This window comes from Ovis canadensis, chromosome 13, assembly GCF_042477335.2.
Source record: "Ovis canadensis isolate MfBH-ARS-UI-01 breed Bighorn chromosome 13, ARS-UI_OviCan_v2, whole genome shotgun sequence".
Taxonomy (NCBI): domain Eukaryota; kingdom Metazoa; phylum Chordata; class Mammalia; order Artiodactyla; family Bovidae; genus Ovis; species Ovis canadensis.
The window spans coordinates 78,764,121-78,971,351 of record NC_091257.1 but is presented as its reverse complement, the minus strand read 5'-3'; the positions used below and the strand labels follow the sequence as shown (position 1 = coordinate 78,971,351).

Below are 207,231 nucleotides of genomic sequence, written 5' to 3'. Positions count from 1 at the left end.
CAGAGACCTCTCCCCACAAATGCTGCCGTTTACAGGGAGCCACTGAAGTGGTGGGCTGGGGGAGCAGGGAGGCAGCAGATGGACAGTGAGAATTAGGATTCATTCTTTCCTGGGACACTGCAGGCCATCCCAGTTTCAGGCATACAGCACCTCCTCCCCAACTTGTCCTTAAACATTCCTGGCTCACGTAGCAGGAAGGACAGGAACCTGTTGGAACTATCAAAGCTCTGACATTTCAAGCCCCAAAGCAGATCTAAATCCAGGCTCCCACATTATGACCATATACTTATCCTTTTAAAAGGAGTCATTGAGTATGAATTTCTTTTTAATGCTTATGGAACTACCTCAGGAGAACTTGGGAAAAACCTAAGATAAATTTAAAAATCTAAGAAAAATCTTAGAGACACTGTATCTATTTAGATTCACAGGAAACAAGCAGATAAAAGACTGCTAGTTTAATATGTTTAAGGTATGAGGTATGTCGGTTCCTTAGAGATAAGAGTAAATGCGGACAGTTTTCATTTGAGGGGCATCTGGTCAGGAGGACTTTAAGAGACCAAGATGTTCCAGGGAGAGGATATAATCTCATTCTTCTGAACTTTATTGTTAGAACTTCTATCAATCTGGGCCTGAAGAAAGTCCAAATGGGCCAGGAGTCCAAGGACAGAAGTACCCTTAGGTGGTGGGGTAGGGGGCTATACTAGTGAGTGCAGAGTTGCTGGGAATGGGATAGGCGCACCCACCTTACTCCCAAAACTTGTCCCCTGGCTGGCCCTTCTTCTTCTAATATTTCAGGCCCTGTGATCTTTTCTGTAAAGCAAACCATATGGTTTTGATTCTGGCTCCTGGCTTACTAAGAGTGTTTCATGTCTCTTGCAGCAGGAAGCCCTTCGGCTTTTTTAAGCAGCTGCTCTGGCATCTAAGAGAGGAGGCCAGCTCTTTTGGACTCCCTCAACAGCTGGACTTGGCAGCCCAGTGGAAGGCAACCCACAGTTTAAAGAAAAGGTAACAAGAATGGCTGTAGGGGATGAGGAGACACTCCTGGGATTCACACAAGTGGATGCCAGGCTCTCCCACTTGTGGATGTCTGTCCAGAGAACTGACTTTTCCTCCTTAATGCTGCCGCCGATCCCCACCCCTGGATTTCCGTTTGAGTGTTCCTGTGAGGTAAACCTTTCCTGGAGATGGGACACTAGCACTTAGCGCTTCTGGAGGCAATGGAGGAGAGAAGTGCCTCAAAAGGGACCACACAAAGCATCTAACACCATGGACTGGTACTTCAGTCAGACGAATTTCAATGAGATTCAGTGAAAGAAAATTCTGTGATATGAGTGGTAGAAAAGGTGGAGGTTAAGAGAAGTCAATCCCTTCTCAGAAGAGACTGAAGCTACTCTGTTGTGAAAGGAATGAAGGGATACTGACAGTCTAAGAAAAGCCTTAATCATTTTGTTCTTTATATAATGCTTTATAATTTTCAGTCCTTTGATCTTGTCTCTAGGCCTGTGCACTTACTGACATTTTCTACTTGAAATTTTTTTCTGCAGATATCCATATTGCCTTCTTCTTTCCTCCAGATTGCAGTGTCTCCTCGTCAGAGAGGGCTTACCTGACTAACTTCTCTTTACACTCTGTCACATCGCTTTACATCCTTTCTAAACCTCATCGTTATCTGAAATTATCTTGTTACTCATTTTGGCTCAGTTTTTCGATGGTTAACGTAAGCTCCATGGAAGTACCCCATCTATCTTGGTCACTGCTGTATCCTCAATGCCTAGAATAGTGCCTGCAGAACAGCAGGTGTTTAATAAGTATGTGCTGATTTGCAGAATAAATGAGTGGAGTGGGTTGGGAGAGCTAGCCCCGGAAAGCTAGGTAAAATTGTGATGGGATGCATATGGTCAGAAAGAACAGAAATGATGAGAGGAGGAAATTAGGAGCAGTAACCAAAATCTCCTGAGAAGTGGGAATAGAAAGTAAAAATAAAGGAACCACATTTCGCCTTGCAGCGTTCATCATATGCAACAAATGTTTGTTGACTACTTCCTACGTGCCAAGCATTATGCTAAGTACTATGGATACAAAGATGAATGAAGTTATAGGATAGGGAGAATGAATGAAGATGAGGGCGAGAGGAAGCAACCTCAGGAGTCACTCTTTCAAGTCATTCACTGAGTTCGTCATCTTATAAAGAGACATAAAAAACAGATGCATGAAATTGGGACGGGGGCTATCAGGAGTGTGCTGCTGCTGCTGCTGCTGCTAAGTCGCTTCAGTCGTGTCTGACTCTTAGCGACCCATGGACTGCAGCCCACCAGGCTCCTCCGTCCATGGGATTTCCCAGGCAAGAGTACTGGAGTGGGATGCCATTGCTTTGCCTATGAGGAGTGTGAGTGAACTTCAATAAGGGGAACATATTAGTGGAAACTACAGAGGAGAGGACATTTGATTTGGGCCTTGAAGATAAGTAAAGAATTTATCAAGCAGAGAGGAAGGAAAAAAAGGTATTCCAGGCAAGGAAACAGCATGAGCAAAGGCATGGAGGCGTGAAAGTACTTATGCTTGGAAAACAACAAGCAGACCAAACAGTACCCTGTGACAAGAATATAGTGTACATGGGGGAATGGCTAGATATGAGGCAGATGAAATGCAGTGGTGAGGGCTGGCCTTCTTATGGGCCACATTAAAGAATGTGGACTTAAATCAGAACAACCTAGATTTTCTGAAATTCTTAGATCCTCATATGACCCCTGATGAATAGTGGTATATTAATAAATTCTCTCCATCTATGACAAAAAAAGAATCAAAGGACTCTTGGCTCAATGCCCAGAGGTCTCATTGCACCTTACAGGTGTCACTTCAATACAGTCCAGCTGAGAGTCTGGGAGAAATACTAGCCAAGGATGCTAGACCCCCCATTATCACCCAAGATCAGAGTGAAATGCCAGGGTCCCACCCTTGGTCTCACACATGGCTAGGCGTGAATGAACTACAAGGGCTCAAGGTGGCTCAGGCAGGGGCAGCTGCCAGTAGACAGGCCAGGGTGAGACAAGCAGGGCATGCATCTAAGGTGTAAAATTTAAGGGGGTTCCAAAAATCTCAATAATCAAAAATAAGGATATTTTAATTAGATATCAAAAATTAAAATTTACACAAAAGAAATCAGTAATCAAGATTGCTCTGTTATTCCATTGTGCAGTTCATTATTCAAGGGTTAGATGTGGCCTTAGGGTAATTCTCTCATAGGTTCTTCAAACTCCTTCCAGAGATCAGGAAATGGGAAGGTCTGAATGAGGCCAGTCCAGGGAACTAGAACCTGGAAGTGCCAGCTCCATCTTCCCTAGTTAATCTGGAACCTATGCAGAAGATGAGGGAGCCCAGATTTGCTGCTTACTTTCAGCCTAAAGCATCTCCCATCTGAGGTCTGTCGTGGTCCACGCGCAGGTTGGAAAAGAATTTCCAGACATGAGACAGAATGAGAGGGAAATGAAGTTTATTAGAGTGGGAGATGCTATTAGAACAGCAGACCAGCTCAAGGAAGTACTTTTATCTGCTTTTGCATTCCAAGACTCTCCTTGGTTTCATCTGCTCTTTTGTCCTTGGGTAACCACAAGGCCAGTACATGATCAGTATGGATCTGTATCTGCCGAACAGCCTACTGCCTCTTCTGGGAGAGGCTCCATACTCCAGGAACAGTAAGCAGTGCTTTAGTGTTTGACAGGCCAACCTGCTTGAGGAATTAACTGTCTTATTTTCTGTGGCGTCAGCCACTTCGGTTCTTTGTGGAAGAATGAACCATTCCCATCTTCTCCTATGCTTGCCACCCCCAAAGAATGACTCAGGGCCTTTTGTGCTGGAGCTTCATTTGCCTTAGAAAAAATAAAATCAACAAGCTTTTGTTTTTGAAATCAGCCCAGGTCTCAATATTCCCTGGTGGCTCAGAGGGTAAAGCGTCTGCCTGCAATACAGGAGACCTGGGTTTGTATCCCTGGGTCAGGAAGATCCCCTGGAGAAGGAAATGGCAACCCACTCCAGTACTCTTGCCTGGAAAATCTCATGGACAGAGAAGCCTGGTAGACTGCAGTCCATGGGATCACAAAGAGTCCGACACGACTGAGCGACTTCACTTTCACTTTCTTTCTTTCAAGTCTCAGAGGGGATCAAGTTGTTTTTTTCTGACACAAAGAAGGGCTCTTAGGATTAGAGGAGAGCTGAGGAGAGAGAGGACAGGGAGGCCTGGCGTGCTGCGATTTATGGGGTCGCAAAGAGTCGGACACGACTGAGCGACTGAACTGAACTGAACTGAGAAGAGAGAATTTCCTGAGCCTGGCGCTTAAGCTAGGGAGCATTGTGGTCTCCTTGTGCGGCCAGGTCCTACTCCCGCTCTCCCACAGACCCCTGGCACAGCAGGACCCTGAATGGGGATGACTGTGTGCTAAGAGGTGACCAGAGGCACTGCTTTTGGGGAGTCTCACGCCCCACTTAGGCCTACAGAAAGGGTCCTAAAATAGACAATTGATGTGAGCAAAGAACTCCAACGGTGAATGGCACTGACTGAGAGATGTCTCTGAAATACCTGTGAGCTCCTGAAAAGAGGACCAAGACTGGGTTTTCTGCCCACTGGTAGATGGGAGCCAAGAATATTTTAGAGAACTAAAGAAATGTGACATTTTCATGACCTGCACATCATGGAACAAAGTTATACCTGTTAGACTGTGTTTAACACCAGCCTCCACACTTTCCTGGTTTTCCGGCTCAAAGAAGCCTCCAGCTTGATTTGTTTAACCCTGCCTCTCAGGAGTTGGAGAGGCTCTGAGTGTGTCTCACACCTGATCACCTATTCCAGTCCCCTCCTCAAGTCAGCTCAGTGGAAGCCTGAGTCAAAGTGGGAGGAAAAGAAACTGAGCAGAGTGGCATGCAAGGACTGCTCAGCACTAGGACTCCCCATGCCGCTCTGTGAAGTCTTCCATAAGTCTGCACTGCCCCCAGGTGCCACATCAGAGCTCTGGTTTGGGGAGAAGAAAATCTGAGGTGCGTGTGTCTCAACTGGAACTCTTTGGGAACCCAATAGAGGGGAGACAAGGAGGGAACCCAAGAAATCAGTCATCACATTGGGCACTGGAATGTTTAAAGAATACATTTTTTCAATATCACTATGTAATTTTTAGCATAAAATTAAAATATGTTCAGAGAAATCAATTTAGTTCACTACTTAAAATGCAGGGACTTGGTGCAATAGCATGCTAAATACCTGAGGTTAGCTAAAATACTTTTTCAGTTTTTACCATTGAAGACTTAAAAAAAAACACAAAAACAAAGCTCAGGGACTTCCGTGGTGTCCTAGTGGTTAAGAATCGGACCGCCAATGCAGGGAACACAGATTTGATCCCTGCTCTGAAAAATCCCACATGCTGCAGAGTGTTTAAGCCACACTGGAACTCTGAGCCCACGTATGCAACTACTGAAGCCCACATGCCCTAGAGCCCTGCTCTGCAACAAGAGAAGCCACTGCAACTAAAGAGTAGAGACCCCACTGGCCGCAACTAGAGAAAGCCCATGCATAGCAACAGAGACCCCAAAATAAATATACATACATACATATATTTTTTTAAAGCTGAGACTACTTTTCTGATATTCAGTCATTCAAGCAATTATTGGAGGCTTAGTTTATGCCATGACCTATGCTAGAAATGGTGGATACAAAGACATTGTCTCTGCCTACAAAGAGCTTACAGTCCAGAAGAAGAGATAAATATAAAATAATTATAGAAATAATAAATAACAATAATAAATGAGGTTTATGTATTGACAGAGGTATACATAAGGTATGCCAGTACCTAATGGACCAAGGGTTGGGGCTAGTCAGAGAAGGCTTCTCAGAAGAAGTGAGATCTGAGTTGAACCTTACATGATGACTAGGATTTAGCTATGTGGGGTTGGGGCACTGACAATAGAAGGAGAGCACAGTGCAGACAGAAAGGCCAGTGATAGCAAATATGTGGCGGGAAACGTGCAGGCAGAAAGGGCCAAAAGGTCAGGAGAAATAGACAAAGAGAGCCTTATAAATATTAGATTAAGGACCCTGGACCATATCCTGCAGTATTGCTGAAAGGTTTATAGGCAGGAGAGACATATGGTTAGATTTAAGTTCCAAATATTGTGCTAGCAGAGGGTAGACTGACGTGACACATTTGGAAACAGACCAGAGAAAACAATCTAGGTTAAAGCAGAATAATACAGAAGAAAGATGAATGAGCACTTGGAGTAGGAAGTTTGGAGAAGAAGCAACAGAGCCAAGGGCCTTGGATGCAAGGGGAGGAGTGAGGGCAAAAGAGAAATCAAGGAAGGCTCTCCAGTGTCTCGTTTAGGTGACTGTGTGGCTGATGGTATCACCAATTATTAACAGATGCTAAATTCCAGAGGAAGAGCAAGGAAGGGGGGTGAGTTCTTTTTACTCTACCATTCCCTTGTAGCTCAGTCGGTAAAGAATCTGCCTGCAGTGCAGGAGACCCGGGTTCAATCCCTGGGTTGGGAAGATCCCCTGGAGAAGGAAATGGCAACCCACTCCAGTATCCTTGCCTGGAAAATCTCATGGACAGAGGAACCTGGTGGATTGCAGTCCACGGGGTCGCAAAGAGTCGGGCACGACTGAGCGACTAACACATACACACACATCTGTGCAATACACTAAAATAGAGATATCTAGGAATCTATTAGAAATAAAACTAAACTTCTGGCTGAACTTAGTTGCTTAGTCATGTCCTGCTCTTTGAGACCCCATGGACTGTAGCCCATAGCCCACCAGGCTCCTCCGTCCATGGGGATTCTCCAGGCAAGAATACTGGAATGGGTTGCCATTCCCTCCTCCAAGGATTGAACCCAGGTCTCCAGGGCTGCAGGCAGATTCTTTACCATCTGGAAGCCCAAAGTTCTGGGGAGAGCTTTAAGCTAGACATGCAGATTTGGGTGTCACTGGTATATAGCTTATAAATAAAACCAAGGAAACAGATGAGATCACTCAGGGAGAATGGGAGTAGAGAAAAGGACAGAAATCCAAGGACTAAACTCTGGAATGGGTTAGGAAAGCTTTGGTAATATTGTCTCATACATTTTCCTGTGACTTTTGGAGTTTACCAACTGTTTTTATATCCATTATCTTCCTAAATTCTCATCTGAGGGTTTCTGTAAACTGACTGATAAAGCCAGGTATGATTGTGCTGATACCAAGACTGCAATAGATCCAACCATCAGATGGGCAGTTGGTGGGAGCCATCAGCTTCCCCCATATATCCTTCACAGAGGCTATTCCCAGCTTTTGACTCAAAGCCCTATGTTAACATGACCCAGTATGATCCTTCAGAGGACTTTCCTCGTGGCAGTGGTTAAGAATCCGCCTGCCAATGCAAGGGACATGGGTTCAATCCCTGGTCGTGCACCGGAACTACTGGAGCCTGTGTTCCCCAGAGCCCATGCTCTGCGACAAGAAAAGCTTCCTCAGTGAGAAGCCTGAGCACCATAACGAAGAGTAGTTCCTGCTCCCTGGCACTAGAGAAAGCCCAAGGAAAAGCAATGAAGACCCAGTGCAGCCAAAAATCAGTAAAATTTTAAAAATAAAGGAGAAATTTCAAAAAGAAAGAAAGAAGGAAACTCTAGCCTAGACTTCTGGTTAAGAACATTGTGACCTGAGTTAGAAGGGCTGTGGAGGAGCAATGGCAGAGCTGCCAGGAGCCTGCCTGCCTCTGTACGTCCTGAAGGCAGGAGTCCATTAGTCCCACCTGAGGAAGAGCTGCAGGCGAGGAGGAAAGGCATCCTTTCCAGAGACAGAAACAAGGTAGCAACAGCATTTTCTTCTTCCTGAATGCCTGGGTCAGCAGGAGGCACTAAGGCTGGCCTGGCCCCAGAAGGAGGTCTGTAGAGCAAAGGCAGATGGATAGTGGAAATGCCATGCACCGATAGAGTAGAATCACTTCTACGGTGATTTTTTCCTTCTGTTAGACTTAGGATCCGGCTTTTGATTATTGATTTTTATTTACTTTTGCAATGGTCCTATCTCATTTTCAGGTGGTAAAACTGCTCCAAAGTAGCTTCCCCTTGCAAAGGTCATTTACAGTAAGTAATGTGCTCCAGCTAGGTCTCGCACTGAAAACAAACCTACAAGGGACTTCCATTACCTTTCATATCTAAGAGACTGGTATGCTAAGCTTGTACCCATGAGAGTATATCTTCTTGATTTTGCACAGATGATAGAAGTGATGGTTACATAAAGTCTGTAACTACTATTTGTAAAATAAAATAAAGTATCTGAATCTCTCAAAAGCAGTTTGGGAAATTTGGGGCCTCCTAAGAGATAAGAATGGAGAAGGCAATGGCACCCTACTCCACTACTCTTGCCTGGAAAATCCCATGGATGGAGGAGCCTGGTAGGCTGTAGTCCATGGGGTCGCTAGGAGTCGGACACGACTAAGCAACTTCACTTTCACTTTTCACTTTCATGCACTGGAGAAGGAAATGGCAACCCACTCCAGTGTTTTGCCTGCAGAATCCCAGGGACGGAGGGGCCTAGTGGGCTGCCGGTTATGGGGTTGCATAGAGTCGGACACGACTGAAGCGACTTAGCAGCAGCAGCAGCAAGAGATAAGAAAACATCATCAGTAGAGATACAACCCTGAGGAAGTCCATCTTAAAGTTACTGGGCCTGCGGACAGGGATGACACTGACAAGTTGTAGACACTTTGCCCTAGTCCACAGCAAAGAATTGACTTTTTCTCTGAGAAGGGACTTTAGAGGCCAAAGGAAAACAAAGATTGAAAATAAACTCCTCTCCGAAAAGGGTATAAACCTTCTATGGAAATGATTTTAGAAGTCTTCCTGTTAACACGACTCTTTCTCCCCAGGCTAGTTTCATTTCGTGGCTCCGTGTTCAAATTCTAATGAAGAATCAGCTTCTGACAGTGGCTAGAATTATTCATGTATAGCTCCCTTCCCCATATGTGGACCATCAGTGGCAACTTCTAAATGACTGTCCTTTTTGATACTGAGAGAATCAATTCCTAGGCAGGTTGACAAGAAGTCCGGGGATCCCCAAGGAGAGAGGGGTCTGGGGTTCTCGAGGAGGACATAGGGGTCTGGAATTCTCAAGAAGGAGGAAAGGACAAACTTTTTTTCCCCTCTACATTCCTTAGTCTTAGTCACATAAAACGTTTTTATCTTTAAGCCTGGAACTGATGATTACACAATAAACAACTCAGTTTAAACTGTGTACTAAGAATTATATAACAAGGTATCCTGCTTAAGGACAGTTTCTCCTTCCTGAAAACCTTCTGGCTAATCCTGTTATCTTAAAAATGTAAATTATGGGAGTGGGTCTAGTAAGATCTTTACAACCTCCAGACATTATTTTGATTCATTGTAATAACTAATTAAAAAGTTATTGCTAACACTAGCAAGTGGCACTCTGTCTGCCCCCTTCTGATGTCTATGTCAGAAGCTACCTCTATCTCTTTTATACTTTAATAAAACTTTATTACTAAAAGCTCTGAGCAATCAAGCCTCTTCTCTGGCCCTGGATTGAATTCTCCTCCAGAGGCCAGCAACAACCTTTCCATATCCTTATATCAGCAAGGCAGAATTAAATTATCAGATTCCTAAAGCAGTTCCGCTTTGGACTTACCTGTGGAAATTGCTGAATGGGAAGGGTCAGGGAACTGAGGGTCCAGGATTTGGTTCAGTAACTTTAGTCCGGCTGACCAAAACCATCCCCTGCTGCTTTTTATGCAACCCTGAGCTGTTAATGACCACCAGATGTGGGGCCACTCCTCTGACCACTTTGCCTGGCCTCCTGGGTCTTCAGTGCTTTCAGGGCTAAGGGCCCTCGATAGTCTCCTGCTCTCTGGCTTCCCCCTGCCTCAAGGATCTCCACCTCCCAGAGCGTTGCCAACTCAGCAGGAGCTTCCCAGGTGAGTTCTTTTGCTTTATAGCAACTGAGCTATCACATATCTAATCTGGAAGTAGCCTAAAATTAAGGTGCAAAAAAACTGGATTTTGGAGACCAAAAGGATTTGGTGAAACTGACTTTCAGATGTTGTCTGGAGTAGAGTGTGCAATGTGGCAGCCTCCTGTCGGTGGCTTTGGAGCAGTTTGATAAACTGAAATATTACTTAGCCATGACAGATTCCTGGCAGAGCCAGGACTCAGCAGATTTCTGAATTATGTCTCCATCCAGTGCCATTCTCCAAGTTGAATCAACACTACTTACTAGCTTTGTGACCTTGGGCAAGTTATTTAACCTATTTAGGCCTCAGTTTCCTCAGATATAAAATGGGGGCAATGATACTCTCAAGTGATAACATGAACTTTAAATGAGATATATGTGTAACATCAATACATGATAGATGCTCAATGAATTTCAGTTTTCATTCCAATTCCAAAGAAAGGCAATGCCAAAGAATGCTCAAACTACTGCACAGTTGCACTCATCTCACATGCTAGTAAAGTAATACTCAAAATTCTCCAAGCCAGGCTTCAGCAATACGTGAACCATGAACTTCCTGATGTTCAAGCTGGTTTTAGAAAAGGCAGAGGAACCAGAGATCAAATTGCCAACATCCGCTGGATCATGGAAAAAGAAAGAGAGTTCCAGAAAAACATCTATTTCTGCTTTATTGACTATACCAAAGCGTTTGACTGTGTGGATCACAATAAACTGTGGAAAATTCTGAAAGAGATGGGAATACCAGACCACCTGACCTGCCTCTTGAGAAATCTGTATGCAGGTCAGGAAGCAACAGTTAGAACTGGACATGGAACAACAGACTGGTTCCAAATAGGAAAAGGAGTACGTCAAGGCTGTATATTGTCACCCTGCTTATTTAACTTATATGCAGAGTACATCATGAGAAACGCTGGACTGGAAGAAACACAAGCTGGAATCTAGATTGCCGGGAGAATGATCAACAACCTCAGATATGCAGATGATACCACCCTTATGGCAGAAAGTGAAGAGGAGCTAAAAAGCTTCTTGATGAAGGTGAAAGAGAAGAGTGAAAAAGTTGGCTTAAAGCTCAACATTCAGAAAACAAAGATCATGGCATCCGGTCCCATCATTTCATGGGAAATAGATGGGAAACAGTGGAAAAAGTGTCAGACTTTATTTTGGGGGGCTCCAAAATCACTGCAGATGGTGACTGCAGCCATGAAATTAAAAGACGCTTACTCCTTGGAAGAAAAGTTGTGACCAACCTAGACAGCATATTCAAAAGCAGAAACATTACTTTGCCGACTAAGGTCCATCTAGTCAAGGCTATGGTTTTTCCAGTGGTCATGTATGGATGTGAGAGTTGGACTGTGAAGAAGGCTGAGTGCCGAAGAATTGATACTTCTGAACTGTGGTGCTGGAGAAGACTCTTGAGAGTCCCTTGGACTGCAAGGAGATCCAACCAGTCCATTGTGAAGGAGATCAGCCCTGGGATTTCTTTGGAAGGAATGAGGCTAAAGCTGAAACTCCAGTACTTTGGCCAAACTCATGAGAAGAGTTGACTCATTGGAAAAGACTCTGATGCTGGGAGGGATTGGGGGCAGGAGGAGAAGGGGACGACCGAGGATGAGATGGCTGGATGGCATCACTGACTCGATAGACGTGAGTCTGAGTGAACCCCGGGAGTTGGTGATGGACAGGGAGGCCTGGAGTGGTGCAATACATGGGGTCGCAAAGAGTCGGACATGACTGAGCGACTGAACTGAACTGAGGCAATAGATAAGATCCTTGCCCCTACCCCCACCACAGGGATGTGTTAAGAAGAGAGCAGTGTGCTACCAGTCCCTCTGGACTGCCTCAGGGCTGGGAGCTTGGCTCACATGCATACCCTCTGCCTGGGAAAAGTGCTACTGCTTTGAATTTAAGTTTCTCAGTCAATTATTACCGCCTCTTTGTTTTGCCCTCGATGCTTATGGAATATTTGCTATTGTAATTCAGTAATTAAAAATTCCCCTTGTGGCTTTCAGCCTCATCAGTGGTATGTCTGTTTGTTTTATAGAGAAAGTTATTTATTCTTAAAATGGATCAGGGTGTTAATAGATTGCTGATTGTCTCCTTCACTAAATTTTAACTCTTGAGGGCAGGGATTGTGTCTCATTTATTTGTGGATCTCCACTGCCTAGCGGAGCTTCATGGTGGCTGTTCAATAAATGCTTACAGATTAATAAGTGAGTCAAATATAACCAACCCTGCATAAAGTTGTACGTGTGAAATTGGAAGTATGGGTGATAGGTACCAGAGAAACTCTGAAAAAGAAGAAATCACCTTGGACCAGGCTGGTCAAGGAAACATCTGTGGAAGCAATAAGAAAAATCCATGGAAGAATTTAACTCCCTAGACAAAGATGAGATAGGATGTGAAAGGAATATGGGCTTCCAAATCACATAGACTCTGTGAGCTTCAATTTCTCCTCTATATAAATATTTAAATTTAAAAAATGGGAGCAGTAAACTTATATCATAAGAGTAAATGAGATAGCTTTGTAAAGTAATTAGTACAGAGTGTGCTACACACAAAAGAATTTTCTTTCCTTTGTAAGTTATCTTTCTTTTCTGACCTGTACAGTAATCCCACTGAACTTGAAATCACCGATTCAATGGACATGAGTTTGAGCAAACTCTGGCAGATGGTAAAGGACAGGAAAGTCTGGTGTGTTGCACTCCATGGGGTTGCAAAGAGTTGGACACGACTTAGCAGCTGAACAACTACCTCATGGAACTTTATTATTGGAAGAGCTTGTGGAGATAATTTAGTGTGTATCTTTCATTTTACATATTAAAACCCCCCTCAACCCAGAGCAATTAAGTGATTTGCTCAGCAGTAGTGGCAGAATTGTGAATTATTCTTGGGAGCTTTTGATTTCTTTCCCAGTACTCTTTACAGCATATCTGGCTAGTTTACATTTTCATGAACACTGGCAAACCACGTTGTTTTTTTCAGTAGGGACAGAGTTCAATTAAATCATTTTTACATTCCCATCAGCAGTTTATGGAAGTTCTATTTGCTGCACATCCTCACCAGCATTTGGAAATGACAGCTTTTCTTTCTTGTTTTTTGTTGCTGTTATTCTAGTGGGTGTAAAATGGTATCTCACTGTGGTTTGTTTTCTTGATGTATAATAATGTTAAGAATTTTTTCATATATTAATTGTCCACCTGTACATTTTCCTTTATGAAGCACCTGTCTCATTTTCCCCCCCTTTTTCAGTTGGGCTTGTTTGTCTTTTTATTATTGAGTAGGAATTATTTATATACAAATATATACGCTGAATATTTTCTAAGCTCAGACTGTAGAGTCCACCTGTAATCGAACCTGGAGACCCAGGTTCAATCCCTGGGTTGGGAAGATCCTCTGGACAAGGGAATGGCAACCCACTCCAATATTCTTGCCTGGAGAACTCCATGGACAGAGGAGCCTAGCAGGCTACAGTCTGTAGGGTCACAAAAGAGTCAGACACAACTGAAGTGACTTAGCATGCATACGCGTAAGGCACACAATAGCCATCTAACCCTTATTGGTGATGTTGTAATCACCAGGTCAAATTGTTTGATTTCTCCACTGAGAAATTACTAATATTTCCCTGCTAACCATCTATGGTACACACTGTGCTGCTGCTGCTGCTGCTAAGTTGCTTCAGTTGTGTCCGACTCTGTGTGACCCCATAGACGGCAGCCCACCAGGCTCCCCTGTCCCTGGGATTCTCCAGGCAAGAACGCTGGAGTGGGTTGCCATTTCCTTCTCCAATGCATGAAAGTGAAAAGTGAAAGTGAAGTGACCCCATGGACTGCAGCCTACCAGGCTCCTCTGTCCATGGGATTTTCCAGGCAAGAGTACTGGAGTGGGGTGCCATTGCCTTCTCCGACGGGACACAGTTAGATCATGCAAATATCCTGTACCTCATAAAGATTTACTCCTAGATTTAATATTCATTGATAGTCTTGCCTGAGTCAATCTTTGTTATGCTGACTGCAAAATAGGACTTCACAACCTCAGCATTCCCTCTATATTTAGCCAAAAGTGTTAGACATTTTATTGTAATCAATAGTATGTACTTATGCATGTATAAATGTATTTATTTGCTGTAAATTGAGATTCATAAATTTCTATTTTTAGAAATTTTATAAATTTATAAATTTATAATTGTTACCATCTTTAATTATTTTGGTGCTAAAATTTCAAGATATGGTCAGTAGGAACTCCTTCAAACTAGCTCATTTGCCCTCAAGACACGTGCCCGTTTTTATTTTGAGTAATTCCTTACTTTATAGCACAAGAAAATGTTCCAGGCTCATCTTGGACCTCCTGTGCCCCAGCTCTGGAATCAGCCATTTGCCCAAGGAGCCCTAATTAAATGAAAAAAAAAATTGTTTTAAGCAAACATACAGTAAAATTGACTTTTTTGTGTATACAGTTCATTTTAATACATGTATAGATTCGTGAATAGAATATAGAACAGTTCCATAACCCCAGAAATTTCCCTCATACTATTGCTTTGTAGTCATATTCTCCACCCTGCCCTCATCCCTAACTAACCCCTGGCAACCACTTATTTTTTCTTTATCACTATAGTTTTTTGTCTTTTTGAAAATGTGATGCAAATGGAATAGTAGAGTATGCAAGCTAAAACATTTGGGAGAGGAGACTCCTTTCAATCAATGTCTTTAATAGTTATGGAAATATTGAGGTTATCTATTTCATCTTGAGTGAGTTTTGTGGTTTTCAAGGAATGAGTTCATTTCATCTGAAGTGTCAAATGTATGTGCATAGAGTTGTTCATAGTCTTCCCTTACTATCTTTTAAATGTCTGTAATTTTTATTACCTTTTAAAAATATATAATCCCAGGGGGTCAGTGATAAAAAATCCTCCTGCCAGTGTAGGAGAGACAGGTTAGATCCCTGATCCAGGAGGACCCCATGTGCCACAGAGCAACTAAGCCCACAACTATTGAACCTGTGCTCTAGAGCCCAGGAGCCACAACTACTGAGCCCATGTGCTGCGACTCCTAAAGCCCATATGCCACAGAGCCCTTGCTCTGCAAGGAGAGAAACCACCACACTGAGAAGCCCGAGCCCCACAACTAGAGAGTAGCCCTTGCTCACTGCAACTATTATCTAGAAAGGCTCGCATAGCAACAAAGACTCAGCACAGCCAAACATAAATAAATGATACTATTTTTTAAATGCATATAATCCTTTTCATTACTGATTATGGTAATTTGTATCTTTTTTCTTTTTCTTGGTATTGCTAGAAGTAGATCAATTTTATTGCTCTTTTCAAAGAACTAGCTTTTTACCTTGATTTTTCCGGTTTTCAATTCCACTGATTCCTGCTCTTACCTTTATTGTTTCCTTCCTTCTGCTTGCCTTGGGTTTAGTTTGTTCATCTCTGGTTTCTTAAAGTGAAAGCTTAGTTTATTTATTTGAGCCTTTTCTTCTTTTCTAATATAAGCATTTAATGCTATAAATTTCCCTCTAAGTATGGCATTCTAAAATCTTTGATTTGCTATATTATTTTTGTTCAGTAAAAATATTTTATAATTTCACCTGACACTCTTTGACTTTCTGATTATTTAGAAGAATGTTGTTTACTATCTAAATATTCAAAGATTTTCCTGTTATCTTTCTGGTTTGGGTTTCTAATTAATTCCATTATGGTCAGAAAATATACTTTGCATGATTTAAATTCTTTTAAGTTTCAGTTCAGTTCAATTCAATCACTGAATCGTGTTCAACTCTTTGTGACCCCATGGACTGCCGCACGACAGGCTTCCCTGTTCATCACCAACTCCTGGAGCTTGCTTAAACTCATGTCCATCGAGTTGGTGTTGCCATCCATCATGATTGATGCCAACTTTAAAGTTTGTTAAGGTTAATTTTATATCCCAGCATATGGCCTCTCTTGATCCTTTCTATGTACATCTAAGTAGTTTTTTTTAAAGAAAACATTTTAATCTTATAGTACCTAGAAAAGTACAGTAGTAGGTACAACAGTTGGTGTACAGGGGCTGCCACTGAGTGAACAGGTAAGAAGAGTTACTAACTAGAGGAGGGAGAGGAGGTGGGAGGTGGTAGAGCTGAAGGATCATCAGCAATAGGAGACAGAGGGCAAGCTGCAATTTCACTCATACTTGACGTTGAGAGCACAGGTTCTGGTTCCTTCGAAGAACCAGATGTATGTTTACATCTTTGAAAGTTCACAACGTGAAGGTTTGCATGTAGGAGACTTAAAAGAACACAGCCATGTACTCTCAACAGCTTTGTCAGGATAAAGATAACATGTTTCTCACCCCTGTTCTCTCAACTGATTATAAAGTGACCTTTTTAAAATGCAAAAAAGCCTACCAGGCTCCTCAGCCCATGGGATTTTCAAGGCAAGAATACTGGAATGGGTTGCCATTTCCTTCTCCAGGAGATCTTCCTAACCCAGGGATTGAACCCGGGTCTCCCACATTGTTGGCAGATGCTTTACTGGCTGAGCCACCAGGGAAGTCCATTCTTTCTTAGAATGTTATAAATCAATAAGTGAAGAAAATGGCACGCTGTCTCCCTGATATACATTTCCAGGCAGGTGCTCAAAACAGAATCTGAACCACAGCCATAGGTAGAACATGGCCTAAGCACTCCCATCGTATCTTCTTTCTTCTGGTTTTGGAGGCTGTACACTGCCCTGCACAAATTCCAGTGTTCAGCTACAAAACCAACAGTGATGCCAGGAGGACACTGCACTTCCAGTTTCCAGAGGCTCAAAATGCTGAAGAACATGTATGCAGCCCAATTGGCGAAGGGTACCAGCCAGGCTGGTACTGTATAGGATGGGTGCCACCAGTTGGCAGGTATGAAGGGAGGGTCCTGAGTTGCTGTGGGCTGTAGTATCCCATAGGCAAGTCTCCTGGGGTGTATGCAGATGGAGGGACAGCTGGTCCAGGGAGTCCAGGTACAAAATGGGAATTGTATTCTGGAGGGGCATCAGAATTTGGATCTGATGAATTTAAATGGCAGTTGTAGGCAGGATCCAGGAACCCTTTTATTTTCCATTTCATCCACAGGTTGATCAAGGCTTGTGGTAATAGGCCTTAGAGAGAGGTGAATTGATTTACACACTGAGTTCTCTGGCTGGTAGTTCATATGACCTGATACTGCTCTTATTTATACATCCAATTTCCTTCCAAGATAATCAAAATTCTTTGTCCTCTAATGCAGTATGAAGAACTTGGCATACATGACATGAATCTGATTTTTTCCCTCATATTCTTTTTGGAAAGTGGCTGCGAGTCGACCTGACCCGGGTCCCCAGAGCTGTGCGGAGCGACCGCCCCGCCCGAGATCCCAGCGGAACCCTGTCCGGCCCGATCCAGCCTGCTGGATGGCGGCCCCTAGGGACAGGCCCAGGCGGAAAAATCTCGCCAACAGAGCCTCCGTCCCCGGGCCACCGCCGCCGCCTTCAGAGCAAAATCCCTTCCAGTGGAACCACCTGAGGATGCGGCGCGGGGCGTTGCCGGCCTCGAACCTCTGTTCGCAGGGGCCCGGCTCCACTCACCGCCAGGCCAGCCGTCCCCTCGGCACACGGGTCACCGGGCCTGGGGTCTGATTTCATCCGCCGAGGATCGAGAAAGCTGATTAGTTTTTCCATGCACACTTAAAAAAATATTTATTTGCTGTTGTTGGATGAAGTAGTCTATAAATAGCAATTAAGTCCATTTGGTTGAGTTCTTTATGCTTACTAATTTACTATTTTTTCTATCAATTACTGAGAAGAGGGTTGATACTTCAATTATAATTGTGGAGCTACCTGTTTCTCTTTTCAGTTCTATCAGTTTTGCTTCACGTGTTTTGAAACTCTTCTATTAGGTATATACACATTGAGGATTATTATATATTCTTGGTGAATTTACCTTTTTATCATTATGTAATGTCCCTTATAATCCTGGGTAATCTTTACTCTGAGGCGTCACAGTTCTTAGCTATTATTTCCCAGGCAAGAATACTGGAGTGGGTTGCCATTTCCTTCTCCAGGGGATCTTCCTGATCCAGGGATTGAACCGCATCTCCCGCTTGGCAGGTGGATTCTTTACCGCTGAGCCACCAGGGAAGCACAATTATTTCTTCAGATAATAACTTGTCTGATATGAATATGTCCACCGGGATTTCTTTCGAGTAGCGTTTGCCTGTTATATTTTTTCCATCCTTTTTCTTTTAACCTAGTTATATCATTATATTTGAAATGATCTTTATTTGTAGACAGCATATAGTGTTGTGTTAGTTGCTCAGGCGCTCAGGCATGTCTGACTCTTTGCGACCCCAGGGACTGTAGCCCACCAGGCTCCTCTGTCCATGGAGTTCTCCAGGCAAGAATACTGGAGTAGGTTGTTATTTCCTTCTCCAAGATAGCATATAGTTGAGCCATTTAAAAACATCCATTCCAAGAAACTGTTTTAATTGGTACATTTGAACTTTCTACATTTAAGGTAATAATTAATATATTTGGACTTAGATTTATCATTTTATTTGTTTTCTACTTGTTTCCTCTTTTTTCTGTCCCTCTCTTTTCCCTTCCCTGCCTTCTTTTGGGTTATTTGAATTTTTTTTCCAGTATCTATTTTATCTACTGTGGGCTTTTTAAAAAACTGTGTAGTTTTTGTGTACATGTATGGTTGCTATAGGGATTACAGGATAAGTACTTAACTTTCACAGTGCATTTATAATTGGAGTTTTACCAATTCAATGTAGAAACCTCACAAGTATATCAGTCCCTTTACTCTCCCTGCTTTATGATGTGATTGTCTTCTATATTATTGATATATATACATACAGAGAAAATCCTATGAGACAATATCATAATTTTTGCTTTCAAACATCAAACATTTTAAAGAACTCAGAGTAGAAGAATGGTCTATTATATTTACCCAAATATTTACCATTTCTGTTGCTCTTCTTTCACTCCTGATGCTCCCAGTTTCCTTTTGGTATCATTTCCCTTCACTCTGAAGAATTTTCTTTAGTAATTCTTTTAGAACAGGTCTACTGGCAATGTATTCTCTTAGCTTGTCTTCATCTGAGAATATATTTATTTTACCTTCATTGCTCAAGGATGTTTCTTCTGGATATGGAATTCTATGCTGACAACTCATTTAGCACATTAAAACTTTTGTTTCACTTCCTTTTGTCCTCCATAATTTCTGATGAGAAAACCACTGCTATTCAAATCATAGTTCTTCTATAAGAAATATGTCATTTTTACTCTGCTTTCAGTATTTTTTTTCTTTAATTTTCAGCAGTATGATTATGAAGTATCTTGTCATGGGTTTCTTTTGGTATATTTTGTTTGGGATTTGCTGAACTTTGTGAGTTTGTAGATGATTATTTTTCATCAAACTTAAGAAGTTCTTAGCTATTTTTTTTCAAGTATTTTTTCTGTACTACACTTTTCCCCCTCTTCTTCTGGAACTCCAGTAATACGAATATTAGACCTTTTGATATTGCCCCCTGAGGCTCTAATTTTTTTAATATATTTTTCCTCTGTTGCTCATTTTGGATAATTTTTACTGATCTAGTTTCAAATTCACAGGCTCCTTCCTCTGTAATCTTTATTCTATTAATACTATTGAGCCCCAAAATTAGTTTTTTACTTTGGTTATTATATTTTTAGGTGGGATCCAAGTATCTTCTCTTGCGTTCCTAATAGTAGCACTTTGAGTTTTTTCTTAATCAGTTTTTTTCTGGCCATGCAAAACTTCAAAAATATAGTAAAAATTATCAATCTTTTTGTCACCAGCATTGCAAGGTAGATTCTTAACCACTGAACCACCAGAGAAGCCCCAGTTGTAACCATTCTTGTGGGCGTGAGTTTGTATCTCATTGTAACTTTGATCTGTATTTCCCTAATGATGAATGATGTTGAGCATCTTTTCATGTACGTATTGTCCATTTACATATCTTCTTTGGTGATAAGTCTTTTCAAATCCTTTTCCCATTTTAAAATTGAGATATTTGCCTTTTTGTTGTTGAGCTGTTCTTTATATATTCTGGATACTAGATCCTTACCAGATACATAATTTACAAAATGCTTCTCCCATTCTGTTGTCATTTTACTTTATGTGTCCTCTAAAGTATGACAAATTTTGATATTTGATGAAGTTTAATGTATCTATTTTTTCTTTGATTGCTTGTGCTTTTGGTGTCATATCTAAGAAACCAGTATCTAATGCAATATCATACAAATTTTCATCTATATCATTCTAAGAGTTTTATAGTTTTAGCTCTTACCTTTGGGCCTTTGAGTTAATCTTTATATATGGTATGAAGTACGGGGCCAACCTCCTTCTTTTGCTTGTGGATGTCCAGTTGCCCCAGTACCATTTGTTGAATGGTCTTGGCATTCTCATCAAAAATCAACTGATATTGACTATAGATGTATGGGTTTATTTCTAGACTTCCAATTTTTTCCTTTTAAAAAAAGAACATTTTATGTATGGCTGAAGAACCTAACAATAGAGCGTCTCCACTTCCTTCCTCCTGTTTTTCGGCACTTTTGTCATACTTTTGCTTCTAAATATGTTCAGTTCAGTTCAGTCGCTCAGTCGTGTCCGACTCTTTGTGACCCCATGAATCACAGCACGCCAGGCCTCCCTTTTCATCACCATCTCCCGGAGTTCACTCAGACTCCCGTCCATCGAGTCCGTGATGCCATCCAGCCATCTCATTCTCAGTCGTCCCCTTCTCCTCCTGCCCCCAATCCCTCCCAGCGTCAGAGTTTTTTCCAATGAGTCAACTCTTCTCATGAGGTGGCCAAAGTACTGAAGTTTCAGCTTTAGCATCGTTCCTTCCAAAGAAATCCCAGGATTGATCTCCTTCACAATGGACTGGTTGGATCTCCTTGCAGTCCAAGGGACTCTCAAGAGTCTTCTCCAACATCACAGTTCAAAAGCATCAATTCTTTGGTGCTCAGCCTTCTTCACAGTCAACTCTCACATCCATACATGACCACAGGAAAAACCATAGCCTTGACTAGATGGACCTTAGTCAGCAAAGTAATGTCTCTGCTTTTGAATATGCTATCTAGGTTTATAAATCCTATAATACACTGTTATTATTTTTTATTTAAGTAGTCAATTTTTTTTTAAGAAATTAAGATATGGAAAACCATTATACATGGTTGTCATTTAGGATGCTCTTCATCCCTATTTTAGAACCAAGTTTGGCCTGAAGTTCCTTTACAATTTTTTGTATGAATCTGTTGGCAACAAATTCTCTCAGCATTTGTTTTTAAATGTCTTTATTTCACCTTAATTTTTAATGAATATTTTTATTGGATATGGAATTCTGAGTTAACACTTTTTTCTTTCTGCACTTTAAAAATGTCATTCCATTGTTTTATGGCTTGTATTTTTTCTTATGAGAAGTCTGTAATTCTTACAGTATTTCCCTGTATATAATGTATCTTCAGATTTTCTTGTTATTTTTTAGTTTTCAGATACTTGATGATCACAGTCTTGACTGCATTAGCTATTAAGTGTAAAAATTGGGCTTCCCCAGTGGCTCAGCAGTAATCTGCCTCCAATGCAGAAGACAAAGGAGACACAGGTTCAATCCCTGGGTTAGGAAGATGCTCTGGAGGAGGAAATGGCAACCTTTTCCAGTATTCTTGCCAGAAGAATCGCATGGACAGAGGAGCCAGGGGGACTACAGCCCATAGGGTCACAAAGAGTTGAACATAACTGAGCGACTGAACACATACAGCACAAGTGTAGAAATTAAGTAGACTCATTTTCTCACTTTATTCTTTTTTCAAAATTGTTTTAGCTATTCTAGTTTCTTTTACTATATAAATTTTAGAATAATCTTGTTGTCAATATCAAAACTTGTGATATTTTGACAGGAATTGAATTAAACTGTATACTTATTTGGGCCTCCCAGGTGGTGGTAAAGAACCCTCCTCCAAGGGATTTCCTGATAGCTCAGTTGGAAAAGAATCTGCCTGTAACGCAGGCTACCTACTCCAGTATTAGGGCCTGGAGAATTTCTAAGTCTAAGTCCATGGGGTCGCAAAGAGTTGGACACAACTGAGCAACTTTCACTTTCAATTTTCCAAGAATCCCATGGACAAAGGAATCTGGCAGGCTACAGTCCAACAGGGTCAGAGAGTCAGACATTACTGAAGCGACTTAGCATGCATGCACATACATGTATTAATTTGAGGAGAATTGATCTCTTTACTATTCTGTCTCCTAATCCTTGAATATATATCTCTCCATACATTTAGATCTTTGACTTCTTTTAAGTTTTGTAGTTTTCAGCACATGACTCTTACACATGGGTTTGTTAAAGATTTACATCTAACTAGTTCCATTTTATTGTTGCTGTTTTCACATTTATAAGTGGCATCATAGTTTTGATTTTGTTGTCCATATGTTCAAAGTCAGTATATAGAAATACAATTGATTTACATCTTTTATCTTGTAATCTTGCTGAATTCACTTAATAGTTTTATGAAATTTTTTGAGGATTTCCTGCGACTTTATATGTAGACACTTATATCATATGCAAATAGGGACAGTTTTATTTCTTTTCTGATCTGTATGTCTTTTATTTCCTTTTCTTGCCTTATTGCACTGACTAGAACTTTAAATACTATGTCAAATAGGAGTGGTGAGAGAGGACATCCTTGCCTTGTTCCTTGTCTTAGAGGGAAAGTTTTTGTGGTCATTCTAGGTATTTTATTGGAGAAGGCAATGGCACCCCCACTCCAGTACTCTTGCCTGGAAAATCCCATGGACGGAGGTGCTTGGTAGGGTGCAGTCTATGGGGTCGCAAAGAGTCGGACATGACTGAGTGGCTTCACTTTCACTTTCCACTTTCACACATTGGAGAAGGAAATGGCAACCCACTCCAGTGTTCTTGCCTGGAGAATCCCAGGGATGGGGGAGCCTGGTGGGCTGCCATCTCTGGGATCGCACAGATTCGGACATGACTGAAGTGACTTAGCAGCAGCAGCAGCAGGTATTTTATTATGTATACATAACATCACAGTCTACTGGTGTCTTCATTTTACCAGTTCTGATGATGTAATAACTTTACCTCCCTTTACATCCATTCCCCTCCCCCTTGTTCAGAGTCACTGTTTGGGATGTGAGGCACAATGAAAAACAAGGGAATTCATCACTGTGCCTTTCCTCAGGTCCCCAGATCTCAAGGTTCCTAGTCAGTCTGATTTATTCTCTCCTTCTTTCAGTCTTCTAGTTTGTTTTACATATACTACCCAGTGTTTTTAGTTGTATTTAGTGAGAGGAAAAGAGAAAAGTACATCTTCTCCATCTTCTAGAAAGTGGAAATCCTCAGATACTTCTTCTGTTCTTGAATTTCTCTTCTTATAGTCACATTTTCCTGTATGTCCTTGAACATATTTATAAAAGCTTGTTTAAAATCTTTATCTACTGTTTTCATCATCTTGTTTTTTTTGGGTCTATTTCTATTGATTTGTTTTCTCCTAGTTAAGGGTTACATTTTACTGCTTCTTTGCATTTTTTATTGTATGTTGGGAGTCTATGAAGCTGTGTTGTTGAATGGATTTTTTTTTCTCTTCGTGTGTTGTTTTATTCAAGGAAGTAGCTTCTTTTTTTCAGTAGTTAATTTATTTAGGATTATCTTGATCCTTTTGAGGCATGTTTTCAAGTTTTGTTTAAAAAGCTCTAGAATAACCTCTTTTGCTCTTGTTGTTGTTGTTCAGTTGCTAAGTCGTGTCCAACTCTGTGACTCCATGGACTGCAGCACACCTCCCTGTCCTTCACTATATACTGAAGTTTGCCCAAGTTCATGTCCATTGGGTCAGTGATGCTATCCAATCATCTTATCCTCTGCCTCCTGCTTCTCCTTTTGCTTTTACTAAGTATTTGCTATTACTAGGTTAATGCAGTTCCTAAGGCAGGATCTTTCTGGGGTCTCTACTGAATGTCCAGAATGTTCAGCAATGTCTCTTCACTCTGGCTTATGGAAGCCTGAACAGCTTGCAACCCAATGTGATCTCTGGTAAATGTTATTTCCTTAGTAATTACTCTTTTGTTCAATCTCATGGAATCTCATCCAGTGCATGAGCAGCTAAGTAGTTTAGCACTAGTAGTAAAGGTAGCAAAGATTCAAAGGGATCCCTGTGTAGACTTCTGTTATTCTTTCTAACAACATAGGAACTGTTGTTCCTTCTTTTGTATGGTACACTGTCCCACAAACGCCAGGTGTCTTATAACTTTGAATTCCAATCTCTGTTTCCTCAGCTTGTTGAAACCATCTACCTGGTCCCCCTCCCTGTGCTGCTAGCTGAAAATTACTTCCAAGCAAAAGGCAAGAACAATCATGGGGTTCTCCTTGGTTATTTCCCTTGTCTTGAGGATCATAGTCCTGTGCTGTATAAGTCCAACATCTGAAGACATTTCATACATTTTGTCCAGTTTCACATTTTTTTTTAAATTGTGGAAGGCCTAATTGAATACTATTAGTCCTTTATGGTCATTGTGGAAATGCTGTTTTGTGTTTTGAAGACAAGTTTGGCTGCTGGAGAATGGATTGGGTGGGGTATAGGAATACAAGCAGATAGACCTGATGGGAGTCTATTCCAGAATCCAGGGAAAAGATGATGCTGGCTTGGGGTATTTTGGAAATACAGATAGGTGAATGAATGAGCTAATGTTTATTAGAAGTGCAACAGGCTTAAACAAATGTTTTAAATAATTTATTTGAAATGAAAATAACCTCTTATTTTTCTGTTTGTCATTATAGATTTTTAGTGTGAGAGAGAGAGAAAATTATGTCACTTTTCAGATGAATAAACTAATGTCTGAATGACGGACTCACCTGCCCAATGTTCTAAGGAAACAATACTAGATCCCAGATTCCCAGACTACTAAGAGCTGCATAAGTACTGCTTTCAAACTGGCTGGAACTCTCATGCCAGATGACATAAGAGTCTTTAAAGTCTTTAGAAATTTCTACTTAGGGAGAAAATAAAGTCTCCTTTGGGAAGTCTTTGTGGTGAAACTAAATGCGCCCTTTATACCTAATTTTTGGGTCATTATTATCCTTGAAAGAAATAAACTTATGTTGTTTTGATGGGCCTTTATTCAAATGACTTATTGTAGGTTCTGGGAAAATGGATCCTGTCCCCATAATGCTTCTATAATACTCATAGTTCCACAGATGAGAGATTATTTTCATTATTAAAATGATTTAAAAGTCCATTATAACAGCCTTACATTTTCTTACCCTAAGTTTTCTCTCCTATTCTCACTGTCCTCTTGTAACTCAATGAATAATACTTTTGACTATTGTTTTATATTATTCCTCCATGTAATCAAAAGTCAAGGCGTGCTGTAGGCAAAACCATGTAGTCAATGGATTTTGCTCCTGTTCATTTTCTTTTTACTTTCCCACCCCTTTACTGAGGCTGTTTTTCTTTCTTTCACTTAAGTATTAGTCACTTAGCTGTGTCCAACTCTTTGCAATCCCATGGACTGTAGCCCACCAGGCTTCTCTGTGCATGGAATTCTCCAGGCAAGAATACTGGAGTGGGTTGCCATTTCCTACTCCATGGGATCTTCCCGACCCAGGGATTGAACCCAAGTCTCCTGCATTCCAGGCAGATTTTTTTTTTTTACCATTTGAGCCACTATGGAAGCCCTGATCAAAAAGACTGCAGCATGACACAATCATCAGGTCTGAGCTTCAGTCTTGCCTAATCTTCTGGACTGGTCTTGGAACTTTGAGTAGAGTTTTTAGGGAGCTATAAGAATAGTAATGGGCTTGATGCTGTAATAAAAGTCAGAGGAAATAATATATGTAGAGTAATATACTGCCTTGCACACAGTAAGTGTTCATCTGCTTCTTTGTTCTTTCATTTTGTGAACACAGGCAGAAGTGTGATTATAATTGTCCTTGGTAGTTTCAGTGGAATGGATGGGCAGTGAAGAGTGACACGCAAATGGAATCAATTTATTTCTTTTTGGGACTCACTGTTTTATTTACATTAAGCTCTGAATTAAATCATGCTTCTTACTTCTCTCTGAAATAACATGGTTCTTTATTTCTCTCATTTCTAAAACTGCTAGCAATATTTTTGGCTAAGTAAGGCATTTGTGCATGTAAGAGGGATTTTTTTTTTTTTTTCCAAAACAGGGAATCTTTCAGGACTTTCCAAGACTGTACTAAGCAGTCTGCTTTTGTGTTCCCTCAGGGCATTTATCAAACAGAAGATAACATATGATTTGTTGACTGCCTTCTTTCCACTGTACTATAAATTCCCTAAGAGCAGAAAATATAGTTTCTGAATCTCAAATTCCCAGCAGAGTGTTTGGTATATATTTCACATTCAACAATATTTATTGAATAACTGAATAATAATATGATTAAGTATCACATAGCCTGTTGTCTTTGTCCTGTGTCCCACCTCCTCACGTCTATTTTTAAAAATATTAATTATTTATTTGGCTGGGTCATGTGTTAGTTGTGACAGGATCTACTTCCTTGACCAGGGATCAGACCCAGGCTGCCTGCATCGGGAGTACAGAGTCTTAGGCACTGGACCACATGGAAAGTCCCAGTCTAGGTGCCTCCACCTTTTTTTTAAGATTTATTTATTTATTTTTGGCTGTGCTGTTTCCTTGTTTCTGTGTGCGGGCTTTCCCCAGTTGCATCAAGGGGGGTCTACTCTCTAGTTTCGGTGCATGGGCTTCTCATTGCAGTGGCTTCTCATTGCAGAGCACGGGCTCTAGATGCTCATGCTTCAGTAGTTCTCAGTAGCAGGCTTAGGTGCCCTTAGGTGCCAGATGCTCGCAGGCACGTGGGTTCTTCCTGGATCAGGGATTGAACCTGTGTCCCCTGCATTGGCAGACCAATTCTTAATAGCTGGACCACCAGGGAAGTCCCTCCTCAACTCTATTTATATGAATCTGGTCATTCAACAATTCAACTTTTACAGACAGCCTAGTTTTAGAAAGGCTACATTTGTGATGCCCTGAAAGATACAGGGATGAAGAAGACATGGTCTGACAGGGAGAAAGTGACAAGGGTTATATAAGTTCAAGGATCATTTTCTTTTTCTGATCAAAATTTTCAGTGGCTCCCTATTGCTCATAGGATAAAGTCCAAACTCTTTGGTATTATATTCAAGGCCTTTTATAGGCTGACCCTAATTCTTTTTTTCCATCACTATCATCTATTGCTCCCCCACCTATATTGTAGTGGTTTTTAGTTCCATCTACCCAGCACCATTCCTAACAGATTTCCTCTCAGGCTGTGGTGACTTGAGAGGTGGGATCCTACTCTTCTTTTTTTTTTTTTTCTTTTGCATTTTTAAAAATATTTATTTGGTTGCAGTGGGTCTTAGTTGAGGCACTTGGGATCTTCAATCTTTGATCTTTGCTGTGGCATGAGGGATCTTTAGTTGCGGCATGTGAACTCTTAGTTGCAGGATGTGGGATCTAGTTCCCTGACCATGGATCAAACCCAGGCCCCCTGCATTGGGATAGTGGAGTCTTACCACTGAACCTCTAGAGAAGTGCTAGGATACTACTCTTCTCGATAGCTCTTCTTGATCTGATTCCTGCATGAAAATATTCTTCCTTCTGCTTAAAAAAGAGCTGGAAGACTCACTTGCTGATACATGAATCCTCCTTTTCAACTGATTGGTTTCCTTACTGCCTCCTATATATGGCTGCTATTTCTGCTGATGACTTTATTCAATTACTCCTTTGCAAGACCCTCTTCTAAGATCTCCATTTAATAGCCCTATGACTCTATTAAGGCCAAGGTCTAATCCTGCTTATCTCCCAAAGCCTTTTCTTCCTTCCTTATACCTACCCTTCCCTTCAGTCAGTCAGTCAGTTCAGTTGTTCAATCGTGTCCAACTCTTTGCGACCCCATGAATCACAGCATGCCAGGCCTCCCTGTGCATCACCAACTCCTCGAGTTCACCCAAACTCATGTCCATCGAGTCAGTGATGCCATCCAGCCATCTCATCCTCTGTTGTCCCCTTCTCCTCCTGCCCCCAATCCCTCCCATCATCAGGGTCTTTTCCAATGAGTCAACTCTTTGCATGAGGTGGCCAAAGTACTGGAGTTTCAGCTTTAGTGCCAAGTCCTTCCAAAGAACACCCAGGACTGATCTCCTTTAGAATGGACTGGTTGGATCTCCTTACAGTCCAAGGGACTCTCAAGAGTCTTCTCCAACACCACAGTTCAAAAGCATCAATTCTTCAGTGCTCGGCTTTCTTCCAGAGAAGGCAATGGCACCCGACTCCAGTACTCTTGCCTGGAGAATCCCATGGATGGAGGAGCCTGGTAGGCTGCAGTCCATGGGGTCGCTATGAGTCGGACATGACTGAGCAACTTCACTTTCACGTTTCAGTTCCATGCATTGGAGAAGGTAATGGCAACCCATTCCACTGTTCTTGCCTGGAGAATCCCAGGGACAGGGGCGCCTGATGGGCTGCCATCTATGGGGTCACACAGAGTTGGACATGACTGAAGCGACTTAGCAGCAGCAGCAGCAGCTTTCTTCATAATCCAACTCTCACATCCATACATGACCACTGGAAAAACCATAGCCTTGACTAGATGGACCTTTGTTGGCAAAGTAATGTCCCTGCTTTTCAATATGCTATCTAGATTGGTCACAACTTTCCTTCCAAGGAATAAGCGTCTTTTAATTTAATGACTGCAATCACCATCTGCAGTGATTCTGGAGCCCAAAAATATAAATTCTGACACTGTTTCCCCATCTATTTCCCATGAAGTGATGGGACCAGATGCCATGATCTTCGTTTTCTGAATGTTGAGCTTTAAGCCAACTTTTTCACTCTCCTCTTTCACTTTCATCAAGAGGCTTTTTAGCTCCTCTTCACTTTCTGCCATAAGGGTGGTGTCATCTGCATATCTGAGGTTATTGATAATTCTCCCGGCAATCTTGATTCCAGCTTGTGCTTCTTCCAGCCCAGTGTTTCTCATGATGTACTCTGCATATAAGTTAAATAAGCAGGGTGACAATATACAGCCTTGACGTACTCCTTTTCCTGTTTGGAACCAGTCTGTTGTTCCATGTCCAGTTCTAACTGTTGCTTCCTGACCTGCGTATAGGTTTCTCAAGAGGCAGGTCAGATGGTCTGGTATTCCCATCTCTTGAAGAATTTTCCACAGTTTATTGTGATCCACACAGTCAAAGGTTTTGGTATAGTCAATAAAGTAGAAATAGATGTTTTTCTGGAACTCTCTTGTTTTTTCCATGATCCAGCAGATGCTGGCAATTTGATCTCTGGTTCCTTTGCCTTTTCTAAAACCAGCTTGAACATCTGGAAGTTCACAGTTCACGTATTGCTGAAGCCAGGCTTGGAGAATTTTGAGCATTACTTTACTAGCATGTGAGATGAGTGCAATTGTGAGCACATGCTGTAGTTTGAGCATTCTTTGGCCTTGCCTTTCTTTGGGATTGGAATGAAAACTAACCTTTTCCAGTCCTGTGGCCACTGCTGAGCTTTCCAATTTGCTGGCATATTGAGTGCAGCACTTTCACAGCATCATCTTTCAGGATTTGAAATAGCTCAACTGGACTCCATCACCTCCACTAGCTTTGTTCATAGGGATGCTTTCTAAGGCCCACTGACTTCACATTCCAGGATGTCTGGCTCTACATGAGTGATCACATCATCGTGATTATCTGGGTCGTGAAGATCTTTTTTGTACAGTTCTTCTGTGTATTCTTGCCACCTCTTCTTAATATCTTCTGCTTCTGTTAGGCCCATACCATTTCTGTCCTTTATCAAGCCCATCTTTGCATGAAATGTTCCCTTGGTATCTCTAATTTTCTTGAAGAGATCTCTAGTCTTTCCCATTCTGTTGTTTTCCTCTATTTCTTTGCATTGATGGCTGAGGAAGGCTTTCTTATCTCTCTTTGCTGTTCTTTGGAACTCTCCATTCAGATGCTTATATCTTTCATTTTCTCCTTTGCTTTTTGCCTCTCTTCTCTTCACAGCTATTTGTAAGGCCTCCTCAGACAGCCATTTTGCTTTTTTGCATTTTTTTTTCCATGGGGATGGTCTTGATCCCTGTCTCCTGTACAATGTCATGAACCTCCATCCACAGTTCATCAGGCACTCTATCAGATCTAGTCCCTTAAATCTATTTCTCACTTCCACTGTATAATCATAAGGGATTTGATTTAAGTCATACCTGAATGGTCTAGCGGTTTTCCCTACTTTCTTCAATTTAAGTCTGAATTTGGTAATAAGGAGTTCATGATCCGAGCCACAGTCAGCTCCTGGTCTTGTTTTTGCTGACTGTATAGAGTTTCTCCATCTTTGGCTGCAAAGAATATAATTAATCTAATTTCGGTGTTGACCATCTGGTGATGTCCATGTGTAGAGTCTTCTCTTGTGTTGTTGGAAGAGGGTGTTTGCTATGACCAGTGCGTTCTCTTGGCAAAACTCTATTAGCTTTTGCCATGCTTCATTCTGTACTCCAAGGCCAAATTTGCCTGTTACTCCAGGTGTTTTTGACTTCCTACTTTTGAATTCCAGTCCCCTATAATGCAAAGGACATCTTTTTTCAGTGTTAGTTCTTAAAGGTCTTGTAGGTCTTCACAGAACCGTTCAACTTCAGCTTCTTCAGTGTTACTGGTTAGGGCATAGGCTTGGATTACCATGATATTGAATAGTTTGCACTGGAAATGAACAGGGATCATTTTTTCGTTTTTGAGATTGCATCCAAGTACTGCATTTCAGACTGTTCTGTTGACCATGATGGCCATTCCATTTCTTCTAAGGGATTCCTGCCGACAGTAGGAGATATAATGGTCATCTGAGTTAAATTCACCCATTCCAGTCCATTTTAGTTTGCTGATTCCTAGAATGTTGATGTTCATTCTTGCCATCTCCTGTTTGATCACTCCCAATTTGCCTTGATTCATGGACCTAACATTCCAAGTTCCTATGCAATATTGCTCTTTACAATATCGGACCTTGCTTCTATCACGAGTCACATCCACATCTGGGTATTGTTTTTGCTTTGGCTCCATCCCTTCATTCTTTCTGGAGTTATTTCTCCACTGATCTCCAGTAGCATATTGGGCACTTACCGAGCTGGGGAGTTCCTCTTTCATTATCCTATCATTTTGCCTTTTCATACTGTTTTCAAGGCAAGAATACTGAAGTGGTTTGCCATTCCCTTCTCCAGTGGACCACATTCTGTCTGACCTCTCCACCACGACCCGTCTCTCTTGGGTGGCCACACATGGCATGGCTTAGTTTCATTGAGTTAGGCAAGGCTGTGGTCCGTGTGATCAGATTGGCTAGTTTTCTGTGATTATAGTTTCAGTGTGTCTGCCCTCTGATGCCCTCTGGCAACACCTACCATCTTACTTGGGTTTCTCTTACCTTGGGCGTGGGGTATCTCTTCACGGCTGCTCCAGCAAAGCGCAGCCGCTGCTCCTTACCTTAGACAAGGTCACCCCTCCCGACCTTGAATGTGGAATAGCTCCTCTCGGCTCTCCTGTGCCTGTGCAGCCACCGCTGCTTGGACTTAGGGTTGCTCCTCTCAGCCGCCACCCCTGACCTCGGACATGGGATAGCTCCTCCCTTGACCACTGTTAATTACAACTCCCTTGAAAATCTTGAATACCTTTTCTTTGTCAGTTGAAATATGCTGCTTATGTTGCCACTTTTCTCTTTTCATGTACAGATCTTCTTTCTCATCGTAGAGTAGGGATTTGCAAAGTGAGGTCCAAGGATCCCTTGTGGTCTCTGAGAACCTTTCAGTGGGTACATGAGGTCATAACTATTTTCAAAATAATTCATTATGTGCCTTTTTAACTCTGATTCTCTCACAAGTGGAATTTTCTCAATGCTATATGAAAAGTGATATCACGACAGGCTAAGTGCAAAATCAGATAGGATAATCCAATTGTCTTTTATTAAGTCAGATATTAAAGATATCCACACAAATGTAAAATAATTCCAATATTTTTATTATTTTTTTGGACATCTTGGTTGCTTCGAAGATTTTGCAGTTATGAATATAACGGCTATATTTGCATTGAATGGCACATATAAACTTAGTCTTCTTGTTAAAATATACAACCCTAATATTATTGGAAGAGAAACCATCTAGTGGTTAAACTAAGTATATTTACAAATTCTGCCTTCTAAATTGATCCTAAAATTCACATTCCAAGTTTTGCAAGATAGTCAAGTGTACAGAATGTAAAGTCATTATGTTGATGTCTCTCTACTGATATACATGATGAAAATGCCTCCTTAAGACTGTCTCCACAGTCCATGCTGAGTATGGATGCATTCTTGGTGCAGTTTATTCTTCTGCTGCAGGGTTTCTCAAGATAGAGGAATTTTAAAAGAGATTATGTGTAGTTTAAGAAAAATATTCAGTATATTGAAAGAGACATTGGGTTTTTAAAAACCTGAGATATATGGTTTTCCTGAGTGATTGTGGCCATTTTCTATTTGTTTCAGACAACATAGTTTTCATAAAAATAAGGTATTTTTGTTAAGTTGTAATAGGTATAATATTGTTGTTTTTAAGTGAAAAAAGAAATATTTAAACATTTTTCTCATTCTTAATTTCCAGTATGGAAAATATTAATAGATAAAACTCACATAAACAAAAGTCTTTTGGGATCCTCAAATTTTACGAAGTGGAAAGAGGTCCTAAAACCCAAAGTTTGAGTTGTCTGTCTATAAGAGATCAGGAAGCAGATATTATATTTCTTAGTGTCTCCATTGCTATGTACATTTTAAGATTTAAATAAATGTTATTTGTGGAAGTGTGGAAATTTGGGGCACACATGACAATAAGTGAAAGTAATTTTTTAGGGGGAATAGTCTGTTTTCTTAAATGTTACATTTTTATTTCCTATGTGCAACTCCCAAGCTATGATAACCTTAACCTATTTCATCTGCTGCATGTTTTTGAATATAAAAACAGGACTTTACTGAACCTGAGGGTGCTCCTGGGCTGTCACCATAGGGAAGATATTGTTCAGAAAAATCTGAAGCCTATAAAACTTTTGCTGGGAATGTTAATTTGCAAATGCCACCACCATAGAATGAGAAAGCTTTAGGAGGGAAAATAGGGTCATAAAAAATGTCCGAGACTAAGGGGAAACAGCTGCACTAAAGAGCATCATGGCACAAACTATTTGGTTTTAATTGCATGGAAGATAATTGGCTCCAGTTGGTTTGTGAAAGATTCAGAAACAAAAGAATAGCAAGGAAAAACAAATAATGGTTCAAGAACTGTTTTAAGGCAAGACAATGAGGTTCATTTCAACCTAAATTATTCCTTAAGGCACATTTTCCGCAAAGTGGGAAAATATTTCAATTAAAGTTTTCTAAACCTGCCTTGGAGCTTTAGTTAAGAAGCTGTAAATATATTAGACTTTTAAAAAATAGTCTCCAGTACAACCTAAACTCTCTTCTTTTTCAGAGGATTTTGTATTTCTCTGTTCTTCAACTTAAGATTCTCATCATCTAGGTATGAAATTTTTTGAAAATACCTTAAATCTTGGATCAGTCTTGGCATACAGTCTTAGATTAAACTGGTACAGTCTTTCCTTAAAATCCCACTTTCATCAAGTCTTTGATCTCAAGGGATCAACTTTTTATAAAGGTTTTGTAGGCCATAAGGTTTCTGTAACAGAAAGAAGAGATTAAGAAGAGATGGCAAGAAGGTACATAAGAACCATACAAAAAACTATGCAAAAAAGATCTTAATGACCCCCACAATGGTGGGGTCACTCACCTAGAGCCAGACATCCTGGGATGTGAGTCAAGTGGGCCTTAGGAAGCATTACTTCGAACAAAGCTAGTGAGGTGCGGAATTCCAGCTTAGCTATTTCATATCCTAAAAGACGATGCTGTTAAAGTGCTGCACTTAGTATGCCAGAAAATTTGGAAAACTCAGCAGTGGCCACAGGACTGGAAAAGTCAGTTTTCATTTCGATCCCCAAAAAAGGTAATGCCAAAGAATGTTCAGATTACCATACAATTGCATTCATTTCACATGCTAGCAAGATTATACTCAAAATCCTTCAAGTGAGGCTTCAGCAGCATGTGAACCAAGAAGTTCTAGATGTTCAAGCTGGATTTAGAAAAGGCAGAGGAACCAGAGATCAAATTGCCAACATCCTCTGGATCACAGTAAAAGCAAGGGGATTCCAAAAAAACCCATCTACTTCTGCTTTGTTGTCTATGCTAAAGACTTTAACTGTGTGGATCACAACAAACTGTGGAAAATTCTTAAAGAGATGGGAATACCAGACCACCTTACCTGCCTCCTGAGAAACCTGTATTCAGGACAAGAAGCAACAGTTACAACTGGATGTGTAACAACGAACTGGTTCAGAATTGGGAAAGGAGTACGTCACGGCTATATATTGTCACCCTGATTATTTAACTTATATGCAAAGTATATTATGTGAAATGCCAGGCTCGATGACTCACAGGCTGGAATCAAGATTGCTGGGAGAAATATCAACAACCTCAGATATGCAAATAATGCCACTTTAATGGCAGAAAGTGAAGAGAAACTAAAGAGCTTCTTGATGAAGATGATGCTTTTGGTGGTGTTGGAGAAGACTCTTGAGAGTCCCTTGAACAGCAAGGAGATCAAACCACTCAATCCTAAAGGAAATCAACCCTGAATATTCCTTAGAAGGACTGATGCTGAAGCTGAAGCTCCAGTACTCTGGCCACCTGATGTGAAGAGCTGACTCACTGGAGAGGACCCTGATGCTGGGAAAGATTGAAGACAGGAGGAGAAGGGGATGACAGAGTGAGATGGTTGGATGGCATCACTGACTCAATGGACATGGGTTCAAGCAAACTCTGGGAGATAGTGAAGAACAAGGAAGCCTGGCATGCTGCAGTTCATGGGGCCACTGTCTAGGTTTGTCATAACTTTTCTTCCAAGGAGCAAGCTAATTTTTATACAATATATATTTTTAAAATTTTGCGCTGTACTCAAAAACAAGAAGAGAAAGATATTCAAGGACAAAAAAAATGGGGAAATTTCCCTCAAACAATAACAACAATTACCCAGGAATCCACAGTACCAAAAGTCTCAGAAGCCATAGGAATCAGGACTGAACACAAGCCTTGGGCAAACAGAAGCGAAAGCAAAACATACTGTGGAGAAAGCCAGAGGCTCAGTTAGCATTGCCCACTCATGAACAGAATCTCAAAAGAAAGGTACATACTCAGAGCTTGGGCAGAGACAAAATCACCTACCTAATGACTCTCAGTTCAGTTCAGTAGCTCAGTCGTGTCCGACTTTTTGCAACCCAATGGACTGCAGCACACCAGTCCATCACCAACTCCCGGAGTTTGCTCAAACTCATGTCCATTGAGTCAGTAATGCCATCCAACCACCTCATCCTCTGTCATCCCCTTCTCCTCCTAATAACTGTTAGGAAGAAAACAGAACAAGGTAGTGAGATAGACTGTAGGGGTGAGGAAGGACAAATTAGATTGAGTATTTAGGAAGGGCTAAATGATATTTGACTTGATGATAAGAAGTTGCCTGCCAAGTGAAGATTTAGGGGCAGAGGAAAGAACAATTTGAAAGGCCCTAAGGCAGAAAAGAAATCAGTGTGGCTAAAATTTACTGAGAATAAAGGAGTAATAAGAGGTGAGACTGGAGAAAGAGACAGGGACTTAGCATATATGTAACTTTTGGTCAGTTTGGCAGTCTAAACTGAGGCAGGAAGTCTCCTCCACGTTTCTAAGCACAGGGAAGTAATGGATAAAATACGAAAATACATTTAAAATCTATGGTTGAATTCTAAAACAAGAGCAAGAAATCTCCAGTGCTAAAAATGAATGTCAGAATAGTAAGAAAAACTTGACGCCAGAGATGAAACCAGATAGCTCCTGCAGTAGCATTGTTAAAGTAACAGTGTACGACCTACAACTGGTTCCAATAACTCCATGACTTAATCTCTTTCTTCACACTGTAGCTTAGGTGTTAGCAAACTGCAGCCCACAGGTCAAATCTGGCCCACCATTTTTTTTTGTTTGTTTGTTTTTCTTTGTAAAGTTTTGTTGGAATGCAGCCGTGCTCATTCATTTTCATCTTGTCCATGGCTGCTTTCATTCTACAGTTGTTATGTTTAACAGCTTTGTTGAGATATAATTTATCTACCATAAGGTTCACCAGTTTAAAGTGTACAATTCAATGGTTTTTAGTATATCTACAGTTTTGCAACAATCACCATAATCTAGTTTTAGAATATTTTTATCACCCCCAAAAGATAATAATACTTTATACCTATAAATAAATATTCTCATCCTCCTCACCCTTCTGTCCACTCCTCAGCCGTAAGCAATCACTCATCTACTTTTGGTCCCTGTAGATTTGTCTATTTTGTATATTTCATAAAAATGAAATCATACAATATGGTACATAGCCTTTATGTCTAGATACTTAAACTTACCATAATTTTCAAGATTCATCAATGTTAGCATAAATCAGTACTTATTTCTTTTTATGGCAGAATAATATTCTATTACATAAATATACTACACATTGTATATTGATTTATCAGTTGGTGAAATCTGAGTTGCTTCTACTTTTTTAGTATTATGAATAATGTTCCTATGCACATTCATGTACAATTTTTTGTGTGGGCATGTGTTTTCACTTCTCTTGGGTAGATACCTAGGCATAGAATTGTTGGTTCATATGATAACTGTATATTTAACATTTTGAGGAATTGCTAAACTGTTTTTCAAGGTAGCCATACCTATATCTCTTTATTCTGATACCTTAGGTTCACAAGGAAATTATGGTTTATTTGCAAAGACCTTGATGCTGGGAAAGATTGAGGGCAGGAAGAGAAGGGGATGACAGAGGATGAGATGGTTGGATGGCATCACCAACTCAACAGACATGAGTTTGGGTAAACTCCTGGAGTTGGTGATGAACGGGGAGGCCTGGCATGCTGTGGTCCATGGAGTCGCAGAGTCGGACATGACTGAGTTGCTGAACTGAACTGAACTGAGTCAGGACTATGGATAGGAAACAGATACTGCAGAGAAACTAGATCTCCAAGTTTGCACTGAATTAGCCATATGGTTCATATTCATATTACCCATGTAGTTCAGGACCATTGAACTAAGAAATTAACATAAAGGAGGTTCAGAATTGATAGAATCCAGAGGGCTCCAAGGACTGGGTGAACCTAAAAGGCTATAACTAGATAAACTATACTTTAGGAGTTAAAGTGTCTTTAATGAAAAACATCTCCATTTCAAAGTATCACTTGAAATGAAACAGACAGTCTCTTAGAGTGTTTCTCAGAATGTGGTCTGAAGAACAACTGCATGGGGAGGGGGATGCTTAGGGGGTGAGAACAGATGAGGATAGAAGAGATTAATGTTGCATGTTCTTGGATCCCACACATCAGATCTGCTAAGTTAGAATCTCTGGGATGGGGCCTGAAACCTAAATATTTTACAGATGTTCCAGGTAATTTTTAAAATGTTTTACTATGGAAAACTTCAATACAAAACTATTATCATATTTAATATTTCTTGGTTACACTAAAGATCTGTCTATTTCAGTTGCTGAGAAATTATGAACTTATGCACACATTTCCATCCAAGGTTCCAAGGCTGTATGTATCTCACTGATACATCATTCCCCCAAAGTTTCCCATGTTAGTGTTAACATTTTACATTAGCATAAACAAGGGCAGATAGGTGTTTTAAATTTTGAATGGGTGTGGAATTTAATTTTTTGATACATAATGATACATATGCAGTAAAGTTTTTAATGTAGAAATATTTCTGTGATAAAAAATTCTTTTTGGTAGTGAAATTTAATTTTATTCTTTTAATATTTAATTTGTGATTTTTGCACCTATGTTTGTAAGATTGGCCTGTAATTTTTCTTCTGTTACTGTCCTTGTTGGATTTTAGCTTCAAGGGTATGGTAGGTAGTCTCATAAACTAGCACAATTTATCAACATGTTTTAGCAACTTTTTTTTTCCACCATTGCTTCTTATATCCCCCTGTTTCCTTCTTGGTTCATTTTTATTTTGTTTTGTTTTGTTTTTGTTTTTAAAAATTCATTCCCTATGTGTTTTTTTTTAGATTTTTTTAAAATATAAATTTATTTATTTTAACTGGAGGTTAATTACTTTACAATATTGTATCGGTTTTGTCATACATCAACATGAATCCGCTACCGGTATACACGTGTTCCACATCCTGAACCCCCCTCCCTCCTCCCTCCTCGTACCATCCCTCTGGGTTGTCCCAGTGCACCAGCCCCAAGCATCCAGTATCATGCATCGAACCTGGACTGGCATTCGTTTCATATATGATATTATACATGTTTCAATGCCATTCTCCCAAATCATCCAACCCTCTCCCTCTCCCACAGAGTCCAAAAGACTGTTCTATACATCTGTGTCTCTTTTGCTGTCTCGCATACAGGGTTATTGTTACCATCTTTCTAAATTCCATATATATGCATTAGTATACTGCATTGGTGTTTTTCTTTCTGGCTTACTTCACTTTGTATAATAGGCTACAGTTTCATCCACCTCATTAGAACTGATTCAAATGTATTCTTTTTAATGGTTTTTTAAACCGAGAGTTGCCTAGCTAATTCATTCAGCAAACATTGTTTGCTCACCTACTATGAAAAATAGTTTAGTTCTATGGCAATCCACTCCAGTACTCTTGCCTGGAAAATCCCATGGACAGAGGAGCCTGATAGGCTACAATCCATGGGATCGCAAAGAGTCGGACATGACTGAGCGACTTCACTTTCTCTTTCACTTTCTGACAGTACAGTGGTAAATCAGTTAAAGTATCACTTTCATTACTTTTCTTCTATTTCTTTTGACTTTTTTCACCCATTTCTCTTACCCCCACACCCCAGCTTTGGGAAACACCAGTCTGTTCTCTGTATGTATGAGCTGCTTCTTGTTGTTTTTAGATCCCACAAATAAGAGAGATCATAAGGTATTTGTCTTTTTCTGTCTGACTTATTTCACTTAGCATAATGCCCTTGATGTCTACCCATGTTATCACAAAATGGCAAGATTTCATTCTTTTTTATGGCTAAACAATATTTGTGTGTGTGTGCTTCCCTGGTAGCTCAGTGGTAAAGAATCTGCCTATAATGCAGGAGATGCAGGTTCAATCCCCAGGCTAGGGAGATCCCCTGGAGAAGGAAATGGCAACCCACACCACTATTCTTGCCTGGGAAATCCCATGGACAGAGGAGCCTGGCGGGCTGCAATCCATGGAGCTGCAAAAGAGCTGGACACAACTTAGCAACTGAACAACAATGTGTGTTTATCACAATTTCTTTATCCATTCACCCATTGATGGAAACTTGGCTAAATTTTTTTTTTTGGTTTGAGTACATTCCTCTTTCAGCAAGATTATTTTGATGGTAAACATTCTAAATCTCTGTAGTTCTTTAAATGCATTTATTTTGCTTTTACTCCTTTGTTGTTATTGTTGTTCAATGAAATGAGTGAAAGAAAAGTGAGTAAAAGAAGTCAAAAGATGAACAGAAGAAAATAATGGAAGTGATACTTTAACTGATTTACCACTGTACTGTCAGAACTAAACTGCGCTTTTCATAGTAGGTGAGCAAACAATATTTGCTGAATGAATCAGCTAGGCAACTCTTTAAAAGAGTTTTTGTTTAAAAAAACAACAAAACAAAATAAAAGTGAACCAAGAAGGAAACAGAGGGATATAAGAAGCAATGGTGAAAAAAAAAGTTGCTAAAACATGTTGCTAAACTGTGCTACTTTATGCGACTATCATACTCTTGAAGCTAAAATCCAACAAGGACAGTAACGGAAGAAGAAAAATTACAGACCAATCTTATTCACGAACATAGGTGCAAAAATCCCAAATAAATATAAAAATAATTAAATTTCACTAACAAAAGGAATTTTTATCACAGGAGTGTTTTTACATTAAAAACTTTACTGCATATGTATCAATATGTATCAAAAAATTAAATTCCACACCCATTCAAAATGTAAAACAACTGTCATCGTTTATATTAGTATAAAATGTTAACACTAACGTGTGAAACTTTGGGGGAATGATGTATCAGTGAGATACATACAGCCTTGGAACCTTGGATGAAAATGTGTGCATAAGTTCATAATTTCCCAGCAACTGAAATAGACAGGTCTTTAGTGTAACCAAGAATTATTAAGCGTGATAATGGTTTTGTATTGAAGTTTTCCATAGTAAAACATTTTTAAAATTACCTGAAACATTTGTAAAATATTTAGATTTCTGGCCCCATCCCAGAGATTCTAACTTAGCAGATCTGATGTGGGAATCCAAGAAAATGCAACATTAATCTCTTCTATCCTCGCTAATCTCTTCTATCCTCGCCTGTTCTCACCCCCTAAGATTCCCCTCTCCATGCAGTTGTTCTTCAGACCACACTCGGAGAAACACTCTAATAGAATGTCTGTTTCCTTTCAAATGATACTTTGAAATGGAGATGTTCTTCGTTAAGGACACTTAATTTGTTATTAGACATTTTGCTTTGATTTCAAAATAACATCCCTGGAGGGAACACTACTGCTCTCTAAAGATGACTGTTAGTTATAGCTCCCTCCCAATGCTCCAGAGCTAATTAAATTTCCAAGAAATTTGTCAATGGACACATTTAGAGTGCATCCTATCCACTGTCCACACTTAGGGTTTGAGGAAAACACAGGGGTTTTGGCTATATTAATTACATTCTGTGCATTCCTGAAATGTGTATAACGTCCTCTTGAGCACTCTTCACATTCTGTCCCCTGCCTTCACTCTTACATACTACTTTTTTCAATTCCCTTCTACAGGGAAAATCCCATGCCCCAAATCCAAAGCAGGGATCTACCAAGAGAGTCTGGGAACATGTATTTTTATAAAAGAGGAGGACCCATTAGGATATACCTTCTCCTATTTTTCAACTCTGCTTTAAAGTCTTCAGCAGATAAAGTCTTCAGAAGATTCAGTTCAGTTCAGTTCAGTTCAGTTGCTCAGTCATGTCCAACTCTTTGCGACCCGATAAATTGCAGCATGCCAGGCCTCCCTGTCCATCACCAACTCCCGGAGTTCACTCAAACTCATGTCCGTCTAGTCGGTGATGCCATCCAGCCATCTCATCCTCTGTCGTCCCCTTCTCCTCCTGCCCCCAATCCCTCCCAGCATCAGGGTCTTTTCCAGTAAGTCAACTCTTAGCATGAGGTGGCCAAAGTACTGGAGTTTCAGCTTTAGCATCAGTCCTTCCAAAGAACACCCAGGGCTGATCTCCTTCAGAATGGACTGGTTGGATCTCCTTGCAGTCCAAGGGACTCTTAAGAGTCTTCTACAACACCATAGTTCAAAAGCATCAATTCTTCGGCGCTCAGCTTTCTTCACAGTCCAACTCCCACAACCATACATGACCACAGGAAAAACCATAGCCTTGACTAGACGGACGTTTGTTGGCAAAGTAATGTCTCTGCTTTTGAATATGCTACCTAGGTTGGTCATAACTTTCCTTCCAAGGAGTAAGCGTCTTTTAATTTCATGGCTGCAATCACCATTTGCAGTGATTCTGGAGCCCAGAAAAATAAAGTCTGACACTCTTTCCCCATCTATTTGCCATGAAGTGATGGGACCAGATGCCATGATCTTAGTTTTCTGGATGTTGAACTTTAAGCCAACTTTTTCACTCTCTTCTTTGACTCTTTCATCAAGAGGCTTTTTAGTTGTTCTTCACTTTCTGCCATAAGGGTGGTGTCATCTGCATATCTGAGGTTATTGATATTTCTCCCGGCAATCTTGATTCCAGCTTGTGTTTCTTCCAGTCCAGCATTTCTCATGATGTACTCTGCATATAAGTTAAATAAGCAGGGTGACAATATACAGCCTTGACGTACTCCTTTTCCTATTTGGAACCAGTCTGTTGGTCCATGTCCAGTTCTAACTGTTGGCTTCCTGACCTGCATACAGATTTCTCAAGAGGCAGGTCAGGTGGTCTGGTATTCCCATCTCTTGAAGAAATTTCCACAGTTTACTGTGATACACACAAAGGCTTTGGTATAGTCAATAAAGCAGAACTAGATGTTTTTCTGGAACACTCTTGCTTTTTCCATGATCCAGCGGATGCTGGCAATTTGAACTCTGGTTCCTCTGCCTTTTCTAAAACCAGCTTGAACCTCAGGGAATTCACAGTTCATGTACTGCTGAAGCCTGGCTTGGAGAATATTGAGCATTACTTTACTAGTGTGTGAGATGAGTGCAATTGTGCAGTAGTTTGAGCATTCTTTGGCATTGCCTTTCTTTGGGATTGGAATGAAAACTGACCTTTTCCAGTCCTTTGGCCACTGCTGAGTTTTCCAAATTTGCTGGCATATTGAGTGCAGCACTTTCACAGCATCATCTTTCAGGATTTGAAATAGCTCAACTGGATTCTATCACCTCCACTAGTTTTGTTCATAGTGATGCTTTCTAAGGCCCACTTGACTTCACAGTCCAGGATGTCTGGCTCTAGATGAGTGATCACACCATCGTGATTATCTGGGTCGTGAAGGTCTTTTTTGTACAGTTCTTCTGTGTATTCTTGCCACCTCTTCTTAATATCTTCTGCTTCTGTTAGGCCCATACCATTTCTGTCCTTTATCAAGCCCATGTCTGCATGAAATGTTCCTTGGTATCTCTAATTTTCTTGAAGAGATCTCTAGTCTTTCCCATTCTGTTGTTTTCCTCTATTTCTTTGCATTGATCGCTGAAGAAGGATTTCTTGTCTCTACTTGCTATTCTTTGGAACTCTGCATTCAGATGCTTTCCTTTTCTCCTTTGCGTTTCGCTTCTCTTCTTTTCACAGCTATTTGTAAGGCCTCCTCAGACAGCCATTTTGCTTTTTTGCATTTATTTTCCTTGGGGATGTTAGAGTTAGGTCTTCTTAAATATCTTCCATATCTCTACTAACATTATTTTCAGTCTTTCCTATAGCTTCTTGAACACATGGAATACAGTTATAGCAACTGTTTTAATATTTTTACCTACAATTATATCTTCTGTGTAATTCTTGATTTGTTCCTATTGACTGTTTTTTCTCCTCATTATGGGTCATGTTCCTCCTTCTTTGCATGATTTGTAAATAAATGGCTCCTCTGTTCTGTTTCCATACCCTGCTTACACTGACTGATGCTAACCTTGGTCTAGCCATAAAACACTTAACCTCTTAATCTAAACATGATGCTCTTATTAATTCTAATCTTGTCTTTCAAAAGCGACCAATTTCAGTCTCATGTCTCACTATTTGCATCAGAAGAAGAAAGATTTTTCTTGTACCTCTGAAGAGTATTTGCAATTAAAATACTACTCTTAAATCTACATTTTTGGTAACTTGCCAGATATCATTTCATTAACAAATATGAGTGCATTGATTCCTTAATTTTGAACTTCTTACTAAAGGAAGAGAGTATGGAAAAATGTAAACTATTTCTAGAATATGATAAGTAAACCTTTCAAATCAACATACTCTTTCAGAGCCTTCTTTTTTTTTTCCTAAAAGAGCAGTTAATCAACCCTAGAACATTTTAAAAAAGAGTTTAATAGTAGAAGCTCCAAGTTACCCTATATTTCATCCACTACATTTAACACCAGAGTGGTCAGATTCCAGCAAGCCTGAGGAGGAAAGATAAGCCATGACAGCTTAGAAGGTAAGAAAAACACAAACTTCATATTGAGACTTCTTTGGGTGGACTTCTTGGGGACTGTTCGTTCTTTAATGGCTGACTGACTCAGCTTCAGGAAGAAAAAGGAGTTGTCAATAGTTCAGAGTTACCCCATAGGAAGCACAAGAACATCTGACAAATGTTCTTCCAACCTTGAAGACCAGCTGTTCTCTTCTTAGATGTTTTCCAGTCAAAGTGAATTTCTAAATCCCTTTAAAGAGCAGCAGCTTTTCTACAAGGGAGAAAACTGGTACCAGCTTCGAGAAAGGAAAAAGTTGAAATCTTGTAGAATCTAATACATCAGGAGAAAGAATATGGTCTGCATTTTGAAGTGTTTTGTCTCCAGGCCTTCCCCTATTCACTTAGAAATTTTACTCCATCCGAATCTCCCCTCCAAAGCAGATGTCTGTGAAAAAGAAGAGGAAGAGCACAAAGACATTTTCCCAATGGTAATTCCCAGATGTAAGCTGCTCAGAGTGACAAAGTGCAGACCTGCTGTCAGTGCGGGCGGCTGACCGGCGCACTAAGCACGGCCGAGAGGAGCTACCCTGCGTTGGAGGCCAGGGGCGGCGGCCGGGAGGAGCAACCCCACGTCCAAGGAGTGGTGGCTGCATGGGGGCAGGAGTACCTAGAGGAGCTATCCCACGTTGGAGGTCAGGAAGGGTGGCCGTGAGGAGATACCCTTCGTCCAAGGTAAGGAGCAGCGGCTGCGCTTTGCTGGAGCAGCCGTGAAGAGATACCCCACGCCCAAGGTAAGAGAAACCCAAGTAAGATGGTAGGTGTTGCCAGAGGGCATCAGAGGGCAGACACACTGAAACCATACTCACAGAAAAGTAATCAATCTAATCACACTAGGACCACAGCCTTGCCTAACTCAATGAAACTAAGCCATGCCTGCGGGGCAACCCAAGATGGGCGGGTGATGGTGGAGAGGTCTGACAGAATGTGGTCCACTGGAGAAGGGAATGGCAAACCACTTCAGTATTCTTGCCTTGAGAACCCCATGAACAGTATGAAAAGGCAAAATGATAGGATAATGAAAGAGGAACTCCCCAGGTCAGTAGGTGATCAACAGGCTACTGGAGATCAGTGGAGAAATAACTCCAGAAGGAATGAAGGGATGGAGCCAAGCAAAAACAATACCCAGCTGTGGATGTGACTGGTGATAAAATCAAGGTCCGATACTGTAAAGAGCAATATTGCATAGGAACCTGGAATGTCAGGTCCATGAATCAAGGCAAATTGGAAGTGGTTAAACAAGAGATGGCAAGAGTAAACGGCAACATTCTAGGAATCAGCAAACTAAAATGGACTGGAATGGGTGAATTTAACTCAGATGACCATTATATCTCCTACTGTCGGCAGGAATCCCTCAGAAGAAATGGAGTGGCCATCATGGTCAACAAGAGTCCGAAATGCAGTACTTGGATGCAATCTCAAAAACGACAGAATGATCTCCGTTCGTCTTCAAGGCAAACCATTCAATATCACAGTTATCCAAGTCTATGCCCTAACCAGTAATGCTGAAGAAGCTGAACGGTTCTATGAAGACCTACAAGACCTTTTAGAACTAACACCCAAAAAAGATGTCCTTTTCATTATAAGGGACTGGAATGCAAAAGTAGGAAGCCAAGAAACACCTGGAGTAACAGGCAAATTTGGCCTTGGAATGTGGAATGAAGCAGGGCAAAGACTAATAGAGTTTTGCCAAGAAAATGCACTGGTCATAGCAAACACCCTCTTCCAACAACACAAGAGAAGACTCTACACATGGACATCACCAGATGGTCAACACCAAAATCAGATTGATTATATTCTTTGCAGCCAAAGATGGAGAAGCTCTATACAGTCAACAAAAACAAGACCAGGAGCTGACTGTGGCTCAGATCATGAACTCCTTATTACCAAATTCAGACTCAAATTGAAGAAAGTAGGGAAAACCGCTAGACCATTCAGGTATGACTTAAATCAAATCCCTTATGATCATACAGTGGAAGTGAGAAATAGATTTAAGGACCTAGATCTGATAGAGTGCCTGATGAACTGTGGAATGAGGTTCATGACATAGTACAGAAGACAGGGATCAAGACCATCCCCATGGAAAAGAAATGCAAAAAAGCAAAATGGCTCTCTGGGGACGCCTTACAAATAGCTGTGAAAAGAAGATGTGAAAAACAAAGGAGAAAAGGAAAGATATAAGCATCTGTATGCAGACTTCCAAAAAATAGCAAGAAGAGATAAGAAAGCCTTCTTCAGTGATCAGTGCAAAGAAATAGAAGAAAAGAACAGAATAGGAAAGACTAGAGATCTCTTCAAGAAAATTAGAGATACCAAGGGAACATTTCATGCAAAGATGGGCTCGATAAAGGACAGAAATGGTATGGACCTAACAGAAGCAGAAGATATTAAGAAGAGGTGGCAAGAATACACAGAAGAACTGTACAAAAAAGACCTTCATGACCCAGATAATCACGATGATGTGATCACTCATGTAGAGCCAGACATCCTGGAATGTGAAGTCAGTGGGCCTTAGAAAGCATCCCTATGAACAAAGCTAGTGGAGGTGATGGAATCCAGTTGAGCTATTTCAAATCCTGAAAGATGATGCTGTGAAAGTGCTGCACTCAATATGCCAGCAAATTTGGAAAACTCAGCAGTGGCCACAGGACTGGAACAGGTCAGTTTTTATTCCAATTCTCAAAGAAAGGCAATGCCAAAGAATGCTCAAACTACCACACAATTGCACTCATCTCACACACTAATAAATTAATGCTCAAAATTCTCCAAGCCAGGCTTCAGCAACACGTGAACTGTGAACTTCCATATGTTCAAGCTGGTTTTAGAAAAGGCAGATGAACCAGAGATCAAATTGCCAGCATCCGCTGGATCATGGAAAAAGCAAGAGTGTTCCAGAAAAACATCGATTTCTGCTTTATTGACTATACCAAAGCCTTTGACTGTGTGTATCACAATAAACTGTGGAAAATTCTGAGAGATGGGAATACCAGACCACCTGACCTGCCTCTTGAGAAATCTGTATGCAGGTCAGGAAGCAACAGTTAGAACTAGACATGGACCAACAGACTGGTTCCAAATAGGAAAAGGAGTACGTCAAGGCTGTATATTGTCACCCTGCTTATTTAACTTCTATGCAGAGTACACCATGAGAAATGCTGGACTGGAAGAAACACAAGCTGGAATCAAGATTGCCGGGAGAAATATCAATAACCTCAGATATGCAGATGACACCACCCTTATGGCAGAAAGTGAAGAGGAACTAAAGAGCCTCTTGATGAAAGTGAAAGTGGAAAGTGAAAATGTTGGCTTAAAGCTCAACATTCAGAAAATGAAGATCATGGCATCTGGTCCCATCACTTCATGGGAAATAGATGGGGAAACAGTGGAAACAGTGTCAGACTTTATTTTGGGGGGCTCCAAAGTCACTGCAAATGGTGATTGCAGCCATGAAATTAAAAGACGCTTACTCCTTGGAAGAAATGTTATGACCAACCTAGACAGCATATTCAAAAGCAGAGACATTACTTTGCCGATTAAGGTCCGTCTAGTCAAAGCGATGGTTTTTCCTGTGGTCATGTATGGATGTGAGAGTTGGACTGTGAAGAAGGCTGAGCCCCGAAGAACTGATGCTTTTGAACTGTGATGTTGGAGAAGACTCTTGAGAGTCCCTTGGACTGCAAGGAGATCCAACCAGTTCATTCTGAAAGGGATCAGCCCTGGGATTTCTTTGGAAGGAATGATGCTAAAGCTGAAACTCCAGTACTTTGGCCACCTCATGAGAAGAGTTGACTCATTGGAAAAGACTCTGATGCTGGGAGGGATTGGGGGTAGGAGGAGAAGGGGACAACCGAGGATGAGATGGCTGGATGGCATCACGGACTCGATGGCCGTGAGTCTGAGTGAACTCCGGGAGTTTGTGATGGACAGGAAAGCCTGGCGTGCTGCGATTCATGGGGTCGCAAAGAGTCGGACACGACTGAGCGACTGAACTGAACTGAACTGCTGTCGGTTCGAGAACATCATGCTGTGAGTACTCTTGACATATGTTTTTATGCAGTTTTAGCAAAAGAATCCTACATTAGGAACAGGTGACATAATTCCATTCTTTCTACTACTACCCTCTAGTAGTAGAACCACCTCATTCTCCCTGTCGTACATGATTTGTGTATGGGTTGTGGCTGATTCTAGTCTAAGGTTAAGATAATCAAAATACAACTGAGTTTTAGGTTACTGTCCTAACTTGTAGTTTATCCTAATATTTGAACAGAGTGACTATAAGAACAATAATATATATATAGCTCTGTGCTTCCTGTGATATGAAGGGGCCTTTCTAGAAATAGTTGTAAAGAAGAATTGAAAAGGGACTAAGTATGGTGAAAACCAACTGGAGAAGGAAATGGGAACCCACTCTGGTATTCCTGCCTGGAGAATTCCGTGGATAGAGGAGCCTGGCAGGTTGTGGTCCATGGGGTAGCAAAGAGTTGGACACCACTGAATGATTAATATGTGATAAGAACATATGTGACAAGTTGTATGACAGGGAAGTAAAAAGGCTAGTTTGGACATGTTTTCAGGCAGATTTTGAGGTGGCACCTTAGTATTTCAGGTTCAAGAGGATCTTAAAAGTACATTTTAAACTCAGATGTTAGGTATACCAAAGGAACGTGGTTTGCGGAAGTACAACTTATACCATGACTAGAAGAGTTGTATGTGGGAGTCCTGGTATGGGCTGAAAGGAGACAGGAAGTTGTTTGGAAATAATCATAAAAGCACGATGTGTTGTAAACCCATACCAAACTGAAATAATATGACTGTGTTCATAATTAATTGTCTATAGGTTCAACAATACAATGGAGCTTCCCTGGTGGCTCAGATGGTAAAGAATCTGCCTGTAATGCAACAGACCCAGGTTTGATTTCTGGGTAGGGAAGATCCCGTAGAGAAGGAAATGGCTACCCATTCCAGTATTCTTGCCTGGAGAATTCCATGGACAGGGGAGCCTGGTGGGCTAGAGTCTGTGGGGTCACAAAGAGTCGGACACAACTGAGTGAAAATTTCAATACCACTTCTTATAAAGAAAAAGGACTAATTTCAATATGGTTCTTTCAAAACTCTTCTTGCTATTGCCTAGGTAATTTAGGAGGCAAAGAGATACTGTCATAGATTGTCAGTTAAGAAGGATTATAGTTTGTACATGTCATTAAATGTTAATTAAAATAGCAGAGAGAGGAAAGGGCATGTGAAGACGGAGAAGGGAGAGCTTTTCCTGGGCTTTCTTCTCAGAGGAGTGACTGGAAGGGGCCTGAAGGAGGGATTCAATCTAGAGAAAGCAGAAAGGGCCAACAGATACAGAGAAGACTATGAGGACACATGGTCCTCTAACTTCAGTGGTTAGGTTCCAGTTTGGTCTGCCTGGGAAGAAGATGAATATGGAGCTTTATGGCTTGTCTTTATGATTTCTGACATTTCTTTTGCCTCTGATCTCACTATTAGGGGGAAAAAAACGTGTAAAGTGACAAAAACTGGCTAAAATGCAAATATTAGAAGAAACAGCCTCAAGTGTAGGTCGTTAGTAAATTCATCAACCTTCTCCAGTTTTGTTAAGGAAGGCTGGGCATGAAGACAGTTGGCAGTTCTTTAGAATTTGAATTTTAAAAAGGGGATAGAAAAAGTGAATGCCTTCTCATTGTCTATAAACTGTTTAAAACTCATTAGCCTGGTATGCAAGGCCCTCCGTGAATTGGTTTTAACCTCTCCAACATTATTTCTCTCTACTGCTGCTGCTGCTGCTGCTGCTGCTAAGTCGCTTCAGTCGTGTCCGACTCTGTGCGACCCCATAGACGGAAGCCCACCAGGCTCCCCCCGTCCCTGGGATTCTCCAGGCAAGAACACTGGAATGGGTTGCCATTTCCTTCTCCAATACATGAAAGTGAAAAGTGAAAGGGAAGTTGCTCAGTCGTGTCCGACTCTTAGCGACCCCATGGACTGCAGCCTACCCGGCTCCTTCGTCCATGGGATATTCTAGGCAAGAGTACTGGAGTGGGATGCCATTGCCTTCTCCGATTTCTCTCCACTACCTTACACTATACTGATGATGAGTAACTTTTGATCCACTAGCTTCCCAATCTAGTTTCAAATATACTTTTTCAGCTTGAAGGGTCTGAGGAACTTATTTAAACTGCTGTAAGGAAAATGTGCCTGTTTTATTCTGGCTTATTATATTTCTTTGATTGAATCGTTACCATCCCTTTGTGAAAAAGTGGGCTCCACAAGGGCAGGGACCGTATCTATCTTGCTCACTGTGTATCTTGGGTGCCTAGCACAGTTCCTGACATATAATAAACATTCAATAAATATTTATTGAATGAATAAAAGAATGGCTTAACGGACTGGAAGACTGTTGGATTGGAATGGCCAAACAGTGAGTAGGAGACAGGAGCAGAAGTATTCTAGACTGAACAAGAACAAAGGTTGAGGTAATCTTAAAGATCACACTTTCTGACCCTTAAGGGTAAATGAGTTTTATGGGCTTTTTGTTTTTATTTTACAAAACAAATGGTCAGAGCTAAGAAAGGGGCAGAATTAGAACAGTGCTCAGGGGAAGATTAATATGGCAGTAACCTGAAGAATGGATTAAGTTGGATGAGGCTGGAGTCAAGGAACTGAGCAGAAGAGCCTGGGCATAGTCAGTGACCATGAGAATGGATCAGAGGCAACTCATTGGCTCATTGCAGAGACACTGCAGATGTGTAATCTACTGTTCCTGGCAAGTGACAGAAGAGTCAAAGGTGGCTCCAAGTTGCCTGGCCTGGGAAATTGTCATAGGGATAGTGAGGAAGAGGAGGAATAGCAATAACAGAAATAGGGAACATAGGAACCACACAGGTCACCAGATCACCAGGGAAATTCACATAATTAAAAAAAAAAAACTATGGTGGAATGTCAAGAAGAATCAACACCTAATTTTTAAGTAGTCCATCTATAATGATATAATAAATAAAGCTTACACTAGATCCCTAGGTTAGATTCTCCCCCATCCCCTGAATCGCTTGTCCTCACCAGGGACAGAATTAGCCATGATCTCATGAGTTTCAACTGTTAGCAGTTATTTTAGCCTTGACCATACCCAAGGCTTCCCTGGTGGCTCAGAGGTTAAAGCATCTGCCTCCAATGCGGGAGACCCGGGTTCGATCCCTGGGTCAGGAAGATCCCCTGGAGAAGGAAATGGTAACCCACTCCAGTATTATTACCTGGAGAATCCCATGGACGGAGGAGCCTGGTGGGCTACAGTCCATGGGGTCACAAAAAGTCGGACACGACTGAGCAACTTCACTTCATACCCAAGGCACAACTTAGTAAGTGTCTGTGGTCCCTATTAACTATAAGGACAGGAGAAATCAGTCAGTTCAGCTCAGTCATGTCCGACTCTTTGTGACCCCATGGACTGCAGCAAGCCAGGCTTCCCTGACCATCACCAACTCCCAGAGCTAGCTCAAACTCATGTCCATTGAGTCGATGATGCCATCCAACCATCTCATCCTCTGTCATCCCCTTCTCCTCCTGCCTTCAATCTTTCCCAGCACCAGGGTCTTTTCCAATGAGTCAGTTCTTCACATCAGGTGGCCAAAGTATTGGAGTTTCAGCTTCAGCATCAGTCCTTCCAATGAACATTTAGGACTGATTTTCTTTAGGATTGACTGGTTTGATATCCTTGCAGTCCAAGGGACTCTCAAGAGTCTTCTCCAACACCACAGTTCAAAAGCATCAATTCTGCACTCAGCTCTTTAAAGTCCAACTCTCACATCCATACATGACTACTGGAAAAACCATAGCTTTGACTAGAAAGACTTTTGCTGGCAAAGTAATGTCTCGGCTTTTTAATATGCTGTCTAGGTCAATCATACCTTTTCTTCCAAGAAGCAAGTGTCTTTTAATTTCATGGGTGCAGTCACCATCTGCAGTGATTTTGGAGCCCAAGAAAATAACGTCTCTCACTGTTTCCATTGTTCCCCTATCTATTCACCATGAAGTGATGGGACTGGATGCCGTGATCTTAGTTTTCTGAATGTTGAGTTTTAAGCCAAATTTTTCACAGGAGAAATACAAAAAGGCTTTTTTTTTTTTTTTTTTACTGAGCTTTACCTGAGATTGGCTACATGAGCCTGCTTTAATGAACTCAATGATGAGCTCTTTCCTCTTTCAGGACTGAAACATGTTTCCTCTGCCTAGACTAGTTTCTTCCCATTCTTCTTAGGACTAATTCCTACTCATCTTTCAGGTTTCAATGTCATTTCTTTAGCAACCCAAATCTAAAGTCTTCTTTAGATGTGGAGATTATTCTTGTTACTCTGTTACTGTCATTCATAGCAACTGTTCTTTTCCTCCATAAAAGTTCTCACAATTTGTAATTATATGTTAAGTGTATATTTATTTATATATTTATTTACTATCTATTCTAACTCACCCACATGACTGTAACTCCAAGAGGGCAGGCTCTATGTTTTATTCACTCACTCTTCACCTAGCACTTGACAAAAACCTCCTGTCCTATATGCCTGTTGAATGAAGGAATCATTGATTTCTGGTCTCATCTGGGGACCAATTCTTGCCATATTTTCAAGTTTCTTTATAAAAGAATTTTGTTAGTATTCTATTGTTAGTATTATCTTTGTCAGTATTCCTTGTTTTTATCAAGGAATATTGTTAGTGTTCAGTTTCAAGTTTAAGAAAATGTTTTCTCATATGAAAACATGTCAGGCTTCTTGGAAGAAACATTCCCCTCTGAGGCATGCTTTTAAGAAGAATTAAATGTTTGATCAACTAAATCATTTTTTTAAAAAGTTAAATAGAATCTTTGTGCTGACTGAGATATATAATTCACAGAAATACTAGTTACTATACGTAGTAACAGACCCAAGTCAATATTTCCAGGCATCATTTCCTGCTAGTAACAACATTTATAATGAGTTGACACTATCCAGACATATACATAAATATTAAAAAGAACAGTTTCTCTTCTTTCCCTTGAGGTTTTTATACTTAAAGAAACGAGACATAAATAAGAAGTCTGAAATAGGAGACATTTTGGAAGTCTTTGTTTTTTTATTCCTAGTTTCTTTTCTGATTTTGTTTTTCTATTTCCTCTTGTGGCTCTCACTCTTTTTTCTCTGCCTTTGTCTATCTTCTCCTTTGTTTTAATGATATTAAAAATGCCCCCTAAACTCTAGCATTTACTGAAATCAAACTGCATTTTTTTTCTTTCCTGGTAATCAGGAAATTACCATAATTTCAGAACCAAATAGCCCAGAGAAGTCATATTTTTCTCAAATGTTGACACAACTGCCAGCCAGCCAACCGATGCCTGTGGCCTGGGGATCCCCTTCTAGAAGAAAGAGATACTCTAGGGCTCACATCTAGGGCTCCGGGCAGGTAATTCAATAAATCATAGTCATCAGATCCTCTGTAAAGGATATCTGCTTCCCACTCCCACCTACAGATATCCTATGGGAATACCAAGGAGCATAAATAACAAGTACACAGCTTTCTACGAAACACTTCTCATTCATGATTTCATTTTATTCTTTCAACAAACCTGTGAGGTAGATTATTATTATTATTATTATTAGCATCCCATTTTACATAAAAAACACTGAAGTTCAGAGAGATAAAATGACTTTCCCAAAGTTGCATGTGTGCGTACTCAGTCATGTTCAACTCTGCAACCCTATGGACTGTAGCCCCCCAGCCTCCTCTGTTTATGGGATTCTCCAGGCAAGAATACTGGACTGGGTTGCCATGCCCTCCTCCAGGGGACCTTCCTGACCCAGGAACTGAACCCACATCTTTTGTGTATTCTGCATTGGCAGGCAGATTTTTTACCCACTGAGTCACTTGGGAAGCCCTTTCCAAGGTTACTCACCTAGTAATTATGCCTCACCAGAATTAAGGCTCCAAGTAGGCTACAACTCCATAATTTATGATCTTTCTACCAAAGCAAAAACAAACCTCCATAATGAGTAGGAATAGGAACAATGGCAAGTAAAGGAACACAACCCCAAATTAGGAAGCTTTATAAAAACCATGATGTGGTTAAAAACCTTCATGGAACTTCTTACTGCCTCATTTCACCTACCCTTCTCCTTTAAATGAAATGTGCATAAACATTTTATACAGCAAAAGTTGTCCTAGTGAGAAGAGTCACCACCTATTTATTGGCCACTCTATTCAGAGGTGACATATTCTAACCAGGCAGCAGTCTGTAGCCAGGTTAGCAGTGAGTAGCCTCTCTAATTTAGACCCTTATCATCTCTTGCCTGGACAATTACAAAAGCCTCCTAACAAGATTTCATGCCTGTGATCTTGTCCTCCTTCAATCCATCCTTCACACTTAGGACTGGTAATGTTTCTGAAGTACAAATCTGTTTATGCCCTTCCTTACTTAAAATCCCTCAATGGCTTCTGTTATGAGTTAGCTGAACTGTGTCCCATGAAAATTCATATCTTAAAGTCCTAACCTCTAGTACCTCTGGATGTAACTGTATTTGAAGACAGGGTCTTTAAAGAGATAATTAGGTTGAAATGAGGTTATTAGAGTGGCCCCTAATCCAATCTAACTGGTGTCCTTATAAGAAAAGGAAATTTAGACACAGACACATAGAGAGAGAAGACTGTATGAAGACACAGGGAGAAGACAGCCATCCACAAGCCAAGAAAAGAAGTCTCAGAAGAAATCAAACCTGTGGATCGCTTAATCTTGGACCTTTAGCCTCCGGAATTTTGAGAAAATAACTTTCTGTTGTTTAGCTCTCAAGTTATGGTACTTTTGTTTAGCAGGTCTGAAAAATTAATATAACTTCCCAATGCCTACAACATAAAATGTAACTTCTTAGTGCGGCATTTTAGGTCCTTCATGACCCAACTCCTGCTTCTGCAGTATTATTTCTGGCTATGCCCTATCTTTGACCATACACTCTAGAACATTAAATGTTTCTTATCTATATATCTTTGCCTAAAGTGGTCTAGTCTCTTTCTCATTTTACCCTCTAATACTTAGTTCCTTAAGAGAGGTAGGGAAACAGTTTTCTGTCTGAGTGATATCCTTGATCTACAGTGAGGAGTCAACTTACTCCTCTTTGTCAAAGCCTCAGGCTGACAGCTTCCTTGTTTAATTTCAAAGTTAAGAAAAGACTGGCATATGGATCTTAAGACACTGAAAACATGATTCATGAGTTTCAGCTGTCTCCACTGTGTCTTTCTCTTCTAGCCTCCTTTTCTCTTTATCAGGTTCTTTGGATTCCCATGCGTGTGTGCTAAGCTGCTTCAGTCATGTCCGACTCTTAGCGACCCCATGGACTCTAGCCTACCAGGCTCCTCTGTCCATGGGATTTTCCAGACAAGAATACTGGAGTGGGTTGCCATGCTCTCCTCTCTTTGGTTTCCCAATTCTATCTAAATGTGGGTATTCCTGTCAGGCATAGGTAATTCCTAGAGGAGGTAGGAATTCTCTTTCTCTTTCACCCATCTCCATTTTCTCTAATGCATTGTTATTCTCTCCTGCCACAGAAAGCCTTCCTTTGTGCCACCAGGGAAGAAAGATGTGGCAGCTTCAAGCTTATATAGTCCCATTTTAGCAAGTCAAATGCAAAAAAACAAAACAAACAACTTTCTTCTTGGAAAAGGCTCTAACTAATCTTCAGTCATATGCCTGATCCTTGGACCAATTATTATTGAAGGGGAATGAGGTACCAGGACTGCCCCAACCTGAAACAAATTCTCCAAGATGCTCTCCCTTCACTCCCAGCAATATACACAGATACTTTGGCTAAAGGTGGTGGGGTGATAGGGTCTTTCTAGAAAATTTATTAGCTACAACACATGTCAAAGTGAGTACTGATAAAGACTTATACACAAATGTTTATAGCCCCTTTATAATAGCCAGAAGACCTTCCCTGTTAGCTCAGACAGTAAAGAAACCGCCTGTAATGTGGAACACCTGGGTTCGATCCTTGGAAGATCGCCTGGAGACAGGAAAGGCTACCCACTCCAGTATTCTGGCCTGGAGAATTCCATGGAAGAGTTGGTAGGCTACAGTCCACGGGTTCGCAAAGAGTGGGACATGACTGAGAGAGTTTCACTTTCGATAGCCATAAACTGAAAATGACCCAATGTCCTCCAACAAATAATTAGACGAACAAAGTATATAAATCTAACACAATCTCAGCAATAAATAAAAAAGAACTACTGCTAGACACAACAATGTGGGTGGACTTCAAAAATATCATTCTGAGCAAAAAGAAGTATATAGAGACACAAGAATATATATTATATAATTCTATTTAATTAAAACTTTGAAAAAGCTATATCTAATTTATGTTGACAGAAATCTATAGTGGTTGCCTAGGTGTGTGTATTGGGGATTTAGGGTAGTTGACTGAGAAAGGGCACAAGGGAATTTTCTAAGATATAGATAACATTCTATGGATTGAGTGATAGTAGTTATATAAGTATATAAATCTGTTGAGTCACCAAGGTGTATGCTTAAAATAAAGTGCATTTTATTCTATATAAATTATGCCTTGATTAAGGTGATATCAAAAATACATATAAAAATGAGTGAAGTGCTATGATAATAATCAAAATACTGATTTTTCAGGATAAAACCAAAGATCCTTGGAGCCCAATTCTTCTTTAGTCAGATGTCTACCTACCCATGGGCTTTCCTGATAGCTCAGTTGGTAAAGAATCTACCTACAATGTGGGAGACCTGGGTTCTATCCCTGGGCTGGGAAGATCCCCTGGAGAAGGGAAAGGCTACCCACTCCAGTATTCTGGCCTGGAGCATTCCATGGACTATAGTCCATGGAGTTGCAAAGAGTCGGACACAACTGAGTGACTTTCACTTTTTCACTAACTACTCATGTAGGCCTGTCTTTCACTGGACCACTCTCAATTGTAGTACTCCCCAAATTCCAATCTGTTTTTCCCACTCTAAGTCTTAAGGTGTGCTATCCCTCAGCTGATGGTAGCATAGCAGGTAAATAAATGGCTCTTCTTTTAGGACTCAGGTCAAGCATCATGTGGGCTGACCTTCTATTGCACTTTAGGCTGTAAATACTAAGCCTTCCTTTTCTCAGTACTATTCCCTGCATATCTACTGCTTTCATTTGTTAGCATATTGACTCTTCTACTGGACTGAGAGCAGTAGAGACTCCTCTGCTAGACTGATGCAAGAAGTTTCTTCCATCAACATAAAGTTTAGGGATTTTCCAACACATGAAAAATAGAGTAGTTAAAATTTCTTAGATCGTTACTATTTGCCCCCAAACTACTAACTTGATCACTCACTGGTTAGGACTATCTGGTCTATGGCTGTAATACCAGTTTCAGAGAAAATCTATAAGCTGAGACAATACAATCGGCAACATTTTGCATTTCTCTAACATTTCAAACATTATCCGAAAACATTTTTTTAATTAGGAGGAGCTTTCTTGCTAATTATTAAATCCATATGTGTTTCAATGGAAATTTATTCCCTGTTTGATTCATTCATACTCAATACATCACAGTTTTAAGAGTTATTTGATGTTCAAGAAGCCATTAGAACCCCCATATAATGCCCATTTCTGAGAAAAGAGGATGTGGGTAAAATTAAGCAAAACCAAATGTTAACAAATTCCTTAAGGATTAAGCAAAATTAATGAGGAAATTTAAGCGACACTGTTTTGACTTTTCAGACTCCGAGGAAGTCTGTTGAGTAGAGAGGCCCTCACATCTCTAGTACATATTTTCTCCCAAGGGATTGTGAGGAGATGAGAAGAGGAATGATCTAATGGGTACAGAAATGTTTGGCATTGTATTTCCACTAATATTTAAGTCTATATTTTCTAATACTCTCCTACCCTGCTACAAAACACCTAAACTTGCTGACTAAAATACCATAAACATTATTTTAAATACTACATTTGAGCTCCTAAGAAAGATTTTTTTTTTTAAGTTGAGAGCCTAAAAATAAAGAGGGAATTAAAATTGTAGGACAAATATGAACTGATGCTATAGATGGGGAAGTGAATGAGGTTGCTTGTCTTAGTAATAATCAAGGACTTGATGTTTTAAAAGATACATGGACAGAAAATGAAGCAGGATGCTAAGGAAAAATTGAGACCAGAGTTTTTCCACCATCAAAGAGAAATACCAAGGAAGTATGTCTGTTTTAGCTTGCTCTGCATGAAAAAAAATCTCCCTCAAGAGAGAAATACCATTTCCCCTAAAAGAAACTAGGGTGTCTTAGAGAAATAGTTGATTCTAGACCTAGGCAGGAAAAGTACAAGATGAATCTGAAACATTTTGTCATACTATCTAGCAAGGAAGCTGTTAAAGACATGTCAAAAGGACTCAGGAAACAAGTTGAAGAGCACTTACTAGGCAAAAATGGGACAACTGGACCATCAATATAAAATAATAAGTGCAGTGGATTAAAACTGATGAAATACGCTTAAGCCCTTGAGCTCACAACATTTTTAAAAGCTGATCATATTTGGGGTATGATAGTGAGTCAATTCATTATCTTGATAACTGGCAAATAAAGGGAAAGGATCAAGCATTTATCCTGCTTTCCCATGATGAATTCTACCACTGGGTAAGTAAGAAGTAAAATCAGAAGCACATCTTTTATAGATGTATTTCAGCAAATATATAAAAAGGATTAGAAAATCACCAGTTTCTAACCCCCAGTTAATTAGTGGATCCAGGCAAAGAGCATCAGTGGCTGTTAACATCATGCAGAGTCGGACACGACTGAACTACAACAACGTCACACGAAAAGAGGAACAACCAGGCAAACACAAGTAATGTGTAGTCTTTTCAGAGGAATCAAATCTGGAGTCTGATAAAAGTCTCTGCATCCAGCTGCTAATTGGTAGGCGAAACAAAGGACATACAACAATGGTGAACTGTCCTTGAATTGCAACTAGTAAAATCCAGACTGTGGGAACTCTACAAATCAAATGGACCAGGTTCTTCAACAAATGAATTTTAAGGAAAAGAAAGTGATGGAGAAAGAAACAATAAATTAAGAGTCTTAAAACACAGAGCAAAGAAAAAAGATATAATAATTTTTAAAAGGGCAAGACTAAACTGTAGTGTCATACTCATGAGAAGATTATAAAGAAATGCAAGGAGATTATTGCTATGTCAGAATAGTGGTTATTTTTGAGAGGAGGAAGGTGCTTATGTGACTGGGATAAGGTACAAGGAAGTCTTCTGAGAGAGTTAACAAAGTTTTATTGCTTGACCTGAGTACTAGTTTGAAAAGAGCTCACTTCGTAATAATTCACTAAGCTCTGTGTGTTTTTCTGCATCTGTCTTATTTTATAATAAAAACCACTGAAAACAAACAAAAATAACCAGAAATGTTGTAAAACATAATAAACATACAAGAACCATTGAACTATATACTCTCAACCTCACTGATTAAATAAAATTGAAGAAAAGTTTTTGGCCATGCCACATGGAGTCCTAACCACTGGACTGCTGGGAAATTTCCTAAATAAATTCAGATTAAAACAATAATAGGAATCATATAGTCAAAGGTATGGCTTTTGCAATAGTCACGTATGGATGTGAGCTGGACCATAAGGAAGGCTGAGGGCTAAAGAACTGATGTGTTTAAACTGTGGTGTTGGTTGGAGAAGACTCTTGAGAGTCCCTTGGACTGCAAGGAGATCAAACCAGTCCATCCTAAAGGAAATTAATCCTGAATATTCACTGGAAGGACTGATGCTGAAGCTGAAGCTCCAGAACTTTGGCTACCTGATGCAAAGAGCTGACACACTGGAAAAGATCCTGGTGCTGGGAAAGATTGAAGGCAGGAGGAGAAGGGGATGACAGAGGATGAGATGGTTGGATGGCATCACCGATTCAATGGACATGAGTTTGAGCAAACTCCAGGAGATAGTGAAGGACAGGGAACCCTGGTGTGCTGTAATCCATGGGGTTGCAAAGAATCAGACACAACTGAGCGACTGAACAACAGGGATTAGGAAGGGAGTATCAGAACCCAGACTTAAAACACCTTATTTGCTGATTATGGAACATGTTGGATAACAGGATAGGGAAGAGGGAGTAAATGCTGAGAGGTTGTATGATTTATTTCTTGCTTCAGTTATTTGTCTAATGGAAAGGCAGAGGACTAGATTTAAATATTCTAGTTACTGTTGTAGATATTATGTTCACCAAATATTCCAGTTTCTCTGCTATACCTCTTTCTGCATGAGGACTGCATATTCTGCCCTGATGAACTCAGAGGTGGCCATCAGTTCAGTTCAGTCGCTCAGTCGTGTCCGACTCTGTGACCCCATGAATCACAGCATGCCAGGCCTCCCTGTCCATCACCAAATCCCAGAGTTCACTCAGACTCACGTCCATCGAGTCAGTGATGCCATCCTGCCATCTCATCCTCTGTCGTCCCCTTCTCCGCTTGCCCCCAATCCCTCCCAGCATCAGAGTCTTTTCCAATGAGTCAACTCTTCGCATGAGATGTCCAAAGTACTGGAGTTTCAGCTTCAGCATCATTCCCTCCAAAGAAATCCTGGGACTGATCTCCTTGCAGTCCAAGGGACTCTCAAGAGTCTTCTCCAACACCACAGTTCAAAAGCATCAATTCTTCGGCGCTCAGCTTTCTTCACAGTCCACTCTCACATCCTTACATGACCACTGGAAAAACCATAGCTTTGACTAGACCATAAGTATTAGTTATTATGTGGCTCAGATGGGAAAGAATCGGCCTGCAATGCAGGAGACCAGGGTTTGATCTGAGTTGGGAAGATCCCTTGGAGAAGGGAATGGCAACCCACTCCAGTGTTCTTGTCTGGAGAATCCCATGGACAGAGGAGCCTGTCAGACTACAGTCCTTGGGTTCCCAAAGAGTTGGATACAACTGAGTAACATTTTTGGGCTTCCCAGGTGGCACTAGTGGTAAAGAACTGGACTGCCAATGAAGGAGACATAAGAGATGAGAGGTCAATCCATGGGTCAGGAAGATCCCCTGGAGAAGGTCATGGCAATCCACTCCAGTATTCTTTCCTGGAGAATCCCATGGACAGAAGAGCCTGGTGGGTTACAGTCCATAGGGTCACAAAGAGGTGAACATGACTAAAACAACTTAGTATGCAGGTGTACAACAAATTACTCCAAAACTTTACAGTTAAAAACAATAAATATTTATCATCTCATGGAGAAGGCAGTGGCACCCCACTCCAGCACTCTTGCCTGGCAAATCCCATGGATGGAGGAGCCTGGTGGGCCGTAGTCCATGGGGTCGCTAAGAGTCGGACACGACTAAGTGACTTCATTTTCACTTTTCACTTTCATGCATTGGAGAAGGAAATGGCAACCCACTCCAGTGTTCTTGCCTGAAGAATCCCAGGGATGTGGGAGCAGGGTGGGCTGCCATCTATGGGGTGGCACAGAGTCAGACACGACTGAAGTGACTTAGCAGCAGCAGCATGGTTTCTGTATGTCAAGAAATTGGGAGTAGTTTGGCTAGGTAGTCCTGGCTCAGGGTCTCTCACAGTTTTGCTGAGGAGAGGAGCAGGCCAAGATGGCACACCCTGAGCTCACATCTTCTCACAGGCACCCCCAAATCACAACTATTTATGGTAACTAAACCCACTCCAGTGTTCTTGCCTGGAGAATCCCAGGGATGGGAGAGCCTGGTGGGCTGCCGTCTATGGGGGTCTATAGGGTCGCACAGAGTTGGACACGACTGAAGTGACTTAGCAGCAGCAGCAGCAGCAGTATATGGTAACTATCTATAAGTACAACTTGAGGACCAGCAGAAAAGATTTTCTATGACTAAAGATATAAAGAATGAATCATAACAAATCAGTAGGAGGGGCAGAGATGTAGTATACTTCAGACCATAATTCTAGGTAGGTAACCCACAGACAGGAGGATAATCACTATTGTGAAGGTTTGCCCCAAGGAGTGAGAGGTCTGAGACCCTCATCTGGCTCCCCAGGCTGGGGGGTCTTGCATAGGAAGATGAACCCCCAGAACAGAGTCAGAAGGCTGTAGGATACAGAGGCTCTCCTCTTAAAGGAGGAGCATAAAACCTCGCACTGTGAGTCTCAGTAGAGAGGCTACTCGTCTCAAGGAGCCTGGGTCAGACCCACTTGCTGATTTTGGAAGGCCTGTTGGAGAAGCAGAAGGCAAACAGGACTTCCCCTGGGGACTCAAACACTGGCAGCAGCCCGTTTATGGAAGCTTGTTCCATCGTAAGAACACTGGTGCTTAGAAGCATCATTTTGAAGTCCTTCCTCTAGCCTATTAGCACCCAGGGTTTATCCAACCACTAGCAGGCTGGCACCAGCCCTGGGAACCCCTAAGCAATGCAGCCAGCTGCTCTGGGACACAGTCCTCCCCATTAATAGGCCAACAACCACTACACAAGGAAGGGACTGGCAGTCAACCAGGCCAGGGGCCAGTCCTGCCTACCAACATACCCTCAGCAGTTGGTCTCAGCACAGGCAGAAGGGCCCAAACAGCCCACAGAGGGAGCACTCCTAAAGTATACAGCTCTGGTGACTGGGGGAATGTGCTGCTGGGCCCATATGACATCTCCTATATAAGGACACTTCTCCAAGATTAGGAAACATAACTGACCTACGTAAAACATCGGAAAAACATAGAAAACCTCAGAGAATTAATCAAAATGCAGAGACAGAGGAATATGTTCTAAACAAAGGAATAAGACAAACACCCAGAAAAAGAACTAAGTGAGGTAGAGATAAGCAATCTATCTGATAAAAAGTTCAAGGTAATGATCACAAAAATGTTCAGTGAACTCAGAAGAATAGATGGACAGAAAGATTAAGTTCAACAGAGTTAAAGAAGAAACAAACAGAACTGAAGAATACAATGACTGAAATTAAAAAATACATTGAAGGAATCAACATTAGACTAGATGATACAAAGCAACAGATTAGTGAACTGGAAGACAGAGTAGTGGAAATCACCCAAGCTGAAGAGGATAAAGAGTTTTTTTTTAAATGAGGATAGTTCAGGATTTCCCTAGCAGTCCAGTGGTTAAGACTCCATGCTTCCAATGCAGGGGGCATGGGTTTGATCCCTGGTCAGGTAACTAAGATTCCACATGCCATGTATACATTAAAAAAAAAAAAAAGATAGTTTAAAAGACTTCTGGGTGAACATCAAGCATATTAACATTATATTACAGGAATACCAGAATAAGAAGAAAGAAAGAGGCAAAGAACTTATTTGAAGAAATAATAGCTAAAACCTTCACTAACCTGGGAAAGGACACAGACATCCAAGTTCAGGAAGCACAAAGAGCCTCAAATAAGGTAACTCTAAAGAGGTCACACCAAGATATATTACAATTAAAATGGCAAACATTAGGGCTTCCCTGGTGGCTTAGTGGTAAAGAATTTGCCTGCCAATGCAGGAGATATGGGTTTGATCCCAGGTCTAGGAAGATCCCACATGCCAAAGAGCAACTAAGTCCATGAGCCAACAACTATTTAGCCTGTGCTCTAAAGTCTAGGAGCCACAACTACTGAAGCCTACAAGCTCTAGAGCCCGTGGTCTGCAACAAGAGACGCCATCACAGAGAGAAGCCTGCATACCACAACTAGAGAGCAGCCCCTGCTTGCTGCTGCTAGAGAAAAGCCCACAGCAATGAAGACTCAGCATAGACAAAAAATAAATAAACAAAATTTTAAATGGCAAAGGTTAGATAAAATGAGAGACGCAAAAGTGTCACGAGAAAAGCAACTATGGGAGTAACAAAGGAACTCCCATAAGACAATCAATCAGTTGACTTTTCAGCAGAATCTTTGTAGGTCAGAAGGAAGTGACATACTACACTCAAAATCTCAAAATGATCAAAGGAAAAAAAAACTTAACCACCAAGAATACTCTACCCAGGGGAGTTCCCTAGTGGTCTAGTAACTAGGACTCTTCCACTGCAGAGGACATGGGTTCGAGCCCTGGTCAGGAACTAAGATTCCACAAGCTGCATGGCACAGACAGAAAACAAACAAAAAAAACAACTCTACCCAGCAGAGTTTTAATTCATATTTGAAAGAGAAGTCAAAAAACAATTAACAAAATGGCAATAAGTACACATCAATCAAATAGTAACTTTAATGGACTAAATGTTTCAACAAGACACATAATGGTTAAATGGATAGAAAAACAAGACATATTACTATATATATACATGTATATATAGTATACATATATATATGTGTGTGTGTGTATATATATAATTGTTGTTCAGTTGCTCAGTTGTGTCTATTTGTGATCCCATGAACTGTGGCATGCCAGGCATCCCTGTCCTTTACCATCTCCTGGAGTTTGCTCAAACCCATGTCCATTGAGTCGGTGAGGCCATCCAATCATCTTATCCTCTGTCATCCCCTTCTCCTCCTGCCTTCAATCTTTCCCAGCATCAGGGTCTTTTCCAATGTTCTAACTCTTTGCATCAGGTGGCTAAAGTAGTGGAGCTTCAGCTTCAGCATCAGTCTTTCCAATGAATATTCAGGATTGATTTCCTTTAGGATTGACTGGTTTGATCTCCTTGCAGTCTAAGGGACTCTCAAGAGTCATCTCCAACACCACAGTTTGAATGCATCAATTCTTCGGTGCTCAGCCTTCTTTATGGTCCAACTCTCACATCTGTATGTGACTTCTGAAGAAACCATAGCTTTGACTATACAGAACTTTGTCAGCAACCACAAACAAGTTTCAATTAAGAAGACTGAAATTATATCAAGCATCTTTACTGACCACAACAGTATAAGACCAGATATCAGCTACAAGGAAAAAATTGGAAAAAAACACAAACACGTGGAGTGTAAACAACACGGTACTAAACCACCAATGGGTCACCGAAAAAATAAAGAAGAACATTTTAAAGAATCTGGAAACAAATGAGAATAAAAATCTGTTGTTGTTCAGTCGCTAAGTTGTGTCCTACTTTTGCAACCCTATGAACTGCAGCAGGCCAGGCTTCCCTGTCTTTCACTATCTCCCAGAGTTTGCTCAGACTCATGTCCATTGAGTTGGTGATGCTATTCAACCATCTCATCCTCTGTCGCCCCTTCTCCTCCTGCCTTCAATCTTTCCCAGCACCAGGATCTTTTCCAATGAGTCAGTTCTTTGCATCAGGTGGCCAAAGTATTGGAGTTTCAGCTTCAGCATCAGTCCTTCCAATGAATATTCAGGACTGATTTCCTTTAGGATGGACTGGTTTGATCTCCTTGCAGTCCAAGGGACTCTCAAGAGTCTTCTCCTGCACCACAATTAGAAAATATTGATTCTTCGGTGCTCAGCTTTCGTTACGATCCAACTCTCACATCCATACATGACTACTGGAAAAACCATAGCCTTGACTAGATGGACCTTTGTCAGCAAAGTGATGTCTCTGCTTTTTAATATGTTGCCTAGTTTTGTCACAGTTTTTCTCCTAAGGAGCAAGTGTCTTTCAATTTCATGACCACAGCCACCATCTGCAGTGATTTTGGACCCTGGGAAAATAAAGTCTGTCACTGTTTCCACCTTTCCCCCTTCTATTTGCCATGAATTGATGGGACTGGATGCCATGATCTAATTTTTTTGAATGCTGAGTTTTAAAATGAAAATGCAATGAAATATAATGATTCAGAAATTTATATCTACTTATCAGGAGTACATCAAGATTGTATATTGTCACCCTGCTTATTTAACTTATATGCAGAGTACATCATGAGAAATGCTGGGCTAGAAGAAGCACAGGCTGGAATCCAGATTGCTGGGAGAATGATCAATAACCTCAGATATGCAGATGACACCACCCTTATGGCAGAAAGTGAAGAGGAACTAAAAAGCCTCTTGATGAATGTGAATGAGGAGAGTGGAAAAGTTGACTTAAAGCTCAACATTCAGAAAACGAAGATCATGGCATCTGGTCCCATCACTTCATGGGAAATAGATGGGAAACAGTGGAAACAGTGTCAGACTTTATTTTTCTGGGCTCCAAAATCACTGCAGATGGTGACTGCAGCCATGAAATTAAAAGATGCTTACTCCTTGGACGAAAAGTTATGACCAACTTAGATTAGCATATTGAAAAGCAGAGACATTACTTTGCCAACAAAGGTCTGTCTAGTCAAGGCTATGGTTTTTCCAGTAGTCATGTATGGATGTGAGAGTTGGACTGTGAAGAAAGCTGAGCACCAAAGCATTGATGTTTTTGAACTCTGGTGTTGGAGAAGACTCTTGAGAGTCCCATGGACTGCAAGGAGATCCAACCAGTCCATTCTAAAGGAGATCAGTCCTGGGTGTCTTTGGAAGGAATGATGCTAAAGCTGAAACTCCAGTACTTTGTGGCCACCTCATGTGAAGAGTTGACTCATTGGAAAAGACCCTGATGCTGGGAGGGATTGGGGGCAGGAGGAAAAGGGGACGGCAGAGGATGAGATGGCTGGATGGCATCACCAACTTGATAGACGTGGGTTTGGGTGAACTCTGGGAGTTGGTAATGGACAGGGTGGCCTGGCGGTCTGCAATTCATGGGGTCGCAAAGAGTCAGACATGACTGAGTGACTGAACTGAACTAATCTACCATATATCTACTCATCTTGCTTACTCTATATCTACTTATTTATTTATCTACCTACAATGGAATATTACTCAGCCATAAAAAAGAATAAAATCTTGCCATTTTTCAACAACATGGATGGGTCCAAAGAAATAAGTCAGACACAGAAAGGCACATACTGATTTCACTCACATGTGTAATCTAAAAAACAAAACAAATTAACAAATATAATGAAACAAAACCAGACACAGACACAGAGAACAAACTGGTGTTTGCCACAGGGGAGGTGGATAGGTGAACGAGTGTAATAGGTGAGGGGGATTAAAAAGTACAAACTTCCAGTTATAAAATAAATAAGTTTTAGGGGTGTAATGTACAGCATAGGGAATATAGTTAATAATATTGTAATAACTTTATTAGTGACATGTTCAGTTCAGTTCTGTTCAGTCGCTCAGTCGTGTCCGACTCTTTGCGACCCCATGAATCACAGCACACCAGGCCTCCTTGTCCATCACCAACTCCCGGAGTTCACTCAAACTCACGTCCACTGAGTCAGTGATGCCATCCTGCTGTCTCATCCTCAGTCGTCCTCTTCTCCTCCTGCCCCCAATCCCTCCCAGCATCAAAGGCTTTTCTAATGAATCAACTCTTCGCATGAGGTGGCCAAAGTACTGGAGTTTCAGCTTTAGCATCATTCCTTTCAAAGAAATCCCAGGGTTGATCTCCTTCAGAATGGACTGGTTGGATCTCCCTGCAGTCCAAGGGACTCTCAAGAGTCTTCTCCAATGTGGAAATAATATTTATTATGGTGATCATTTTATAATATATATTGAATCACTATGTTATACACCTTAAATTACTATAACATTGTAAATCAATTATATTAATACTTCAGTTTTAATAAAGGATGCTTCCTGGGGCTGTAGATATTTGAAAGCTTTAGTGAAGCAGGATGATCCTCTTCCTGGAAAGTGCTTTCACATGGCTATTGGCACGAGATCTCTGATCCTCACTAGTTATTAGTGAAGAGCCTAAGTTCCTTACCATCTGGGTCTAACCATTTGGGTAATTGAGTGTCCTCATGGCATGGTAGCTGGCTTCTTTCAGAGTGAGTAGACCAAGAGAGAAACTGTAATGCCTTTTATGACCTTGTCTTGGAAGTCACACATCATTACTTCTGTCATCATGTATTTGTCAGAAGCAAGAAACTAAGTTTATCTCACACACAAGGGCAGAGGAATTAGACTTCACTCTCTGAAGGGAGGAGTGTCAAAGAATTTGTGGACATATTTTGAAAACCATCACACCATGTGATATGGTCTAGTAAAATTGGTGACATTCGTGGCTTCTGGGCAAAAGCTTTAAGAGCCAGTGAGTGGTTTGCCTGCTTCTTTTCCCTCATACATAAAACTGGCAATATTTGTTAGAAGACCTGGATCCTGGAGTAAAGATGATGTGAAGCAGAGCTTTTACTGTCCACTGTCAAGTATGTTAGGCATAGTACAAAGTACTTAACAAGTAGTATCACAATAATTATTTATAGCAATGGTAAATATTATTATCCACAATTTTAGAAGAAATGGAACTATCATATTTCAACTTTTCCTGATGTTCTTGAGATGATTCACTTTGCCATATCTATTTTTTTCTTTTACTGAAAGCACTTTTCACCTTCTAAGAAACTGTATTGTTTACAGTTTATATCATTTTGTTTATTGTCTGTCTTGCTGTTGTTGTTTAGTCGCTTAGTCATGTCTGACTCTTTGTGATCCCATAAGACTCCAGGCTTCCCTATACTTATCTCCCAGAATTTGCTCAAACTCATATCCACTGAGTTGATGATGCTATCCAACCATCTCATCCTCTGTTGCCCCCTTCTGTTCCTCCTCTCAATCTTCCCCAGAATCAGGGTCTTTTCCAATAAGTCAGTTCTTCATGTTAGGTGGCCCAAGTATTGGAGCTTCAGCTTCAGCATCAGTCCTTCCAATGAGTATTCAGGGTTGATTTCCTTTAGGATTGACTGATCTGATCTTCATCTTCTCCAGCACCACAGTTCTGTCTAGCCTTACAAAAATGTAAGTTCCACAAGGACAGGGAGGGGAATTCCCTGGTGGTCCAGTGGTTCGGACTCCACACTTCCACTGTAGGGGGCATCAGTTGGATCCCTGACTGGGGAACTAAGATCTCCTAAGACCAAAAAACAAAACAAAAGAAAGAAACAAGGTGAGGGGTCTTTGCTTTGTTCACTGATGTATCCCAATGTAAAGAACAGTGCCTGAATATAAATACTTACTGAAGGTTGATTTTCAGTCCCAATTCTCTCCCTGGACACTGTTCCAGTTTGTCTACATATTTTCTAATGGTGATACTCCAATTGAGGTCTGATAAGCATAGGCTGTTTCTTACTAGTTGTGTTCTCAGAAGCTAACCATATTTCCAGGATCTCACTGAAGTCTCCAATAAATCTATTGATTATGATCAATATTCTCATGCTATCCTCTGTGATGGGTTTTAAGTTGACAAATGACCAAAAATAGGCTCATTCTACTGGAAATTTCTATATTATCTTGGGTGTCTCTTTATCACCCTTTTGTGTGTGTGTGCGTGTGTGTGTGTGAGTCACCCTCAAAATCACAAAATATCTGTCCTATTTTTTATTCCTCTAGGGTTCTAAAATGGCTTTTTATACATTTCTTCCTAGGTAACATTTGTGCATTTTAACAAATACCTTGATCCCAGATTGTTGAGCTAGTGGTCAGAAGTTTAGAAAACATGGCAAGTCAATGAGGAAGTTATTACTGGGCAACCAGGTCACTGTGGAAGAGACAAAATTGTTGCTGCCTGGCATTCACAATCATTCTCAGGGAATGTGCAGTAAAAGTTTACAAACATGTTTCTAAATGTCGTAAAACATACTTTTACAAAATTCAATCTCTGTCACTCAATTAAAAAATTTAACAGAGAAACATTAAAAGCAAAACTTTTTTTTCTTAGCTCGTAAAACTCAGGAACAGAATCTGTTCTTTCTCCAAAAACAAATGCAATAACTTAAATCTGTCTGCAAAAGGAACAAAAGGTAGAGAAACTGTGTTCTGTTCACTGACATTCCTTAATAATTATTATGTGTGGAACAATATTATGGTCTTACCTGAGGCTATACCAAGGAACAAAGCAACAGGAAAACAACAAAGAAATGAAATCAGTGTGGTGGCATAAAGAGAAGAAGTGACCAGAAGACTGAAGAGCTTAAATCCTGTTTCTTCTTTGCTACTATCTAAATCTATGACATGTACAAACTGCTTCACTTCTTTGGATCTCAATTTATCGGTAAGATGTTAAGATTAGAAAAGATGGCTTAGAAAGTCTTCTGGCTTTTTAATACTAACAAAAAGAGGTATATACAAATTTTCTACTATGAAAGAAATGGACCAGTGGTGTGCTGATAAATGCTGATAAAAATACAAACATTTAATAATAACTGGCTCTCTGGTGGAAAAAAAGAAAAAACAACCCTTTGTTTTGTTATGCAACAGAACAGTGGCGGGAATACTTCTACCATGGTCAGTTTTCAAGTTACCAATGGTTTATTAGCCTATTAGCAAAATTCCTAAAAATTTAATAATTAGCATTTAGAATCTAGTAAGAGCAGCTCTAACACACCACTAATGTGAGAGTTGGACCATAAAGAAAGCTGAGCACCGAAGAATTGATGCTTTCAAATTGTGGTGCTGGGTAAGACTCAGCAAGGAGATCAAACCAATCAATCCTAAAGGAAATCACCTCTGAATATTCATTGGAAGAACTGAAGCTGAAGCTTCAATACTTTGGCCACCTAATGTGAAGAGCCAACTCATTGGAAAAGAGCTGATGCTGAGAAAGATTGAGGGCAGGAGGAGGAGGTGACAGAGGATGAGATGGTTAGATGGCAACACCAATTTAACAGACATGAATTTGAGCAAACTCTGGGAGACAGAGAAGGAAAGGGAAGCCTGGAGTGCTGCATTTTACGGGGTTGCAAAGAGCTGGATACGACTTAGCAACCGAACAACAACACACGACTAAATAGGACTCAATTTATTCTTTTGCTTATTCATTCATTCAGCAACAATCACTGAGCATTTATTATGTGCAAGGCATTAAACTAACTGGAATACAAAGCTGTGTAAAATCTGGATCTCGTCCCAAGAGGTTTACATTCTAGTAAACAGGAAATGAACACAGACAACTCTATTGCTATAGAGAACATGACAAAAACACAAAGAAAGCAGGAATAAGTAAAGTACTACTAAGGTTCAGCAGAAAAAGAGACTATTCATATTGAGGTTATTGAGTGGAAGAGACTTTGAGGAAGAAAAAGAGATTTCTCAAAAAGAAAAAGACTATTTAAAGGTATTTTTTTGTTTGTTTGTTCATTTAAAAGACTTTTCTGGGGAATTTTTGTGGTTTTGAGATTCCTTCCACTGCAGGGAAGTGGAACTAAGATCCCACATGCCATGCAGTACAGCCTGGGGTAGGGAGGTGGGGGAAGAGTTATCTAATAGAAGAGAACACTATGTTGGGAAATCAAGAACCAGATAAATACTTAAAGGAAGCTAAAAATAAAAGAGTCTAAGAAGTGATTCTACCGGTGGGAGGACAATAAAAGCTACCAGGTCAGATGGCTCCACCAAGAACAATCTTACACTGGAATGAGTTTAACACCATCGAAAGGGAATTGGAGTACAATTTAGGAAGGGAGCTATTAAGAGAGCTTTGAATAATTTCAAAGGAACCCAACTTTTATAGTTTAAAGTTTTGCAGTTTTATAAACTATGATTTTTCAGTTTAGAATTTCATTCTATAGTTCTTAAAAATGTACTGCCAGTAATCACCAGGAAATCAAGCATAGTAACGAGTCTAGAGATAACTAAAGGCAGCCCAAACTTTATATGTAGGGAAAAGCGATTACCAGAAATTATAGCCCAGTTAGTGACTTTAATTCTCTGCTGCATTCTAAAATTAAACAGATAATTTATGAACACTTGGAGAAAGGTAAAATAGAGTAATGAGCATGAGTTAACTAAAACAAGTCAGACCAAATGAGTTACATTTCTTTATATGGGTGGCAAACAATTAGATGAAGTACATCATCCTATAGATATGATGCATCCTAATTTCAGGTTCATATTTGACAGATTATCTCATAGTAACAGTGGTGACACAAAGGAGAAATAATTGCTACTTAAGGATTAAAATTAGTTGAATTTGCAGTTGCCTGAATAGTTGTTGATGGAAGGATTGTATGAACTTAAACAAAGGTCTATAGTAATGAATCACACTTGGCTTTGCCCCTTCAACATTTTTATCAACAAATTAGAGAAAGGCAAATAATCTATGCCTACAAAATTAATGTATAACATGAAGACAGGAGATGATACTAAAATGATGAGTTAACAGAACCAGACTGGAAAAAAAATCCTCAAAGGCTGAAATAGCAGTATGATACAACTACTATCCAAAGGGAGGGGGAGTTGTATTTAAAGGAGGTATAATATCTGGGAACTGATCAGCTCATACCTGGAAGTGATATTTAGTTACTTAATCTCTTTGAGCTCATTATCTCACTTGTAAAATGGAGCTAAGTACCTATTTCACAAGATTAGGAAAATAATATACTAAGGAGCTTAGAAGTGTTCAAAAGGAAGCATTTAATATATAAGCTATAATATGTGTGAATCCTTAGATGCTCAGTAGTGTATGACTTTGTGACCCCATGGACTGTAGTCTGCCAGGCTCCTCTGTCCATGGGATTTTCTAGGCAAGAGTACTGAAGTGGGTTGCCATCTCTTCCTCCAGGGAAGGATCCCCTTTGATCCTCCAGGGATCAAACCCATGTTTCCTGCAGCTCCTGCATTGGCAGGTTGATTCTTTACCACTGAGATACCTAGGAAGCCAGTCAGCTATAATAATGCAGCTTTAATTGAAAAATTATACTCAAAATTCTCCAAGCCAGGCTTCAGCAATACGTGAACCATGAACTTCCAGATGTTCAAGCTGGTTTTAGAAAAGGCAGAGGAACCAGAGATCAAATTGCCAACATCCACCAGATCATCAAAAAAGCAAGAGAGTTCCAGAAAACATCTATGTCTGCTTTATTGAATATGCCAAAGCCTTTGACTGTGTGGATCACAATAAACTGTGGAAAAAGTCTGAAAGAGATGGGAATACCAGACCACCTGACCTGCCTCTTGAGAAACCTATATGCAGGTCAGGAAGCAACAGTTAGAACTGGGCATGGACCAACAGACTGGTTCCAAACAGGAAAAGGAGTACGTCAAGGCTGTATATTGTCACCCTGCCTATTTAACTTATATGCAGAGTACATCATGAGAAATGCTGGACTGGAAGAAGCACAAGCTTCTCGCGGAATCAAGATTGCCAGGAGAAATATCAATAAACTCAGATATGCAGATGACACCACCCTTATGGCAGAAAGTGAAGAGGAGCTAAAAAGCCTCTTGATGAAAGTGAATGAGGAGAGTGAAAAAGTTGACTTAAAGCTCAACATTCAGAAAACGAAGATCATGGCATCTGGTCCAGTCACTTCATGGGAAATAGATGGGGAAACAGTGGAAACAGTGTCAGACTTCATTTTTCTGGGCTCCAAAATCACTGCAGATGGTGACTGCAGCCATGAAATTAAAAGATGCTTACTCCTTGGAAGGAAAGTTATGACCAACCTAGATAGCATATTGAAAAGCAGAGACATTACTTTGCCAACAAAGGTCCGTCTAGTCAAGGCTATGGTTTTTCCTGTGGTCATGTATGGATGTGAGAGTTGGACTGTGAAGAAAGCTGAGCGCCGAAGAATTGATGCTTTTGAACTGTGGTGTTGGAGAAGACTCTTGAGAGTCCCTTGGACTGCAAGGAGATCCAACCAGTCCATTCTGAAGGAAACCAGTCCTGATTGTTCACTGGAAGGACTGATGCTGAGGCTGAAACTCCAATACTTTGGCCACCTCATGCGAAGAGTTGATTCATTGGAAAAGACCCTGATGCTGGGAGGGATTGGGGGCAGGAGGAGAAGGGGACAACAGAGGATGAGATGGCTAGATGGCATCACTCACTCAATGGACATGAGTTTGGGTGAACTCCGGGAGTTGGTGAGGGACAGGGAGGCCTGGCATGCTGCGATTCATGGGGTTGCAAAGAGTCAGACACGACTGAGTGACTGAACGGAACTGAAAACATACAAAATGGTTACTTTTATAAATTCAAGATCCACTATCTAGTGGGCATTTTAATTTAATTTTTATTTTCCTAAAGTGTATTTTAATTTATCAAAGGTGAGCTAAAGTTCTAATATTCTAGGTATTATTGAACAGATTGAGTCTCACTATACTTTTCAAGATCATAAAAAGTCTCATATCTCTCTCACTAGGCTTCATCTTTCTACGTTACAATTTTATTTGTTTAGATGAGTCAAAAATTATTTTGTTAATACTCATAAGAACATGGATATGAGTAAGAAGAGTAGTTAAGTTTGCCAAATCTTTGGGGGTACTCCAGTGTTTTAGTTAAAAATCTTTCCTTTTTATAAAAATACAAACCATTATGGGAATTCCTGGTGGTCCAGTGGTTAAGACTCCATGCTTTCAACGCAGAAGGCATGGATTTGATCCCTGGTCAGGGAACTAAGATCCTACATGCCATCCCACATGATGTGCAGCATGGTCAAAAATTTAAAAAACAACAACAACAAAATACATATATATATCATTAAGGAACTCTTTCTTTGGAAGAAGAAAGAAGACAGACTTCTGTTTTTATTGTTTAGGTCCAACTTAAACTTAAATTTAACAATGAAAATAGAATTTTCCTGAAACATATGGGACTTTTTGTTTTTTCTAAACAGAGAATTACAAGACAAACATTTAATGACAAACATTCTCCTCACAACAACAGTCAATAAATTTCTGACAACACTGATTTGGTGCCTATTAGAGGGAGAAAATAACAATAATAGGATGTGGGAAATTTCAGAAGCAAAAATGTAGTTGGTACTTTTTAAGTTCTTATAATTCAATAGAGGAGACTGAATAATCCTTAATAAATACACTGGGGCATACTTACTATTAGAGGGATTTAGCATGAAGTGATTCTTCTTGAACATTTTCCATTGCAATTTAGCTTTTGGAGTAAACAGAAGAAATGGGAGGGCTAGAAACAAGATATTCCTAGGGTCACAGAGCCAGCAAATCATAGAAAGGGGATTTAAACCTAGGTCTCCTAATTCCACACATGAGATAGTGTCACAGCATTAATCTTGAGGATACATCTTTTTGAAATGATATATGACATTCATTTTCACAATTAAAAAATAAAAAGCCAGTAAGACTGATTAGAACTCAGAGGACAATAATGCTCCAGCATTCCACTCAATTTTTCTCATTTTGGGAGTAGGAAGCACCTGTGACGGAGAAGGCAATGGCAACCCACTCCAGTACTCTTGCCTAGAAAATCCCATGGACAGAGGAGCCTGGTAGGCTGCAGTCCATGGGGTCGCTAAGAGTCGGACACGACTGAGCGACTTCACTTTCAATTTTCACCTTCATGCATTGGAGAAGGAAACGGCAACCCACTCCAGTGTTCTTGCCTGAAGAATCCCAGGGACGGGGGAGCCTGGTGGGCTGCTGTCTATGGGGTCGCACAGAGTCGGACACGACTGAAGTGGCTTAGCAGCAGCAGCAGCAGCAGCACCTGTGACACCACAAATTAAAGGTGTGACACTTTTAAAAACTGGTCTAAATAATTAGAGTTTTATTCTTCTGAAATATCTGGTTGATAACTTTCTAGTATTCTTCCAGGACTTTTCTATAAAGAAAATTCAAAATGTCATTTCATATCATAGGTCTGGATAGACACTAAAGATTTTCTTTCTCTCTCTCCTTCTCTACCTTTGATATTTTTGATGTTTATCAAGGTAATACATGCAAATATTTTAAGTCTTTGGTTAGAAAAAAAGTCTTGTGGAACTACAAGGCTCATAACAAAGCACAACGGAGTATATTTTCACACACACACAGTCTTAAAAAAGTGGTGGCCTCACCAAAGCTTGAGATACCCTCCCAAACTTATTTGGTGGCTTTTTTTTTTCATGTTTACCAACATTTTCCCAAATTAAATATTTTTACTGCCAGTTCTTGATTTGTAAATTTTTAACAGTACCTAATAGAAAAGATAAAGATCTTAAAGATCCAACACTACGTTTTTCCTCCCTTCAGCCTCTCAATACTGTTATATCACAATATTTCAAATTAAATCAGTGTTTCATGTTAACCTTATTATGACTCTTGTGTGTTTTCCTTCTGGATCAGTTAACTGGATTATGATTATATTTCCTTTCTTACGCAACTTTTTGTCTTACAATTAATAGTTGCCTCTGTTTTCTATTTGACAAAATTTCTGCATCATTATCACTGTCTCAGACCTTCCAACAGAAAAGTAAAAATGAATTATTTTGAACTCAACCATGGAAAAACTCCCATGCAGCACTCCTTCCTTCAGTCTGGACTATCCCTCACTAAGTCTGCTCTATACAAGTGTCATCTTAGAACTTCCTTTTGCCTTTCCTAGGGTGATCCCCTCTTTCCTAAAACCTAAAACCTAAAATTGTTTCCGTAGAGTACATCCTCCAGTAGTGCCCCAGGAAAAGTGGGGGTTAGTAAATTTTTTTTTGCATGCAAGAAAATATCTTTGTCCCTCACATTTGATTAATAACATGATTTAGTGTAGAATTCTAGGTTGAAAATAATTTTCTCTCAGAATTTTGAAAGTGCTGTTTCATTGTTTTCTAACCACTACTGTCAATATTAAGAAATACGCTATTCTCATTACCTATTCTTTTATGAATAATCCATTCACCTTTCCCCACTCCCTCTTCATCTCTTGTCAACAAGATTTTTGGATCTTCTCTTTAACCCTTGTGTTTAGAAATTTCATGACAATGTGACATAGTACTTTTGATTTTTCCCCCTTCATTATGCTGGGCACTCAGCAGTCTCTGTCAATCTGGAAACTCATGTCCTTCAGTTATCAGAGATATTGTAATTTCTTTGATAATTTCTATCCCTTCATTTCTCCTCCATTCCTAAAACTCCAGTTAGCCTAGTGTTGGACTTTATGGATTTATTCTCCAATTGTTTTCTTTAATTTTTGTTTTATTTTTCTGAGAGATTTCCTCAATTTTATATATTAATACTTCTATTAATTATTTTTGCTACTTAAAAACTTTCCCAGAGCTATTATTCTCTGCTCCTTTTTGGGGGAGGAGCATCCTGTCTTTGCTTGATAGATGCACTATTTTACACTATCAGAGGCAAAAGATGCTTATTGTTTTCAAAAAATATCCTTCTGCTTTCCATATTGCCTGTTTTCCATTTTGATTTGCTGTCTTTCTTGGTGAAGGTTTATCTCAGCTATCTGGTGATCCTTTGCTGTCCTTTCATATTTAAAAATGTGTCATTACAAAGGTATTGGGAAGGTCTATGTTAACTGGAAGAGTCTGTCAGTTGGTGGGTTTCATTGCAGGTTAATTAAGTAGGGATACATGTTTTGTTGGGAGACCCTCAAGTATCATTCTTCATATATATTTCTTCTGGGATTATTCAATTTTAGGTTTCCCTCAGAACTAATTCTCAGCTATCCTGCCTGGAGAATATAAGCCTTGGTGTCAGCATCCTTGGAGTGAAATAGAGCAAGAGGGCTGGGCAAGTTTCATCATTCAGCATGTTGGTATCCCTCTGATCTCTGTTTTCAGTGTGGTATTCTTCCTGCCCCAGCTCCTCAGCTGTGATCTTTAACCGCTATCCCAGTCTGGAGATTTTCAAACTCAGTTTTTCACAGAATAAACCAGGGAGATAGAGGAGTAATTGCCTAACTGAGCACGATGAGGAAGGGGCCTCGTAGTCCAACTTCTTAAATAGACTTCCAGCCAATCCCCCACTTTTAGACCACTGCATGTCTCTGATGCCACAGTATCTTTCATTCCTGGTGTCTTAGTGTTCTGCGATGAGAACCTGCTTGCCTCTTGTTAGTGCACCCTTCCTATATATTTGGAATTCTGTTTCCTCAGCTCCACCTTCCAGCTTCCAAAGTGCTGTCATCTTTCTTATTCCCTTTCTTTGTGGACTGATAACATTAAAAATATTAACTCATCATTTTAGTGAGTGGGAGAGAGAAAAGGGATGAAGACGTTAATCTGTTCATGTACACTGAGAATTGCAGGACCCACAAGACGCTCACTCTTTTGCTCCCATAAAAAAAATGTCAGAAACAAAAAACTCAAGAGATAAAGTTCTGCTCTCATGAAGGTGATACGGAAAAAATATGGGTCTGAGAACTGTAGTATCTATTTTCAAGTCCTGGTATTATTATTTATTGATTGGTTGATGTTGGTGTTAGTTAAGTTACAAATGTTTCATCATCTATAAACTGGTGATAATCGTCCCTATCACAGCCTATCTTATTTGCAATGACTAAGGTAAGATAACTGATATAAATGTATGAATATACATCAAATATATAACATTTATCATTAACTTGGCATAGTCAAATATATTTTGAGAGAGAGGCAGTGTAGCAGAGTAGAAAGAGTACGGACTTCAGAGTCAATACAGACCTAGATCTGACTTCATCTCTGTCATTCATTGTGTGATCTTGGGTAAGTAACTTAACCTCTCAGCTTTGTTTTCCCTGTTTATAAAATGAGTATGATATTACGAACCCGACAACACTGTAGTAAGGATTAAATGAGATAATGCGTGTAACATGGGCTTCCCAGGTGGCACTAGTGGTAAAGAACTCGCCTGCCAGTGCAGGAGACGTAAGAGATGTGGGTTCAATCCCTGGGTTGGGAAGATCCCCTGGAGAAGGAAATAGCAACCCACTCCAGTATTCTTGCCTGGAGAATTCCATGGACAGAGGAACCTGGCGGGCTACAGTCCATGGGGTCACAAAGAGTTGGACATGACTGAGCGACTAACACACAGTGCTAAACCACATTAGTAATTAGTATCTGAAATCATCAATAGTCCTCATAAAAGCTTTTTATTTGCTCTTTTCCCAGGACCAAATTATAAGGTGAGCAGCCCAAGTTGAAAGAACCCAGCATACATATTCTTTGAAGTGGCAATAGGTTATTACTGAGACCTCTTTAAGAATATTTTGTTACGAAGGAAGACATAAAATTTGTAATGAATATTAAAGGAGATCAAGGACTTTGGAACAATGGAACTACTACTCAAAAAAATTATCTTAAAGAGTTATAGTTTTTTTTTTTTTTTCTATTTGATTCTTACATAAACCCAGAAACTTGGAAGGCTTTATCATCCTGTTTAAAGATGAAAAAATCAAGGCATGAGTGAAAAAGCGACTTGCTCAAGGTGTCAAGGAACAATCAGGAATTTCAGCCTTGGACTTTTGACTCCCTATTCAGGGCTTTTTTAAAAAAAGAAGTTTTAGTTAAATATACATAAAATTTACCATCTTAATAATCTTTTGTGTACAATTAAGTACATTTACCTCTTTGTGCAACTAATCTCCAGAACTCTTTTCAGCCCGCAAAACTGAAACTCTATACCCACTAAAAAACAATTCCCATTCTCCCTCATTCCCCAGGCTCTGGCAACCACCTTTCTACTTTCTATGACTCTACCCTAGGTGCTACATATAAATTTTTATCTTTTTGTGACTGGCTTATTTCACTTATATAATGTCCTCAAGGTTCATCCATGGTACAGCATGTCAGAATTTCCTTCTTTTTAAGGCTGAATAATATTCCATTACACGTATATACCACATTTTGTTTATTTATTCATGAACGGACATCTAGGTTGCCTGGCTCTTTGGCTATTGTGAATAATGCTGCTATTGATTCCAGGGTCGGGACGATTCCCTGGAGGAGGGCATGGCAACCCACTCCAGTATTCTTGCCTGGAGAATCCTATGAACAGAGGAGCCTGGCAGGCTACAGTCCATAAGTCACAAAGAATTGGACACAACTGAAGCAACTGAGCACAGCACAGCACACACTGGAATACAAATATCTCTTTGTGACTCTGATTTCAATTACTTTGGATATATACCCACAATTGTATTGCTGTACCATATCATAATACAATTTTCAATTTCTTGAGGAACCACCATATTGTTTTGAGGAACAGCTATACATAGTGGCTACACCATTTTACACTTTAACCGAAAGTACACAAGGGTTCCAATTTCTCCACATTCTTGTTAACACTCATCATTTTTCTTTTTTTTTCCCTAATAGCTATTCCAGGGGGTGCAAGGTGGTAACTCACTGTGGTTTTCATAAGAGTTTCGAAGCCTTCTGTAGAGATGCCAACACACTAAGTAACCCCGAGTTATGTTACAACACAATTTACAGCATTAACATCCTACTAGATTTAAAACACTGTAGGAGGCAACAGTACAGTCATTGCCCTCAAGGATTTTATAATCTAGCTGGAAAGTTTATAAAATTATTCATATGCAGTTAGTTAAAAATAAACAGCAGTGCAAACAGCATAGTCTACATGTGTGTGCTCAGTCGCTCTGTCACGTCTGCCTCTTTTGTGACCCCATGAACTGTAACCTGCCAGGTTCCTTCTGTCGATGGAATTTTCAAGGCAAGAATACTGGAATGGGCTGTCATTTCCTTTCTCCAGGGGACCTTTCCAACCCAGGGATTGAACCCACATCTCCTCTGTCTCCTCCACTGGCAGGCAGATTCTTTACCACTGTGCCACTTGGGAAGTCCATAGTCTATATGATAAGTATTATCATGAAAACAGAGAAGGGTAAAATTATAATAGGTCGGGCTGATTAGAAAAGGCTTTAAAGAGCACCTCAAACATTTTAAAACAGAGGGTTTAAATTATTTGAGATATTTTATATTATTATTTCATTTTTTAATTTATGCATTCTTTCAACAAACATTTATTGTGCTGCACAATAAGGGCTAAATACTGTGCTGGGTGTTGGGATTACAAAGTCTCTCAAGAGCAAGGGAGAAATGAGACATGATAATCCAAGGTGCCCACTAAGTACATGGTACATGAAATCAGTCCTTTCTAAGGGCCTGCTGATGTACCAAAAAGACTGTTATCACCTACTTTTACAATGATTCACAAAAGGAGTATAAGAAGCATATTTCTCTCCAGACTATGTTCATACCCAATTATTTCAAACAGAATACAGCTGGGAAGTTTCCTACTTTCTCTTGGGAAGAAGGCAACATTCAAGACTAAGACTTTGTAAATTAGTTATGAGTGCTCATACCTATCATCCCATCTGGGTTCTTGCATTCACAAACATGTGCTGGCACCACAAAAGCAAAGAAGGATGAATAAAACACAGATCCTGCCCTCAAGGATCTCAAAGATAGCCACAATATGATTTTATACAGGCTGTAATAATGAGAGAACTTCCCTGCTCCCCCCACTCCAAGGAAATGTTTGTGCTTAGTTGTGTCCGACTCTGACTCCACAGACTGTAGCCTGCCAGGCTCCTCTGTCCATGGGATTTTCCCAGCAAGAATACTGGAGTGGGTTGCCATTTCCTCCTCCAGGGGATCTTTTCAGCCCAGGGATCAAACCTTTGTCTCCTGCATTGCAAGTGGTTTCTTTACCACTGAGCTACTGGGGAAGCTTGAGGAAATCATAGGCTTCCTTTGAAACACAACATCTAAGCTGAATCTTCGCTTCCCCAGTGGCTCAGTGGTAAGGAATTGCCTGCAATGCATGAGATGTGGGTTCAACCCCTAGGTCGGGAAGGTCCCCTATAGAAAGGAAATGGCAACCTACCCTAGTATTCTTGCCTGGGAAATACTAATCCACGGGGTTGCAAGAGAGTCAGACATGATTGGGCAACTAAACAAGCTGAATCTTAAAGGATGGCAGGAGGAGTTAATCAGATGGGAAGAGAAGGGATGAACATTTCTAGTCAGGAAAACAGCATGTTCAAGGAACATTAAGGGATTTAGTGCAGCTGCATCTTAAAATACATGACTGCTATTGTTGTTCAGCTGCTAAGCCATGTCCCACTCTTTGAAACACCATGGATTGCAGCATGCCAGACTTCCCTGTCCTTCACTATCTCCCTGAGTTTGCTCAAACTCATGTTCATTGAGTTGGTGATGACATCCAACCATCTCATCTTCTGTCACTCACTCCTCCCCTTGCCCTCAATCTTTCCCAGCATCAGGGTCTTTTCCAATGAGTTGGCTCTTTGCATCAGGTGGCCAAAGTATTGAAAGTTCACCATCAGTTCTTCCACTGAATATTCGGGGTTGATTTTCTTTAGGATTGACAGGTTTGATCTCTTTGTTGTCCGAGGGACTCAAGAATCTTCTCCAACACCACAGTTTGAAAGCCTCAATTCTTCGACACTCAGCCTTCTTAATGGTCCAACTCTCACAATTCATGATAAGGAATAGTAAGGATAGTGAGTAGAGAAATGAGGGGAGCTGGAGAGGTAGACTGTGAACAAATATTATACTGAAGGTAACAGATAATCAAGATAATCATGATGGTGTGATCACTCACCTAGAGCCAGACATCCTGGAATGTGAAGTCAAGTGGGCCTTAGAAAGCATCACTACGAACAAAGCTAGTGGAGGTGATGGAATTCCAGTTGAGCTATTTCAAATCCTGAATGATGATGCTGTGAAGTGCTACACTCAATATGCCAGCAAATTTGGAAAACTCAGCAGTGGCCATAGGACTGGAAACGGTCAGTTTTCATTCCAATCCCAAAGAAAGGCAATGCCAAAGAATGCTCAAACTACCACACAACTGCACTCATCTCACATGCTAGTAAAGTAATGCTCAAAATTCTCCAAGCCAGGCTTCAGCAATACGTGAACCATGAACTTCCAGATGTTCAAGCTGGTTTTAGAAAAGGCAGAGGAACCAGCAATCAAATTGCCAACATCTGCTGGATCGTGGAAAAAGCAAGAGAGTTCCAGAAAAACATCTATTTCTGCTTTATTGACCATGCCAAAGCCTTTGACTGTGTGGATCACAATAAACTGTGGAAAATTCTGAAAGAGATGGGAATACCAGACCACCTGACCTGCCTCTTGAGAAACCTATATGCAGGTCAGGAAGCAACAGTTAGAACTGGGCATGGACCAACAGACTGGTTCCAAATAGGAAAAGGAGTACATCAAGGCTGTATACTGTCACCCTGCTTATTTAACTTATATGCAGAGTACATCATGAGAAATGCTGGGCTGGAAGAAGCACAAGCTGGAGTCAAGATTGCCAGGAGAAATCTCAATAACCTGAGATATGCAGATACCACCACCCTTATGGCAGAAAGTGAAGAGGAGCTAAAAAGCCTCTTGATGAAAGTAAGAGGAGAGTGAAAAAGTTGACTTAAAGCTCAACATTCAGAAAACAAAGATCATGGTATCTGGTCCAGTCACTTCATGGGAAATAGATGGGGAAACAGTGGAGACAGTGTCAGACTTCATTTTTCTGGCTCCAAAATCACTGCAGATGGTGACTGCAGCCATGAAATTAAAAGATGCTACTCCTTGGAAGAAAAGTTATGACCAACCTAGATAGCATATCGAAAAGCAGAGACATTACTTTGCCAACAAAGGTCTGACTAGTCAAGGCTATGGTTTTTCCAGTGGTCATGTATGGATGTGAGAGTTAGACTGTGAAGAAAGCTGAGCTCTGTAGAATTGATGCTTTTGAACTGTGGTGTTGGAGAAGACTCTTGAGAGTCCCTTGGACTGCAAGGAGGTCCAACCAGTCCATTCTGAAGGGGATCAGCCCTGGGATTTCTTCGGAGGGAATGATGCTGAAGCTGAAACTCCAGTACTTTGGCCACCTCATGCTAAGAGTTGACTCACTGGAAAAGACTCTGATGCTGGGAGGGATTGGGGGTAGGAGGAGAAGGGGACGACAGAGGATGAGATGGCGGGATGGAATCACTGACTCGATGGACGTGAGTCTGAGTGAACTCTGGGAGTTGGTGATGGACAGGGAGGCCTGGCGTGCTGCTATTCATGGGGTTGCAAAGAGTCGGACATGACTGAGCGACTGAACTGAACTGAGGAAAGGGAGGAGCATGATTAGTTTTTTTTAAAGTAAACTCTGAAAGCTTCCCTGGTGGGTCAGACCGTAAAGAACCTGCCTGCAATGCAGGACACTGGGGTTTGATTCCTGAGTTGGGAATATCCCTGGAGAAGGGAATGGCAACCCACTTCAGTGTCCTTGTTTGGAGAATCCCATGGACAGAGAAGCCTGTCAGACTACAATCCTTGGGTTTCCAAAGAGTTGGACACAACTGAGCAACTAACATTTTCACTTTCTGCAGGGTATTAGGTTGGTGCAAAAGTAATTGCGGTATTTGCATTGTTGAACTGTGCTGTTTGATATTGGAATACATTCTTAAATAAATGTGGATATGTTATATATCACTTTAATGTGTATATCTTGCTTTATGTTTTTTTGCTAATGAAATTATTTGCTGTTTATTTTATATTTATTTTAGACTGAGGAAATGATGTTAGACAAAAAGCTAATACAACTGATTTTCTTATTCCAGTTGAAAATGGGTCATAAAGCAGTACAGACAACTTGCAACATCAACAACACGTTTGGCCAGGGAAGTGCTAATCAAAGTACAGTGCAACAGTGGTTCAAGAAGTTTTGCAAAGGAGATGAGAGCCTTGAAGATGAGGAGTGTAGCAGCTAACCATCAGAAGTTGACAATGACAACTGAGAGCCATCACTGAAGCTAATCCTCTGACATGAGAAGTTGACGAAGAACTCAACATCAACCATTCTAACGTCATACAGCTTTTGAAGCAAATTGGAAAGGTGAAAAAGCTTCCTAAGTGTAAGCTTCAGTGAGCTGATCGAAAATCAAAAAAATCATCATTTTGAAGTGTCATTTCCCCTTATTTTATGCAACAACAAATCATTTCTTGATTGGATTGTAACAGATGATGAAAAGTGGATTTTATACAACTGGCAATGACCAGCTCAGTGCCTGGACAGAGAAGCAGCTCCAAAGCACTTCCCAAAGCCAAACTTACACCAAAAAAAGGTAATGGTCACTGTTTGGTGGTCTGCTGCCTGTCTGATCCACTACAGCTTTCTGAATCCTGGCAAAACCATTACATCAGAAGTATGCTCAGCAAATTGAAGAGACGCACCAAAAACTGCAAGGCCTGGAGGTGGCCTTGATCAACAGAATGGGCCCAATTCTTCTCCATGGCAACACCCGACCACACGTTCTACAACCAATGCTTCAAAAGTTGAACAAATTGAGCTACAAAGTTTTGCCTCATCCACCATATTGACCTAACCTCTAGCCAACTAACTACTACTTCTTCAAGCATCTCAACTACTTTTTGCAGGGAAAATGCTTTCCAAGAGTTTGTCAAATCCTGAAGCATGGATTTTTATGCTACAGGAGTAGACAAACTTATTTCTCACTGGCAAAAATATGTTTCAGACCATGAATTTTAAATCATAACTAGGCTCAAACACATCTTTATTAAACAAAATAGGAACCATTACAATCAACACATTTTATCCAACGAGAAATAAGTTTGTTTACTCATGTAGTATAAAAATCCATGCTTTGGGATTCAACAAACACTTGGAAAGCATCTTACTTGCAAAAAGTTGTCGAGATGCTTGAAGTGGTAGTCAGTTACTGGCTAGAGGTCAGATGAATATGGAGGATGAGGAAAAACTTTGTGTTAAGCACTGTTGTAGGTTTTGGGGACACAGCTTTGATGAACAATCTCCTGCCTCCACAGAGTTACATTCTGGCATGGAATATATTTTTTCAGGGACTAAAATATTTGTGTTTGCTGCCCAGAGCATTCCCTTCCCCATGTAAATGTTTTAGGGAATAAAAACATTGTGCATTCAATGATCAGAAAAAAAGAAGTGGATGGTTTTAAGGTCCATTTCATTCAGGTCCCAGGTAAACCCTAAGAAGTTATCCATGCTCCAGAACAAGTGTACTTTAGACAAGTACATTGACTAGCTTAACAATGTTCTTTGCACTTATAATTTCTCTATCCTGAACTTTGCTAGATGGAAAAACATGGCCAAATCCTGGGAGATTTCTCTTTCTGGATTCCAAGAGAATCATTTCAATTCTTATACATTCTTTCAGACTTATTATATTATTGATTTTAATTATATAAGGTTCAGTCATTTTTACCATATGTTATTAAATAAAGGCTCTAATTTTAACTATCTCACTGTAAAAATTGTGTTAAAATTTTGGATACTATTGGATTTTCATCCATAAATTCAATAAATATTCACCAAATATTTAAGTGCCCATAATGAACCTGGCAATCTGCTAAGTGCTGGGGATGTCAGAGTGAATTAGATTTTTTACCTACCTCAAGCACTACAATACACATCTTTCACTACATTCTGGTAGCAAAGTGAGATTATTAAATCACAAGTAAAAAACCAACCAATAAATCAAACAAATTGTGGTAAGTGTTATGAAGGAAAAACGCAAGTTGCAATATCCAAGAAAGAGATGACAATTACCTGCACCAGGCTAGTGGCAGTGGAGACAGAACTGGCTGACTCAGATTTTGGACACTGACTCAATAAGACTTGATAACGAATTGGATGAAGTGATGAAAAGGAAGGAACTGAGTTAACTCCTGGATTTCTAACTTAAGCAACTGGGTAGAGAGCAGTGCCTTGTTAATTGAGATGGGGAAGATTTGCAGTGGGAAATACTCAAGTTGTTATAAACACAGTGACTCTGAGACCTCTGTGAGACAAGCAAATGTAAAGAAATATGCACTTGGACCATGAGGCTAGAATTGAGAGGTTTGGGTTGGAAATAATGGATTTGAGAATCACTGACATAATGATGATATTTGGAGCCAGTATTTTCATTAGACTGGACTTCTAAATCTGTGATACAGTATCTCATAAGTCATTTCTATGTATGATTAAATAATCAAGAATTCATTTCTGTTAGTGTAGTTCTTAAAGGATAAACTATGTAAGATTTCTTTGGGTGAGGGCATGGTGCTCACAATACCTTCTGTCTAATACATCAACCCCAAAATAAATTTGAGTTACTAAATGCTTTTCATTACTATCTCAGTGACTTTCTCTTTACTCATCAAAGCTAACTTGTAAAAGTCCCATGTAATGAATGAAAAGAACTGAATAGGTCTAGATTTCTCTATGGACTAGACTTTCTATCTTAATTATGTTTTCTGTAATTTAAACATCACCTACAAGGATATATGGGCTTAAAAAAAAAAAAAAAGGATATATGGGCTTACTTCAGAAGACAGAGTACTGAACTAAAGATCATGAGATCTGAGTTCTGTTCAAGTACTGTCATGATTTAATTTTAAGTCATAGCCTCTATAGGCCTGCTATTTTATGGGTCAAGACAAGAGACTAAGGAATATTTTAAAGCCTATGAAAACATAAATTTAGTATACAATTGAAGCATTATCATCAGTAGCTTACTACTGGGAAGTTGGAGATTTGGGGTGGTGCTGAGCATCAAGAATGGCTCAGAATGAAGATTCCAGTAGGCTGTTCTGGATTTCTCACTACTTTTTTGTAGACTTCATAATTTAGCTTCTGTATCTATAAAATGAAGAATCACATGATTTTCCTCACCATTATGATAGAAAAATTAATAAATGTCTATGTTTCACAATAAACTGTGGAAAATTCTGAAAGAGATGGGAATACCAGACCACCTGACCTGCCTCTTGAGAAATCTGTATGCAGGTCAGGAAGCAACAGTTAGAACTGGACATGGAACAACAGACTGGTTCCAAATAGGAAAAGGAGTACGTCAAGGCTATATATTGTCACCCTGCTTATTTAACTTATATGCAGAGTACATCATGAGAAACGCTGGGCTGGAAGAAGCACAAGCTGGAATCAAGATTGCCGGGAGAAATATCAATAACCTCAGATATGCAGATGACACCACCCTTATGGCAGAAAGTGAAGAGGAACTAAAGGGCCTCTTGATGAAAGTGAAAGAGAGTGAAAAAGTTGGCTTAAAGCTCAACATTCAGAAAACGAAGATCATGGCATCTGGTCCAGTCACTTCATGGGAAATAGATGGGGAAACAGTGGAAACAGTAGCTGACTTTATTTTGGGGGGCTCCAAAATCACTGCAGATGGTGATTGCAGCCATGAAATTAAAAGATGCTTACTCCTTGGAAGGAAAGTTATGACCAACCTAGATAGTATATTGAAAAGCAGAGACATTACTTTGCCAACAAAGGCCGTCTAGTCAAGGCTATGGTTTTTCCAGTAGTCATGTACGGATGTGAGAGTTGGACTATAAAGAAAGCTGAATGCCGAAGAACTGATGCTTTTGAACTGTGGTGTTGGAGAGGACTCTTGAGAGTCCCTTAGACTGCAAGGAGATCCAACCAGTCCATCCTAAAGGAGATCAGTCCTGAGTGTTCACTGGAAGGACTGACGCTGAGGCTGAAACTCCAATACTTTGGCCACCTGATGCAAAGAGCTGACTCCTTTGAAAAGACTCTGATGCTGGGATATATTGAGGGCAGGAGGAGAAGGGGACGACAGAGGATGAGATGGTTGGATGGTATCACTGACTCGATGGACATGGGTTTGGGTAGACTCTGGGAGTTGGTGATGGACAGGGAGGCCTGGAGTGCTGCAGTTCATGGGGTTGCAGAGTCATACACGACTGAGCGACTGAACTGAACTGAACTGATGTTTTACAGATTCCTGGATGAAAGAGGTTAGGAAAATACAAATTACTGTTGTGTTGATGTACTTATTAGCTTAATCTAAGCAGGATCTATCTCTTGGAAAACCTGGAAACACTTAGCTACCACTGCTTTCTGACTTCTGTCCGCTTCCCAGGGATTCTTGGCTTTCCCTAGAAAACAAACTATTACCTTAAGGGTAGCCTGAAATCTCTGAAGAAAGTCTCTTGCAAGCAGCCAGTTCAGAGAGGTCATATCTGGTACCAGGCTGTAACAGAAAAATCTTTTCACAAAAATGATCAACACTATTTGCTAAGCAGACCAGCATTTTCCAAACAGGGAATGGCAGTAGAGTAAGGCCTCATTAAAACTTTGAGTGCCTTTGTTAATGTGACCCAACTTGGTTGGCCAAACTAAGTAACTTAAGAGTGATTGCCTATGAGCTCCTCTCTACCTCTACCTAATTTCTCTTATGTTTTCCCACTTGTCTTTTCTTTGTCTCAGATCTTCATTCTCCTACTTGAATGGACTTTTCAGAAACTTCGGTCTTCTCTATTGTTTCCTTCTCTCCTCTTCAAGGTCTGCTCGCTCAAAATGATTTGGGGACTGTCATGCCCCAAATATCTTTTACCTCTCAGAGACCAAGAGAATATAAACGGTACTCAACAATGGCTTTCAACCAGAGGTGATTTGGTAAGGTCTAGAGACACTGTTGGAGAAGGCAATGGTACCCCACTCCAGTACTCTTGCCTGGAAAATCCCACGAACAGAGGAGCCTGGGAGGCTGCAGTCCATGGGGTCACTAAGAGTCGGACTCGACTGAGTGACTTCACTTTCACTTTTCACTTTCATGCTTTGGAGAAGGAAATGGCAACCCACTCCAGTGTTCTTGCCTGGAGAATCCCAGGGACGGGGGAGCCTGGCGGGCTGCTGTCTATGGGGTAAGCGACTTAGCAGCAGCAGCAGCAGAGACATTGTTGGTTTTTACAATCATGGGAAGGGTGCCACTGGCATCTAGTAGACACGGGTCAGGGATACTGCTAAACATCCTATACTGCACAAAAAACAGCACACAACAAAGAATGGCCTAAAACACTGATGGTGTTGCTACTGAGAAATCCTGATATGCAGATTATCAGTAGCTGAAAATTACTGAAGAGGCAGTGCAGCCTCCTTAGGATACAGATTCTCAAGGTGGTAAAGCAACAGCCACTGACATCAGGTTGCCTAGACTTGGATCATTCTCACTGAGTGATCTATAGGCAAGAGCCTTATTTTACCTACCATGCTTAAATTACAGACTAGCATGCAATGGAGAGTGCTAACCAATTGTGGATTGTCTCACACAGTTGTTTTGAGGCCTCAAGAAGGGACCATATACTAAGTGATAGGAAGCACAGTGAGAGGGACAAAAGCAGCTCCTGAATAGGGGGAGCTAGGCTAGTGTTATCAACTAGGATATGCTGCCCTATTGAATACAATTTCAGAAAAGCCACTCTGTGACCATGATGGATCAAGACCAAAACAAAACCACCTAACAAACGAACAAGAACATTGCCCCAAACACACCCCCCCACACACACACCCCCCCCAAATACCCCCCTAACCTGGCTGGGGGACTGCAGCTTCTTAACCAATCACAGCTTTAGCCACTCTTGGTTTCTTGGTTCTTCTCCCTTTTTTAGGAAAGAATTACTAAAATACCTATCAGAATTACCTTCAGCTCCTTAACAGCATCCAATCCTGAGAGGCCTGCTTCCTGGAACCCTCCCCCAAATTACCTAATACAAGCTCCGACCCTGTAAATTCTTTCCAGCACCTTCTTCCTGACATGCCCCCTGCACCTCAGGCTATGCCTCCACTCCTTATGAGACAATAAGCCCAGCTTTGTTCAACAAGACGAGTGTTCTGGGTGGTCTTCGGCTGGGGGGCACTGACAATAGAGCCCCAAAGGCTCACTGCTTCTATTATGCCTCAAGGGGAATTGCACCCACGCATTCGCAGTCTTTACAAACAAGGATTTTGAGGTTTCCGGACAGAATGCCTCTTGCCAGGCCGTTTCTCCTCATGAGATGTCTCCTTTCCCGTCTACAGGGAGGAGGCTTTTGGTTTCCGACCTCCCAGACTGAAATCCAGGTTGTTGGGTTAGATTTCTGAAGTAAAACCCCTCAGTGAGTTGAGCGCCTCCGCTTCCAACTTCGAGTTACTCAAACACTAGCATACCCCATGGGACACGGTGGAGGGGGTAGCAGAGAAATTAAAGCCCCAAAGAGTTCATATTACTGAATGCCTCACCCACCTCCCTAACTCAGGAGAAACCGCCCCGAATTCACGCCACAAGAAACGCTGAACAGCTTGGGTTCCCTGCTCCTCCAAAAGCGGAGATAAGAACAGCCACCGGCAAAGTCGAACCTTCCGGGCCGGCTTCCTCAGCGTCGCGCACGCGCAGGGGTCGCTGGGCAGTCGCCGCGCTAGCGCCTGCCTCTTCCGGGCGGACTACAAGTCCCAGCTTGCCGGCGCACGGCGTCGCCTGGTAACTCGCGCCAGTCGGAGCGCGCTAGGTCGGCTTCTCCGCGCGCCTGCGCATTGGCGGTCTCTGCGCAGGCGCATTTATAACGCTTGGGAGGAGAGGGCGGGGTGTCGTTCCCTTTCGCTGATGCAAGAGCCTAGTGCGGTGGTCGGAGAAGTGTCGGCAGGAGCAGCGCTGAAGCCGGGGCCTGGGGCTGACCCGTCAGACTTTCCGTCCGTGCCGAGCCCACTCGAGCCGCAGCCATGTCCGGGGACGAGGTGAGGGCCTGAGACTGGCACTATGTCTAGGGACCAAGGCAGTGAGCCAGACCCACCCCAGTATGGGAGACTGGGCCTGCGGCCTAGCGGCCGGCCGCCGCCATGTGGGGCAGCCGGGCCTAGGCAACCCGGAGCGGTAGAGCCGGCGAGGGCTCCGGAGCCCTAGCTTGGCGGTTGCCGGCTCTCCTCAGGGCGACCGCGCTGATGCCGGCGTCCTCCCGTGGCCGGCGTTTCCGGAATGGAGAGCACGTAGAGTTGCCCTCCAGAAGAGGGCTTGAATACCCGGTTCATGCCCCAACTAAACGAGACTGGGGCTGGCGACTCCTGCATTCCTTTCGATTTGACTCTGCAGCTTCAACTCTCCCTCTCTGGGCTCTGGTGGTACTGAGAGGAGCGTCCCTCGGCTCTGGTAGAGCGACCGCGTTGCAAACTTTCCAGACTGGTTTGTCCTGCCCGGCATCCACTTTTGTTCTTATTTAGAGCTTTTTTTTTTTTTCTTTTAAGACGGGAGAGGGGGAGAACGCAAGAGGAAAACATCCTTCAGCCTGAAAAAGTGATTAACCTGGGAAAGTTTTAGGGCGGGAGTCCCTGAGCCTGCCTTAGCATAGCTCAGCAACGTCAGCGGGAAGTCCGGGCTGCAAAGCTCCCTCTGTCTTTTCCCACTGTCTTGCTTGTACCTCAGCAAATTTCCTCAAGTCCCTTTTTGGTCAGGTTTATCGCAGTTTATTTAAATCCACACGGCCTAAAATGACATTTGACTTTTAAGTACGAGCCATAGCTATTGATTATCACTCTGAGGAGAACTACCGCTGGAAAACCCCCTAAAGTTTTTGACTAATTTCTGTAAACATTCTAGTGATTGGCCAGTAGGGCCTTGGAGAGCAGAGAAAAATTCGAAGCTATTTTGAGCTTTGTCATTTGAGGTGGGTCCTGAAAATGCTTTGAATTTATTCAAGTAGTGGAAAGGATTCAGGGCAAGGAAGTAGAATATTATCCAACTTGGTTAGAGTTAATTCCTTAAAATATAGGTAGTGGCTAGTTCATGGAGGAGTTTGAAGACAAATTAAGGGATTTGGGATTTTACTCTGGAGGCGATTCCAAGCTCTCAGTTCTCAGAAATGAGAATACTGAGGCGTCTAGAGAGTTGTGTGATGCCCGTGATCAAATAGTGACCGAGCCAGTAGTATTTAGAATTCCAAATCTCTGTTTGGTGCCTAGGAGACTCTCAGGAAGGAAACTGAGTCTAAGGGAAGTATGTGATACCTGTTTTGGAGGTCATGGTTAGACGTTGCTGTCCACCATTGTCTTTCAAAAGTTCTGAGAGGCCTTGTGTCATGTTTGTTTGTTTTTTTTTACTCATTTTCTAAGCCTTTCGTTACCTTTAACAAGTAAGCATCTATATAGCACAGAGTTCTCTGGGGTGCTATTCTGTGTTTTATATGGTGAAGTGCTCACAAGTGTTGTAAGAGATCTACTGCTAGTTGGTACAGGAGGTAGAAATAGAGCATTAACAGCAGTTTGGAGGGCTGGAGGGTTCAGTTTTAGCGATGGGATTAGATGTTGAAAGAAGTGGAATATTACTGAAGGGTGAAAAGGATTTTGTCAAGCAGAGATGGCAGAACCAGCATTCCAGCAGAGGACTTTGAAAGCCAATAAAGTATTAAAAAGCTTTGCATTTCTCAGATCTACCAGTCCATTTTGTAAACTGGAAATTACTGCCCAGGGAAGTTAAGTTGCCCAACATCACAGAGCAAGTTAGTGAAACTAGAATCCCACCTTTGCCTTCCAATCTGAAGGTATGTGCAGGTTCTGGTTCCTCTAATCCTGTTGGATAGAGAAGTTTTCTTAGGCCAGTCCTTAACTTCTGGCTACTTTACAGGCTTGTAAGGATCAAGTGAAAAATCAGTAGGTGGAAATGATAAACTGTTAGGGATGTCCTACAGCAGAAGTAGTCCTGCCTGGTAGCCAGGATAGAGGATTAAAAAATCTACTAATAAAAAGTAATTTATGTCTTTTTCATATTTCCTGTTTTTCTTTTAGTTTTTTAATGTATAGTTGCCATAAACTGCACACTTCCTTTCAAACCTGGCAAGTAAGCCCAAAACTCACATAGCATAATCTCTTTTAAACCGACCTCTGAAAAGCAGTATCCTAGAAATAGGAGTGCTGCCATGTGAGGAAAAGTTCCCTGATCTGCAGGCATCAAAGTGCTGTCAGTAGCTAAGATTATTGCTTATTACTGGGCCCCATTCACAAAGTATCTGAATACTGGGTTTTCACACGACATGGTAAGGTGTTTTACAAAAGAAACAGAATGAAAAATGGAATGTGTATTGTATGAAGTATACAAAACACAGAAGAACAAAATACAAATAAAAATCTCCCAGAATCCTGTCACCCAGAGATGACCATACAGCATTTGTTCTGCTCACCTTGCCTCTCTGGGTTCTTTTGCAACTCACTCCTGCCTTCCTGGGGTGGTGCCTTCTAGGCCTTAAAGTTATCTTGAATAAGGTATGATAGATGTGAGTAGGCTTCCAGTTTGCTGAAGCACTTTAGTCTGTTGGTAATTTTTGCTGGTATCCCTTTTCCTCACCTTCTTCAACCCAACCCAGTGTGGGAAGTTAAAAAGAGAAAACATTTGAAGACTTTATTGTATACTTAAAAAGATAGCTGAAAATAGTCTGATTTTTCCGTAAGCACACTGTGAGCAACTATTTGCTTCTCAGATCCCAACTAGTCTCATAAAACATCTGGACAGTGATACTTTGTTAAGTCAGATATAAAAGTCTTTAAAAAAAACACACATATAAGTCAAGACTGACCTTGTGGTTTGAGGGAGGTCTACTTTGGGTCCTGTTTAGGAATCCCTGGTTTCCATATTTTTAAACTCTAGTTTTTGCTGAGTGGTGTGAATAAAATGAAGGGATGAGTATATGTCTTCAGCATCCAGAGATGGTAATTGGGAGAGATGTTAATTATGTCAGTGTATAATTCTTGCATATTTATAACTTTTCAAGGCTACAACCATAATGTTTCCCTGTGGACCTATTTGAATGTTTTTCAGAGGATAACAGGGCAGAGGATATCCCTCTCATCTTTGGTCTGTTTTGCTGAATAATAGTTAAAAGATAATCAATATTCTAGGCAAACTTGATACTGAAAAAAAAAATGCAATAAATGGCATGTAAGCCCTGCCAGACAACCAGATTTATAGTGGTTGGAGTGTTATCTGTCCTTTTGCCACATCTGCATATTTCAGGAATGAGGATGAATTACAGCTTCTTCCTTGGAATGATTACAACACTGTATTTAGGGTGACCCAAGACCCAGTAGGTCAGCGGTGGGGAACTCCTTCCTCCTGACTCTTCTGTTTACTACTATTAAGTGTGCCAAACTATGCTCCTCAGACTGACTGCTTTCCAGAATTAATCATATATACAGTTAGAGCATTCTTATGGTAGGATGGGATAACTTTGAAATGAGGCTGTATCAATTTCCAAAACATCTTGCAGATCCTTCTTTATTGGGTGAGGGTGATACTATACCACTCTCCCTTATTACAGACCATAGTTTGGTTTCAGTGTAGCTCAGTTTCCTTAATGTACTTGGGACATAAAGGAATTTAAGTTAATTACAATCAATTTGGGAATTTTTTTGAGTTTCATGATATATCATTAGATCACCCTGAGTTGATGGATTTTGGTGATAGGAATCAAGACATACTATGCTTTGTCAACTCTCAACATTATATATAAATTGTATAACAATTGCTAACATTTATTGAGTACTTTTGTACCAGGTGCTGTGCCAAGTGTTTTGTGTATATTTACCTTTTTGTGTCATGCTTAGTCGCTCAGTCATGTCTGACTCTTTGCCACCCCATGGACCTGAAGTGGCCTCTGTCCAAGGGATTCTCCAGGCAAAAATACTGGAGGGTGTTGCCATGCCCTCCTCCAGGGGATCTTCCCAACCCAGGGATTTAACTCAGGTCTCCCACATTACAGGTGGATTCTTTACTGTCTGAGCCCCCAGGGAAGCCTATTTACCTTCTTAGGTTTGGTTTTGGTTCTACTACTGATCTCCACTTTACAGTTGAGGCGTGGAGAGGGCAAGAACTTATCTGGGGTAACAAAGGTAAAAACCAGAATTAGGGTTTGAATTCAGTCAGCTAGGTTCTGGAGTTACGCTTTTAAACATTTTATCTTTTAATGTTCTAGAAGAACAAAGCAGAGTAAAAGTTTGTATAGAAGTTTCTTTTACTCAGGGATTTGTTATATGAAGGGTTGATGATGGATTTCTTTAAAAGTTTGAATTTCAGGATAAAAAAACATTTTTAAGTTTTTTTAAAATCAGGTCAAGTCTCCTGGTGTAGCAACCCAGGTTACCAAACTTAAGACATGTATGACTTGTCTGGGCTTTGGTTTTTCTCATTCATAAAGCAAGGGACGAAACTTGGGTTATTATAACGCTAAGCTCCCTTTCCTAAATTCTATTATCTTGTGATAATTTATAAATTAAAAAACAGTACATGTGTTTTTTAAGAGTATGCCTTTTGAGACTGTAGCACGCTTGTTATGTGAGCATCATTAAAAATAATCACATGGTCCTGGTTTCTTTTCTTCTTATCTTTTAAACAGATGATTTTTGATCCTACTATGAGCAAGAAGAAAAAGAAGAAGAAGAAGCCTTTTATGTTAGATGAGGAAGGGGATGCCCAGACAGAAGAAACCCAGCCCTCAGAAACAAAAGAAGTGGAGCCAGAGCCAACTGAGGACAAAGATGTAGAAGCTGATGAAGAAGACAGTAGGAAAAAAGGTAAGTGGTAAACCTGAGAGAGTCGATACTGTTCTGGAAGACCTTGTTCTCGTCCATTGGTGTTTTGAATTTTGTGCACACAATGACCCTTGCAGCCTAAGAGGCTGTTGCAGTGAAGCTGAGGCCATGAACACGTGGGGTACATGGGACCTTGCCAGATTTCTTCTAGACTTGTTTCAGGGAAGATTCCACCAAATCCACAGGACAAAGATGATAAAACTTTGTCAATCCAAGGCTGGTTTTCCAATCTAACCTGTCCAGAAGTCTCTTCCAGTTTTTTTTTTTCCTGTCTCTTTTTCAATTTTAACGGTGGTTGTATTTGCATGTAGGCAGAAAGAAATAGGACCAAGATAGTTTCATGTCTTAACAAGTTTGAAAATATATAGAAGACATTAAAATTACAGCCAGCATTAGTTACTCACTCTTGTGCTCTAACATAAACACCATTTAAATGATTTAATAAACATGTTTGTGTCTGTTGAGTAGAAGACACTGTACTAGGGGTAGAGAAAACTGACATTCATTGAGCATCTGCCATGTGCTAAGCATCTTGTAAACGTTTAAAACAAAGTTGGAAAATAAATCATTCTTTTAATAAGAATTAATTATGAATTCATAAATAGCTCCTTGAAAAACTTTGTAATAGAGGCATTTAGAAATATTCCTAGTGTACAGTGGGGCAGAACAAATGGAAAACTTATTGAACCAAACCTATTTTTACTCATTAATGGTGGATAAAATTTCATTTTGTTCATATTCTCTCATTTTAATGAACATGAAATACTTTACAAGGCCTTTTGTTGGTTGATTGATTGAATAACTTATTGGACTAGGCATGGTAATTTAGGTGAGAAAGGCATAATCCCTTGGTATCTCATTGGGAGATAGACCAGCAGCCAGTAAACACCTCTATTGGAGTGACAGAAGGTACTGTTATCAAAGCACCTACAGGATACCTAACCCAGTTAGGGGATAGGAAAGATAGGCTTAGAGAAGACTTCTTGGTGGAAGTAACTTCTAACAAAGATCCTGTGAGATGAAGGTAAGAGCTATGGGAGAGGGTCCATAGGAAGGCTTGAAGGTGAGAGACCACACACACCGCACTAAGAAGTGGAGGTAGTTCAGTTGAGCTGGAACTAGGGATTAAGGTGGAATATGAGAGACTAGGCAGAAGTAGATAAAGCTAGAGAGCCTTGGAAAATTATGTTAGAACCCTGACTTTGTTTGGGGAACAATGAGGCATCATATGGTCAGCTACTACATAAATAATCCCTACATGGTCCCGGATTCGATCCCTGGATCTGGAAGATTCCCTGGAGTAGGAAATGACACCCTACTGTAGTATTCTTGCCTGGAAAATTCCATGGGCAGAGGAGCCTGGCGGGCTGCAGTCCACAGCGTCACAAAGAGTTGGACGGGACTAAGTGACTGAGCACAGCATATGGTCCCCTAGCCAGGTAATTTCCTACAAAGCTTTGAGTTGACCTGCCATTGCATTTTTAGAACCATAGCTTTTGTAGTTGTAGAGGAATTACTGTGCTAAATAATACCAGTCTCTTTCATTCTGGTGACTTGATTACTAGCTAAAACATTGGTTTAACTCAATGCTCTGCCTTTGCTATTTGCTAATAATTGATAATCTCAATTATCTTTTAGATGCTTCTGATGATCTAGATGATTTGAATTTCTTTAATCAGAAGAAAAAGAAGAAAAAATCAAAAAAGATATTTGATATTGATGAAGCTGAAGAAGGTATAAAGGTAGTATTGCTTTCTTATTGAAGGTAAAATTTGACCTCTTGAAAGGTTGCTAATGGCTGATGTTTCTCCCTCTTTGTTTGCTTTTTTAATTAAGGATTTAGTCACTACTGTTAAGGTCGTTTTCTTGGCATTGTGTCTGACTAGATATTTTAAAGGAATGTAAATTTAGTTTTTACACATTGTATTGTGTGCCATTAAGATGATTACAAAATGCCACTTGTCATTAATCATACTGAGATTGGCTGAGGAGAGATATTTCTGTGAGAAATCCCGTAGAGCAAATATCCCTATGATTTCTTCTGTTAAACTTTTGGTAGCATGTTGAGGATACACAGATCTATGTGTATACCTCTGAGCAGCAAAGAATGAACCCTGGCCTGTGGTGGTTGGTGGCTGATTTTATGGCCTGTTCTCCTACAGGAGATCCAGAGCAGAGCAATCAGGCTGGTTTTATGGAATCCTCTGATGTTGTGGGGACTTGGGGCTCTGTAGTTGTCTTATTACTGGATTGATTTCTAATATAAATATCTCAGAATTACTTTGAATAAGGAGTAGAAAGATGGGTGGCTAAGTAGGTGAATAGGAGGAAGGAGCTGAAAGTCTGTTCTTTAATGATTTGTTAATGTAGCAGATACGTATTAGTGAAGACAAATGAGTCAGGCATTGTGTGCTAATTGTTAGGGTACTAAAACGAGTAAGATACTTTCCGTTTTCAGAGGTTCGGGGATAATTTGGAGTTCTTTAGAATAAGATGATTTTACCTGGATTTATCCTGTTCTCTCCTTGTTTGGAGATGCTCTTCTTTTCCTACTATTGTAGGGAAATTGATAAAGAGAAATGTTGAGATTATACTGAATAAATGAAGTATAAATATCCTGGGTAACCAGGTGACACGTTAGAGATGTGCCACAGAAAGTCTTGGTTAACAAATTTCTCTAGTAACTTTTGTCCTGAAGAGTCACTTATAAGCTCTACTTTTAGTGCTTGGATACTTTTTTCTGTGCTCTTAAGTCATAACAGGAAGTTGCAAGTACCCTTATCAGGCAAGACATGGACATTAACTTGAGGCTGAAGTGTTTTTAAGATTTGAATTTTCAGACCACCACAGGGCTTTTGAAAAATCTTGAAAACTACTTTGTGCTATTCTCTACCTTTCACTGGGTCTTAGCTTCCAGGTTAGAAATAGAGTTTACTGGGATAAAATTATTAATATAGGACTAAAAGCTGACTGGTGTGTGCTAACTTAGATTTAGCCTGTCTGAGTTTCTCATTTACTGATTGTCATCTTAGAGACTAGGTTAATATCTGGTTTCTTGTCTGATGTATCCAGCTGATACACATGGGCTGATTGGTCTTTGATGGTCAGATGTGGCACTGAGACAACACAGCTGGATTTGACATTTTAAGGCTGCACTTTATTTATTCCTGGCTATTTGAGCTTTTTTGCTCATTAGATTTCTAAAATTGCTATAGCAAGGTTTACAGAGTAGCACAAAAGTAGATATTGATAAGTAATGTTGACAGCACACTTCAGGTTGGATACACTGATGTAAGTAAGTGAGATTAGAAGGCTGGAACTAAAACTGGCCCTTTCTGCTCTTCTAGGGTTTTTGTGTCTCATTTCAAGGTTGTGCCTGGTTTATATCCATGACTGTAGCAGCTAATCTTGGGATCAAGCTTTACCTTCTTTCTGTCTATTCATCCTGTGACCCTAATTCTCCATGGGTTCTGCCTTTTCCATCTTTCATGATTTCATCTGTTGAAGTGTTGCCCAAAGACCTCCTTACAGCCTAGTGCCAGGCTGGCAATGATGTAAGAAAAAAAATATCTGGTCTTTTCCACTGGTCCTGGCATACAGTTCCTAAGACTCTTGGAATCTCTGGATCTGAGTTTGATCACCAGGAGCTAATGATTTCATCAATGATGCCTACAGAATGAAGCCTCCATAAAAATCTCATGGGTGGGCTCAGTAAGAAACCCTTGGGGAACAGGTTTGGAGAGCTTCAGTGCTGGTGACCACATTGGGATATTGAGAGTGGTATACCTGGAGAGAGCATGGAAGCACTACACTTCTGCCTCCTTGTTCTTGCTCTATGCATGTTCTCCATTTGGCTGTTTCCAGGTGTATCCTTCATATATTGTGTATATATGTATCAAGTGTAATAAGGTAAGTGTTTTCCTGAGTTCTTTGAGCCCTTCTAGCAAATGATTGAATTAGGGGTGTCTGGGAACCCCTGAACTTTAAGTAGGACATATGTGTGAGAAACCTGGGGACTCTGTACTTGAAATTTGCCTCTGAAATGAAAACAGTCTTATGGGACTGAGTCCTTAAATCCGTGGAGTTTGTCACTAACTGGATAGTGTCAGAACTACATTGATTAGTATGTTATCTAGTTAGTGTCAGAGTTGGAAAAGTTGTGTGGAAAAACATCACATATTTGGTGTCAGGAGGAAAAAGTGCTCTTACTGACTGCATCAGAATACTTAGAAACTTAGTTAAAATATTCCTGAAGCCCATGCCTGCTGAAGATTGTCAGTGAGATATAAGAATCCTTGTTAAATGTCTTAAAATTTTTCCAGTTTAACTGACACTCTGAACCAATTTGGTTCACCTGTGAAAGATTTCTGATCTATAACTTCAGTTTTGAATATGTAATACTTTTTTCCCCCAAGGCCATGTCAGCCTGTATCATTTAAAAATAAAAATAATAATAATTCTAGCAGCAAAATGTTGACTCTTATCTCACTTTCTTAGGACCTTAAGATTGAAAGTGATGTTCAGGAACCAGCTGAACCAGAGGAAGATCTTGACATTATGCTTGGCAATAAAAAGAAGAAAAAGAAGGTTGTCAAGTTCCCTGATGAGGATGAAATACTAGAGAAAGATGAAGGTAATATTGATGGGCTTAACAGCTCATTTCTAGGTTCACGCAAACCTTTGGCCTAGTCTCTTTCATGAATGGGTTCCTTATTTATTTTTTCTTGGCCCCTTATTTCCACTACCAAGTAATGGAAGCTAAAAGGAAACAGAATCTAACTTGATAATGAAAGTTTAAAAGATTTCATGGGGGAAGAAGTTGACATGTGTGATTACATTATAACATACTGATTTAGACTATCAGGACAATTACTGTAACTGAATTTTTTTTTCCTTTTACTATTTTGTTAAAAGTGCTCTTTATTAGTTTCGAAGTACTATAACTACTTAAGAGAATTTAGTACAGTCAGCAGACAGGTTTTTATGGATGTGTTTGTTAAGTGCTTCAAAACAGACATTTTTTCCTTTAATTATCCTAGTGCATTAGTTGGTTTGTTAAATCAAGAAACAGTTCAGTGTGTCTGTATTACCACAGATTCCTAATTAGAGGGGTCTTTATTAAGGATGATTTATGAAAGTTGTCATATCTCCCTATAAGAATACGGGGTTATTTGAGAGCCTTGATGCCTTTATGATTGAGACTGTTATGAATGCAGTTGTGGGAGGGAAGACAAATGTCCTAAAGCTTTCAGTTCTCTAGATCTGCGTCTCCCTTCCCCTTTTTGTTCTTGTATCAGGCTCTACCCCTCATTCTTACAGTCTTTGTTATCTGTAGCTTTAGAAGATGAAGACAGCAAAAAAGATGATGGTATCTCATTCAGTAACCAGACAGGCCCTGCTTGGGCAGGCTCAGAAAGAGACTACACATATGAAGAGGTAAGAAAAATTCTGTTGTGAAAGGGGCTAAACTGTTCACTAGAACTCAAAGCAGGATAAATGTCCCCTGAATTGAAAGGGCCATTGACGTACAGGTTGATAATGAAACAGACCCAGAGAGGTCACACAGCCAATGCATAGCACTGCCTGATGCCCACGTATGGGGCAGGCAGTCATTATAGTATCATCAGAATCCATGAACTTCTAAGATCGTTGGAGCCCCCCTCGAGGGGGACAATAGAGAAAGGAAGTGTTAATATGGGGCCAAGCTAGTCTGGAGTTTGTTCTAGGTAGTCTGAATTTTACTTTTCCAGGTACCACATATTTTCCCACAGTAACAGTAGAATTAGTAGGATCTTGTTCATTCCTTTAACTTTGAATATGGAACTGTTCTGCTTTCATAATGGACCAGTTGCTGTTCAGGGTTGAGAATTATTTTCAGGGAGCTCCCAGAACATGTGATGAATGTGTACATTTGATAAGAAGTAAAGTTTGTTCTTAAAGGAAATGCACAAGTTACTCAAGTGGGAACTGTATACTCCTGCTGTTAATAAGACTGTACATGAATACCACTTTATCTCTATAGCTACTGAATCGAGTGTTCAACATCATGAGGGAAAAGAATCCAGATATGGTAGCTGGAGAGAAAAGGAAATTTGTCATGAAACCACCACAGGTCGTCCGAGTAGGAACCAAGAAAACTTCTTTTGTCAACTTTACAGATATCTGTAAACTGTAAGTTGGTTAATGTGGAGTCTCCATCCCAAATGCCAGGTTCTCAGTGGAGTAGATATTAAATATCCTTAATGTGGACGTTATTGCCGGTGGAAGGAGACAGTACACGGGTGTCAGGGTTGGGCTGAGGGAGGTCACAGTTCAAGTCCGTCAGTTCTTTTGATTCATAGGTCTTAAGGCTTGATTTATTAGGCATCTAAAAGTAAGGGAAGGGAACTCATGCTGACTTATGAGAGGATTCTAACCAGATGGAGTAAAGAGTCAGGAGACTGAGTATAGTCCTTAGAAAGAAGCTGGGGAAGCCCAGGCAGATGGAAAAGCTCATCAGGCTGGAGTGGGCCTGCCAAGCAAGTATAAGCAGTGAGCTTTGGGAAGGCAGCTACATTTAATGTTCTGCTTCCTTGGTTATTGCCAAGACACAGTTGATGAGATTTCCACTTCATTAATTACCATCACATTCCATGCCTGTCTTACCCCCATGTCACTGTCTGGGCTTGGCTCTTCTCAGACTTCCTCAGCTACACCTTTTTTGGTAGGTTCCTTAGGGCAACTCACCTTATCTCCTGTTTGTTCTTTAATTTCATAAGTAATATAGGCTTGTTGTCCGTAAAAGGGAAAGAAAGAAAAGAAAGTGAATTGCTCAGTCGTGTCCGACTCTTCACAACCGCGTGGACTATAGCCCACCAGGTTCCTCCGTCCTTGGGATTTTCCAGGCAAGAGTACTGGAGTGGGTTGCCATTTCCTTTTCCAGGAGATCTTCTCGACCCAAGGATCAAACCCAGGTCTCCCACATTGTAGGCAGACACTTTACTATCTGAGCCACCAGGGAAGTCAAAATAAAGAAAATGTAATCACTAAAAATTCACTGACCAGAGTAACCACTTGTTTTCATTGCTTATAGGCATGACTTTAAAAGTTTTAGACTATTTTTTTTGCTGGTGGTGATAATAGTATTTCTATCTATAGAAATTAGATAGAAAATGAGAAAATACAGACCTGCTAAAGAAAATGAGAACTCATCTGTTTTAAGTCCATCCTTAAGAGATAGGTAGTCATAGTTTAGTATTTCCATGTTTAGCTACTTTTTTTGTTTTGATGTTTATTTGGCTGCTCCGGCTCTTAGTTGCAGCACTTGGGATCTTTAGTTGCCATGTGTGAACTCCTAGGTGTGGCATGTGGAATCTAGGGCCCTGCCTAGGGACTAGATGTGGGCCCCCTGCATTGTGAGTGCAGAATCTTACCCACTGGATCACCAGGGAAGCCCCCTCTTTAGCTACTTTTAAGCATCTAAATATTTTTTAATAAATTGGTATTATTACTGTTTTTTAACATATTTTTCTCCATATATAGTGAACTTTTTACCCATATCATTAAATAATCTTTACAAATGTTTTTAAGAGTTAAACAACATATTCTGACAGTTCCTTGGTTGAACATGGTTGCTCCCAATTTTTCAATATCAGGCAGAGCTTCACGGAACAATCCTGATACGTGTATCTTGGCCAGAACTCAGAATAGAGCCTTAGGGCAAAAATTCCCAAAAGGGAATTGCCTAGTCAAAAGGAATGGACATTGTTTATAGCAAATATCGGCAAGTTGCTTTCCAGCAAGTTTATACCAGTTTGTACTCCCACTAGCAATATAAGTACCTACCAGTTTTATTATATTTCACCAACCCTTACTCATTACATTTGGGGAAAAAAGCTTTTTAAAATTATAATAGTATCTAGTTATTGAAACAAACTCAAACAGTGCCAAGTGAATAGAATTAAAAAGTGTACTGAGTGGCATTACTCTGTATTTGCTTTTTTCGTTTTATGTGCTTTTTCATTTTATACTTTTTTGTTCTTATTTAGAGGCCTATATTTTAAAAGCAGGATAGAATGGATGTACCATAATTTAACCACTTCCCAGTTGGTGAATATTTTAGCTGTTTTAAATTTCTGTTGTTGGGCTGCCATGAAATACTTCCCTTTTTAAAAATAAATGCCAAACATAGGAATTTGCATAACAAACACCCAAGTATTCATTGCCTTAATTTGGTGTGTTTTGATGTCTTGATACTTTAACTTCAGATCCTTTTACTTCTTTAAAAAGGGGACTTTACAGTTACAATTTAAGGCCATCTTTATATCTTTCTGATCTCTTTTACTTTCCTTCCTAGACAAAGATCTTATCCTTTAAAGTTGGTATTTACCTTTCCTGTCCATGTCTATAGACATTTACCAGTGTGTATATACTTGTAATAAAATGTAATATTGTTTTATGGGCTTTAAAATGTAAACAAATGGTATCATATGTATCTTCATTTCAGAGTTTGATGAACTGTGCTAAAATTCACCAAACAGCTGAGTAATTACAAAACAGTGAAGAGAGTGAGGTTTTTAGAAATTTTGTTACATTTCCATGAAAGATACGGTTTATATTATTCCACTTTCTTTTTAGATTACATCGTCAGCCTAAACATCTCCTTGCATTTTTATTGGCTGAATTGGGTACAAGGTAAGAAACTATATTCAGGTTTGTATACAGTTACTTACAGTATTAATGGACACTTTATAAGAACTTCTTTTAACTTGAAAAGATATGTAATACACTTAGGAAAAAAAACATCCACGTGATTGTCAGAAGAACTTTTAGGGCAATGAAGGAGGGAAACTTGTTCATTTCTATGGGAGAGGTTGGCTACTTGGGGATAGGAAAGTGGTCCACAGTGGCTCATATGTGAACAGGGCTGTTAGGTATACCAAGGTAAGCTGAATGTCCCTTTAAAAATAAGTAATGTTGTAATGAATATGACTAACATGTTGAGTTTCCATTGTGTGCCAGACTCTTTTGGATACCATCTCAATCTTTACAACAGTTCTGTGGACTGTTAGAAAGTAGTGTTACTCCATCTTAACACATTTGGAAACAGGTTTGGTGAAGTGAGGTTGTATAGGTGGTCACATAGAGAAAGAAAAAAGAAAAAGTGTTAGTCATTCAGTTGTGTCCAACTCTTTGCAACCCATGAAGCCTGTCAGGCTCTTCTGTCCATGGGATATTCCAGGCAAGAATACTGGAGTGGATTGCCATTTCCTTCTCCAGGGAATCTCCCTGACTCAGGGATCGAACCTGGGTCTCCTGCATTGCAGGCAGATTCTTTACCATCTGAGCCACTAGGTCACATAGCTAGTTAATTGCAGTCAAGATGTAAACTCAGGTCTACATTTCTTGGGAGCTTTTAACTCTTAAAGCCTTAATCTTGTGCCTTGTTGGTAGTACAGAGGTAATTAAGGTGTTCTCATCTCTTCCTATCTAGAAACTCATTGTGTGGGAACTGGCTGTATTTGTTGTGGGGTTAAGGAGTAATTTTCTTGACCAGTGGTAGATATGTGGGCTGTGTTGTGGGAGAATTGAATTTTAAATGTAAATTTGTTACAAACTTACATAAACTGATGGAGCAAAAGGTAGCAGTATTTTTCCTACTTCTCAAAATAATTATAGTTTTTGTGGAGGTGAGATAAATTATAACAAGTTGTAACCAGTGAATTTATAGTCAGTGAGCTAAATATTATAGGGCTATCAAGAAAACTGAATTTGACAGTGAATGAAAAAGATTTCTGTGTCAAGCACTGGAATCACCGTTGCCTGGAAATTAAGGGTTGTTGTTCATGGAGGATGATAATAAACTCTTAGAGTTAGAGGAGAATCATAGGAGAGGTTCTTAGAAAAGGAATAGATTTAATACTGCTTGGCTGGATTTTTGTTTACTTCCTGATTTGTAATTTCTTTTTTTCTTTTCACATTTTTGTATGACTGAAATTCCAAATTGCAGCCATACAAAATCAAATTCTTAATTTTGATGAAACCCAATTTATCAGTGTGTTTATTTGGTCACTTGTGCTTTTAAGTGTCATATTTAAGAAAATATTGACTAACAGATGGTCATGAAGATTAACGTCTGTGTTTTCTTCTAAGATGACTACAATTTTAGTTCTTATGTTTAGGTCGACAATTTATTTTGCAGCTATTTTTTGGTATGTTAAAAGTGTCAGAGTTGTTTCTTTTGTGTATAAATAGATAACCTAGTTGATCTTGCACCATTTGTTGAGAAAACTATTCTCTGCTCCAGTGAATTATCTTGACACTGCTTCAGGAATCAATTGACAATAAAATAAGGGTTTATTTTTGGACTCTCAATTTTTTTCATTGATGTACATGAACACTGTGGCTTTGCAATATATTTCAATCTCAGAAAACATGAGTCCTCCAACTTTCTCCTCCTTTTTCATCATTAAATTTTGGCTATTCTCAGTCCTGTGCATTCCATATAAATTATTTATTTATTTATTTTTACATCAACTTTTTAAAAAGATGTCTAGCCCAGAGCCTTGCTTTCTCAAAAGTATTACTTGTCAGCAACTACTTTAAAAAAAGTTTCTCTTTACGCATCATTGACAATATGAGCCCTGTGATTTCAACTGTACTTTTGGAGGAGGGGTTGAAATTGCTTTATAGATACAGTTCACACATTTAAAAATGTATAATCCAGTAGTTTCTAATTTGTTCACATAGTTAACCATCGCCACAATTTTAGAACATCTTCATTAACTATATGCAACTGATCAAAAGATTTGGTCTTAGAATTTTTAAAGATATCTGTAGTCCTTTTCATAGATTATATTTATAGTGCACCTCACTGCTTTGCATGTGGTTTGCAGTCAGTGAAAGTGTGATTGTCTTTTGTTGGCATGAATGGGTCATCACACAGTTAAGGAATCAGTTGGTTTTTTTTTTTCCTTCAATGGATGAGTCCAGCTCTGTGACCCCATGGACTGCAGCATGCCGGGCTTCCCTGTCCATCACTGTCTGCCAGAACTCAGTGTCCATTGAGTCAGTGATATTATCCAACCAATCTTATCTTCTGTCACTCCCTTCTCCTCCTCCCCTCACTCTTTCCCAGCATCAGGGTCTTTTCCATTGCGTCAGCTCTGCACTTCAGGTAGCCAAAGAATTGGAGCTTTAGCATTAGTCCTTCTAATGAATATTTGGGGTTGATTACCTTTACGATTGACTGGTTTGATCTCCTTGCAGTCCAAGGGACTCAAGAGTCTTCTCCAGCACCACAATTTGAAAGCATCAATTCTTTAGCACTCAGCCTTCTTTATGGTATAATTGTCACATCCGTACAAGACTACTGGAAAAATCATAGCTTTTAACTAGACAGACCTTTGTCGGCAAAGTGATGTCTTTGCTTTTTAATACACTATCTAGGGTTGGTCATAGCTTTCCTTCCAAGGAGCAAGCATCTTTTAATTTCATGGCTGCAGTCACTCTGCAGTAATTTTGGAGCCCAAAAAGATAAAATCTGTCACTGTTTCCACTTTTCCCCCATCTGCCAGAGGCCATATCATCTTAGTTTTTTTCATGTTCCAAGCCAGCTGGAGTTCCAAGCCAGCTTTTTCACTCTCCTTTTTCACCCTCATCAAGAGGCTCTTTAGTTCCTCTTCACTTTCTGCCATATGGGTGGTGTCATCTGCCTATCAGGCTATTGATATTTCTCCTGGCAGTCTTGATTCCAGCTTGTGATTTATCCAGCCTGGCATTTCATATGATGGACTCTGCATGTAAATTAAATAAGCAGAGTGACAATATATAGTCTTGACAATACTCCTTTCCCGATTGTCAACCAGTCTGGTTTTAGACTTAATTATAAATCATTTGTTGCTGAAGATGTAATTAAAAATTGAATTTAATGTTAGGAAATAAGGGTAAGTTATTAGGCACCAACTACTTAAATTTTAGAAACCAGGTAGTATTGCCTCTATAACTTACCTGTGTCATTGAATATATTTTAGTATTAAAATATTTGAATATTTAATATTTATATATTACAAAAATAAATATTAATATTTAAAATGTTTGATTGGTATTTGATTCCTTATAGGAAAAAACAATAATAGAGATTTTTTGTTTTCTTTCATAGTGGTTCTATAGATGGTAATAATCAACTTGTAATTAAAGGAAGATTCCAACAGAAACAGATAGAAAATGTTTTGAGAAGATATATCAGTAAGTGTGTAATTTTTAACACATCTCTCTGAAATGTTCCCATTGGGCTGAAATATTCTGGGTGACAACCATTGGTTTTTAATGAAGCTAGACAGGCTGGCCTTAGAAGATGAGGGAAAATGATAGTGGTGGGGAACTGGGGTGGGAGGTGGCTCTTGGTAGCCAGTTGGGGGTCAGGGGTGGGATTTGGATTTCCTAAGAAGACCCAGCTGAATAAGGCTGCTGGTTGGTTCTAGGCTGAAGGCCAAGTCAAAGAAATCTATCTGCATTCAGACCTGATCTGACCTAGTTTTCTTACCTTCCTAATCACTTAAAATTGGCAGATCTGTTCCCACCTAAGAAAGCTATTAAGTTCTCTCTTGAGTGGGTCTCCTATAGACAAAGCCAGGAGTAGGCATCTGGCACATGTCACTGCTGCTTTGGACATTTGGAGCCTTTTTTTAACCCATGGTTAAGTTTGTGAACTATCACATCAGATAGCTTGTGTTTTCTTACGTCTAGAATAGCTGGGTGTAGTGAAGATAAGCTTTCAGCTTGGGTTCCAGTGTGGGATTGCAGAGTTCAGTAAAAGCATTTTAGAAGACAGAAAACCTCTGGGTCAGGTAAAAAAAAAACCTGTGGCTACCAGGTAATTCTGTGTGTTGTTTCTCCTCAGAGGAATACGTCACCTGTCACACGTGCCGATCACCAGACACAATCCTGCAAAAGGACACCCGACTCTATTTCTTACAGTGCGAAACTTGTCATTCTCGATGCTCTGTTGCCAGCATCAAAACTGGCTTCCAGGCTGTCACGGGCAAGCGAGCACAGCTCCGTGCCAAAGCTAACTAATTTGCTAATCACCACTGATTTTGCAAAGTGTGTTGTGGAGATTTGGCTGGACAGGTTTACCATCAGAGTGGATAAACCACTGTATTAAAAACAAGATAGAAAAGCTGCCAAGTTCTTTGGCGTGTGGCTGGTTGGTCTGAAATTCTTGCAAGATGCCGTTGCTGAAGCTGTCGACATACTCATTGCCTACTTTAACAACTGTCAGAGAAACATGATGGGGTAAGGCGGTGCTTTTTTAAAATCGTTCATAGACTTCTGTAAAATGCAAGATAAATTAAAGTTATTATAACAGTGATTCTTTCAATTTGGTTTGTCCTTCAGTTTTTTCTATTAAAAAAATTATGCTTAATGAATTCAGCACAACAGTTTGTGCCTGGGCAGCTCTGGTGAGGTCTCTTTATGCTTCTCCTGAGAACCGTAAGCTGAGTAGTCATTTTCCTTCTCAGTTTCTTGGGATGCCTGAAGTAGACAGCTTCACATGATGGTTGGAACATGAGATCTGGGAGGACAGCCTGTTTTTGGTGTCCAGAGAACAATTCTATAGACTTGAATTCTTTTTCATTATGTGGGGATTGTTGCCACTACCTCACAGCTGAGTCCTCCATCTGTTACCATATGAGGAAATATAAGGTGCTAAGTACCTTCCTTAGAATTTTCCTCCTTGTTGGCCACTAAGAGAATCTTAGAGATACAGCTGTTGAGTATGTCTTATAACTTGCTGGCACACCAAGAATAACCGTAGTCGGGCATCTGTTGGTGAGAAAGTGGTGTGGCTTATGCAGTAGAGAGAACTCTTGACACTCCAAACCATGATGCTAGAGGACACTTCTTTTTCCTCAACTTGAGTTCTGGATTTGAAAAATGGCCCACCACAAATGTTTTTTTCTATTTTCTGTGTTAAAGTAGATTTTGAATGTGATCATGAGAAACCAAGAGGTGATTCTGATTGTGTTCCACTTCTGGGGCCTCCTTCTGGTTCTGCCTTCTGTGGTTTTGGCCAAAAAGGTATTTCCCCCCTGAGCACAAGAGAAAAGATCCTCTTAAATGCCTGCTGTCATCTGCCTTGCACACACTTGCTGAGGGTAAGGGCATAATGCCGCTCCTTCCTCTTTCTTGTTGCCAGACTATTCCAGGAGCAGTCACTCAGCCTTGAGTGTCTTGACCATGTTGTGTTTAATCACTGTGACCCAAAGTATAGGCCAAGTGTTGTAAGGTGCCTTGGTCAAGAAGTGGTAGAGGAGGCAGAGCCCTCCCTCAACCCAGTAGGTCCTGAGGGGACTACACACTGGCTGAGCTGCCAACACTGCCCTGATGAACTCAACTGCTGTTTATTTCATCTTCCTTCTTTTGTATCTATATCCACACAGTTCCCAATTGTCAGCTGTTATTGCGTGAATAAACCAAGGATCAGTGCCTCTCGTGTAATTAGTGCTTTTGTGCCTATGTATGTGTGTTTTGTTCTTTAGTCGGGAGACATGGGATTTTAGAATTTGGTGTTGGTGACAGATTGGCAGTTTTATTGGCAGTTTCAACCCCAGTTCTTAAGTCCATTCTCCGAAACAGATTGTCCAGATGGATCAAGACTTCAGGATAGTCCTGCTGAGGTACTATTTGGTCAAAATTGGACCGACTGTAGCAGACCCATTCAAAATGATGAGAAACCCTAGGTTAGCATTCCCAGTAGCATCAGCCTCTGTTCTGTCTACTGTACTATCTCAGACCAGCCATAGCCCAGCTGGAAGGGATCTTCTATGGAGGAACAAAGCAAAGGCCATTGAGGGTTTCTGATCAAGAGCAATGTTCTAGTTATATGGGAATCAGACCATTTCTAAAGTGTCTTCAGAAACTTAAAGGGTGTTCCTAATTATGCTGGGGGTTGTGGGGGGAGTTTTTTGAGACCAGATAAACATGTTCCATGACAGAAGTGAAAGTCTTTTGTATGTGGATGTGCATTTTCTCAAGCATATAAATATGCAATTAATATCTCTTGACTTCTACCTGCCTGCAGCCTCATCTATGGAAAAGTTTAAACTTTTCCTAAGATCTCCTGACTCTTCTGAAGTCTCTGCCCACTTTATGTAAACAACTGTTTTACCCTCAGGTCACCATAAGTGCTGAGAGCAGAGTTTACGAGTTCCTTGATGTAGCCCTATACCTGGAGCAAGCAGAACTTAGCATGTGGGTAGTAAGTCAGGTTTTTTTAGCTCTCTCTCCCCACAAACATGTTGTAGACTAACTGTTCAGAAAAAAATGCGGGGCTGGACAGCCTGAAGTGTGAGGCCCCAGCTCTGACCTGGTCTCCGAAGTGCATATTTGAACAGAACATCAGACTTAACGGTATGTTTTTAGATGTCAGTCTTTATAGCATGTGGTAGTGTTTATCTAATTAAGATGAATTTCTAATTTCAAAGTTTTAATTCCCATAATCCTATCACCATAGAATCTTTTCATATCAAGAACATTTTCCAAGTTAGTACAGTGTTTTTTAAAACTGCATTAATTATTCATGGTATACCATAGTTTGTCAGTACCCTAAATGGTGGATATGAGTATAGGCCTTGAACAGTCTAGACTGGCAGCCTCCTATCATTGATTATATCCTGTATTCTCATCTATAAAATGAGAAAATGCCTATCTCAGAGATGATGAAATATTCTATATAAAGTGCTTAACCCAGGCCTGGCTGCCTTGCACTGTGCAAGATCTTCCTTCTGCACTCCCCTCAGGCTGAATTAACCTGGTCACAGGAGAGGAGACGCAATGGCTGATAGTACTTGTGAGCGTATACCCTTTCCCTAAGAGAGATGCTCTGCCTTTGCCCTGCCAAGTGTGCAAATCCTGAGGACTATAGGTATTACTTATCTATTTTTATGGTGACGGTAGCTTTTGACCTTGTGAAAAACTGCTCTGCTTTCAGACAGGGTGGCTACCTATCTCCAGGAGCATCAGTTCAGTGCAGTCGCTCAGTCGTGTCCGACTCCTCGCGACCCCATGAATCGCAGCACGCCAGGCCTCCCTGTCCATCACCATCTCCCGGAGTTCACTCAGACTCACGGCCATCGAGTCCGTGATGCCATCCAGCCATCTCATCCTCGGTCGTCCCTTTCTCCTCCTGCCCTCAATCTCTCCCAGCATCAGAGTCTTTTCCAACGAGTCAACTCTTCACATGAGGTGGCCAAAGTACTGGAGCTTCAGCTTTAGCATCATTCCTTCCAAAGAAATCCCAGGGTTGATCTTCAGAACGGACTGGTTGATCTCCTTGCAGTCCAAGGGACTCTCAAGAGTCTTCTCCAACACCACAGTTCAAACGCATCAATTCTTCGGCGCTCAGCCTTCACAGTCCAACTCGCACATCCATACACGACCACAGTAAAAACCATAGCCTTGACTAGACGGACCTTAGTCAGCAAAGTAATGTCTCTGCTTTTGAATATACTGTCTAGGTTGGTCATAACTTTTCTTCCAAGAGTAAGCGTCTTTTAATTTCATGGCTGCAATCACCATCTGCAGTGACTTTGGAGCCCCAAAAAATAAAGTCTGACACTGTTTCCCCATCTATTTGCCATGAAGTGATGGGACCGGATGCCATGATCTTCGTTTTCTGAATGTTGAGCTTTAAGCCAACTTTTTCGCTCTCCTCTTTCACTTTCATCAAGAGGCTTTTTAGCTTCTCTTCACTTTCTGCCATAAGGGTGGTGTCATCTGCATATCTGAGGTTATTGATCATTCTCCCGGCAATCTAGATTCCAGCTTGTGTTTCTTCCAGTCCAGCGTTTCTCATGATGTACTCTGCATATAAGGTAAATAAGCAGAGTGACAATATACAGCCTTGACGTACTCCTTTTCCTATTTGGAACCAGTCTGTTGGTCCATGTCCAGTTCTAACTGTTGCTTCCTGACCTGCATACAGATTTCTCAAGAGGCACGATTAGGTCGTCTGGTATTCCCATCTCTTTCAGAATTTTCCACAGTTTATTGTGATCCACACAGTCAAAGGCTTTGGCATAGTCAATAAAGCAGAAATAGATGTTTTTCTGGAACTCTCTTGCTTTTTCCATGATCCAGCAGATGCTGGCAATTTGATCTCTGGTTCCTCTGCCTTCTCTAAAACCAGCTTGAACATCAGGGAATTCACGGTTCACGTATTGCTGAAGCCTGGCTTGGAGAATTTTGAGCATTACTTTACTAGCATGTGAGATGAGTGCAATTGTGCAGTAGTTTGAGCATTCTTTGGCATTGCCTTTCTTTGGGATTGGAATGAAAACTAACCTATTCCAGTCCTGTGGCCACTGCTGAGTTTTCCAAATTTGCTGGCATATTGAGTGCAGCACTTTCACAGCATCATCTTTCAGGATTTGAAACAGCTCAACTGGAATTCCATCACCTCCACTAACTTTGTTCGTAGTGATGCTTTCTAAGGCCCACTTGACTTCACATTCGAAGATGTCTGGCTCTAGATTAGTGATCAAATCATCATGACTATCAGGGTTGTGAAGATCTTTTTTGTACAGTTCTTCCGTGTATTCTTGCCACCTCTTCTTAGTATCTTCTGCTTCTGGTAGGTCCATACCATTTCTGTCCTTTATTGAGCCCATCTTTGCATGAAATGTTCCCTTGGTATCTCTAATTTTCTTGAAGAGATCTCTAGTCTTTCCCATTCTGTTGTTTTCCTCTATTTCTTTTGCATTAATCACTGAAGAAGGCTTTCTTATCTCTTCTTGCTGTTCTTTGGAACTCTGCATTTAGATGCTTATATCTTTCCTTTTCTCCTTTGCTTTTCGCCTCTCTTCTTTTCACAGCTATTTGTAAGGCCTCCCCAGACAGCCATTTTGCTTTTTTGCATTTCTTTTCCATGGGGATGGTCTTGATCCCTGTCTCCTGTACAATGTCATGAACCTCATTCCATAGTTATCAGGCACTCTATCAGATCTAGGTCCTTAAATCTATTTCTCACTTCCACTGTATAATCATAAGGGATTTGATTTAGGTCATACCTGAATGGTCTAGTGGCTTTCCCTATTTTCTTCAATTTGAGTCTGAATTTGGTAATGAGTTCATGATCTGAGCCACAGTCAGCTCCTGGTCTTGTTTTTGTTGACTGTATAGAGCTTCTCCATCTTTGGCTGCAAAGAATATAATCAATCTGATTTCTGTGTTGACCATCTGGTGATGTCCATGTGTAGAGTCTTCTCTTGTGTTGTTGGAAGAGGGTGTTTGCTATGACCAGTGCATTTTCTTGGCAAAACTTAGTCTTTGCCCTGCTTCATTCCGCATTCCAAGGCCAAATTTGCCTGTTACTCCAGGTGTTTCTTGGCTTCCTACTTTTGCATTCCAGTCCCCTATAATGAAAAGGACATCTTTTTTGGGTGTTAGTTCTAAAAGGTCTTGTAGGTCTTCATAGAACCGTTCAGTTTCTTCAGTGTTACTGGTTGGGGCATAGACTTGGATAAGTGTGATATTGAATGGTTTGCCTTGGAGACGAACAGAGATCATTCTGTCGTTTTTGAGATTTGTATCCAAGTACTGCATTTCGGACTCTCTTGTTGACCATGATGGCTACTCCATTTCTTCTGAGGGATTCCTGCCCGCAGTAGTAGATATAATGGTCATCTGAGTTAAATTCCCCCATTCCAGTCCATTTTATTTCGCTGATTCCTAGAATGTTGACGTTCACTCTTGCCATCTCGTTTAACCACTTCCAATTTGCCTTGATTCATGGATCTGACATTCCAGGTTCCTATGCAATATTGCTCTTCACAGCATCGGACCTTGCTTCTATCACCAGTCACATCCACAGCTGTGTATTGTTTTTGCTTTGGCTCCATCCCTTCATTCTTTCTGGAGTTATTTCTCCACTGATCTCCAGTAGCATATTGGGCACCTACTGACCTGGGGAGTTCCTCTTTTGGTATCCTGTCATTTTGCCTTTTCATACTGTTCATGGGGTTCTCAAGGCAAGAATACTGAAGTGGCTTACCATTCCCTTCTCCAGTGGACCACATTCTGTCAGTCATCACTCTCCCAAAGGTTTGCAACAACAGAGGGATAGTCCTTCAAGCTTTGTCCCATTAATGGTGGTGCTCTCCAGAGAAGAAAGGACGAAACACTTGCTGGGTCTTCTGTGATTGCTGTGGGTCCTTATCCCTGCAAACCTTCCCTGGTAACAGATACTCAAGAACCTTCTAATTACTGCCCCTTGCTTTAAGTGTGGCTTCTGTTTTCAACACAGTATTTGAAACCACTGGAGAACCAGCTGTTCTAAAGCTAAGTATTAACAGATATTCTTATTGAACGTCACCATTTTAATGGGCACTTTTTAAGGATTATATTCATTGTACAGATTTTCATGAACTTTTAAGTGAGCCAGGAACCAAATTAAAGCCAAAATATTACATGAGATATTAGCCAAACCTAACATGCTGGGAAACAACTTCACTATCATTAACTGTTTTGGCCTCAGGAAAGTGACTGCTTCACTTTTCAGTCCCAGCTCACTATGACAGACATCTCTCACGGGGCCCAAAATCTGGGCTTTTTTTTCCTTCTTCTGCACTATACAGCTTGTGGGATTAGTTCCCGACCAGGGACTAAACCTAGGTTTCAGCAGTGAAAGTGCCAAGTCCTAACCACTGGATTGCCAGGGAATTCCCTTTGTGTTCTTCCTAAATAATCATTTATATAATACATAGATAGTACGTCCTAAGTACTATCCCTAATTTGTGTGAGATCCTGTTCTAGGTGCTTTTGAACTATAGTGTTGAAGACTCTTGAGAGTCCCTTGGACTGCAAGGAGATCCAACCAGTCCATCCTAAAGATCAGTCCTGGGTGTTTACTGGAAGGACTGATGTTGATGCTGAAGCTCCAATACTTTAGCCACCTGATGTGAAGAACTGACTTACTAGAAAAGACCCTGATACTGGGAAAGTTGAAGGCAGGAGGAGAAGGGAACGACAGAGGATGAGATAGTTGGATGGCATCGCTGAAACAACGGACATGAATTTAAGCAAACTCCAGGAGATAGTGACGGATAGGGAAGCCTGGCGTGCTGCAGTCCATGGGGTCACAGAAAGTCAGACATGACTGACTGAACTGAACTGAAAGAGCAGACTGATGGGAAGTGAAAAGACTAGTTACGTTATTGTAAAAGTCTTTAAGAGAGAAAAGAGGCTTAACCTGCTAAGGGAGTGGGACAAAAAACAGGTTAGAGCTACGACATACCTTGGAAAAAACTAACATGATGCTGACATGAGCAATAGGGTAAACAAATACACCATTCTCCAAGATGCAGGATTCATGAAAAGACAGACGTCGTGTGTGTGTCTCCGTCATGTCCAACTTTGCAACCCCATGGACTATATACAGCCCGCCAGGCTCCTCTGTCCATGGAATTTTCCAGGCAAGGATACTGGAGCGGGTTGGTTGCCGTTTCCTACTCCAGGGGATCTTCCCAACCCAAGAATGGAAACCTGAGTCTCTTATGTCTCCTTCATTGGCAGGTGGATTCTTTACCACTACACCACCTGGGAAGCCCAAAGATGGGGAGGGCAGGGCTCAACTGAGGTCCTTGTGGACATTAAAGTGCAGCTATCAACTGGGTCTCTGTGTATGTCCCCTGGCACTCCTGGGGAAGATTGAGTTAGAGGCAGAGATGGTGGAGGCATGAATGTAAAGTCTGAAGCCATGGGTTTGGTGAGCCAGGAACTCATACAGAAAAATGATGAACAGGTGCCAGCATAAGAGGAAAGGAAATTTTAGTATGTAGAGGAGGAGAGCTGGAAGAGGCTTGTCACATGAATCGGGAGAGGAATTTCAAAGTTCACACTACATCCACCTAAAAAGTGGCTGTGGAGATAAGAGTAAAAATGTGCCTTTTAGATTAATAACAGACCCTCAGAAGTGGTTTACTGTTGTTATGTAATAATTATGAAGACTGTGGCCACAGGTAGAGGGATTTTGATTTACCCAAAGCCAATCAATGGTCCAAAGGAGATTCAAACTCAGAACAGCTGGCTCAGAATCTTTCGCTGTTCTATTTGTATTTTTGTGGTTTCATCAGATGGCCCACTGCATATACAGTGTCCTTATGGGGCTTCCCTGGTGGCTCAGACAGTAAAGAGTCTGCCTACAATGTGCGAGACCTGGGTTCGATTACTGGGCTGGGAAGATCCCCTGGAAGAGGGCATGGCAACCCACTCCAGTATTCTTGCCTGGAGATCCCCATGGACAGAGCAGCCTGGCGGGCTACAGCCTGTGGGTTCGCAAATTGGACACGACTGAGCGACCAGGCACAGCACATGGGACAAGATCTGACCTGGCCAGGGTTGGCTAACACCTGACACTCACAGACCCATGTTTCAATTCCTTGCCCATAAAAAACATGACCAAACTATCATATTACTATTTCCTAATAGTCTTTAAAAACTGCTCCAAATCCTCATAAAGCACTCTAGCAGCTGCTACTGAATGTTTTGAATTGACAAGTAAAATGAAGCCTGAGGTAGGTTAAAAACAAATTATGGTCATAAAGAGGAATTTGAATTCAGCCATACAATTTGTGTTAGCCAATGGAATGTTACAAGCATAACACAAGCAAGGAGCTTGATGAGCACCTACATATCAGTGCTTACCTGTCTTGCTGTCTAGATACTAGGAGTATGTGGCCCCCACTGTACAACCACTTGACAACTGGGTGGTTATCTGGGACCAATCAATTTCCAGTAATCTGCCAACTCACTTCAGCCACATGAGAGCCCAGATGAGATAGGCAGAACAATCACCCAGCTGGTTCAGAGCCCAAATTGCCAAGCTACAGAATCAGAAGCAAATTAATGTTCACTAATCACCGACTTGATGGACATGAGTTTGGGTAAACTCCGGGAGTTGGTGATGGACAGGGAGGCCTGGCGTGCTGCGATTCATGGGGTTGCAAAGAGTCGGACACGACTGAGCAACTGAACGGAACTGAACTGAAGGTGCTAAATTTCAGAGTGGTTTGTTACACAAATGAAATAAGGCCCACTTACTTGTCTAGGCCAACCCCTCACACAGATGAGCAAACGGAGACCCAGCAAAGAAAAACAAATGCTAGGGTCACAAATCTTACCGGCAGCAGTACAGTGGGGAGAGTCTTAGTTCCCAATCCAGGAAACCCACAAGCAATGGGAATCTACTAGGATCACAACTGATACTTTAAGATCTTGAAAGTATCTAGAGAATGTCAGTCCTTTGGGCAGAATCAGGTATCACGTTTCTTCATGATCTTTTGCTTTTCAAAGGTTGGAAAGAAAAATGAAATCTACAGAGGTCTCCTGTCCAGACAGGGAAGACAGGCCTGTGTGCGCAGGGTTTTGTGAATGTGAACCTCCCAACTCAAAGGCCCAAGTCTAGGCGTTCTTAGTGGCTGAAGTAGTTCTGGGGCTTTTCTGGGGTGCCAGGTTAGGGAATCCCATTCCTACTCATGTCCAGGGTATTTCCAAGTCCCAGGGTGATTAGACAGGGCCTCTGGGTAGGGCAGATGCTTCCAACCCTGGCAAAGGTTTTCTCTGCTTTTCTTGTGGCCTCTACACCTGGCATATTAAGCAAGCACATGGCCCCTGCTGTTCTACCTGTCCCCCAGCTCTGAAAAGTGAGTGCTTCAGTCTAGCATACTGAGGAGGCCCTGTGCAATCTATAACTGTTATATACAGTACAATGGACACACAGCACTAAGCTTTGGGGACACAGGAACATGGAGTCAGTCTTCATCTGATGTTCACCAGGCACCAAACCCCCTTTAGACTCTGGCCAAGTCCAGTCCAGGGCAGCACTTCCCTGCCTTGAACAGAGGGAGATGTGCAGGGGGGCGCTGAGCAAGAGCTGGGCTTGACCTTCCATGTGCAAGAACAGACTGCAGGTTCAGGGACCGGAGTACTATGCTGCACCATGGGCCCTTCAAGGGTAGAGGCGCTTCCTGCAACCCTTTCCTCTGGACACCCTCTTCATCTCTCCAGACTGACCAGTTCCTCAGGGTTACTTCTCAGTCCAGGTCTGGATCTCTGACTCACAGCCTCAGCTACTAGCCTCTCTTCCCTTGCTGCCCAAGATCCTTGTGAACAAACAAATGTCCTAAACCAGGTCACAGAAGAGGAGAAAGTGGTGAACTGTAGAACCATTTCAGAGCTGTGAAAGACCAGACTTACTGAGACTGAGGCCTGAACCTACCACTGCCTGACCAAGAAGACCAAAAATCGTTTGGTACTTCAACCATGAAGGTGCTCTTGTGGGCACTGACACATCTGACCCTCCCCGACAACACTACTGGTCATTTTAATCCCCATTTTAGCCAAGGACACTACCACCCAGGAAGATCAGTATCTGGCACCCTGGACAATGCTCTCTGGCAGGGAGGAGTGAAGGGGAGAACAGAAGGGCGTGCAGCAGACCTGCTTTCTGGTTGGACAGGAGGTCCAGGGTTCCTTCACAAAAAAACACAACCATCCCATCTCAGAGCAAGTTGGGATCCAATCTCTTTATTGTCAAGGTCCCCTCCCTGTGGGCCCCACCCCGCTCCAAACCTATAGAAAAACCCCAAGCCTGGGAATGTCCTGGGGAGGGGAGGCAGAGTGTAGGGAGACTGTGCTCTGCCCTCTGGCCTGGGCAGTACCAACAGGGAGGGTACGTGAGGAAGGGATGCTGATAACTCCACCTGCAGAGAATGCGCCACTGGCTGATACACGTGAGGGAGGTGGTGCCTGCTGCCAGCTCTCCTCTGGGACCCGCTGGGGGTGCTATCCAGGGGTGGGTGCCCAGCTTGAGGCCTGGTACAGTGCACGCCTTTCTCCTGCTGGTGGCCATCGCTCCTGTCAGACTGAGAGAGACAAGAGAGAACGAAGGCTGAGAGGAAGAGCCCCTTTGTGCTCTAGGTAACAAGGTCCGGGAAGATGGGAGAGTGCAATGGCGCTTGCTGTTTGCAGACACAGGCATGCCTGTGCCCTCACTCTGGCTTCCTAACTTTCTGGCCATGAAACCTTGGGTGACTCTTCTCCTTCCCTAAGCCTCCATGTCCTCACATGAGTCCCCAGCACCTCTCCTTCAAACTGGCTGAACAGGTACAACTTAGCCTCCCAGGTAAAACAAACCACGAAGACTGCCTAAACTTAAAGGTGCGGTGGAGCATATACAGACTCAGCACGAGTGTGTCATAAAGATACCTCTGTTGTTTGAGACCTTCCTCCACCCAATTCTGTCATGCCCTGGAAAGGGTCCCCAAAGGAATGGGGCAGAGTCTGGGCAGAGCTGGTGTGGCCAGGCTTCCCTCTAGGGTGGGGCAAAGCAGGGTGGTAAATACCAACCAGAGAGTGAGCTTTGAGGCCACACAGCAATAGGTTAGAATCTAGGCTCCACCAGTGATCACCTTGGGATCTTGTGGGATATGTGCTTTATCTCCCTGCCCTCTTCAGTGTGTCAGTTTCTGTATCTATTACATTGGCACAATCACAACCCTGGGACACACAGGACATTTCCTCCCGACAGGATCCAACCCCAGCCTCTAACTCTGGCTCCCTGTCCCTACTGGGCGGAGTTGGGACTGCAGTTGCAGGAGACTGGCCCATTTCCCACACACCAAGGATGGCAGGCGTTCTGCCTCTGCTCAAGGTGTTCCCTCAGATGCTTTTCCCTCCATCCTCAACAAGCTCAGCTACACATCACCTCTTCCACCGCACCCCTCTTTTGCCCCCTGCCTCTCCAGTCCCTGTCATTCTGCTCACACTGGGTGGTAAGGGTCTGTTTTCCTCCACTAGACTCAGAGCTCCTTACAAGTGGGGACAGGCAATGCGCTGGGCATGTGCTGAGGGAACTCCTGTTGGGCAGACCTGGCTAGCCCAACCACGATTCCTGCTCCACAAACCACCAAGCCCCACCACAAATGGGCATGGCAGGATGGCGGGGGACCAGAGACCCTTTATGGATGGACACAGTACTACCCTGCCAGGTCTACTTCATGGCAGGCCCTCTGCTTCACCCTTCCCCACCAGGACCCCCATACCTGCTTACTGCAAGGCCCCATCCTCCACGTCTGTGTCCTGGCTGTGCTCCTGAGAGGAGGAGACAACAAGGACCATACATCACTCACGGCAAGTCTGTCCTGCCCTGGGACCCAGAGCATATGTGGAGGCCACATTCGGAAAGGGGGAGGGGCAGTCAAAGGGAATAGCTGCCTCGGGATTCCAACAGGGCAGTCTGAGGGCCCCTCAGGAGAGAAAGGACCAGTCAAGGAAGTTCTAGGTGTGGCAGGGGACACATTCTCCATAGAAAGTCCTTCTCAGACTGGAGCAGACTGAAAGCCTAGTAGACTGGTGAGCTCCCCATCTTAGGAACATCTAAGCCTTCATTTGGACCTTTATGGAGACTATGCCTGAAAAGAGTAAAATGGGGTCTCTGGCTAGGTTCAAATAAGGAGAGACAGGCTGGGGACAAAGAAGACCTTTCTCTCCACTGTTATGGCCACAAACCCATCTATCCTTATACCAGGACCCAGCCACATGAAGACCCACTGACATCCAGGCTCCAATCCTGGCTCCACCCTCATTAGGCACAAAGCCCTGGGACAAGCTACTTGACTCCTCTGAGTCTCAGTTTCTTCATGAGTAAACGTAACAAGAGTAACACTTTGCAGTTCAGGGCTACTGTTAAGGTCAAATGAAGTTACAAACTGTGAACTACAGGGCCTGGTGCTCACTAAGTATGAGGTAGGTGAGTAGCAGGCACACCTCGCCTTCAGAATCTGGTCGACCTTTCCACTTAAGATGAGCTCCTTGCCTCAATCTGAAGAATTCCAATACCAAACAGGAAGCTTGCTCGCCCCGTCTTGAGACAGCCTGTGTCAAGCTCAGGCAACAATGGCTTTTAGAAAATCCTCAGGTAGAGCAGACCCCTGCACTGCTTGTGGCTTCCCCAGGCAATCCCCCTTCTCCTGTTCCCTGGAATTCTGCAGACCATGAGCCCTTGACTCTTCCCTTCTCCAACTCATGGGGAAGATGGAGTCCAGAATGGGCCTTGGGATAGAGAGAGGTCCGCCACAGTCCTCTGTGGGGTTTCTGACTGACAGCTGAAAGAGCTAAGTACTCTCTGTTCATTTCCCCCTCTTCTTCACTGGATTAGAACCCCTGGCAAGGAAGGAGGGAGCTCACAGGGCGGCCAAGTAGTCAAGAGGTACCCCTCTACTCCCTGCAGCCCTCCTGCAACCAGAGGTACACAAACACCAGTCCCAGCCGCCCCCCATGGCAGGCCCTCACCAGCTCTTCCTCGCTGTGTGTTAGCAGCCCCTCCTCATCACCATCGTCTCGAGCCTGTGCTTCTCCCTGGGGCGTGCCCGCCTCAGAAGCTGTGTCCTCCGGGGGGGCCGGGGGCCGGCTGCTGCCGCCAGGACCACTGCTGCCGCTGCTGCCGCCACCACCGCTGCTACTCTCGCCCTTTTTTTTGCCATCTTCAGGGGAAGGGGTGAGGAAGGGAGAACAAAACTCAGCCTGGGGCACCTGCCCAGGGTAGCACCTTTGTAGAGCCAAGGCCTCAGCAAGGTGGGTCCAGGTGGGATTGGAGGCCACAGCCCCTTCTCTGCCCCGTGCACCATCCTCCCCATGCTCTGCCCTGTGCCCCTGCTCACTGATCTGGGCAAGGACCCTTGGAAGCTGACCTGGATTGGCCTTTTGCTCCTCGGCAATCTGCTCCAAGCGCCCCAGCAAGGCATCAATGTTGGACTTGATCTGGGTCAGCTCTGTCTTGATGGTCTGCAGCTCACTGCTCTTTACTGAGAGTGGAGGGAAGTACAAGGATGTCAACTGAGGGCTGGGAGCTTGACGCTAACACCAGACCTTAGCCCCATTCTGTCAAGCAGGAAGATAGGCCAATGGCAGAAACAGTCCTCGTCCATGGTCTTTTTCTGGCCAGGGAGAGGCCAGAGCTGCCTGTGGCACCCCCCTGAGACTTTCTTAAGGCCATTCCTATAGTAACGGGCCTGGATTTCCTCCCCACCCCCATGAAAGGGACAGGGATGGATAAAATGGAGGCGTGTGGTATGTACCTCTGTGTGCACCTGAGCAAGAATGTTTCTCTGCTTATGTTATAGGATGGTATCTGTCTTTCAAGGTGTATAAATGTGAGTGCTTTACAATCAGATTTCCTGAATGCCTGACCACATGCACACCCCAGAATGACTGTGGAGTAGCGAGCCTGTGTGGACCTGTCCTTGTCCTGACTAAAAGATGACACGATTTCCTCACTGAACTCCACGTCACAGCAACTGGGCCCCACCTCCACAAATGTCAGTCTTTTCCTCTTAGAAATGCATGAAAATACTCACTTGGTTGTATTAGAGCAGCAGAACTGTGGGAGATTTGTTCCTTTATCTATTTTCCAATGTAAAAAAATGTGATTCTATTATTTTGCTAATGACAAAATGAAAATTATTTAGGAAGAAGATAGAGTCACTCACACTTGATCTTGGCTGTGCCGGTGGTGATGGCTGTGGAGCGGGCAAAGAGCTTGACAGGTATGGTGGTTTTGACACGTCGGACCAAGGGGACGGTGACCCGGGGTCGCTTCACAGGGACTGCTCTGGGCACTGGCACTGGTGACAGGCGGCCCCGATAGTCGAAGAGCCTGTGAGAGCAAATGGGCCAGAGGCTGCAGCATGGCCTGTGGCCAGCAGGGGGCACTGTGGCCTTAGACCAACACGTGAAGGGCTGGGCAGCCTGCACTGCATACCTTTGCCTGCTCCCAGTTAAGTCCTGAGGGTGAAGAGGAAGGCCTTCTGGACCTCAACAGCTACCGGAATCCTTACTACATCAACCTTTCCTACCATCCAGGCTGAGTAAGGGTAGGGGAGGTGACAGGGGTTTAGAGCCCCATTCAACAGAGGAGCAAACAGAACTGCCCCCAAGACAGACTTCCTACATCACCCTAATAACCAGGCCTGCTCTACTACTTGACTTGCCTTCTGCTCAGCCAACTGCACCCTAAGCTCTGGTCAGAGTTTGCAAATCTCCCTAAAGCAGTAAAAATGCCCAGCTGGACAGAGGTGTGGGAGTGGGAGTCAATTCCTCAGCCTGCCCGAGCCTCAGTTTTCCCACATGCCTAGTGAAGATGACCACCCCAAATTCTGTCCTCCCACATCCCCACAAGACTGCTGTGAGGATAGAACATGAGAGAACTTAGTTTAAAATACACATGTTAGAAAATGTGATAGGTGAAAAGGCCAGGGTACTGAGACCTTCAACTCGATGGGTCTATGACCTCAGAGGCATGAGGCTGGACTCCAAGCCCCTTTCCTCATTCTGGGCTTCCAATCACCATATCCTCACTCCACTTAGGAGATGGAGGGGCTGGAGGCCCAGGGGAGTATCAAGGTTTAGCAACTCAGTCAGACCCTCTGTGCCAGACAGTATGCTGACCCCCAACGCCATCACACAGCCCTTTCCAGGAGGGCTTCTTTTCCTTATCAGGCAGAAGCTCCGTAGGCTGAGTAGGGGTTTTCTCCCACGACTGCTGCTCCTGCCACCTCCCTGCAGGATCACTGTCCTGATGACAGCCAGGAAACCTGCCGACAGGAGGCAATGCAATGACCCAGGCCTGGGTAACGCCTTTGTTTAGGGAGCTCCTGCCCTGGGGTGACGATGGCTGGAGATGGAGAGTCTCTGGGAATGGATCCAGTCCCGGACCCTGCATTTCTGCCCCTAAGGGGAGGGGGCGGCTCTGGCCTTGGTCAGAATCTCTGAACCACAGAATCCCAGAGCTGGAAGAGCCCTGAGGGATCACTTGATGCAAGCCCATTTCAGACTGGGAGGGGATGTACCGAAAGTCATGTAATTCATTCAGTGGCAGAGCTGAGATTAGCACCCAGGTCTTCTGACTCCCAGGCAAGGGCACTTTCTACCACACTGCACTGTCTCCTAAATCTTCTCACAGGTGAGAAAACTGAGGCTCAGAGAGGTTCTGTTCTTCCTGGACAGCCTGGGGAAGGCTGAGAGGGTGGGAAGGAGACAGAGAAGTGGAAGGAGAAGTTTGGGCCAGCCCCCACCATGATTTCCACAAGAATGTGGCTGGTGCCATGGAGGTTGGGGTCTGGGTGGGTTTGGGGGTAGGTCATAGCCTACCAAGCACTAACTCAGACTTCCCAAGGAGGGCTGGCCTCCTGGGTGTAAATACAAGGCTAACCGGCTCAGGCTGAGTTCTGAGGTACCTTCAGCTGGCTGGGCCCTCAGGGAGTTAATAAGGAAACTGCATAGCAGTGTGAAGGCTCAGATTCCCTGCACCTGGTCCTGCACCTGGTTCTGTACTCCCACTTGCTACATTTATATGTCCCTTGGCTGTCCAGTCCCATCAAGTCTCACCCCAGGATCAGGAGGAGGAGGGGCAGTCAGAGGGTTAGGAAGACAGTGTGGGCTGGGGAGAGCTCCGGCCTGGACACCTATACAACTGGACCCTAGTCCCAGCTCTGCCACCAATTTGTGGAGCAGCCCTGGGAAGATAACTATACACAACTCTGGGCCTCAGTTCCCACTTGGAGGACTGAGTGGGCTGCACCAGCAATCTCTCAGAACCCTTCCAGCTTGGCTGCTTCATGCCTGGGCACGCCCCTCCCCCGCTCACCTGTCGTAGAAGTCGTCCCGGTAGTAATCATAGTCAAAGCTGTAGCCACTGGGGAGACAAAGGGGAGAGGGCCGGGGCTTAGAGATGGCCACTCAGCCCACTCTCCACAGGCCCTCATCTCCAAACACCTCCCCAAATTCTAGGCTTGGCACCCATTACCACCAAATCTCCCTCTGTGGAAAGAGGGACCAATCCCACCTAGACAGAGACAGACAAACAAGACAGAGCGCCCCACCTGTATATGGCAGATGCTGCTCTCTTTAGCCCCTTGGGTCTGTTGGGCTTCGGCTCTCCAGCCATGTTTATGTCTGTACGGAGAGAAGAGGCAGAGTCAGATGCCGATATACTGTCAGAGCCCATACACCTATCACCCCCACGGACATGTACAGCAATGTTAAGTGTTTACAAAAGATGCACATGGACTGTACTCCCTAACATGGACAACAGAGGTCTTCACAAATAGACTCATTTACTACATACACATAACTTTACATGTTCATATACATTCAGAAACATGCAGGCTTACAATCATACATGCACACACACAATGTACATCAAATCATATGCATTCCCAAGCTCTCTCACATAAGCATAGGCATCACACACACACCCTCACACATATGTTCACGTATCCGGGAAGTAAGATCACACACTCAACTTCACTCACACTTGGCTCTCGCATCCTATACGTAACTGCCCATATGCAAATAAGCCAGTGCACATTCACACCAACCTTTCACTGAACATCTTTATGCCTAGAGTAGAGTTCAACAAATCTCAGGAACTCAATAAACACTTGGTAAATGAATATACATACATCTGCTCACACACTGAAGTACATTCTGATACTTGAAAAAAGCTGGCTGGGCACTACATACATACCCAGAAAGTAAGGTGTGTGTCCACATATTCTCCACGTGACTAGCTGCATCCACTTAGCACATATTCAGCAATACACATATACACATCCCTTCTCAAACATACACAAATACACAGAAGTAAGTGAACATATACAAAAGCTATACATGCTTCCAGTGTGGCCACATCACACGCATGTAACACCAAGACCAAGCTTCATCTCATGCTCCCCTCCTCCTGGCTCTCAGAACAGGTTTTAACCCAAGCCAAAAGCAGCCCAATGTAAGAGGCTGTGTTAGTCCACTCTCCCCTTTCTCTGAGGGATCTGCATTTTAACTGGAACCCTTTCAATGCGAAAGCAGGGGCAGAAGTGTTCGCCTGAAACTTCTAAAATTCTCCATACAGGCACTGCCATAACTTAAATATAATTAACTTATTAACTATTTAAGTTAAAACATCTCAGACAGGGGTAGTGGGTTATGGGGGACAAGACAGAAAATGGGATAAGAGAGGAGCTAAAGAACATGGGTCAGCACCTGCCCAGGAAAAATCCTGGGGCAGGGCCATGAAGAGATGCTTACCCAGGGTCTGGCCGGCCAGCACTCGCCCATTCTCTCCCACCACAGCTGCCCGGGCATGGCGCTCGTTGGCATATTGGACAAAGGCATAGCCCTTGTGCACAGAACAGCCGGCCACACGGCCATACTTGGAGAAGATGGTCTCCACATCTGACTTCTTCACCACAGCTGTGTTGAGGTTTCCAATGAAAACCCGAGAGTTGATGGATTTGGGGTCATTCTTGTTGGTTACATTGCTCGTCTGGATCTTCAAGGACATGTTGGCCACCTGAAGAAAGCAAGCCACTGTGAGGCTAGGATCTGAGTTGGGTTCATGGGCTGCTCATGACCCACAACCTGGCTACACTGGATGGCTTTGTTCCTTCCTACACACATGCCCCTATCACACCCAACCTCCCCATCTGTGCTTGTTTCACTGGCTGGTGACCTCATACAGGTGCTTTACCTATGTTCTATTATATGGTGTTGACGTGATGAGCAGAACCGGGACATTTTACATGGGAGGAAATGCAGTCAGAGGTCACAATGCCAGTGAATAACAAGACAGGAATTTGAACCCTGTCTGCTTGACTCAATTCTTCTTTTTAAATTAAGGTTACACGTTGGTTTATAACATTACAAAAATGTTATATTGACTTCAATTCTTTCAAACCCACTCCTTCTTTAATGCTAATTTTGAATGTTGCCCCTTGCAGGATCTAAATTTGAAGATCTCCCACAGTTTTTCTTCTGTTCCTTCAATGGTAGAACCACAGCAAAGAGGTCACAGGGTAATTGCAAGTAATGTTTGCTCTAAAACAGTATCATATTATGTGCAGTCTGATCCAGACATGGACCATGGCTGTCTTTATTGGCATCAGCCATTTAAAAAGTGAGTTAAACCTCACTGAGCACTAAGGGTGGCATGCAATATTGAATAATTACAAAACTCCGCAAGTGGTATCATTATCATTCATATTTTACAAAAACGGACTCCAGCAAGTTCATTAACCTGCCAGGAATAGGCATTCAAACCTAGGTCACTGGTCCATAAAGCCCATTTGTATCAAATTTATCACTCTCCTTCCCAGTGTTAAATCCAAGTTAAATACAGTTGAACCAATTATGGGCTTCAACTGCATGGGTCCATTTTTATGTAAATGTTTTTCAATAGTAAATATTACAATACTGCCCATGGCCCATGGTTCCCGTGGTTGGTTAAATCCACAGGTGTGGAAGAACTGTGGATACGGAGGTTTGTTAATTATACACAAATTAAACACTGTATTGCTTAAGGGTTGACTGTACTACAGTCAGTCAGCACATTTATCTGAGAATTGTTTTTAACAAATTAATTTTTGGAGTTATCCATTTTACACTTACTATTCAGATTCTGTTCTCTTTGCTTACAGATGATACTTTCTCTGCTCTCTACACTCAGGCAATGTTTTTTATCCCAAAGGGTTGTACAAATCTCTCCTACTCCCCTTTCTGGACAGGTCAGAATCTAGGCACAGGCTCCAAAGGGAAAGGGAAAAGGAGGTTCAGTTCCAGTAGGAAAGGCCTTGGCATTTATATTCCTGGCCCAGTGTTCTGCTCACTGGCATGGGTTGGTGCAACTCCCTTTTGGAACACTCCTATCTTGAATTTGACCCTAAAACTACTGGATAAAGTGCCAAAGAACCACCAACCAGTGTGCATAAATCAGCTTAAACTAACCATAAACACCTGCCTATTTACTTAACATTTGGGGGGAAGAGGGAACTTCTTTTTAGTGAATTAGAGAGGAGCTGAGTAATAAGCTGGGAGATCTTTATCTTTTGTCCCACTAGGGTAAAAGGCCGTTTCTCCTCAATCCTCCCAGCTTAAAAGTCGGCACTTTCTGACCAGTAGATGGCACTGTTTGCAAGGAAACCACAACCTGGGCTCCAGAGATTCTGGAGAAGAATCTGCTCCTACAGTAGTTCTTACAGTAGCAAGGATATGCTGGGGTCAAGCGTGCATCATCACAGGGAAAGATGAGGGGCTGAAAGGGCACTGCTACTGATGAAGAGCCTGGTGCCAGCTTCGGAACTAGCCTGGAAGTACAGACTCTTTTGTTACTCAGTTTGCCTTTGCATCCAATCATCAATATTTATCAGCCTAACCAGTGAGGGACACATAAACAGATTGCCCATGAAAACACTTAACATACTGTTTTTATGAAGAAGGAAATGCTCAATGTATGTGGGTTCCACCTCACAGTTCTCTGACAATCCTTCTCTTACCTGGATGACAAGCCAGGTTCAAGGTTCAAAGGTTAACTCCTTGCACATCCATGAGTATATAACAAATTTGTGGGACTCCTCCATGAGCATCAGATAACTCTCCCCTTTGGTTCAGCTCAAAGTCATGAAGTTTTGGTCCAGGGAGATGCCCCTGCTTTTGGCTGGAGGGAGCCCACCAGGTCAGGTGTGTGGACCAAGATAGAAAAAAGAGAAGGGGGGATGACAGTTCAGAGGTCTACTGGTGACTGCTGCTGCTGCCAGTTACCTGGCAGGGACATGACCATCACTGGGTCCCCTCGGACTTCTTCCTGTTCAGCAGTGTTAATGACCTCTACCGCTACCGAACAGGAAACACTGTTGCGCACCTGTGCTTGGTGTTATAGCGGGATCAGCATTCATCCCTTGGCTGGTTAGCCAAGTCCTCTGGGTTTGGCTCTACCCAGTCACCTAGGGTTTGGGACAATGTATACAAAAGGACTTTACAAACTCTGAAGCTCTTTATATGAAAAATTTACTCTGACTAGTTGGAACATCTCTGTTCTACTAACATAGCCATTTGGGGGCTCATCCTAGGTGAGAGTCAAGGTCAGACTGGAACACATTCTGTACAATACCAAGGAGAAGAGGTCAGAAGCAGTATCAAATGGGGGTCAGTTTTCTGATCCACACAGAAGAGACTTAGGAAATGTACGTATGTGGCTGCTCTGCAAAGTCAAGGAGAAATGTCTGCCTGAAGCCTGTTCCAGGCTGTATTCCCAATCTGCTTTCAAGGTCTGCACACTCTTCAGAGGGCAGGCTGTGCTGCTGTTGTGCATAATCTCAAGGGACAGGTACCTTTGGGGATTCAGAGGAATGGAGTTGGGGGTGCAAAAATGAAAAGGAAGTGTGCTGAAACTAGCTCTCCTGGAACTGCTAGGTTCAGGTACAAAACCCCAAATTCAGATATGGTCTTCCAGGGTGTTATGAACATACCAATTTGTTAGCCTCATTTATAAGTTATAACCTTTCAATGTTTAGACACATGGTACGTGGATCTCCATTTGTACTCCTGTTCTACCTTGCAAATGTGAGAGGCAAGCCTGACAAAGCTGCACAGTAAATGCTCAATGAATGTTGGGAGGAAGCAGTGAGGATGATATCCCAGAAGGTGGTGAGAAGGGCTCGCGGTGGCCCTTAAACAGGGGCAAAGACGAGGGGGAGACTACATGAGGCTGAGGTTCTCAGGCACCTTTTTCTAGCCTAGGATACAAACACCCTGGTCCACACACCAATAACCCCAACTCAATCCTCTCCACACAATTCTATCTTGGCTCTTCCAGGCTTCCCACTAGGTTAAGAGTGGGAGCCCTAGAAAATACCGACATCCTATTCAGCAGAAGCTGCTTGACTTGATAAGCTATTTCCCCCCCCTGGGCCAAGCTCTGCTTCACAGATTAGCTGTGTAATTGAAAGCAAGGTGTTTGCAGCCCCAGAGGCCCCATGCTTAGCGATGAGCTAAGGAGAGGTGGGGAGAGGGATTGTTCTTGGAGGTGTGGGGGAGGGTCAGGTTGGGGGTGGGGGTAGGGATGGATTCAAGAACCCACCTTGTTCCCAGAGACTTCTGCAACGTCAGATTAGCAGGGACTTTAGTGAGCATGGAGTTTATATGCCCTTATTCTGAGGAAGAGAGGGGAATGGACTTGACCAAGATGCCATAGCCAGTGAGCAGCAGGGCCAAGAACCTCATGGATCCCTCTGACTCTAAGTCTTGGATTCTTATATTTCATTGTTCCTTCTGGGCTGCTGAGAGAAAAGCCCCCAGGATAGTGAGGAGCTTGGAAGAGACAATATAGAAATGCTATGTTTGAGAAAACTGCAGACTGGCTCCCAAATAAACATCTTCACCTTTACCTGCTGAAACAACTGCTGCATAAAAGCTGGGCCCTTAAGCTAATTAAAACCCACCAGGAACACAGGCTTTGAAATGCAATTTACAGCTCAAAGGGACGGGCTCACTCCTCTAGGCTAATAAGAACAGACAAAATTTGGCAAAAAAACAAATCATTTTTCCCAGATGAAACATTTCAGATGGAAGCTGTATTGTGGAAGAGTCAAGCCTAAAGGTGGTAAAGTGCCAGAGCTTTGCAAAGGCAGAAAAGCCCTAAAAAGTACCTGCACCCCTGAACTCTGGGTAACTGGGCCACCCAGAGGGGCATCACATTAAGAATAGCCTCTAATTACTGACTGCAAGCTGTCAAGAGACTTTACATATCTCACCTTACTTAACTCTCACAATAGCCCTATGAGGAGGTCACTTAGATAAGGAAAGGAAGCTCACAGAGACAAAGTAACTGGTTAACAGAACAAAACCAGACCTGCACCCAGGTCTGACTCCAAAAAACCTGTGCACAGAGATGCCTTGGGTACTGATTCCCATGGTGAGACCCTGAGCCGGTCACACCCTCTCCTTGGTCCTTAACCCCATCCCTTTTCTACTACAAGGCCTCCCATCTGCATAGGATTTTAGTGAAGAAAGCTAGTTTCTATTCTTGGTCCTGACACCATCAGTCCCACTTTACAGATAGAAAAGCTGAGGCTCAGCAAAGATACATGACTTAAGGTCCCCCTGTTGGTGAAGGGAGTAGCTCAAGACTTGAAAATCCAGGCTTCCTGTGACACTCCACCTGCCACTGTCTCCACTGGCCTAAGCACTCTGGCTCTGACTTACTGAGCCTCTCAATGCTGCCTATCAGAACCTAGCCTTCAGCCTGACCTCTGAGGCACACAACCATCGGAACAGTCTCTTCCCCAACTCTATAAATCCTCCTCAGCACTGGATCTCCGCTGCTCATGGTCCTTACCTCCACCATGCCCGCCCCGCCCCCGCCCCACCCAGTGCTACTTACAGCCTCTGTCTGGGCCAGTTCTGCTGGACAGCTCCAGCCTTATTCCCAAGCCTGGAGATGAGTGGTCATACCAGCCTGTGGCCGAATCTCTGCCCTTAGATAAACCTCTAGACATCTGGGTGACTCTGAAGGAAAGCAGCTATCAGTGATGGGGAGACTATTTCTGGAGAAAGCCAAGCAATTGTACTGATCAGTACCCAGGGCTTTCTTGGTCCAGAGCCTCCTTGGTTACCAGGCAGCTAGGGATGACAGAACATCTATTAATCTCATTAAACTCACCAGGCCTCAGCTCATTATCACTGCCCAAATGATGATTACTGGCCAGACAGGACTAATTTTCCAAGGAGTGCTCTTTAGTTCCTGACCATTCCCACTCCCACGAGAAATCCTAGCTCCCATCAAGCTGAACACTGAGGGCTCCTGGGGTGGGAGGGAGTGTAAGGGGTCTAGGTTACACGTTCATGAGGCTTGGCTCTGCTGCTCAGTCACGTAACCTGCAACAAGTCATGAGATTTCTCGGAGCCTTGTCATCCTTATTCTAAAAACAGAAATAATCTTTTTCCTGATTACCTTTCAAATCCCATATGATATGAAAATTCTCTATTGCCTCTGTAACATACTGTAGACAAATAGGGAATTACACTTATTTCTATTATTACCAAACTCCTAACCCCTTCACTAGGTGCTGGGAAACAGTGCCCACAGGCCTTGTCCTCCACTTGCTTTTTAAGAAAGCCTTCTAGGTACCTGTTCCTTGACCGTTTCCTAAAAACAAAACACTGCACATGAAATAGTAGAAACAGCACAGGCTCTGCAATCAGAGAGGACTGACTTCCAAATGTAGCCCTACCACTTACAAGATATAAACTTAGTGAGGTCCTTTACCCTCCCTGGGCCTCAGATTCCTCAACTGCAAAATGGGAATTGTACCAATCTCCCAGGATTAGTCCAATATGCGGCAAGTGCCAGTATAATGGCTGTGACCAGGAGATATTTACATAAGAAATTCAAATGCCCAATGTCCTATGCAGAGATGCATCTAGCCTGGCAGTCTGGATCCTCCACATTCCAGCTCTAAAGCCTGATACCCACGTTGTCTCCCAATGCTCCAACTCTTAACCTGAGAATAAGATAGTCAGAGGTAAAGGCCATGCTCTCTCCCCTGTCCTAGTATCTTAGACCAAACCTAGAAACTTTGTAAGAGTGCCCCCTTCCCCATGACTGTATAGGCCTGGGAGAGGAAAGAACACTGGTGGGAGGAGCTCCAGGCCTTGCTGAACCACTGACTCACCTCTGAGTCCCACCATGAGGTCTCTAGTCTTACACTCTGTATGAGCATCTCTTAGGGAGACCCCAAAACAGAAACAGAAGGTAGAGCTGGGGCTTTAACCATCTCTCCCCACAGTGTGGTCTGAGTATGAACGCCCCCCCATCTTGCACTCTTAACTCCCACCCCTGCCTATGGCCTTAGGCTGAGGTTTGGCATTTGTGACAAGCAGCTCTTAGAGCTATGGAGAGAAAGGCAACAAAGAGTGGGGAGGCACAAACTTGGCCCCCCAGTTCCGAGTTAAGAGTTGGGGAGCTACAAATGATTGTCAACTTTATTTTTGCCAAAGAGGTCATTCTCTCCACCCCTCAACAGCAAGACTGGCCCTGCCTTTGTGGCTGATGTGCCATATGACCGTGAGTTCAGGAGCATGTGACCACAAAGGGCCCTTCCATGGTTAATCATTACCAATATTTCCTGAGCATTTACCACATGCCAGGTATTGTACTACATCTTCTGCTGAGGTAGGTGGTGGCTTATATTGTGTCCATTTCACAAGTGAGTAAGGGTTGGAGCTTAGCCCTATACAAGCTAGGAAACAGCAGAGCTCAGACTGGTCTGTATGAGACAAGAGCTAGTGCTCTAAACCTTGGCCCAGAATGGCTATCGGTAAGCGTGCACTGTACCTGCCAAGACATCAGTTTCTAACATCTGATCCTTTGGGGAGAAACTCATGAAGCCTTGCTGAGGGCATACTCTCAAGTCCAAAAGCCAATAAGCACTCACTGCGAGCCTGGAGGATGGACTCCTCCCCCTCCTCACACCTTAAGGGGCCGACTCCTCACAGTGATAATGTGGCAAGATTAGTCACTGCTTGCTGTTGGTTGATTATAGCTATTCTTTTCTGTAAATGAAGTTTAAAAGTCATCAAAGGGTTTGTCAGCTGTGACTTATGAGCCTCTTTCCTGCAGGGAAGCCAGGCAGTGACAAATGCCCCTCTCATTCTGCCATCCATTACAAGGCGGAAGGTGCCATGTTCCAATTACTGGAGACCCCGACGAAGTCCATGAAAAACCCTGCTCCAGGCTGCAACCATTACTCAGACCTGGCAGGACTGCCAGCAGAGCTGCCCTAGGCCCAGACTTCACAGGCTAAGAATGGAGGAAGAGCAGGTTCCTGACTTTGTGAGTCAGCCCCTCTACTCTATACTTGTGTTACTCCTGGTGGGTTATTCCTAGACACATTTCAAAAAATCATGTGGGCTGTCTCCAAGTACCTAGAATCAAGACTGCCTGAGACAGACAGACACGAGGAAATAAGGTCATGCTGCTGGTGGAGTAGGTAGAAAATGTGATGCTCAAGGGGAAGGGGATAAAACAGCTATGATGTTCAGAGTAGAGACTAAAAAAACCTTAGAGATCATCTAGTACAATCAATTGCCTCAGTACTCAATACCCATTCTATGCTAAGTACTGTTCAGCTAAATGCTGGGGAGCCAAAAATGAATAAAACATAGTTCCTACCACTGAGAGCTCAGTTCAGTTCAGTTCAGTTCAGTCGTGTCCGACTCTTTGCGACCCCATGAATCGCAGCACGCCAGGCCTCCCTGTCCATCACCAACTCCCAGAGTCCACCCAAACCCACGTCCATTGAGTCGGCGATGCCATCCAACTATCTCATCCTCTGTTGTCCCCTTCTTCTCTTGCTCTCAATCTTTCCCAGCATCAGGGTCTTTTCAAATGAGTCAGCTCTTCACATCAGGTGGCCAAAGTATTGGAGTTTCAGCTTCAGCATCAATCCTTCCAATGAACACCCAGGACTGATCTCCTTTAGGATGGACTGGTTGGATCTCCTTGCAGTCCAAGGGACTCTCAAGAGTCTTCTCCAACACCACAGTTCAAAAGCATCAATTCTTCAGCACTCAGCTTTCTTTATAGTCCAACTCTCACATCCATACATGACTACTGGAAAAACCACAGCCTTGACTAGACGGACCTTTGTTGGCAAAGTAATGTCTCTGCTTTTTAATATGCTGTCTAGGTTGGTCATAACTTTCCTTCCAAGGAGTAAGTGTCTTTTAATTTCACGGCTGCAATCACCATCTGCAGTGATTTTGGAGCCCAGAAAAATAGTCAGCCACTGTTTCCCCATCTATTTCCCATGAAGTGATGGGACCAGATGCTATGATCTTAGTTTTCTGAATGTTGAGCTTTAAGCCAACTTTTTCACTCTCCTCTTTGACTTTCATCAAGAGGCTCTTTAGTTCTTCTTCACTTTCTGCCATAAGGGTGGTGTCATCTGTCTATCTGAGGTTACTGATATTTCTCCCAGCAATCTTGATTCCAGCTTGTGCTTCCTCCAGTTCAGCATTTCTCATGATGTACTCTGCATATAAGTTAAATAAGTAGGGTGACAATATACAGCCTTGACATACTGCCTACCACTGAAGGTAGACGAGATAATTAAGGTTTAAAGAAGTGACTTGACCAAGGTCACAAAATAAGTGAGCGTCAGTGATGGAATGAGAAACCAGGTCTCCAGGGAAGTCGAGAAAGTGGAATGACAGGGAGCCCTTCTGCGTGCCAGGCTCTTTGCACAGAACACGGCAGAACAGTCAAGAGTGCTAGCTCCCATTCACATCCCAACTACACACTTACTATAGAGTTGGACTTCTGACAAGTCCTCAACCTATCCAAGTCCCAGAAAAATTAGGGTGATAACAAAACTTACTTGAGCGTTGTGGTGAGAAGTAAGATAATACATGTACAGTGCACAGTGGCAGGCACATAATAAGTATCCAAGATATTATTTAACGTCAAGTAGCTCAAAACAATTTGAGGCAGGCATTATCAATCTGATTTTACAGACAAGACTGAAGCTCTATTTAACTTTGACACACTAAGTAAGCCAGTACTTCTCAAAACTACTTGTGGTAAAGAACCAGTTTTTTGTTGCCTGGATTTTTAAACTCCCAATCCATTTGTAAAATACGACAAAAATGTCAAATTACTGTAAAGTCTCTAAGCACTTAGTCTCAATTTCTGTACTCATCACAAACAGTTAAGTTTGCAAACAAGCATTCATCTATTCACTGGGCTACAATCAGAATAGCACAGCTCTAAGCCACGTTCTGCAGTCCACGGGGTTGCAAAGAGTCGGACACAACTGAGTGACTGAACTGAACTGAACTGAAGCTCACCCAGCTCTATCAAACTCTATAAAAAGCAAACCAAAACAAAGTATAGTTTATTTCATTTTTTTTGAGCCCTTTATGCTGATTTCTTATAAAGTTTGGTGTTACACTAATTTACAAAAAACTATTCTGATCTTTTTTTTTCTTTCTTCTCAAGAGAGAAGAGGGTAAGCAGACCAGGGACGAGTTCAAGGATTTGCCACCAAATATTTTAGGAGGTGATTTATCTTGGTCATCTGCTCCAGGTCATACTATATCCTGCAAGCCCAGAAGATCTAGGTTTACTGACGACTAACACCCTTCCTGAAGCCTGGCGATCTGAAAGGCAGGTCTATTCCTGAAGAGACTAGTACTCCAAGACCCTCTCGCCCCACACTAGAAGACATGAAGAAACCAGCCAGGAAGGGGAAGCATGTTGTAACTCTTCTTTTTGGTATTTCTAATTTTCAGTCTTTTATCATGGCTTCTCTCTCCTTCTAGGGAGTTTCTTGACAGCAAGATGGATATCAGGTTCACAGTTCACTCCTAAGTGCCACTGTACACCCAAGAGTAAGACTGGCTGGGGCAGATGAGTAGCTTTTCACCAGTGTGCCAAGACATAACAATGTATCGGGAAGCTTCCAGGTGCCTGGCTAAATTCTCCTCAGTGTACAAAACTCCGCTGTGTTCTGAACTGATTGGGTAGTGCTATTTTTTCAGCACAACCCAGAGCTGAGCAGGTCGCATGATGCAGTAGAGGCACGGCTGGCTCCTGTGGACAGGGGCCTGCCGTCCAGCCAAAGCCAAGGCCAAAGCCAAAGCCTACGTGTTCAGTGCCACGTGAGAGGCCACGTAACATGATCAAGAGAGTCATCTCTGAAGCCAAAACGCCTATACCCTGCCACTGAACTAGCTGTGTGACATGACTTTCAGTAAGTATTTGAAGTTCTTTATGCTTCAGTTATCTCACCTATAAAATAGGGGTAGTGACACGTATCTCATGGGTTGTTGGAGGATATAACTACCTAATTCACATTTAGAACGTCTGGCACATTACAAAGTATGCTGTTGTTATTAATATTGTTATTGTTGGAACCCAGAAGAACTTTTTCTCGAGAGTATGAAAGGTGGTGAGTTCTACTGTAACATTAATCTAGAACTGAACTGTAATCAAGGAAAGAGTACTATCACTGTGATGCAATAAATTTTAGTATCTGGAAATGTGCCTTGAACACAAAAGGAATCACAGGAGTAGGCACTCATTAAGCATTAAATGAATAAAGAAATAAGTATATAGAATAAAGCAGTCCCCAGAGAGTACAACTTGAGAAGGGGGTTGGGAAGAGGCCCCTAAGTGAAGGTTCTCAGAGAGGCCCCTTTGTACCTCAAGGATCCAAAGGCAGGCTGGACTCTCCTTCTGAGCAGGGTTCCCAGGGCTGATACTGCAAGAGACCTCTGCTTGCCCAGTGTTCTGTGTCTCTGAAGGAACCCCCACATTCTGTGGCTACTCTATTCTGAATAAGGCTGCTGTAGGTTGTACCATGGTAGTACATACATCCCCACTTTCCAGACTATATCAGAGGAACACAGAAAGGGCATCCTAACCCCTGCCAAGGAAGGTTTTGCCCTAAGTTAAAAAACAGTAACAGGGGATTCGTAATTCAAAAAAGAAAAAAAAATAGTAATAGGGGAGGAACGTGCCTGGCGGTCCAGTGGTTAAGAATCTGCCTTGCAATGCAGGGGATGCAGATTCGGTCCCCGGTTGCGAAACTAAGATTCGTGTAGGGTAACTAGCCTGCGCTCCACAACTACTGAGCCTTGCACTGCAACAAAAGATCCACATGATGTAATGAAGATCCTGAGCGCTGCAACTAAGATCCGATGCAGCCAGATAAATGGAACAAGACAGGACAGAAAACAGTGAAGTATACTTTTTAAGAAAGTCATAGGGTATTATCAGTTTTTAAATTCTGCTTGCCTGTGGAGTCCCAGGTCCCCAAACCCACTTCCAATAGCTGTGTGAACTTGGGAAGGCCTGTCAGTTCTCTGAGGTCTTTAAGGCTAATCGTCTGTAAAATGAGAATAAAAATTCTTGCCTTGCCCACCTGCAACGGAAGCCGTTTTGCAGGTCAAAGGAGATAACATATGTGAGGACACTGTTACCTGAGATTGCTACAAAAATGTGGACAGGAATATTACCTGGGATGGACAGTTCCTGTACGTCTTCCTAGACAGAGGTATCCTGGCAGTGAGCCAGCTGGCTGGAAGCAGACGGTGGATAGTGCACAATTTGGCACTGCAGCCAAGCACTGTGCCCCTCAGGTGTAAGGGCAGTTGATTAAAATCCTTTCATGTGGAATCAGTATTTTCCTCATTACCACAATTCTTCTTGAGAACACCTAATGCCATCCCTCACAGCCTCACAAAGGCTTGATCCAGCCAAAAGCATATGCATTTGACATAATAAATATATATATTTATTTTCCCACATTCAGACAGGAAAAGAAAGCTGACCTCTCTCCAGGGTGCTGATCTAAACTTTAACTCAGGGCTCTAAGCACCATCCCACAGTGCTTTATGTTTGACCCTAAAAGGACCACTGAGAATTACGCCACTCTGTCCCTCTGGTAACATTAATTTCGTAAGTATTACTAGGCTCTGCCACTTAAGTGAACCACTGAGCAAGCCTGTCCCTGTCTCCTGTTTAAGACTCTTCAGCAGCTTCCCACCACCAAGAATCAAGCCCAACTCCTTCAACGTGGTTTACAAGTCCCTTCACTAGTTAAAGGTTACTAAATCCATACACAACAATCCTCTAAGAGGTTATAAGTCACACCCACTTTACAGATGAGTAAACCCTAGTGCAGAAAGACAAAAGCAGTTGCCCAAGGTGAAATACTGAGCAAGATGGTATAAACTGACTTCTTCCCTAAGGGCTAGGTATCAGATTCCAAAGTATAGACTCAAATTCATAATAATCTTTTCTTGGACTAGTCTATGTGATGCAGTATGGGGATGGGGCATTTATTGCCCAGGCAAACCCTTTCATTTCAGCTTCCTTTTTTGGAAAATGCCAATCTGAACTCTCACAGCATGACTGATAAACTTGGCATAATGACCAAATTATGTTCATTTTCTTGTAATATGGTACACAGTTGCGTAACTAAGTTCAGGAGGCCACGAGTATAAAAGTAAACCAATGGATCACAACATCTTGGGGGTGGGGGTGGGGGAGGCCAGCCCTGCAACCAACAAGCGTAACATGCCAATACCTAATGAACTTCTAATTTATTCAACTGATGACAGAAGCAGCTGTGGTGTCTATGGTTTTTTTCCTTCCATCACCCTCTTAGAATTCACTAACCCTTTCTGGCCCCCTTTTCCCTCACTAAACAAGTTTCTACACTGCAACAGCTAGTTAAAAAAAAAATTTCCCCAAAACTTTTGCAGATGTCTCAGCTGCACGATCAACAGCAGGGGCTCTAGACAGAGACAGACAAGGATCACTTATTTACTTATTGTGTGACTTTGGACAAGTCATGAAACTCCTCGAGCCAATGTTCTCTATTCTTTACTAGGCACATACTGGCATATACTTCTTCCCTCCACATACTGAATCACTTCCTGATTCTCACACTAAAACCAAGCCCTGCTGATCTGGCCCCCTGCAGCTCTTCTCTGTCCATTCATATTAGCATTCAAATTCATCCTCCACAGTCACAATATCACTACATGATTCCATTGCCTAAAATCAAAGTTTTGCTTTATTATTTCAAAATTTCTAGCCATTAATTTTGGTGTCTGTTCTTGATTATTTTTTGAATTATCGTAAGTAAATCACCTAAACCCCAACTCCTCTATAGAACATAACTATTGTTAGCATCCTGGTATATTTCCTTCCAGTGCTTTTTCTTGGGTATTATATTTGGATTACATAGTGAGGTCATTCATTCAGTTCTGTAACATAATTTTTTCAATTAGCATTATCACACATTATTTATAACATATTTGCCTTACTGCCACATAGTTTTCAATAAACACAATTTTTAAAATATTATCATTTTTAATAACCCACTATTTTCCCAAGAGTGGATTTATCATAGTTTAGACTGGTCATAGTTCAGGTGGTCATGTAAGCTTCTTCCAATTTCTCACTATTATAAATAACAGCATCTGAGGGAAAGTTCATTCTGTATATTGGATTATTTCCTTAGGACAGAGTCTCAGAACTGGAATTACTAGGTCAAAACATACAAACATTTTTATGATCCAAACTGCTGTACCAATTTACATTGCTATCACCAATGAATGCCACTTTCACGGCAACTTCACCAGAATCATACACTGTATTAGTGGGGCGGGGGCGGGGGGGGGAGGGCGGGCGGGGGCGGGGAGCAGGTGGTAGTTAACAGGGAAAATAAATCTTCATTATTGTTTTCATGTATACATAAAAATAAGTCTCCCACGATTATTACACCAAGCTGTACATCTACAGAATTTTGATTGCCCCAAAGAAGTTATTGTAGGTTCTTAAGCAGAGCAATAATATGCTGAAAATTTAGTTACTCATTTATCAAAAAATCATTTATTGAGCACCTGTTTCTGTCAGACACTGTACAAAGCATAGAAATGAACAAAGTATAATTCCTGCCTCCAAATGAATTCACAGTCCACACAGTCCAGTGGTGAGAATCTCAGGAAAACCAGAAACTATGTTTCATCTCTTTCATCTCCATAAGGGCTATGACAGGAACATGTGGGAACTCAGAGGCATGTAACTTACCAAAGGGACAGGGCGGAAGGAAAAGAAAGAAGTCAGAGAAAGGAGTCATCAAGAAGTTCTGATCTTGTCCACAGTCAAGTTGATGTTAGCCCCCAAGAGAAGACTCTACACATGGACATCACCAGATGGTCAACACCAAAATCAGATTGATTATATTCTTTGCAGCCAAAGATGGAGAAGCTCTATACAGTCAGCAAAAACAAGACCGGGAGCTGACTATGGCTCAGATCATGAACTCCTTATTGACAAATTCAGACTTAAATTGAAGAAAGTAGGGAAAAGCACTAGACCATTCAGGTATGACCTAAATCAAATCCCTTACGATTATACAGTGGAAGTGAGAAATAGATTTAAGGGACTAGATCTGATAGAGTGCCTGATGAACTATGGAATGAGGTTCATGACACTGTACAGAAGACAGGGATCAAGACCATCCCCATGGAAAAGAAATGCAAAAAAGCAAAATGGCTGTCTGGGGAGGCCTTACAAATAGCTGTGAAAAGAAGAGAGGTGAAAAGCAAAGGAGAAAAGGAAAGATACAAGCATCTGAATGCAGAGTTCCAAAGAATAGCAAGAAGAGATAAGAAAGCCTTTTTCAGCGATCAGTGCAAAGAAATAGAGGAAAACAACAGAATGGGAAAGACTAGAGATCTCTTCAAGAAAATTAGAGATACCAAGGGAACATTTCATGCAAAGATGGGCTGATAAAGGACAGATATCGTATGGACCTAAGAGAAGCAGAAGATATTAAGAGGTGGCAAGAATATACAGCAGAACAATACAAAAAAGATCTTCACGACCCAGATAATCATGATGGTGTGATCACTCACTTAGAGCCAGACATCCTGGAATGTGAAATCAAGTGGGCCTTAGAAACCATCACTACGAACAAAGCTAGTGGAGGTGATGGAATTCCAGTTGAGCTATTTCAAATCCTCAAAGATGATGCTGCAAATTTGGAAAACTCAGCAGTGGCCACAGGACTGGAAAAGGTCAGTTTTCATTCCAATTCCAAAGAAAGGCAATGCCAAAGAATAATCAAACTACTGCACAATTGCACTCATCTCACACGCTAGTAATGCTCAAAATTCTCCAAGCCAAGCTTCAGCAATACGTGAACCATGAACTTCCAGATGTTCAAGCTGGTTCTAGAAAAGGCAGAGTAACCAGAGATCAAATTGCCAACATCTGCTGGATCATCAAAAAAGCAAGAGTGTTCCAGAAAAACATCTATTTCTGCTTTACTGACTATGCCAAAGCCTTTGACTATGTGGTCATAATAAACTGTGGAATATTCTGAAAGAGATGGGCATACCAGACCACCTGACCTGCCTCTTGAGAAATGTGTATGCAGGTCAGGAAGCAACAGTTAGAACTGGGCATGGAACAACAGACTGGTTCCAAATAGGAAAAGGAGTACATCAAGGCCATATATTGTCACCCTACTTATTTAACTTATATACAGAGTACATCATGAGAAATGCTGGGCTGGAAGAAGCACAAGCTGGAATCAAGATTGCCGGGAGAAATATCAATAACCTCAGATATGCAGGTGACACCACCCTTATGGCAGAAAGTGAAGAGGAACTAAAAAGCCTCTGGAAGAAAGTGAAAGAGGAGAGTGAAAAAGTTGGCTTAAAGCTCAACATTCAGAAAACGAAGATCATGGCATCTGGTCCCATCACTTCATGGGAAATAGATGGAGAAACATTGGAAACAGTGTCAGACTTTTTTTTTTTTTTGGTCTCCAAAATCACTGCAGATGGTGATTGCAGCCATGAAATTAAAAGACACTTACTCCTTGGAAGTAAAGTTATGACCAACCTAGACAGCATATTCAAAAGCAGAGACACTACTTTGCCAACAAAAGTCCGTCTAGTCAAGGCTACGGTTTTTCCTGTGGTCATGTATGGATGTGAGAGTTGAACTGTGAAGAAAGCTAAGCACCGAAGAATTGATGCTTTTGAACTGTGGTGTTGGGGAAGACTCTTGAGAGTCCCTTGGACTGCAAGGAGACCCAACCAGTCCATCCTAAAGGAGATCAGTCCTGGGTGTTCATTGGAAGGACAGATGCTGAAGCTGAAACTCCAATACTTTGGCCACCTGGTGTGAAGACCTGACTTACTGGAAAAGACCCTGATACTGGGAGGGATTGCGGGCAGGAGGAAAAGGGGATGACAGAGGATGAGATGGCTGGATGGCATCACCAACTCGATGGACATAAGTTTGGGTAAACTCCAGGAGTTGGTGATGGACAGGGAGGCCTAGCGTGGTGCAATTCATGGGGTGGCAAAGAGTCGGACACAACTGAGCGACTCAACTGAAGATGAGAGCAAACATTTAGAAAAGAGGAAATAGCATAAGCAAAGTTGTAGAAGCTGGACAGTGCTTCCATGTGGAGTGAATAATAATATGCATCATGGTTTGGCTAGAGTGTAGAATCTAAGACTGGATGTTGCAAGAGGTGACAGCAGAGAACCTAAAGAGGTCAGATCAGAAAGCCGTTGTGGGCTGTTGAGGAGCTTAGACATCATGGTAGTCATGACCCAGTCCTATGGCACGTGTAGGAGAGTGCTCAGTAAGAAGGCACTCTAAGTCCCCACAGGTGTTGAGACCTGAACAACACAAGTCAACTCTCAATCAGAGCATCCCATCTGTGTTAACTCCTTTTGTCTCATACGTTCATCTTCTCTTGCCAAGCAGTGCAGAACTTCTGGGGTATTTTTCACATCACCTGAGCACATTACATTGCTAGGCACATGGCAAGGCTCCAATAATGCTCACAGATCCACTCACTGGAGGTAGTTCATGAAATAATATACATACTCATCAAACCCTTACTGCCCTGGCATAGCACCTGCCAATCTCAGCAGCTCAGTCACTGCCTCTCCTGGCAGATGTACTGCCTCTCCTGGCAGATGTACTGCCTCAGAAAGCTATCTCCCCTCTTCTTGCTCATTCTGCTAAATAAAAAAAAATGTACCTGGGTACAAGAAACTATGGGCTTCCCTGGTGTCTCAGATGGCAAAGAATCTGCCTACCATGCAGGAGACCTGGGTTCCATCCCTGGGTTGGGAAGATCCCCTGGAGGAGGGCATGGCCACCCACTCCAGTATTCTCGCCTAGAGAATCCCCATGGACAGAGGAGCCTGGTGAGCTACTCAGTGGCGTTTTAAAGAGTCAGACACGACTGAGCGACTAAGCACAGTATAAGAAACTACAGTATGTGATAACTAAGGAGCATACTGGGCGGCCATCGGGGAGCTCTGAGGGACGTAAATCCTTCCCCACAGTACATTCCTCAAGCCAAGGACTCCCTCAGCCCCCCTGGCAGTTCAGGTGTGCTACCACAACCCCCTCACCACCATAAAAATAAAACAGGTTTTTCCAATTGAATGCGTTAGAAGTCTCCTTTGAACAGTTCGTGACTTTCTCTAAGGTGTGTTACTACTTTCTATATTAATAACATCTGCTTTAATGCTGACAAGGATATTAACAGGATGATTATTTCAACAATTAATAAAATAGCCATTCATTCATGCCCTGCTCACAGTGGCATGAGCCAAGGGCAAGAGGGTCTGATGTGCTGCCTAAGATCCACCTGAGGAGGCAGTGTTTAAATGATCTGTTTCTGTGTCATCATCTTCCCTCCCAGGCTGTGAGTTCCTAGATGGCAGGAACCACAATCTATTTAATATCAGCATCCCTCTGGCCTTTCAGCAGAGACCCTGGCCCAGAGTGGTTGCTCAGGGAGTATCTGCTGATGGGAATTCCATGTACCACTGTCCCCGTTCCCTTCCTCATTCATGCTTGTTAAGAAACAAAGAAGCAGGCAGCACAGATAATGAAGCCAGAAGACTTGGGAGACAGAAAGACATCTTTGCAAAAGCCCAATCCACTCCAACCTTTAGGAAAGGCTGTTTTACAATATAATACATGATCATTATGATTTATAATTTTTGTGGTAGATGCATTACTAAGTATTATACTTCTCATTCTTACAAAAACTCTTTGAGGTAAGAATTATATCAAGGTCATAATGGCCCTTTCTGAGATTCTTTTAGAACTCCTGAGTTCAAACCCCAGCTCTGCCATGTATCAGCTGTATCATGCTGGGTAAATGTCTTTAATTCCTCTGTGCCTCAGCTTTCTCATTTGTAAAATGCAAATAGTATTACACTACCTTCCCCAAAAGGTTGTGAGAATTTGGTCAGGTAATATACCTGCAAGTGAAGCATTCAGGAACTTTCTAAATGAAATTACTGTTACTACTGGTCCCATTTAATAGATGGCTTCAAATATCACACTCTTAACATTCAGTGAGATTGAGAGAGACTACTTCATCAATAAAGCAGGACCAGAACCAATTTCTGATTTGGTGACGGAATCTGGGGCCAGAAGGGTTTTCTGTACACAAAGTCACCGATGTCATGCCCTTGATGAAAACTCTTCAGGACAGCCTGTTTTCCATCCCCCTCTTCTGTATCTTGATAAGGACATTCTACAGACCTCTGTTGCAGCAACATTTGCTGCACCTTTGTATTTACCTACCTGTCTTTCTCCATTAGACTCTGAACTCCTAGAAGGCAGAGACTCTGTTATTAATCTTTGCAATCCCAGCCTCCAGCACTACCCGGACAACCAGTAGATGCTCAGTGAATTTCTGCTAACAGGTGGTAGAATCCTAGGTGGGCACTGCTTCAGTTAATGGTTTCCCAGTGTTCCTGACAAAGTAGCTCCTTAAGAGTGAACTGTGTATTTGATGTTCATGGGTCGAACCCAAGTCCCTCATCCGTCAGTAGGGCAGAAGATAGGCAAAATAGTGATGAGAGAGAAAACAAAGGAGGGACAGAGTGAGAAGCTGGGGACCAAAGGTGTCTTTGTTCAGCAGACTCCAAGGAATAGAGGCTCAAAAGAGAGGCTGAATCTCCAGGCCAGAAACTGCTGAACTGAAGCTCTCTGGGGTGGGGAGGAGGCAGAGGGTCCTTACCAAGTAGAGAGCAACAACAGCTAGAAACTGCCATCCTTGTCAGAAATCAACACAGCAAGGGAGACCCAGTCCACACTCTAAACTATCTGCTGACCCTGAGATGAGCCCAACCACTGGGCCCCAGTAGGCTGGCTTCATGGAAAGACTACTGGGCAAAGAGTCTACTAATGTTTAATCCTTGGGAAAGTACTAATTTTTCTATTAATAAATATGAGGATCTACTATATGTCACAATTGCACTAAGCACTTGTAATACAATAAAGGTTTATCACTTATTTGCTGTCAGACCCTGGACAAGTCACTACCCCTTTCTCTGAGCCTCAGTGTCCTCATGAGACATATGGAAGATAACTTCTACATCAGGATTGTTCTGAGTATCAGACGTGTTTTTGAAGTTTACTGCACAACTCTGCAAAGGTAAGAGTGCTATTTTTTTATGAGAAGGCTTAGTAAATGCAAGGACAGCCCTCACCAAACAAATGCCAAAGACAACTCTCTCTGCCAAGTTCTGGACAGAAACCAGCAACACATTCCTAACCACTGAATTCCATGGAAGATGGTGATGAAAAGAACAGAAATTTGACACATTCTCTTCAAATTCCTCTCAGGATCTTTCCCATAATCACTGGTGTCAGTATTCATCACAAAGAACAACACTACCAGCCTCTTGGATGAGCCCCTTGGTTGCAACTGCAACATAATAAAACAAGAACAGACAAAATTTTGTGGGTCAGAGGCACCTTTCCAGACACTGAGCTAAAATTACCTGATCCCTGGTCTTTCAACTGTTTGGAAACATTTGGCAGCCATTAAGCCTGTTGTTTCCACATTTTCCTGCTTACTGGCACAAACACATCAAAACAGAAAGCTTGATGCTCTAACAATGCTCTCTGATTAGTGGTTTGCAGAATCCTCTGTAATTTTATGATTTGCTGGCTAGAAGAGGAAGAGCAATGGAGTACAAATGGTGGTGTGGCCCAAGAGAGGGTCAGGCACCCTGAACTCTAGTTTTGGTTCTACTGTGGACTGGCTCTGTAAACCTGGCTGAGACCTTAACTGCCTGATACAAAAAATGGAGAACTGAACCAGAGTAGTGGTACATGTACTCTTTCATGAAAAACCAGTGCTCTTCAAGATGTTAAGGGCTCCCAGGTCAAATAAAAACAGGACACTTAGCCTCCTCCATCCCTTCCTCCCCACCCACCCCACTCATATGCACACTAAGGCTCTGAGAAGTCAAAAGTAAAGAAATGCACTTTGCATTATCCAGTCTGACTTTTTCGAGATTATTAACATCTCTTTTGAGGAAGACACAACAGAACAGATCTCTAGGGTCTCTGTCAGCTCTAACCCACTGTGATTTGTATTAGAAGTACTCAGCCAGTGCCTGGAGCCCCCCTGCTTCCCACTAATTCAGTTCTCTTAACCCAGTGAGACACTTAAATGATACTCTGGCTTATAGAAATGTATTACATGTAGCTCATTTTACTGTAGAGTACTAATTTTCAACGATTCAGAATACAAGACACTTAAAACACTAAGATGGGAAACCTGCAGTTACTAAGGTCCTAATACTTGTTCCATACTGTGTTGGCATTTTTATATACATTATATTTTTTAATTCTTAGACAGGAGACAAATACTGTTATCCTTTTATCACAGAGAAGAAAACTGAGGCTTGAGGAAATTAAGGAGCTTGCGCAAGATCATTCAGTTAGAATGTGATGAACACCAGATTTCAAACCTAGGACTATTTGGCTCCCAAATCTTGGTTCTCTTTGGGGCTCTGCCACCATGAGCACCAGACAATTGACCACTGATCTTCCCTATCCTTCCCTGGTCAAAACTGTCAAGTGAGAAAAGGAATCCTTGCATTGCTGCCCTCAGAGTTGCTCTAACACTCAAAGGCAATAATAGATATGAAAGCACTCTGTAATATATAAAGATATTAATATATAAGGGGCAGGTGAAATATTGTGAACAAATGTTGATATTTCAAGATTTTTTTGAGGTAATTGAGGTTCTTGCAGGCTTTCCATCATGAAGTCAATCGTCCTTACTCCACCTTTAGTCCTGCTCCCTCAAAATAGTGTTTCTTAGACTTTTCCAGTTAGGATTTCAGATAAACAGAAAACATGTCAATTTCTCAGTACTGATTACTCTTTAGGCTATTTGTCAGTCACACTAAGCAGCCAATCTGCTTAAGCAGTTGGAAGTAAAAACAGCAGAGAGGGTGGGGAGTGTTGAGAGATCTGCAGATAAAGAAGATCCTACATGCCTGGGAAATGGGTCCAAAGAGTCATTTGGGACAGATCATAAAATCCTTTGCATGAAATCTATCCAGAAGATCCATAAGTATGTTGTACATAGTGGGAGGAAGGGGCAGGATTAGCCAGCTTCACCTTGTTCTGGGATAGAAAATACCTTGGCAGGGACCTGAGCATAGAAACAGCAGTAGATGGGTGCAGGGCTCTTCACTCATCCTCTAGCCCAGAATGGGATCACACCCTTCTAATCCACAATGCTGTGGCCATCTGCTCCCTTCAGCTTCTGGCAGAGTAAGGCCAAAAACAACAGCAAAGCATTCTTGGAACCAGGCCTTGGCTGAGGACAGATAAATAAATAGCAAAAGTCCCTGCTCTTAGAGGAAGGCACTGCATCAAGATAGCTTGAGCCTAACCAGAGGTTCTCTCGTAAAATAAAATTTCTGGCTCATAGGGTATATTCAAGAATTGTGTGAAATGAATGAATCAGAGGAGCTTTCTTCTATGACTTAGGAGCACCTGTGGTGTCCATCTTCACTCTGCCATGAATAATTCAGTGACTCTGGGCAAAATATTTCGTTTCTGTGGGCCTCAGCTTACACACCTGTAAAGCAGGCTCTGTCTACCCCACAAATTGCCTTTGGTAGCCAATTACATAGTAGCTAAGACAGCACTCTGTAAATGGCATGAGATGGAATAGTGGGAGCTGACAAGAACATTGGAACACATGATTTTAAAAGTTCAGAGCCCAATCTGAGTAAGACTTGAAATAAGCTCTTTTTCTTTCTTCCCAGCCAATTTAAGTCGCTTTTTCTCATAGTGAAGTCATTCTTTGCATTTCAAGTGAAGGGAAAGGGAAACCAGGCTTACAAGTATGGAACAGAAAAGCTGCCATCTTTCTACTTTTCAGTATCTTTTCAGAGCCACTGTACTGCAAAAAAGAGCACAAGATCTGGGTTTCTAATCCCTAGCTTTTCTTAATCAAAAGCTATAAAACCATAAACAAGCCTCAACCTCTTTCAGCCTTAGTTTTCTCATCTGTAAATTGCTGAGAAATTTCCCAAGTTATAAGGTTACCGTTAAGATTCAATTAATGATGAAAGAGTGTTTTGTAACTCACAAATACCACACAAACACCAGTCATTACAGAGCTGTCTTCCCATCAGGTCATTAGCTACACAGGACAGTGGTTACCACTAAACTGACAGGTGAGATCATCAAACTCAGAGAAAATCCTGACAGTAACACAGCTCAACTCTGACTTCCTCCAATTACTCCTTGCATTTATTATAGGAGTTATTTATTAGTTTGTTGCATCACTAAACGAACAGATCTCAGGGGATAGAGCTACATATATTTTATGCATTTTTGTATCTCAGTGTCCAACACTGGCACACCAAAAAGACACTAAATAAATACTGGCAACAGAAATACATCTAGAACATCCAGGACTCCTAATTCCAGGTATAGAGTTCCTCTAAGAGAAAGTAGCCCCAACCTCATAGGCTGACTCATCTTCTCATCCCTTCCTCAATTCCTCCACCCTAGCAAGACTTTCCATTACTGAAGAGTCTCCCAGCCTCTGTAGGCAGTGATCCCTCAGGCTTGATTACTCTTCATATGCTTCTTAGCCAAGCTAATTCCTATTCAGCCCTCAGATTTGGAGGCCTTTCTAGTCACCCATAATACTGGTTCAGGTATTCCCTCTCCACCCCCCTTCTCACCCCCCATCTGTTTTATCATAGAATCCTGGCACATAACATGTATCAACAAAAGTATCTGTTGATGGCTGAATGAATGAAATACTGGATCAAGAAATCCAAAGGTGATGCAGGGGAGAGACTCCTGGCCTGGAAGTCAGGAGGACTGACTGTTTCTAATTCTAGCTCTACCACTGCTGTGGTTCAGTGATCTCAGGCAAGCCCCTCTTCTGTGGACCATCTATGAATGAGCTAACATCTATGAATGATCTCAAAAGGTCCTCTCAGCACTGACAATAGATGAGACTTAGACTCATGCTAAGGGTGAGAAACCTCTGAGGCCAGCTGTGTGCTCCAGAGTATGGGAGGCCCCATATCCACACCCCATGAGCACCACCAGCCAAGTATATGAACTGTGCTGTCAGCAGCCTCCCAGCCTGTTGGTTTACTTAATTCCTCCTGATGAAGTGCCAAGAATAAATCGTAGGTGAGCAGCAGAGCATTTTAATGAGTCCAGAGCCTAATGAATCTTTTCCTTCCTGTGTCAATTAGAATTTCAAAGCTAGGGTCCCCAAGGACCAATTTATTAGGAACAGAGAGAAGCCTTTTGTTCATCAGCTGCTGCCTGAGCTACTTGCCCTGGCCCTGTATGTCTGCTGTGTAACAATCTTGCTTACTCATAGATATGCCACCTGGTGAAACAGACTGTCTCATATTTCTGGGGTCTGAACTTGAGGAAGGAAAGGAGAGGTCAGGTCGACTTCTGGGGGTGAGTAGGGAAATAGTGAGAGAATCAGAGCAGCACTGACTTGAATGTCACGTCCCAAGGATACTAGTCTTCAAAGAGCTAACAGCAGTAGATCAACTTGCTATTCATCTAACTAAGTATCAGCTATTGTGTGAGACCTATTTGTCTAAGGTATTTTTGAATCCTCACAACAACCCCCAAAGTAGGTATCAAAGGCACTATTTTCTTTTTCTGGCCATGCCATGAGGCTTGTAGGATGGGATCTCAGCTCCCTGACCAGGGATTGAACCCAGGCTGTGGCAGTGGAAGCCCAGAATCTTAACCACTAGGCAACAAGGAATTCCCTCAACAACACTATTTTACAGACAGAGGCACTGGCTCTAAGAATTTTAAAGAACTATAGAACTAGTTGAAAAACTAAACAAGGAACACAAATCAGTAGTTGGCAGACAGGGATTTGAACTCACATTTGTGCAAATCCAGAGACTGGGCTCTTTCTATCAAATTACAGCAACCTTGCCAGAGGGCTGGCAGGGCCAGTGGCTGATGTCCTGAATGGCAGAGATGGCCTGTGGGCAGCCAGTCAGGTCATGTTGGACACTTGCCACCAACATACTTGTCTTTTTCCAGGGCATAAATAAGCAAGAGTGCCTGTGCACTGCTGGTTCTTCCACTCAGTGGAGCTGGCAACCTCACTTATTCCCAGAACATAATCCGAATTAATTCACCACTGACACTAATCCCAGACTCCTGTGCTGGGTCGTTTTTGCTGCAGGGGGGTTTTCTCTAGTTGCTATGAGCAGGGTTTACTCTCTAGTTGCAGTGCAGTGGCTTCTCACTGCGGTAGCTTCTCTTGTTGCATAGCAGGGGCTTTAGAGCGTTTGGGCTCAGTAGTTACAGCTCACAGGCTCGAGTAGTTGTGGCACAAGGGTTTAGTTGTCCCATGGCAACTAAGTGCTTTGGCAGGCAGATTCTTAACCAATGGACCACCAGGGAAGTCCCCAGAAATCGTCTGACTTATGAGGAGTTGCCAATCCTTGATTTAATACCCTCCAGGTACCCAGTTGTCTTGCCTCTCATACTGTCCTCTTCAAATCACACAGGGCCAGCCCAGTTGCCACTGCAAGTCATCAACAGCAGCACACTCCAGGGTGAGAAAGTAAACAAGTCAAGTTTCCAAACGGTTATGAAATGGAATTTTAGGACTCTGGTGGGAAAAACAGTTAAGAGTGAGGTCAAGACAGTTTGTCCAAATTTACACAGCTAGAAAATAGCAACAACTGGAACACAGGCATATACTGAAACTTAACGTGGTATCTGTATCTGCAAAGAGCAAGAATAATACCAAAAAAAATGAGATCAGTGGCTTAAAAATGCTTTTTAATTTTTAATTTCAAGATAATACCCCCATTTTACAGATAAGAAAATTGTTCTCTGAGGTCAACTAACTTATTCAAGAGAGAAAGAGCTAAATGAGGGAGAGGAGAATAAAGGAAGTAAATGGGATCCAAGTTAATCTTGGATAAATAGCTGCACGGAAGCAGGGAGGCAAGAGAAGGGAGGCTGCACCAGGAGAGTTACCATCCCGGCCTTACTACTAACTTGCTACATGTCCCTGAATATTAGCCTCATTTTCCCATAGGCCAAATGGACCTCAGAGTCCTATATTTGGCCTCAGCTGTCCCCTCTCCAACCTAAGCCCTAAGGGGCCAAAAACCAAAACATCAAACAGAAGCAATATTGTAACAAATTCAATGAAGGCTTTAAAAAATGGTCCATCTTAAAAAAAAGAAAGTAGCAGGCACTTGTTGAATGGACCAATGTATGAACTACTGATCTCTAAGGTCTCTTTCAATCCTGGCATGCTATGATTAACTTATGAGCTTAGAGAACTCAGAAGCTCGAAATTCAAGCCTGGGTGAACTTAAGTTTAACCTGTCCTTTTGGCTCCAATTTTTGATATTTGCTTTGCCTCACAGGGTCTTCAAAAATCACCTCCAAATGTAACAATCACATCCTAACACACATCTACACTCATGCACAGATAGACAACTATATGTCACTTAATTCAATAATGCTAGGTATGAAACACAGAATTTCCTTAATGTGGAAAATGAGGCCTTACAGTTTAGTCTCAACTTACTTTGATAACTTTAACCCTAACCACACTCCATTCCTGAAAGGCTATGCTCTGGCTACACTGGACTGATTACTCTTCTCTAAGACATACATGGAGGCTTCTATAACTTCGGCCCTCACTGGTCTCTTCGCTTGGAAGCTACAGACTACCCTTCTCAACTGCCAAATACTTCATCTTTCAAGACTATCAAATATCTCATCTTTGAAATGCAACTCAAATATCACCTCTTTCGTGAAGCCTTCTTTGATCAGGAGGGCAGGGCAGTTAGTCCCCATATTCCCAAAGCACTCCACATGCTTTCATTTATAGTGATCATCACTGCCACCTACTTACTTTACCTACCTGTTCTCCTTGACCAGCTATGGGTTCCAAAGGTCTTGACCATGTGTTTGCCTTCTCCTTATCCCTAAGGACCTATTCCTGTGCCTGGCATAAATGGTTATCATATTGAATGCTAACATGGCACCAAAACTAACACTTCTTAACCTTCGCTGGCAGATTGGATCAGGTCAGTCTTCCTTCATATTGTCCTGAAGTTGTGCAATACTTTCCCTAATACTTCTACCCACTAATATGAACTCTTATGGAACTGGAGAAGAAGCTGAAAGGAAAGAAGAGAAATAGTATTTAAAGAGCCTTGAATGTCATGCTAAGGAGACCAGATTTTATTTCAGAGGTTTTATGAGGAGGAAACTGATAGGAATAAAATATGTATCTTAAAACCTATGGAGCGAAAAAGGAAGTTATATTTCAGGGCAAACACTGGAGGTAGGTTACCCCCGGGGCCATTTGGATGCAAAGAGGTCACAGAGTTCCACCTGGAGGAAGTTTGTTTTGAACAGAGTTTTACTCAGAAAAAGGAAGTTATATTTCACTAGCAAAGACAAATTTGTTGTTGTTGAGTTGCTAAGTTGTATCCCACCCTTTTGTGAACACATGGACTGTAGCCCGTCAGGCTTCTCTGTCTGTGGGATTTTCCAAGCAAGAATACTGGAGTGGGTTGCCATTTTCTTCTCCAGAGGATCTTTTTGACCCACGCAGTAGGTACCAAGTCTACTGCATCGGCAGGTGGATTCTTTACCACTGAGCCACAAGGGAACCCAGGGAGGCAAATTAGTTAACAATTAAAAAGTCAGTGAGAGAGGATTATAATCTGGCCTTGGATGATAGCACTGGGGATGAGAAAAGCAAAACAGCTGACACAAAAACTCATAATGAAAGCAGGTGCCTACTTTGCCCAAGTAAAACTCTGCTCAAAACAAACTTCCTCCAGGTGGAACTCTGTGACCTCTTTGCATCCAAGATGGTCCCAGGGGTAACCAGAAACAGGGAAAAAAGTCTCCATGACTGGGTGAAGGGGAAGAAGCAAGTCTAAGATTAGCAAAGGTCAAACTCCAAGCCAGTGACCAAGGTTGTGGGAGACAGGTTAAGGTCCTGCTGATGGCTGCCAGCTGCAAAAGCTTCAGGAAAGAAGTTGGGTCTGTGCCCTGAGCAGAAAGATGCCTTCCTGAGTTGGAAGAGCTCTGATCAGCTTTAATGCCAGAGACTCTGATCATGTTCAGTGGTGTGTTCTTAAGGAAAATTATTTAAAAACTGGAAGTAAGGCAAAAAGAAAACTGTGTGACCCTTACAGTCATGTTAGGACCTCTTTTAGTATGCATCTGAGAGTCACATGATACTCTTGCAGAAGAGAATTTTGTTGGACTTACTGTTCACAAACAGGGCCCAAATATTTTAAAACTCTGCCAAGTTACAGGTTATTGTATAGAAAACTGAGAAAGTGCACTTTTTTTAAGTAGAGAAGACAACATGAAATGTTACGTTTTCATTAGGACATTAATTTTGGATCTCATTTAGCAACCTCATTTTAATCCTTTTTCCACTACCAACATAAATCGTTTCTCAGCAATGCTCGTTCTGCTAGTTCCCACAATGAGTTAAATGCAACTTGACACACGCTCACCACGTGGATGAGAATTATGCCCTGACGTGGTACACACATCCACAGGCCTACCCACCTACCTCACAGGAATCAGATACCAGGAGGCAAAAGACGCCTGACATCTAGGCACAGAACATTAGTGAAGGAGAACATGTGTCATGAAATGACATTAAGTTCAGTGTTGCAAAGAGGGCACAAGGCTGAGAGTCAGACCTGCCACTAATTCACTGTGTAACCTTGGGCCTATTACTGCCCTGTGCTGGGCCTCAATTTCACAACTATAAAATGGGAAAGTTGACCGAGGTCAGTGTTGTTTTATTTCAACCCTGCAGGTTGATGTCATATGCCTAAGGCTGTTTCTGATGAGGGTTAGGGGGAGGCTGGACCAGTGGCCTCTGGGGCCACCATTGCCACTTCTAATAGAGCAGCTCTGTTTGAGACATTGAACTATGTGTTTAAATAAAGGACTTCTCAAAAAAATTGGTAACTGTTAAGATCTCTTCCTACTGGCCATGAAATCCCATCATTTTATGGCAAATGATCTTGGGGAAAATATCTCCTCTTAGCCTACATTTAAAACATATCATTTAGAAGAGGGTCTCACTAAGAAGGCCCAAGGCAATGGCAACCCACTCCAGTGTTCTTGCCTGGAGAATTCCAGGGACGGCGGTACCTGGTGGGCTGCCGTCTATGGGGTCGCACAGAGTCGGACACGACTGAAGCGACTTAGCAGCAGCAGCAGCAGCTGAGCAGGAAGGAGTGAGGCACGGGAACCAGTGGGCAGAGGAGGGCTCTCAGAAAAGGGCAGAGACTAAAAGCCCCCTCCTTTTGCAAATGAAGACTGATGGGGACCCAAGGCCACAGAGAAGAACTCTTCCAGGAGGGCTTAGATTCACTGACCTTATCAAAACTAAGGATGTGGACTCTAGCCCCTGACTCTGCCAAATAAAGGCAGATGCCTTCAGTTTCCTTATATAAGTAAGGAAGGATCTCTATAAGAAAGGCACTTTGTAAACTGAAAGTGATGAAAGGTTTGAAGACCTATTAGAGCAATCTTCTTAACTCTTTTATATATGTATGCCTCTGCCTCCTCTCTTGCCAGGTCCCTGAAGGAAGCTCATCACACTTGAGATATTCACACCCCATGCATTTCAGAGCTGGGCATACAAGGGGCTCATTGAGTATTCCCCTCATTCCACTTTGAAAATGACAAGGACACTTCTTACTAGAGAATCCACGTTCCATGCTGAAGACTGAAACCTGGCCTCTCACTTAGTGATTGGACCTCTGGGCCACACACTTGGATCCTAGAGAACTTGGTAGAGTACCTTGCCTCTTCCGGAGGCAGGGTAGAGCAGAAGAAATTAATGGGAAAATGCACTGAAGGCATGGAGATATTCCCAATTGCCAATTTCTAAAGCCACCGAATCCCCCTTTCTGGGCACTCATGAACACTTTACCCTCCTGGAAAGGCAGAGGCCAGAGGCAGTATGATACTCAGGAAAGAGCTAAATGCATGGGGTCTATGGAGCCAGGAGAACCTGAGTTCAAACACCAGCTCTTTCATATACTAGGTAGATGACCTCTGACCAATTCATTTACTTCACTGAGCCTCAGATTTTCCTTCTGGAGCTATTAATAACTTAAGGACTTACTAAGATTAACAAAGATAGTTTTAATTTAAAGCACCTATCACAATACCTAGCACATAGTAGACACTCAATACACATGACTTCCTTCAAGAGAGAAAGAACCAATAGCAAAAGATGACTGGAGAGATTCACGTGACAGGTGGGAGTCGGGGGAAACCTAGGGGCCAAACAAACCCCAGCCAGCAGCAGATCAGAGCTGTGAGTGATTCAGAATGGGAATGGGCTGATTTGGAGAGTCTGTTGTGCTATTCTAAGAGCATCTGGATCCTGTATCAGCCAAAGCAAATCAAACAGGAGTGCTTGTGAAGAGCTTGTTTCTAAAACAAGTGCGGGCTGTGTTATTGACACACACCCCAGGGGAATTGAGAAGACTGTTGGCAGAGATGCTAAGAAAGCTGACATGCTTTCAGTTCCAATCATTGCTGCTCCATACGTAGCTGACCTTGGCTCTAGAGGACAAGAAAACCCTGGACAAGAGACAGAGATTCTGGCCTGAGCTTGACTCTGAGCAGGTGGTATCATCTCTCAGGCCTCAGTTTTTTTCTTTTCCAAATAATAATAATTCTTTATGTGCCTACTCTCTTATCACTATCCTCATTTTCAGATGCTGATACTATGGCTCAGAGAGATTAAGTTAATTACTGGCAGTAATTTGAAGTCAAGGTCTGCTGTCAAAGCTGGGAGTCAAAGCCAGCATGCAGGATCTCAGTTGCCCAACAAGAGATCAAACTCATGCCCCCTGCATTGCGAATGCGGCATCTCAACCACTGAAGTGTCAGGGAAGTCCCTTAGTAGTCTTTCTACTCTATTGCATCATCTTTCAGTGTTAAATGAGGGGGTCAGGCCAGGTGGACCAAGGCATTTCTGGACTTGAAAGTTTGATGATTCACAGTGGCTTGAAACAGTGGTTTCAAAGGCATTCTAAATATTACTCTAGTGCTAGCCTGGCAAGTTAAGAAGCCTTCTGTAAATGAAATCCTCAACACCAAGGGCACAAGCTGGATACAAACCAATGTGAGAGCCAGAAGAGAGCAGATGATGAAATTTTAGGAAGCCCTAAAAGGCCCTTGGAGAATACACCGCCTAATTCATTTTACAGATGGGGATATGGAGGCTAAAAAAAGAGAAACAGCTTTACTGGCAACACCCAGAAAGCGGGTAACAGAGCACAAGCTGGGCTCTGTGCCTCATGGTCTCTCTCATACTTGATAACAACTCAGTCTCCAACCTCCCAGGCTATTCTGATTTTATCATTGTTTTCTTCACCCTCCCCCAACCCCAAATGTTGAGAGATAGGCTACTGCCCCTGCAGCCAACTCCCAGACACGTCTCATTATACTCAGATAATGACTCTTTCTAACTGTCCCTCCCTGTTGAAGCCTTAAGCAGGACTGAAGGTGAGCCTTCTCTTTTGCCCCACCCCCGACTCCTTTTTTGAACCACAGACCAACTGCCTTTGGAGGCACAGAACTGGAAGAGATACACCAGCAATTATAGAATACCTTTCTGCTTCATTCCCTCTTTTTGGAGCTGAGGAAACTAAGGTTCAGGGATATTAAATACTTCTGCAAGGTTGAGTTAGTAGAAATGTAACAAAACCAATACCAACTTCTACCACAATACCAACTTTCTACCACAATCTGACACTGAACACATAATATCAGAATTTATATCAACCACGAGTGGCTTGAACACCAATCCTAGCCAGGTATTTTTTTCATCATCTCCTATTAGCACCACAATAACTGTATAGGCATTCCTCCCATTTTGCAGAAGAGGAAACTACAGCTCAGAGGTTAGTCACACAGGAAATGAATGTCCCAGTAAATTCAAATCTTTGGCTTTATAACTTCCTCTCTTTCCCCAGCAGCACATAGCCTGAGATTTTCAAGATTTACAACGGTGGGAAAGATGCAGTTAATTAAATTTCCTGAAGACCAGTTGTAACGTAGATAACACTGTCTCTTGCCCTACGCACTTAAGTAAAATAACTCTTGACATATTATGCTAACTGGGGGCGTGGGGAGGGAGATGAAGGTAGAGGGTAACAGCAGAGACTCAGATAACACAAAATAATGGGTAGTTCAAAAGAAGCAATTTCTGCTTTTGTGTTAATGTGATCTTTTGTAGAATACGTTGGGGGCTTTTCTCCGCATCTGCCCCATTAAGTCGTAAGTCCCCTTTTTCCATGTCCTACTCATCTCATGATTCCAGCATCACATCTGCTGATGGACCTTGGCTTCCTGATGTATGATTTCCCAGCTTGAGTTTTTGATCTCTTGGCCTTATTTTTAAGCTCAGATCCTACCTCTCTGCCACAGCCTTAAAATTTCCCTCTAGGAGCTGCCAGTCCCTCCTCTGTCAAGTTTGTTGCTCCAGCAGACAGAAAGATCCTCTAATCTTAATGAAAATTGGGGAAGGAGGGGGACACAGGGCCTAACGGGACCCAGAGTCTTTTGCATACTACTCCTTTCCTCTAAGTGAGCTTGACCTTCCTGTTTCCTATGACAGTAACCCTCAAGAAAACCAGCTGCCTCTGGAACCAAAGTAATAAAATGTGGGCAAAATTCCTGGATGGGGAGAGAACAGAGACAGCTGCATCTAAGCTGAACTGCTCTCAAGCTTCAGAGTTTCTCCACAGAAACTCCTGGAAGCCACTGGATGATTAACACTGGCAGACAATGAACCCCCACTTTACATTAAGCTGCAACATCCACTTTGGTCAGCTGTTCATGACCCACACCTTGAAGAGCAATAGTGTACTGCCACGGCTCCTGCTCTTCTCAGGCTGTCCCAGTCCCTAGGACCATAATTCCTAACATTAATAGTCCCTTACATGCATATAGTATCTAACAGTTTCATACAGCACTTATTTGAAATGCGTCTTTTGCAGCTGCTGGATAAAAATTGTTATTTCATGTCTACAGATGAGGACGTGAGAAGTAGATTCAAGGGATTAGATCTGATAGACTGCCTGATGAACTATGGATGGAGGTTCGTGACACTGTACAGGAGACAGGGATCAAGACCGTCCCCAAGAAAAAGAAATGCAAAAAAACAAAATGGCTGTCTGAAGAGGCCATACAAATAGCTGTGAAAAGAAGAGAAGTGAAAAGCAAAGGAGAAAAGGAAAGATACACCCATTTGAAAGCAATGTTCCAAAGAATAGCAAGGAGCGATAAGAAAGCCCTCCTCAGTGATCAATGCAAAGAAATAGAAGAAAACAATAGAATGGAAAAGACTAGAGAGCTCTTCAAGAAAATTAGCGATACCAAGGGAACATTTCATGCAAAGATGGGCTCAATAAAGGACAGTAATAGTAAGGACCTAACAGAAGCAGAAGATATTAAGAAGAGGTGGCAAGAATACACAGAAGAACTGTACAAAAGACATCTTCCCAACCCAGATAATCATGATGGTATGATAACTCACCTAGAGTCAGACATCCTGGAATGCGAAATCAAGTGAGCCTTAAGAAGTATCATTATGAACAATGCTAGTGGAGATGACGGAATTCCAGTTGAGCTGTTTCAAATCCTAAAAGACGATGGTGTGATGCTGTGAAAATGCTGCACTCAATATGCCAGCAAATTTGGGAAACTCAGCAGTGGCCACAGGACTGGAAAAGGTCAGTTTTTATCCCAATCCCAAAGAAAGATGCAATGCCAAAGAATGCTCAAACTACCGCACAATTGTACTCATCTCACACGCTAGTAACGTAACGCTCAAAATTCTCCAAGCAGGTTTCAACAGTACGTGAATCGTGAACTTACAAATGTTCAAGCTGGTTTTAGAAAAGGCAGAGGAACCAGAGACCAAATTGCCAACATCTGCTGGATCATCGAAAAAGCAAGAGAGTTCCAGAAAAACATCTATTTCTGCTTCATTGACTATGCCAAAGCCTTTGACTGTGTGGATCACAATCAACTGTGGAAAATTCTTCAAGAGATGGGAATCCCAGACCACTTGAACTTCCTCTTGAGAAATCTGTATGCACGTCAGGAAGCAACAGTTAGGACTAGACATGGCACAACAGACTGGTTCCAAATAGGAAAAGGAGTACGTCAAGGCTGTATATTGTCACCCTGCTTATTTAATGTATATGCAGAGTACATCATGAGAAACGCTGGGCTGGATGAAGCACAAGCTGGAATCAAGATTGCCAGGAGAAATATCAATAACCTCAGATATGCAGATGACACCACCCTTATGGCAGAAAGTGAAGAACAACTAAAGAGCCTCTTGATGAAAGTGAAAGAGGACAGTGAAAAAATTGGCTTAAAATTCAACATTCAGAAAACTAAGATCATGGCATCTGGTCCCATCACTTCATGGCAAATAGATAGGGAAACAGTGGCTGACTTTATTTTTCTGGGCTCCAAAATCACTGCAGATAGTGACTGCAGCCATGAAATTAAAAGACACTTACTCCTTGGAAGGAAAGTTATGACCAACCTAGACAGCATATTCAAAAGCAGAGACATTACTTTGCCAACAAAGGTCCGTCTAGTCAAGGCTATGGTTTTTCCAGTAGTCATGTATGGATGTGAGAGTTGGACTATAAAGAAAGCTGAGCACCAAAGAATTGATGCTTTTGAACTGTGGTGTTGGAGAAGACTCTTGAGAGTCCCTTGGACTGCAAGGAGATCCAACCAGTCAATCCTAAAGGAAATCAGTCCTGAGTATTCATTGGAAGGACTGATGTTGAAGCTGAAACTCCAATACTTTGGCTATCTGATGTGAAAAAAAAACTGACTCATTTGAAAAGACCCTGATGCTGGGAAAAACTGAAGGCAGGAGAAGGGGATGACAGAGGATGAGATGATTGGATGGCATCACCGACTCAGTGGACATGAGTTTGAGTAAACTCCGGGAGTTGGCGATGGACAGAGAGGCCTGGTGTGCTGCAGGCCATGGGGTCGCAAAGAGTTGGACAGGACTGAGTGACTCAACTGAACTGAACTGAACACTGAGGAAACTTTTAAAGGGCACAAATAAGTACCCTTATTTGTAAGCATACTTATTTGGTATCTGCCTTTAAGCCTTATATCGTTGATGCAATCAAATTTCTGCTTAGAATCTCAGTCATTAACAGGAACTCCAAAGCCATCTGTCTCTGAAGACTGTGAGGTGGGCCATGGTCTCCTCTAGCTCTGTATCAGGCAAAATCTCCTAGGAAAGTAGAGAAAGCCTGGTTTTCCATGTATCACATCACCACCAACCAAACTGTCCACATCTTAGGCCTGCCCCAGCCAGCATGGGGGCACATACCCTTTGTCTGAGGGCAAGGGATCTCAGGCCCACCCACACAAATCTCAGGTGGTGGTGGGGCACCTGGGGCAGGCAGGATCCAGGGTGCCACGGGTCAAGCCCTAGACCCCTTCCTGCTGGTGGCACAACACTGTGGACCACTTGTCTCCCCCACTGTGTCTCAGTCAGGCCCTCCCTGAAGCTCCAGATAGTTCTCCAGAGACTACTACTGAGGAGCATGTGACAGTCCGCAGGTCAGTCATGCCTGAAGAAGAGTTTCATTTCGGATGCGAGTGCCTTAAAAAAGTGACTGAAGACTTGAGAAACTAGAAAAAGAACAAACTAAATCCAAAGCAAGCTAAAGTTAGGAAAAACAAATATTAAAGTAAGAGATCAGTGGAACAGAAAAACAATGAAACCAAAAGCTGGTTCTTTGAAAAAAATCAACAAAATTAAACCTTCGGTAAGGCTGACCAAGAGAAAAACAGAGAAAATACAAATTGCCAAAATCAGGAATGAAAAAAGGGTTATCACTACTCAAAGGGTTATCACTACTGACCTTCTAGAGTTAAAAAAGATTACAGGACAATACTATGAACAACTTTAAGCCACAAAATTAAACAACTTAGATGAAAGGGACAAATTCCTAGACACACACAAATTAACGACACAAAAGGAAAAAAAAAAAAAAAACAGTACATCTGAGTAGACCTACAATGAGAATTTTTGAATTAGTAATTAAGAATCTTCCAGCAGAGAAAAGTTCAAGTCCACATGGCTTGTTCTATCAAACATTTAAAAATGAAGACTTCCCTGGTTGTTCAGCGGTTAAGAATCTGCCTGTCAATGCAGGAAACTTGAGTTCAGTACCTGGTTCAGAAAGATTCCACATGCCTCAGGGCCACTAAGCCCATAAGCCTTAACTATTGAGCCCAGGTGCCTACAGCCCGTTCTCCAGAAGGAGAGAAGCCACCACAATGAGAAAGAAGCCCGTGCACCACAACTAGACAAAGACCAAGTGCACCAACAAAGACCCAGCGCAGCCAAAAATAATTAAAATAAGAAATACATTTCTAAAAAATTCAAAAAAGAAATCACAATCCTTCACAAACTCTCCCAGAAAACAGAGGGAAGACTCTCCAGCCTAAGAGACCAGTATTACCCTGACACCAAAACCAAAGATATAACAAGAAAACTATAGTGACTGACATCTCTCATGAATACAGGCAAAAATCTTCAACAAAATATTAGTAAACCAAATCAAGACCATACAAAAAGGATTATACACTATAGCCAAGTGGGATTCATTCTAGGAATGATGTTGGTTTAATATCCCAAAATCAATTATCATAGTGCCATGTTAGTAGAATAGAGGATAAAAAACCACACAAACAAACAAAATTCAACATCCATCCATAATAAAACCTCTGAATAAACTAGAAATAGAGAACTTACTTAGCCTTATAAATAGAAGTCTACCAAAAAGCCCTGCAGCAAACATCATACTTACTGGTATCACACTTAAGTACTCAGAAAGACTGAATCCATTCTCTTTAAAACTGGGAACAAGGTAAGAGTGTCTGTTTTCACCAATTCTGTTCAACATATTGGAGGTCCTGGCCGATACAATCATGCAGAGGGATTTTTTTTTAATGGATGTTAGATTATGTCATTCATCTACTCAAAAATATCCAGCGGCTTCCTATTTCGCTGAGAATAAAGCCCCACGTGATCCGAGTCCTTGTCTACCCTTGTGACTTCTCCATAATCCACTCCTCCTATTGCTCAATTCATCTCTAGCTACACTGGTCTCCTTTGTTCCTCAAAACATTAAGCATGCTCCTATTTCAGGGCCTCCAAAGTTACTGAACTCTATGCCTGGCATGTTATTCGCCAAGATATACACACAGCTCATACTACTTCATCTTGTACATATTTCTGTACAGATTTTAGTTTCTCATGGAGGCCTTCTTTCATCACATGGTCCCTCCCTATTCCCTTTTCCTGCTTTATTTTTCTTCATACATATTCATTTGTTTATATTCCACTAGAATTTAGGCTACAGGAGACAAAACTATTTTCACTGCTACATTTCAAACACTTAAAACTGTGCCTGGCACATAGTGGACACTCAGTAAATAGGCACTGAATGAATGGATATCTTTAAAAGGAAAAGACATTCATATTCAAGAGAATGAATAAAGGCAGGGTTGGGGCCGGTGGGGTGGGTGGAACCACTGTCCCAAGAGGCTGAGAAGGACTGGGGTTTTAGGCCTCGGCTGAAGAGTTAGTGTAGAATAATAGAAAAAACTTGGCTTTTTAGAGCCAGATTCTTTTAAATTCTAAGTTTATTAGCTCTTCCAGTCACTGCCTGTGTGTCCCTCTCTGCTGCTGCTGCTGCTAAGTCGCTTCAGTCGTGTTCGACTCTGCGACCCCACAGATGGCAGCCCACCAGGCTCCACCATCCCTGAGATTCTCCAGGCAAGAACACTGGAGCGGGTGTGTCCCTCTCTTAAGTCTCTATAATTTATAAAATGAGAATATCACCACCTACCTTTCAAGGTGTGATGAAAAGAAAATCAATTTATGTAGAGCATTCAATATAGCATCTGATACCACAGCAGACACTGCAAGTAATTAAACATTCTTTGATACTACTGGCCTTCAAGAACTACCTTAAAAATTACCTAGCCCTACCTTACTGAAGTGTACAGATGTCTACAGGGCTGTTGCCCTTAAAGTACAGCCTTCATACCCATTTGACTTTTCTGTCTTATCATTCTTCTTTTATATCTCCCTTACAGTTGGCTTTCAGCTCTCACCTCTGCTGCTGCTAATATAGCAGCTCCTCCTCCCCTTTATATGCCCTGTTCTTAATCTTCTGGGGGTTTAGAAACCAGATTGTTAAGCTTGTTACAACAACACATAAAAACAGGAATAAATTAGCACTGTGCAAGGTATTAAGGATAACAATGCTTTGCTACCTTTTGTTTTTTAGCTGGATTCTGGAAAATTGAGGATGTTAGATAAATAAGCTATTATATGAGTATCAGTATATTATACAGTTTTTTACATGGAACCATTCATATTTTAAAAGAATCAACAATGGAACTACTTAGCAGGGCAGTTGTCATAAGAACAGTAAAATCCAAGCTTGATGCCCAGGCCATGGAAAGGCCAGAAGCTAAAGAACATTAGATTAACCAAGACAAAAGAGATGACAGCCAAGTGTCTGGAGACTTAGAAAAGGAGGGAAGGTTGGCCAAAGTGGATTTCCAGGAGCCTCAGGTGGAGGAACGGATCCCTCTGTGGACCCTCAGGCGGGCAGTGGGAAGAACAGAATGTCCCTTACTACAGAACACGAAGAGAGTATGAAGACCTCTATCACCAGCCAAGGGCGAGAGAAATGGTGGGAAAAGTGTAATGATCACGGCCTCTGATAGGATATGAGGCTACAGTATACATGAGTTTTCACTAACAATAGTGAGGGGTGGCAGTAGGTAGGGAACCTAGGGCCAAAATAGGAACAGCCCTCCTGGTCTAAGATAACAGTAGGTAACAAAGCAACATCCCAGTGGAAGCAGTCAGTGAATACAGACACATGCTGGGGATGGACTCCTGAAAACAACCATAATATCTGTACTGGCCGCGGACTTGCAGCCAGGCTGTGAGAGTGCATTTAAACCTGTACTCCGCAGCCTACATGCTGCAAATGATGGCTGCCAATGCTGCCTGGTTCTGTCTCTGTGCCCTGGAAAGACTGAATCTGTGGAACTTTTCAACTTTTTTCTGGTAGGGCCTGCAGCAGGAGGAGAGGAAGAGAAGAGCATGGGAGAAAATTTACAGTGTAGATTTCCAAAGCAAAACCTTCCCTTTTGCCTTTGGGGAGTGGGGTGGCTAAAGGTCAGGGACTGAGAATGCCAGAGATACCTATAACACTTTCTTCTCTCTTCTCTCACTTCAGTTTTTACAATTCCCAAAGCTTTCCAACTTGCATTTCCCATTTGATTCTCTACAACATCCTATATGGTTGGTGTACACAAAATAAACATGTGAAGGTACATGGAGGCACTCTAACAACTTAAAAATAGGGAAACAGATTATCCAAAGGTAACTATTGAGAGAGACAATAAAGCCCCAGGTTTTCCAACTATAAGTCAGCTCACCAGGTCCCTGTCCATGCTAGCCCAAGTGCTCATGGGGTCCCAAGTGTTATAGATGTTTTCTTCTCCTTCCACTCATATTTAAGCCTGGGTCTCCGCCTGCTTGGAGGTTCTTTCTTCCAGCCTCTTGGCCCACCTCACTAAAAATGTCCTTGCTCAGAAGGGACCCCCAACTCCTGCCTGCCTTGCTGTGCCTTTCAAATAACTAGGCCTCCTTCCTGAACCCCTAAGAAGGTCTGTCTTCTTGAATTTTATAATAAAAATCATGATTCCAAGGAGATTAGCAGTCCAAAGAAAGCATGCCAAGTCAGAGAGAATGGTATTCACAGACTGACCTGGATTCTAAGATCAGCTTTATGGATTTCCAGGCGTAAACCCTGGGCATATTACTTCAGTTTCCTAAGCCTCAATTCCCTCATCTATAAAATGGGATTTTTATATAGTATAAATGAGATCCATAACACAACTGATTCTTAATATGTTGATTTCCCATCCTATTTCACCATCTGCAGTCTTCCTTCTAAAATTTGCTGGACTTTCCCTTCACAAAGCCCCACTCTAACACTGCATCCCCAGCTCCACTGATGATCCATATTCTGCAGGACTGATAAAACCACAGGATTTCCCAAAACTGAGTCTGGGCTTGGTAGGTCACACTCAAGACTGAAATCAGAAAAGTCTATGAAGGGCTATTAAGTCATGTTAAGAGAGCTTGTGGGAGGTATGAAAAGGCTATGAAGGCAATGGCACCCCACTCCAGTACTCTTGCTGGAAAATCCCATGGACGGAGGAGCCTGGTGGGCTGCAGTCCATAGGTCACTAAGAGTCAGACACGACTGAGTGACTTCACTTTCACTTTTCACTTTCATGCATTGGAGAAGGAAATGGCAACCCACTTCAGTGTTCTTGCCTGGAGAATCCCAGGGATGGGAGAGCCTGGTGGGCTGCCGTCTATGGGGTCGCACAGAGTCGGACACGACTGAAGAGACTTAGCAGCAGCAGCAGCATGAAGTCATGTTAAGAGAGCTTGTGGCAGAATGGGTTTAGCTAGGTCCAGGATACCACGCAGCAGAAAGTAGCAGGCAGAAGCCAGCAGGAAATGAGCGTGCTTTTGCTTTATTCATGGCAAGTGATCCCAGACTGTCTGCCTATGACAGTCTCTTAGGCACGGAGTAGGAGAGTAATTATCCATGTTACCTGTACTAAGGGTAAAAATAAGCCCCAAACTAGTTACCCTGTATCTTGGCCCAAGCTTGCCCAGGTACCCTCACTCACCAGTAGCAAGGCTGAGCTCAGCCAGCAAGTTCTTCTTTTGTGTTACAGGGTCAGCACCAACTGCCTCAGGGAAGAGGGCTCACCTAAAACAGAGAGAAGTCAGTCAGGGTCTTGCTCAAAACAGGCCTGAGCTTAGGTCAATGCATGCATTTGAAGTTCCTGCCCTCACAGATCTTGCAACCTAGCAAAAAAAAAAGGTTAATAAACAGTTTCAGGTTGTGCTAAGGGCTATAAAGAAAAATAAAACAAAGCAAGGAAAGAAAGGACGACTCTGAGTGAAATGAGGTCTATTTTAGATGAAAGTCAAGGAAGACTTCTCCAAGAAGCAGTCGCTAGACAGAGACCCAAGTAAGGGGGTGAGATCTGCAAAGATCAGAGGAAGAGAGCTTCAGAGAGGGGAAATAAGCACAAAAGCCCTGAGGCAATAATGGGCAAGAGGAAGTCTGTTACACTAAGAACAAGAAAGTCTACAGAACTAGAACGTAGTGACAGAAAGAAAGAGTTCCTCCAGGCTTCCAAAACCTAGAACCCAGATGGGACAAACTTCCAAGCACTATGATGTTGACTTCAGTTTTCTCCACTTACCCCGTCCTCTGTTGGGACAGAGAAACTCCTATATTATTACTTGGAATGTGGGGTAGAAATGACTGGGGTAAAGAGAACAGTAGCACAGTGCCAAGCCTCGTTGTAAACACTTTGCTTGTATTAACTCATTAAATCTTTAGGAACTCTTGTAAGGTTGGTGTGGTATTACAGTCTTCACTTTTTCTAAGGGAAAACAGATACAGAAATGCTAAGTAAATTTGCCCCAAGTCACACAGCTAATAGATGGTAGACTCGGGGCTTCAACCTGAGTTCAACCTCCAGGGCTTGCCTTCTTAATCATATATTATACCACTTCTCAAAAAACAGAAGGAAAAAAGACAGAAAACGCATGCTCTAGTCCTGGCTGACATGACTCAGAGCCCTCATTTATATCCAACGCTGGGATACTCTCCATTTACTTGCAGTCCAGGCTTTTTACTAAACACCAGTTGACTCCTGAGTCCTTCAGCCAGGTAGTTCCAAAGGATACCGTGAGCACAAAGCTATGATAATCACCACCACCACAACAGTCATTTAACTGCCATAACATTTAAGGCACACTTTGAAATCGTCTAAGTACTGGGTTAAGCACTTTACATGTACTATTTTATTTCCGAGAAGGAATGACAGCTGCTGTAAGACCTGGGTAGAAGGATCTGGGGGCAGGGCTCCAGGTATGAACACAGTAGCAAACACAAGGAACTAAAGGATCTCTGCAGGCTGGGGTTAAAGCCCAAAAGCAAGCCCAAAAGCGGAGGCACTAAGAGGTGGGAGGTAATAGGAAAGGACTATCAGCTCCTCCAATTAAATAATATGTCAACAAACTGTGAACCCTTCTCCCATTTCCCAGTCCCCATGGTTCAGCAAACAGTGTAACAATTCTCTCAAGTACATATTTAGACTTCAAAATGTTCAGGCTCTTCAACCCCTTCTTCCCTCATCCCCAAGTCCTTGAAGGGTTTTTTTTTTCTTCCTAATGGCTCTACATCCCAACCATCTTTATTCCCCACTGTGTCAACTTCCTCTTGGTTCAAGATCTCATTATCTCCTGCCTGCACTACTGGAATATTTCTTAGAATTTACTGACATTACAAGGACAGGCTGTTAAGAGTAGCCTCTTCCCTGGTCTCTCTTTGACTAGTCTTCCACCGCCCCTTCCACTCCAATCTACTGGAGCCCACACTTTCAGACTCCTGTTCCTAATGCCACTCCCCTGCTAAAAAAAATGGCATGACTCCAAATCACCTCAGCCTTGCTCTCTAGACTCTTATACCCTGGGTCTGGTCATCACTCACGACTGTGGGCCTTCCAGTTACCATACTTTTATCCATGTTGCTGTCTCATCTGGAATGACTCTTCATTTATTCATATTCAAATTCATCTTAATCTTCAAGGCCTAGCAATTAGGTGAAGTTATCCTGAACCCTTCCTCTCCTCTCTGCTGTGTTCTTCAAAATACCTCTGGCTGTGACTACAATCAAAGCTCTGTCCTCACCATCCACTAAGGCTTCAGAACAGTTCCTCTGTTTTTCTTCCATGTAAACATTACTACTGCTTCTAGACAATGAAGACCTAGTCAGTTAAGATTTGTGTTCAAATTTCTAATACTCTTACTATGGAGCTATCTCCTAACAAAAGACCTGAGTTTTAACCTGAGCCTCAGATTCCTTAATTATAAAACAGGGATACAATTCCCACTGATACAGAATCAATGTGATACTGTAACAGGAGAGGGAAGGTCAAGAGTGAAGGTGGGAGACCCAGCCAAATCGTCAACAGCTCTTTCTGTCAACTGCAAACCCTCCCAAGTCTCCTATCCAGTGAATCAAAAAACACCTAAGGCCAAAGGGTAGATAGGAAAGTATGCCTACTTCAGAAAGTTTGGAAGACTTGTGTCTTAAAAGCTGGATCTAACATAAATAGCTAGCTGAGTTTTCCATTGATCCAGCTTCCACTGCTCTACCTCCCAACATGGCACAACTGACTTGCCTTGAAGGCCTCGGTTGAAGAACTCCATATACACACAGCCTGGTACAGCAGTACTCAGGTAACTGGAAAGATCTCATCCCACTATGGTCTCATTCCAGACCTGTCTTCATTATGTGAGTTCTGCCACCTCTTGAAAATATGGCTATGTCAGCACAAGACAACACTGAATCTTTACAGTGATTAATGAAACCACAATACAGTATTACTCAGCCATAAAAAAGAATGAAACTGTGCCAATCTGCAGCAACATGGATGAACCCAGATTATCATACTAAGTGAAATAAGCCAAAAAAAAAAAAAGACTGTATGATACCACTTATATGTAGAATCTAAAATATGATGCAAATGAATATTAACAAAATAGGAATAGATTCACAGACACAGAAAACAAACTTATGGTTACCAAAGGGGAAGGGGGGATGTGAGAAGAATAGGAGTTTGGGATTAGCAGATACAAACTATATATAAAATAAACAAGGTCCTATTGTATAGCATAGGAACCTATATTCAATATCCTACAATAAATCATATTGGAAGAGAATACAAAAAAAACACATTCATATAACTGAATCACTTTGTTGTACACCAGAAACTAATACAAAATAACACAACCTTATAAATCAAATATATTAAAAAAAAAAATATTACGCACAACCTAACAGTTTTAAGAGTGCTATGTGTTGTAAAAGTAGGGGAAGAGGGGGAATCAGTCTGACTAGAAGTGGCCTCAGAAGCTTCATTTCAGCAATGGCTTAGGCCAGGCCTTGATGCAGGGTGACAGAAAGACCTGGGCTACTGCTGGACTAGTTGTTATGTTGGCAACCTTCCTAATCCTAACACCCTATGAAGCAAGTGATGGAATGCCTACTTTATAGCCAAGGTAACTGAATATGGGTCTTCCCTGGTGGCTCAGTGGTAAAGAATCTGCCTGCCAATGCAGGAGACACAGGTTCAACCCCTAGGTTAGGAAGATCCCCTGGAGAAGGCACCCACTCCAGTATTCTTGCCTGGGAAATCTCATGGACAGAGTGGCCTGGCAGGCTACAGGCCATGGGGTCACAAAAGAGCTGGACATGACTTAGTGACTAAAATTGAAGATGGGTGAGGAGGCTAAATGTATCGTTCAGTCAAAGAGCTGGTAAGCAGCAGAGCCAGGATTTGAACCTAGGTCTGCTTTACTTTACTCCAAAGTCTATGTGCTTGCTTCATGATCTGCCTTACTCATGTAGCAACATCAGCTCTGGAGCTCTTTCTACCTCAAAATCCAATGATTTGAATGGGGGTAGGGGGAGGGGAAGAACTATACAAAAAGATCTTCAAAACCCAGATAATCACGATGGTGTGATCACTTACCTAGAGTCAGACATCCTGGAATGTGAAGTCAAGTGGGCCTTAGGAAGCATCACTACGAACAAAGCTAGTGGAGGTGATGGAATTCCAGTTGAGCTATTTCAAATCCTGAAAGATGATGCTGTGAAAGTGCTGCACTCAATATGCAAGCAAATTTGGAAAACTCAGCAGTGGCCACAGGACTGGAAAAGGTCAGTTTTCATTCCAATCCCAAAGAAAGGCAATGCCAAAGAATGTTCAAAACTATCGCACAATTGCACTCATCTCATAAGCTAGTAAAGTAATGCTCAAAATTCTCCAAGTCAGGCTTCAGCAATATGTGAACCGTGAACTTCCTGATGTTCAAGCTGGTTTTAGAAAAGGCAGAGAAACCAGAGATCAAATTGCCAACATCCGCTGGATCATCAAAAAAGTGAGACAGTTCCAGAAAAAGCATCTATTTCTGCTTTATTCACTATGCCAAAGCCTTTGACTGTGTGGATCACAATAAACTGTGGAAAATTCTGAAACAGATGGGAATACCAGACCACCTGACCTGCCTCTTGAGAAATCTATATGCAGGTCAAGAAGCATCAGTTAGGACTGGACATGGACCAACAGACTGGTTCCAAATAGGGAAAGGAGTATGTCAAGACTGTTTATTGTCACCCTGCTTATTTAACTTATATGCAGAGTACATCATGAGAAATGCTGAACTGGGGGAAGCACAAGCTGGAATCAAGATTGCTGGGAGAAATATCAATAACCTGAGATATGCAGAGGACACCACCCTTATGGCAGAAAGTGAAGAAGAACTAAAGAGCCTCTTGATGAAAGTCAAAGAGGAGAGGTAAAAAGTTGGCTTAAAGCTCAACATTCAGAAAACTAAGATCACGGCATCTGGTCTCATCACTTCATGGGAAACAGATGGGAAAACAGTGGCTGACTTCATTTTTCTGGGATCCAAAATCACTGCAGATGGTGATTGCAGCCATGAAATTAAAAGGTTCTTACTCCTTGGAAGGAAAGTTATGACCAACCCAGACAGCAGAGACACTACTTTGCCAACAAAGGTCCGTCTAGTCAAGGCTATGGTTTTTCCAGTAGTCATGTATGGATGTGAGAGTTGTACTATAAAGAAAGCTGAGCGCCGAAGAATTGATGCTTTTGAACTGTGGTGTTGGAGAAGACTCTTGAGAGTCCCTTGGACTGCAAGGAGATCTAACCAGTCCATCCTAAAGGAGATCAGTCCAGAGTGTTCATTGGAAGGACTGATGTTGAAGCTGAAACTCCCATACTTTGGCCACCTGATGCGAAGAGCTGACTCATTGGAAAATACTCTGATGTTGGGAAAGATTGAGGGCAGGAGGAGAAGGGGACGACAGAGGATGAGATGGTTGGATGGCATCACCAACTCAATGGACATGAGTTTGGGTAAACTCCAGGAGTTGGTGATGGACAGGGAGGCCTGGCATACTGCGCTTCATGGGGCTGCAAAGAGTCCACGACTGAGCGACTGAACCGAACTGAGGGGGAGGGGAGAAGAGAAGAGGATGTTTACTGCTGCTGTGACTGAAGCGACTTAGCAGCAGCAGCAGCAGCAGGAGGAGGATCTTAACTGTAACAACTCAAGTATCTGACAGAGTCTGGCAAGTAGAAGATATGAAGTACTTTGGGAACCTGTGACTGAATAAAACACCTGCCCCATCTACCTTTGTTCTAAGGTCTAGAAGGTCCAACCAAGATCTCAAGCTCCATGTTCTGACTCTGAGCTCCATGTTCTGACTTTCCATGTCAAGTCATTTCACCTTTCTGGATCTTTTTTCTGTATCTGTGAAATAAGGGTCATAGTATCTACTTTCCTGCAGGATTTTCTGATGGATCAAGCAAGATTGTCAAGAAACAGTTAAACTATTTAAGTCTATTTCTAAAAAAATAAAGAAACACAACAGCAGCAACAACAACAAAAAAAGGTTATTAGGAATAAATGAGAATAACTAAGGCTTTGGGCCTTAATGATGAAAAAGTGAAAGCATTAGTTATTCAGCCATGTTTGACTCTTCATGACCCCATGGACTGTAGCCTGGGAATTAAAAGACGCTTACTCCTTGGAAGGAAAGTTATGACCAACATAGATAGCATATTCAAAAGCAGAGACATTACTTTGTCAACAACGGTCCGTCTAGTCAAGGCTATGGTTTTTCCAGTAGTCATGTATGGATGTGAGAGTTGGACTGTGAAGAAAGCTGAGCGCCAAAGAATTGATGCTTTTGAACTGTGGTGTTGGAGAAGACTCTTGAGAGTCCCTTGGACTACAAGGAGATCCAACCAGTCCATCCTAATGGAGATCAGTCCTGGGTGTTCATTGGAAGGACTGATGTTGAAGCTGAAACTCCAATACTTTGGCCACCTGATGCAGGGAGCTAACTCATTTGAAAAGACCCCGATTCTGGGAAAGACTGAGAGCAGGAGGAGAAGGGAACGACAGAAGATGAGATGGTTGGATGGCATCACCAACTCAATGGGCATGGGTTTGGGTGGACTCCAGGAGTTGGTGATGGACAAGGAGGCCTGGCATGCTGCGGTTCATGGGATCGCAAAGAGTCAGACACTGAGCAACTGAACTGAACTGACCCCATGGACTGTAGCCTGCCAGGCTCCTCTGCGTAATTCTCCAGGCCAGAATACTGAAGGGAGCAGCCATTCCCTTCTCCAGGGTATCTTCCAGATCCAGGTATCAAACCCTGGTCTCTTGCACTGTCAGCAGATTCTTTACCTTCTAAGCCACCAGGGAAGCCCCAATGATACATAAGTAATAGCGAAAGTACATTTTTCCTTTCTCTCAAGTCTTTTTTATTGTTTGATTCATCTTTTGTGGTACTTAGATGGAAAAAAAATACCTATCATTGAGTCACTTTTGCCAGGCCCAGTAGTCTTGTACAGGTGTGAGAGTTGGGCCATAAAGGTGGCTGAGTGCCAAAGAATTAATGCTTTCAAGCTGTGGTGCTGGGGAAGATTCTTGACAGTCCCTTGGACAGCAAGGAGATCAAACTAGTCAATCCTAAAGGAAATCAACCCTAAATATTCATTGAAAGGACTGATACTAAAGCTGAAACTCCAATACTTCAGCCACCTGATGCAAAGAGCTGATTTATTGAAAAAGACCCTGATGCTGGGAAAGACTAAAGGCAGGAGAAGGGGAGGGTAGAGAATGAGACAGTTAGATAGCATCATTGACTCAATGGACATGAATCTGAGCAAATTCTGGGATACAGTGGACAGAGGAGCCTGGCATGCTGCAGTCCACAGGGCTGCAAAGAGTCAGACACGACTTAGTAACTGAACAACAACATCCCTACAGAATCCCTGCTGTTTAGAGTAGAGGAAACTCCAGGGAATACAGGAAGACTGAAAAGGTGTTTCTGAAGTGACATCTTCCTCGGGACAGAGGAAGGAAAATGGAAGCTAGTTCTCTAGGCCTCCAGGGTGACAACCAAGGCACAAGCGAGCAGCCACAGGACATAATCATAGCATAACAGCTCCAGGTCCAATCAGGCAGCGCTCTCCTGCAGGGAGTCTCAGACCCATTTCTTTGTACCATCAGTATGTGAAGGTGCGCAACTGCCCAGACAGCAGGGAGTATGAGACTGGCCACAGAGCAAACAGTTTTTGTCCCAGGAGCCACATCTGCCAATCTATTTTAGTTCTGTTTAGCCTGCCCCCTAACATCTTGGCCTCAAAACCCTAACTGCCTCAATCTTTGTGAGGTCAGCTCTTCCCAGCCTGGACCAAACCCCATGGTCTTGCAGTTCCAAACTCCTTCCAAAGACAAGAATACCTGACCTTGACTCTGATTGGCTCTACTGTGTGTTGCCTATGCCCCGGCATAATAAACCAACTGGCTGTGTTGCTGTGGGGGTTAAAAAGATGACCTCACAACATAATAAAAATGCAGCCAAGTCACAAAATGGCTCAGTAAAACCCTCTTCTACTCCGCAATAAAGACAGGTGTCAGGATGCACAGCATATCACAAAGAGAGGCCTGGGAGGGCAGCTGCTTTCTTAATGACAGGTGACATTAGGGCTCTCGAGCCCAATTCATGTCCATGTATGAGAACACTATACATGCCATAAATAGATGAAACTCAATCCAGGCAGTGTCTAGGCTGCCTGGAGGAATGTCCAGAGAATACAACAGACATGCAAGACAATCATTCTTGCCTTTTCTGGGCAGCCAACAGCATTTCTCCCTCCTCAGCTGAAGCTATCTCCAGTTTTCCCCTTTTCCTTCCCCAAAAAACCAACCCTGCAGGAATCATCAAGGGAGGCACAAGTAATTACTGTTTTCTTTTCTCCATGCTAATGAGACAGTTGGATGGTTCCCCTTACCCCTCCGGAGCTGGAAGCGAGAATCTAAGGCTTTACAATCTGTAACCAACAAACCAAAGCTGGGGCAAGAGAGTGCGCTGCAAATGAATGGTACAGAAGATGGCTTTTTGTCCCTGATGAGACCAGAGCTGGAAGAGGCCCCACCATTTTACAGAAGGGGTGTTAAGACCAGAATGACGAGAGAGCTGTCCAAAGTGGTGGAAGGAAGGCAGGCAGTGGCAAGGCCCAAATCAGTCTCCTTACTTCTAACCAGAGCACTTCCCACATCATTCAGACTTCCTATAGTACAGATAACTTTGGAAGTGTCCTCAATGTGGAACCTGGAAATGCACATTTCAAGTTCACATATAAGTTTCCAAATAGGTATTTAGAAAGCAATGACAAAGCTCTGCAGAAGTGGATTCAGCCCCAGGACTGGGGCTCTGGGGTAGAAGGCCAGGACCTCAGAGACAATGCCAATTTTACCCCAAATTTTAAGCCACAAGTAGATGGTCAGGCAAAAACACAATCTGTGAATTTTAGTTGAGATTCAGTGTAGTTACATGAAGACTGTAGATACCAAAGGTGGGGTCAGAACTAACTTTAAGAATGAATTTCAGGCCTGATAGATAAAGAACTACTTTAGAACACTAGGACCTCGGTCAGCTAGTCCAATCCTCGTATTTGACAGATGAAGAAATCAAATCTAGCACTATTGGAGGCATCACAGAGAAAGACCCAGGGTGAAGCAGCAGAATGAAAGATGCTATGCTCAAAGCTAGCCATGACCTGCCTGCCTAGCCACGGTCAGAAAATCAGGAAGACAGGGCCTCCGGGAAAAAACGCCACCATTCACAAAGGCTGTGGTGAGAAGAAAATGGTTCAAGTTCTTAAACTGGAATAATCTGTGGAATCGTAACAAAATTTTTAATTTTTTTTTAACCTGAAGACAATCTCCTATCAGCCTCTAAAACCTCTTCCCTTCTCTCTCACTTCTATCCTAGCTCTATCACCTCAGGTTGGATTCAGCTTCAGCCCTCAAATAATTCTGACTCCTGGCAAGAAATACTTAATTCCCATCCCCTACCCATAGGGCCTGGACATCAACCCTTCCTCCCTGCTCTCCTAGGCAGCATGGCAGAGTGGAAATAGCAAGCATACAGATCTGGGTTTGATCCCCGGATCTGGCCACCTAAACTGGGTATCCTTAGGCGTTATTATTTAACTGCCTTCCTGAGTTTTGATGTCTGTTTTTTCCACCGTTATCCCCTACTTGGGGAGAGGGAATACTTTGGTATTCCTCTGTATCCTCAATGAGTCAGTCACTGTCTACTGAATGATCCTCTAAAACTCAGTTCCCACATCTGTAAAATGCTATCTGTGATAATATCACCTATCTCAGAGTCATGAGAAAGAACAAAAAATGTAAATTGCCTGGATCAGTGCCTGGCCCTTACTCCTCTACTCTATCAAGGATGTCAGGGCCAAATGTTTGCCTGTACTGAACTAGATGGCCCATCCTGGAGACACCATGCCTCGCTGAACCCTAGGGTCAGCTGGACCTGACCTCCAGTGTCTGTTCCACTCCAGTAATTAGATTGAGTGCCAGTTACTGAAACCTTGTCAATAAAAACAGCTAACGATATGACTATTCTCTTCATATTCAAAGGCAGTGAATTTGAAGCAAATGAGGTGTGTACTTACACAAATACTCCAGACTGAAAGGAGAGGGGTACACAGGATAAAAGGAAAAAAAAGGGAAAAGACTGTGATCCTAAGGTGGAGTCTTACAGAACAAAGTCCAGATCCCAAGAGCTGGCTAAAGTCATCTGAAGGGCCAGAGACCAAAACAAATTGGCTGAGGTCACACAGAAAGCTGAAGGGAGAAAGAAGTTTGGGACCCACCACTGCAGTCTCCCATCTAGTGATTTTTCCTGTCCTCCAGGGTAGACACACATAGTCCTAGGAAAAAGGGAGTGAGGCACTGGGGGCTCAAGGTAGTGGCAGGGAGAACATAAGAGATGCCAAGTGATACTTATGTCGTTTCCTGCTTTGAAAGGTGACTAAGAAATCAACTCAGCCTTTTGTTTTGCAGGGACTTAATATGCTCTGGAAGTTGAAGGGTAGAAATATCTGGACAGAACAAGTGCCAGCAGTTAGGGAAGGGGAAGGGCACAGTATGCCCTCAAACTATCATGAGCCCTTCTCCCACAACCTCTGCCCACCTGTCCCCAACTTCACAACTCAAACTATAAACTATGTTTCAAGCTGTCTAGGATATCTGTCTTTCCTAGACATAATCTAGGGGGTGAAGCATAGATAAGTAGCAGAATAAGAGTTCTGTGTCATGAGGAAAAACCTGATTGGTTCTTTTCTTTGTTTCAGTCAACACATTCATCTAAACTTCTGGGAAAGTTAAGTGATTTGCCCAAGGTCACAGCTAATAAGGGCAAATCAGGACTTACCCATGTCCTGTGTCCTTTGTGACATGGTGACCTTCAGAAAATTTGACTCTTACAAAGTTGTGAGAGGTAGGTAGGGGAGGTGTTCTCTGTTAAATCATACTGCCTCAGCTTCTGAAGTCTCATTTGACACCTCTAATTCATTTCAGGCTTACTCTTAACATTTATCTCCTCTTACAGAACTTTCATAATTACTTTCTAACTCAGAGATCAGCAAACTTTCTGTATAGGACCAGCAGTCTCTGTAGTATTTGACTCTGCCAAGGTAATATGAAACCAGTCATAGATGAACAAATCAGTGTGGCTGTCTGTGTCCCAGTACAACTTCATGGAAAGAGGCTGCAGACTGATTCAGCCCACAGGTCACAGTTTACTTGACATCTGTTCTAACTAATCTACTGTCTCCAATAACCCTGTCTCTCAATCCACCACACATACTCCTATCACAGCCCTACAGCCCTACAGCCCCAACGGACTCCCTTTACCTACAGGATAGTTTAAACCCTAATCTCATCCTCTATCATACCCTTCCCTGCTCACTGTATTCCAATCACAGCAGACTATCACCTGGCAACTTTCTACCATCACACTATTCCCTAAAACCTGCAATGCCCCTCTCCATTCCTCTGACAATATTACCTATTCGGGGCAAGTTCAAATGCTAACACCTGTGGGGAATCTTACCTTTTTTCTGTCTTATGTAACTAGTCACTATATGGCTGTCCTTCATCCACTACTGCCTCCCTACTCCCCCCCACAATTCTAAGCTTCTCAGGGGGCACAGAGTGTGTCTTATTCAACTCTGTATCCTTTGCAGTACTTAACACCCAGTGTCCACTGACTGAACAGGCTTTCAGGCTACGAGAAAGTAACTAGAACATGGGGATCTTTGGTCCTAATAGAACCGTGAGATTACTCACAGAATCAACAGAGCCTTCAGGCTGTTTCAAGGACTGTCTCCCTCCCTCCCCAACATGTTTCCTTATCTGTCCAGGTAACTAGTCAAGACAGGGGTCAAGATCAGGCATTTCACTAAGTTGCTTCTAGCCTATGCTGATACATGTGAAGAGAAGAGGAATCCTATTTTCAGAGCTCCTTGTCCCTGACCTCAAACTGTAACCTTAATACCAGCCATCAACTGATCCCAGACACAGATGTAGCCCTAGATCAGCAGACAGCCCTCTAAAAAGTGCAGGTCCCCCACAGGCAGGGGATTTCACCCAGGGACAGGCTCAGAGGATGTAGACCAACCTCAACTGAAGCGAGAACTCAAAGGTATGTGGTAAGAATCATCAGGAGCAACACCTCTGAATGCAAAGGGACCGCTGCGGAGATTCAGGGGTCCTGTAACCCACAAGTGAGACTATCCCAGCTTGAGGAAGCTGTGAGGTCAAAGACTAATGGCCGATAGGGAAAAACAAAACAAAACAAATACACAGAAGAATTTTTCTCCTAAACCCAGAACAGAACATTCCATCTGGGTAAGTAAGCTTGTCACAGGCATGGGGTACTTAGCATATCTGCCATTCCAGGATTACAGCTGTCAAGTTTTAATTAGGGTAATTAGAGTTAAAAATGTAATTTCATTTCAGGGGTATTCTGAACAGATTCCATTAATTTCTTTTTTAAAAGAACACAGGAAGGAGGGGCAGGCATGCAGAGGATTTTGGCATCAAAGAAGTAAAGCCCTCTGCCTGGGTGGACGAGCTTTCAAACCATTGCCAAGAACCCCCAGCATCTCTGCAGGTTTGGCCCAGAGGGCAGAGGCTGCTGCTCTTCAGCTCTTTCCTAGTTTCGTCTCTAAAACTGTTTCAGTCAGCGTCTGCTAATAAACCCACCCGTCTTCTCCCCCACCTGCTCCCGTGTTACTACCACTGAGTGGCTACTATAACAGTCCTAAGTCTAGCAAGGGGCAGAGCTGTCAATCTGACTGGCTACATGTTGGGCACTACTCTAATGCCTACCCCCACCCCCCTTATCAACTGTTCCTGGGCCCATCTTTGTGGTTTCCTCTGTGCTAGTTCCCTGGTCTGGAGTGATCTCCTTGTGCCCCTACTCTTACTCTCCCTTCAGAGCCAGATTAAAGTTATCTCCTCCAGAAAAAAACCTACCTTCATGCCTCTGTGATTCCAGAGTACCTTGGATACGCCTCTATTAAGGCACACAAAGAATACTGTGGTTTCTCTAACTCTGATGTTAGACTGTGAGGTCTTTCAGGGTAGGGACTGGGTCTTGATCTAGGAATCCTTAGCACTAGCACAAGCCCTGACACACAGGAGATACTGAACAAATATTTGTTGGATGACCAACTCCAGGGGGAATTTGGCCTGAGCACATTAGCAGCTGAGCATACTAAGCCCCTGGGTTGTGCACAGGGCTAGTACAGAAACCTGACTCAGCCCTCCCACTGATCCCAAATGATGATTGATCTCTCCCATTAGAGCCTACTCACTCCTTAGGGACCTTGGAAAGGCGATGAGAAAGCCAAAGCAAGCAGAGCATCTCCCCTTATCCTCCTCAACCACTGGTTTTAAGGAATTTCCTCCACTGTTTGAAGGGCTCTGGCTTCCCTGGTGGCTCAGTGGTAAAGAACCCACCTGCCAAGCAGGAGACTTGGGTTCAATCCCTGGGTCGGAAGATCCCCAGGAGAAGGAAATGGCTACCCACTCCACTATTCTTCCCTGGGATATCCCATGGACAGAGGAGGCCTGGCAGGCTACAGTCCATGGCACTGCAAAAGATTTGCACACAACTAACTGACTAAACAACAACAATTGAAGGGTTTCAGGGAAAAGGTCTCAGCTCCAGTTCAGTCTACAGAAGGGTAAGGGACACCCCTGGTTTAAAAAAAAAAGTCCATCAGCTTGGTTTAGAAAAATAAATCCACCAACTTGGAATCAGTGTTACAGATGCTCAAAAATACTGTAGTGCAGTACAACAGAGAACATGCTATGTGACACAGGGCAGCCAAGTCACTTCACTTCTCTGAGCTCCTTTCCTTTTCAACCTATCCCAGTGAGTTGCTAGGGGAAATGAACATACAAAGAGGCTTTATCAACATTAACACTAAATGATTTTTCCATCTGAAGAAGGGGCCTATATTACATACCTAGCACTATATTACATGAGTTTATAAAGGTGAGGAAAATATATCAAAGGGGGACACACATTAACCATTTCCCCATTTGCTCAGGACAGCCCTGCCTGCTGGTCCCTAGAGAAAAGGGCTATACCAGCAGGACCTTTGTGTCGACAAGCATAACCAGATCTACTTCACAGTAATCAGATTCTCCCCAGCTAGGAACCCTCCTCCAGCTTCCTCCCAGGCTCCGCAGGCCTGGCTGCAGGCCCATATCGATCCATTTCTAATTAGGATCTGTGTCAGAGCTTCTGACAGAAGGTCAGGACCTAGGCTGCCTCTGCTGGCCTCTGGCCAAAGCCCAAAATGCCTTGCCAGAATGGACAGAGAATGGACACTTTTGTGGTAGAAAAGTATCCCAGATTGAACTTATCATAAACCAGCAGGAAATTTTAGAGCTGAAAAGATCCTCTATGAGCATGAGCTTTGTTGTATTACAGTTGAGAAGGCAAATGTCCAGAAAAGATAACTTGTCCAAGGTGGTACAGAAAGGTAATGCAGATCCTCCTCCCTATCAGTTTCCCAGCCTGGCTGCACAACAGGAGGACTCTGGGGACTTGTTAAACACACAGTTCTCCCAGCCCCACCCTAGAAAGTCTAGTCTGGAACATCTACAGTGGCTCTGGCTCTTCTGCCAGTATATGATCACCTTCCAACAGAAGTGAACCCTGATATCACAGGATCCAGTTTGGAACTAGACTGAAATACACCTTGGCACATAACAGTATCATTTAGAAGCAATCCGCTATTGTTTGATCCAGCCCTCCCCAACCTGCCATAGTAACAGTTACTCTAGAGGCCTTAGTCAAAGCATCTGTCATAAATGATTCTGACTTCCTAATGGTCTGCCAGTGTGGCTGTCAACAAAGACATTTCCTTTCAAAACTAGTCTGAAACTAACGTGTCTCTTATGAAAATTAGAAATACTTACTGAAAGACATTTAAGAAATAGTGAGAAATGGTGTGGTGCTGAATATGTGGCACCGGGGCATGGGCAGATGTCAGTGTGTACGCAGGGGAGTATTTGTGTGGATACATAAGGGAGAGGGCAGAGTGGTGTCTGTAAGACAGGTCTGCAGATATTTGCATGGCACACACAATTCTGGGTATCTAGGTAGAAAACAGTGGGACAAGGGTATGAGAGGACAAGTGTGTGGGTACGCAGGAGGAAGAAGGTATAAGGTATAAGGGAAGGTAAGCATGGATATGGACAGAAGAGAAGAAATATGTGCACCTTTGTAACTCAATTGTGTGTTTTTGTAACTCAATTGTGTGTTTATGTGTTGCAAAGCATATAAACCTATAGGGATAGAAGGGAGTCTGTGTGTGTGACCCAGACACCTGTATGCATGAAGAAACAGATCCATGAGCATTTCTGACTCATCTAGCCCTAGCTTTGCCTGAAGGCTCATACCACTTAAGGGCAGGCCTGTCTGCAGAAATCTTCATTAAAACTGACATTCTGACAACTACTAAAAAAATAAAATAAAATGATAACACCACCCCCAGCATCGTGGGAGGTTAAAAAAAAATCAAAGCCAATAAAACATAAGAGGCAGATGAGATGCAATTATGCCATGATTACTTCTCAGCTTCACCAGAGGAGGTGTTATTTGGAGTTAAACATTGTGTAGTTGATTCAGGTCTCAACCCAAAGGCCTGGATTTCCTGGGCTGCCTGGGGAAGAGGGCAAGAAAAGAAAGCAGGTAGAAAAAGGTAACAGAGTTGAAAAAAAACAAAAGACTGGACAATTGGGAAGATGAAAGGGAAAGGACTTAGAAGAAACCAAAAGTAAAAGACAAGGGCATCTCAAGAGAGGGAGAAGGGAAGGGAAGGAGAATAGAAAGAAAAAAAAGGTCGAAGAGGACAGAAGAGAGTCTCCTTTTTAGGCTAGCCTGGAATTTTGGGCATGGGTAAATCAGTAAGTGGGGCCTGACCTCTGCAATTCCTCATTGCTTTTCCTCTAACCATTTCCTCCATGTGGGATGTTCTTCCCACCATCTTTGCCAACTGATCTTCTAAATCTTCAAAGAAATAGTCAAATGTTACCAGCTTCTAAATCTTCCAAGATTTCTCTCAGAAGTTCTCTCTCAAGAACTCCCATAAACTGCCAGAAGACTTTGTCATATTGCACTTATAGCATTTAACGTTCAATCTTATACCACAGGAATCTGTGCACACATATTTCTGTCATTCATTCTGCAAGTACTATCTGTGCCAGGCCTGCTTCAGAGACACAAAGGTAACAGAGATAAATAGCACACTGTCCCTTGACCCACAAGGTCTCAATTTTATGAATGAGAGCAGATTCAGGGGTCACACAGCACCAAAGGACAACTATGGAAGTACAAGCAAAGTACAGAAAAGATCAAAATTAACTCTGCTTATGGAGTGACCAGGCAAAGCTTCACTGAGGAGATAGCATTTGAACTGGTATGAAAAAATGAGTAGGAATTTGTCTGGCAAAGAGGAGAAGGAGCTGAAGAGTTTCTACTCAGAGGGAACAGTCAAAACAAAGTCATTCTACTGAACAGGAGCACAGGGAAACAGTGGGTGTCAAAACATTGCTGACAGAAGGCAGCAGCATGAGGCAGCCCCAGACTATATGAGCCTTGTAGCCATGTCCATAGTTGAAAAGTAATCTTTTCCAACCTGGAGTGGAGGTGGAGAAAAGGGGGTACTTTAAATACATATAATCTCCCTTATTTAGTTGCCCTACTTTAGAGCAAGTCCTCCCCAAACTCCTAGAAAACAAGCCCAATCTGTGGCTCTGCCTACTGCAGTGGGATCATAAGAACTTCCCATGGAGAAGGGCCAACAGTGGGAGAAAGAGAAACGGGGTGCAGAAGGGAGGTAGTAGGGTATGAAGTAGGGCTCAAGGAGGAAAGAGCTGGAAGGGAAGAAAAAGAGGAGGAAGAGAAGCAGCAGCAAAGGCACAGATCTATCTTGGCACTGAGGCTCTTTGTTGCTGAGTTGTCCTCTATATCTTTCCAGGTAGAAAAAATAAGGTCAACGTGATGCTAGTGACAGAAATAGACCCTCCGCACCACGATGCAGCTGAGCATATTACTAACTGCCACCTCAACCCTCCCTTTGCTTAGGATAGTACTGTATGTACTAAGAAGTGGTGTTCACCCAGCTCTACCAATGATTCCAAAGTATGCCAGAAACCCCAAGCCCATGCCCTCAAGAGCATGAGGCAGCAAGCACCAAACAAAGGTCTGCAGTTTGAAGCAGGGGCCTTGCTGCTTAGGATCCTAGCAGAAAGCTGTGTTACATTCTCTGGATTTTAGTCTCATCAGAAAAACAAGGGGAGTAAACATGATGCTCTCCAAGGGCTAAGATATTACAGAAGCTGTTACCCACAGAGGATGATGCTTCATGTGGGAATTTTCCCAACCTAACTTGATAGTCTTAACTTCATTCTTTCTACTCCAAGCTATGACCAGTTTGAAGCCAAGAAGCCAGACTCAGAATGGCAGCAATCCTTGACAGTATCATCCATTTAGCCCTGTCCAAAGAGTAAACACTGGGAGATGTGACGGACAGGGAGGCTTGGCGTACTGCAGTCCATGGGGTCACAAAGAGTCGGACGCGACTGAACTGAACTGAAGGACTTGTTCCTGCCTAGACCTGTTTATCTTGTAGGTCACAAAAAGATGCTTAGACCCAAGAATTTGTTTTGTCTGACCCAAAAAAGTTAAAACAACAACAACAAAAAAAAAAAGTTAACTGCCAACATTTAAAATCAGATCTCTTTCTTTCCAATTAGATTTCTAGCTTCTCTTAAAAATACCAAAGATCTAGCAACACTAGACCCTCTGTGGTGAAGGTCAAAGGGCCTATTATAATCCTGTAATTTATTTAATGCCTTCTCACTTAATCTAAAAAATTTATGCTAACTTATCATTCATTTAGGGCTTCCCTGGTGGCTCAGTGGTAAAGAATCCACTTGCCAATGCAGGAGACACAGGTTCAATCCCTGGATCAGGAAGATCCCCTGGAGAAGGAAATGGCAACCCACTCCAGTATTCTTGCCTGGAAAATCCCACAAACAGAGGAGCCCAGCAGGCTACAGTCCATGGGGTTGCAAAAGTGTTGGACACTATTTAGCAACTAAACAACAACAATCACCCATTTCATAACATGACAACATAAGCATAAACTTTTAAACTATGCATAATATTTAAACTAATCCAACTACAAAAAATATTTGATCGTACCAAAACTTATCCTGTGATTTCATGTATCCCAGTCTGAAAACTCCAACAAAGTACCTCCATTCACTTAAAAAATACCTAGGTCCTGTGGTTAAGTACTGCAGTTCAGTTCAGTTAAGTCGCTCAGTCGTGTTTGACTCTTTGTGACCCCATGAACCATAGCACACCAGGCCACCCTGTCCATCACCAATTCGTGGAGCTCACCCAAACCCACGTCCATCGAGTCAGTGATGCCATCCAACCATCTCATCCTCTGTCATTCCCTTCTCCTCCTGCCCTCAATCTTTCCCAGCATGAGGGTCTTTTCAAATGAGTCAGCTCTTCCTATCAGGTAGCTGAAGTATTGGAGTTTTAGCTTCAACATCAGTCCTTCCAATGAACACCCAGGACTGATCTCCTTGCAGTCCAAGGATTCTCAAGAGTCTTCTCCAACACCACAGTTCAAAAGCATCAATTCTTCGGCGCTCAGCTTTCTTTATAGTACAACTCTCACATCCATACACGACTACTGGAAAAACCATAGTCTTGACTAGACGGACCTTTGTTGGCAAAGTAGTGTCTCTGCTGTCTGGGTTGGTCATAACTTTCCTTCCAAGGAGTAAGAGTCTTTTAATTTCATGGCTGCAATCACCATCTACAGGGATTTTGGAGCCCCCCAAAATAAAGTCTGACACTGTTTCCCCATCTATTTGCCATGAAGTGATGGGACCAGATGCCATGATCTTAGTTTTCTGAATGTTGAGCTTTAAGTCAACTTTTTCCCTCTCCTCTTTCACTTTCATCAAGAGGCTTTTTAGTTCCTCTTCACTTTCTGCCATAAGGGTGGTGTCATCTGCCTATCTGAGGTTATTGATATTTCTCCCAGCAATCTTGATTCCAGCTTGTGCTTCCTCCATCCAGCCCAGCATTTCTCATGATGTACTCTGCATATAAGTTAAATAAGCAGGGTGACAATATACAGTCTTGACATACTCCTTTTCCTATTTGGAACCAGTCTGTTGGTCCATGTCCAGTTCTAACTCTTGCTTTCTGACCTGCATTCAGGTCTCTCAAGAGGAAGGTCAGGTGGTCTTGCATACCCATCTCTTGAAGAATTTTCCACAGTTTATTGTGATACACACAGTTAAAGGCCTTGGCATAGTCAATAAAGCAGAAATAGATGTTTTTCTGGAACTCTCTTGCTTTTTCAATGATCCAGTGGATGCTGGCAATTTGATCTCTGATTCCTCTGCCTTTTCTAAAACCAGCTTGAACATCTGGACGTTCACAGTTCTTGTATTGCTGAAGCCTGGCTTGGAGAATTTTAAGCATTACTTTACTAGTGTGTGAGATGAGCAAAACTGTGCAGCAGTTTGAGCATTCTTTGACACTGCCTTTCTTAGGGATTGGAATGAAAACTGATCTTTTCCACTCCTGTGGCCACTGCTGAGTTTTCCAAATTTGCTGGCATATTAACTGCAGCATTTTCACAGCATCATCTTTAAGGATTTAAAATAGCTCCACTGTAATTCCATCACCTCCACTAGCTTTGTTCATAGTCTGAGAAAACATTAATTAACAAGATAGGTGTGGATCCTCCCTTCGTGGAGCTCATGGTCCAGTGGTATATAATGGGATGAACCCATATAGAATAGGAGGCACAAAGAAACACTACACTGAGGATCTCAAGTATATTCCACAACCAAGGGACCCCTTAAGGCAAGTTGTTTAACTTCTCTAGACCTGTTTCTTTGTCTATAAATGGGTAAGATTTAATTAGGCAGTTGCTGCTCAAAGTTCTTTCCAGCTTCAAATTCTACTAGCATCATAAAAACTTAGCCCAATACCCTTTTCAAGTTCCTAACACTTATTAGCTTTCTCCCTTTATCTGGGAAATCATGATCAGTTGTCATGGAAATTAACATAGTGCTCCACATATTGGATGATGATGTTACAGTAATCACAAGAAACCAAAGGGAACAGGCAGCAAGAACAGTCACTTACTCAGAAAGTCACCTGCTTTCAACACATAGGAGCTGCTCTCACTGAAGCTAGCATGGTGGGGGGGTGAAGGGGGCAGGAACTAATTCATAAGTAAAACAGTGTTGCTTTGTATTTAGGTGTTGTGGTTTCTTCCATGAGACAGCAGATTTCATCTCAGCTTGTGAGTTAAGATGAAAAAAAAAAAAGCCAATTTTACAAGGACAAGGTTCACTGAGCCTTGATTAGTTCGTTTTCCTTGTGAAATCCTAAGAGAACCCAGGAGACAGACTTTCTAGGCATCAGGGGGACCAAAAGTTACTAGCAAAATGAAGATAATCCACCTAGTCCCATGGACTAAGACTGTAACTGGGAGAAGTTCCTTCAAAATTAGAGAGTTCCATCCAGTACTGAGTTGGCCCAGAGGGACCAAGCAGGTAGCAAAAGTTAAGTACAGCGGACCAAGTGTTTCAAAGAAAAAAGTGCTAGCCTGGTGACAAACAGCAACCGGCCCCGGGCTTGCATAGCAAAGAAACAACAGGAAATGGTGTGGGCTTTGACAAACTTGAGAATTAATATTCTCTACCTAAGAGAGTCAGCCAATAAGGAAGCAGAATGTGGAATGAGGGAGACAGAGATGAAGAACATGATTCTGTAAACTCAAGCATTCTGTCAAAATGGTATGTGGCCAATTATGATATAAGGAGCCCCTGGTGGAAGGCTCAGGGAGTGAAGCCCTGTAGAATAGCTGAGGACTCTTACCACTCCTGTGAACAGGAAAATGCTCATGGTCAGCATCTGGGTCCAGCCCCTGCTACTTCCTCAAAGTCCTACTCCCTCTTCAGGAGAAACCAGTCACATGCCAGGGCCTCTATCTCATACATATTATCTCCAATGAAAGCGCTAATACCCCTAGGCTGGGTTCCAACTCAAAGTAAGTACACTATAGGCTAGACACAATCTAAGATGCTGCCAGTCTGCAAACTCTGATCCAAAAGGTAAGATCCTTTGAAAAGCTCTAGAACAGAAAGGACTTAGGACTCCTCTGTTTTTCCAAGGAGCTATCCAGGGTCCTAGATCACTTGGTTCCTGAGCTTTACAATTCATGACTTCATAGCCTTCTCCTCTGGCTTCGGCATCCCTGGTGGATCAGAGAGAAAAGAATCCGTTTGCAATGCAGGAGACCAGAGTTCAATCCCTGGGTTGCAAAGATTCCCTGGAAAAGAAATGGCTACCCCCTCTAAGTATGCTTGTCTGGAGAATTCCACGGACAGAGGAGCCTGGCAGGCTACAGTCCACGGGGTCCCAAAGAGTTGGACATGACTGACTGACTAACACTTATTCCTCTGGCTTGATCTACTGTCAAAGTATTTTCTTTAAAGACTTAAAAAATATATTCAGTTCAGTTACTCAGTCATGTCCGACTCTTTGCGACCCCATGGACTGCAGCACACCAGGCCACCCTGTCCATCACCAACTCCCAGAGTTTACTGGGAGTAAAACTCATACCCACTGAGTCAGTGATGCCGTTCAACCATCATCCTCTGCTGTCCCCTTCTCTTCCTGCCCTCAATCCTTCCGAGCATCAGGATCTTTTCAAATGAGTCAGTTCTTCGCATTAGGTGGCCAAAGAATTGGAGCTTCAGCTTAAAACTTCAGTCCTTCCAATGAACATTCAGGACTGATTTCAAGAGTCTTCTTCAACACCACAGTTCAAAAGCATCAATTCTTCCGCGCTCAACTTTTATAGTCCAACTCTCACATCCATACATGACTACTGGAAAAACCATAGCCTTGACTAGACAGACCTTTGCTGGCAAAATAATGTCTCTGCTTTTGAATATGCTGTCTAGGTTGGTCATAACTTTCCTTTCAAGGAGTAAGAGTCTTTTAATTTCATGGTTGCAGTCACCATCTGCAGTGATTTTAGAGCCCCCCAAAATAAAGTCTGTTGCTATTTCCATTGTTTCCCCATCTATTTGCCATGAAGTGATGGGACCGGATGCCATGATCTTAGTTTTCTGAATGTTGAGGTTTAAGCCAACTTTTTCACTCTCCTCTTTCACTGTCATCAAGTGGCTCTTTAGTTCTTCTTCACTTTCTGCCATAAGGGTGGTGTCATCTGCATATCTCAGGTTATTGATATTTCTCCCGGCAATCTTGATTCCAGCTTGTGCTTCCTCCAGCCCGGTGTTTCTCATGATGTACTCTGCATAAAAGTTAAATAAGCAGGGTGACAATACAGTCTTGATGTACTCCTTTCCCTATTTGGAACCAGTCTGTTGTTCCATGTCCAGTCCTAACTGATGCTTCTTGACCTGCATATAGATTTCTCAAGAGGAAGGTCAGGTGGTCTGGGATTCCCATCTCTTGAAGAATTTTCCACAAATTATTGTGATCCACACAGTCAAAGGCTTTGGCATAGTCAATAAAGCAGAAATAGATGTTTTTTCTGGAACTCTCTTGCTTTTTCCATGATCCAGCAGATGTTGGCAATTTGATCTCTGGTTCCTCTGCCTTTTCTAAAACCAGCTTGAACATCTGGAAGTTCACGGTTCACGTACTGTTGAAGCCTGCTTAGATAATTTTGACCATTATTTTACTAGTGTATGAGACAAGTGCAATTGTGCAGCAGTTTGAGCATTCTTTGGCATTGCATCTTTCTTTGGAATTGGAATGAAAACTGACCTTTTCCAGTCCTGTGGCCACTGCTGAGTTTTCCAAATTTGCTGGCATACTGAGTGCAGCATTTTCACAGCATCATCTTTTTGAATCTGAAACAGCTCAACTGTAAGTCTATCACCTCCACTAACTTTGTTCATAATGATGCTTCCTAAGGCCAACTTGACTTCACATTCCAGGATGTCTGGCTCTACATGAGTGATCACACCATCGTGATTATCTGGGTCATGAAGATCTTTTTTGTATAGTTCTTCTGTGTATTCTTGCCACCTCTTCTTAATATCTTCTGCTTCTGTTAGGTCCATACCATTTCTGTCCTTTATCAAGCCCATCTTTGCATGAAATGTTCCCTTGGTATCTCTAATTTTCTAAAGGAGATCTCTAAACTTTCCCATTCTATTGTTTTCCTCTATTTCTTCTCATTGATCACTGAGGAAGGCTATCTTATCTCTCCTTGCTAGTCTTTGGAACTCTGCATACAGATAGGCATATCTTTCCTTTTCTCCTTGCCTTTCGCTTCTCTTCTATTCACAGCTATTTGTAAGGCCTCCTCAGAAAACCATTTCCCTTTTTACATTTCTTTTCCTTGGGGATGGTCTTGATCGCTGCCTCCTGTACAAGGTCACGAACCTCCATCCATAGTTCGTTCTTCAGGCACTCTATCAGATCTAATCCCTGGAATCTATTTGTCACTTCCACTGTATAATCACAAGGGATCTGATTTAGGTCATACCTGAATGGTCTAGTGATTTTCCCTTTCTTCAGTTTGAGTCTGAATTTGGTAATAAGGAGTTCATGATCTGAGCCACAGTCAGCTCCCAGTCTTATGTTTGCTGACTGTGTAGAACTTCTCCATCTTTGGCTGCAAAGATTATAATCAATCTGATTTCGGTATTGACCATCTGGTGATGTCCATGTGCAGAGTCTTCTATTGTGCTGTTGGAAGAGGGTGTTTGCTATGACCAGTACATTCTCTTGCCAAAACTCTATTAGCCTTTGCCTTGCTTCATTCTGTACTCCAAGGCCAAATTTGCCGGGGTAACTATTATATTCAAGACACTCCTGTGATACAAATGCACTAAACTATACTTCTCCTGAAATTTGACTTTACTACCTATATTAGCTGTATATCAAACTGGACTCCTGTTCCACCTGTCTGCCACCCAAATTACTACAGACCCAAAACACTGCTCTGCTGTACTCTACTCCTATATACGACATTCATTTTAAAACGTGGTTAGCCAGTAAGATGGAGGTTCAGCAATGAGATGAAAGAATCTCAAGAGGATACCTTTTAGACTCTTCTCTCTGGACTCCACAACTAAAAGTTCCTTTTCTTTGCAAAACAGCACTATTGCCCATTACAGTCAGGTGTCCTTGGAAGTAAACAGTACAATGCTCAATGTATGCTCGCCTCTGAATCAAGATGGCATTCCCCAAGCTTCACTCCATCATTATTCTATCATCTCCGGATTCTATTTCCATAAAAGCAATAACACATCTTTGCCAAACAGAAAAGAAAAAAGACTAACTGCCCTTGAAATAGTAACTCAATCCAAGGAGGGAAGGTTTATTGCTGGAAAAACTTTGTTTCTTATTTATCAGATCCCTCAAGCTGGATTTATGAGGAGGGAGAACACAACAAAGATGTTTTTTAGGAAAAGGCACCTGGCAGCAGAGAGAAACATGACTTAGAAAGGGGCAAGACAGGATGCAGGGAAGTTAATTAGGAACCCTAGGGGGTATTAATGATCCTATAGCCCCACAATGGCCAAAACTGGCTCTACGTCTGAAACAGGTTATGGTGCTCAGGTTATTCATATGAGTATCAACCACAGCATCCAGCATCATGCCGTCAAATGCTGGGCACTAAAATCATCATAGGAACATAGAATGCTACTCCTGTAAGGGCCCTCAGTGCACACAAAGAAACTAAGGCTCATAGAAGTGAAAATGATTTGCTCAAGGTCACAGAATGGGTGAACGGTGAAAAGGAAAGAGCAGAGACTTTGAAGACAAGAAGGTCTGTTCAAATTCAAGGCTGCTATGAGGCCTTGGGCAAATTACCCAACCTTTCTCAGTCTATTTTTGTAGGGCTGCTATGAGGATTCTAAGAGATACTGCCCTCTAGATACAACCACAAATTTACAGGAAACACAGGGTACAGAGACATATTAAACACACCACAGATAAGGCAATGAGCAAAATTTCTACAGGAAAAACAATCTAGTTCCTTCAACAAATAAAGGGGGGAGGGCTTCCCAGGTGGCTCAGTGGTAGAGAATATACCTGCCCATGCAGGAGATACGAGTTCGATCCCTGATTGGGGAAGATCCCACATGCTGCAGGGCAACTAAGTCCATGCATCTCAACTATTGAGCCTGTGCCCTAGAGTCCATGCCCTGCAACAAGAGAAGCCACCACGATGAGAAGCCCGCGTGCTGCAACTGGAAAGTGGCCCCCGCTCTCTGCAACTAGAGAAAAGCCTGTGCAGTAACAAACACCCAGCACAGCCAAAGATAAATAAATATTTTTAAAATAATAATAAAGGGGGGAAAGTGAACTTATAAGTGTCTGGAGTGGTGATGGCTGCACAATGATATGAACATACAGAATGCCACTGCACTGTATGGCTAAAGTGGTAACTTTTATATTGTATATATTTTTTACCACAATAAAAAAAAGTTCAAAAAATTTTTAAAAAGGAATACATTGTGAAATACTTAAGGACAAAATATGATGATAGCAAAATTTCAAAGCACAGGATAAGGAAAAGTAGATAAAGGCATAAATGAAATAATACTGACCATGAATAGATAACTCCCGAAACCGAATGATGGGTACAACATGCTTCATTAACCTACTCTGTCTACTTTGCATATGTTTGAAATTTTCCATATTAAAAGTAAAGAAGATTTGGTTAGGTTTAAATCCTGGCAACTCCATTTAGTAGCACTGTGGCTGTGGGCTTATTTCTTAACCTACTGATGTCTCAGTTTCTTATCTATATGATGAGGAACATAGCACCTACTTCTAGGATTGAGATGATAATGATTTTTTATATTTAGACATATTATATCTAAAATGTATATACAATATATTAAAATCTTATATGTAAATATATTATATACATGAATTCTCTAAGATTACAAATACATTTATATTAGCTAGGTAACACACACACAAAGGGCCCAGCACATAGTAACCTTCAGTTAAGTATCAGCTCTATTAGTATGAACACAAGGTACTAATATGGTGTCTCAATACAATGGGGACCCAAATCATGGCAGCTGTTGTTAACATAAATGGTAGTTAGGTCTAGAACCCAGGCCAGATTTTTAAAATCAAGTATTTGACACATCTCCTTGATAGACCAGGTCAATGACCCACTGGCAACTCTAACATCCCCGGTGTCTCCTGACAAATACCAGAGAACCTAATACAGGATCAGGAGCTGACTAATGTTTAACATGCTTCTCTGGAAGCAGGCAGGGCCACCTTGTTTGCCAAAACCAAGTAATTTATGGTACATTTCCTAATATCTGCTGACAGAACAAAGAAGAAAGCCTCTAGGACATGATCAATGTTCACATCAGCTTTCAAAGTGATTTGGTAAAACCATAGAAAATACACACCCAGCTAGGGTACAGCACGCAGGATAAGAGCTGACAAAGAAATGGCAATTTTTTCGCACTCTCCTTCGTACCCCCTATATTTTAAGAGAAGACAAACTCTCTTTCAACATAATTCAAGTATGACTGTTTGCTGGATTAATTGCTTCCTTGAAATGATAAAATTATTGACAAATAATTAATGACAAAGAGCTCATTCTAATCCTTCTATCAATTTAAATACAAATTGGCTTAAGAATATTATTACCTTTTCCACCTGCTCTAGGAGACTATGAGAGGGTATCAACCACTCCAAATTATGGGACATGTCCTCCCCACTCTGATCAATAGCAAGAATATGGATGCCACTTGATCTATGAGTAGTCACACATCTCCATTTCTGCTCAAGTCACTCCCATTGCACACAGTGTCCTCTCTCCATCTCCAGAGCCTAAATCACCTGTGTCCATACTTTCTGGAAACAAAAGGGAAGAGGAGAGAAGCACCACGTGAGAAAAGGTATCTGGGTGCTGCTTCTGGGTAATCTAGGAGATCTGGTCCAAACACAGAAACACTAGTGTTTCATATTATAAGCACAACCAGAAGGAATATTAGAACTTAAGATGGTCCTGGATAATACATGGTCACTATCTTTGTCCTACAAAGACCAGTATAAATGCTCGCTTCTCCAAAAATGTTCCCTAGGCACCACAAATGAAGCAATCCCTCCCTCCTCTGAACTTTCCTATCACTTTACTCCTTTATGGTACTGCTAAAAGTTCATACTGTGGCTCTTACAACTCACTTGTGTAACTACACACCAACCAGAATAACAAAAAATGAAAAAGACAGATAATGCTAACTGCTGATAAGGATATGGAGCAAAAGGAATTTTCTCATGCACAACTGATGAGTGTGATCTGGTATGCCTCTGAAAACTGTCAATAACCACTAAAGCTGAACTCTATGGACTTGAGTTATGTGGTTAGAGAACACTCACTGTTTCCCCTTAACAGTTCTGCCCAGAGTGCTTTGCTCCATCACTGTCTCTGTCTAAAATGCTTCCAGCATTCTTTCTCCCAACCCAAGGCTGATCCAGGCCACTCTTCCTGGTCACTGCAGCCCTAAGAGATCTCCTCTTCTATAGAAAACTCTGCTATTTACCTATTACCTCTGACAACGACTTGGGTTCTTCATGTATAACTGCATTATCTGGTTTTATGATATAGTTTTGAGTGTAACATCTAATCTGCTTCTCACAATACATTGTGAGGAAAGCAAGATATGAATTATTAACCCTATTTTATAGATACTTCTGAATTGTGGTGCTAGAAAAGGCTCTTGGGAGTCCCTCGGACAGCAAAGAGATCAAAGCAGTTAATCCTAAAAGAAATCAACCCTAAATATTCATCAATTGATGCTGAATACTTTAGCCACCTGATGCAAAGAGCTGACTCATTGGAAAAGACCTTGATACTGGGAAAGATTGAGGGCAGGAAGAGAAGGGGGCAACAGAGAATGAGATGGTTGGACAGCATCACCAACTCAATGGACATGAGTTTGAGCAGGCTCCAGGAGACAGTGAAGGACAGGGAAGCCTGGCATGAAGCAGTCCATGGGGTCACAAAGAGCTGGACACGACTTAGCGACTGAACAATAGATGAGAAAATGAACTTCCACAGAGGAGACAATGACTTGTTCCGACCAAATTAGTTCCAGGAAACAAAAGATCTTAGTCTTCTAAAGCAAACTGTTTTATCAGCTACAACTTCATGATTACCTTGTCTCCCCAGAGAACACAGGTTCCCTGGAGACAAGAGACTGTTTTACATATTTACATCCCTCACAGCACCAAGGGAGGCACTCAGTGAGCGCCATACAGTTTGGCCGATTGATTTCAATACTGTCCCCAAACTATGAGACTGAACACAGGCATATTTCCTCTTCTTCCAGACCTCACGAACAATGTTAAATTGTCAGAAGAAATCATGAACAAAACACAGCATCCCAAATAACATTTCTTTTTTGAGGGAAGGGACAAGAAACGAGGAAGAGCCCTTCAAGACAGGGTAAGCTCAACGTTTCCTCCATTTCATAGGGCTCCATGCTGCTAAGTGTTCAAAGAAGGCTGGCAGAGGCAGTAGCAATGGGTTTCAAAAACCACTCATTAGTCATAATTAACAAGTCAAATATCGATCAAATGTGAATTCCCTGACAGTCTGGTGGTGAGGACTCCGCACTATCACTGCTGAAGACCTGGGTTCAATACCTGCTTAGGGAACTAAGATCCCACAAGCTGCATGATGCAGCCAAAATCAACACAAAAAACAACTAATGCCGGAAACCACACCTCAATTCTACTTGCAAGCAAAACAGAGAGCGATCTTATTTTAAAACTGCATATAAAACTTAAAATAATTAAATCTGAAACTTAATTTGCTTCATCCAGTCATGTTCGACTCTTTGTGACCCCATGGACTGCAGCCCACCAGGCTCCTCTGACCATGAGATTTTTCAGGCAAGGATACTGGAGTGGGTTGCCATTTCCCTCTCCAGGGGATCTTCCCAACCCAGGGATCGAACCCGGATCTCCTGCACTGCAGGCAGATTCTTTACCAACTGAGCTACAAGGGAAGCCCTCAAATAGGAAGCTAGACATTATCAACTTTGGAAACCAGTCAAAAAACTGATGTGAGAACAGGGCAAGCACTAGGCAGGCATCTGCACCCCCAAGCCTGGAGGACAATGTCGCCTCTTACCCTAAGGTTCTTGACTTTACACAATGGCTGATAGACACCTCAGCAACAGAGGAGAAAATCTAGATAACAGGAGGGAAGGTCAGAAACAAATTGAAACACTGAAAGTGAGATATTCAAATAGGCCTCCTGGCCTAACACTACATCCATTAATTCTGCTATTTTCAGTTTGAACCCTCAACCAAAATATCCAGGCCAAGGCAGCAGAAGTATAAACTAGGACCTGTTTTATTTATCTGAATGTAATTTGAAGGCAGCAATCATGTCCAGTTTGGTTTATATGTTCTCCATAGGGAGAACTCATAGTTGGTACTCCAAATTTCTGGAACAAATAGTTGGACTTAGGGATGGAAAGCAGCTGACATAACCTTGCTACAGCAGCTAGGTAACCTACTTATCATGGTAACTCTACCCAAGACCCTAATTTTAGTAAAGTTAATTTTAATTGGTATGAAAATCAATTTAGGATGAGCCTTTAAGGTATGAAAAAAAGTTATTCTTGTGTTCAACTGATTCAGGCACAGCTATCATTATTATATTGAGAGCAGCATTTCTCAGAGCCAGCTTACTGTTATCTGGAAGAACAAAGTCTCAAAGCCTTTTAACATGGTCTGTGTTAAGCACAGAACAACATTTGACTTCTCACTGCAGCATGATCATACCTTCCAGAAAGGAAACCCAGACGTAGAGCAGACCTAGAGAAATAATGAGTTATGGACACAATTCTTTTAAACCTACTACTGCATTTGCTAGGACGAAGAACTGCAAAGGAAAACTAGACAAACAGATCAACAGACACCAAACACTACCTTTAACTAGGCTTAGTGAAATCCTTCATAAACCAAACAAACAGGAGATAGCTAAATATCAGAGAAATGCCTCTAGAATGAAAACCTGGCCAACACTAAATCTGACCTTCCAAATGAGAATACTTACTTGGAATAAAGCAATGATTCTTACCTTGACAAATAAACAAAACTATTCAGTCTCTACAGATGGCATTTTAAGGGCCAGGTAACCTCAGCAGACGTTATCTCATAAAGCCAAAGCTCTAAGGAAATGTAAATTGCTGGTCCAGTGTTTTTCCAGTCCTAGTGGTCTTTGGGAATCTTACAGTGTTTTTTCAACTTTCCTTTCATTCTATGATTTTAAACAGCTTGCTATATTTTTGAATATACCTTTTTAGTCATGGGATCCAAGTTTGCCCCATGGGACAACAGCTCCAAGTTTATAGTGGAACTCAGTAGATAATTTGGTAAATTCATCTCACAAGCAATTTTTCAGCAATTTGTCCACTCTAAAAAGCAATATCCATCTGTTTATATACTGAAAGATGTCTATGAACCCAGAATTTAACCCTGTGAGATACTCTCAATATTCTCACAAAGCCCTTCCTCCTTTCAGAGATAAATTCTTAAGCTGCTCCCATAAAACCAGACATTCAGACTGTTGAGAGGTAAAAGTATGATTCAAGATTGTCCAGTCCAACCCTAGTGCTTTACAGACAGGAAGACTAAGATCCAGGGAGTATTAGGTAATTACAGTTAACAGGAGTTTGGCAAGTGTCAAAAGCCCACTGAATGCTATCCCCACTCCCCCAGTGGAACAGCACTGGGCATGGTGGGAGAATAGTCAGATTTGCACTTCAGTCAGTGGAACACTCCAAATACATGTGTCTGAGCCTAAGAAAATCTGAATATTCAACCACAAACTCCCGACCCCTACCCCAACATAGAGAGCAGGAGAAGCAAACAGTTTGAATGGCTTCTTGGAGATGCAGACTAGAACCTAGGGATAATATCCAATCCTTCCTCCCCTCCTCCCAGGAGGCACAGCACATTTATTCACATGGAGGCCATTATGAAGTGACAGAAAGACGAGGAAAATGGAAGGGCTGCAGAAACAGAAAAGATAACAATACTTGAGCAGATGCCTGTCTCAGGTTATTCGATAGTTACTCCCCACTACAAGAACGTCAAATCCTTTTTCTGTCACCAGGCCTCACCCTTCAGCCCTCTGATTATTTTATGAAGCAGTAAGAAGGAAAGAGGCTTGGCCAATCCCATGCACTGAATGAGCAGCCAAGGACTAGACCGAACATCCTCAGGCCCACGACTCGACTCCCATGTACCCCACTGCCCCTTCTTTCTCGTCCTGAGTGTCTGTGAGCTATATCCCACCATGGATCTGAAACTTTCCTTACAGTACCAAGGGGGCAGTTGTAGGACAGCAGGCTAACATTACTGCTGCCATCTTCCTCCCTCCAGTTGTACATTTTATACATAAAGCTAAAATTGAATTAAAATTAGGTTTTCAGTCACTTACGTGAAAATCCTACACCCCTACTACTGCCTAAGGAAGAAAGGGGAGGTAAGGGAAGAGGGAGGGAAGAGAAAGGAAGAAAGAAAACACCTCTCCAAAAGATAGACTGGCTTAAAATTCAACATTCAAAAAACAAAGATCGTGGCATCCAATCCCATCACATCATGACAAATATATGGAGGAGAAACAATGGAAAGTGAGATTTTTCTTGGGCTCCAAAATCACTGCAGATGGTGACTGCAGCCATGAAATTAAAAGACACTTGCTCCCTGGAAGAAAAGCTATGACCAACCTAGACAGCATATTAAAAAGCAGAGACATTTCTTTGCCAACAAAGGTCCATCTAGTCAAAGCTATGGTTTTTCCAATAGTCATGTACAGATGTGAGAGCTGGACCATAAAGAAAGCTGAGCACCAAAGAACTGATGCTTTTGAACTGTGGTGTTGCAGAAGACTGTTGAGAGTCTACGAGAAGATCAAATCAGTCAATTCTAAAGGAAATCAGTCCTAAATACTCATTGGAAGGACTGATGCTAAAGCTCCAATACTTCGGCCATCTGATTCAAAGAACTGACTCATTAGAAAAGACCCTGATGGTGGGAAAGATTGAAGGCAGGAGTAGGGGATGACAGAGGATGAGATGGTTGGATGGCATCACCCGGCTCAATGGACATGAGTCTGAGCAAGCTCAGGGAGTTGGTGATGGCCAGGGAAGCCTGGCATACTACAGTTCATGGGGTTGCAAAGAGTCTGACACGACTGAGTGACTGAACTGAAAACAGTCTTACCTGTCTCCTCCTCAGCTCCCCAGATTTCTCCTCTTGGCTCAGTCTTTTCTCTGAAGTCTAGGCTTAAACAATTTCTCCGAGGAACTCCCACCCTTACCATCCATGGATGGGTTAGTTTCCTTCCTCCATGCTCTGACAGTGCTTGTTCCTGTCACAATACTTCTCACACTGCCTGTTTCTTTGTCTGTCTTCCCCGAGACACCCAAATTCCCAAGCTTAGTGCTGTGTGTGGCAGACCCTTAATAACTGTTCTGTAAATGGAAAACTTTCCAATAATGAGGTTCCCAATGAAACAGAATCTCAACAGGTAGCGTATTCAAATGTTGGCCAGGTGGCCAGCTGGTCTATGACTTTAAGTCCCTTAACTATAAAAGATTCTCTCCAATAAACAATTCAGTACTTTCTGACTTTATTATCATACTCAGGAGTTTGGCCTTTAATATGTAAACAATATTGGGCCATCAGATTTTTAAGGCAAGTGCAACATGATCAAATCTGTCTTTGTTGCCCTTTTATCCATCTTTGGAACATGTCCCAACTCAACCCTCTGTTGGCTTCAAGACAAAATTCCAACTACACTTCACAAACATAAACACCACATGCTACCACCACACCCCCAAAAGCACACAAAGACACAGAAGCAGTCAAACCAAAGGGAATTTTGAAAGACTAAATGCAGCATTTAATTCCATCTTAACCACCTGCAAGCAACAAGGATCCATAAATACCCTCTAGAAACCCAAAAACTAATCCCTCTTGTGTGCCTTTATGGAAAGAGGAGGGCACTGAGAGGGAGCATTTCATAAAGGTAATCCATTTAATCATCCTGAGCAGTTCTGATCTGAGCTGCTGTCATAGAACTGCTATTCTTGATTACTGCAGCCCCATACGCCCAAACCCAGGATGGCCAGAAAGGAAGATGCAAACAAGGAGAGGCTGGGAAGTCCCCTGGGTTCTATCTCAAGAGCAGGAATTCCCTCTGGAAGACATAGATGGGGCAAGCAGAAATCTGCAAAAAAAGGCTTCAGTGATAAGGAACTTTAATCTGCAGAGTTGGGGGAAGGGGGTAGGGAAGGTTAACCAAAGGGGTACAAGCAGGCCTGGGTCCTTGTTGGGGAACTGCAAGCCACACCCTACTGCAGATGAGGCCTAATCATCATTTTGCATTTACAGAGCACTCTGGGCTTAAGGGAGGCACTAAGAGTGCCTGCTTTGCCAGTCACAAAAGGACAAATATTGCATGATTCCATTTATACGAAGCACCGACAACAGTCAAATTCAGAGACAGAAAATAGAATGATAGTTGCTAGGAGGGAGAAAGGAATGGGAAGTAAGTGTTTATATGTAGTTTCAGCTGAAGAAGATGAAAAAGTTCTAGACACAGATGGTAATAGTTGCACAACAATGTAAATATATTTAATGCCACAGAACTGTATATGTAAAAGTGGTTAAAATGGTAAAATTTTATCTTATGTGTACCTTTACCAAAAAAAAAAAAGCATACCAGCTTTAAAATTATATTGTCTGCAGTTATCAATTACATGACCCTGAGCACATCATATAAACTCTGTTTCTTCTGCAAAACGGGTTTAATAATAGTACCTAATTCACACAGTAGCTCTTGAGAACTAAATGAGATACTCCACACAAAATCCTTAATCCAGTGACTGGTACATGGAAAGTACTTAATGTTAGCCTACTGCCACAATGCACTTTCACAGCCATTTCTCATAGGCCCCACACAACCCTGTGAGAGTTTACAGATAAAGAAACTGAGGCTCAGAGAATCACAATGAGTAGCCAAGTTCATGGTGCCACAGCAAATCAAATCCTATGCCCATGAGACATGTCCTGTCCTCTCCACTTGTTAATTTGGTGATCTAAGGCTAGTGCCCTAAACCTTGCTATGTTTCAATTCTCAATTAGAGCTGTGAAAAAGGAAATATAAACCAAACGCTACAAGCTACCTTACTGAACTAGATGAGAAATGAAATCAGATAATGGTTACAAAAGAGAACTATAAAACATAAACAAAGTACTATGCAACAGAAGTGGTAATTTATGAGACTGCCTGCTCTGCCAGTCACAAAAGGACAAATACTGCATGATTTGTTTTACAGCGCACAAAACCTGGCTTCCTTTTAATGCTGGGACTAAATAACTTCCTGGTGATTTCATTTCACTTGGGATTCTGGGTCTTAAGGCCTGAATAACTAGTTTAGTGTTCTTTCAAAAGGTGGCAAACTATGGTAGAAATAAAAATATTACTGGACTGGGAGTCAGAAGACTGAAATCCTAGTTCTGATTCTGTCACTAAAGCAGTCCGTGAATTTAGACAACTTACTTCCCCTTTCAGAGGTTCAGTTAAGGGGAAAGAGGGAAAAGGCAGGAAAAGATTTAAGACTAGAGAGGACCCCTTGGCAGTCCTATGTACCACTACTCTTAAATCCACCATCTTGGAAAAGGGATCCTCCAGACTCCAGAGAACTACAGCAAATATCAGTAGACTCAAGACCTGGCCTAGGAACACCCCTGCCTGATCTTTACACACCAGGCATCAAACACACTGGAAAACTAGAACACTTGCCAAAGTTAATTTTAGTCCACTTTTACCCCTCTGGGCCTTATCTGAAAATAAGAGAAATAAATCTCTAGTTGAAAGCAGGAGAGTCTAAGCAATTGACTTGAGCCACTTTCTGCTCCCCCTCCCTTTAAACAGTACAGAATAGACAAGATTTGGAGGAACATGCCATAAACAAACAAAAGATGGACCTCGTTGCTTTAAATGACCTACGCCTTCCTTGAGCCAAACACCCCAGGGAACTTTAGTGTGCTGGAAATCTGGAATCCTCTGTATCCATCCACTTCTAAGGGGCAATATTAGCAAGAAATTTGTAATTACTTCCTTTCCCTCCGACCTCGCACAGATTCAGAATGGAATTTCATCCATAGTGGACACTGGCCCGTGAACCAGGGAGGACGGAGATAGGTCTCTCATCTAATGATGGGACTCAAAATCCGTTCTGCACTAAGAGATTACACAAGCTCACACTAAGAAATAAATAACAGACACCAGCACTACGGCTTTACACTTCGGTGGCTACACACTGTGATTTGGAACACATTCTTTAACATCTCGGAGCCTTGATTTCTGTTTTTGTAAATAGGGGTAACCTCAGAAGGCCGTCTTGAGCATTCTATGAAACAGGCTGCCGAAGTTCCTGCGTCAAGTCCGTTAAATGTTACCTGTTGGTATTAAACACTTCTCTCACACATCAGTTTCCTCCCCGAATCCACAAAATACCCTGCAAGGCGACTTTCTTTCTCCCGGTTCACTGAAAGGCAAGCTGAGGCTCGGCCGGGAAAAGGCTGCGTGAAGTGCGGCGCGCGGCCCCAGCTCGAGGGCCTACTGTTGTTCCTGTAAGAAGCCCAAGGTGTGCCACGAGCCCAGGACCGGGAGAGGCGGGGACCGAGGAGGCGCTCAGGTCCTTAGGGAGCCAAGCGGGTCCAGTTTTGCGCGCCTCGGGGATCCCGCAGACCCAGCCCGGGAGGGAGAGTCGGAAAATGCCCCAGGTCTGGCCCGGAGCCGGGGCCGGGCCCGCCCGAGGCCTCCCCGGCGCGGCCTCCACTCCCCCCCTCCTCCCCTCGGCGGGCGGGGCGGGGCGCGAGCACAAAAGACTCCAACTTCCGAGCGGGCGCGGGCCCACCCCGCCAACTCCTGGCCCAGGCCCGGCCCGCGGAGAGGAGGCGGGCAGGGAACGCCAGGGCGGCCGGGAGCGGGAGCTGGAGCGGGCGCGGGCGGGCCCGGCCGGCGACCCAAGGCGGCGGGGCCGAGTGGAGGGGAAGGTGCGAGAGAAGGGGGCTGGGAGTTACTCCGGCTCCCGAGACTCCCAGAAGGGCCGGAAAAAGAGTTTCTAAAAATAAGCAGGGGCCAGCGCGAAGAGGTGGGTGACCAAAACGGAACCAGGAGCACCCCCTCCCCGCACCTTGAAGGAGACGCCCCTGCTCGCGGCCCCCACTCACCCGCGCTGAGAGGTCTGGAGGAAGCCGCGCGGCGCGGAAGGAGGCGGTGCCGCCGCACTCGGGGGCGGAAGGGAGGGAGCGAGGGAGGGAGGAAGAAGGCGGCCCCGGCCGCAGCGTGAGGAGCTGAGTACAAGCGCGGGAGTCGCCCCCGTCGCCCCCTCGGCTTCTCTCAGCTCAGCCCGCCCTGCGCCCGCGCTGCTCGCGCACCCCGCCGCACTGACAGCGGTGCGAGCCCAGCAGCCGCGAGTCCTTCCCTTGGCCCGGACCACTGAGGCGCGCGGTGGTGGGGGTGCCCGGAGCGGCTTCTCTCAACTCGCCCCGGCTCGCCGCTCCGGCCAGGGCCCAGCCACCCCTTGCCCTCGCCTTGGTCTCCAGAAAAGAGCCCGGCGACGCTTGCGCGGCGTCCGCAGCCCCGCCCTAACAGCCTGGCTCCCGAGACGCAGCTACTCTTCCCACCCCCTCAACCTAGCCTTGGAAAGGTCCAGAGCTTCGGCGGGGAGAAGAGAAAGGAGGGGTCGGGGCGGGGCCTAACAGGGAGGAAGGCCGGAGGTGGGAGCCTGAGGAGGCGGGGCTAGGGCGGGAAGAGACGCTCTCTTACAGCAGTACGGAGCGTAAGGCGGGGCGGAGCCGAGAGGGTGCTAAGGCCGAGAAGAGAGGCGCGGGAGACAAGTATGGAAGGCAGTGGAGGCCTCGCAGACCGGGGAAGGGCGAGCATGAAAAAGAGGAGTGGGCGGGGTGGGGCCTACCCAGAGGAGGGGTCAAGAGTGGAGGCAGGCCCGGGCGAGCTTGGGGAAGTAGGGGCCCTTAGGGGATGGTGTTGGAGGCGGGGGCTGAAGAAAAGCCTAAAAGGGAGGAGAGATTGAGCGGGACAGAAGGAGGCGGGCCCGGAAGCCGAACTAGGAGGAGGGAACCCGAAGGTAGCCGCTTGAGGAGGAGCCGGAAGGAGGGCGGTGGGCGGGGTGGAGGGGGTTAGGAGGAGGAAAGTAGGGCTGGAGGTGGGCGGAGCCTGGAGAAGGAGCCCAAACAAGTTGCCGGTGGGGCGGTGCCGGGAGGATGCGGAAGAGATGAGGTAGGAAGGAACGCCAGGTCCTTTCACTTTCAAGGGAGCCTGGTGCGCGGACAGGGCCAGGGTCCACGCTGTTGGTTGGGACTGGGCGGAGACGCCGCCCTGAGGGGCGGGAGGAGGTGCCACTTCCACCTGAAAAAAAATGTTAAATTCGAGTAACTTCACCTTTCCAGGGTGCAGGAAGTGTTATAACTGGATCTCGATCTGGATGTTTGTCCTGCCTCCTGAATATTTCTCCTGTCGAAAACTCACCTAAATCAATGATGCAACCTCCACGGAGCAGCTGGGTGGCTTCCCAGAGCACACGAGGACCGTAAGCCCTTCAGCTGTAGACTTCCCTGAAGGCTGGGAAGATAAGATTCTCCATGCATCGTCCGACTCATGATTCTGTGATTGTATTTTTCACATCCCAGTGAGAGACTTTATTTTGGGGGGCTCCAAAATCACTGCAGATGGTGACTGCAGCCATGAAGTTAAAAAACACTTGCTCTTTGAAAGAAAAGCTATGACAACCTAGACATCATATTAAAAGGGATATTACTTTACCAACAAAGGTCTGTCTAGTCAAAGCTATGGTGTTTCCAGTAGTCATGTATGGATGTGAGAGTTGGACTATAAAGAAAGCTGAGTGCTGAAGAATTGATGCTTTTGAACTGTGGTGTTGGAGAAGACCCTTGAGAGTCTTCTTGGACTGCAAGGAGATCTAACAGTCCATTCTAAAGGAAATCAGTCCTGAATATTAATTGGAAGGACTGATGCTGAAGCTCCAATACTTTGGCCACCTGATGCAAAGAACCCACTCATTGGAAAAGACACTGATGCTGGCAAAGATTGAAGGCAGGAGGAGGAGACAACAGAGGATGAGATGGTTGGGTGGCATCACCGATGGGATAGATATGCGTTTGAGTAGGCTCTGGGAATTGGTGATGGACAGGGAAGCCTGGCGTGCTGCAGTCCGTGGGGTTGCAAAGCATTGGACACAATTGAGCGACTGAATTGATTTTTCACATCACTTCTCCCAGAACCTGCCTAAGAGACTGGATTCCTGAGCACAGAGCAGAGGTTGAAATGAACCCTGCCTGATTCTGCCAGACCAGCAGTTAAAGCTACACTTGTGTTGTTTAATGACCTCTGTATCTTGCTTCAAAAGGAAGAGAAATCAAATTAGAGAGATGGTGACAACTGAGCCCAAGGCCAAGAGTGTTCTTCCCCCACCCCTTCTAACTTCTGGTTTCTTCTTATGCCTCAAGTCTCTGCTTAAATATCACCTCCTGGGAGTTCCCTGTTGGTCCAATGGCTAAGACTCTGTGCTCCCAATGCAAGGGACTTGAGTTTGATCCCTAGTCAGGGAACTAAGTCCCACAGCGACTAAGACCCAGCACAGCCCCGCCCCCCCCCAAAAAAAGAGTTTGGAAAAAAAACCTCAGAAAGATCTTCCCTGAATAGTCACCTTAAAGATGTCCTCTGTTTTGCCAAACTTGTTCATGTCTCTCTTGGCATTTTTAGTCTTGTCATTTATTGATCAGTTTACATGTTTTTGCCCATGTTCTGCACTGGAAGGTAAGTTCCATGAGGTCAGGAATCAGACTGTTGTGTATATCACTGTGTCACTAGATCTAGTGCATAAACCCAGTGTTCAAAAAACACTTGAGGGGATGAATGAGTCAATCAAAAACCAGTTAATAAACCTGGTCCCTGCCAATCTCTGCTCTGTTTCTGGCTGCCCCCTGGTGCCTCACCTCCCTCTCTGTGAACTAGCTTTACCATGTTGTTTGACTAGACCACAGTCTCTTAGCTCTCTCTGATATAGCTCATTCTCTACTTGAATTGCTCTTTCCTTTCTGCCTAGATGCCTCCTGTTCAACACTCAACTCATGGATGACCTCCTCTGAGAGGTCTTCTCTGACCAGCCCCCACCAGGAAGGGTGAAGCACTCACCACTTTGTGTTCACGGCCTCAATTATAAAACTTCTCTGTGCTGGTGACATCATCTTCCCTCCTGGCATCCTGCTGGCACTGAGGATTATGATAATGGCCTATAAAGTCCTGTGTGATCTGCCTCCTCCTACTCTTCAGTCCTTATCCCCTATGGTATTCCTCTCACCTCATCTCACTCACTCTAGCCACACTGGCCTCCATCCTGTTCTCTGGCCATGCCAAACACACTGCTAACCTTAGGGCCTTTGCACTGGCTCTTGTGTCTGCCTCAAATGCTCTCTTCCCAGATACTGGCATGGCTGGCTCCTCCTTCAGGTCGCTGCTCAAATGTCACTTCCTTAGGGAAGCCCGAGGAAATGACCCACATTTAAAATAGCACTCTACTCCTCTGCACTTCCTCACACCCTTTCTTAGTGAATTTTTCTCTGTAGCAGTTATCGCAACATGAAATATTACATTTATTGTCTCTCCCACCCCCTTAACCTTTCACTGTAGTGTGATCTCCACAAGGATTTTGTCTGTTTTGTTCATTCCCCAGAACCTAAAACAGTAGGTCCTCATTTAATATTAGTTGAATGCATGGTTATGAATTCAACAAAGAA

General features: G+C 42.4%; 2 protein-coding genes and 2 long non-coding RNA genes across 17 annotated transcripts; 2 read left to right on the top strand and 2 right to left on the bottom strand.

The window, feature by feature from the left end:
- Window positions 1–74,169: 74,169 nt before the first annotated feature.
- On the bottom strand, window positions 74,170–90,624 carry LOC138417667 (uncharacterized). Of its 2 annotated transcripts, XR_011248247.1 has the most exons (4): window positions 90,473–90,620; window positions 89,781–89,849; window positions 88,366–88,441; window positions 74,170–75,139 (listed from the first exon to the last, which is right to left on the bottom strand). It is a non-coding gene; the product is annotated as an uncharacterized lncRNA (long non-coding RNA). The 2 variants fall into 2 exon arrangements; XR_011248248.1 differs by lacking the exon at window positions 89,781–89,849 and having other exon boundaries at window positions 90,473–90,624.
- Window positions 90,625–90,677: 53 nt separating this feature from the next.
- On the top strand, window positions 90,678–110,265 carry EIF2S2 (eukaryotic translation initiation factor 2 subunit beta). 2 transcript variants are annotated; one of them, XM_069548358.2, is made up of 9 exons: window positions 90,678–90,960; window positions 95,601–95,778; window positions 97,435–97,538; window positions 100,294–100,429; window positions 101,132–101,232; window positions 101,819–101,967; window positions 104,413–104,469; window positions 107,936–108,021; window positions 108,677–110,265. In XM_069548358.2, the coding sequence occupies exons 1-9, from the start codon at window positions 90,946–90,948 to the stop codon at window positions 108,850–108,852; spliced, it is 1,002 nt and encodes a 333-aa protein (XP_069404459.1). In that variant the 5' UTR covers window positions 90,678–90,945; the 3' UTR covers window positions 108,853–110,265. The 2 variants fall into 2 exon arrangements, with proteins under 2 accessions (XP_069404459.1, XP_069404460.1); XM_069548359.1 differs by lacking the exons at window positions 104,413–104,469; window positions 107,936–108,021; window positions 108,677–110,265 and adding an exon at window positions 102,555–103,976 and having other exon boundaries at window positions 90,769–90,960.
- Window positions 110,266–119,345: 9,080 nt separating this feature from the next.
- RALY (RALY heterogeneous nuclear ribonucleoprotein) lies at window positions 119,346–204,560 on the bottom strand. 12 transcript variants are annotated; one of them, XM_069548344.1, is made up of 10 exons: window positions 203,626–204,518; window positions 167,393–167,475; window positions 126,919–127,183; window positions 125,715–125,787; window positions 125,480–125,527; window positions 123,324–123,490; window positions 122,526–122,639; window positions 122,128–122,318; window positions 120,879–120,927; window positions 119,346–119,699 (listed from the first exon to the last, which is right to left on the bottom strand). In XM_069548344.1, the coding sequence occupies exons 3-9, from the start codon at window positions 127,172–127,174 to the stop codon at window positions 120,883–120,885; spliced, it is 894 nt and encodes a 297-aa protein (XP_069404445.1). In that variant the 5' UTR covers window positions 127,175–127,183; window positions 167,393–167,475; window positions 203,626–204,518; the 3' UTR covers window positions 119,346–119,699; window positions 120,879–120,882. The 12 variants fall into 12 exon arrangements, with proteins under 12 accessions (XP_069404445.1, XP_069404448.1, XP_069404447.1 ...); XM_069548347.1 differs by having other exon boundaries at window positions 203,589–203,892; XM_069548346.1 differs by having other exon boundaries at window positions 202,907–203,632.
- Window positions 204,143–206,168, top strand: LOC138417665 (uncharacterized). Its single transcript, XR_011248246.1, has 2 exons — window positions 204,143–204,294; window positions 204,865–206,168. It is a non-coding gene; the product is annotated as an uncharacterized lncRNA (long non-coding RNA).
- The last annotated feature ends 1,063 nt before the right edge of the window (window positions 206,169–207,231 follow it).

What these genes read in the sequence shown, in the direction of transcription:
- EIF2S2 (XM_069548358.2), top strand. An exon ending in AGAAGACAGTAGGAAAAAAG is followed by an intron (nt 95,779 to 97,434) that starts GTAAGTGGTAAA and finishes ATTATCTTTTAG; the next exon opens with ATGCTTCTGATGATCTAGAT. An exon ending in TTGGCTGAATTGGGTACAAG is followed by an intron (nt 104,470 to 107,935) that starts GTAAGAAACTAT and finishes TTTCTTTCATAG; the next exon opens with TGGTTCTATAGATGGTAATA.
- RALY (XM_069548344.1), bottom strand. Translation starts at nt 127,174, where the DNA reads ATGTCCTTGAAGATCCAGACGAGCAATGTAACCAACAAGAATGACCCC. An exon ending in GCTGGCCGGCCAGACCCTGG is followed by an intron (nt 125,788 to 126,918) that starts GTAAGCATCTCT and finishes CTCTCCGTACAG; the next exon opens with ACATAAACATGGCTGGAGAG. An exon ending in CGGCACAGCCAAGATCAAGT is followed by an intron (nt 122,640 to 123,323) that starts GTGAGTGACTCT and finishes CTCCACTCTCAG; the next exon opens with TAAAGAGCAGTGAGCTGCAG.